At 38.5% G+C, this 288,358-nt stretch overlaps 1 protein-coding gene across 6 annotated transcripts; it reads left to right on the forward strand.

The window, feature by feature from the left end:
• Window positions 1–104,913: 104,913 nt before the first annotated feature.
• On the forward strand, window positions 104,914–196,251 carry Tmem161b (transmembrane protein 161B). Of its 6 annotated transcripts, XM_060383629.1 has the most exons (13): window positions 104,914–105,067; window positions 144,021–144,124; window positions 160,514–160,597; window positions 162,915–163,012; window positions 168,018–168,174; window positions 169,288–169,344; window positions 183,331–183,482; window positions 184,043–184,103; window positions 184,631–184,771; window positions 187,355–187,468; window positions 192,597–192,771; window positions 193,672–193,768; window positions 194,882–196,251. In XM_060383629.1, exons 1-13 carry the CDS (start codon window positions 105,065–105,067, stop codon window positions 195,157–195,159), a joined length of 1,521 nt encoding a protein of 506 aa, XP_060239612.1. In that variant the 5' UTR covers window positions 104,914–105,064; the 3' UTR covers window positions 195,160–196,251. The 6 variants fall into 6 exon arrangements, with proteins under 6 accessions (XP_060239612.1, XP_060239613.1, XP_060239614.1 ...); XM_060383630.1 differs by lacking the exon at window positions 169,288–169,344; XM_060383631.1 differs by lacking the exon at window positions 193,672–193,768 and having other exon boundaries at window positions 194,882–195,138.
• The last annotated feature ends 92,107 nt before the right edge of the window (window positions 196,252–288,358 follow it).

The raw sequence follows: 288,358 nt of genomic DNA on the forward strand, positions 1-288,358 counted from the left end.
ACCCCAGCTCATGATCCTACTGAGAAGTTGCAACCCCTTCTGGCACTTCCCTGAGAGCTCCGCCATAAGCTTGCCCTAGTGGAGGGGAAGGTCAGAGGGGAAGGACAGAGAAGCACCCTGCCACAGGACAGAGCACCCCCTCTCCAGCTCACCCAGCGGCCCCTGGCAGAGAAACCCAAGCTCTGGATCTGAGGACATTCAACTCTACCTGGTACTCTCTCGGAATCAGCAAACATACTGACAGGCTGCTTCTGGCAGAGAGATCTGGGCCTGGGATCTGGGATTGAGAACACTCAACCCAATTCTTTCCTACGCTACCCCGGAACCAATCAACATAACCCCTCATGACAGAGAGAAAGGACAGAGAGGCAGCACACAGGAAAGGTGGACACCAAGTCCCGTGGCCAGTGTCACAGAGCTGACTGTTAGCCTACCCGTGGATTTTCTGCAGCAGGACTAAATCAGAGAGTAGAGAGCAAGGAGAACCCCTGTGCATTCCAACTGGTCCTGCAAGAGAGTGAGAGAGCCTTCTAGGGAGAGTTTGCCCCAGACCCAGGGCCTCTCCACAGAAGCAACCAGATGAGATCCCTGCCACCCCCACCCCTAGCATGCGCATCATAGGGATTCTTGGGATAGCAACCACAATGTTGAAGCCTCTGCCTTGTGGGTCCACCAGTGTAATCCAGGCAAACAATCCCTGGAACTCAGACAGAACTACATAATAGTGGCTTGCAGGCCACTGCAATAGTCAGAGAATCTGCGCATGCACACTGTGCCCGCTAAAAGCGCAAGGAAATAGAGCCAGCGTTACATTCCTTACTTAGGCAAAACTGAAACCACAACGCACACTCCCAAACCAGTGAACCTCTCTCATCTTCCTGAAAAAACAGTCCAGAAAACAGAAAGAGACAATCATAGCCCGAACTACAAACTTGAACAAACAGTGAGTGTTATAAATAACCAGATGGCTAGAGGCAGACGTAAGAACACACCTAACAAAAATCAGGACATAGTGACCTCACCAGCAACCCCACAAACCAATGGACACTTCAATTCACTAGATATATAAGAAAACGACCTCAAAACTATGTTTTTCCAGCTATTAGAGGCCCATAAAAATGAAATGAACAAAGCCCTCAGAGAAATAGCCAAAGAAATTGAGTCGAACCAAGAAGAAACAAATCGAGCTTTCAGAGAAATGACCACAAAAATCGAGGCAAAGAAGAAATGAACAAAGCTCTCAAAGAAATGTCCACACAAATGAAGGCAAATAAAGAAGAAACAAACAAAGTTCTCATAGAAATACAGGCAATTATAGCCAAAGAAGTAGAGGCACAATTAGTGATATATAGAGAGGAAACGGACAAAAAAAAATAGAAACTGTCATTGAAAAACAGGACTCCACATTCAAACAGATGAAGGAAATGGAGCAAGACATGAAAACAGAACTAGAATCAATAAAGAAAACACAAATAGAGAAAAACCTGGAGCTGGAGAACATAGAGAAAAGATCAGGAACTACAAAGGTAAGCATCACCAACAGAATACAAGAGATGGAAGAAAGAATCTCAGGAGCCGAAGATACACTTGCGGAAATTGACATGTCTCTCAAAGAAAAATAAAATCAGAAAAGTTCCAAACACAAAACATCCAAGAAATCAAGGACACCATGAAAAGACAAAATCTAAGAATAATAGGAGTAGAAGAAAAAGAAGACATCTGGCTCAAAGGTCCGGGAAAATATTTTCAAGAAAATTATAGAAGAAAATTTTCCCAACTTAAAGTAGGAGATGTCCATAAACATACACCAAGTAGACTAGACCAGAAAAGAAATGCTTCACGTCACATCATAGTCAAAACACTGAACCTACAGAACAAAGAAAAAATTCTAAAAGCAGCAAGGGATAAAGGCCAAGTAACATGAATCAGAATCACACCAGATTTTTCAACAGAAACTATGAAAGCCAGAAGGGCCTGGACAGAAATCATACAGTCCTTAAGGGACCACAGATTCCAACCCAGACTACTATACCCAGCAAAACTTTCAATCAACATAGACGGAGAATTCAAAATATTCCATGAAAAAATAAAATTTAAACAATATCTACATAGTAACCCAGCTCTACAGAAGTTACTAGAAGGGAAACTCCAAACCAAAGAAAACAACTACATCTAAGGAGACAGAGGAAATAGATAACTACACAACAACAACAACAAAAAAGAATACAAGCAAGAAAATCAGTGACACCAACAACCCCACATCAAAAGTAAGTAACAATTGTTGGTCACTAGTATCTATCAACATCAACGACTCAACTCCCCAATAAAAATACACAGACTAACGGAATGGTTGCAGAAAGAGGATCCAACATTCTGTTGCATCCAAGAAACACACCTATGTAACAAAGATAAACACTACCTTAGAGTAAAGGGCTGGAAAAATGTTTTTCAAGCAAATAGTTCCAGAAAACAAGCTGGAGTAGCCATCCTAATATCTAATAAAATAGACTTTCAACCCAAGTTAATCAAAAGAGATAAGGAAGGCCACTATATTCTCATCAAAGGAAAAATTCACCAAGAGGAGATCACAATTTTGAATGTCTATGCCCCAAATACAAGAGCACCTACATTCGTAAATGAAACAATATTAAAGCTTAAATCACACATTGAACCTAATACCTTAATAGTGGGAGACTTCAACACTCCACTCTCACCAAGGGACAGATGAACTAGACAGAAAATAAATAGGGAAATAAAAACACTTAAAGAGTCCCTAAATCAAATGGACCTAATAGATGTCTACAGAACTTTTCATCCAAACTCAAAAGAGTATACCTTCTTTTCAGCACCACATGGAACCTTCTCCAAAATAGACCATATAGTTGGTCATAAAGCAAGCCTCAACAGATACAAAAAGATTGAAATAATCCCTTGTATTCTATCTGACCACCATGGACTAAAGCTGGACCTCAACAACAATAGAAATAACAAAAAGCCGACACGCACATGGAAACTGAACAACTTGTTACTCAATGACAGCTGGGTTAAGGAAGAAAGAAAGAAAGAAATTAAAGACTTCCTAGAATTCAATGAAAATGAAGGCACAACATACCCAAATTTATGGGACACATTAAAAGCAGTGCTCAGAGGAAAATTTATAGCACTAAGTGCCTTCAAGAAGAAATATGTAAGATCAAATACAAGCATCTTAATGGCCCAACTGAAAAGCCTAGGAAAAAAAGAAGCAGATACACCCAAGAGGAGCAGACAGCTGGAAATAATCAAACTCAGGGCTGAAATAAATCAATTAGAAACAAATAAAACTATTCAAAGAATCAATGAAACAAAAAGCTGGTTCTTTGAGAAAATCAACAAGATAGACAAACCCTTAGCCAAGCTAACTAAAAAGCAGAGAGAATCTATACAAATCATCAAAATCAGAAATGAAAAGGGTGACATAACTACAAACACTGAGGAAATTCAAACAATCATTAGGTCATACTACAAAAGGCTATATGCCACAAAATTTGAAAACCTAAATGAAATGGACAATTTTCTTGATAGATTTCATCTTCCAACATTAAGTCAAGATCAGGTAGAAAGACTGAATAGCCCTATATACCCCCCAAAAATTGAAGCAGTCATTAACAGTCTCCCCTCCAAAAAAAAGCCCTGGGCCAGATGGCTTCAGCACGGAATTCTGCCAGACCTTCAAAGAAGTGCTAACACCAATTCTCCTCAAACTATTCCACAAAATAGAAACAGAAGGTACATTACCAAACTCATTCTATGAAGCGACAGTCACCCTGATACCTAAACAAAGACCCAACAAAAAAAGAGAACTTCAGACCTATCTCTCTTATGAACCTTGACGCAAAAATACTCAATAAAATACTTGCAAACCGAATCCAAGAACATATCAAAGATATCATCCACCATGACCAAGTAGGCTTCATCCCAGGCATGCAAGGGTGTTCAACATACGGAAATCCATCAATGTATTCCACCACAAAAACAAACAGAAGGAGAAAAACCACATGATCATCTCCTTAGATGTTGAAAAAGCCTTTGACAAAGTCCAACACCCATTCATGTTTAAAGTCTTGGAGAGATCAGGGATACAAGGCACATATCTAAACATAGTAAAGGCAATATACAGCAAGTCTATAGCAAACATCAAACTCAATAGAGAGAAACTTAAATCAATCCCACTGAAATCAGAGACAAGACAAGGCTGCCCACTCTCTCCATACCTCTCCTGTATCCCAACAACAAAAGGGCTGAGAAAGAAATTAGGGATACAACACCGTTCACAATAGCCATTAATAACATAAAGTAAATTGGGGTGACACTAACCAAGCAAGTGAAAGACCTGTTTGAGAAAAACTTCAAGTCTCTGAAGAAAGAAATTGAAGAAGATATCAGAAGATGGAAAGATCTCCCATTCTCATGGATTGGTAGGATCAACATTGTGAAAATGGCCATCCTGCCAAAAACAATCTACAGATTCAATGCAATTCCCATCAAAATACCAACTCAATTCTTTACAGACCTTGAAAAAAGTATTCTCAGCTTCATATGGAGAAACAAAAAACCCAGAATCTCCAAAACGATCCTGTACAACAACAGATCATCTGGAGGTATCTCCATCCCCGATCTCAAGCTGTACTACAGAGCAATAGTAATAAAAACTGCATGGTATTGGCATAGAAACAGAAAGGAGGATTGATGGAACTGAATAGAAGTTCGAGAAATGAACCCAAACACCTATGAATACTCGATATTTGACAAAGAAGCCAAAACCATTCAATGGAAAAAAGAGAACATCTTCAACAAATGGTGCTGGTTCAACTGGATGTCTACATGCAGAAAAATGAAAATAGATCCATATTTATCACCCTGCACAAAACTAAAGTCCAAGTGGATCAAAGACCTCAACATAAAACCAGATACTCTAAATCAGTTAGAAGAAAAATTGGGGAACAGCCTAGAACTCATTGGCACAGAAGACAACTTCCTGAACAGAACACCAACAGCACAGGCTCTAAGAGCAACAATCAATAAATGAGACCTCATGAAACTGAAAAGCTTCTGCAAAGCAAAGGACACCGTCATCAAAACAAAACAAGATTAGGAAAGAATCTTCACTAACCCTTTATCTGACAGAGGACTAATATCCAGTATATACAAAGAATTAAAGAAGCTGAAAAGCAACAAACCAAGTAATCCAATTAAAAAATGGGGAACAGAGCTAAACAGAGGATTCTCGACAGGGTAATATAGAATGGCAGAGAAGCACTTAAAGAAATGCTCAACCTCATTAGCCATCAGGGAAATGCAAATCAAAACGACCCTGAAATTTCACCTCACACCCATCAGAATGACCAAGATGAAAAACTCAAGTGACAACACATGCTGGAGAGGTTGTGGAGAAAGGAGAACCCTCCTCCACTGCGGGTGGGAATGTAAACTGGTACAACCACTTTGGAAATCTATCTGGCGCTTTCTCAGACAATTAAGAATAGTGCTTCCTCAAGACCCAGCTATACCAGTGCGAGACATATACCCAAACTTAGCTCAAGTACACAAAAGGGATAGTTGCTCAACCATGTTTATAACAGCTTTATTTGTAATAGCCAGAACCTGGAAACAACCCAGATGTCTATCAACAGAGGAATGGATACAGAAATTGTGGTATTTTTACACAATGGAATATTACTCAGCAATCAAAGAGGAGGAAATCATGAAATTTGCAGGCAAATGGTGGGATCTATAAAAGATCATTCTGAGTGAAATATCCCAGAAGAAGAAAGACAAACATGGTATATACTCACTTATATAGACCTATAAGATATGATAAACATAATGGATCTATACACCTAAAAAAGATAATGAAGAGAGCGGACATGGGTAAGATGATCAGTCCTCAGTTAGAAAGACAAATGGGATGTGCATTTGACATATGACAGGAGTCTACTGCAGTAGGCATCTGAAAGATTCTAACTAGCAGTGTTTTCAAAGCAGATACAAAGACTCATAACCAAACCTTCGGCAGAGTACAGGGACTCATATGAAAGAAGGGGAGTTAGTATGATGGGGAAAGGATAGGAACTCCACAAGGACCAAATATATCTGGGCACAGGGTCTTTTCTGATACTGACATTCAACCAAGGACCATATATGGATATAACCTAGAACCTCTCCTTGGATGTAGCCCATGGTAGCTCATTAACTAATTTGTTTCCCATAGTAAAGGGAACAAGGACTATTTCTAATAGGCACACAATGGCTGTCTCTTTGACCTCCCCACCCCCGAAGGGAGGAGCAGTCCTGTTAGGCCACAGAGGAGGACTTTGCAGCCAGTCCTGAAGATACCTGATAAAACAGGATCAGATGAATGGGGAGGAGGCCCCCCTTATCAGTGGACTTGGAAAGGGGCAGGGTGGAGATGAGGGAGGGAGGGTGGGATTGGGAGGGAATGAGGGAGTGGGATACAGCTGGGATAGAGTTAATAAAATGTAACCGATAAGAAAAAAATAAAATTTAAAAAATGCAAAAAAATAATTTCTTTTATCAGAATTTCTCCTGACTATCAGTTTGGCAAGTTCTATCAGTTCATAAATTCAGTGGAAATTATGTGATTTAATACAATTAATGCAGAAAATTTTATCAGTTTGTCATAAATGTGCACCAAATACTGAACATATTAAAATTTAAATATAAACATACACTTATATGTATGAAAAATAAAACAAACAAAAAAAAAAGAAATCAGCATTCTTATTCATCATATGTGCAGATTACTGCTAAACAGTTTTATTCTACTCTTATTTTCTTAAGGATGATCTTGGTCTTCTTGTTTTGATTCTACATTAAAGAATTTGTATTACTTTTATTGTACATTTCATTGTCTTTAATGCCATTAGTGAATTAATGCTTTCATTATTACACCTTTATCTGATGTAGTTTAAGTTTTATGGTTTAACTTTAATTATGAGTGAGTGTTTGTGTGTATGTATGTGTGTGTGTGTGTTTGTGTGTGTGTGTGCAAACATTGTGGCATGCATGTGAAGACAGGAGGACAACTTTGTAGTATCAGCTCTCTCCTTCCCTGAGTAGTTCCAAATACTAAAATTGAGTATCAGGGATCCTGGACAGCAATTTTGTCTGCTGAATGCTTGGGCTCTGGTAATTTTTCTTAAAGCTTACTTTAGAGCATTATGCCATGTGGTGTGGTGCCTCCTATGACTGAGAAATTTTTTTTGCTATTGTTTTAGTTACTTTTGTATCACTGTGATTAAATACTATGACTAAGACAAATTAAAGAAGTGAGAGTTAGTTGTGTTTACACCTCTAAGATAACAGTCCATCACCACCACAGAGGGGAGAGTGGCAGCATTAGAATGGCAGCAGGAACAGCAGGGAGTTATAGCTTTAACCTCAAGCAGGGAGCTAAAATGGTTTTTATTGAAATGGCCTGCCTTTGAAACCTCAGAGCCTGCCCCCAGTGGCATACTTCCTCCAGCAATGCCACACCTACATGTCCTTAAACATCACCAATATTCAAATGGGGGACATTTATCATTATCAGCTATGTTCAGACCTCAATGTAAAATTTACTTTTGTATGCAGGATTTGGATCTTACTGTTTATCCTCTCAGAGCTGAAGACATCTCTTTATTTTCATTTATTTAATTGTGAGGATGTTTTTGTAATAATCTAAGGCCAGAGTAATGTTTTTCCTAGAATAGAAAAATCTATCTTTTTTCTTGGTGTCTATAAAAATCTTTAAATTTAGAATTCCCTGTAGTCAGATTGGGAAAGGATCTTCGCCAACCCTATATCTGACAGAGGGTTAATATCCAGTATATATAAAGAACTAAGGAAGCTGAAAAGCAGCAAATCCAGTAATCCAATTAAAAAATGGGGTACAGAGCTAAACAGAGAATTCTCAATAGAGGAATATCGAATGGCAGAGAAACAGTTAAAGAAATGTTCAACGTCCTTAGTCATCAGGGAAATGCAAATCAAAACAACCCTGAGATTTCACCTTATGCCCATCAGCATGGCTAAGATGAATAACTCAAGTGACAACACCTGCTGGAGAGGATGTGGAGAAAGGGGAACACTCCTCCATTGCTGGTGGGAATGTAAACTTATATAACCTCTTTGGAAATCAGTCTGGTGCTTTCTCAGACAATTAGGAATAGTGCTTCCTCAAGATCCAGCTATACCACTCCTAGGCATATATGCAAAAGATGCTCAAGTACAAAATAAGGACATTTGCTCAACCATGTTTGTAGCAGCTTTATTTGTAATAGCCAGAAGCTAGAAACAACTCAGATGCCCCTCAGTTGAGGAATGGATACAGAAATCGTGGTACATCTACACAATGGAATATTACTCAGCAATAAAAAAAATAAACAAGGAAATCATGAAATTTGCAGGTAAATGGTAGGAACTGGAAAATATCATCCTGAATGAGGTATTCCAGAAGCAGAAGGACACACAGGGTGTATACTCACTCATAAGTGGATATTAGCTATATAATACAAGATAAATGTAACTAAAATCTGTACACCTAAGGAAGCTAATTAGGAAGGAGGACTCTGGCTAAGATGCTCAATCCCCATTCAGAAAGGCAAAGAGGATGGACATTGGAGGAGGAAAAAAACAGGAAACAGGACAGGAGCCTACAACAGAGGGCCTCTGAAAGACTCTACCCTGCAGGGTATCAAAGCAGGTGCTAAGACAAATAGCCAAACTTTGGGCAGAGTGCAGAGAATCTTATGAAAGAAGGGGGAGATAGAAATACCTGGAGGGGACAGGAGCTCCACAAGGACAGCAACAGATCCAAAATGTCTGGGCACATTGTCTTTTCTGAAACTGATACTCCAGCCAAGGACCACTCATGGAGATGGCCTGAAACCCCTGCAACAGAGGTAGCCTATGGCAGTTCAGTATACAAGTGGCCTCCATAGTAATGGGGACAGGGAATGTCTCTGACAGGAACTGATTGGCCTGCTCTGTGATCACCTCCCCCCTGAGGGGGAAGCAGCCTTACCAGGCCACAGAGGAAGACAATGCAGTCAGTTCTGATGAGACCTGACAGACTAGGATCATAAGGAAGCAGAGGAAGACCTACCCTATCAGTGGACTTGGCTAGCGCAATGCACAGAGAAGTTGGAGGGTGGGTGGCACTGGGAGGGGAGGAAGGAGGGTGCTACAGGGGGATACAAAGTGGATAAAGTATAATTAATAAAAATTTAAAAAATCTTACATTCACAAAAAAATCAACCCAATCAATCTTCACTTCCAAACTCAATCAATCAATCAATCAATCAATTTTTAAAGTAAAAAAGTAAATGACATGAAAGAAAGAAGATTTGCTGCTTTGGATGCTTGCTCTTACCTTACTGCCAAGTCTGTCCCTTTACTACCATTATAGCCTACTTCTGTGGGATTTTGCTGTATACTGAAGAACAGTTGAGGAATCCAGCCTCATCAACTGAACTGGATTCTTGGACCTTCCATTCATAACCAGCCATTGTTGTATTAACTGGACCAGAACCTGTAAGTCATTGCAATAAACCCCTTTCTCTGTATATAGAGGGACTCATTCTATGAGTTTGTAACTCTAGAGACCCTTTACTCACACAGACCCCATCTAGCTTGAACCTATACAGATCCAATGTGTGCTGCAAATCTCTGTAAAGTCAGGTGCATTGATTCTGTTGTATCTGGAAAAGTTTCCTTGGAGTCACCTAGCCCCTCTGGCTCTTACAAGCCTTCCCAATGTGTCCTTCTGCGTGTATTGCTAAGCTTTAACACAAAGAATTTGTTGAAGACATCCTACTTAGGATTGAGTGCTCCAAAGTCTCACTCTCTGCACATTGCTCAGCTGCGGATCTCTGTATTAATTCTTGTTTACTGCAATAGGGAGCTTCCCTGTAGAGGGTCGAGTGAGGTGCTGTTCTAGGGTATAGCAATATGCCATTAGGAGTCATTTTATGACTTTAGAAGAATAATAGTCATAGGTTTTACCCTAGGGCCATGACCTGTATTCTCTCAGGTTCTTGGCTGCTTTAGCAGTGTCAGAAATTTGTAACATCTCATAGAGTGAGCCTTAAGTGCATTTAAAGTGTTGATTGCTAGTATAACTTTTGTACCACGATTGTGTCATTATATTTTACCAACATGTTGCTGCTCTAGGTCATAAGACTTACAGCTGGGCGATATTGATGGTTACCTTTTTCCTCCGATAGATTGCAGAGCTCCTTCCAGTGCTACAGTGTTTGTCAGTAGGGGTGAAGCTTCTACTTCAGCACTAGCTCAGCTTCTCCATATTCAATGACAAAAGTCATCGTTGTCTTCAGTAATGAGACCTGACTATCAGTTTGTGGTAAGCCACCAACACGTGCTTCAGTTTCTTTGTCCAATCATTCATTGGGAGACATTCTAGTTGTTTTTGTATATTGATGATTGTCAATAATAAGATGATTTTTGTTTCCTTTAGAGAGATTGCTGAATCATATGGTATTTCTAATTTTTTTTTGTTTTGTCTTGTTTTTGTTTTTGTTTTGTTTGGTTTTTTTCATGACAGGGTTTCTCTGTGTGGCCTTGGCTGTCCTGAAGCTCAAAGCTCACTTTGTAGAATAGGCTGGCCTTGAACTCAGAGATCCATCTACCCTTGCCTCCCAAGCACTTGGAAAAAAGGCACGTGCCACCACAACCCAGCTGGTATTTCCATTTATGTTCTTTAGAAACCTCCATGCTGTTTTTTTTTTTTTTCATATTTCCCTCCAATGTTGTACGAGAACCCCCTTTCCTGTGGCCCACCCATATTAGATATCTTCTTGATGGGAAGATATCTATCTTAATGGGGACGACATGATAGCTAATTATGGGTTGTTTTTCAAAATTTCACAAAATTTCGTGATTTTGTTTTTTTTGAGAAAGGGTCACCTTGTTAAAGTCTAAAGTGGACTTGATCACTATGTAGCCCAGGATAATTTTGAATTTGCAATGATCTTCCTGTTCAGCCTCCTGAATAACGAGGTTGTGTCACCAAACCTGACTCCTCATAGATTTGATTCATATATACTTAATGTTAGCTATTTTTTTATCCCCTTAAAAATGTGGAAGTTCAGTTTTTTCAGAACTATTTTTGTTTGTATTTTCCTTTTCCCTGCTGTTTTGTTTTTTTTTTTTAATTGAGAGAGACAGAGACAGACACACACAGAGAACAGTGTTCCTGTGCTCTTGGTTCTGTTTTACTCATCTACATGTATGTTTTAATGGCTCTGCTATTGTTAAGATTTAGATTAAAATGCCATGCACACAAGCGATCTTAAATCTAGTGAGGTTTATTGGATGAAGAAGGAAATGGAGAGAAAAAGGGAAGGAAGGGAGAGAGACACGGTGGGGTGTGAGAGGAGAAAGAGAGGAGAGAAAGCAAGAGAAGGAAAGAGCAAAAGAACAAGAGAGCAAGAAGAGGGGGGAGTGGCTGACAGGTCACTGTGTACCTGGCTCAGATGATGTCATAGGACACAGGTACTGACACAGGAAGTTGTGAGGAGCCTGAAGGTCCCTAAGAAGGGCAAGTTGAGTTGCCTGCACAACATAACATTCCTCCCTTTTGTTTAATTAAAAAAGAGGAGCTTGAGCTGCTTCTCATGTAAGGCAACTTAAAGGGTATAAAATGTAGGTTTATTGGAAGCAGCTCTTGGTCACCATGCAAGGGGATGAGAGAGAGAGAGAGAGAAAGGGAGAGAGAGGAAAAAGAGCTCCAAAATGTCCAAATGACATGGTGAGGAGGAGAGAAAGTCCCTGCCCTGAAAAGGTCAGGATAGAGGGTAGAGTTGCCAGCCATGCCCAGCAGCAGATAGAGACTGAAGAATGCTGGGAGAACCTGGAGCTGTTGGTCCTAGACCTGAAGCACACCATTTCAGCCTTTTGTTCAGAATAAGTGGGTCACAGGCAAAGAAATCAATCATCTTCAGCTACTTCCTTCTGACAACAGGGTGGCAAAAAGGAGGTCAAAGGGCTGAAATGTTGGTCAAGCCCAGGAAAAATAGGCTGTTTTGATCCTGTTTAGGGTTTGTGAGAATATCTGTGGCTGGGAGTGAAAGTGCAGGTCCGGCTTGACACAGTCTGCAAGGTTAGACTGGAGCACCTGTGGTAGCTGCTTTGGCCATGTCTTGGATGCAGAAAACACCTAGGTCTAGCAGGATACTGGAACATATATATATGCAGAAAACAAAGTTAAGTAGGTTATGGAGAAAATTTCTTTAGGTGTATATTTTTTATGTGTACATTTGAATATATTTGAAACTTTTTGGGAGAGCAAACAGAGATGGAAGTAGAGATTTGAACATAGGAACTTCCATTTACAAAAGGGAACCTCCATTTACCCAATCACTGACAGTAATTTTAAAGATTTTGTTTTGGATCTGTCATCTAAGGAAATTGAGGCCAACTTTGGTTGCAGAAATATGTAAGCCTAGAAGCCCTTAAAGCGAGTGCTAAGTGTACAAATCTAAAATTATTTAGAAGGCATCTCAGAGGAAAGCCTGGGGGTATGGTGGAAGACAGAAGTCCCTTGGGTGAAGAGAGAAAAGTCAGTTCTGCCTGTCTTTGGGCATCCCCACAAAGTACAGGAGAACCAGGTCGTCACGAGCAGTGCCAGGGGCCACAGGGAAAACTCTCAGGAGACACCTAGTACTAGGATTTCTCGAGGGGTAGTCCAAGGTGCAAAAGAAAAAAAAAAAAGCTGAGAGACCATGTCAGTAAAAAGAACAAGATTATTCACCCAAGGGAAGGCATCTGTGTAAAGTTTTGTGAGAAGAGAGAGTACCTCCATTCCCCAGTGAGACAGAGAGATCCTGGTCAATCTCTCAGACAAAGGAGAACATTTAAACCAGCCATGGAAGGATACTCATCAATATGCTGGTATTGGATGTAAGGATGTGGTGATTGGGTAGCCAGGAGAGGAGTCCCAAAACCAGGGAAAGTGGGGAGGAATCCCACCTTTTGAGATAGACAATAGGTACAGTACTTATCTGAAGTCCAATTGACCTGAGCGATGGATTCGGGTAGATTTCTGCAGTTTACAAGAATCCTTTTAAGTTTTACAAAGGAGATTAAACTGTAGACATGTCAACATCACCATTGTAATCTGCATTGAAATATACACTGTAGAAAAGGCAGCAGACAAACACCTTTTTGTTAACAGCATAAACATTTTTTTTTAAGGTGAGCTCTGAAAAGGCAGAAGCCTTCCATGAAGTAGAAGGGACAAAAGCTCACTTGAACTTAACCTTTAGTATGATTACACATTATGGAGGAGAGGTTTTTTCCTCTCTATCCAGAAGAGACTGTATGTACATAAGTCTAGCACAATGAGAAACAATTTTTAAGTCTATATATATTAAAGACAAACCAAAGGAGATTTAAAATCTTGAGGTTGGAACCATGATAGTGTGTGTGGGGGTATAGTAGGATGTTTTTGAATTAGAGTTAGATTAATAAATCAGAGCTCTATTGATAAAGGTCAAAGCTCTGGACAGTCAATATAACAGTAGCATAGCAATTAAGCATTTTTACGTATTTAGGATAATTTAAATCATCTTAGATCTTGCAACCTTTATAACTTGCATTTACCAACTTTAAAACATTTATTAAGACTCTAAAACAACATTTTCCTTAGGCTTTTGTATCTAGTTATTTACCATGAGACATAGGTGAGACAGCTATGAACATTTATTATCCTTTAGCTAAAGGGATGGTAAAAGGTTACATCTGAGGCCTATTTTTTGAGTCTGATAGCAAACTAGACTGTCTAGACCTGACAATAGAAATTCTCAGAGTGAGACTTAAGGACTGGTCTCCTGCATATAAAGAGAACTAAGAAGACATCTGAAGTCTCCTAACACAGAAATTTGCAATATGACTGTGGGACCCTAGTGTGGGGGTTAGACAGACCTGTAAAGCTATCCTGGGCTGGGTGAGATAAACGTCACTACATTTAGGAGCCAATAGTCCTCTGTCAGGCCAAGAAGCTGGAAGGCTGGAAGTGTCTGTGGCTCTTGTGCTGGTTGAGCCTCCATGGCTGGACACAGGGGACAAAGCCTGCATGGGAGCATTTTGACTTCCAGAGGCCAGTCTGCCAGCAGGCAGCCATGGCTTACTGAGGCGAAGCATCCCCTTTGGCTACAATTGAATCAATCACCTGGCAGAATTAATATTTGGCTATACCCAGGTAGAATGGGGTATTGTAGACCTTTTGTTTTTTGTATGGGAATGTCAACAGCCTCAGAGCAGCAGCCAAGGCATGGGACATAGTTTTTGCTGAAGATGAGTCTATTGGGAAGAGTCCTTTGTTATTTTTACCAACTTCTGTATGGTGACTCAGGGATCATCCTTAGCTGTTAAAGATGGCAGTGAGATCATGTTTACTATTAACTTACATTCATTAACCACCAAATATTAGGACTTTAAGTCTTGTCCCTGTTAAGTTGGAGCCTTAAAAGTCGTAAGTGTAGTTCATAGTTTATAAAAGTCTAAGGCTATACTATAGATAAATAACATTATCATATTTAGAAAATAAGACCAAGCATATTTTAACCTTGATAATGAAGATATAGTATAATGACCAAGTTTTAACCTAAACAAATAAATGCCTCTAAAATTAATAGATCTTAATTTAGAGTATCCTTGGAATTATATCACATAGTTTAAAGGTATTTAGGCAAAAACTTTTATTTACTAACCTATAAGTTATGATATTTAGAATAAACAACAGTATAGTAGAACAGTATAAAGCAATTTTCATATTGCATTTGAATTTATTGTAACAAACCTTATTAGCCAGAAAGCCTAACAGTGAATCTGAATAATGGGTAGCTCATGGTGGGAGAAACAGCATTTATTAATTTAGGAATTGATAAAGACATAGGCAGTTGGACATATATTTTAAATTAGCTTGAAATTGAATAGACCTTTATAAGCTTGAAATTTTAGCATTATATAAAATAATTTTGAAAGAGAGTTGAATCATATATATGATATATAATTATATATATATATGATTGTATACAAGCATGTTGTAAAAATATAACTTTGATTTTTTTATAAAAATCCATACCAATTTAAAGTAGACTTGTTGCTGTCTTTGTCTAATAGTGAAGTATAGCACGAGCGACGAGCTGAAAGACCAGAGCAGATGAGTGGTTGGTGAGAAAAAGTTCTGAGCAGCTGCCAGAAGAGGGACAGATGCATGTGGTGGCAGCAGGGGCAGGTGGACAGGTTAAGTGTTCATGAAAAAAGTAGGAGATGAGGGTGCCAGAGAAAGATTTGTTTTGGTGGGTATGTGGAAAGGGATTCTAACATGTTTGAACATTGCTCCATTGCTCGAAGAGCCCCTCCAGGGTTTCGGTACCAAATGTTAGGAGTGAGATAAAAATGGCATGCACACAACCAATCTTAAATCCATTGAGGTTTATTGGATGGAGATGGAAATGAAGAGAAAAAGGGAATTAGAGGGGAGAAAGCGAGACATGGGGGTGGGTTCCCTGACAGAGAGAGAGAGAAGAGAAAGCAAGAGAAGGAAAGAACAAAGGAGCAAGAGAGCAAGAGGAGTGGGTAGTGGAAGACAGGTCACTATGTACCTGGCCCAGATGACGTCATATGATATAGATACTGACATAGGATGTTGTCAAGACCCTGAAGATCCCTAAGGGAGGTCCAGTTGAGTTGCCTACACAGCATAATAACTATTCCCTCAGTTATGATTTCCACATACCCAGATCTAAATCAGAAGACATTTTAAGTATCTGAACCCTTCAGTTCTATTGTAGGTTTCTCTAGGAAAAGAAAGAAGTAAAAGTGTAAGGAAAACTGTTAGCAGAGCAGGAGTGAGGAACTTGCAGAGCCTGCAAAGTACTTCTTGTTTTGTGTGTAGGGAGTTTCCTTCACCATAGTTAGTGTAAAACCCTTGTTTTGGAAGAAGGAGAACACCCTGTATGTGGAGGGATACAAATACCCACCTCTCCTCCCCTTTCAGTGGAATGGGGAAGCGGCATGGGAGGAGATGAAGGAGGGAGGGAGGAAGGACGAGATTGGGAGGGGATGAGGGTGGGGCTACAGATGGGATACAAAGTGAATAAATTATAATAAATAAAACACACACACAAAAAGAAATACCCACCTCTAACTTTAGACCCACCCCATGTGATAGATCCAAACCCTTGTCATGATTAATGTCTGCTATGCCTGCAGACAGGAACCTAGCTCAACCGTCTTCTGAGAGGCTTCATCCACCAGCTAATGAAAACAGATGCAGAGACCCCACTGCCAAACAATAGTGCAAGTTTGGGAAGCTCTGTGTAAGGGTGGGAGAAAGGATTGAGGGAGCCTGTGGGGTCAAGGATGCCACAGGAAGACTTAAAGAGTAAAGTAACCTATGCCCACTGGGGCTCACAGAGACTGAACACCAACTAACGTACATGCACTGCCTGGACCTGGACCCCTACACGTATGTAGCTTATATGTGCTACAGATACATAGCTTAGTCATTATGTGGGTCCCCTAACAATGGGAGTAGGATCTGTCTTTGACTCTGTTCCTGCCTTTGGATCCCTTTCCCCATAGCTAGCTCATACATAGAAAACAGTGACAATTTGGATACTATGCAGTGTAGTATACTGTATCTTTTAACAAGAAACAAGACAGGAGGCAGAAACATTACTCCTATCCCAACAAAGCTATACTTGACTTCAACTTTGCAGCTCTCTCTCTCTCTATCTCTCTCTCTCTGGAAACAGTGTAGTGTGCTGTGGATTTTCTTTTGGTTGTTTGAGTTATCTTTGTTGAAGTTAAATTTCCTAATGAAATTTAGTCCATTTATAGTCAAAGCATCTTCTTTTGTGACCACTACCAAATCTAAATTAAAAAAACTTAGAAGTTATTTTTAATTAATCCAGCAGATCTGACTTGTAAATGTCATCAAAGCTCTTCTGCAGGTCCTGAAGACAGCTACTCCTCTTAGAGACTGGTGCCTAAATAAATTCTATTTCTATTTTCAACGTGTTTTATATTGGTTCTGCTTTTTTTATTTTCTGACTTTAGGGATGCTATGACACATTTCGGTCTTGAGGATAATGGAGGCAATTCCCCTCCAGTGTTAGCTAACTCCTAGCTCATTGGAGAGAGTAAACAACTGTTTCCATTTCACATGTAAACCAAACACTTCAGAGTCCAACCCTAAGTACTTGCTTCACCTGGCTCTCCAGTCCAAGATCACCTACCCTAACACCTTTGATTAGATATAGAAATTTTGAATGTAACCCAGAGTGCACTGACATTGTTCAAACTAACAAATCCTGAGCTATATTACCTTGTTCTGCCCCTGTCTATGGTTTCCATGAAAGCTAGATGCAAACATCTTCCCTCATGACAGGCTTCTCCATGAATATCATATCAAACTTCCCTAACGCAAATGCCAGACATCTTCTAACAAACTCTCCTTCTAATTCAAGACTCTGCTAAAGTCAATGGAGCATGTTCATGGACACACTTATCATCTAGAAAGGATGGCAGAGGAGCTACCCAAGTTGGTCACATTTAGTGAAGCCTCATTTTAACTTTCTCAATTGAAAGTTTGGCTTAGGAGAATATTTGTGTCTACCAGGGCATGATAGTGCATACCAGCAACCCCAGAACTTCTAAAGTGGAAGCAAGAGGGTAAGAAACTCAAGGCCATCTTCAGCTACACAGTCAGTTTGAGGCCAGCCTGTCCCAAAACAACAACAAAATGAATACTATCTTCTAACTTGGTCCAAATCTATGGGGTGTTAATAAACATGAAAAAGAGATAATGACAGTATTTTTGGGTGAAAAATGACTGCCATGTGGTCCTATAGTAAAAACAGCATGAGGGTTCTGAATATGGTAGAAGGGAGTAGATGCCCTTTTCCCTACTTACCTCAAGAAGTCATTGAGTAGTATAGACATAAGAAAATATAAGAAGACTGTGAGAGATGGGGAGCAAATGGCAAACTAGAGATTGGTGTTTGAGGAATCACAATTTAACTTCCCTCATTTTTCTCTCTTTTGCCTTTCTCCCCAACTTAGAGCAAAAGGGATAAGTTTTGGAAATACCAGTACATATTTTTAAAATATCCTCAACAAGTCCTACTGTTTCTGACCAAAATACAGGAAAGTCATAGCCTGACAAAACTAAAAATTGTACACATTCACATCACCACCACCAATAACAAGGACAACAATGAGAGAGAGAGAGAGAGAGAGAGAGAGAGAGAAGCACTGAGACTAATATCTATTTCTACCATCAAACCCCAAATAGAGAAGCTGGATTTTTAACCTTGTATGTTGTAACAGGGGTTCCCATATACCCTGCCTACATGATACCAGAAAAGAAAAGAAAGTCAGCTTTCATGTAAATTGATAGTAGTAAGCATGTCATCATGGTATCAGTGGAGACTACAGGAGAGTAGGACTTCCATCCCTACCAGCCATTGTGGGGTACACCTTCCACTTTCTAGAGGAATTTCTGATAGGGGATTGAATCCAAAGACCCTCTAGGTCTATGTGATCTGGCTGGAATGCAGACACTGCCCCGGGTTACAATATGATCTGGCTAGAACACAGAAACCCTCAGACACCATTGTTTATTCCCAAACAGGGAAGGTAAGGTAAGTTTATAGAAGGAAGCAGCCATGTTTGAAAGTAGTGTCTAATTGGGGGGCGACAAAGTGACAAATCAGAGACAAATTCAACAGAATGAGTCAGCAATAGGATGTGCCCAACTCTCAGAACAGGACAAGAAAGAAACTACTTAGGGACAGGGAGAAAGAACAGAGTATTTTACTGGGATGATTTTACAGAGATAGGTTGCAAAGAGAACAAGGTAGACACCAGTGAATACAGAATTAGCCAGAGAATGAGAAGAAGCAAAACATATTGCTAAAATTAGTTTGAAGCTCAGCACAGCAATTCAGTCAGAAGACAAGAGAAGCCAATTTTAATCAGTCAGCTTGAAGAAAAATTTTGGGCAGAAGAGCTGAGTTGAATCAGCCAGCAAGATTTCAGAAAGAGCTAGAAAGGATTTGAAATGGCTCTTATCTCATTCCCACATCTGAGGAAATAAAAACATTTACACACTTCATGCCGCGGTTTTATCCAAGTGTATATACTGAATGGCCAAAACTGGTCCACCACCAAGGGTAATATAGCCATTGATCTAAGGGTATCAAAGAAGGCTATGAGGGAGCTAAAATGCTTCCTCCCTCCCAGCAGTAACAGAGATCTCCCCTATCTCATATGCCAATGGATGCAAACCTGAGGCCCTGGACTTCTACCTCCATCTGCTAATAATGAGGAAGAGCACTGTCAAGGAAAAAAAAAATACAGCTAAAACAGAAAGTTTGAATATCTTAACAATACAGAGATGTATTTGAACAGTTTTCAGTTAAATATTACTCATATGAAAAATAAGAAAGACCATAAATTGAATGTTAAAAGAAAAAACAAACAAACGAAAGACACCAAAAGCAAGATAGCAGAAGAGGTAGAATTTTTGGCAATGATTTTTTTAAAAAAAATAATTTAATTAATTAAGGGGATAAAGAGATGGATGAGCTGCTTTCCCAGAGGGCCCAGGTTCAATTCCCAGCACCCATATGGCAGCTCACAAATGTCTGTAATTCCAGTTCCAGGAGATCTGACACCCTCATACAGATATACATGAGGCAAAACACCAATACACATAAAATTTTAAAAAATTAAAAATAAATTTAAAAAAAGAAAACATAAAATTTTCACATGTGTGGGATATACCGAGTGCAGCACTGGCAGTCTGGCAAGGCATTTATAGCAGAAACACATATTCCAGGAGAGAGAAAAAGAGTTAAATGAATCCACAAAGCTCCAATGTCAAGAGCCTAGGAAACAAGAGCTAAATAATCTCAGAGGAATCAGAAATAAGAATAAAATAAACAGAAGAGCAGAATTAATAAAATCAAAGAGAGCCAGGAGGTGGTGGCACATGGCTTTAATCCCAGCACCAGCAAAGCAGAGGCAGGTGAACCTCTATGCGTTCGAGGCCAGCTTGGTCTACAGAGCAAGTCCAGGACAACCAGGACTGTTACACAGAGAAATCCTATCTTGAAAAACAAACAAACAAATAAATGAATGAATAAAATCAAAGAGAAACTCAACAGAGAAAAGAAATAAGACAAATTTTAAGCACTCAGAAATTATTAGTAAAGATTACAAATCTCTATCGATACTTTCAAAAGAAGAGAAACTAGAAACTCCTGGTATCAGGGAAGAAACGTTACTACAGATGGACCCATGAGACACAAACACACAGTAAAGAATGTTATGAATAGCTCTCTATACATAAATATGATTTCTCAAAGAATACACAATATTACAACTCATCCAAAATTAATCAGGTGCTAGGAGTAAACCTCCAGAGAAATTAACTGGTGAGTGAAGATCTACCTACATGTAGATGGTATCATCCTATAGCTAGAATATCAGGCTAAACAAGGAAGGGCAAGCATAGGACACAAGCCTACCCTTGGAGAGGTGGAGGCAAAAAGATCAGGAGTTCAAGATTATGTTAGCAATATGAAAAGTTTGAGGCAAACCTGGGCTACACAGGACTGTGTCTAAACCACACTCTCTCATAAAAATGGGAAGGAGAAGAAAAAGCACAAGGAACAGCAGCTTTTATTTCTCTCTGCTTCCTGAATAAAAATGCAATATAATCTGTGCAATTCATTATGTTCCTGTTGCATATACATATGTGTATCAATAACAATCATGAAGAGATCATGAATATGAGAGAGACATGGAAGGAATTGGGGAGGAGAGTAAAATAATATAAATAAAGTACTCATCTATGAAATTCTCAAAGTATTTATTTATAAAAAATAATTTTGCTGTTTTACTTACTATCTTAGTTACTGTGTTATTGTTGTAAAAAGAAAGCATGAACAAAGAAACTTACAAAAGAAAGCATTTACTGAGGGTTTGCTTGCAGTTTCAGAGGGTCAGTCCATGACCACCACAGACAGGAGTATGGCAGCAGGTAGGAAAGGTGCAGGAGCAGTTGCTGAGAATTCACATGTTATTCACAAGCACCAACCCAAGAGAGAAAACTGTGTTGCAAGTGATAAAGCTGAAAGCAGTAGAAGATCCAAAGTGCCAGCTAAATTCTTGGGCATCATACATAGAGGTTCAGGACTTGGAGTTCAGCCTGCTGAATTTTGTTGTTGATGTGGTCCAGTATTACCTCACTATATCAATTCCTCCCTTTCAGAGTGGTAATCTGTCTTCTGTGATGTTGTATTGGAAGCATTTGATTTGCTTTTGATTTTACAGGGGGCCACAATTAAGAGATTCTCTTGACTCTCAGAAGAAACTTTAGACTTTAAAATGGTGTTGAAACCCCAAAAATTGATGGATACTCCAATTCATCAGAAGCACAGGAAAATGGCTTTAAAGCTATGCTTACCCAATTATTTGAGGCTCTTAAAGAGGAAACAAACTATTCTCTCAGAGCAATAGCAATAGGAAATGAATAACTCTATCAAAGATTTCGCCAGTCAATTGGAGGGAAAGAAGGAAGAAATGGACAAAATTCTTACAGAAACACAGAAAAATATAGCCAAACAAATAGAGGCACAAGTAGAGATACAATTAGTGGCATATGGAGAGGAAATGAACAAAAATAGAGGCCATAGTAGAAAGACAGGAATCCACATTCAAACAGATGAAGGAAATGGAGCAAGGCTTGAAAACAGAATTAGAATCAATAAGGAAGACACAAACTGAGTTTTCTGGAGCTGGAGAACTTGAAGAAAAGATCAGGCACCACAAGCTAAGCATCACCAAGAGAATTCAAGAGAGAGATGGCAGAGAGAATCTCTGGAGCTGAAGTTACGCTCACAGAAATTGATACTTCTCTCAATGAAAAAGTAAAATCAGAAAAGTTCCAAACCCAAAATATTCAAGAAATCAAGGATGCCATAAAAAGACGAAATCTAATGATAATAGGAAACAATGAAAAAGAAGACTCCAGGCTCCAAGGTCCAGAAAATATTTTCAAGAAAATGATAGAAGGAAATTTTCCCAACTTAAAGAAAGAGGTGTCCATAAATATACAAGCAGCCTACAAAACACCAAATAGACTAGATCAGAAAAGAAACACATCACGTCACATCATAGTTAAAACACTAAATCTACAGAACAAAGAAAATATATTAAAAAGCAGAAAAGGAAAAGGGCCAAGTAACATATGAAGGTAGACCTATCAGAATAACACCGGACTTCTCATCAGAAACTATGAAAGACAAAAGGGCCTGGGCAGATGTCATGCAGACTCTAAGAGAGCACAGATGCCAACCCAGAATACTATACCCTGCAAAGCTTTCAATCAACATAGATGGAGAAAATAAAACATACAATGAAAAAAATGAAATTTATGCAATATCTACACAGCAAACCAACCCTACAGAAGATACTAGAAGGAAAACTCCAATCCAATGAAAACAACTTCACCCAAGAAAACATAGCATACAGATAATATCCCAACAAAAATAAAAAGAAAACAAGCAATGAAACACAGGAAGACCACCAACTCCAACATGAAAGAAACTAACATTCATTGGTCACTATTATCTATCAACATCAATGGACTCAACTCTCGAATAAAAAGACACAGACTAATCGAATGGGTATGGAAACAGGATCTAACATTCTGCGGCATCCAAGATAGGCAGCTCTGCAACAAAGATAAACACTACCTCAGAGTAAAGGGCTGGAAAAATGTCTTTCAAGTAAATGGACCCAGAAAGCAAGCTGGGGTAGCTATCCTAATATCTAATAAAATAGACTTTCAACCAAAATTAAAAAAGATGAGGAAGGACACTACATTCTCATCAAAGGAAAAATCCACCAAGAGGACATCATAATTCTGAACATCTATGCCCCAAATACAAGAGCGCCTACATTCATAAACGAAACATTACTAAATCTTAAATCACACGTTGATCCCAGTACTTTGATACAGGGAGACTCCAACACCCCACTTTCACCAAGGGACAGATTATCTAGACAGAAGCCTGATAAGGAAATAAAGGCACTTACCGAGGTTCTAAATCAAATGGACCTAATAGATGTCTACAGAACTTTCCACCCAAACTCAAAAGAGTATACATTCTTTTCAGCACCTCATGGAACCTTCTCCAAAATAGACCATATGGTTGGTCACAAAGCAAGACTCAACAGATACAAGAAGATTGAAATAATCCCCTGTATTCTATCTGACCACCATGGACTAAAGCTCGACCTCTACAACAACAGAATTAGAAAAAAGCCTACAAGCACATGGAAACTGAACAACTTGCTGCTCAATGACAGCTGAGTTAAGGAAGAAGTAAAAAAAGAAATTAAAGTCTTCCTAAAATTCAATGAAAATAAAGGCACAATATACCCTAATTTATGGGACACAATGAAAGCAGTGCTCAGAGGAAAATTCATTGCACTAAGTGCCTTCAAGTAGAAATTTGTAACATCTCATACAAGAACTTAATGGCCCAACTGAAAGCCCTAGGGAAAAAAAGAAGCAAATATACCCAAGAGGAGCAGATGGCTAGAAATATTCAAACTCACGGATGAAATCAATCAATTAGAAACAAATAAAACTATTTAAAGAATCAATGAAACCAAGAGCTGGTTCTTTGGGAAAATCAACAAAATAGACAAACCTTTAGCCAAACTAACTATAAGGCAGAGAGAAACTATCCAAATCAACAAAATCAGAAATGAAAAGGGGAAATCACAACAGACTCTGAGGAAATCCAAACAATCATTAGGTCATACTACAAAAGCCTATATGCCACAAAATTTGAAATTCTAAAAGAAATGAAAAATTTTCTTGATAGAGTCCATCTACCAAAGTTAAGTCAAGATCAGGTTAAAAAAATTGAATAGTCCTATATCCCCCAAGGAAATAGAAGCAGTCATCAACAGTCTCCCTTCCAAAAAAAAAGCCCTGGGCCAGATGGATTCAGTGCAGAATTCTACCAGACATTCAAAGAAGTGCTAACTCCAATTCTCTCCAAACTATTCCACAAAATACAAACAGAAGAAACATTACCAAACTCATTCTATGAAGCCACAGTCACCTTGATACCTAAACCACACAAAAACAACCACAAAAAAAGAGAACTTCAGACCTAACTCTCTTATGAACATTGATGCAAAAATACTCAATAAAATACTTGCGAACCGAACCCAAGAACACATCAAAGATATCATTCAACATGACCAAGTAGGCTTCATCCCAGGAATGCAAGGGTGGTTCAATATACAGAAATCCATCAATGTAATCCACCACATAAAGAAACTTAAGAGAAAAACCACACGATCATCTCCTTAGATGCCGAAAAAGCCTTTGACAAAGTTCAACACCCATTCATGTTTAAAGTCTTGGAGAGATCAGGGATACAAGGCAAATACCTAAACATAGTAAAGGCAGTATACAGCAATCCTATAGCCAACATCAAACTCAATGGAGAGAAACTTAAATCAATCCCAGTGAAATCAGGGACAAGACAAGGCTGCCCACTTTCTCCTTATCTCTTTAACATAGTACTTGAAGTCCTAATTAAAGCAAAAAGACAACTAAAGAAGATCAAGGGGATATCAATCAGAAAGGAAGAGGTCAAAGTGTCACTATTTGCAGATGATATGATAGTATACATGAGCGACCCCAAAAATTCAACCAAAAAACTCCTTCAGCTGATAAACACCTTCTGCAAAGTGGAGGATACAAAATCAACTCAAAAAAATCAGAAGCCCTCCTGTATACCAAAGACAAAAGGGCTGAGAGAGAAATCAGAGAACAACACCCTTCACAATAGCCACTAATAACATAAAGTACCTTGGGGTAACTCTACCCAAGCAAGTGAAAGACCTGTTTGAAAAAAACTTTAAGTCTCTGAGAAAAGAAATTGAAGAAGATATCAGAAGATGGAAAGATCTCCCATTCTCATGGATTGGTAGGATTAACATCGAGAAAATGGCCATCCTGCCAAAAGCAATCTACAGATTCAACGCAATTCCCATCAAAATACCAACTCAATTCTTTACAGACCTTGAAAAAAAGATTCTCAGCTTCATATGGAGAAACAAAAAAACCCAGAATCTCCAAAACAATCCTGTACAACAACAGATCATCTGGAGGTATCTCCATCCCTGATCTCAAGCTGTACTACAGAGCGATAGTAATAAAAACTGCATGGTATTGGCATAGAAACAGAAAGGAGGATCAATGGAACCAAACAGAAGACCCAAAAATAAACCCACACACCTATGAATACTTGATTTTTGACAAAGATGCCAAAATCATTCAATGACAAAAAGACAGCATCTTCAACAAATGTTGCTGGTCCAACTGATGTTTACATGCAGAAAAATGAAAAGAGATCCATGTTTATCACCCTGCACAAAGCTAAAGTCCAAATGGATCAAAGACCTCAACATAAAACCATATGCTCTAAATCAGTTAGAAGAAAAAATGGGGTAAAGCCCGGAACTCATTGGCACAGGAGACGACTTCCTGAACACAACACCAACAGCACAGGCTCTAAGAGCAACAATCAATACTGGGACTTCATAAGACACTATTGTCAGAACAAAACAACAGCCTACAGACTGGGAAAGGATCTTCACCAACCCTATATCTGACAGAGGGCTGATATCCAAAATATATAATGAACTAAAGAAGTTAAAAAGCAATAAATCAAGTAATCCAATTAAAAAATGGGGTATGAAGCTAAATAGAGAATTCTGTGTAGAGGAATATAGTATGGCAGAGAAACACTTAAAGAGATGCTCAACATCCCTACCCGTCAGAGAGAAGCAAATCAAAATGACCCTGAGATTTCACCTTACACCCATCAAAATGGCTAAAATAAAAAACTCAAATGACAACACATGCTGGAGATGTTGTGAAGAAAAGGGAACCCTTCTCCATTGCTGGTGGAAATGTAAACTGGTACAACCACTTTGGAAGTCAATCTTGCGCTTTCTCAGACAATTAGTGCTTCCTCAAGAGCCAGCTATACCCCTCCTAGGCATGTACCCAAAATTTGCTCAAGTACACAACAAGGACATTTGCTCAACCATGTTTGTAGCAGCTTTATTTGTAATAACCAAAACCTGGAAACAACCCAGATGTCCATCAATGGAATAATGGATACAGAAATTGTGGTATTTTTACACAATGGAATACTACTCAGCAATCAAAAATGAGGAAATCATGAAATTTGCAGGCAAATGGTACGATCTAGAAAAGATAATTCTAAATGAGGTATTCTAGAAGGAGAAAGACACACATGGTATATACTCACTTATATAGACCTATAAGATATGATGAACATAATGAAATCTATACACCTAAAGAAGATAAACAAGAAAGAGGACCTGGGGTAAGATAATCAATCCTCACTTAGAAAGACAAATGGGATGTGCATTGGACGTAGGAGAAAACAAGTAACAGGACAAGAGCCTACCGCAGAGAGCATCTGAAAGACTCTACCTAGCAGTGTATCAAAGCAGATACTAAGACTCATAACCAAACCTTCGGCAGAGTGCAGGGAATCATATGAAAGAAGGGGGAGTTAGTATGACATGGAAAGGATAGGAGCTCCACAAGGACCAAATACATCTGGGCACAGGGGTCTTTTCTGAGACTGATACTCCACCAAGGACCATGTATGGATATAACCTAGAAACTCTGCTTGGCCTATGTAGCCTGTGGTAGCTCAGTAACCAATTGGTTTTCCATAGTAAGGGAAACAGTTCATGTTATTTCTGATATGAACTCAATGGCAGGCTCTTTGACCTCCCCACATCCCAAGGGAGGAGCAGTCCTGCTTGGCCATAGAGGAGGACTTTGCAGCCAGTCCTGAAGATACCTGATAAAACAGGGTCAGATAAAAGGGGAGGAGGTCCTCCCCAATCAGTGGATTTGGAAAGGTGCAGGGAGAAGATGAGGAAGGGAGGGTAGGATTGGGGGAGAATGAGGGAGTGGGATACAGCTAGGATACAGAGTTAATAAAATGTAACTAATAATAAAAATTAAAAAATAAATAAAGCTGTTGTGAACATAAAAAATAATAGTTTTGAAATCCAAAATATGTTCAAGTATACAAGGGCATTTGCTTAACCATGTTCATAGCAGTTTTATTCATAATAGCCAGAATCTGGAAACAGCCAAATGTCCCTCAATTGAGGAATGGATATAGAAATTGTGGTACATTTACACAATGGAATACTACTCAGCAATTAAAAACAAGGAAATTAGGAAATTTGCAAGCAAATGGTGGGATCTAGCACAGATCATCCTGAGTGAGGTATTCCAGAAACAAAAAGACACACAGGATTTATACTCACTTAAAAGTGGATACTAGACATATAATATAGGATAAAATACTAAAATCTGTACACCTAAAGAAGCTAAACAAGAAGGAGGACCTGAGGTAAGACGATCAATCCTCACTTAGAAAGACAAATGGGATGGACATTGGAAGAAGAAGGAAACAAGAAACAGGACAGGAACCTCCACAGAGGGCCTCTGAAAAACTCTAACCAGCAGTGTATCAAAGCAGATGCCTAGACTTATAACCAAACTTTGGGCAGAGTGCAGGGAATCATATGAAAGAAGGGAGAGTTCATAAGACCTGGAGAGGACAGGAGCTCTACAAGGAGAGCAACAGAACCAAAAAATCTGGGCACAGGGGTCTTTTCTGAGACTGATACTCCAACCAAGGTCCATTCATGGATATAACTTAGAATCCCTGCTCAGATGTAGCCCATGGCAGCTCAGTATCCAAGTGGGTACCCTAGTAAAGGGAACAGGGTATGTCTCTGGCATGAACTCAATGGCTGGCTCTTTGATCACCTCCCCCTGAATGGGGGAGCAGCCTTGCAAGGCCACAGAGGAGGACAATTCAGCAAGCCCTGATGAGACCTGAAAAGCTAGGGTCAGAGGAAAGGGGAGGAGGACCTCTCCTTTCAATGTACTTGAGGAGGGGCATAGGAGGAGATGAAGGAGGGAAGGTGGGATTGGGAGGGAATGAGGGAAGAGCCTACAGCTGGGGTACAATGTGAATAAACTGTAATTAATAAAAATATAAATTAATTTAAAAAACATTGTTGAGACTATGAAGGACTATAAGGACTTTTAAAATTTGAATAAATGTATTTGGTAGTATGGCTATGGCTACAATCATATGGGGAGTAGGGAGTAGAATGTTGTGTTGAATTATAATGCCCTTCCTACAGGCTCATAATGCTTATTCTGAAGTTGGTAGAATTGTTTAGAAGGGATTAGGAGGTGTGACAATGTTAGAGGAGGTGTTTCACTTTACATAGGCTTTGAGGTCCAGTTTCTCTCTCTCTCTCTCTCTCTCTCTCTCTCTCTCTCTCTCTCTCTCTCTCTCTCCTCTCCGTTCCTCTCCTCTCCTCCCGTTCTTGCTTGTGGGTCAGATGTAACCTCTCAGCAACTGTTCTGTGTTCTGGCACCATTCCAGCCTGCCTGCTGCCAAACTCTCCTCCATAGCTGGACTTCCCCCTCTAAAACTGTAAGCAAGCTCCCAATTAAATACTTTCTTTTATAAGTTGCCTTGGTCATGGTGTCTTTTCACAGGAATCAAACAGTAACTAAGACACTATCAAACAGCAAAACTATTTTTATATAACTATTTTGAGAATTTCATACATGAATGCTGTATTTACATTATTTCACCCTTCTTTCAACTTCTTCCATATCCCTCCCTCTCAAATCCATGATCTCTTGAGAGTATTTTGAGTCCATTTATTGGTGTGTGTGTGTGTGTGTGTGTGTGTGTGTGTGTGTGTGTGTGTGTTAGGGATGACCACTTGGTATTGGATAACCCATCAGGAGCCTCATCCCTGGAGAAGACAGATTTTCCCTCTCTCAGAAGCCATTAATTGCCTGTAGTTCTTCATCTAGGCATGGGGTTTTGTGAGCTTCCCCTATCCCACATCCAGATTGGTATATCAACTGATTTTAATACTTTATAAGTCTTGTCTCAGCAGCCACATTGCTGAAATAAGGTGTTTCATCCCTATCAAGTCTGGAAGACAATATCTCACCAGAGAACTTTTGATCTTCTCGCTCTTTGAATCTTTGAAATCTTCATGATGTTCTCTGCACCTTATGTATAGAATCCAGCTGTAAGGCTAGGAACCCCTGTGGTCACTTATGTTTTGAATTTTGAATTTCCAGTTGTAGAACTTTGTAGCCCCCCCCACCCGCTGAAGATGAAATAGGAGGATAAGGCGAGGGGGAGGAAGAGAAGAAGAACAAGAAGAAGGAAGAGAAGAGGAAAAAGAAGAAGAAAATTATAATGATTCTTTGGTGGTGGATAAGAGCACACTTATATAAAAATATATATTTTGAAGACAGTTTGACTTTACTTCACTTTACTTGATTTAGGAAAGTGGCATTAGTAAGATGCTGCTTTAGGTTCTGTGGCAGTTCCAGCCATGCTAGGGAGTTGGCTAAGTTTACAGTTTCAAGTATGAGTTATTCTCTATTGAGGGGAATTTAAACACAATTAGACAGCTGTCTGTTATCCCCATGATGAAAGCACCACTACTGCACCACTGGGGATATTTTGCTTAGATGGTCATTTTTGTAGTTTGCAGGCTTTACATCTGGGTAGCACTATTGATTGCTTTTCTCCCTCTGCAGTTTGCATAGCACCTTTTCAGTACTGTTCCTTAGGGAACAGGCTTCCAGATCAATCCCAACTCGATTCCTTTAAATCCTGAGTCTAAAATGTTTGGTATAATTAAAATGGGTTCTTACTTTCAAGTTCTAGAAGGCAACAAAAGACAACTGTAATAACCTTTATTATCTTGGAAGTCTTTTTTTATTCCCCTGATCAATACACACACACACATACAAACACACACACACACACACACACACACACAATACATACAGATATATATTTAAAAGTAGTTAAATAGAATTTCATTGTGTGTATGTACTGTGTTTTCATCATTTATTCATCAGCTGAAGGACATTTAGGTTGTTTCTATTTTCCATTTATTATAAAAAGACCAGCAATGACTATGGCAGAGCAAGTATCTATGAAGTAGGATGTCTAGTCCTTTGTGCCTAGGCCAAGGAATGGCATGGCAAGATCATAAAGTAGATGTACTTCTAGATTTTTGATACTTCTTCACACTGATTCTCATAATGGCTATACCAGTTTGCAAGCCCATCACCAGTGAATGAGTCTTTTTCCCTTCCCCACATCCTTGTCAGCATGCATTTTCTTCAAAATTCCTACTGTGAAGTGAATATTACTCTAATACATTAATCAGGTAAAGACATAACAAAACAGCCACTATCCATGATGAACATAGATGCAAAAAATTCAGTAAAATACTTGCAAACTGAACACAGATATATATCAAAAAGATTGCATATATAAACAAGGTGGCTTCATTTAGGAAATGCAGATGTGGTTCAGCAGCAGGATACCTACAATGAAAACTTTAAATCTCTGAAGAAAGAGATGAAGACAGTAGAAAACAAAAAGACTTTCCATATTCATTGATTGGTAGAATAAATACTGTTAAAATGACCATCCTATCAAAAATAATTTACAGGGTTAATGCTGCACAGCAAGAGAAAATATTTAAAGCCACATATTTAACAAAAGGCATGTCCTGAGTACATAAACAACTCTGAAAACTCATAAATTAAAAAAAAAAGCAAAGAGTACAATTAAAACAGAAGACTGGCAAAAATACAAAGAAACCTTTCACTAAAGAATATAGACAGAAGATTAAAAACATGAAATGTTTGCCAACATCATTGGCCATTTGGGAAGTGGAAAAAAATACAGAATAGATTAAAAGAGCATTGTGAACCAGTGAACACAATGCTCAGAGTTGCATGTGCCCTTACTTGGCATGTGAAAAGCCCAATTTAGTCATGTGAATTAAGTGCAGAAAATAAGAAAAAAGAGAATGGAGGAATAAATGGAAAGAAGGAGACATGAGAGAGGGGAGAGAGGGAGAGAGGATGCTAGAAGAGAGGAAGGGAGAGGGATAGGGAAAGAAGTCAATATTTCAGATCATTCAAAGACTGTTGGCAAAAATGTAAAATGGTTCAGATACTCTGAAGAAAAATAGTTTATTTAAAAACTAAATATGCAAATATTTTCTAGCTCCCAAGGTATGTTCTTGGTTATTTTTTATACAACAATATAGACAAAAGTTCACTTAAAAACATGTTCATGAATACATAATAGTTTAGTCTGTTGTAGTAGTTTGAATGAGAATGGGCCCCGTGGGCATATAGATCTGGTCAAGGATGGAGTGGCACTATTTGAAAGGATTAGGAACTGTGGCCTTGTTGGTGGAAGTGTGTCAGTGGGGGTGGGCTTTGAGGGCTCAAAAGCCCATGCAAAGGCTAGAGTCTCTCTCTCTTTCTCTCTCTGCTTACAGATTAGAATGTAGCTCTCAGCTATTGCTCCAGCATCTTCCTGAATGCCGCCATGCTTCCCGTTATGATGATAATGGACTAACTCTCTGAAACTAAGAAAGCAGCAATTTAATGCTTGCTTTTGAAAGAGTTGCCTTGGTCAAGATGTCTCTTCACAACAATTGTACTAGTTAAAAACCAGAAATAACCCAGATACCTTCCAAAATATCAACAATAAACCACTCTTCAGAAGACACTAGAACCACGGGATGACTATCAAAGACAGTAGTGGGTATGATGTATAGCCAGGTTAAGCCTAGTTGAAAAGTTGTGCCTGTGTTAAAACTAGCAGAACTGGAGGGGTGGGACTAACTAAGCCATTAGATACCAGAAGATTATGAATGAGTTCAGATGTCAGAACTAAGCTTTTTGCTATCTTAGATTTTGTTTGTGCTTTCATCTGGTTGTAACTGTGCCCTGATTCTTCCCTCTTGAAATAAGAAAGTGTGCAACATTTTTAATAGGAATCCATAATGAAGAAACTTTGGATTTTTAAAGACCTTTTTGAAGACAATGAGACTTTTAAAGTAGGCTATACTTTATATTGTGATCTTAAGGACAAAATAGTACCTGTTTTGACATTGGTATATTTGTGTATCAACCTGATAAAGGATGGATTTGTGATGGCTAACTTGACAAACGTAGGTACCCCAGTTGAATAATTGCCTCCATTAGATTGGCCTGTGGGCATGTAGTTAGGTTATTTTTTTTTTTTTTTTTGCTAATTTGTGCAGGCAGGCCCAGCTCTCTATGGATATGCTATCTATAGGCAGGTGGGCTCGAACTACATTTAAACAAAAAGTTAGCTGATCAAGCCAGAAAGAACAAGCCAATAAATATCTTTCATTCATTGTTTCTGCCTCTGCTGCTGTCTAAAATCATGTCCTAACTTCTCTCAACAATCCACTATCTTACTTTTTTTCTGGTTTGAAATTGAATATAGTTATTCTTTTTTATTGCATTTTTCTTTCATTGGTCTTGTAGCACTATCATTGACATGAGTATTCTTTATTTTGGGAGACATGTTCTAAAGTAATCGAGGATTACTTTATCACTATGGTCAATCACTATGTAGCCAAGGCTTTCTTTTTTAATTAATTTCTTTTTTATAAATTACAGTTTATTTACTTTGTATTCAAGCTGTAGCCCCCTCCTTTGTCCCATCCCAATCTCACCCTTCCTTGCCCATCTCCCCCTATACCCCTCCCCAAGTCCACTGACAGGGGAGCTCTTCCTCCACTTCCCTCTGATCCTAGTCTACCAGGTCTTATAAGGACTGGCTGCATTGTCTTCCTCTGTGGCCTGGTAAGGCTGCTCCACCCTCACGGGGAGGTTGATCAAAGAGCCAGCCACTGAGTTCATGTCAGAGACAGTCCAAGGCTTTTGTTGGAATCCCTGATCTTCCTGGTTCTACCTCTTTAGTGCTGGGATTACAAGACTGTGCCAGCGTACCTGACATTGAAGTCCCAAGTACTAAGTAAAAGTATAGCTACTTGTAGGTTTTGTACATGCTTTCCTAGATTTAAAGTCTCTTGAAGGTAAGTTTATTCCTGCTCAGAAGCACCTCACCTTCACAGTGCCATGATCTAACTCTAATAGGCAAAAACAACATGTAACAACATGTCTTTGAATTTGAAACATCAAATTTTACTGTATATTTTCCAGAGTTAATAATATCTTTTGACAAAATTAGTTCTATACAAAGCTGACATGAGTACCAACCTTATTTGTAAATTTTCTGAGAAGATCCATGTGTTTCTGTAGTAATCCAATACCCTATGTGGATTATCTCAATAATCACTCAATTTTATGCTGAGCTGTAACTCAGGGTGACATTGAATAAATCATGTGGAATTAACATAATGAATATATTCTCTTTGCCTGTTTCTTCATTAGCAAATTGCATATTCCTATTCTAGTCCACAAGAGAATTATGAGATTAAACAGGGTAGTCAACCACTTATTATACAGGTTATGACCATCTACAATTTCTTTTTTGTCCTCTCTAGATAGGCTGTCTAATTCTGTGTTATTTTTATTCATTAAGTCCCATTTTAAAGAGTGATACAAATGAAGAAAAAGGGCGTGACACTTAAATTATTTAGGAGGGGGTATGTGTGTCAATAAAATATTTGGCAGGATAGAAAATTAAAGCCATCACTAAAATGAAGATAACCTGTCCTTCATTAACATTAATGATAAAGTCTTATTTGCAAAGCATTTAAATTCAATAGAGAAAGTCTTGCGGTTGTGTTTGCATATCTGAATGTGTGAGTTTGCCACGGAAAGCCTTAAGTTCTTAAAAAGTATTATTTCATTGACTCAAGAACCTCATCATACCGTAAGTGGACATGTAGAATTGAAAACATCAACTTCACAAAAGCATTCACCATGTTTATGTGATAATTTCCTCAACTGAAAATGAAATGGTAGATTATGTGCAGTTTCCATTGTGCTTATGTACATTTTGGAGTATAATACTATATCCAATAATTAAGCAAAAATAAGACTATAAAAAGATTATGCAAAAGAATCTATCAGATATGCAGCCAATTAATCTTTGGCAAAAGCTCAAAGAATGTAAAGAATCGAGAAATGATAAACTCTTCAATAAACGCTATTGAGAAAAACTGTCTACAAGAAAGAAAAAGAAAAAGAATTAAATTTCTATGTTATACCATACCCAAAAGTTAATTAAAATGTGTTAAAAATATAAATACAGAGCTTGAAATTATAAAACTTCTAGAAGATAGAGAAGGAGAAAAGTTTTATTGGTCTTAGCAAAAATTTCTTAGAAATGACCACAAGAGCAGAGACAACAAAAGTTAAAAATTCACATGAGCGATTACAACAAATTAAAACGTTCCTGGAGTAAAGGTTTTAATTTGTCCATTTTCAGCTGAGTTTTGTTGATGGTGGTGGTGGTTTAGTTTGGTTAGTTGTTATTATAGGTTGGTTGGTTGGTTTGGAGTACTTTTTTGTTATTTTTTGTTGTTTGGGTTTTGGTTGGTTGGTTAGGGGTTTGTTTGTTACCATTATTGTTTGGCTATTTGGTTATTTAGTTAGTTGTTATTATTCGTTGTCTGGTTGTTTGATTAGTTGGTTTGGGGGTTGTCTTATTATTATTGTTTGATTGGTTGGTTGTTCAATTAGTTATTATTATTTGGTTGATTGGTTGGTGATTGGTTGGTTAGGAGGGTTGTTTTGTTGTTATTGTTTATTTGTTTTCTACAGTTTACAAATATTTTTTGTTTGGGTTGCTTTCTTGCTTCTTTTTTTTTTTAAGTCATGGGAATCCAGATTTTTATGCATACTATACTCTATGCCCACATTCTATAAGAACTAATTTCATAACCCTGTTCACTTTTGAAACTTCATTTTAATATATGGTATTCTGTGTGTGCCAGATAGCTACAAATTTTCTCTTCCATTGCCTCAGCCTCCCTTGTAGCTATTATTATAGTCATGAAACAATACACCAGCCTTACTTTTGAATCTTTTAAAACTTATTTCCTTTATCGTGGAAAAAGCCCATTTATTCATCTAATGGCAACAAATAGCCAGGACGAGTAAGAAGTTCAGGAAGTTAGCCATTCAAAAGACATGTAATCTAATTAATAAATGAGCAAGTGAACTAAACAGTGACTTTTCAAATGAGAAATAAAAACGGCCAATAAACATAATAAATATCCAACATCTTTAGGAATCGTGTATATGCAAGGGGAAACTATATGGAAGTTCCACCTCCCCCTGGCCTGAATGTATACTCTCAAAGAAACAAAACCAGCAAACAGTGAATGTAGAGAAGAAAAGGACCTCTACACACTTCTGGTGAAAAGTACTTTAAGACCATGATGTTAATCAATGTATAATCATACAATGCAGCTACAGCAATAATGTATCATGAACCAAAGTTGGTATACGGTAGACACATGTACACTCATATTAATGAAAACAAATATTTATGATAACCAAGTCATGGAAACAGTCTAGAAGTTCATTGGTGGATAAAAGTAAAATATAGTGTATAAAAACAGTGCATATGTATTAAATGGTGTTATTTAGTATTAAATAGTATTATTTAACCATAAAGAAAAATTAATAATAAAATTGTAGGAGCAGGATGAAAGTTGAGTTCATAATACAAAGTAAAATAAACCAGACATAGAAAAATAACACGTTTATTTTCAAATATTGAGTATGAATTTTAAAAAAGACACAATGGGCTTGAGAGTTGACTCAACAATTAAAAGTGCCCACTGATGTTAGTTCAGTTCCCAACACTCATGTCATATAGCTGATAATATTCGGTATCTCCATTTCCAGGAGATCTGATATCCACTTCTAAACTCAGACACATGTGCACATGTAGTTTAAAATAAAAATTTTAAATACTTGTAAGACTAGGTAAGAGGCTGTGTAAGTGTCTCTGAGGTTTAAAGCACTGGCTGCTCTTCCAGAAGACCTTGAGATGGATTCCCAACACCCACATGGCAGCTCACACCATCTATAACTCCAGTTGTACTGGCTCTAATGCCCTCTTCAAGCCTCTGGAGGCACCATACATGCACACATGGTGCACATACATACATATAAATTTTAGAAATTATTTTAAATAAATGGAAGTAGAGAGGGAATTATTAAGGAATAGGAAGGGAAGCAATGGAGGGACAGGGGATATAAGTGTGGGCAATGGGTGCTAGATGATAAAAATTCTTCACATACATTTGCAGAAATGTCATAATTAAATTATAACCCCAATACTTTGTACAAGTATATGCACTTATAAAAAGTCAATGGAAGATCTTTCTAAACATTTGCCAAAATAAGATACAGAAATATTAAACAAGCTCAGTGTCACTAAGCACACAAATCAAAACTGTAAGTTTAATTAAACCATAGTTTAATTATGACAGTTATTATAAGAAACATAACAAGTGCCTGCAAGGATGAGGGAGGAATGAGCCACTACACACTGCTGGTAGGGATGTAATTAGTACAGATATTATAAGAATGGTGTGGAATTTTGTCAAAAAAGAAAAGTAAAAAATTATATATTATTATTTTATTATTACACGATATAGCCATTTCATTTCTTCAAGAAGGAAGGAAAGCAAGAGGAAAGAAAGGGAAGAGAAAAGAAGGGCAAAAGAAAAGAACTTCCTGTAATTTTGACCTTGAATATCCTCCTTGGAAGGTCCATATACTAAACCCAGCCTGTAGCACAGTCAGAATGTAGAGCCTTAAGGGGGAAGTGTCTAGTAAAAGTAAAGTAGGTCATTGCGGTGGCTATTGGAAGGGACAGTGTTACTCTTCTGCTCTCTTCCTTTTTGTCTCGCAGCTGCTACAATGGATTGAAGACTCTTTCCTCCACAGGCTTTTTCTACAGTTTACTGCCTCACACAGTTTCGCAAAGCTGAGGAGCCAGCTGCTTACAGGCTGTGACTACTGAAGTCAAGAGCTGAAACAAAGCTCTCCTCCTCTTAATTACTTTATTTCAAATGATTTGTATCAGTGATAGAAACCTGACACAGGAATGAAACAGCCATTTTGCAGAGATATTTGCACTCTTGTGTCTTTGAACAGTTTAATCATTTGTTGACTGATGAATAGATAAAGACAATGGAGTGTATATACTATCATACAGACACTATCATACACATCAACAATGTGAAAAATTATTCTACCTTATTTTTTAATTTAATCTAATTTTTTATTATTAGTTACATTTTATTAACTCTGTATCCCAGGTGTATCCTGCTCCCTTATTCCCTCCCAATCCCACCCTCCCTCCCTCATCTCCTCCCTGCCCCTTTCCAAGTCCACCAATGGGGGAGGACCTCCTCCCCTTTCATCTGCCCCTGTTTTATCAGGTATCTCCAGAGCCCTCCTCTGTGGCTGGGCAGGACTGCTCCTCCCTTGGGGGTGGGGAGGTCAAAGAACCTGCCATTGAGTTCCTGTCAGAAATAGTCCCTGTTCCCCTTACTATGGGAAACCAATTGGTTACTGAGTTACCACCGGCTTCATCCAAGCAAAGGTTCTAGGTTATATCCATACACAGTCCTTGGTGGAGTGTAGATCTCAAAAAAGACCACTGTGCCCAGATGTATTTGGTCTTTCTGGAGCTCCTATCCTTTCGACATTATACTAACTCCCCTTCTGCCAGAGGTTTGGTTATGAGTCTTTGTATCTGTTTTGAAACACTGTTAGGTAGTCTTTCTGATGCCTTCTGCGGTAGATGCCTGTCATACATTCAATGCACATCCCATCTGTCTTTCTAACTGAGGATTGATCATCTTACCCTGTGTCTGCTTTCTTATCTTCTTTAGGTGCATAGATTTCATTATGTTTATCATATCTTGTAGGACTACATAAGCGAGTATATACCATGTTTGTCTTTCTCCTTCTGGGATACTTCACTCAGAATGATCTTTTATAGATCCCAACATTTCCCTGCAAATTTCATGATTTCCTCCTTTTTGATTGTTGAGTAGTATTCCATTATGTAAAAATACCATGATTTCTGTATCCATTCCTCTGTTGAGGGACATCTGGGTTGTTTCCAGGTTCTGGATATTACAAATAAAGCTGCTACAAACATAGTTGAGCAAATGTCCTTGTTGTGTATTTGAGCAAATTTTGGGTATATACCTAGGAGTGGTATAGCTGGGTCTTGTGGTAGCACTACTCCTAGTTGTCTGAGAAAGCACAAGATTGACTTCCAGAGTGGTTGTACCAGTTTACATTCCCACCAGCAGTGGAGGAGGGTTTCCCTTTCTCCACAACCTCTCCAGCATATGCTGTCACTTGAGTTTTTGATCTTGGCCATTCTGATGCGTATGAGGTGAAATCTCAGGGTTGTTTTGATTTGCATTTCCTGATGGCTAATGAGGTTGAGCATTTCTTTAAGTGTTTCTCTGCCATTCGATATTCCTCTATCGAGAATTCTCTGTTTAGCTCTGTTACCCATTTTTTAATTGGATTACTTGGTTTGCTGCTTTTCAGCTTCTTTAGTTCTTCATATATACTGGATATTAGCCCTCTGTCAGATAAAGGATTGGTGAAGATTCTTTCCTAATCTGTAGGCAGTCGTTTTGTTTTGATGATGGTGTCCTTTGATTTACAGAAGCTTTTCAGTTTCATGAGGTCCCATTTAATGATTGTTGCTCTTAGTGTTGTTGGTGTTCTGTTCAAGAAGTTGTCTCCGGTGCCAATGAGTTCTAGGCTGTTCCCCACTTTTTCTTTTAACTTATTTAGAGTATCTGCTTTTATGTGAGGTCTTTGATCCACTTGGACTTTGGTTTTTTGCAGGGTGATAAATATGGATCTATTTTCATTTTTCTGCATGTAGACATCCAGTTGGACGAGCACCATTCATTGAAGATGCTGTCTTTTTTTCCAGTGAATGGTTTTGGCTTCTTTGTCAAAAATCAAGTATTCATGGGTATCTGGGTTTATTTCTGGGTCTTCTAATTGGTTCCATTGTTCCTCCTTTCTGTTTCTATGCCAAAACCATGCAGTTTTTATTACTATTGCTCTGTAGTACAGCTTGAGATCAGGAATGGAAATACCTGCAGATGATCTGTTGTTGTACAGGATCGTTTTGGAGATTCTGGGTTTTTTGTTTCTCCATCTGAAGCTGAGAATCTTTTTTTCAAGGTTTGTAAAGAATTGAGTTGCTATTTTGATGGAATTTGCATTGAATCTGTAGATTGCTTTTGGCAGGACGGCCATTTTCACAATATTAATCCTACCAATCCATGAGCAAGGGATATCTTTCCATCTTCTGATATCTTCTTCAAATTCTTTCTTCAGAAACTTGAAGTTTTTCTCAAAAAGGTTTTTCACTTGCTTGGTTAGTATTACCCCAAGATACTTTCTGTTATTAGTGGCTATAGTGAGGGTGTTGTTTTCCTGATTTCTCTCTTGGCCCTTGTCTTTGGTATACAGGAGAGCTTCTGATTTTTCTGAGTTGATTTTGCTGAAGGTGTTTATCAGCTGAAGTAGTTTTTTGGTTGGATTTTTGGGGTCGCTCATGTATACTATCATATCATCTGCAAATAGTGACACTTTGACCTCTTCCTTTCTGATTTGTATCCCTTTGATCTCCTTTAGTTGTCTTATTGCTCTGGCTAGGACTTCAAGTACTATGTTGAAGAAATATGGAGAGAGTGGACAGCCTTGTCTTATCCCTGATTTCAGTGGGATTTATTTCAGTTTCTCTCCATTGAGTTTGACATTGGCTATAGCCTTGCTGTATATTGTCTTTATTATGTTTAGGTATGTGCCTTGTATCCCTGATCTCTCCAAGACTTTAAACATGAATGGGTGTTGGACTTTGTCAAAGGCTTTTTCGGCATCTAAGGAGATGATCATGTGGTTTTTCTCCTTCAGTTGGTTTATGTGGTGGATTACAATGATGAATTTCCATATGTTGAATCACCCTTGCATTCCTGGGATGAAGCCTACTTAGTCATGGTGGATGATATCTTTGATGTGTTCTTGGATTCGGTTTGCAAGTGTTTTGTTGAGTATTTTTGCATCAATGTTCATAAGAAAGATAAGCCTGAAGTTCTCTTTTCTTTGTTGGGTCTTTCTGTGGTTTAGGTATCAAGGTGACTATCGCTTCATAGAATGAGTTTGGCAATGTTCCTCCTGTTTCTATTTTGTGGAATAGTTTGGAGAGAATTGAAGTAGGTCTGGTAGAATTCTGCACTGAATCCATCTGGCCCAGGGCTTTTTTTGGAAGGGAGACTGTTGATGACTGCTTCTATTTCCTTGGGGGATATAGGACTATTCAATCTTTCTACCTGATATTGACTTAATTTTGGTAAATGGAATCTATCAAAGAAATTGTCCATTTCTTTTAGATTTTCCAATTTTGTGGCATATAGACTTTTGCAGTATGACCTAATGATTATTTGGATTTCTTCTGTGTCTGTAGTTTCATTTCTGATTTTGCTGATTTGGATAGTTTGGCTAAAGGTTTGTCTATTTTGTTGATTTTCTCAAAGAACCAGCTCTTGGTTTCATTGATTCTTTAAATAGTTTTATCTGATTCTAATTGATTGATTTCAGCCCTGAGTTTGATTATTTCCAGCCGTCTGCTCCTCTTGGGTGTATTTGCTTCTTTTTTCTCTAGGGCTTTCATTTGGGCCATTAAGTTGTTTATATGAGATGTCACAAATTTCTTCTTTAAGGCACTTAGCAATGAATTTTCCTCTGAGCACAGCTTTCATTGTGTCCCATAAATTAGGGTATGTTGTACCTTTATTTTCATTGAATTCTGGGAAGTCTTTAATTTCTTTATTTATTTCTTCCTTAACCCACCTATCATTGAGCAACAAGTTGTTCAGTTTCCATGTGCTTGTAGGCTTTTTTCTATTTCCACTGTTGTAGAGGTCGAGCTTTAGTCCATGGTGGTCAGATAGAATACAGGGGATTATTTCAATCTTCTTGTATCTGTTGAGTCTTGCTTTCTGACCAACTATATGGTCTATTTTGGAGAAGGTTCCATGAGGTGCTGAAAAGAAGATATACTCTTTTGAGTTTGGGTGGAAAGTTCTGTAGACATCTATTAGGTCCATTTGATTTAGGACCTCTGGAAGTGCCTTTAATTCCTTATTAGGCTTCTGTCTAGATGATCTGTCCCTTGGTGAAAGTGGGGTTTTGAAGTGTCCCGTTATCAAAGTGCTGGGATCGATGTGTGATTTAAGATTTAGTAATGTTTTGTTTATGAATGTAGGTGCTCTTGTATTTGGGGCATAGATGTTCAGAATTATGATGTCCTCTTGGTGGATTTTTCCTTTGATGAGAATGTAGTGTCCTTCCTCATCTTTTTTAATTTTGGTTGAAAGTCTATTTTATTAGATATTAGGATAGCTACCCCAGCTTGCTTTCTGGGTCCGTTTACTTGAAAGACATTTTTCCAGCCCTTTACTCTGAGGTAGTGTTTATCTTTGTTGCAGAGCTGCGTTTCTTGGATGCTGCAGAATGTTAGATCCTGTTTCCATACCCATTCGATTAGTCTGTGTCTTTTTATTCGAGAGTTGAGTCCATTGATGTTGATAGATAATAGTGACCAATGAATGTTAGTTTCTTTTATGTTGGAGTCAGTGGTCTTCCTGTGTTTCATTGCTTGTTTTCTTTTTATTTTTATTGGGATATTATCTGTATGCTATGTTTTCTTGGGTGAAGTTGTTTTCATTGGATTGGAGTTTTCCTTCTAGTATCTTCTGTAGGGTTGGTTTGCTGTGTAGATATTGCATAAATTTTGTTTTGTCATGGTATGTTTTGTTTTCTTCATCTATGTTGATTGAAAGCTTTGCAGGGTACAGTAGTCTGGGTTGACAGTTGTGCTTTCTTAGAGTCTGCATGACATCTGCCCAGGCCCTTCTGTCTTTTAGTAGTTTCTGATGAGAAGTCCGGTGTGATTCTGATAGGTCTACCTTCATTTGTTACTTGGCCTTTTTCCCTTGCTGATTTTAATATCTTTTCTTTGTTCTGTAGATTTAGTGTTTTAACTATGATGTGATGTGATGTGTTTCTTTTCTGGTCTAGTCTATTTGGTGTTCTGTAGGCCTCTCGTATATTTATGGACACCTCTTTAATTTGGGAATATGTTCTTCTATCATTTTCTTGAAAATATTTTCTGGACCTTGGAGCCTGGAGTCCTCTTTTTCATCAATTCCTATTATTCTTAGATTTTGTCTTTTCATGGCATCCTGATTTCTTGGATATTTTGTGATTGGAACTTTTTTGATTTTACTTTTTCTTTGAGAAAAGTATCAATTTCTGGGAGCGTAACTTCGGCTCCAGAGATTCTTTCTTCCATCTCTTGTATTCTGTTGGTGTTGCTTACCATTGTGGTTCCTGACCTTTTCTCCAAGTTCTCCAGCTCAAGGGTTTTCTCAGTTTGTGTTTTCTTTATTGATTCTAATTCTGTTTTCATGCCTTTTACCATTTCCTTCATCTGTTTGAATGTGGATTCCTGTCTCTCTGTGATGGTCTCTATTTTTTTGTTCATTTCCTCTCTATATGCCACTAATTTTATCTCTACTTATACCTCTGTTTGGCTATGTTTGCCTGTGTTTCTTTAAGAATTTTGCCCATTTCCTCTTGCTTTACCTCCAATTGATTGGCCAAATCTTTAATCGATTTATTCATTTCATCTTTAACCGTCTGAATTTGCATGGTTACTGCTCTGAGAGAATTTTTTATGAGCCTGAAATAATTGGGTAAGCATAGCTTTAAAGTCATTTTCCTGTGCTTCTGATGAATTGGAGTATCCATCAATTTTGGGTGTTGCTGATGAAGTCATGATGTTCTGATTTATGTTGGATATGTTCTTTCGCCTACCCCTGGCCATTGGCTTATCTGAAGCCTTCCTTGTTTGTTTTTGGATTCTGCAGTTCAGACTGGTACTGTCTCTCTGGCTTCTGGGAAGTTCTAAGAGAGGTCCCGTGGCCTCCGCATGTGCATTGGTGGACTAGCTGTTCCTATGGGAGAAAAGTACGAAGGCGCAAAAGGGGAAATGCAGATGCGCGCATGTGTGTGTGTGTGTGTGTGTGTGTAAGTGTGTGTTGGAGGTGTGTCTCCGGGGACAGAGTGATAGATAATGTTGAACCCTTGAGTGTGTGGGAGGGGCTCTGCACTGTATGTGTACCAGGCACTAGTGATGGTCGTGGAGCAATTTCTGGCATTAACTGCCTTAACTCCTTAATTGGACCTACAGAGCAGGGGCTTCAATGTCCCAAGTGAACCTCTGTTTCCCAAAGTGGGTATGTGGGTGGGAGGTGTCTGATGCCTGGCTTCTGTTTTAGAAGGACCCTAGATCTGGGGCTCTGCAGATACTCAAGGGCGCACTCACTCTCAAGCAGGTCACTTTGACAGGGATTGGGGTATCCGGGCTCTCTGCTCTCTGGTTTGGCCCTGCTTGGTCTTATACAGGAGGGATGACATGCTCCATCAGCTCAGTGCTGCTGCCGCTGCCAAGTTAGGAAGTCCAGCTGCAGCTAGAGACTGGGATGCCAGTCCAGATGTCTTCTGGGAAGTTCTGAGGGCCCTCCTTTGTGCTCTCCAAGCCGGGGAGGCCCAGCACCTGATGTGCTTAGCTTGTATGGCGGGTCTGCTTGGCTTTGGTGGGTGTATAACGTATTATCTGTCACTGAGGGTTTGGGCGGGCAATGCAGTCAGTGGCTGAGCAAACCTGCGGAGCCAGTATGGTGGCTAGCAGACCGGGGACCCTGGGATGTTGGTGCTGCAGTGCAGAGGCCTCAATGTCCCAAGTGACCCTCTGTTTCCCAAAGTAGGTATGTGATTGGGAGGGGTCTGATGCCTGGCTTCTATTTTAGAAGGGGCATGGATCTAGGGCTCTACAGACACTCAAGGGCGTACTCACTCTCAAGCAGGTCATATCAGCAGGGATTGGGGTATCTGGGCTCTCTGCTCTCTGGTTTGGCCCTGCTTGGTCTTATGATGGAGGACTGATGTGCTCTGCCAGCTCAGTGCTGCTGCCGCTGCCAAGTTAGGAAGTCTGGCTGCAGCTAGAGACTGGGATGTCAGTCCAGATGTCTTCTGGGAAGTCCTGAGGGCCATCCTCTGTGCTCTCCAAGCCGGGGAGGCCCAGCTCCTTATGTGCTTAGCTTGTATGGCGGGTCTGCTTGGCTTTGGTGGGTGTATAACGTATTATCTGTCACTGAGGGTTTGGGCGGGTGGTGCAGTCAGTGGCTGAGCAAACCTGCGGAGCCAGTATGTTGGCTAGTAGACCCGGGACCCTGGGAGGATGGTGCCACGCGGGTCTGGTACTCCAAGACCGGTATTGCTGGTAGTTGCTGCTAAGGGGCTAGGAGCTCCGCCTGCAGCTGCAGACCTAGGCAGTTAGGTCTGAGCTGAGAATCTCGGTGAGTCCACTGTGCCAAGGAGGAGGGAGGTCCAAGAAAGGGGCATGCCAGGAGATCAAAGGATCATTTCTCTCCTTCCCCAAACAAGTCCCCTGGTGACCTGAGACCAAAGTTCTCACCTCATGTGATATTCTCTGTCGTTTAGAAAGCCTCGCCGTTGTTTCCCTGGCTTCAGAGGTCCTTCTGCTCCCCAACTCAGGCATTCAGCTCTTCCACAGCTCAGAAACTGTGCGTGCTAGTTGCCATTTTGGCTCTGCCCTGAAATTATTCTACCTTTAAAGGAAGCGTTTTTCATTTGAAAAAAGATGGAGAAACCTGGAGAACAATATGCTATATGGAATAAATGTGGCATTGAAAACCAAACACTACATGCTCTCTAATATATGTGAAATCTAAACAGTCAAACTCATTGAAACTGGAATATAAGTGTGTCCACAATGGTGGGGATAGTAATGGGAAGTGAATTGAAAGGGTCTGTATTTTCAGTTATCAAATGACTAAATGATGGAGACCTAATATACATAGTGACTACTGTTCATAATTATTTTACACTTGAAATTTGCTGACAATAGATCTTTAGTGTCCTCACCACAAAAGAGGGTTACATGAAGTAATAGATATATTAATTAACTTCATCATAGTGATTATTTCATAATAAATATATACATCAAAACATCATTGATGTTTCTTAAATGTATAGTTTTTATTTGACCTGTATATCTTAGTAAGATTTTCTTAAAGTAATGTGAACAATTAAATTGTGTGAGGTTAATGTGAGGGAAAAAATTTTTTTCTTTTTTTTCTTTATTAATTACACTTTATTCACTTTGTATCCCCCCCATGGTTCCCTCCCTCCTCCTGTCCCAATCCCTCCCTTCCTCCACCCTCTGCATGCATGCCCCTCTCCAAGTCCACTCTTAGGGGTCAATTAGGTCTCATCAGGAGTGGCTGCGTTGTCTTCTTCTGTGGCCTGGTAATGCTGCTTCCAAGCAGAGGGAAGAGGATCACGAGTTCGAGGCCAGCCTGGGCTACACAGGAAAAATATTTTTTAAGCAGCAAGTTAGATTAAGATGTGCACTCATATGGGCAATTTTTCATAAAAGTAGAACATGTTACAGTGAAAATTGTTAGTGGTACTGACTCATCTGGAGGTTTGCAGAGATCTAAAAACATATCTTATAAAAGTCTGAATGGTTTGTCCTTAGCAAGGTAATTTAGACCTAATTATATAACCTAATTATACTCACTGATTGGGGTAGGGAGTCCCTAAAATTGCTGAGTCCCAAGCGTTGGTGTCATGCTGATACCAGGTGGATCCACGCTGTCTTAGAGCTTTGTGTCCATAGCTCTTACTGAAATGCTACATGTAACTCGCTCTTTATTATTCCTTAAATGTAAGTGTTCACCACTAAAGAAAAAATGTTTGAAAAACATCATCCAGCTTCCCTGTGGCCCCAGACCATCTCTGTAAGATTGCACTTACATCTGAAGAATCACTGGCATGTGAGTTCGATCCCATGGTGAAGGTTAGTTATACATGATTATCATGTGCCTTAAACTAAACATTGTCTTTTGAAGTTTATGTCAAATTGTTTTAATTACTAGATCTTCATACATGGTAAATTATTAGTTTCTTTTCTTAGACTTTCTTTTTCATTACTATCCTCTTTTCTCTTTAACCATCAATTGTATTCAGTACCTACTAAACTATGAATAATCTCTATTTCCTGAAGTTCTTGATCACATGACAGTGGAAACTATTTAGAATTGCACATCCCATGTGTCTTAGAGGGTGGCATCTACATATGAGATATATTAAGCCCTGCAACATCAGTCAGATCTCTGCCATTGACCTTGTTATTTGTTTCCCTTTATACTTTTTAAAATCTCTGATTGAGGGAGTAAAATTACCAAGATTTTCTTTCTTTAAAAAATATTCTCCTTAAATTTTGTGCAAAGAAAATATGAGTATTTCTTAGTTTTGTATATCTTCTGTTTTTCAAGAGAAGCTTATTTCCCCATGTTTTCAAATATTTAAGACACATCACCAATACATTTAACATTAAATGTCTGGTATGACAATAGGGTTAATACTATCACTATCAGTTTGTTTACTCTCTGAAAGCACAAAGACAATAAAAAACACAACTACTTCATTTTAAAATTTTGATATCAGAGGCAAGACTGAAATATTTCATTTATTCCCAATCAAATAAACACAGAAATTAAACACTGAGCTCTTCTGGTTATTTGTGTAATTATTTTGGTTTAGTTTAAAAGAGACACTTTGCATTTAAAATGAAGTTCTGTTTAATATTTTAAATCTTAAAGCTAAAATCCATGCAGTTGATTATAATTTAATATTTTCATTTTTTTATTTGTTCACTTTACATCCCAATCATAGCCCCTTCCCTTGTTTCCTCCCAGTCCAACCCTCCCTTCTTTTCCCCTTATACTCCTCCCCTAGTCCTCAGAAATGGGGAGCCCTCCTCCCTTACCAACTGACCACAGATTATCAAATTTCTTCAGGATCTCCTGCATCCATTTTCTCTGTGGCCTCGTAAGGCCACTCTGTCTGGGGGAAGTGATAGAGGAGCAGGCAACAGAGTCCACATTAGAGACTGCTCCTACTCTCCTCAGTCCCACATGGCTGATCCGACTACGGGCTCCATCTGAGCAAAAAACGTAGGTCCTCTCCATGCATAGTCCTTGGTTGGTGCATCAGTCTCTGCAGCCCCCCTGCCCTCAGATTTGTTGGCTCTGTTGGTCTTCTTGTGAAGCTCCTATCCCCTGGGGTCCTTTTATCCTCCCTTATTTATATAACATTCCCTGCATTCTGCTCAAAGTATGGCTGAGATTTTCAGTATCTGCTTCAAACCCCTGGTGGGTGGAATCTTTCGGAGGACATCTATCTTAGGCTCCTGTTCTGTTCCCTTTACTCAACTGCTTCTGGTGTCTATTCTGTTTGCCCTTCTGAATGAGAATTAATCATTCTCCGTAGGGTCCTCCTTGTTACTTAGCTTCTTTAGATCTGTGGATTGTAGTATGTTTATCCTGTATTGTATGGCTAATATATTAACCTTGATAATTATTAATTAGGCTTAGTTGTTTTCTGTTTACTTCCATTCCTGGAATATTTCTAATACAGCCTTATGTTTAATTTTCTAGAGATAATGAATAGTTTGCAGCTTGCATTCACTCAGCAATTGTTAAATTATTTGGTACACTAAACAGAAATATGGTATATGACAGATTATATAAGGTACCACACTATTTACCTTATACTTCCTGGTGATTTTCTATAACTACATTTATACATATTCTTTGTATATATCTTATATAAAAATACTCATGCAGAATGTGGTGGTGCATGTTTGTAATTTCACCACTTGAAAAGTAAGGACAAAAGAAACAAGGCCTGCAGATCATCTTCTGCTACAGAGTAAGCTCAAGGCCAGCCGCAGTTACAAGAGACTGTCGCAGAATACCAAAATTAAGCTTGTATGGTGGCACATGCTAAAGTTATTTTTACAAAATGTATTTGTTTCTCTTAGTTTCTCTCTTAACCTAGCTATCACACAAATAATTGAGACTCTAATATAGTATTTCAATAAGCTTCACAGCATAAGAACTGAGCAGTTATTAATCTATTCTTACTCTTTAAACTACTTTGACTTCCTCTCAACATACATTCCAGAGATACTTGCACTTTGTGGCTTTTCTGTTCCAACTCCTCTCTGCTGATGTCTTCTGGACCTCTCTTATGGCTGAATCCCCTACTTCCTCCTGTAACTACTCCTCCATCCCCCATGACTGACAGAAAGTCCAGCCATAGTCTCTTCCCTGCTCAGGGATTGGCTATATGCTGCTTTATTTATAAGCTGTCAGCTCCTTTTTTTAATTTTTTATATTAATTACAGTTTATTTACTTTGTATCCCAGCTGTATCCCCCTCCCTCATTCCCTCCCAATTCCACCTCCCCTCCCTCATCTCTTCTATGTCCCTCTCTAAGTCCACTGATAGGGGTGGTCCTCCTCCCTTCCATCTGACCCTAGCATTTTAGGTCTCACTAGGACTGGCTACAATGTCATCCTCTGTGGCCTAGGTAGGCTCCTCCTCCCACCGGAGTGGGGGAGGTCAAAGAGCTAGCCAGAGTTCATGTCAGAGACAGTGATTACACAACACTGAGACAGGAGATTCTTAGAACAAAGGTTGCAACCAAATATGTGGGGTTGTACAGAAATCAGCGTTGGAATTATACAATAACCTTATGCTACCATGCCTTTAATACCAACACTTAGGAGGCAAAGGTAGGCAGCTGTCTGTGAGTTTCAGACTAGCAGAAACCACATGGTGAGACCCTGTATCCAAAAGCTAAAGAACTTCTACAAGGTAAAATCTAGTAATTTAATACATAAATGCATATCATTCTATTATAGAAATCCTACACTAGACTGAGTGAATATTCTATCTTTTGTTATATTATTTCTTTTTTAACATTTATTATTATTATTAATTACACCTTATTCGTTTTGTATCCCCCCATAAGCCCCTCCCTCCTCCCCTCCCGACCCCACCCTTCCTCCCCTTTCTGCATGCATGCTCCTCCCCAAGTCCACTGATAGGGGAGGTCCTCCTCTCCTTTCTTCGATCTTAGTCTATCAGATCACATCAGGAATGGCTGCATTGTCTTCTTCTGTGGCCTGGTAAGGCAGCTCCCCCCTCAGTGGGAGGTGATCAAAGAGCAGGCCAATCAGTTTATGTCAGAGACAGTCCCTCTTCCCATCACTATGTAACCAACTTTGATACTAAACTGCCATGGGTTACATCTGTGCAGGGGTTCTAGGTTATTTCCATGAATAGTCCTTGCTTGGAGAATGAGTCTCTGGGAAGTTCCCAAAACAACAAATTTTCTTGTTCTGTTGCTCTCCTTGTGGAGTTCCTGTCCTCTCCAGGTCTTGCTATTTCCGACTTCTTACACAAAATTCCATTCACTCTGCCTGTCAGTTGGCCATCAGGCTCAGCATCTGCTTTGATAGTCTGCAGGGCAGAGGCTTTCAGAGGCCCTCTGTGGCAGGTTCCTAGGTTGTTTCCTGTTTCTTTTTCATCTGATGTCCATCCTCTTTGCCTTTCCGGATGGGGATTAAGCGAATTAGTTAGGGTCCTCTCTTTTGCTTAGTTTGTTTAGATGTACCGATTTTAGTGGGTTTATGCTATGTTGTATGTTTATATGAGTGAGTATAAACCGTGTGTGTCTCTTGGCTTCTGAGACAACTCACTCAGGATGATCCTTTACAGATCCCACCATTTACCTGCAAATTTCATGATTTCCTTATTTTTCATTGCTGAGTAATACTCCATTGTATAGGTGTACCACAATTTCTGCATCCATTCTTCAGTTGAGGGGCATCTGGGCTGTTTCCAGCTTCCGGCTATTACAAATAAAGCGGGTACAAACATGGTTGAGCAAATGTCCTTTTTGTGTACTTGAGCCTCTTTTGGATATATGCCGAGGAGCGGTATGGCTGGATCTTGGGGAAGCGCTATTCCTAGTTGTCTGAGAAAGCGCCAGATTGATTTCCAGAGTGGTTGCACAAGTTTGCATTCCCACCAGCAGTGGAGGAGGGTTCCCCTTTCTCCACAACCTCTCCAGCATATGTTGTCACTTGAGTTTTTGATCTTGGCCATTCTGATGGGTGTAAGGTGAAATCTCAGGGTTGTTTTGATTTGCATTTCCCTAATGGCTAATGAGGTTGAGCATTTCTTTAAATACTTCTCTACCATTCGATATTCCTCTACAGAGAGTTCTCTGTTTAGCTCTGTTCCCCAATTTTTAAGTGGATTACTTGGTTTGCTGCTTTTCAACTTCTTTAGTTCTTTATATATACTGGATATTAGCCCCCTATCAGATAGAGCATTGGTCAAGATTCTTTCCCAATCTGTAGGCAGTCGCTTTGTTTTGATGACAGTATCCTTTGCTTTACAGAAACTTTTCAGTTTGATGAGGTCCCATTTATTGATTGTTGCTCTTAGAGCCTGTGCTGTTGGTGTTCTGTTCAGGAAGTTCTCTCCTGTACCAATGAGTTCTAGGGTATTCCCCACTTTTTTTTTCTAGCTGATTTAAGGTGTCTGGTTTTATGTTGAGGTCTTTGATCCACTTGGACTTCAGTTTTGTGCAGGGTGATAAGTATGAATCTATTTTCATTTTTCTACATGTAGACATCCAGTTAGACCAGCAAGATTTGTTGAAGATGCTATCTTTTTTCCATTGTATGGTTTTGGCATCTTTATCAAAAATCAGGTGTCCATAAGTGTGTGGCTTTATTTCTGGGTCTTCTGTTCCTTTCCATTGACCCACCATTCTGTTTCTATGCCAGTACCATGCAGTTTTTATAACTGTTGCTCTATAGTACAGCTTGAGATCAGGGATGGAGATACCTCCAGAAGAACTTTTATTGTAGAGGATTGTTTTAGCAATTCTGGGTTTCTTGTTATTCCATACGAAATTAAGAATTTTTCTTTCCAGGTCTGTAAAGACTTCTGTTGGCAATTTGATGGGAATTGCATTAAATCTGTAGATTGCTTTTGGTAAGATGGCCATTTTTACTATGTTAATCCTGCCAAGCCATGAGCATGGGAGATCTTTCCATCTTCTCATATCTTCTTCTAATTCTTTCTTCAGAGACTGGAAAATTTTTTCATACAAGTCTTTGACTTGCTTGGTTAGGGTTACACCAAGGTACTTTATGTCATTTGTGGCTATTGTGAAGGGTGTTGTTTCCCTAATTTTTTTCTCAGCCTTTCTGTCTTTTGTATACAGGAGTGCTACTGATTTTTTTTTGAGTTAATTTTGTATCTGGCCACTTTGCTGAAGGTGTTTATCAGCTGTAGGGGTTCCCTGGTAGAGTTTTTGGGGTCACTCATGTATACTATCATATCATCTGCAAATAGTGATAATTTGACTTCTTTTTTTCCAATCTGTATCCCCTTGATCTCCTTCAACAGTCTTATTGCTCTAGCAAGGAATTCCAGCACTATGGTGAAGAGATATGGAGAGAGTAGGCAGCCTTGTCTTGTCCCTGATTTCAGTGGGATTGCTTTAAGTTTCTCTCCATTCAGTTTGATGTTGGCTATAGACTTGCTGTATATTGCCTTTACTATGTTTAGATATGTGCCTTGTATCCCTGATCTCTCCAATACTTTAAACATGAATGGATGTTGGATTTTGTCAAATGCTTTTTCAGCATCTAAGGAGATTATCATGTGGTTGTTTTCTTTCAGATTGTTAATATGGTGGATCACATTGATGGATTTCCATATATTGAACCACCCCTGCATACCTGGGATGAAGCCTACTTGGTCATAGTGGATAATATCTTTGATGTGTTTTTGGATTCGGTTTGCAAGTATTTTGTTAAGTATTTTTGCATCAATATTCATAAGGGAGATTGGCCTGAAATTCTCTTTCTTTGTTGAGTCTTTGTGAGGTTTAGGTACCAAGGTGACTGTGGCTTCATGGAATGAGTTTGGTAATGTTCCTTCTGTTTCTATTTTGTGGAATAGTTTGAAGAGAATTGGTGTTAGCTCTTCTTTGAAGATCTGATAGAATTCTGCGCTGAAGCCATCTGGTCCTGGGCTTTTTTTGGATGGGAGACTTTTGATGACCGCTTCTATTTCTTTGGGGGATATAGGACTATTTAGTTGATACCTGGTCCTGATTCAGCTTTGGTAAGTCAAATCGATCAAGAAAATTGTCCATTTCATTTAGATTTTCAAATTTTGTGGCATATAGGCTTTTGAAGTAAGTCCTAATGATTGTTTGGATTTCTTCAGTGTCTATAGTTATGTCCCTCTTTTCATTTCTGATTTTGTTGATTTGGGTGGTGTTTCTCTGCCTTTTAGTTAGCTTGGCCAAGGGTTTGTTGATCTTGTTGATTTTCTCAAAGAACCAGCTCTTGGTTTCATTGATTCTTTGAATTGTTTTATTTGTATTCCAATTGATTGATTTCAGCCCTGAGTTTGATTATTTCCAGCTGTCTACTCCTTCTTGGTGTGTCAGCTTCTTCTTTTTCTAAGGTTTTTAAGTGAGCCATTAAGTTGCTTGAAAGAGCTGTCTCGAATTTCTTCTTGAAGGCACTTAGTGCTATGAACTTTCCTCTTAGCACTGCTTTCATTGTGTCCCACAAGTTTGGGTATGTTGTGACTTCATTTTCATTGATTTCTAGAAAGACTTTAATTTCTTTATTTCTTCCCTGACCCAGCTGTCATTTAGTAGGAAGTTGTTCAGTTTCCATGTGTGTGTAGGCTTTTTGCTATTTCTGTTATTGTTGAGGTCCAGCTTTATTCCATGGTGATCAGACAAGATACAAGGGATTATTTCAATCTTCTTGTATCTGTTGAGGCTTGCTTTGTGACCAACTATATGGTCTATTTTGGAGAAGGTTCCATGAGGTGCTGAGAAGAAGGTAAATTCTTTTGTGTTTGGGTGTAAAGTTCTGTAAATGTCTGTTAGGTCCATTTGATTCATGACCTCTGTCAGAGACATTGTTTCTTTGTTTAATTTCTGTTTGGTTGACCTGTCCTTTGTTGAGAGTGGGGTGTTGAAGTCTCCCACTGTTAATGGGTGGGGATCTATATGTGGTTTAAATTTTATCAATGTTTCTTTTACAAATGTGAGTGCTCTTGTATTTGGGGCATAGATGTTCAGGATTGTGATGCCTTCCTGGTGGAATTTTTCTTTGATGAGTATGAAGTGTCCTTCCCTATCTCTTTTTATTAATTTTGGTTGAAAGTCTATTTTATCAGATATTAGAATGGCTACTCCTCCTTGCTTCTTGGGTCCGTTTGCTTAGAAAGTTGTCTTCCAACCCTTTACCCTCAGGTAATGTCTATCTTTGTGCCTTAGGTGTGTTTCTTGTATGCAACAGATTGCTGCGTTTTGTTTACGTATCCATTCTGTTAATCTGTGTCTTTTTATTGGAGAGTTAATGTTGAGAGAGATTAATGACCAGTGGCTGTTAGATCCCTTGATTTTGATGTTGGCTGTGGTCATCAGGTTGTGTGCTTGGTTGCTTTTTGTTTTACTGTAGTAAGGTTAATTATTTCCTGTGTTTTTTTGAAAGGAGCTAAATTTTTTTTGGGTTGTATTTTCCCTTCCAGTGTCTTCTGTAATGCTGGATTTGTGTGTAGGTATTGTTGAAATTTGTTTTTGTCATTGAATATCTTGTTTTCTCCGTCTGTGAGGACTGAGAGTTTTGCTGGGTATAGTAGCCTGGGCTGACATCTGTGTTCTCTTAGGGTCTGCATGATATCCGTCCAGGCCCTTCCTGCTTTCATAGTCTCTGTTGTGAAGTCAGGTGTGATTCTGAAGGGTTTGCCATTATATGTTACTTGGCCTTTTTCCCTTGCGGCTTTTAGCATTTTTTCTTTGTTCTGTATACTTACTGTTTTGATTATTATGTGGCAGGAGGATTTTCTTTTCTGGTCAAATTTGTTGGGTGTTCTGTAGGCTTCATTTATTCTTATTGGCCTCTCCTTTAGCTTGGGGAAATTTTCTTCAATGATTTTGTTGAAAATATTTTCTGGGCCTTGGAGAAGGGAGTCTTCTTTTTCCTCTATACCTATTATTCTTAGGTTTTGTCTTTTCATACTGTCTTGGATTTCTTGGATGGTCTGTGTCAGGAATTTTTTTGATTTAACATTTTCTTTGACAGATACATGGATTTCTTCCATTGTATCTTCTACACCTGAGATTCTTTCTTCCATCCATTGTTGTCTGTTGGTTATGCTTACCTCTGTAGTTCCTGTTTTCTTCTTTAGATTCTTCCTTTCCATTATTTCCTCCGTTTGTGTTTTCTTTAATTTTTCCAATTCTATCTTCAGGTCTTGAGTTGTTTTGTTTCCTTCCTTCACCTGTCTGATTGTACTTTCCTGTTTTTCTTTTAGTTCCTTCAACTCTGTTTCTATCATTTCATTCAGTGCTTTAAGCATTTCCTTTCTAAAGGCCATAAACTGTTTGGCTGCAGCTTCCTCTATTTCTTTATGGATGGCAATATTCTGTTTGAGTTTATCTTCCTCTATGTCTTTACATATCTTATTTGTTTCCTCTGTTATCATCTTCTTGAGCATAGTTGTTAGGTCATCTTCTTGGATTTCAGTTATGGTGGGGCGTCCAGGGCTACTTGCCCCTGGGTAACTGGGTTCTGGAGATGCCATATTTCTCTTTCTTTTGTTGGTTGAGCTTTTACGCTGGCCTCTACCCATTGTGCTATCTTAGGTGTTTGGGGTTATTTTCTGGTGGTTCCTGGGGATTCTGTGGTGGAGAAAATCCCCTTTGCAGAAAGCTGGTTTTTCCTGAAGGATGTCTTCTCAGCTTTTTGGGTATAGTCCCTGGATGGCTGGCGTTTTTTTCAGGAGTTGCTGCTACTCACCTCAGGGATAGAGACCTGAGTGGTAACTGTGTCTTTGTTAGTTGAGAGGGTTCTCCTCTCATCCAGGGAAGTCCTGAGGACAGCTGCCCTCTTTCTGCGTTTCTTGCTGTAAATTTAACGATCAGCTGCTGTGAGTCAGTTGGACATCTGGTGTGCAGCAACTGTTTGTGCCTGTGTCTGGAGTACAGCTGAGTGATGGCGGCTCGGCCCCACCAGTCTGCTAGACTTTTTCCAGGGAAGGATTGGGTGATTTAAGTCAGTACAGTTTCCTTCCTTCCCTGTGGATTCTCTGGAGACAGGGACTCCCAGTCTCTTTTTTTGCCCTGGTGCACACTGCTCAGTCTCTGCCAGCTGGCTGGCCAGAGAAACTGCCTGTGTCTGGAGCATAGCTGAGTGATGGCGGCTCAGTCTCCGCCAACTCTCTGGCACGCAGAAACTGCCTGTGTCTGCCTTTGCGGCCTTTGGGAGCCTGGGCGTCTGCCTAAACTGGGTAATTTTCCTGAGACCTTTTCGGGGTGGGGGTGTTGGCTGAGTGCTCTGAGATCAGACCAGCCATTTCCCTCCCTGTGTGTTTGCACTGGAAAGTGAAACTCATTTGTTGGTGCCCTGGGGCCTGCAGTTCTATCTCAGGCGGTGAATCAGGCCTGCAGGCAGGGCTCTGTGCCAGAGCCTGGGTCCCCGGCTCTGGCTCCAGGCTGGCTCCTGGGGCGCCCATGGAATCTGAGTCTTTTCCAGGGGATGTCTGGGTGACCTAAGGTGGGTCCCAATCGTTTCCTGCACCGTGGGGTTATCTCTTGACTGAAAATTCCATTCTCTGATAGTGTGGTGCCCAAGGTTCAGTCTGGGACCGTGACCAGAGACACTGGCTTGTGGCTCTGGACTGGGGCTTGTGCTGGTGGCTGGCAGCAAAGCTTCTGACAAAACTGGGATCTCTTCCTCGGTTTAGCCGGGTGAGTTAAAAGCTGATTGAATCCCCCACCGTGGGGTATCCTCTCACCTGGGAAACACAATCACTGTATTTTATGGCCTTGAGTTCTGATTGCTGGTCACTGTGCCAATCCTGCTGTGCTGCTGGTCAGAATGAGAGTCCTCCCGACGCCACCATCTTGCCCCGCCATATTATTTCTTTTAGTTGTCTCTTTTTGTTTATTATTTGAATCAGCTATTATAACCAAAGGCTACCTTAACAGGAGATGGGAATGAGGCCATGAAGGGGATGAAGAAGTTCTGAAAGCAAAGAAATAGTAAAGAAGCTCAATGGTGAATCCTCTTCCCCTGGAGAAAAGGAAGAGGGATGGGGGGAAAGGAAGGGAAAGTGGAAATGGAAGGAGGGGCTATAATTGGGATGTAAAGTGAATAAGTAATTTTTAAAAAGAAGCCTAATGGGTGGTTCTTATAGCAGGGTTAACTATAATCTAACTCATTTCTCCTTGGCTTTATATTTACAATTATTTGAGATCGTGTAAATATTTTCACGTGCTAACATGGTAACTTTTCCTTCAAATATCATGACTTCATAATTAGGCACTGTCATAAAAAGAAACTATTGCTGCTTCTTTCTCTAGAGCATGTGAAAGAGTTGCTCTAGTGGGAAGCACCTAATGACAAATCAATTGCTACCTGTAATCACTGACCTTTAATAACCTATTGCCTAGGGCATACCTCTCCTAGAGTACGCACTGTCATGTATCATACCTTCTTTCCAATCACACTGAAAGATTCCTGCATTTAAAAATCTTTGGTTTCAATAAGACCATGGTAAACAAAACCTCAAATATGATTAAAATTAGTTCTGAACTCTTTATACGATGAGATAATAGATGAATAGAATACAACTTATATCAGCTTCCTCTAACAGATTCTATGATAGAAGAAAATACAATAAACACATCTTCGTTTCATATAAACTTAAATCCTCTGCTGTAAACTGAAAAGTAAAAATATGACTGATTTTACATTATTGTATTCAGTTAACATAAGTTATTCCTCAGTCACTCTATAAAGGCGGTATTATCTACCTATGTATACACAAGGAAACAGAAGCTTAATAGAAGATAATAGTTTGCTGAGGTCCCCAAAATGAGAAAGGGTAGGAATCATGTTCTGTTTTTTCAGCTTTCAGAGTTTAGACTTCTAAGCATTGCATACCTAGCTATTCTGGAGATAGCAAAAAGCTAATTGAGAAGATTCCCCAAACTCCTATGAAAGAAGGGGAAGATAGAAAGACCTGGAGGGAACAGGAGCTCCACAAGGACAGTAACAGAACCAAAACTCTGGGCAAAAGGGTCTTTTCTGAGACTGATACTCCAACCAAGGACCATGCATGGAGATAACCTAGAACCCCTGTACAGATGTAGCCCATGGCAGCTCAGTCTCCAAGTGGGTTTCCTAGTAAGGGGAAGAGGACTGTCTCTGACATTAAATCAGTGGCTGGCTCTTTGATCACCTCCCCCTGAGGGGGGAGCAGCCTTACCAGGCCACAGAAGAAGATAGTCCTGATGAGATCTGATAGGCTAGGGTCAGATGAAAGGGGAGGAGAACCTCCCCTATCAGTTGACTGGGGGAGGGGAATGGAAGGAGAAGAAAGAGGGAGGGTGGAATTGGGAGGGAATGAAGGAGGGACTACATCTGGGATACAAAGTAGATAAATTATAATTAATATAAAAATAAAAATAAAAAGTTATTTTTTAAAAAAGCCAATTCAGAAAGAAACAAAACAAGGAACCCAATTTGCCCTATAGCCCCGGAACTTGAGAGGCGGAGGCAGGGGGACTTCTGTAAATTCAAGGCTGACCTAGTCTATGGAGCAAGTTCCAGGATGGCTAAAGCTACAAAGTAAACTACAGCATTAACCAAAAAAGAAACAAACAAAAAGTTACAGAACTTTTAAAATTAGTAAAGAATTACATCATATTTTATAGGAGAGTTACTTGGGAATAGCTATTTCAGCTATTTAGGATTTTTTTTAAGTATATATATTGGGGATGCAAGGCACACTTAACACATTTTAGGAAAAGAAAGTACTTATAAATTCAAAGTACAGGTTTCTACTAAAACAGAGAATTCCTTGGAGACCAGTAATTAGTTCTAGACGTTATTTTATTTACTTACCAGTTTCCATTTCTCCTTAATTTTCAGTTCCGATGAGAGATATCTTTTATTTAGGCATCACTTTTCTAAATCCTAACCATCAGTTAAGTGTAAACACTTGGTCTCTTTCAATTCTCAATGTTGGAATCTAAAAATATGTCTTCAAGATTTTGTCCCTACTTAAACAAGATGTTAAAGCCGTTAGCCTTTTTTACCTTTCTTGGTTTTTCTACTTTACCTTTCATTGTAATCGCAAACTGACCATTGATAAAGTCTCTAATGATCTTCATGATTCTATACTCAAGTGAAGGTTATCCGGAGTGAACCTGGCACAGCAATGGAGTCCTATAGCTGATGCTTTCTGACATTTGCTACAATTGCTAATGTCCCCTGATTCCATACAGTCAGTTTCTGGAGTTCATTTGAATGTCTTTTCCCGGCCATTTTTTGGTTGCAATCTGAGCTCATACAATGCTGTCACACTCTCTGTCATCCAATTTTCTCTAAGTCCATCAGCTTCCTGGGCCCCCTGAATTTTTTTGCTCAGTTGCATTTTAAGTCAAAAGAAAAGCATGCTCTGTTTTATTCTGCTAGTTTTCATCCATTCCAGCATGATATTGGTAGATGAGGTTTTTATTTGTACATAGTTGTGACATGATTAATAGGTTTTTATATTTTAAATTATTAAACTTCAGAAAAAATAGAATAGAAAGAAGTTATTAATATCAGCATTTTCTACTTTAAATATGTATATCTGCTCTAAAGAACTATTCTGTGATTAAAATTGGACACAATCAGTGAAAATACAGTATCACTTCCTTTTGAAGTGAAAGAAAAAGGCCTTGGTCCAACTAGGGAATGCTGACTTGGAAAAATTGGTAGTTTGACACTGTAGAAGAAATAAAATTGTCATGAACAAAGCTAAGGAAGGATTGTATTTGTCAAGAAGAGACTCCTTCAGGAGGAACTGTCTGGGCTGTGGCATGTCACATCTCGTCTTAGAGAGTTAATGACTAGTAATGTTGGAGGAATGGGTCTTTTGTCAGATCATTATAGCAGTCCCAGTTACAACTGCCTCAAGATGTAGTGACTGGCTCAGATAAGGGCCAATACACTTCAGGTGAAACACGGCTCAATCAGATCACTTTCCCCCTGATTAGGAGAGGGAACAAAGTTGGTTTTACCTAGAAGGCACTGAAGCTGAGCCTTAGGGCAAGAACATGGAGCATACTTTGGTACTGAGAAAATGAGAACTGAGAATTTTCTTGGCCTCTGATTCTGTGCAACTAGTCTGCTATACTTTTTCTTTACTATCCACTGAACACAGCTAATTTTGAAATGTTTTCTTCTTACCTCAGCATCCTGAAAGAGTAGAGAGAAAAAAACTGAGCTAGAACATTGAATGGGGCTGAATGAATGATATCACTGCTCCAGAATTAAATGAAATCTTATCTTGCTCCCTAAAAGGAGGAATCAGATCTTTAAGTACCTCAATGAAGTCAGAAAAGGAATATAAAAAGTAAGCATTTATGAGAGTTTCAGAGGTCAAATGTATATCTCATTGAATAAACATTGAGATTTATTACTTATTACTACATTCTTACTTTTGATATATTAGAAAATTCTTACTGGGAGAGAAAAATCAGTTTTCTCCATGGAGATCCCCCTGTGAGGTCATCCAATGCCCAGTCATCAGGCCTAAACACATATTTACAAGAGGAACACTAAATGGGCTCAGTAGGTTGTCTGTCTGTCTGTGTGCATGTGTAATCATAACAATTACAGAAGAGGTCATAGATTTGAGTGGGAGTAGAGTGGCTTGGGAGGAGCTGGACGAGGAGACGGAGATGCAGAATTGATGTAAATCCAGTGCTCTTGCCAAGCTGTGATGGCACATGCCTTTAATCCCAGCACTTGAGAGGCTGAGGCAGACAGAGCTCTGTGAGTTTGAGGCCAACATATTCTACAAATTGAGTTCTAGGACAGTCAGGGACATTGAAGAAACCCTGTCTACTAAAAAAAAAAAAAAAAAATAGAGTACTCATATATAAAATACTAAGAAAAATTAAATTAAAGAAGAAATAAAATGCTTAGTGGGAAAAGTTTTTAATTAGTATTATAAGGATGGAAGTAAAATTTTTCTTCAGGTGTGAATCAGTGATTCATTTAAAAAATAGTTTTTCTTCATTAAAGAATGTATACAAAATTAGAACAATAGTTTTCTGTCCAGCTCTTAGTGTTTGTTCTTATTTTTTCAGTTGCTGTGATAAACATCCTGATGAAAGCAACTTAAGGGAGAAAAGGTTTCTTTTGATTCTCAGTTGGAGGTAACTTAAGGTAATTGAAAGTGAATCACAGCAGGATGAGTTTGAGGCAGCAATTCACATTGTGTCCACAGTGAAAAGCAGAGCCATGAATGCTTTTTTTCAACACACTTTCTCCTCCTTATACACCAGAATCTAACACAGAGAAAATGAGAGGCACAGTGGGCTCTTCTCCAAACCTCAGTCAACATATTTAAGCTTTTCTTTTGCAGGTATGTTCAGAGCCCATCCTTCACTCTACATCTCATCAAGTTAGAGATTGAGATTAATCATCACGGGTGGTAACACGTCTTTTTTTTTTTTTTTCTTTTCTTTTCTTTTTTTACCAAGACAGAGTTTCTCTGTGTATGTAGCCTTGGCTGTCCTAGATTCACATTGTAGACCAGGCTAGCCCTGATATCACAGAGGTCCTCCTGTCTCTGCCTTCCTGGGTGTTAGGATTACAGGCATGCACAACTGTGCCTGGCTAACTTTGTATTTTATGTCTTATCTTAGAATACTAAAAAGATGTTCTCTAAAATACCCAACCTCAATGAGCCCAAAATGATATTTAAAAGCTTATGCTAATGATATGGAAAGGCCACAAAGAAAATTACATTCTTTACAATACCTTGATGTTCCATTAGAGATCCTAAACAAGCCAAGGGAACAATTCTTAGTTGGCTAGCTGGACTTGTAAGTATATTATAAATGAGAGTCTACAAGGGAGACCAACTTACAAAACCATGAAAATTAGTAATAACTTGTCTTCAAGCTGCATTTAGAGCAAGAAAAAAGTAGATAACTAGGACAGAGAATAAGTGACAATTTTAATAAGACATGGCTAGTTCTCTTATCAAACAAAATGAAGAGCAATAGGTTAAAGGGGAGAGAGATTTCTTCTAATCTAAGCAGAGAGTAGAGAGAGGAAAGAAAGCAGGGAAATCTCTCTAAAGGAAATTTCTGAGCTAAGTCTTAAAGTGTGATGGAAGAATAAGTCAAAAAGTATTGAAAGAAACGAATTATAGGAAGAAAATAAAACCATAACCAAGGGCCAGAAGTGTGAAATACAAGGTGATACAGATAAGCTGATAGACTGATGCATGTAATTCAAAATAACTGGCACATGAAGTCCAGATACATGAAACAGGTTTGGAGAAGGAATGTTGAATTGGAATTTGGATGTTTTGAATGTCTTGACAAGGAAATTGAACACTAATTTGTAGTCTCAATTTCATACTTTTCAACCTGTAGAGAGAATGGTGCTATAGGATAAACATGATGTATCTTTTCTGGAGGGTCTATTATACTCAGAAGCAAGTAATTTAATGTAGTATTGTTTTCTACTGAAGTAAACAAATATATGGAGGTGCAGAATGCAATGTTCTCTGAATTTTAAAGATAATTTACAAGATTTCCTAGTGGAAGGCAGCATGCCCATGGCAACATCGTTTCAGCTCTTGAGTTTTGTTTTTGTGGGTCTTGTTATGTAGCCTACTCTGGCCTCAAACTCTTGACAGATCTTCTGCCTCAGTTGCCCCAAATGCTAGAATTACAGAGATGTACCACCAGACCCAGCCTGGGTTTTTGTTTTGTTTTGTTTTGTTTTGTTGTTTTTGTTTTTGTTTTGTTTTGTTTTTTGTTTTTGTTTTTGTTTTGTATTTTTGTTTTTGTTTTGTTTTGTTTTTTGTTTTTGTTTTTGTTTTGTTTTTTGTTTTTGTTTTGTTTTGGTTTTTTGTTTTATTGAACTGTGTCAGTCCCTGACTCAGAGCCTAAACCTGTGTCTTAGATTACTAATTCTTTTTTATTTTTAAACTTTTTATTTATTCGATGTGTATTTCATATCATGCACCCCAGTCCCACTTGTCTCTCTGTCTCTTCATAATCTGCCCTCTGCCCTTATAAACTTCCTCTGAAAACTGTAATAATAATAAAAGAAGACGTATAGTAAGTATAAAAATAAATAAGCTGAAAAACAAAAGCATCTCACCATGGAAGCTGTGGTGTGTCACAGTATGTCACAGGGTATGCACTCTTGCCCAAACAGCTTTACTTGCAAATGCTCATTGCAATGAGTCATTGGTCTGTTTGGAGGCCTCTGGCTTCTGCTACACTATAAGTGCTGGATCCTCACTGGGACTCTGTATTCTGTTGTTGCCATGTGTCCTAAAGATCCTGCAGCTTCAGGTCCTCATGAGCTGCCCCTTCACATGCTCCAGCAGTTTATAAATGTGGTGGATGTTGGAGTGGCCAACACAGAATCCTGAATCTGAGCCTAGGTAGAAGCTGAGTTGCTCAGCCCAGCAGCTATTCTACACCAGCTCTCCTGCTCTGTCCAGGCAAGGGGCAGGACCAGCTCTCCTGCTCTCAAGCCCTCTGGCCCAGCTCTCAAATGGAAGAGAAGGCCACTCAGATCAGTGTGTCCTCTGGTGTTACCATGGCCTGCCAGATGGCAACATGGTCTCAGGCAGCAGCCCAGACAAATGACATCTGGGTAGCCTTTGGTGGCAACACGGGACACGGACATCAGCACAGACATCAGGGGCAGTAGTGCCACAGACTCAGACATGGCCCTTGGGAGCAGCCAGAGACCAGACATCACCATGACCTCAGGTAGTTGCTCAGGTTCCTCATATTTGCCTGTTCTTCCCTGACTTCTCCAGTTCTACTTCTTTCCACAGTGCACTAACAGTTTGATTTCACTTTCCCTCCCATCTCTCCATCACATACTTCATCTTTCCTCTCCCTCCATCACATATTTGCTTGTCATAGTGGTACCCACAATAGGGCCTGGGGTTGGTGCTTAGGTGTCCACAGAGCACCAGAACCCAGCATCAGATTACTAATTTTTTGTCATGTGTTCATATTTACTCTCCAATTCTTTCTTTTGTCCCTGGTATCAAAATTCTTCCTCCAGCTTGACTCAAAACTGATCACACTACAGACATCCATGACTAGAAACTTCATATCTGATTGAAGTTTCTGGGATCATGACAGCTACCTGGGATTTCTTAGTCCTATGTGTTAAGTTTCTGCTACATTCATATTTGCTGTGGCTATATTCACAACAGCCAGATTATGTAACAAACCTATATATCCATCAACAGAAAAAAGGATAAAGAAAAATGTAGGATGCATATGCAATATAAATTTTTTGTTTTGTTTTAGAGGGGGAGTATGTCGCATGCATGTCTTTATGGATTCATGCAAATGCACAAATATATGAGGAAGCAGAAGAGGACATTAGGTGTCTTATTCCATTATTCACTGCTTTATTCCTTTGAGACAGGGTCCCTGAACCTAGAAACACTGTTTCTGTTATGTTGGCTGGCCAGGGAGCTCCAAGGACACTTCTGTCTCCACCCATCAGCACTGGAGTTATAGAAGCATGTAGCAATACTCAGCTTTTATATAAGTAGAAGAGAACTAAACTCATTTCTTTATGCATAACCCACTAACCCATCACCTCAGGCCTTGTAATAGAGTTTTATTCAGGTGAAAAGAACAATGACATTGTTTTCAGGAAAACAATTGAAAATGGAGATAATCATGTAAAGAAAAATAATCCAGATTTCAAAAGACAAATATGTTTTATATTTTATTTAGTATCTAGATTTTAAAATATAAACATAGAGCTATATCTGTGAACATCTATTCTTTTCTTTCTATATGTGGGTTACTTTGCAGAGAGACAAAAGAGAGGAATAGAGGGTAAATGTGAGTCATATACATGACATAGATGTATGAAAATATTATAATGAAACCCACTTTTTTGTATACTAATTTAAAATGGAATTTTCAAAACTTGCTGCTATCTATAATCCTTATAGATAGGATGACTTCCCAGACTTGGTCTCCCATATCCAAGCTTTCTTATTCACAACTGTTGAGTTTCCTGTATGCCTTGCAAACAAGGCTCGATATCAGTTTGTTCTTGCAAAAAATATATAATTAATAGATGCATTCTGTAGGAGTGATCAGGTAAAAATAAACTGCTTCTTGTAGTTCCATTTTAAAGACTGTAGCATTGTAAAGAAGTTTAAGTAAAAAATACCTGAGACTCAAAGTTTAGCATACTAAAAAAAAAAAAAAAAAAAAAAAAAGAACGTCCTGACTAATGACTTAAATATATCAGCAGGATGAGGTCAAGATAATGAAGTGATTTAATAAAACTGTCTGATAAAAATATTCTAGGAGAAAACCTCAAGTATCCTTTTGACTTTTTTAATTAACATCTTGAGGATGGTTAGCCAAAGCCAGCTTGTTAGGGATGCAGAGTATGAACTCTAAGTCCAGAAACAATTGGGTGACCATGAAGGGACACAGGGCACATTTTCGGGTGTTTGCCAACGGCAGCAAGTAGTCTTTCCAGCAGATGCTGGAGTCCTTGTACTCCAGGGATGTTTTCACCATCTTGCCACTTCATCTGGCATCAGCTGCTTTTTATTTCTACATGGAAAATCAGAGCTTTATGTTCCTGGTTCAGAGAAACTTACCAAAGCTCTGCCTTCTTGTTTATTTTTTAACCCTTTTGAGTAATCTGGTTTGTCTTGAATCATTTTGGGTATTTTCCATTTGATGACTGGTTTTGTTTTGGGGTTCTTCTATTGAACTCTTTGGACTGTTAAACCACTGAGTAGAGAAGCACAGTGGCCATGTAGGCTGAGGAGAGAGAGAATCTTCTCAAATGCGTTTGATACCTGACCAGAACTCAAAGTCAGCTACTGCAGAATAGACACTGCCCTGCCATACCCACAGTGGGGGAGCTGTGTCTCCTTTGTCTCATGTCTGCCTCCTACTGCCCTGTTTAATTCAATCATTCCAGAAGATCCTTATCAACTCTAGGTGGAGATGGCTGTCCAGGGTGACTACTATCTTAAAAGAACAGGGCTATACTCAAACAAAAAGTTATCAATTATGCCATTTTTCAGTTTGGAAGCTCTCTGGAGCAAATTTGAAATTCTGCTCAAATAATCAGGCCACCTACTGTGAGGCTGAGAAGCTTTAAAGCTCCACTGAAGCACTGAGCTAGAGAGACAGGAGTAAAGAGGTTTCTGCTGTGACTTATGTAACCATGAAAGTGTTGTCTGTTACCTTGGTACCTGCTTGGCAAAGGTGTAGCTGCCTCATCTTTTGTAAGTATAGGATGGTCTCAAAGACAGAAATGAGGTGAAAACCAATCTCTGTGGCTAGCATTCCTGAAGATAACTAAGAAACCTCTGACAACTTTATTTCTATATTTCTTTTTTATGAAAGCAGCTGTATTAAAATGATTGTTGCCATGTCTTTTGTGAAATGTTTGTGTGCCTGAATGTATTGGTGATCTTTGAAATATTATAAACAATTGGTACTGTGCCTGCTTTTATTTAGCTAGCTAAAATATGAGAATTTAGATGCAATTTAATTTGAATAAAAAAGGTACTGGTTTTGCTACATTTTACTTGAGGCAGGCTTGTCTAAAATACCAAAAGAAATGTCAACATTAAGCTTATTTCTTAATGATTTAGTATGGTGCTTTCAAATGTTACTTTTAGAAATTGGGACTGAGGAAAATTTTGATTACAGACTTTAGGAAAGATAACCTAAATATAGTTGAAAATATTGTATTAAATGTTGTCTTAGACACCGTTCTGTTGCTGTGAAGGGACACTATGACAACAGCCACACTTACAAAGAATGCATTTTATTGGGGCTTGCTTAGAGTTCATGGACTAAAGGGGAGGGGGCATGGTGTTACCACAGATGTGGTGCTGGAGAAGTAACTAAGAGTTCTACATCCTGTTCCACAGGCAGAATAAAGAGAAAGACACTAGGCCTGACTAAAGCCCAACCCACACTAACACACTTCCTCCAACTAGGCCACACCTACTCCAACAAGGCTACATGCTTCCTAATCCTTCTCAAGTAGTGTCACACCTCAATGATTAAGCATTCAAACATATGAACCAGGGTGGTGGGGGACATTATTCATACCACCAATAATGCTCAGAAAAGTTTGGAATTGCTTTTGCTAAGGAAACTTGGAGTATAAAATTAAAAGATAAATTTAAGGATTGACTTCTATATTGGGATACTTTTGCCTTGGTCCATTTAAAATGTATATGTATATTGTTAATATTAAGATAGCATAATTTTCCGTGTATGTGGACCTATCTGCATTGCCCACGTGGCACGCTGGGGTTGGCTACCCAGAGGCTATTTAAGCTGTGGGCAGGCTTTCCTCAGGGTCAGAAGATTGTTCAACGTTCCTGAATAAACTGCATTGAAAAAAAAATAGCATAATTTTTTTTGCATTAGAATGCTTGCTAAGCAATAATACATTGTCTAATAGATGTAACATAAAATAATGTATTTTAACATATAAATATGTTGCTGGAAAATCAGGGTTTCCTTTATGGGTTCTTAGTCTTGATAATATGGGAATTTGGAAACAGGACTCAAAAGAAACTTTGAGGGCCATATAGTTTGAGAGAAGGATAAAGTGGGCAAATTTAGGAATGGAGGTTTGCATAAAGCTGCATAGAGAAATCAGGAGTCTTCAGAAACTGAGTGAAAATACCCAGCATCAGGACTAGCATGCTATGAATTTGTTAAATATAATACACAATAGGGAAAGGAAAAATTTATGTATTTGGGAAATATATATATCAAAAGTAGGTAACCTGCCAAGTGCCAATATTTCATGAATCTTTCCCTCCTGGTAAACTTTTTGTTTACACAAAGGCCACCTTGCATTTCAGAACTTGCTGTCCTGCATTAGCAGGCCTCTTTCATCTCTTTTGCACCAATTCTTCTGAAACTAGCCAACCAAGAAAGACTGAGGCCAGACTTCATCCAATGAGGAAAAGACACACCCATGGCTTGTGTTAGAACAAAACTGTGAATGTCCTGCCCAGAGTCCTTGCTCGAATAGTCTGGCTTCTGATGTACCCTATTTGCAAAAAAGTAATTGCCTTGCTGAGCTAACTTCCCTCTTTGTCTTGCTTTGTGCAATACCAACATGTTTCTTTCTTTGTATTCTTTATTTCTAACAGATGTTTTTCATGGTATTTGTTGTTGTTTTTAAGTTGGGGGTCAGAAAAGGCAGGCAAGCTTAACAATAAAGATATATAGGTAACTGCATCGAGAGAGGAGATAATGGTATCTAATATTATGATTTTTGGGAAATTTGGTGTGTCATGTCTTCTCCCAGGGCAAGAGACAGATAAAGATTCTACTGTTTTGACCAGAAAGTTGTCTCTGTCTCAGATCAACAAGATCTGAGTTGGTCATGCCAGTCTTTCCTAAAGTAACTAAAAGCCAAGAGATTATTCTGAAATGCTTCCTATGCATAGGAGCCTAATGTTAACTGACTGAATGCTGACTGTGGCTCCTGCTTGGTGTCTTGCTTATGATATTTGTCTCAGACTGAGACATATTTCACTTCAAGACTAGGGTATTAAACAGAGCGAGGAAATGTCACTAGCCTGCCTGGCAGGATGAATACATTTTAAGGAGACACTTCTGCTTTTCAAGGCTATAAGACAATTGAAAGACTAGATCCCAAGAAAGCAGAATCTCTTCAAGAATCTCCTGCTGGGGATGAAAGGGCTGATGTTCTGGGGAAGTCAGAGAAGGACTCTCCCTGGAGAAAGATTTAACGCTCAGTAGATATCCTTGCAGGAGAGACTGAGAGCTGAGACAACAGGTGGGTAGGGAACCACACCTTGTAGGTAGACAGAGTGGGTTTTCATTACTAAAGAATTCAAAAGCAGCTAAGCATGGTGGCACACAACTTTAATTCTTGCACTCAGGGAGGCAGAGAAGGCAGATCTCTGTGAGTTTGAGGCCAGCCTGGTCTTCAAAGCAGTCCAGGACAGCCAGGGATAAAGAAGCCATGTCTCGGAAAAACATAGAGAGGGAAAGAGAGAGAGAAATTTAAGAAGCAGATGTTACAGTCATAGCACACAGCTGAGTTTTATGGAAAGCACAAGTATATACACAACAGCAAAAAGCCAGACTCTCCTGAGAGGAGACTTGGGGCCACAGCCCATTCCTCTCTGGAGGGTTTAGGTTTCTACATTTGGCGTGTGGCTAAGCTTGCTTCTCCTCCTTCCAGACTGGTTAGTTTTGGCTGCCATTAGGAGACTGAGATTGGGAGAGGAGGATGGGTCAAAATCTGCTTATGAATGCTTTGTTCTAAAGGAGAAGAACACAGAAGTCTAACATCGTTTTTGAGAGTTGGATAAAAACAAATCCACCTGCCTGTGGTTCTCTAGTGACTTGACTCTCAGGAGATCGGCTGACTCCTACGTTCCCTGAGGACAGATTAGTTATGCCCTGATGTCAGGAACGTGAATTTGAACTCAAGGGGAGGATGCCCCAAATCTCTTTGTCGCTATTCTCAATTGAATAATTCTTGTTTTCCAGATTTTTACTATGAAAGTGTGTGTGTGTGTGTGTGTGTGTGTGTCTGTGTAGTGGGGTGGAGGGCTGCAGTGTGTTCCATGTAATGATCACAGAAAGGCCCTTTGATGAGGTAACATTTTAACAGACAGCGAAGGAAGTATGCTATTATGCCTCCTTGGGGAAAACATTTCAGACATAGTAAACACAGAGCAAAGCCCCTGAGACTTCAAGTGCTTGGAGATGTGAGAACACTGAGGAATCAGTGGTTGAAGAAAAGTCAGCAATATGCTGTTGTGGCAGCTGAGAGCAGAGGACAGGTCAGTTCAAGGCAACGGTAAGGACTTGAGTTTTGTTCTAAATGTGATAGGATGACAGGAGAGCATTTTTATATGACTTGATCTACTGTTTAAATGTAAACTTGTACAACCACTCTGGAAATCAGTCTGGTGCTTTCTCAGACAACTAGGAATAGTGCTTCCCCAAGATCCAGCTATACTACTCCTAGGCATATATCCAAAGGAGACTCAAGTACACAATAAGGACATTTGCCCAACCATGTTTGTAGCAGCTTTATTTATAATAGCCAGAAGCTGGAAACAACCCCGATGCCCCTCAACTGAAGAATGAATACAGAAATTGTGGTACATCTACACAATGGAATATTACTCAGCAATGAAAAACAAGGAAACCATAAAAATTGCAGGTAAATCATAGGAACTGGAAAAGATCATCCTGAGTGAGCTATCCTAGAAGCAGAAAGACACACACAGTATATACTCACTCACATAGACATATAATATAGGATAAACCTACTAAAATCTGCACACCTAAAGAAACTAATCTAGAGGGAGGACTCTGGCTAAAATGCTCAAATCCCCATCCCAAAAGGCAAAGAGAATGGATTTCAGGAGAAAAAGAAGAAAACAGGAAACAAGTTAGGAGCCTCCCACAGAGGGCCTCTGAAAGGCTCTGCCCTGCAGACTCTTAAAGCAGATGTTGAGACTTAGGTCCAAACTTTGGGCAGAGTGCATGGAATCTTATGAAAAGAGTAGGAAATAGTAAGATCTGGAAAGGACAGGAGCTCCACAAGGAGAGCAACAGAACCAAAAAATTTGAACACAGGGGTCTTTCCTGAGACTCATACTCCAACCAAGTGCCATGCATGGAGATAACCTAGAACCCCTGCACAGATGTAGCCCATGGCAGTTCAGGGTCCAAGTGGGTTCCATAGTAATGGGAACAGGGCCTTCTTCTGACATGAACTGGTTGACCTCCCCCTGAGGGGGGAGCAGCCTTACCAGGCCACAGAGGAAGACAATGTAGCCACTCCTGATGAGACCTAACAGACTAGGATCAGAGGGAAGAAAAAGAAACCCTCCCCTACCAGTGGACTTGGGGAGGGGCATGTGTGGAGAAGGGGGAGGAAGGGCAGGATTTGGAGGGGAGGAGGAAGGGAAAAGGAGGGGAGATACAAAGTAAATAAAGTGTAATTAAAAATAAAATTAAAATTAAATAAGGGATTACACCTGCTTTTATGTGGCAAATAGAGAGTATGGCAGAAAGACAGTGGGAAAAGATGGAAGTAGGAAGTTGGAGTGACACAGGGACTGTTCTGAGAGATGGCAATGTTTTTTGTTTGTTTGTTTGTTTTTATTTTTGTTTTTGTTTTGAGAAGAGTGGCCATGAAGACTGTATAGAAAACAGAACAAAAACAAACAAACAAAAAACCCTGTAAATATTTCAAGATAACTAATAATTACTTGAATTTAAATGATCTAAGAAATCATGCAAATGTTCTTCTGTTTTCTTCTGGAAGTTTCCTTGTTTGGCCTTCACTTTTAGAATGTTGGCATATTTTCCAATAATTTTGTTTATTATGAGAGGAAACAGGCATAAAATAAAACTAACCATTAGGAGAGAAAATTCTGGACTATCATCAGGAATGCTGCCAGGCAGTGGAAGGAAGAGAAACAGAGTAGGGAACATTGGCAAGGGTGCTATGGGTGCTACTACCGCTAGGCTTTGAAAGAGAACATATGCAAAATGGGCGATATAACAAACATCTATGTACAGAATAAAACAAGATGTGTAGTATCAAGCTAAGAAATTAAAGAAAGAAAGAAAGCAACTTGACTGATTTAATCAAGAGCAGGGATATTAATGAATAGCAGGATAAAAGAAGAAATCACGTCACAATACATATAAGTAAATTAAACCATGCTAATAAAATGAAGCCTTTGTCTAATAGGAGCTTTTAAAAAATCGTGCCAAGCAGGGAGTGGTGGCTATAATTCTAGCACCCAGGAAGCTGAGGCAGGAGAAGTGGACTGAGTTCCTGGCCAGCATAGATTACATCATGAGTTCTAAGCCAGCCTTCACTACAGTTCAAGACTATCACAAAACCAAAAATATACATGTATAACTAAGCAGGGCAGGAGGCCTGTAATCTCAGCAGTTTGTAGGCTCTGTGTGGCAGGAGGATTACTGAGAGTTTCAGGTCATCCTGGGCTACACAAGGAGTTCCGCATTAGTCTACACTATATATTGAGACTGTCTCAAACAAACAAAAAATTATACCAAATGATTTTTTTAAAGAGGAGAGGTAAACAGACTTTTTAAACTATACTGAAACAAGATATCAGAACCACAAGAAATTGATCAGCAAAGTTACTTTAAAGGACATTTTGTTAAAAATCAAAGAATTTTGGCTGTGAGAAAAGCGTTTTCTTTTTGTTTGAGATTAAGCTGGGCTACAAAGAAACAAAAGCCACAAGTAGAGCAGTGTGTAAATGACTTGGGTTCTTTACAACGTGAGTTTATGCCCTTTATACTTAGCTTTTTAACTCATTTGTTTCTGAATGGTCAGCCCATTGACTAGGACTTTCACTCAAGTAATTAGTGTGCTTAGGAGAGTATCTGCAAGAGGTGATCACATTTACATAAGATTTGTAACCAATATGCAATTCAGTTGAGAAAGGGTGGGTAAGCTTCTGAATAAATGGTGCTGTAGTAAGTATCAATATGAAAAAAAAAACTATGCTCCTTTCCCCTAATTATATACAAAATTAATTGAAAAAAAAGTGTCAAAGTTCTAAATGTGAAGGTTAATCAAGGAATCTTATAGAAGAATATTTTCATGACCTAAAAAATGATTTCTTAAACACAAATATGATGAGTTCTCCATCTGCCTTCATTAGAGTATGATATTTTGTCTCCAATTGAACAAAAATGCACACACATAAACAGGCTTGCCATGAAGCTCATACCTATGATGAAGCAAAAACAGAACAAAACAAAAATTGCTGGTAGAATATAAATTGACACAATTTCTGTTTCTCCTATGTCCATCTTCCCTTCACACACTAGCATATTCCACAAAACCTCTTTGCAGGTGATAGTTTTTATTTTAAATTTTAAATTTACATTTATTTATTAGTGTGAGAGTATTTGCGTATATGTATGTGTGTGTGTGTGTCTATGCATGTGTGTGTATATGTGCTTATATGGTTTATGTGTGTGTGTGTGTCTGTGTGCACACTTTTAGGAGCAACTTTTAGGAGTTAGTTCTGTCCTTCCACTATTGTGGAAGTTGACTTGAGGAAATTGGAAATTGACTTAAGGTCATTAGTCTTAGTGGCAACTGCCTTTACAGACTGATCCATCTTACCTGTTTTCCATATTTTTCCCTTTTCTAGTGCAACTGACAAATACGAAGTATATAGTGATAAGTTAAAAACTAAATCTACACCCAACCTCCTTCTTTGTTTATTCATCTTGTCTTTACTTGACTCTTCATTGAAAGATATTCTCAACTGTTCATGGAAAGAGCCTCATACATTGTATTGGTGAGTGAGTTACTAGAAGAGAGCACGCATAAAGATTTAGTAAAAGACAAAAAACAAAAATTAACTAATTATAATGTTAATCTAAATTAAAAAAATTTAAATTACCCTCAGGGGCTCTGTATGTCATTCCCTAAATCTGTAATCGAATTAGTGTGATTATGGAGAATGGTATGAGGCTCCTCATCATCCCTGGTCATTTGGCTGGAGTTGGGCCTAGTTAACAGGGTTCTTTGTAAGGACAAAACTCTCTTTAAGTAGTGTTGTGACAGAGCCATGTTTCCTCCATCTTGTCCTTGTTTTGACTAAGAGCTGACCTCCTGCTTATGTCTCCACCCATGAAAATAACACAACTTTGTCCCGTGGACTTGAGATCAAGATGCCTCAGTTTGCTCTCTTTTTTACCTCTATAAATGCCATCCAGGCTACAGGTTTTGCCTTTTAAAACTCCCTGCAGAAATCAGCCAGGACTGCTCTGTGAGAGCTGTTTCTCTCCACCCACTTAATAAAGCCTCTTAAATTCAGACTCTGACTTTGTTGAGTGGTCCTTGGGGGTCTTTGCCCCAGGACAGTGAATATTAATTTTGTAATAATTCATATATTTATAATATACGTCATATATATTGATTTTTTCTTTTTCAAATTATTTGACTTGGTACCAAGGCAGTCAGTGGCTTAAGAACCTGTCAGACTCATTCTCACATCCTGCTTGCTGTCTCAAGGAATGAAGCTACTAGCTAAGAAGCCTTAGCAATCAATGGTTCTGCCTCCCAGGTAGTCCAGTTATTTCAAAAAGCAAAAGATTTATATGGTCTAAATAGAAACCTGGGTATAGTCCCATTGTTCTTTGGAGTGCTAGTAAATCTTTCACTAGCACTACAAAGAACACCCTACTCCAGCTTCTAGGATAACTCCAGCTGAATCTATATCTTCAACCCAAAGGCCTGTCTCTTCACAAGTCTATAGACTTCTATAGACAATATAAATTGGCCTTAGAAGACAACACTCCAGGATGAGCCTCAGTCAACCCTACATGACTTCTGTTACTCTACAGCTGTTCTTGCTTAAGCACAAGGTGAGGAGCATTTCCTTGATGGCTCAGCAGTTACAGGGTAAGGACAAATGTTTGGTTGCTTGGTAAGGCTTGTGATTAGTGGAAGTAGAAAATGTACTATAATTGATGAAAATTACAAAATTAAATGTGCATGTTACACGTATCTGTCATGACATATATGTATGCTCTGGTCATGTAACTCGGTGTCCTAGTTAGGATTTCTATTGCTCTGGTGGAACACCATGATCAAAACAACTTGGGGAGGAAAGGGTTTATTTGTCTTGTGTTTCCAAATCACTGTTCACCATTGAAAGAAGTCAAATAGGACAGGAACCTGGAGGCAGGAGCTGATGCAGAGGCCATGGAGAGGTGCTGCCTACTGACTTGCTCCTCATGGCTTGCTCAGCCTGCTTTCTTATAGAATCCAGAACTACCATCCCAGGAATAGTACTACCAGCAATGGGTAATCTCTAATTAATAAAACGCTCCAGAGCCAGATCTTATGAAGGCATTTTCTCAATTGGGGTCCCTCCTTTCAGATTACTCTTGCTGTGTCAGGTTGACATAAAACTAGCCAGCACACTAGACTGTCTCACTTTTCAAGCAAGTTGGGAGACATTCTCTGAAAGATTTAGTAATGTGGTAACATTAGAGTTTCTCAAAAACGGTCTATGTTGTCAAAGTGTTACCTAGATCATGGGTACAGTGGGTTGATCTGGCAAACTGAAGCGGAGATGGCAGTAGTGGTAGAAACTGCAGTAGCGAGTAGCATCCTAATAACAAAGTAGCAGTAGCATACTGATTACAAAGGTATATCAGCTGCTGTACTGTCAGTGGCCCTAGCTCTAGCAACAAGTGATAGCAGTGGTATAAAACGCTATAGCAAGAAGACAGCTGTAGCGTCCCAGAGAAAAACTGGGCCTAGAGACATTGGGATGCAGAGGTGGTAGACAAAGAATGGAGGAAGTACAGAAGAAGTAAAAGACAAATAACTGAGAATCAAAAGGTGGAAGGCTGTAACAAGCTGAGGATGAGGAACTATGGGCCCTGGTCCTTAGAACAGTTACAGGGACCTCAGAAGTACTAAGGGTTGAGGGTGCTGATACCATGCTAAAGTGCTGTGTGAATAGCCACAGAAAGAGCTGAAGTCCCCACTAAATGAAAATGTAAAACAGTTGGGATGAATTGATCTGCAGCAGTAGCCACTGTTATGAGGGACCTGACAACCAACACCCAAGACAGCTAGCAATGACCTGTGTTAGTGTTAGCTGCAGTGAACTGAAGATAGCCTTAGCTGCTGAGTGCCAGGACACTGATGCTATATGCCCACAGCTAGAAGCATCTCACCCAATTGCCTATAGTCATAAGCCTCTAGTTTTCCCTCTGAGTGTATCAACACAGTTCTCAAGCCTTTGGCATTCAAAGTTACAAAACTACCAAAGCTCATCTTTTGCCTAATCAGATTTCTGAGTAATTTCCCAGCTCTCTGATTGATAATAACACCATCAGAAAAAAAAAAAAAAAGCTAATCACTCGGATATTTAGGAAAGGAAAGTTTCTCTAACAGTCTAGTCTTGACAAAGAAATGATGGTGCAAATTTATCTGAGTGTCCCTCTTTGTACATATGTGCTTCTGAAGTGAGCGCACTGTCTCTTATTCTGTTATTGCATTCTTTTTTCTATTATAAATCACAAGTAAGAAGACTTCAGATACACTTTCTTTCCCTTTCTCTTCTCATAGGCATTACACATAGGAAATAGGTTTCCACAGCCAGAGATCCAACCTCTCATCAAATGTTCCTTCAACCTTTCCTAGCACAGCACATCAAGCCTCAGGTAAGAACTTTCAGAAGCAAAAGTTATCTCTTGGTCTCAGTTTCCAAAATTCACTTTCAAGAAGTTGATTTGACAGAGAGTTTACTGTTTAAATAGGAATTATCTGCTAAAATCTTTTGAATTACATTTTTAAATGGATTTCTCATAGAATTTTAAAGTTGGACAAATTGGTAGCATGGTCCTTGAATTTGTCCTTTAATCTTCTTCCCTGTAACCTTCACTCTTCTACTTACAGTTGTGACACATGAATCTTTTTCAGCAAAGATAATTTTGTTTTCAGTGACTACAAAGTATGGCCATTTGATCTGTGCTTACTCCCAGGTAACTTTCATCTATTTTATTTTAGAAACATCTCCTCCTCAAAAAGCCAAGATCTGTCAGAAAGCTTAAAAAACTTTCTTCTCTTTTACTTCAACTGAAAAGACCTAAGTTTCAAGAACTGGATAATCTCAGTGTCTCTGTAAAATATGAGGTGTTTTTTTTTTGTTTTTGTTTTTGTTTTTGTTTTTGTGATTGGCAGGGCAGGGGAGAAGGCGAATGCAGTGCCAGGAGCAGAACCAATAACCGATAACAGTCTTGTACCTGTTTATTAAATCAACAGCAGCGTATGATGGACAAGAGTACAGGAGGACATAGAATATAACAACTATGTAACAAACAATAGTTTCCTTCTCAATAAAATAAATAGTTCCACTGTCAAATAAGAAGGAAACTGCAGTTTTAACGTTTTAATGTCAGTATCTGAGTGTGGAAAGTCTATAATCCAAAGAGACCAATATCATTTTATATGATTTTAATAGGTTGCCATTACTGAGGCTTAAATCAAGATTAACGAGGGAGCCTAAGAATTAACCAATCAGCAGCAAAACCTGAATAGAAAGTGTGGTCAACTATTGCTGGTGACTATTTTTCAAGTATGGAATTTTTGAGATGTACTCAATGAAGGACCTAAAAAATGTACAAAGCCAAGTTCTCAAATTCCTGAAACCCTGCTCTCTTGGGTGCTTTACATAAATAGCAAAATAACAAACCAATACCAATGATACGGTGTTAACAGCCGTATCCTTATACCAGAGTCAAAACTGAACAGCTCAAGAAAGATGTATCAGCCACTAATAGATAAATGCTGTATCTATTAGTTTTTGACAAAGTTTCTTGTTTACATAGACACCTAAATTCTATATTAATAAAAACAATGAAGTTTTTCAAGGAACTGGTGATTATGACCTAAGAGATCCATATGTCAGATTGACTGAGTGTATTATTAATACACTCAATTAATACAGCAACCATATACAGTATCTACTTTGTTAGGAATTATTTTATGACTTCAATGTTTATTAACTCATTTAAGAATTTTAAAACTCAATAAGGTAATTATTTTCAATTCACAGAGAACAACTTTATGGAATAATACAGTAAAATCATCTTTAATATTACAAAGTTAGGAAGTGACAGAATTTGAACCTCACTAATCTGGCTCTGAAGAATCATTTATTGTCCCATGAACTCATTAAATTAAATAATCAGTTATTAATTTTTTCATGAAGTATGAGTTATTCTCAAGCACTGTGATAGGCTCCAGGGAATATATAAGTGAATGATAGTAAAATGTATCCTGTTCTCATAGTAGGTAAGGAAACCTTAGCATTAATTAAATAATGCCACAGACAAATGTAAATTTTCAATGTAACTAGTATACAAAGGACAAATGTATGATGCTATGGAAATTAAAGAAAAGTATTAGGCAAAATATTGCTAAAAATCTGATATATCCATTAAATATGAAGGCTGTAGAGCCTATAGCAGACAAAGAGAAAAAGAAAGGGATTTCAAAGCAGAGGAGATAGCAAACATAGTCATCATTTGTTGGCTGGATATAGAGGCATGTGTTTATAGTTCCAACTACTCCAGAGGCTGATGTAGGAAGAGTGGCTGAGTATAGGAGTTTTAGGCCAGTCTGGGAAACTTGAAGAAGCTGTCTCGAAATGAAACAAAGCATCCTTGATGGTCAGAGAAAACAAGAACTAATAATTGAAGGAAGTTATGGAGTAGAATCACAAGAACAAAATAAAGAAGAGTGAAAGACAAGGCCAGAAAGAGTGGTAGAGTCAGAAGATATATAGGACATGTTTTGTCTTCATAACTTTTCCTTAATGAACTCTTCCAAGCACTAAAAGATTTTAAATTTGGAGTAAATCCCAGTGGTGGGATTATATGTATGTTTTTAAAGGATCATTGTAAGTTTAATGGTTATGATGAGATGGAAAAGAGCCAATAGATATAAATTAGAGTTTATTGAAATAATCCATGTGAGAGATGGTTAGATTAGAGTGGTAACAAAGACTAGTGAGTAGAATCAAAATATTACAAGCAGAAAAATCAATATGAAACTCAAAATGATAGGAAGAAAATTTGGTCAAATATAACTACTTCGCTTTTTCAGATAGATAAAAGTATTTTCCAGAGAGGGGCTAGGGATCACTGTTCAGTTAGTGAGGACATTGGTGGTTTTCTATCTTTATATTGTGAGAATTCCATATATGAGCACACTGTGTTCTCATCATTTCTACCCTTCCCTCTCCCTTCTCCAAATCCCCCCATGTCCACTTTCAAAGTCATGACCTCTTCTTCTATAATATATGCATACATATTCAAATTATGTTAGTGTCACTCATATGTGCATGATTTGGGGATAACCACTTAAACTTAAGTAACATATTGAGGGTTTGTGCCTGAAGAAAACTGATTCTCCTTCCCTTAGCAGCTCTAGACTGTCCATAGGTCTTTGACTAGGGATGAGCTTTGTGAACTCTCCTCTATCCATATTGGCATGCCATCTGCTGTGGTCATGTGCAGGAAACAATATGTTTGAGAGTTCATGGGTGAGACAGTCCTACATAGTATCTAGAAGATTACATCTCACAACAGTTCTCCTAGTCCTCTGGTCTTTACTACCCTTCTACTTCTTCTCCTCCAATGTTCTCTGAGCCTTAGGTGTAGTGGTTCTGTTGTAGATCACCCATTGGAAGAAGACTACTCACTTATTCTCCATAGTAGCCTCTGTCAGCTGTAAAAAGAAATTGCTTGATAAGGGGAAAAAGTTGCACTTATATATGGATTCAAGGATAAATACATAGCTGGCAGTTGGAAATTATAAGTTCTATAACAGTTCTTGGCTAGGTTCACAGTACCAGGTCTGAGTTTTCTCCTATTTAGTGGAACTTGAGTCCAATCAGAGGTGTTTGTTACCAGTAAGCTATTAGTAACACTAGCTTACTAATGAGATATCTTGTTAGCATGATCATTGTTGTAGTTCACAGGATTTGCAACTGGGTGAGACTACTGATAATTTTTCTCCCTCAAGAGCTTGCATAGCATCTTATTACATTATGAGAGCTGGCTTTCAGGAAGGATAGTTTTGAGTCAGTATTAGCTTGATTTTTCCAAATCCTGTGGCCAAAATGTGTGATGACTTTGGCATACTTTGTTTTGTTTTAGGACAAGGTTTTACCCTATGGTCAGGATGATCTTGGCCTCTTGATCCTCTGGCCTTAGCTTCCTGATTATTAGATATACATGAGTACACTGAGCTATACAAAGCCATTTTACATATAAATACTTACTAACAATGAGGCATACCATAGTTCATATAATCTCTTCTATAAGCTAACTGAAATTCCAGGTCTCTGTCCTTTTTTGTGTGGTGAAATAATATGTATCTATTTCTCTGTATCAAACTACACTCAAACTTACTGATGTGAAACAATATGAAGTTTTGCTCATCTCAGTTTCTGTAGTTCTGTAGGAATCTGAAAACAGCTTGGCTTCACAGACTTGTTTAGGGGTCCCCCCGATTTAAGATGGTGTTACTAGATGGCATGAGAAGCTACTTTCATCATAAACCATAAGCATGGTTTATTCTCATGCTTAGCCAAGTTAGCCTCAGCTAGTGGAAGTCTTTGTCTCCTATCCATGTGGATCTGCCACAACTTCAACAGCTTCACAATGTGTTCCTGTTTTCTTCCAGAACAGATAATCCACATAATATGAAATCTGTGATGTCCTTTAAGACTTACACTCAGAAGTAACATAACTTTATGCCAATATCTTATTGATTATATAGGTCTGCTTTATTTGATCTGAGAAAGCACTATGCAAAGGCACACACATTAAGGATTACCAGTCACAAAGGATGTCCCTCAAAAGTCGTGGATGAAAGCATGGATTCTTTAGGATGTAATTGGGTTAGGAAGACTCTGATTTTACAAATGTGTTACTCATTAAAGAATTAATGGAGAAATCAATTAAATTATTATGAGTGAACACTGAACTTTTTCTATAAAGCTTCTTATAATATGCTTTCTCCCTTGTTACACTGCAGCAAGAAGGCCCTCATCAAAAACTGGTGCCATGAGGACTGGGGCTGGGATTAGGATATAAAGAGATTAAGCAAACAAACAAACAAATAAACAAATAAATAAACAAACAAATAAATAAATAAATGGAAGAATTTTTAAAAACCTGCTGCCATGTTTTTGGACGGTCTAGCATACAGAACCGCAAGTGAATTAAACCTCTGTTTTTTTTTTTATCTGTTATCCAATATTCTGTTATAGCAACAGAAAGGAATACAAAACAGTCATTGGGGCAACTTTGAAGGCTGGGCTTCATCCATATGCATGCTCATTTTATTGTTGCAGTTATAATATTTGAGGTTTTAGTGAAGCAGTATACACTTAAATCCACAGTTGGAAAGAAGGCATTTTGATGCTCAAATTTTGGGTTCCATTTTTTCTTGTCATTTATTGGATTTTTATTGATTGATAATTTCAAACTTCATATGCTTCTCCATTTCTCCTCTCTCATGCAGGTGGAAAGAATGTAAGAGCCAGAAGATAGGAAGATATTCAGAAAAAAGGTATCGTTTGAATATGAAAAGATACTCATGATTTCAATGTAGCTGTAGCCAAATGTAGGAAGACAGGCACATGATTCTGCCCACTAACATTTCATCAAGAATGAGGGAGAAGACCATGAAAATCCCACCCCTTCCTGAAAGACTTCATTTCTTCAGTGAAATAGCCACAGATAAGTTTACTTAAGTGCAATAAATAACTTTCCCACTCATACTAGAACAAGAACCTAATAAAACTCAGTATGTCACACACAAAGAAAGAAGAAATGGAAGTAGGAGAGAGACTTCCATGAGGGAAGAAATGATCACTTATTAAGGATATTGACTATGATGCTTGCTACATTTTTATATTTTGTAAAGGTAGAATGTGGAAAATAAATTAGTTATCCATTATACTTTGAACAATATTAACTTCATAAAAAAAAAACCCAAATCTTTTTGCTATGTTAAATATTGAAGATATTTACTATGTTAAATAGAAAAAAAATCTAATTTAAGATAATTAATACCACACATTTGTCATAGCTTTCTCTGGAATATTTCTGTTTTAGTTAAGGTTGCTTTTGCTATGAGGAAACACCATGATCAAAGATAACTTGGGGAGAAAGTGTTTATTTATTTACTTACACTTTCACATCACTGTTCCTCATCAAAGGAAGTCAAGGCAGGAAATTCAAGCTCACCAGGAATGCTGAGTTAAGGGCTGATCCAGGAGTCACATAGAATTGGTGCTTATTGCCTTGCTCCTTAAGGCATGTTCAGCCTACTTTCTTATAAGACCCAGGACCCCCACCCAGGGATGGAACCACCTACAATGTGCTGGTGAGAGACCAAAAGATAAATTAGCAGCTATTATTAAAACCTGAAGTAGGTGGGTGGAGAAGTCCAGTAATTCCCTCAGGGGAAGGACCGCCTTACTGCATTCTTTCCCCACCCACTAGAGATACAGTTGCTAGGAAACTGGACCATCCCCCCCTAGGGAGGGACACCAGATTATTAATGGCCTGGGAACCTTCCTTCAGCCAATTGATTCAAAATGTAGCATTTTGACCAATAGATGCTTGCCAGGCAGGAATCACCCCTGCCTTGGGCATGCTGGGAGGGACCAGAATCTTTAAATCACCCAACTAACCTGGGCACCGGGCTCTCAGCTCCCACCGCTTCGGCGGTGGGTGTATGTGGGCCCAAGGTGCAGCTTGTAATTTACAATAAAAAAGAACCTCATGTATTTACAGTGGAGTCTGTTTATTCCTGGTCTATTAGGGTTCATGAACTGGGCAGAACACTGGGTCCTCCCCATCAATCACTAATTAAGAAAGTTCCCTTCAGGCTTGCCTACAACCTGATCTTTTGGAGGATATTTTCCAGTTGGGGTCCCTTTTTCTCAATTATGTCAAGTTGTCATAAAACTGGCCTGCACTGTGGTTTTTTTTCAGTAAATATTGGTTAACCATGCCTAAGAATACTGCTTTTAAATTTTGAAGAGCAATGGCTCTTTGTGATGTGGCCTAAATTAGCATATACATACATATCCTATACATTGTATATCCTCAAATACCGAGAGTAAATTACAGACATTATAAGTCATACATGATTTAGACTGTACAACTATGAACAAACTCTTCTGATCAATGACTGCCACCAAATGGGGCTACTCATATTGAAGACAGTAATTTACAACAAAAATTATTGAATTCCTGTTAAAAAAGCGTTTCTAGTGTTGGGTCATGTTTCAGGAAAAAAAAATATAATAAATAAAAGTTTTCAGATTGCTCTTGCTCTCCTCTCTGCTCTCTCTCCTCTCTTGTTGGTGTGCCCTCTCCCCCACCCTTTCTTTCTTTCTTTCTCTCTATCTATCCTTATATCTATCTCCACCCAATAAATACCTTTGATATCAAAAATTTCAGGCATATTTAGATTACATAGTGTTATTTTGAAAAGTACATGAGTTAATAATTTGGAAGTACTTGAAACACAAAGCGCACGGCACAAAGCAACTACATAGCTGGAAAATACCTGGGATGATGATAGTAGTGATGGGAATCACCACTCAGACGGACACGTCTCTTCAGGGTTCAGCTGTACCAAACACTGGGATACACTGAGATCCTTATGAATTCATCCAAAAGATGAATTTGCTCAACTGCTAAAATGCTTTGGCTCACAGTTCTGAAAATGTAAACTCCAAAGAGGCACTGCCCTCAGTTTTACTCAAGGTCATATCCACTTCCTCAGGCTAGCCTTTATTTGGTGTTTGGCCATAATAGTTATGCCAAAGTCCAAAGCCCTGTCTCAGGCTGGAACATCTTTGAATGGCTACGTTAGACTCAGAGCTACATGTAGAGTTGGAGTAAGCTTTACTGAAACTGCTTCAACTCTTCATCCATTCAAGCCTATACTTCAGCACAGTGTTGATTCCAAAAACATGATCACAAAAGTTTTCCTGTGTGCACATTTCAATCACAGGTTCTATTTCTCAGGAAAAAAAGGATAAGATGTCATTGTTATGAGGAAACTAGAAAACTGCTTAAACCAATGTGTCTTTTTGTTCATTTGCAAATATTATACTAAGATACAAGTTTGGAAAAAGGTATATGTAATAAAAAATATTTAAAGCATTCTTCATTTTGATTAGAAAATGTAATACTAACGACTAATGACACAAATTATTGAATGAACTCTTGAATATTAAGTACTTTTGGAAAAGGATGATTTACATATAACTGAAGCATGTTTATCTGACCTATGGGAGTAGAAAAAACATGAAAACTTTTAACTCAAGTTATTATGCACATTATGTTTATCAAGATACATTTAGTAAGAAACATACATACATATATAAAGTACGATACATATAGTACAAAATCATAGCATGAGCTGGAAGCACTATCACATGGTTCTTAGGCAAATTTGCTGAGAATTCAGGGGATTTTTCAGGTCTTGTGGAGACTCAGGTTACTTCCTTTTACTGATAACTTCATCTCATCATAATTGCTCATGAATTCTGTACAAGAAAAGACAGTGTGTGGATTATGCACTGACTCTTAAATGCTTTGTAGAACTAGTCACTTTGTAGTGTTTGACCAAGAGAACTAGAAGAAAATCAAAAGCATTTGCATGTGCTAAAGGGAGGAAGAAATGAAAATACAGATGAATATCTGTAATGCTAGCCACAAATATATATCACATTATTGATAAAGCATAGTATTGTGTACTATAACTTTACTTATTAAATAAATTCTATTATAACTTTCTTTATATTGCTATGATGAAATACCATGACCAAAGGTAAGTTGGGGAGAAAAGTATTTATTTGGCGTACATATTCTGACCACAGTCTATCACTAAAGAAAGCAATTATAAGAACTTAGCAATTATAAGAACTTAAAGCAGAGGCAGGATCTGAAGCAGAGATCATGGAGAAATGACGCTTACTAGCCTGATCATTAGGACCACATTAGCTACCTTTTTGTCTTTTCTCTTGTTTTTGTTTGCTTTGGAAACAGATTTTCCCTGTGTAGCCCTGCCAGCTCTTCTGGAACTCATTATGTAGACCAGGCTGGCCTTGAACTCAGAGATCTGCTTGTCTTTGCCTCCCAAGTAGTGGGATTAAAGGAACCACAACACCTGATTTAGCCTTTTCTTTTTCTTTCTTTCTTTCTTTCTTTCTTTCTTTCTTTCTTTCTTTCTTTCTTTCTTTTTGGAATGTGATAGACATATAGACAAGGATATGAAAAATGATCACTATGCAGGGTAGTTTTACTTTTTTTGATAAAGGAGTGAATGATAAAATATGGAAGTGAATTCTAGCAAAGCTCGTTTTTTTTTTTAAGTTTTATAATAATCTTTTCAAGAAAATATTGGGGAAATTTACCTGTTCAAATATGTACCTCTCACATCTAATTATCTTGTGACTTAAGAAATTGCCCACATTTTCCACACCTGCTGATTCTGTTTACACTTACCAAAACTTCATTATATTTTTATAATAAAAAATAAAATATAAAATATTTTTCCTATGTTATGGTCTAGATGAAAGAGTTTGTGCTAGTTAGCTTTTTGTTAGCTTGACACAAAATTTGGTCACTAGCTTTCCTCATAGCACAGGGTTCATTGTGTCCCATAAGTTTGGCTATGTTGTGCCTTTATTTTCATTGAATTCTACGATTTTACTTTTTCAAGAATGTTATGCATTTAGAATCATACAATATGTAATTGTGAGATTGGCTTTTTCAATAAGTGCAATGCTTCAAGTATGAAATAACTGTTTCTTTTTATTACTATCATCCTATGATATGGATGTACCACAGTTTGTATATTCTTTTAACTGAGGATATTTGAGTTGTTTTCAGTTTTAGGATACCACAAATGAAGCTGGTACATAAAAGCTTTAGTCTGAGTATAATTATTTTACATACCTAGTAATTGGATTTCTAGGTTATGTGAGCAATATGTATTTATCCATATTAAATACTAACAATGTGCTTTTTAAGACCATTCTACCCTCATATTTCTATTGGTAACTTGTAAGCACTTGGCATCAGAAAATTTCATATTATTGTTTTTAATGGGTAAAAAGTAACAATTCACTAAAGTATTTGTACTTTTTAATTGCCAATGATATTAAAATAGAATGACAGTTTACATTTATTTTTTTTACATTTTTTTAATTTTATTTTTTCTTATCAGTTACATTTTATTAACTCTGTATCGCAGCTGTGTCCCCATCCCTCATTCCCTCCCAGCCCCTCCCTCCCTCCCTCATCTCCACCGTGCCCCTTTCCAAGTCCACTGATAGGGGGGGACCTCCTCCCCATTCATCAGATCCTATTTTGTCAGGTATCTTCAGGACTGGCTGCAAAGCCCTCCTCTGTGGCCTAACAGGACTGCTCCTCCCTTGGGGGGTGGGGAGGCCAAAGAGCCAGTCATTGAGTTCCTGTTAGAAATAGTCCTTGTTCCCCTCACTTTGGGAAACCAATTGGTTACTGAGCTACCACAGGCTACATCTGAGCAGAGGTTCTAGGTTATATCCATACATGGTCTTTGGTTGAATGTCAGTCTCAGAAAAGATCCTGTGCCCAGATATATTTGGTCCTTGTGGAGCTCCTATCCTTTCTGTATCAGACTAACTCCCAATCTTTCTTATGATTTCCTGTACTCTGCCAAAGGTTTGGTCATGAGTCTTTGCTTTGAAAACACTGCTAGTTAGAGTCTTTAAGTTAGAGTCTTTAAGATGCGCTCAGTAGACTCCTGTCATACGTTCAATGCACATCCCATCTGTCTTTCTAAACGAGGATTGATCATCTTACCCCATGTCTGCTCTCTTGATTATCTTTTTTTAGGTGTATAGATTTCCTTATGTTTATCATATCTTATAGGTCTATATTAGTGGGTATATACCGTGTTTGTCTTTCTCCTTCTGGGATATTTCACTCAGAATGATCTTTTCTAGATCCCACCATTTGCCTGTAAATTTCATGATTTCCTCCTTTTTGATTGCTGAGTAATATTCCATTGTGTAGAAATACCACAATTTCTGTACCCATTCTTCCCTTGATGGACATCTGGGTTGTTTCCAGGTTCTGGCTATTACAAATAAAGCTGCTATATACATGGTTGAGCAAGTGTCCCTTTTGTGTACTTGAGCAAACTTTGGGTATATACCTAGCAGTGGTATAGCTGGGTCTTGAGGAAGCACTATTCCTAATTGTCTTAGAAAGCGCCAGATAGCTTTCCAGAGTGGTTGTACCAGTTTACATTCCCACCAGCAGTGGAGGAGGGTTCCCCTTTCTCCACAACCTCTCCAGCATGTGTTGTCCCTTGAGTTTTTCATCTTGGCCATTCTGATGGGTGTAAGGTGATATCTCAGGGTTGTTTTGATTTGCATTTCCCTGATGACTAATGAGGATGAGCATCTCTTTAAGTGTTTCTCTGCTATTCGATATTCCTCTGTTGAGAATTCTCTGTTTAGCTCTGTTCCCATTTTTTAATTGGATTACTTGGTTTGCTGCTTTTCAGCTTCTTTAGTTCTTTGCATATACTGGATATTAGTCCTCTGTCAGATAAAGGGTTAGTGAAGATTCTTTCCCAATCTGTAGGCAGTCGTTTTGTTTTGATGACGGTGTCCTTTGCTTTACAGAAGCTTTTCAGTTTCATGAGGTCCCATTTATTGATTGTTGCTCTTAGAGCCTGTGCTGTTGGTGTTCTGTTCAGCAAGTTGTCTCCTGTGCCAATGAGTTCTAGGCTGTTCCCCACTTTTTTTTCCAATTGATTTAGAGTATCTGGTTTTATGTTGAGGTCCTTGATCCACTTTGACTTTAGTTTTGTGCAGGGTGATAAATATGGATCTATTTTCATTTTTCTGCATGTAGACATCCAGTTGGTCCAGCACCATTTGTTGAAGATGCTGTCTTTTTTCCATTGAATGGATTTGGCTTCTTTGTCAAATATCGAGTATTCATAGGTGTGTGGGTTTATTTCTGGGTCTTCTATGCGGTTCCATTGATCCTCCTTTCTGTTTCTATGCCAATATCATGCAGTTTTTATTACTGTTGCCCTGTAGTACAGCTTGAGATCAGGGATGGAGATACCTCCAGATGATCTGTTGTTTTACAGGATCGTTTTGGAGATTCTGGGTTTTTTGTTTCTCCATATGAAGCTGAGAATCTTTTTTTCAAGGTCTGTAAAGAATTGAGTTGGTATTTTGATGGGAATTGCATTGAATCTGTAGATTGCTTTTGGCAGGATGGCCATTTTCACAATGTTAATCCTACCAATCCATGAGCATGGGAGATCTTTCCATCTTCTGATATCTTCTTCAATTTCTTTCTTCAGAGACTCGAAGTTTTTCTCAAACAGGTTTTTCACTTGCTTGGTTAGAGTTACCCCAAGGTACTTTATGTTATTAGTGGCTATTGTGAAGGGTGTTGTTTCCCTAATTTCTTTCTCGGCCTTTTTGTCTTTGGTATACAGGAGGGCTTCTGATTTTCTTGAGTTGATTTTGTACCCTGCCACTTTGCTGAAGGTGTTTATCAGCTGAAGGAGTTCTCTGGTTGAATTTTTGGGGTCGCTCATGTATACTATCATATCATCTGCAAATAGTGACACTTTGACTTCTTCCTTCCCGATTTGTATCCCCTTGATCTTTTTTAGTTGTCTTATTACTCTGGCTAGGATTTGAAGTACTATGTTGAAGAGATATGGAGACAATGGGAAGCCTTGTCTTGTCCCTGATTTCAGTGGGATTGATTTAAGTTTCTCTCCATTGAGTTTGATGTTAGCTATAGGCTTGCTGTATATTGCCTTTACTAACTTTAGGTATGTGCCTTGTATCCCTGATCTGACAGTTTACATTTAAATCATGTTTTCTCTTTTACAAATATTTTAAGCATTTATATTCATCAACACAAGTATAGTAAAATGTACTTCAAAAAATATACTGATATCATACACTGGACTTGGCAAGGCAGCCAAACACATCTAATTACACCAATTGAGGCTTACAACAGTGTAAACTGGGTGGGATAAATGAAGTAAATCATCAACATTCCCTATTTTACAACTATGCACTGACATTTGTTCCAGAAACTGGAATGATTTTTCACATTCCAGAAATCATTTTAAACACTCATGGCGTTTTAATCTCCTGTAGGACTTCCCATCTAGTACGTAGTAATTTGTGTTTGAATCTTTAAATTGGCTGGGAATCCATTTTTTTCTATGCTATTAGAAGAAATTCTTGATCTTGAATGAAATTAGCTATAAACAAGTGTATAGTATATAAATGTTTTCACATTGAGCTAAAATGGTTTGCTATATAGATCTTAATGATGATCTAGTTCAATCCCTTGAGACAACCTAGTGGAAAGTCATCTGTGTCCCCATGGCAAGAACTGAGATATTTGAAAACAGTCATCCTGATCTCTCAAATATATTTCAAGATATCAGTCACATTTTTCCTTCAACCATTCCTAAAGTAAACTTCTTCACCATACTGCTTATTTCTCATGTGAAATAGTCCTAGATTTATTATTAGGCAAAGCACTAAACAAAATCTTTAGTAATATAGTTTATACACACCTGCTGCAGAGTACAATGAAATGTGTTTGTTTTTCATTGAGAATATATTTACTAAAAATCATAGAGAATATATTTACTGAAAAGTTCTGAAATTTTTTAAAATTTTTTATTAATTATAATTTATTCATTTTGTATCCCCCCATAAGCCCCTCCCTCCTCCCCTCCCAATCCCACCCTCCCTCCCCTTTCTGCATGCATGCCACTCCCCAAGTCCACTGATAGGGGAGGTTCTCCTCTCCTTTCTGATCTTAGTCTATCAGTTCTCATCAAAAGTGGCTGCATTGTCCTCTACTGTGGCCTGGTAAGGCTGAAGGAGGTGATCAAAGATCAGGCCATTCAGATTATGTCAGAGGCAGTCCCAATCTTACTCATAATTGACATTATTTCTCAAATGTTACAAGAACATGTTAAAACAAATTGTTACATTAAAGATGTATAATCAAACACCATGGCCCCCTGCCTTCTAGTTTCAAATACTGCAGTGTGTTATTTGATCGTTTAAAAAACGCATTGCTTTTCATGAATATGGCATTTTCTCAAGTGGTTACACCATCACCTTTTGGAAAATTCATGTTAGATTATTTTGTTGTAATTTTCCTATACTTCCATGTTCCACTTTGTGCGTAGAATATTTTAGATTTTCACCAGAAGTGTATAAGTGTTCATCTGTAGTAAACTCTTCCAGCCTATAATACTTTTGCTGATGAGCCAAATGTGATAATGCACATCAACCCCATGTAATTGAATGTACCTTTAAAAACATTTACTAAACATAAATTATATTTTACTTGTATATTTTAATACATATACTTATAATGTTATCCTTTACTTCTTTACAAGTTTGTTTCCATTACCAAGTTTAACTCACTTTAATGATTGTTCTAAAACCCAGCATAGATATATATGTGGAATAGTCTATACATTTATAACATTTAAATGAGTGAATAAATGTGAAAATTCCTGCTGGTTTATTGAATTTGGTTTATCATATTAAATGTTGGCAACTCTAGGACCATTTAAAAATATATCCTTCCTGGCTTTGAAGCAGGTGTAATTTGGATAAGTATGAATTCTATGTCTTTAGTCATCAATGGAATACAATACTGCTCAAGGAGAAACTGTAAGTCTATACTAATGTCCTTTGGAGAGAATAGCTGCTATTCAAGAGTCACTGTCCTTCACTGTTATTTCTTGACAGTACTATAATCTAGGTTGTCCTCCCACCCTCTACCCCAATTTACAAGTATATGATGAAGAATGCTATAATCTTATTGGTTCTAGGTAAATACTATCTACTGTACTGTATTTCCTATTAGACTAGTAACCTTACCTTGAAGAAAATTAGGCTGCAACCAATTATTACAGGTAAAGTCATACTGTATTAGATCTATTACTGTGTTCTATTATTATGCTGGCTGGTTATATATCAACTTTGACATAAACTGGAATAATCAGAGAGGAGGTAACCTCAATTGAAAAAAAATGCCTTCATAAAATCTTCTGCTGTAGGCAAGTCCTTAGAGCATTTTCCTAATTGGTGATTGATGGGGTTGGCCCCAGCCCATTGTGGGTGGTGCTGCCCTGGGCTGGTGGTCCTGGGTTATATATGAAAGTAGGCTGGAAAAGCTATGGTGAGCAAACTAGTAAGCAGCACTCTCCATGGCCTTTGTATCAGCTCCTGCCTCCAGGTTTCTGCCCTGCTTAAGCTGCTGTCCCAACTTTGTCGCAGATTTAAAAAAATGAGTGTGCAGCTATATTATTATTATTAGCCCAGTAATTATTGCAGCAGTATTATTTAACCCACTATCAGAAATAATAAGACACAGACACCTGTTAGATTTTGTAATTGCCTTATTTACCTTGGTCCAGGCAGATACTTCACTTACGCTGTCTCAATAACCTCACCATCTATTTCCCAGCCTCCATCCAATGCTATCTGCATTTATCATCCTCATCTTGTCTACCTTCCATCCATAATCCCAATATACTTGCTTATATTTTCCATATTGGTGTTTTTCCCATCCACTCCATCCTCAGAGTCCTTCTCCTCACCTATGTGGTTCCTTCTCCACCCAGCCCATAGTGTCACCCTCCTTCCTCCTCTCTTCCTGTCATCTCTTTCCTGTGATTCGCTTGTCCTCAAAAGCCTGGGAACCTTAGCTATGTCCACCCCATTCTTTCCTACCCAGGTATAGGCCCTTAATCAACCAATTAGGTAAAATGTCTTAGGCTGGTTTAGAAAATAAGGATAGGTGTAACCCGATCTTGAGAGCCAGTAATTAGCAGTAAAATAAAGCAGCAGAACAACCCACAACACAACTTCATTCAGTAATGGACTACAATGTGGAAGTATAAGCCAAATAAGTTCTTTCCTTCCCAACTTGCTTTTGATTGTGTTGTTTCATCAGAGCAATAGTAAACCTAACTAGGACAATTACACATATTAAGATTCTTGCCAAGGATCAACATATATCAAGAAATCTTAGCTGAATGAATAAATTCCCAGTCAACCAAAAACTAAAGTGACAGTTTCTAAGTGATATAATCTTCATTTTATATCACTTTAAACACTTGGTCTATAACTATATTTGAAAATATTTTTAAGAGCACTTTATCTATAATTACTTTGAATATGGTTGATTTAAATATATGCTTAACCACAGATTTACTTTCTCTATAGATCAAATAGGCAGAAACACCTGTTAATCAGACAGACTTTCTCTGATTACCTGACTCTGAGCAGCATTTGTATCTGGCTTTGTTTGAAGTGTATTTTTCTGCTGCTGTAATACTACTGTAGGCATCCTTTGAATCTTGGTAATCTATATCCCCACAAAGACCATGTGATCTGTAATTTAATAACTACATGTTGGTTCAAATAATCACCTTAAGACACATCTTCTTCACCTTCTTGTATCCATTTCACTCTCTTTTTCCCTCTAAACCTGATGGTGATAACTAATTTTATGTTATCCAGATTTCATTAAAGGATACACAGATAGCTGTAAAAATAGATTAGCGTTTGTATTTGTGCAAAGAGATTAGCTTTTACATCACTGAACTAAGATGTGCCCTCACGAGTGGCAGCAGTAATTAGAATCATGAACATGCCCAAACAGATTTTTAAAAGAAAGCTTTCTTTTGGAGTTAGAACATCAATGTTCTTTAGCTTTGTTGACACCAAAGCTGGTTCTGGATATCTGGGCCTAAGCCACCACTCATAGCCTCATTATCATACCTTGGAGTGGGAGTAACAACATTGACTCAGGCCTTCAACCTTTGGTTGAACCCATATTACTTGCTTTATTGGTTTTCTAGCTTGCTGACAAGAGATCTTGGATCATAACCATATGGGGTAATCATTATATTCTCCTGTTACTTATCCTAAAACATAAACAAAGGCACAAATTATACATGTATCTAATATACATAAATAATATATATATATATACACACACACATATATATATCTGTATAGGTAAAGAGTTTATTTGAGTCAGATGTGGTTGTACATGCCTTAAATCCCAGCACACTAGAGGCAGAGGGAGGTGGATCTCTGTGAGTTCAGGGCCAGCCAGGGTTCTACATTAAGATTCTGTCTCAAAAAAAAAAGAAAGAAAGAAAGAAAGAAAGAAAGAAAAGAAAAGAAAAGAAAAGAAAAGAAAAGAAAAAAAGAAAAAGAAACAAAACAACTTTTGTTTGAGCAAACCTTCCTCTGTGGGACCAAAGGAGAAACTTGTCTAAGAGAAACATAAATGTAGAGCAAAGCAAGTAATTTATTAGTTACAGTTGCTTCATTTGATTCACAACACTGAAAAAAATCACATGATATGTTTGCTGGCTACTTCTGGTTATACTTAAGTTCATTTTTGTCTGTAATTATATGCATTTATGAAAATTAGCTTTTTATTTTACTTGTTTGCAAATCAAGCAAGATTACTTTTATGAAGCCTAAGATTTTTTTCCCACAGAGATTCTTCAAGCAATGTTTCCATTTTAATTTATTTCTTTCCCCTCCTTCCTCCTTCTCTTTCCTTTATCCTTCCATTTGTTTATCCTTTCCTCCCCTCTTTCCACTATAAACCAAGAAGTTTGCCTCTCCTAGAGTTGTAAGCCAAGAATAGAAAACAGTAGCCTTACCAGGATTGGACTTCCTCTAGAGATGATAGGGAAACATGTTCTTGGTTTTTTAGAGTTTTTGACAAACATCAGCATTCTTTGATCTGTGACCACACTACCACACTCTGTTTTTGTGGTTACACTGCCTCTTCTGTTTGTCGTATAAAAATATATTATTGGATTTACAGCTCATTAAATAATCTATGATAATCTCATCCTAAGATTCCTAGTATCTTTTCCCAATAAAGGAATGATCACAGGTCATAAGATTAGGGTTTGGGTATATCTTTTGAAGGGTCACGGTCTATTGCTACTTCCTATATAAGGACACAAGCTTTCTCTCCTTTTACAACTGCTATTAATGCTTTGATGAAATTCAAGACCCCTGTTCTTTCCACATCACTTTAATTTCTAAGTCTTATGTTTCCACTAAAGCATTTGTTCAGTAAATTTTACTCTTTTGTTTCTGTTGCTTTATTTGAAAATCTTTTTATTGAATAAATGAACATGATGCCATTGTTGCTGGAATTGACTAGAAAAGGCAAATATAAGCCTATATCACTTAAAGAAAACAGGAATGCACTATGAGAAATGCATGGTGAGGCCCTTGTGCAGACACCCATCACAGGCTGAACTTCCACAAAGCTGATAGAAGCCAACCACTCCACTTGTCTACTTGAAGCAATCTAGAGATGTGTTAAACACATGGCAAGAGTACTCCAGCTTACCAAGGAACACTGTTTTACAGTACATTTTAAAACTTTTCTTACATTTACTTTTCTATTTAGGTGGGTTATGGTGAATGCCACTTCACGTGTATGCTCAGAGAACAGCTTGTAGGAGTTGGTACTTCCTCCCATCTTGTGGGTCCTGTAATCTGAATTCAGGTTGTCTGGCTTAGCAACAAGCACCATTACCCATGCAATCTTCCTGGCCCAATAATTTTTCTTCAGCAAGTAGAACTGTGCTCAAAATGATAAAAGCACTCTAATTGTTGGCATTGTCAAATTTTCAGGCCCCCAAACCACCTATGAGTCAAACCTTTGGACATATCTGTGAGAAATTATCTAGTTTAGGTTAACTGAAGTGGGAAGACCCACCGTAACCTTGGGCAAGACTGTTCCCATATCTAGGATCCTGAACTGAAAAAAAAAAAAAAAGGCAAAAGCAAACTGTAAATAAGCATTCATCACTTTCTCCTCCCTGAGCACAGAGGCAATGTAACCAGGTACCTCTCCCTCCTGTCCCCATACCTTCCCTTCCATGGGAAACACTAACTCCCAGAATTATAAGCTGAAATCAATTCTTACTTAAAAAGCATTTGTGATCCAATGTCCATTCATTTTCAAAGTATTGGAGAGATCAGGGATACAAGGCACATATCTAAACATAGTAAAGGCAATACACAGCAAGTCTATTGCCAACACCAAACTAAATGGAGAGAAACTTAAATCAATCCCACTGAAATCAGGGACAAGGCAAGGCTGCCCACTCTCTCCATATCTCTTCAACATAGTTCTGGAAGTCCTTGCTAGAGTAATAAGACAGTTGAAGGAGATCAAGGGGATACAAATCAGAAAGGAAGAAGTCAAAGTATCACTATTTGCAGATGATATGATAGTATATTTGGGTGACCCCAAAAATTCTACCAGGGAACTCCTACAGCTAATAAACACCTTCAGCAAAGTGGCCGGATAAAAAATTAACTCAAAATTCTCGATAGAGGAATATCAAATGGCAGAGAAACACTTAAAGAAATGCTCAACTTCATTAGCCATCAGGGAAATGCAAATCAAAATGACCCCGAGATTTCACCTTACACCCATCAGAATGGCCAAGATCATGCTGGAGAGGTTGTGGAGGAAGGTGAACCCTCCTCCATTGCTGGTGGGAATGTAAACTTGTACAACCACTCTGGAAATCAATCTATGCTTTCTCAGATAATTAGGAATAGTGCTTCCTCGAGATCCAGCTATACCACTCTTAGGTATATATCCAAAAGAGGCTCAAGTACACAATAAGAACATTTTCTCAACCATGCTTGTAGCAGCTTTATTTGAAAATAGCCAGTAGCTGGAAACAACCCAGATGCCCCTCAACTGAAGAATGGATACAGAAATTGTGGTACATCTACACAATGGAATATTACACAGCAATGAAAAACAAGGAAATCATGAAATTTGCAGGTACATGGTCAGAACAGCAAAGGATCATCCTGAGTGAGCTATCCCAGAAGCAGAAAGATACACATGGTATATACTCACTCATATAGACATATAATATAGGATAAACCTACTAAAATCTGTACACCTAAAGAAACTAATCTAGAGGGAGGACTCTGGCTAAAATGCTCAATCCCCATCCTGAAAGGCAAAGAGGATGGATATCAGGAGAAGAAGAAAACAGGAAATAGGTTAGGAGCCTCCCACAGAGTGCCTCTGAAAGGCTCTGCCCTGCAGACTATCAAAGCAGATACTGAGACTTATGGCCAACTGTTGGGCAGAGTGCACGGAATGTTGTGAAAGAAGTGGGAAATAGTAAGATCTGGAGAGGACAGGAGCTCCACAAGGAGAGCAACAGAACCCAAAAATTTGAACACAGGGGTCTTTCCAGAGACTCGTACTCCAACCAAGTACCAGGCATGGAGATAACCTAGAACCCCTGCACAGATGTAGCCCATGGCAGTTCAGTGTCCAAGTGGGTTCCACAGTAATGGGAACAGGGACTGTCTCTGACATAGTCTGATTGGCCTGCTCTTTGTCACCTCCCCCTGAGGGGGGAACAGCCTTACTAGGACACAGAAGATGACAATGCAGCCACTCCTGATGAGACCTAATAGACTAGGATCAAAAGGAAAGAGAGTGGAGAAGGGGGAGGGAAGGTAGGATTAGTAGGGGAGTAGGGAGGGGTTTATCGGGGGAATTCAAAGTGAATAAAGTGTAATTAATAAAAATTTATAAAAGCATTTGTTAGGTATTTTGTCAAAAGTAATTGAAACACATAGTAAATTCATAGATCAGTAAGATAGTTATTAAGTGTGGACCATACTTTTATACAAACAACTGTACAGTACATTTTATAACCCAAAGCTACCACAAACACGTAGTGTGTTGAGCTATAATTTTTGGATGGCTGACATCACAAGGCCATAGAATATTTTTCTCTATATAATTAATCTGATGGGACCTGCTGAGAACCCAAGTATTATTACATGCCACATGATTATAATTCAGTTTAAGATTTCCATTTCTTAGGCTGTAGAGATGGTTCAGTGGTTAAAAGCATGTTTTTCTTGCAGAGGACCCGAGTTTGATTCCCAGCACCCTCAGGCATCTCATAACTGCCTTTAACTCCAGCTTCTGAGGATCTACCACTCTGATGAATGCGTGCATACACACACAAATAATATTTTTAAAGGTACACATTGGATTAAGTTTAGTTTAGTTTGTTCTATTTACTTCCTGCAATTCCTCATATATGTGTATGATTGTTTTCAGATCTCATTTGGTTTTCCTTCCAAAGCCTGGAATGCAGACCATTAATGGCAGGTGATATAACCTAAACTTAGGAACCTTCAGAATTTCTTCACCTATCTGGGAATAGTAATTTTTTTTTCACAGCTATCTAACCTCTTTTGAGAAGAATCAGCAAGTTTGAGTTACCATTTTTTGCTTTCATTTTTTAATATAATTTTTTTATTTATTACAATTTATTCACTTTGTATCCCAGCTGTAGCCAACCCTCCTTCCCTCCCAATCCCACCCTCCCTTCCTCATCTCCCCCCATGATCCTTCCCCAGTCCACTGATAGTGGAGGACCTCCTCCCCTTCCATCTGACCCTAGCCTATCAGGTCTCATCAGGACTAGTTGTATTGCCTTTCTCTGTGGTCAGGCTGCTCCCCACTCAGGGGGAGGTGATCAAAGACCCAGCAACTGAGTCAGAGAAAGCCCCTGCTCCCCTTATTAGGGAGCCCATTTGGAGACTGAGCTTCCGCAGGCTACCTCTAGTTACTATTTCTTTAAGTACTATTTGTGAGTCTGATTCAGTGCTTTAAATGTGTTGTTTCCATTATTCAGAAAATTACTGTGAGAAATATTATGGCAGTATTATAGATGGAAGATACACCTAGCCAGAATAATAAAATTAAGAGTTGACCAATATCAAAATCACAATACATTTATCTGGAAAATTAGACTGGCTTTTATAGATGATTCTAAAATTGAGTAGTGTCTCATTCTGTAATAAAGGTGATCCAATGAGCTGGGTTGAGAAGGTGGGCTTGATATGCAGAACAAGGCTGAAGTACAAACGAAGACCACAAAGCCAACTGATCACTTCAAAGAAACTTTCCTAACAGGTTTACAACAGAGTGAATTCTTTAGAATGTGAGCTAAAACTAGCTCATTTGGAGATCTGGATGCTTTTAGTTTGGTGATATCTAGATTTAACAAGAGAACTCTATTTTTGACTGGTTTGTTGGGGAAGCTCTGTTCAAAACCATGGCCTCAATACATTTTAATAGTGTGGACAGAAATTAAACCCAGGTGCTTGACACCACAAACACAGGCTCTTTCGCCATGTCAGCATATGCTGTCTTTGTTACAAATGGAGCAAGACAGGGAATTCTGCTTTCTCTGTTAGCACTGAGCCAGTAAGAGAAGCTGCACGTGGCATTCCCCTGATTATCTCCTAGTTCTGAGCAGAATTTTAAAAGATCTGTTATTTGTCCTCTCAGAGTTTTTGCAAGTCTAACCTCATTTGGGAGCTTTAGGTTCTTAACACCATTCTTTAGTGCTCATGTTACTTTTTATAATTATCCTTGGAATGCTATTGCTTTCTCCCAAGGTTTCTGTCACTTTCAATTAGCCAAGCAATTCCTCCTTGTTGGACAGTGGCAGGTTCCCTGGATGCTGGGCCAGTATGCTAAATCATAAGAAAAGCAAGTATACAACTTCATATAAAAAAATAACCCCCCAAAAAATAACCCAAGGAAACGTTTAAAGGTATCCAGTTATTTAAGTTTTCTTCTCTGAGTATGGAATGGCTACAAGTATTTAAAAAAATTGCATATGCTGTATGGTACTGAGTCAACAGAAACTATTTTATGAAGAATAGCATGTGGCAGTAAATGTCTGGAACTAATTTAAAATCTTATGCATAAGACCTCCTGGATGAGCCCCACGCTTCCTTTGGTCTGTATGTCTAATACTCATTTGCAAACCAAAAATTCACAAGAGAAACTATTTTCCTAATAAATAAAATGTTTTTGCATATCCCTTTTTATTATAATCTCAAGCCAGAAAATAGAGGTTTTGTGAGAATGACCTCTTTAAGTAAAATATAGGTCAGAAGGTCTACAAATTGAGATCAGAAAGCAGGCTCTAACGAAGTTGAGAAAAATCCTATTCTCTAATGTTCTGCTGTTTTATTTTTATCACGGATTAAACACAAGCTATGATACACACTAACCAAGTGTGCTCACAGTGATTCATACTTTCAGTCCCATGTCTTCCACTTATTTATGTTGGAGATCAAACTCAGGTTTAAACGTGCTTACCAAGCTCTCTCCTGCTGACATACACCTACAGTCTTATGTCGGGGATCACACACAGGATCCTATCCCTGATAGGATAACCAAGTGCTCTCCCAATGACCCACACCTGCAATACTTTTTCTGCTGACTTCTAAGTAGAATCTAATTTCTTCCAATTGCGAACACTGGCAATAGATCAGTATTACTAGTGTACTGGCCACTTTTTTGCCTACGTAACTTAAAAATATTTTCCTATAACATTATTGTAGTTATATGTTCCAAAATACAACTGGTAGTTATTATTCCATAATTTTATAATTAGACCCTCCATTGATTAATGCAGTAGTTTAAAAGTACATGCACACACTTAATATTTTCATTGCTATATCACATACAATTGATTATAATCAAATGTGTTATATTTTGTATACTTAAAAGCAGTATTCTAAAATGGGCTTCATAGACTTTATCAGACTATCAGTGTATAGCATGTATAAAAGGCTAAGAGTGTATACTATAGTTTCTGCTATTATGGTTGAAAACATAATTTGTTATCATACTGCTTGAGTTTAAATTCTGCTTTGCTTCATATAAATTTAACCATTATTCATATTTTTGTGACTCAGATCCTTCATGTGTAAAATGTACATACCAACTACTTAAAGATGTTTCCATAAAGATAATGAAGTTTCTATAAAAAGTGTAACACAATGCCACATCTCCACAGATGATGATTTCATTTACATTTATTACACACAGAGATTTTTTAAACTGTATTATCACTGGCTATGATCCAGAATTATTTCATTGGCTAGTTTAAAATAAGCATAAAATATATATTAGAAGCACAAAAGAATCATTCCATGAACAGCTATATACAGTCTAATTTTTTGTTGCTGTTGGGTTTTTTGTTTGTCTGCTTGCTTGCTTGTTTTGAGGCAGGATTTTCTTTGTGTAGCTTTGGCTGTCTTGGATTCACTTTGTAAACCAGCCTGGCTTCAAACTCCCAGAGTGCTGGGATTACAAGCATGCACCACAGTGCCTGGCTATACAGCCTAATTTTAGGAGAGAAAATGTCGCCTTAAGAATACCTGAGGGCATTGGAAATGGTTTTTGCTTTATTTTCATAGTTTTTGTTAAGGTTTAAAGGAAGAGAGAAAGAACATGAAGATGGGTGGGTAGGGAGGCTCATGGAGGAGATGGGAAAGGGGGAAAAGGATTCAAATGACATCAAGATACCATTAGGGGAAGATATCTCAGGCAGTACAAAGCTTGCTGTTCAAGTGTGAGGGCAGAGTTTGAATCCACAACAACATACACAACACAACACAACACACACACACACACACACACACACACCAAACCAAACTTGTTACTGTTTGCTGGCCAGCCAGCCTAATGTACCTAGCCAGCTCCACTCAATATGAGAGAAAGAGAGAGAGAGAGAGAGAGAGAGAGAGAGAGAGAGAATCTCTAAAAACATAACATCATGGGAACCTCTTAAGAGAGAGAGAATCTCTAAAAACATCATGGGAAGCTCTTGAGGAAGGACACTCACTTTTGTCTTTGGCTCCCCCTACCCCAGATCCTATGAAAATACGCACTATACAACTTGTACAAAATTGGAGTTACCATGCCCCTTGAGTTTTAAAATCAACAAGGGGAAGCAACATGGAAATAAAGATTCACAAGAATGCTACTGAATTACTGAAGGAATGCAGTGCATTTTTATTTTTGAGACTGTTTCATGCTGGCCCTGGCCTCTTGATTCTCCTATCTCTACTCTCCAACTGCTGAGATTATGGTCATATGCCAGGTTTAACTTCTGCAGAACTTTCTCCCCAAATTAGGAAGGTAAGAGCAATATAGTTGGATTTTTAAAAGCTTTATTGATTTGCATATTTTTTTCTTAATAATTTTCAAAAAATTCCCAATTATAAAATGGTCTAGGAAATCAATGCTAAATGTTAATGAATACATTCTAAATTTTCTTTTTCTGTGAGCATAGGGCCTTTTATTTATTTATTTTTTCAGGTCAAGCAAGTACACTGAACACAATTTTGCACTCTTTACTTTGGGTGTTTTAACAAAATGACCATTTTGTTGATTTAATCCACAAAAATCAGTTCTCACATGGCACCGAACAAACAAAGGGAAGCAAGCTCTTTTGTTTCTGACAAAGGCATTAAGAACATCATGAAAGTTCCATTTTCATTAATCCTCTTCTAATTTAAAAACAACTATTTTCCACTATAGAGAATAGTGGCTTTTCCGAACAATTCCATAATGTTTTGTTAACCATATATGACAGAATATGACCAATAAATTATCGTTACTGGAACACTATCATTTCTACTATTGCCAAGCACAATTTACCTAAGGAAACAAAACCTAATAAAAACAAGGGCACAAATTCCACATAGCTACAGACTAATAGTAAATATATATCACAAAAAATATATAACCATATTTAGTAAAGGAACGAGAAAACAATGGAACCTTTTTACAAGTGAAACTAACCAACACATTTTGTAAAAGACAGGGACTGGGACTTTAAAAGTGGTATGTTTTAATAATTGGAGTTGTTTAAGATCTGAGTGGGTGCTCATATAATATAGCTTTCTGTTGATGTTTCTACATATTTAAGATCAGTTCTCAGAGAGGACATTCTTAAGTTATCACAAATCCCAAATGGTAAGCATGTTGACTATTCATGCAGAATGTGGACTACTCCAGGGGCAGGGAAGCTTCCCTGCTGGACTCCCTTTGTAAACTTTGTATACTTTGTAAACTTGGTAAACCCTTAAGGCAAGAAAGTGGCTAGGCCCTCCCTGAGGAGCTCCACTAGCCACGCCCCTCCTGGAGACCTCTCTGTCATAGCAGCATTTCCAGCTTCTGTAACTGTCATAAAGGTCATCTCCAGCCCCTCAATAAGACCTTTCCCAGATATGCTACTTTTAGGAGAAAAGTCTGAACAAGAAGCCACCAATCCCTGAGCTCCCCCAAACTTAGGACTTGAAATTTCACCAATCCTCACCCTGGATATCTCTGCCCTAGAAAGATCCACCCACTAAGAAATCCTTGTCTGTTCAGCTCCCTGCTGCCCTGTCCCAGGAGCACAGGCATCCAACCCTGGATTCTTCTCTCCACACCCTGGACCTTCCAAAAAAATCCCGTTTATGAGATTTGCTGCCTGGTGTGACTCTCTCATCAGAAAAAGTCAAGAAGCAATTAAGAGAAAGAAGGAAAGAATCAAAGACACGGAGCAGGACTGAGGCTACTCAGCTCCTCTGCTCTACACCATCTCTGTTGAGGAGACTTCCTCTCAGAACTGTGTGGTTCCTCAGCCTCCGTGTCTTAGGATACCCTTTCATCTGAGCAGGAAGGCCAACGAAGCAGCCAAGAGTTTTCTCAAAGATTGTGCTCATAACTAATTTGCCAAAGAATATCATTAAATTTTTATCATCACATCTCCCCTATCTCCCTTTTATAATTCTATTTCTTTGAACCTTTGTCAAAGACATTTATCCATTTAAGAAATAGAAAGGAGTAAATTAAAAAAAATCAGGTAATCAATAGAAAATATTGTGTTTTTTTATAGGATAAAGAATTGTCACAGCTGTAAGTGTAAACATATATACATTCTGATCATTAAAGCTATCATTCGTATAATGTTTTAATGTTGCATCAAAGATAACCATGTGAAAGAATATTAACCAAGGATTGTTAATCACTGTGCCATACACAAAATAAATAATCTGACAGTCTATTAAAAGTGAAAAGATATCAAAAGCTGACTGATTTCTTGTTTCTCCACTGGCAGGAATGAATTTTCTCCTGCTAGTAATTTCCATCTTACTGTCATATAGGAGGAGATGTTTTGTGATCCTCAACGAGGCTGCCAGGTTTAGGACAGATAGAAGACCCACTGTGTCATAAATGAAAGACTAAGACTTCACAGACTGTGATGGTGATGTCACTGACAGGCTGAGAGCCACTTTCCTTCTCAACCTTTTCTTCCTCAAGGATAGCAACTGCTTCCCCCAGATACACCAGCAGACAACCGCGATCCCTCTTTACCACACTCAATCAATTGTCTGCAGTTACCCTGGGGCTGGTCTATTTACAGAGTTGTCTCTGTAAAGCAGAAGCTGAACCCTTGGGGAAGTTCGGATCTGATCATCAGCAGATTCTGTTTCACAAACCGTTCCTCAAGGCCATTGGACTTGCAGTAGCTTCTGTCACTTCTTATAATTTCTCTATCACCTGTCAGCCTACTTACTATCCCTGCCCCAATTAAAAACTAGCAGATAGTATTAACTTCGCTTCTGTACCCTTTTCAAATAGCCCCATTTAAGTTCTAAATGGCCCAAGGTCTGGGCCATTTAGAAGTTGAACATCATTACTTACAGGTATTCTGTCAGAATTATAAAACTTGGTATCCACAGTCATTTCTCTCTGCCCAACCTTGACTGCTGAAGAGTAATTTCCTCCCCACTTCTGACTTCATGACAAAATCACATTACAGTAAAAGATATCTCATGAATCTCAGTGTCTCCTTCAATACCTTGATGGGTAGAGTCTTTCAGAGGCCCTCTGTGGAAGTCTGTTGTCTTGTTCCCTGTCTTCTTGTGCTTCCGATGTCTATCCTGTTTGCCCTTCTAAATGAGGATTAAGTATCTTCTCTAGGGTCCTCCATGTTTAGCTTCTTTAGGATTATAGATTTTAATATGTTTATCCTATATTATATGGCTAATATCCATTTATAAATGAGTATATACCATGTGTGTCTTTCTGCTTCTAGGTTACCTCACTCATGATGATCTTTTCTAGTTCCCACCATTTGCCTGCAAATTTCATGATTTCCTTGTTTTTAATAGCTGAGTAGTATTCCATTGTGTAAATGTACAATTTCTGAATCCATTCTTCAGTTGAGGGACATCTAGAGAGAGAAAGACCTGGAGCGAACAGGAACTTCACAAGGATACCAATAAGCCAAAAAACCAGGGCTCAGAGGACCCTTCAGACACCAATACTCTAACCAAGGATTATGCATGGAGGTCCTAGACACCCTGCTCAGTTTCCAAGTGGGTTCCCTAGTAAGGGGTACAGGGGCTGTCTCTGACATGAACTCAATGGCTGCTTCTTTGATCACCTCCCCCTGAGGGGTTGCAGCTTTGCTGGGCCACAGAGGAAGACAATGCAGACAGCCCTGACGAGAACTGATAGGCTAGGATCAGATAGAAGAGGGGGAGGTTCCCACTTCCCCCATAGTGGACTAGGGAAGGGGCATGGGTGGGTCTGGGAGATGAGGAAGGGGGCTACAGCTGGGATACAAAGTGAATAAGATGTAATAAATAAATAAATAAAGATGTCTCATGATGAAGGTAAGATAAGGAAAGTTTCCATAAGTCTTCTCAAATGGTGTGATACATTTCTGGATCAAAGATGCATGGTAGTTATGTAAGACCTGGGGGTCTCACAGCTCAGGAGTTCAATCGCGCCCTTCCCAGAAACTCCCCCAGACCAAGACTCGTTGCAAAAGCAAGAGGTTTATTAACCATTGTACAACGGGGTCACCCCTGCTGGTCAGCAAAGAGTGGCACCGGGAGACAAAGGCCTTTAGGTTTTTAAAAGAAAAATTTCGAGAGATTTGAAGTTCTAGTTTTGGCAATTTAGGATTGGATGAGGAAGCTATAAAGTAAGATAATTGGTTAGTCTTAGGTGCTCAAGCTTGGCCAGTCCTGCCAAGTGTGGATGCAGCTGCAATTGAAGGTGGGGGTGGTTAGCTCATCCTTGAAGATTAGGGCTGCGGGCTCTTGGCTGGAGGTCAAAAGCTACTCAGAAGAAGTCTAGGTTTGTTGCTAAGAAACGCTATCTCAAGGACAAGGGTCTGGTCGTTCTTTTGCTGAGTGAAGGTCATTGCTTGCTTGCCCTTTTTTTATATCTGTCCTCACAGATAGGGTCACATTCCTTCACTCTCTGGAAAGGTACTAAGAGGCTTTAGCTTAACCTGGACCTAAAACTCAAAACTATAGGCTTTAGAAGACATATAGGTTACAAAGTTAGCCTAACCCTTTCAGTTATTTCAAATTTGCCTCCAGCGTTAGTTAGCTTTCATCACAATAAAAAAGACAGAGTTCACTGGTATGGATATGGAGTGGAGGGGGAGTGTCACAAAGCATCTAAGTGAATATGAAAATTTCACTTCGTGTTATGCTTTTTTCTGTTTATATTGGTATTAGTAGGTAGGAAGTGTCCATATCGAATTTTCTCAGTGCTTTTGTTCTCGGTGGACAGCCTTTGGCTTCAGCAGGCATTTGTGAAGGGCGAAGAACTTCTAAAGGCCACATTCCATTGCTCTGAGAGAGGATGGTGCTTAGGTAGGATGTCGGTTTTCACCAAAATTCCAAGGTACTGCGTAAGGAAAACCGAAAGACAGGACGCTGGCTGAGTTCGATAATTTCTCAGTTACCTGCGCACGAATACAGCCTAGGATGCTCTTTATCCTCACTCAGCCGACAGGGTAACTGGTCTACAACAACTCAGCTGATGGCTGCTCCAAAACAAACATCACCACCAGATCGGTGGGAAAGTACCCAGCCTACCTAGCAACCCCGCCGGACGCACGCCGCCACGCCCACCTACCTGTGCGCCTGCGCCCCCGAGCTCTCAAGGTCAGCCCCCACCCCCGCCCTATCCTCACACTCACGGAAGTAGCTTTAGAGGACGCCTTGCGGCTCCTCCTCTCTGCGTGGCGTGGGGTCACCGGTGGTCAGGAGAGGGAGGAACTTCCTGTCCCTCGCGGGCAGGACTTCCGGCAGAGCCGGAAGACCTTTTACCTCGCGTTTTGGAGAAATCGGTTTTGCAGAACCTGGAGGGGATATTTAAGACCGTCCCGGCGACTCTAAAGTGTCTGCCTCACGACCTATTCTGGGCGTTATGGTGAGTCCTTCTTTGAGGACCAGAGTGAGAACCTTCAGGGGGAAAGGGCGGGGAGGTCAGTCTGTGAAAGGAGCCGGTGGATGCCCCTGCTCAGAATGGAACCTGCTGGAGCGTTGTGATGAACTGCGGGCACGACCACCCTCCCACCCCCCTGCTCGGAGTGCGCGCGGCCGCCGCAGGGGTTCCGGCGGAGGGACCTGTGGGGTCGTGGGAGGTCGGGTCTGCCGGAATAAGCAGAACTAGTGTACTGCCATCGCATTTGGCCTGTGGCACCAGGTGGCCCACAGATGACCTTGCTCAACTCATCAGCTTGTCTCTGCTACCTTTCCCGCCTCAGGCTTGGGGACAAGAATTAAGGACGTAGAAGTACCTTTGAACACCACTTGTCTCCTTCTTAGAGACAAGCAACGAGGGGCACTTAAGACAAAATTGGATTTCTCTTAAAACTAAACTATTTCAGAAATGGAAATATTGTCACTTTAAAAAAATGCCCAAGTTGAGTACCAACAGATTTATCCTGTAAGAAAAATTTGTAATTTTCTGTTGTACATTTCTGTTTTAGTAGGGAGAATAGCCTCAGTCGTAATATTTACAAGTGTCTTAAAGGTTAGGTAAAAATGATTTCATGGAGGTAAGTAAATATAGAAAGAACCTGGTAAGGGAAGGTAAGTTGGAAAGCAGGGTAACCAAAGGGTATTTTACTGTGAGGTCAGTCATTCAGAGAGTTCCTGTGCTGTTACAGGTGCAAAGAAGGACAACGTTCAGTGACTTGTAAGAAAAAAAAGTCTTAATCAACTTTAGATAAGAACTAGACTTTTACTGGTGGATGTTGACTAATCACACAGTTCAGAAGTTAACATATGAAATCAACACTGGGATTTTGAAAGGTCTACGTTTGGCTTTATTGTAGAAAGGTGGGAGGAGGGCAAGTTGTTGTGTAGGGGATGGTAACTGAAGTAAACTGTTTTCTGGAACATAAAAGGATTTTAAAAACAGACTTACTGTTTCCAAGATCACAAGGTTCTGGTAAAACTAAACAGGCAATCAGCCACGTGGAAGATTTCAAACCCTCATCTTCAGGGGCTTCTGTCTTGGATTCTAGCTTCAGTACACCAGGCTGTCCTCCCATTCAGAGATCAATCTGCCTTTACTTCCCAAGTGCTGGGATCAAAGACGTGTCACTACTCCCAGTTTGGCCATGCCTCCTTTTTCAGGGTCAAATACTGCCAGTTTTAGCTGTTCTGTGTGATAATTTTAGAAGGATTTACTTGAGAATAAAAACTCATCTGGTTCCAGTTGCACTCTACCATGTGACATTTCTTTTAGCAGCATTTTTGTTTTGTTTTGTTTTGTTTTGAACCTCTGAATAATATAGCTTACATTCCTTAAGAGAGGTCTGTTTTCATTTGGCATAATGAAATTAGAGAGGGAACATCAGAACTGGAAGGAATCAAAATCAAGTCAATCTCCTAATCCCTTCAAATTTTACATAAGGAAGAATGTGGAGTCTAGAGACAGGCAGTGATATACTTGAGGTGACATCTCATGAACTTGATCTCAGTTTCTTAAGTGTAAATTTTGACTTCGTCTACAAAGTTGATGATAGTGTGTAAATAAATTTCTTAGATTAGTTACAGAGCTGAATTAGACTATGTTCCTTGTATTCTGAGATCCATAGAAATAATCTGGCAGCTCCAAAGAAGTAGCTATACTTTTAGCTAATCTCATGGTGATTTTTCACAATGTGGGGCCTGGTAGTTAGCTGTCCCCATTGTGACAAAAACTTATTTTAAGTTACTTGACTGAAGTTGTTCACAGCTATGAAATTGATCATGTTTGTGTACATATTTGCAGTCAATGATTGGAATCCTTAAGAAAAAAAATGAAATGAGGATGGACTGAATTTAGGTCACAGTGTCGTTGAATTAACAGTTTCTATTAAATTGCCAACCATATAATGAGAAGAGCACTACAAATAACTCTGAAGACCCAGGTTCTGCTCATTAGTCTCATGAATTTGCTAAGATCACTAGCACTATAAGAAGGTCTAGATTCCTTTGAAAGAATTGGGTTTTAGTCATCTTCTGATTCTTATACATTCAGTCACTTAGAACTTTCTTTCATGATTAAGATTTAATCTTGTTTCCTTGACCTTTTAATTCTTTTTTTTTTAATTAATAAAATCTTTCTTTTTTAATAATTTCATACATCATCTGGGTAGTCTTGGAATCTTTGTCTTTATATTAGGCCAAGTATTTCACTACTGTGTTATAAATGCTTCTGCATACTGGACATTTTGTTTTTTCTGTTGTTTAATTGGTTATAAATTTATTCTGCCATCTCATTCTCTGATATGCTATGTAGCCCTAAACTTCAGAGCTGTGCTGTATATATCAGGTTCTTGTTTGGTGAGCAAATGACAATAGACTTGTGATAGAGGCTGAATTCTTTTTCTTTCAGTTTGTGAAATATTCAGTAGGAATATTTCAATATACCAGTTCTGTTATACTTTCTGTTGTGATGGAAATCTTGCATTCATGCTAATTTATGGGAGAACAGTAAAGTGATTAGAGCTAGTATTTTCAGTTGTAGATGCCTTGTGGCTTGTTTAGTTAATGTAGCATTTTATAATAATTTGTTGTTAGCTCTGGGGAGACAGAAAGCATTACTATAGTCAGAGTTGGTGAGGAGTAGAGCTGGCAAGAGTTAGTGTGATAGGTATTATGAGAGAAGTACATGCAGTGTGCTTAAAGAGTATAGACCAATGAATTGATTTTAAATTGGGGGAGTCAAGGAATAGATGTTATCTGTGAACTTGGAAATGTACATTTGGACCCCATTATTGAGTGGTGAACTTTCAGAGTCTTTGCTTGTTTGTTTGTTTAAATACAAGTTCAAGCTGACTTTGAACTCCATGCTTTCATGCTTCAGCCTCCCAAGTGCTGTAATTATTGTGTGAGCCATCACTCCCAACTCTGAGTGTTATTTCTGATAACTTCTATAGTTAAGTCTGAAGCAAGTGGTCTTCAGACCATCCTTAGAGGAAAGTGGACGGTTAAGAAACTTGGGTGTATTTATTAGAAGTTCTTTTGCATTCGAGTTAAAATCAGACATGTAGTTTGAAGTTCAGGCTCTAAGGAGATTTCAGCATTGAGCATGTAGTGGCAGAGATTTGAGTTTATTCTGAAGTTTTCTGATTTCCTTTTTCAGAGATTCTTCTTTGCTCATTTTTCCTTCAAGAGGCCTGGTCAATGCTGTATTAGAGAGTTCCTATTTCTCCAGTATTTGGTTAATTCAACCAATTATCCCTGAGCACCTTTGTAGAAAAAAACAAGTGTTAACTCCCTTTTATTCCTTGTGTACCACCTGTTTTATTCCATTTTCCATTGCTGATAGTGTAACACCACAGAATGTAAATTGTGAGAAATGGATTTAGTGGTTCACAGTTCTGGTCCAAGGTTGAGAGACCTCATCTAGTGATGGCTTCGCTGGCAAGAGTGTAGTGTTTCAGGTAGACATATGGCAAGAGTTAGGGTGTGCATATGTTAATGCATATATCTTTCCTCACTTTAATTATAGGAACTGCTGTGGTGACCTTGTCTGATTTTAATTACATCCCAATGGCAATATCCTGAAAGATGAGTTAGGTTAAGTTTCTTCCCTCTTAATGCAGTGGAAATTAAATGTTAGCATGAGTTTTGGAGAAGACAAACTATAGTTTACCATCTGCTCTGGAATTATGTAAAACATAATTGGTTTGGCTGAATTGACTATACCTCTGTTTTACCTGACAAGTGTTAAAAAAGTCCTATTCTTATTTCAAAGGATACTTGTTCAATCACTCATTCACTATTTTTTTCAACATTGATAGGCCAAGGATATAACTGTCTATAAAACAAATAACTGCCTTTTGGGAGCTTGTTTCTATTCAGAGAGGCCGATTGCTGATCCTGTAGTGAAGCAGACAGTATGCTAACTGTGGTAAATGAAGCAAAAAAGCAGAAGGTCCCTTCTGTCTTTACCCCAACACTTTCACAGGATCCCTGGGGAGCTCCATCTATGCTTGGCTGCAAGTCCCAGCATCTGTTTCTGTCCGCTGCTGGCTGGAGCTTTCCAGTCAAGTTAGGCTCCTGTTTCATCTGTCTTTTCTGGGTCTGGGTTACCTCACTTAGGATGATCTTTTCTAGTTCCATTCATTTGCCTGCAAATTTCATGATTTGTTTTTAATAGCTGAGTAGTATTCCATTGTGTAAATGTACCACAATTTCTGTAACCATTCTTCATTTGAGAGGCATCTAGGTTGGTCCAGTTTCTGGCTATTACAAATAAAGCCACTGTGAACATAGTGGAAGTGTTGGAAGGGGAAAGATGGAAGGACCTGGAGGGGACAAGAACATCACAAGAAGACCAACAGAGACAACTAACCCAGTCCAGTGGGGTCTTACAGAGACTGAGACATCCAACTAAGGAGCATGCATGGTCTGGATCTAGGCCTCCTGCACAGATGAGGCCAATAGGTGATGGGGGTGGGGGGAGGTGTGTTGTTTCTAACATATTGGATCACTTCTGCTGGCAGGGTGGCCTCAGGGGTTGAGGACATACTCAGTCCTGATGTGACCTAATGTGATAGGGAGGGTTGATACAACAGGAAGGGGGATGCACCGTTTTCTTGGGGAAAAGGGAGAAAGGAAGGGGATAGTAGGGGAAGGGGAAGACTGGGAGAGGAGGAAGGGACACCTTTGGAATGTAAAGTAAATAAACTGAAATTAAAAAAAAAAAGAAAGCAGAGGGGATGGATAGAAAATGATGTGGTGGCTGCACGCTGTAGTGAAGAATAAATGTAATTGTAAGATTTCCAGTAAAATTATAGGTTTTCAGTGAACAGGATGATTATAGATAATTATTTTTAAGTATGTAGATAGTGGCATTGCTTTCATAGATTGCAGTTTTGCATCACTTACTGAAAAAAAATGAAGCCTTTTATTGTTTAAAGATTTATTTTTTATTTTGTGGATATGAGCGCTTGCCTGTATGTGGGTCTTGTGTTTCTGTGTATGTATGTGTGTGTGTATGTATATACACACACACAAACACACACACATACCATATGTATGTCTGGTACAGAGGCCAGAAGGTGTTGATCCCCTAGTTGTGAGTCATATGTGAGTGTTCAGAACCAGTCTTCTTAAAGAGTAGCAAGTGCTCTAAATTCTAAAACCCCTTGAAGTTTGTTTTTTTCCTGAACTCAATATTTAGTTAATTTTATGTCTCGGTGTTTTGCCTGCATGCATATGTTTAGATTAGCTTTGGGGTTGTATGCATAGTTTCTGTTGTAGTACATGTCCTCTCCATTATCTATTACTTTTGCCAGAGTGATATATCTTTTCATTTTTTTTTACAATATATTGTCATTCATTGAGAATCTTGTTTTTAAACTTACAAATTTATTAAGTTTGCTATTTTAGCACATTATTAACCTTATTTTATATGAACTAATGAATTCCAACTTTGATATAAGTTACAGAAGGAATTGTTTTACTGGTATTTTTACTGGTATTTTGTAAACATTACAAAAGTCACCTTGCATTGTACTAAATACACATGCTCACACATGTGATTCTTAGGACTTCTGTATAATGATTAGTCACTTTATTCAAATCAAATTAACTCCAGTATTTTCATCAGAGAAAGTTTAACAACCTTTACAGTTTTATTGACAAAGTTGGGTGTGATTTTCAGGTACATAAGGTACATGGAATTAGTTTTGATTTGCTGATAAATAACACACTTTTACTATAAAAATGTCCTAAATATTTCATAAGGATACTAATACAATTATATTTACATAAAATGTGTGTATATGTGATTATACATATATAAATATGGGCTAGGCATCTAATGTATGTGAGTACATATATCGATTAATGCATGCAAAAATATATAACAGATCATACAGATCAGTGCTGTTTGACTCATGAGAGTGTTATCTACTAACTAGTAATTTATAATTTGATAATATCAAGAGCAGAAAATGATTTTATTGTAATTATGTTATTAGTCATCATAGATGGGGAATGATCACCAAGTATAAGTGCTTCTTTCTTTTTATGTATGGATGGAATTATACTGGCTAGATCTTTGTATGTGTATGTGTTTATTTTTCTTTTTTATTGACTTATTACAATACATTCACTTTACTTTTTCCTTATTTAATTATTTATTTGTTTATTGCAATTTATTCACTTTGTATTCCAACTGTAGCCCCCTTTCTCATCTCCCTCCTGTCCCATCCACCCTCTTCTCCCCCTTCCCTAACCCACTGATATGAAAGACAATATGGTGTATACTCACTTATAAGTGGATATTAGCCATATATTATAGGATAAACATACTAAACTCTGTAGTTCTAAGGAAGCTAAACAAGGAAGACCCTAGGGAAGAGGCTGAAACCTCACTCAGAAGGGCAAACAGAATAGTCATTGGAAATAGGAGAAGACAAGGAACAAGACAGGAGCCTTCCACAGAGGACCTCTGAGAGAGTTTGCTCATCAGGGTAATTGAAGGAGATACTGAGACTCATAGCCAAACATTGGGCCGAGTGCAGGAAACCTTATGGAAGAAGAGGGAGATAGATAGAAGGACCTGAAGGGGACAGGAACTCCACAGGGAGACCAATAGAGCAAAAAAAACCTGGACCCAGTGGTGCCCTGCAGGGACCAATAGTCCAACCAAGGCCCTTTCATGGAAAAGACCTAGACCCCCTGCTCAGAGAAAGCCCATAGGCTGCTCAGTTTCAAGTGGGTTCACTAGTAATGGGAACATGGGCTGTCCCTGACATGAATTCAGTGGCTGGCTCTTTGATCACCTCCTCCTGGGGGGTGCAGCCTTACCAGGCCACAGAGGAAGATGATGCCACTAACCCTGATGAGATCATATAGGGTAAGATCAAATAGAACAGGAGAAGGTCATTCCCTATCATTGAGAATCTTATACAATGTATTTTGATCATACTTTTTTGTTGGTTTGGATGAATATATTATTCTATTCATCTTTATTGTGTAAGAGTATTTTACTCCCCTGAATTCATAATTCCTGTTTCCCTTTCTCTAGGAACTAGTGATCTTTTTCACCATAATCAAGGCTTTCCAGAATGTTGTATAATTGGAACCATGCAATTTTATAGCCCTTGCAGATTGTTGGCTTCTACTTTGTAATATTTAAGGTTCCCTCATGTCTTCATAGTTTTCTTCTTCCTTTCCTACTGTTTTTCTAACCTCCTCCCCTTTTCTTTATTCTAAGACAGATCCAGGACTGTATTGGCCAGTCAAGTACTCTGCCACCATGGTGCTTGTATTGCAAGGGAGTGTTGTGTGAGAAAACATTTCCTGGGAAGATGTAACACATGTGTCTGCTCATCCCAGATAGGGGGCCCATATGTAACCTTGCTATACAGTGTGCCAACGTTAGTCCTCTGCCTCGTCAGAGTTCTGAGAAAATGTACCTCAGCCACCAAAAATCCCAGTTGTGCCTTCATATGTGTGTATATATATATATTTACTCTTTCTGTTTTATTTAAATAAATATATATTTATTTATTTAGATATATTTAAATAAATATATATTTAAATAAAACAGAAAGAGTAATTCTATTATTAAAGTAGATGGAATATCTTTTGTATTTTGGCATAAAGTATAAGATTTAGGAAAAAGGGGAACAATTGTAATGCTTCCCAGGAAAATTAATTTTAATTGAGGTAGAAAGGCCCACCCTCTCCGTGGGTGAACTCTTCTATGGAAGGAGGTACTGTGTTGTATGAGATGAGAGAACAAGCTGATCAATAGCATGAGTGTATTTATTCATTGCTCACTGATCTTGACTGCAGATGGAGTGTGACTTACTGCTTCAAGTTCCTGCTCCCTGACTACCCTAGAACTGTAAGCCAGAACAGCTGTCTCTAGTCAGTTGCTTTTGTCAGGGTTATCACACTACAGCTGGATAAACATTGAATTTAATAGCTGAATGTATTTTTAGCAGTTGTAATTCATCAGCTATTCTAAAAGTTAATTTCATTTAAGTCCTTATGTTAAATTCTGGGGTTTTGTTTTGTTTTAACCACAGTTTTACAGATGGAGGCACAATAAAAGTACAGGAACCTTTCCACAGAAACGGATAGTGGTGATAGAACTTGACTTATAAGCTTCCTGGGCCACTGTGCACTTGGTCAGGCTGATTATTGCTTAATTTGATAACTTTTAACTTATAAAATAATTTAATTTAAAAAATTTAACCCAGCATTAAAAATTAAACATGATTTCCTTATACAGATAATATTATAATAAGCAATAATAATTTTTGTTAGTCTTGGTTCAAGCTTATAATCTTAGCTCCTCTAAAGGCTGAGGCAAGAGAATCACAGGTTCAACACTAGCCTGAGCTTTTGCGTTTAGTAATTTTTATAATTTATATAATTATACTTTTGAAAAATTATCCCAAGCCTAGATGATAGTGGATGCAACAAATAGTATTAGAAAAATTGGTTATGACAGTTAAACATAGCATGGTTGATATTTCTTTTTTTATTTATTATTTATTACGATTTATTCACTTTGTATCCCGGCTGTGGCTCCCTGCCAATCCCAGCCTCCCTCCTTCTTCCCCCCTATGCCTTTCCCCTAGTCTACTGATAGGGGAGGTCGTCTGCCCCTTCCATTTGACCCTAGCCTATCAGGTCTCATCATGCATCATGGCTGCATCCTCTTCTTCTGTGACCTGGCAAGGCTGCACCTCCAGGGGGAAGTGATCTGAAGCAGGAGAAGACATGGTTGACATTTCTAAGTCAAGTGCTAAACTTGTTTCACTGTTACAGAGTGTCACAGTATAGAGTTCTTAGTATCTCTTTTGCCTAACTATATCTAGTTTAAAAAAAAAAACATTCCTTCATACTAGAGTATTAATCATTTAAGTCTGGGCATGGACTTGAAGTAATGCTGACAAGTGTTTCTTAATTATTGTAAGTGTTCTGTATCATACTTGTTCCACCTGTTGTAATGGCTATTGCTTACAACTGAAACTTTGTTTCCATAAGAGTTACAAAAACTGATCTCTCAGAGCCACTTGCTTTCCCTTCCATTTTGTGAGCAGACAGGTTACTTATTCACAACCACTAACAGTTTAATTAACAGATTTTTTTTAGATGTAAAATAGGACTTTTAAGGCATTATCAACTTCATGCTCAACAACTATACAGTTGAGTTACAAGAGAAGTCACACTAAAAAAACTGTCATATTTTATGCCAATTTACTATTTTGTGTTGGGTCACAATCATAATTGTCCTGCAGTACATGTCACACAGGTTGGAAACACCTGCTGGCTGATAGTGATAGTATCTTTGCAGCAAATTCTTAGGTGTAAAGAGGTTTGGAATTAGAGGAGATGTAGGATAGAATGAATGGGCAAGGAAAAGAGAAAAGGGAACTTTTGTCCAGTGCAAGTGCCATATCACTAGGAGCCTTACTGTTCTAGTTTATGAATATTCATCGCAGGCTGCCAACAGCCAGTGCCTGCCATTAATACTTAGCACAGTTAGGTTTTAGTTTTGCAATGCTGAGGGAAGTGTTTGATTACTGAGTTAAAATCCTGTGTTTACTTTTTAAAGTAAACTTCACTTTTTTTTAAATCTCTGTGATAAATAGCAGCCTTTAAAAATAATAATCTCAGTTATCTGAATTATCTGTTTGTCCTTCACACCATTCTGTGCTCAGCTGGAGTTTGTTATCCTTATTTGCTGATTGTTTCTGTTTGCTCTACTGGCATGATCAACTTGGAAAAGCAGTGTCACCTTCTGCTTCCGTTTACTGATTTATGATGATTGTAAGTGACTAATTATAAATGGTTCTTATTCTTTAGGCTTTTGGGGATGTCTGTGTTATTATTATTCTGTCACTGGAACCATTCTTTTGTGTTTAGCCTTGTTCAAAAGGGAAACCATTGATTCTTATTTCATAAGTGTTGCTGTTTGGTTTTTGCCACCAACTTCCAGGACCTGGGATTATGGGAGTATGCTACCATGCCCAGCAAATTTTGTATTTATTATGCTTAAAAATTCTTACACTTTTTAAGATAAAAAAGTAGAAGACTTGTCAACTGGATTTTGGAAGTAATTGTCAACACATTTTTCTGAAAAAGAAAAAGAAAAATAGGAAAAAAATGCAAAACATTCATTATACTGGAGATTATGACCTTGAAAGGCTTATTTTTTAAGATTAAAATTATTTTCTGGTATAATTTCAACTAATGCTTTTTGAGTGCTTGCATTTTTGTATAGTTTGTCCATCAATCATTTTTACTAGAAGTGTTTGTGGTCATCATAGTTCTAATGTCCTTTTCCTCTTCTTCCAATATGGACCTGAGGCCACCCTAGAACTTTAACTCTGTAAGGCAGGCTAGCTTTGATCCCAGTTTCCTGATAAAATTTCCCAAGTGCAGAGATTCCTGGTGTATGAGTCATACCCTCAAGGAATTTTGTTCCATTATTTTTCCAGTGCTAAGCCATATTCCCAACTCTTTTCTCTCAATAGCCACTGATTAGGAGAAAAAAAAATCCTTACCATTTAAAAAACAAAACCTTCAGGTCACTTAAAGGGAGAATTTACTAAGTTTCTATAATAGAGTTAAAAAAAATAAGTCACAAGTTTCTGAAGATAAAAAGATTAAAAAAAATATTGAGTACCTTTGTATGTGTGTATAGCAACAGGTGCACTTGCCTGGTGTGTGGAATGTGTATGGAGATCTGAAAATGGCTGGGAGTCGTTTTTCTACTGTGTGTGTCCAGGAGATCCCACTCAGGTCCTCAGGCTTGGTAGTAAAGGCTTTACCTAACTCTCCAAGCATGTCAATGACCCTGGGGATTTGTTTGTTTGTTTGTTTGCTTGTTTGTTTGTTTGTTTGGTTGGTTGGTTGAGGTGAGACTGTAGAGGAGTGGGCTAAGTCTAGACTTTTCACTAATTTGTAACTGTTAGTTTGCTTTGAAGCTTCTTAAAAGTTGTAGCTCATTTCATCTTTTTAAGTAAGTGATCATTATTTATTATCATTAGCCAAAAACTTCATGTCAGACACTGTTGGTCGTATAAAGTTGTTAAATTTTCAACACTAGATGTGTATTTGGTTAAAATGTGAAATTCATAAGCAGTAAGATCTGCTTGGGATTTGAACGATCATTTGCCAATTTTTGTAGAGGTAAACAATGAGTATGGAAGAGAGAGCTTTCCAATTGTTGTGTAGCTAATGACAAAACTACACGGTACTGTAGTGTGTTTAATTATTCACCATAAGTGCATTTAACCAACAGTTAACTTTAGACGTACATGTTTAAAGTTTCTTGGGTTTTGTATTTATAACTTTAAACTTATAGCTGAATATTCATTTTAGATTTGCTTTATGAACCATTACTAGTGCACTTAACATGGTTTGTAATTTGTACTTTGTGTGGATTAAAGTATTTGTGACACAAATAGCTATTACATTAAATTGTTGTCTTAGATGTATAGAAAACTTGATATATTGTTTTTTTAGTAATAAGAGGAATGCTTTTCCTTTATGTTAAAGTTCAGTGCTTCGTACAGTGACTATAATAAAGCAACAGCGCAAATTTACCCTTTGTTCTTTTATTTCATCAAGAAGTAAATATTTATTTTGTGGTATTAAAACTACCACGATAACTTCCTGGAGAACAAGGTTGGAGTAAAGTGGAAGAAATGAGTACAATTTTAGTGGGGGAGATCCTTCCATCAGTGATCAGAGCTGAGCATGACAGTGGCTAATTTGGAGGTATATGTACTGGTTTTAGGTAGAAAATGGAAAATTATAGAAGGTTCCAGGAGGAAGTAAATGGTAAAGACTGAGTTGGAGTTATTTTGAACAAGATGATTTGTAAAAATCAAATGTCTGTTGCTTTCAGCAAATAACTTCATTGAATATAGACCTATTTTCTGCAGTTTTAGAGAACATTCTTACACTTAAGAAAAGTGGGAGAATTTAGGATGCCCTCTTTAGACTGAGCTTTTTTGTTGTTGTTACTTTTCAGTACTAAGGTGAAACATTTATTCATGTCCTAGCTAGAGATGAAGTGACTAAGTAACATCTTCTAAGATAATTGATTCATTGTCAGTGTTTTAATGACTATAGTATTGCATTATATGAGGTATTGAACAATTTAGTCACTATAACTATATCATTTAAAGTAAACCATTACATCATTTAAAACAACTATTAATTTTAATACTAGTATGTTAGAATCGTTTATGAATTGTATTAACATGCCCTCTATTCTTGTGAAACTTTGCTCTATTTTTTAGTTTCTCGTTTGCTTTATCAACTCATATTGAAGAAAATGTCTTGTTATTTTTCATAAAGAAATTACCTTATGTTTAGTTTTTTTGAGATTTATACTTTCAAAAATCAGTTTTAATAATTTTAAAAGTATTTTACTATTTTAAAAGTACGTCTATGTTCATTTGTGTATGTATTTGTATGTTCTCATAAGGTCAGCCTCTTAAAGAGGCCAAAAGTACTAGTGGACGCCTTGGAGCTACAGGCCGGATGTGAGCTTCTTGGAAAGGCTGGTAGAAGGGATCTGAGGTTCTCCACAAGAGCAGCTTGAATTCTGGTGTTTGGCTTTGTTCTGTTTTGTTCCTTAGGATAGGGTCTATCTATGTAGTCCTGGCTCTTCTAGAACTTGGTATGTAAATCAGGCTGGCCTTGAATTCAATGATCCATTTGCCTTGGCCTCCTGGGGGGTGAGAATAAAAGCATGGACCCCCCAGTATGTGCTCTTAATTGTTGCACCATCTTTCAAGCTCAGCACTTCAGTTTTAAAATATGTTAACTTTTTTTGTTAGAAAATAACAGTAAAATTTATATTTTTATTTTAAAGAAATTAAAAATTATTTTGACAATGAAACCGATACTGGCAAAGTAAAGAATTCTGTAAACAATTCATTTTAAAAATTTATCTATTGTCTTCTCCTACTTCCCTTGACTATTCTCTTTACCCTTCTGAATGAAGATTAAGCATCTTCCCTAGGTCCTCCTTGTTGTTTAGCTTCTTTATAACTATAGATTTTAATATGTTTAATATATATGGCTAATTTCCACTTATAAGTGAGTATAAAACACCATATGTGTCTTTCAGCTTTTGGGTTACCTCACTCAGGATGATCTTTCTAGTTCCTACCATTTGCCTGCAAATTTCATGATTTCCTTGTTTTTAATTGCTGAGTAGTAGTCCATTGTGTAACAGGACAGGAACCTTCCACAGAGGAGCTCTGAAAGACTCTACCCACCAGGGTATCAAAGGAGATACTGAGACTCATAGCCAAACTCTGGGCAGGGTGCAGGACACCTTACGGAAGAAGAGGGAGGTAGAAAGATCCTGAGGGGACAGGAACTCCACAAGGAGAACAACAGAGCCAAAAAACCTGGGCCCATGGGGTCCTGCAGAGACTGATATAGCAACCAAGGACTTTGCATGGGGAGGACCTAGCCCTGTTCAGAGGAAGCCAATAGGCTGCTCAGTTTCCAAGTGGGTTCCCTAGTAAGGGGTACAGGGGCTGTTTCTGACACGAACTCAGTGTCTGGCTCTTTGATACCTCCCCCTGGGGGTGCACCTTGCCAGACCACAGAGGAAGTTGATGCAGCCGGCCTTGATGAGACCTGATAGGCTAGGGTCAGATAGAAGGGAAGGAGGATCTCCCCTATCATTGGACTAGGGAAAGGGCATAGGGGGAGAAGAGGGAGGGTAGGTGGAAGTGGGAGGAGATGAGGGAGGGGCCTGCAGCGGGGATACAAAGTGAATAAATTGTAATTAATTAATTAAAATAAGAAAAAAATAAAACAGTGTCCCTAATAGAGTCATGAAAAAAAATTATCTTTTTAGCTCAACTCATAGTTGTTATATATGCTGTTGTTTGTTGGAATAAATTGAACAATATGGCATGGTTATTTGATAGCTGAAGATGCCATTTGATAGGAATTCATAAATCCTAAGTTTCAATTGTTGAACTTACTCTTTAGCTGCTTTTCTTTTTGGCATTAAAGAAGAAGCATTTATTTGGGGGAGACAAGTGCTACTGAGGTGAGAGAACAGTTCATGAGAGTGGTCTTGACACCATGTGAGTTTCAGGGATTAAACTCAGGTGATAAGGTTTGGCTCCAGGCACCATTACCTATGGAACCATGGTGCCAGGCCTCTTTAGCTGCTTTTCTAAAATTCTTCTATTAATTTTATTTATGGTAAAGGCCTTGTTTTGAAAATTAAACTTTTAGTCCAGTTTACTCTTACTGATGTCTGACTCAAGGCAGGACTAGCTCATATAATCAGTTCTGTGCTGCTGGAGATGGCACATAAAAAAGAGTTCTTGTCTGACTGAGCTTATTTATGTTGCTTTTACCAGTATTGGAGTAGAGAGGATTTCACTTTTGGATTAAGTCTAAACTGTTCTTAATCCCTTGACCTGTTAGAGCAACCATCTTAAAAGCCTCAGCTTAGGGCTGTCAGTCAGTCATTCACCTGTGTGATTTTATCAGTTTTCCAACCCTCCTTTAATGACATTGATTCAGATGATAACCCTAGCATTTATTTTATGGCTCTTTTTTTTTTCCTGTCTTCAGAAATCCTGTTGTGTCTGTTTTTTAGGGACATCTTAAATACTGTCTGATGCTTTTTTTTGGCTATTGAAAAGCTATTTATCAGGGCTGAAGGGATGGCTCAGTGGCTAAGAGCACTGTCTGCTCTTCCAAAGGCCCTGGGTTCAATTCCCAGCACCCACCCACGTGGCAGCTCACAACTGTCTGTAACTCCAGTTCCAAGGGATCCAACACCTTCATACTAATGCAAATAAATTAAAATAAAAAATTAAAAAAAGGAGAAGCTATTTATCTGTGTTTTAATTCTTATAACATTTAAAAGTTCTAAATCCTGATCATTCATTTTTCTGATATTGTACCTAAGCTTATAGTTACTTAGGTAGATTTAACAGTCTGTTGTTAGTCATCCATTCAATACATGTGTTCTGTTTTTAACCAAAATTCTCATAATCTGAAGGTACTCTACTCTTTTATAACTTATATCTACTGGCCATCCTTATTCTTAGGAGCTAATTTGAAGATCTTGAAAAGAAATCTGAGTTTTCCAACATCACTACATGTACCATCAAAGTATCTAGACACCATTTATTTAGTTTATTCTGACCAGGTTCATATTACCTGTGATCACCACAGTTTTCATATTTAATGTAGTCCATACTTATTTATGCTTCTATTCAGTAGGATAAAGAACTAAAGCTACACTTTGTTTTTAGGCCTTGTATCTAATTTGACCTGTAAGTGTTAACATTGACTCTGTCTCTTTTGCTATATATAAGTACACACATCACACACTCATATACACATATACCTATATGTATATAGAGAGACATATATGCATATATGTATGTGTAGGGTATTTTTTTCTATTTGAATTTAAATTTTTTTTTGTTTATTGAAAATAGATTCTTTTCTAAAGCACTATACCTTGATTACAGTTTCCTTACCATCTATTCCCCCCAGTCCCTTTCCACTTCCCCTCCCCTCCGGATCTATTCTTTTTTTGTCTCTTATTGGAAAAGAACAGGTTTCTAGGAGATAAAAACCAAGCATGAAAAAGTACAGAGCCCAAAGAGCAGTAGCGAGAATCAGAGACCAACTTGTTCACACACTTAGGAGTCCTATAAAAATACCAAGCTGGAAGCTATAATATATACACAGAGGACCTGATGTAGACGCTATTCTTGCTGTTTAGTCTCTGTGAGTTCATGTCAAGTCTTGCTCAGTTGATTCAGAGGTCCTTGTTTCTCTGGTGTTCAGAGGTCCTTGTTTCTCTGGTGTCCTCAAGTCCCCTATGGCTCTTAAACTCTTTTCACCCTTTTTTCTCCTGGGTTCTCTGATTCATGAGGGGAAGGATTTGATGGAGAAATCCCATTTAGAGCTGTGTGTTCGTTCTAAAGTCTCTTTGTGGGTAATGTCTGGCTGTTGGTCTCTGTGTTTATTTCTATCTGTTGAAGGAGAAAGCCCCTCTGATGATGGTTGAATAAGACACCATTCTGTGAGCATAGCAGAATATCATTAACAGTCATTGTATTGTTACTTTTTTCTTTAGACAAGCGGTATTTGCTTTCCCCTAGTTCTCTTGGCTATCTAGTCTCTGATACTTGGTCATCCAAACAGTGTTGAGTGTCGGTTCTATCTCGTGGAGGCTGGCATAAGTCAAATCAGACTGGTTGGCTATTCCTGCAAGTTCTGTGCCACCATTACCCTAGCATGTCTTGCAGAAATTATGGGTAAAAGGTTTTGTGGCTGGGTTGATATTTACATTTCTCTTTTGGTAGCCTGAAGAGTATCTTCCCACATCAAAGACATTAGAGGATGGAGGTGAAGGCACCATGTAGCTCCAGCTCTACTTTTCCATGTTTGTTGAGTTGTGTGAGGGTTGTCCTCAGCATAACCTCCCTCCCACCCCCCCACCCCGCACACACAGTCACTTTGCACAGAGGAAGCCATTGTCTTAACCACAGCTTGGATTGTTTGGGGATATCTTTGCTATTCCCTTGGCTGACAGCTCAGTTGAATGCAACCTAGTCTCAGTACCTGAAGACTCATTTGGTGACAAGAGAAGGCCAGCTGGCACTCCATCACCCCCATTATTAGGAGATTCCATTAGGATCACTGTTACATATTTTACGGTGTTTCCCTATCATGAGGTTTCCATACTATACCTCAAATGCCTCTCAGTTATAGCTGTCTCTCCCTGCATTCCCATCCTCAACCCTACTTTCCTTCCCCCTCCTCACCTGATCCTGCCATTTATCCTGCCCCACACTCAGTCTAGCCATAAAATCTCTTTCCCCGACCCAGGGAGATCCTATGTCCCCTCTAGTGCCTTTCCCTATGCTTATCCTCTCTGGGTCTATATATTGTAGTTTGGCTATCATTTATTTAATGGCTAATAAGAAGTGAATACATACTGTATTTGAGTTTGGATTGCCTCACTCAGGATGACCTTTTTCTAGTTCCATCCATTTTCCTGTAAGTTTCATGATGCCATTTTTTTTTTTAAAGCAGAGCAGTAGTCCTTTGTGTAAGTGTACCACATTTTCTTTTATCCATTCTTCTGTTGAGGGACAACTAGGTTGTCTTCAATTTCTGGTTATCATGAGGGGAGTATCAGTGAACATGGTTTGTTTAGTAAGTGTCCTTGTGGTAGGATGAAGCATCATTTGACTATATGCCCAATAGTGGTATAGCTGGGTCTTGAGGTAGATCGATTCCCAACTTTCCAAGAAAATGCTATATTGACTTCCATAGTGGCTGCATAAGTTTGCACTCTCACCAGCAATAGAGGAGTAGTCCCCTTGCTCCACATTCTTGTCAGCCTGAGCTGTCACTTGTGTTTTTGATCTTAGACATTTTGACACGTTTAAGATGGAGTCTCTAATTTTGATTTGCATTTCCCTAATGGCTAATAATTTTGAACATTTAAATGTTTTTCAGCCATTTGGCTTTACTTTTTAAAGAATTCTCTGTTTAGGTCCATACTCTATTTTTAAATTGTTATTTGTTTTTGATATCTAGCTTTAGTTCTTCATATGTTTTGGATATTATCTTCTATCAGATTTGTTGGTAGTAAAAATATTTCCTTACTCTGTAGGCTGCCACTTTGTCTGATTGACTGTGTCCTTTGCCGTACAGTTTTCAGTTTCACGAGATTGTATTTATTAATTGTAGATCTTAGTGCCTGTGCTATTGGTATTCTTTTCAGAATGTCTTCTCAAGCCAATGTGTTCAAAGCTATTCCCCACTATTTCTTCTTTTAGGGTCATTGTATATGGTTTTATGTTGAGGTCTTTGATCCAACTGCACATGTTTCATGAAGGGCAGTAAGTATGGATCTGGTTTTTTTTTTTTTTTCCATAATTTTATTTTTCTCATTAGTTACATTTTGTTAATTCTGTATCCCAGCTGTATCCCTCATTCCCTCCCCAATCCCGCACTCCTTCCCTCATCTCCTCCCTGCCCCTTTCCAAGTCCACTAATAGGGGAGGACCTCCTCCCCTTTCATATGACTCGCTTTTGTCAGGTATTTTCCAGACTGGCTGCAAAGTCCTCCTCTGTGGCCTAACAGTACTGCTCCTCCCTTAGGAGGTGGGGAGGTCAAAGAGCCAGTCATTGAGTTCATGTTAGAAATAGTCCTTGTTTCCCTTACTATGGGAAACCAATTGATTACTGAGCTATCACGGGTCACATCCGAGCAGCGGTTCTAGGTTTTATCCTCTCATGGACTTTGGTTGAGTGTCCATCTCAAAAAAGACCCTGTGCCCAGATACGTTTGGTCCTTGTGGAGCTCCTATCCTTTCCACATCAAACTCCCCTTCTTTCATATGATTCCCTGCACTCTGCCGAAGGTTTGGTTGTGAGTCTTAGTATGCATATTTGCATTCTTCCACATGGAGACATCCAGTTTGACCAGCACCATTTGTTGAAAATGCTGTCTCTTTTCCATTGTGTTCTGTGGCTTCTTTATCAAAAATTAGGTGTCTGTAGGTGTGTGAATTTATGTCTTGAGTCTTCAGTTTGATTCCATTCATCAATGTGTCTGTTTTATGCCTGTACCATTGGGGTTTCATTACTATAGGTGTGTGGTACAACTTGGAATCAGGAATGGTGAGACCTCCAGTAGTTCTTTTATTTTTCAAGTTTGTTTTTACCTATTCAGAGGTGTGTGTATGTGTGTGTTTATTCCTATATGGAGGTGAAATTTGACCTTTTCAGTTTTATGCAGAATTGTATTGGAATTTTGATGGGGATTTCATTGAATCTGTAGATTGCCTTTGGTAGGATGGCCATTTTTACTCTGTTAATCCTACTGATCCATCAGCATGGGAGATCTTTCCATCTTCTGATATATTCTTCAGTAATTTCTTCAAAGACTTGATGTTTTACTCATAGAAGTCTTTAAGTTGCTTCATTAAGGCTCTCCCAAAATATTCTATATTGTCTGTGGCTCTCATGAAGGGTGTTATTTTCCTGATTTCTTTCTCGGTCCCTTTTTCATTTTTATACAGTAGGACCTCTATATAGTAGGTGCTCTTAACCTCTGAGCCATCTCTCCAGCCCAAGCTACTGATTTTTTTGAGTTAATTTTGTATCCTGCTACTTTGGTGAAGGTGTTTATCAGCTGTAGGAGTTCCCTACTGGAGTTTTTAGGGTCATTTATGTATACTGTCATATCATCTTCAATTAAAGATACTTTGACTTCTTCCATTTCAGCTTATGTCCCCTTGATCTCTTTCAGTTGTCTTGTTACTAGCTAAGGCTTCAAGTACTATATTGAGTAGGTATGGTGAGACTGAGCAGCCTTGTCTTGTTCCTTATTTTGGTGGAATTGCTCTGAGTTTCTCTGAGTTTAATTTGATGTTGGCTATGGGTTTGTATATTGCCTTTGTTGTGTTAGATATATGCTTTATATCCCTAATCTCAAGACATTTATCATGAAGAGCTGTTATATTTTGTTAAAGGATGTTTTTTCTACATCTAATGAGAAGGTCATGTGAGTTTTTGTTTGTTTGTTTGTTTTTTCATTTGTATGGTAGTTTACATTTATTGATTTTCATCTCTGGGATGAAACCTATTTGATTATATTGATGTGTCTTGGGTTCAGTTTCCAAGTATCTTGTTGAGTAGTTTTGCATCTTTGTTCATAAGGGAAATTGGTCTGTAATTTTCTTTGTTTGGTCTTTGTGTACTTTGGTGTTAGGGTAACTGTGGCCTTATTAAGTGAATGGGCAATGCTCCTTCTGTTTGTATTTTGTGGAGTAATTTGAGGAGTATTGGTAGTGTTCTGTGATAAAACCATCTGGCCCTGGGCTTTTTTTTGCATGGGAGACTTTTAGTGACTCCTTTTAGTTCACTAAGGGTTATAGGCCTTTTTAAATTGCTTATCTGATCCTCTTTTAACTTTGGTAGGTGGCATATATTTAGGAAATTATCCATTTATTTTAGATTTTCTAGTTTTGTGGTGTACAAGTTTTTAAAATATATCCCATGATTCTCTGTATTTACCTGGTAGCTGTTTTTTTGTTCCCCCTTTCATTTCTGATTTTGTTAATATCGATATTCACTCTGCCTTTTAGTCACTTTGGATAAGGGTTTATCATAACGACTTTTCCCAAAGAATAAACTTTCTGTTTCATTGATTCTTTGTATTGTTCTCTGTTTTTATTTTGTTTATGTCAGCCCTCAGTTTGATTATGTTTTGCCGTCTACTCCTTTTGGATGTGTTTTCTTCTTTTTGTTCTGGAGCTTTCAGGTATGCTGGTATGAGATTTCTCTAGATTTTTATTTAGGCACTTAGTACTATATGCACTTGCCTCTGAGAATGACTTTCAATGTGTTCAATAAGATTGGATAGTCTTTTTTTTAATTTTAATTTCTTTGTATTAATTTCAGTTTATTCATTTTTTTTTATCCCAGGTGTGGCCTCCTACCTCATTCCCTCCTAATCCTGCCCTTCCTCCTTCAGCTCCTCCCCTAACTCTCTCCAAGTCCATGGATAGGGGATGACCTCCTCCTTTTCCATCTGAACCTAGCTTATCAGGTCTCATAAGGACTGGCTACATTGTCTTCCTCTGTGGCCTGGCAAGGTTCTTCCCATTTCAGAGGGAGGTGATCAAAGAGCCAGCCTCTGAGTTCATGTCAGAGACAGTCCCTGTTCCCCTTACTATGGTGGTACCCAACTGGAGACTGAGCTGCCATGGGCTACATCTGAGCAGGGGTTCTAGGTTATATCCATGAATGGACCTTGCTTGGAGTATCAGTCTCAGAAAAGAACCCTGTGCCCAGATATTTTGGTTCTGTTGCTTTCCTTGTGGAGCTCCTATCCTCTTCAGGTCTTACTAACTCCCCCTTCTTTCATATGATTCCCTGCAGTCTGCCTAAAGATTGGTTATGAGTCTCAGCATCTGCTTTGATACACTGCTGGGTAGAGTCTTTCAGAGGCCCTCTGTGGTAGGCTCCTGTCCTGTTTCTTGTTTCCTCCTCCTTCCAATGTCCATCCCATTTGTCTTTCTAAGTGAGGATTGATCATCCTTCTTGTTTAGCTTTTTTAGGTGTACAGATTTTAGTACGTTTATCCTTTCTTATAGGTCTAGTATCCACTTATAAATGAGTATAAACCGTGTGTGTCTTTACACTTCTGGGATACCTCACTTAGGATAATCTTTTCTAGATCCCACCATTTGCTTGTAAATTTGATGAGTTCCTTGTTTTTAATTGCTGAGTAGTGTTCCTTTGTGTAAATGTACCAAATTTCTGTATCCATTCCTCTGTTGATAGACATGTCGGTTGTTTCCAGATTCTGGCTATTACAAATAAAGCTACTACGAACATGGTTGAACAAATGTCCTTGATGTGTACTTGAACATCTTTTGGATATATGCCTAGGAGAGGTATAGCTGGATCTCAAGGAAGCGCTATTCCTGATTGTCTGAGAAAGCACCAGCTTGATTTCCAAAGTGATTGTACAAGTTTACATTCCTACCAGCAATGGAGGAGGGTTTCCCTTTCTCCACAACCTCTTTAGCATGTGTTGTCACTTGAGTTTTTGATATCAGCCATTCTGAGGGGTGTAAGGTGAAATCTCAGGGTCATTTTGATTGGTATCTCCCTGATTGCTAAGGATTTTGAGCATTTCTTTAAGTATTTCTCTGCCATTCGGTATTCCTTTTCAGAGAATTCTCTGTTTAGCTTTGTACCCCATTTTTTAATTGGATTACTTGTTTTTTTTTTCTTTTTAACTTCTTGAGTACTTCATATATTCTGTATATTAGCCCTCTGTCAGATAAGGGTTGGTGAAGATCCTTTCCCAGTGTGTAGGATGTTGCTTTGTCTTTTGCTTTACAGAAGCTTTTCAGTTTCATGAGGTCCCATTTATTGATTGTTGCTCTTAGAGCCTGTGCTGTTGGTGTTCTGTTCAGGAAGTTGTCTCCTGTGCCAATGAGTTTTAGACTCTTCCCCACTTTTTCTTCTAAGCGATTTAGTGTGTCCATTTTTATGTTGAGGTCTTTGATCCACTTCGACTTTAGTTTTGTGCAGGATGATAAATATGGATCTAGTTGCATTTTTCTACATGTAGAAGAGCACCATTTGTTATAGATGATGTCTTTTTTTCGTTGTATGGTTTTGGCTTCTTTGTCAAAAATCAAGTATCTTTAGGTGTGTGGATTCATTTCTGGGTCTTCTGTTCGATTCCATTGATCTACCATTCTGTTTCTATGCCAATGCCATGTAGTTTTTATTACTATTGCTCTGTAGTACAGCTTGAGATCGGTGTGGAGATACCTCCAGATGATCTGTTGTTGTACAGGATCGTTTTGGAGATTCTGCGTTTTTTGTTTCTCCATATGAAGCTGAGAATCTTTTTTTCAAGGTTTGTAAAGAATTGTGTTGGTATTTTGATAAGAATTGCATTGAATCTGTAGATTGGTTTTGTCAGGATTGCCGTTTTCACTATGGTAATCGTACCGATTCTTGAGCATGGGAGATCTTTCCATCTTCTGATATCTTCTTCAATTTCTTTCTTCAGAGACTTGAAGTTTTCATTGAACAGGTCTTTCACTTGCTTGGTTAGAGTCACACCAAGGTACTATATTTTATTAAAGTAGCTTGTTATGTTACTAGTGGCTATTGTGAAGGTTGTTGTTTCCCTAATTTCTTCCTCATCCCTTTTGTCTTCGGTATTCCAGAGGACTTCTGATTTTTTGAGTTAATTTTGTATCTAGCCACTTTGCTGAAGGTGTTTTTCAGCTGAAGGAATTCTCTGGTTGAATTTTTGGGGTCACTCATTTTTCTTACCATATCATGTGCAAATAGTGATACTTTGTCTTCTTCCTTTCTGATTTGTATCCCTTTGATCTCCTTTAGTTGTCTTATTGTTCTAGTTAGGACTTCAAATACTGTGTTGAAGAAATATGGAGAGAGTGGGCAGCCTTGCATTGTTCGTGATTTCAGTGGGATTGATTTAAGTTTTTCTCCATTTAGCTTGATATTGGCTATAAGCTAGGTGTATATTGTCTTTACAATGTTTAGGTATGTTCCCTGTATCTCTGATCGCTCCAAGACTTTAAACATGAATGGCTGTGATTTTGTGAAATGCTTTTTCATGTGGTTTTTCTCCTTCAGTGTGTTTATATGGTGGATCACATTGATGGATTTCTGTATATTGAACCACCCCTGCATGCCTGGGATGAAGCCTACTTGGTCATGGTAGATGATATGTATTCTTGGATTTGGTTTGCAAGTATTTAACTGAGTATTTTTCCATCAATGTTCATAAGAGAGATAGGTCTGAAGTTCTCTTTTTTTTTTTGTTGGGTCTTTGTGAGGTTTAGGTATCAAGGTGACTATCGCTTCATAGAATGAGTTTAGTAGTGTTCCTTCTGTTTCTATTTTGTGGAATAGTTCGAAGAGAATTGGAGTTAGCTCTTCCTTGAAGTTCTGGTAGAATTCCACACGGAAACCATCTGGCCCTGGGCTTTTTTGGAAGGGAGACTGTTGATGACTACTTTTCCTTCCTTGGGATAAAGGACTATTTAGTCTTTCAACCTGATCTTGATTTAGTTTATTAAATGGAATCTATCAAGAAAATTGTCCATTCCATTTAGATTTTCAAATTTTGTGGCATATAGGCTTTTGTAGTAAGATTGTTTGGATATCCTCAGTGTCTGTAGTTATGATTTTGCTGATTTGGATAGTTTCTCTCAGCCATTTAGTTAGTTTGGCTTGTCTATCTTGTTGATTTTCTCAAAGAGCCAACTCTTGGTTTCATTGATTCTTTGAATTGTTTTATTTGTTTCTAATTTATTGATTTTGGCCCTGAGCTTAAATATTTGCAGCCCTCTACTCCCCTTGGGTATGTCTGTTTCTGTTTTTTCTAGGGCATTCAGGTGGGCTACTAAGTTGCTTGTTTAAGATGTTTTAAATTTCTTCCTGAATGCATTCAGTTGTATGAAATTTTCCACTTAGCACTGTTTTCATGTGTCCCATAGGTTTGGGTATATTGTACCTTTATTTTCATTGAATTCTAGGAAGTCTCTAATTTCTTTATTTCTTCCCTAACCCAGTTGTCATTGAGTAGCAAGTCGTTCGGTTTATATGTGTGTAGTTTTTTTTGCTATTTCTGTTTTTGTTGAGGTTTAGCTTTTGTCCATGGTGTTCAGATAGAGTACAAGGATCTGGCCTCTGCATACACTCACTTGAAGGCACACTCACTCTCTAGCAGGTCTAATCCGGAAGCACACGGGTTTCCCCTGTTTTCTACTCTCACATTTGATCATGCTGGGGTGAATGGGAGTGTAGGCTATCTGTCAGCTCAGTGGTGCTACAGCAGCAGAACTTGGAGGCTGGTACAGCAGACCAGTGGGAGTCCAGCCACAGTGTCAGAACTGGGAGGCCAGTACAGATGCCTTCTGGAAGGCCCTTGGGAGTCACAGACCTGGTTGCCCTGGCGGTACTGGGTGGTCCGGCGGATCTGGGTGGCCCATCTAGCCAGCAGTCCACCACTGGGGGACTGAGAGGCCCACCTTTGCTGTCTCAGATCCCGAGCAGGGAGATCTGTGCAAAGAGCAGCTGGCCACTGTGGCCCCCCTCTCCAACCTCACCTCCTCCGAGAACAAAGTAGGGAGGCCTGTCAAGGGAAGTGCCTGTGGATTGAGTATTTGTCACTTGCAGTCCCTGGAGAAGTCTATGGGTGACTTGACTCTAAATTGTCTCAGCTCACGGGTTGTCCCCTCTCTCCCGGAAGCCTCAATGTTGATGTTCTGAATTCTGCTACCCCCCCTCCACTCACCAATTTCGGAGATTCAAATTCTCTGCTCCTCAGATATGGTGTGCACTGGTCACTGCTGTCTTGGATCGATCCCCCAAGTTTGGATAGTCTGTGTATTCATTTTCATTGAAATCTAAAAACTTTTTAATTTCTTTATTTCTGTCTTGACCCATTTTTCATTTATTAAAGAGCTGTTCAGTTTGTAAGCTTAATGTTTTTGTTGTTATTGATACCCAACGTTAATCTGTAGTGGTCTGATAAGTACAGGGATTTATTTCATTTTTCTTGAATCTGTTGGGACTTGCTTTATGTCTGAGATTGTGGTCAATTTTGGAGAAAGTTTTTGCAGGTACTAAAGTTTATTCTTTTGTTTTTGGGTGAAATATTCTGTAGATATCTGTTAGGTCCATTTGATTCATAGCATATGTTAGCTTCATTATTTCTGTTTCATTTTTATCTGGATGACCTGTCCATTGGGGAGAGTCAGATATTAAAGTTTCCCATTATCAGTGTATGAGCATCAATGTGTGATTTAAGCTACAGTGTTTCTTTTACAAACTTGGATGCCTTTGTGTTTGGGCATAGATACTTAGAATTTAGGTGTCAAAGTTGGTCAGTTTTTCCTTTGGTGAGTATATATTGTTCTTTCCTTTATCTTCTGGTTGGCTTGGGTTTGAAGTCTTTTTTGTTAGATGTTCAAATGAGTACTCCAGCTTGCTTCGTAGGTCCATTTGCTTAAAATACCATTTTTTTTTTCTAACCCTAAGGTGTGTGTTTTGGATGCAGCAAAAGGATGGATCCTGTTTTCACTTCTGTTATGTTCATCTGTGTCTTTGGGAAGGGGTGGAGGATTGAGACCATTAATATTTAAAGATAATCAATGACTTATGGTTTTTGCTTCCTATTCTGTTGTTGTTGTTTTTGGTCGTGGGTGTGTGTGTATATATGCGTGTGTGTTCTTGTTTTCCTTTTGATTTTGCTGGTGTGAGATTATTTCCTTTTTTTCATGGGTATGGTTAATCTTAAGTTGGAGTTTTTCTTTTAGTACTCTCTGTATGGCCAGATTAGTAGGCAGATATTGCTTAAATTTGGCCTTATCATGGAATATCTTACTCTCTCTATATTTAGTGGTTGAAAATTTTTCTGGGAATAATAGTCTGAGCTGGCATCTGTGGTATCTTAGAGTTCACAACTATATGTGTCCAGGATGTTCTGGCTTTTAGAGTCTCCTTTTCTAATTGTTCTGTCTTTATATATTACTCGGTCTTTTTTCCTTGCAGTTTTTAATATTCTTTGTGTGTTCTTTTTATTTAGTATTTTGATTATTATGTGCCAACGTGACTTTCATTTCTGGTCCAGTCTATTTGGTGTTCAATGCTTCTTGTACTTTTATAGACTTATTTAGATTAGAAAAAAAAATTCTTCTGTGGTTTTCTTTTAATCATTTTCTGGACTTTTGAGCTGGGATTCCTCTCCTTCCTTTCATTCTTATTCTTATGTTTGGTCTTCTCATAGTGTCCCAGGTTTCCTGGATGTTTTTTATCAGGAGTTTTTTGGATTTAACATTTTCTTTGACCAGTGTATCTATTTCTTCTATCATATCATCAACACCTGAGATTCTCTCTTCCGTCTTTATATTCTGTTTGTGAAGCTTTCTTCTTTAACTGATATTTGAATTCCTACTTTTTTTCATGTCCTGATTTCCTTCAGCTTTTTTTTTTTTTCCTTTTTTGTTTTCTTTTTTAGGTCTTGAACAGTTTAACTCATACTCTCAAACTGTTTTTGTTTTCTGTATTTCTGTTGGAGATTTATTCATTTCCTCCTTAAGTACCTCCATCATTTTCATATAGTTGGTTTTAAGTTCTTTTTCTTGTGTTTCAGCTATGTTGGAATTTTCAGGTTGTGCTGTGGCAGTATAGCTGGGCTCTAGTGAAGACATACTGTCTTGATTATGTGATTGTGTTTTTATGTGCGACTAGGTACCTGGAATTGGGTTATTATAGGTCTAGATGCTGATTTCTGGATTTGTCTTTGTGAATGTGATGCCTGTGTGTTGCCTGGTAGGAAATTTTCTATGGATGTGATATTTGTGACCACTGGGAGTTCCAGGTAAAATGTGTTTCTTGGCATTGGGGGCTGACACATAGGAATGAGGAAAGCTACAGGTCTGAGAGTATCCACAGGAGGGAGAAGAGAAGAGTGTTCAACAAGGATATGCTTATTTTGTCTCCTTGGAATGGAAGAGGTCAGGAAGTGAAGAGTAGTAGTACCCAGAGGGTCTGTTGTATTGCTAGGGATGAGGCCTAGAGGGAGAGGAGGGGATTAGATTTAGAGGAAAACAGGAGAAGGGCCGATTCCTTCTTGGGAGTTTGGGGCTGAGATAAAGCAACAAGTGGGGAGAGGGAAGTGAGAAAGGGAAGGTCTGTGGGATCCACAGGAGATGTAGACAAAGGGGAAAGAAGGCTGTTGCAGGTGTTCTATTTCACATCTGGTCATGAAGCTGGGATATTGGATCTGTGGAGAGAGAAGAAGAGAGGATCTGCATGGAGATTCCGTGGTTTTATATTTTGGGTAGTCTGTAGGTTATCAAGGGGTACATGCAGTAGTTGGTAGCTGCCATATGGTGATTAGTGGGGCCAAGGAGGTTAGAAGGGGAAGAGCTATGGATCCACAGGCAATGGGAGCAGGGGTCCTGGGGAGGGCTGCCTCAGATTTTCTCCTCTGGAGGAGATTGGGATATAGAATTTGGAAGGGAAGAGTAAGGGATATAAGTCTTCAGTTGGCTTACCTTTGTGCCTGTCCCTACTCAGCTCTTGTGTTCCCAGTGATGCCTGCTGGTAATGGAGGCAGGGGTACTGGGATGAATTGGGGGAAGGAAGGTTGGAGAAGATCTTTCTGATGAGATCTGGGGGGAGAAGGAGAGGAGTGGATCTGCTGTCAGCTTACTTGGTGTCCAGACTGGAGTGGGTCAAATGTCATTCCTTGAACCAGCCTTTCTTAGGCCATCTTTATAGATGTAATTTATTTCCTAAACTTAGAGGGTTCCTAAACTGTAACACTGGATAGTGATGTTTAACTTAAGATTTAGCACCTTTTATTTGCAGGTGTTGGTGAGGGGTGGTTAGCATTTCCAGAGTTGCTTGAAATCAGCATATGATGAAAGAAATATTGTGTCCCTAAACATTGAACTTAAATACGGTTTGGTTCTTTGGCCTGTGAAGTCTAGAGTGTAGCCTTTTCGATTGTTTTTACCTGTCAAAAGGGGTAATGTTTCATTAGTTTTTTAAATCTAAATAGCAATCAGGTTTCTGCTATCAGTTGGAAGTCTAAAGAAAAAGTTATAATATTCAGTTAAAACATTTTTTTTCAGAACTATTTAGGGTTGAATGTTTTTCACACTACAAAGGTCTACTGTGTATACATTTTTCATCACACTTAAGCTTTGCCTGAGTGAAATGTCCTTCTTTGATACTTGCTGTTTTCTGTACTAAATTCACCAAGCAGCCTGTTCTTTTGGTTACTTGTGTAACTCATATATTAAGACCATAATTGAATTGGTCCTTAGGAAATGCAATGTCTGATATGCTTGCTAGCTTCCACTTTCCTGTAAATGAAGTCATAGCACTTTTACAGACCTGTCTCAAGCAGATTGATTTTCTTTACCACACCAGTAAACACGTAATTTTTGAAAAGATGGGGCTGCAGCTAAGTGTTCTTGGGAAGTTTCTCTGAGGTTTGCCAGCTGCTTCTTGCAGCCTATGACTTTCTTATCTTCTACCAGCCACCCAAAAGGGAACATTTTGACATACCATGAGCCCTCCTCGTTGTATTCTCCCGTTGTTTTCCTTTATACTCAATTTCTTCTGGAATGGTCTCTCTCTGTTCATACCTTCTAGTTTTGACTGCCTTTTTGTCTTAGATTTTCTTTTTGATTAAGCAATTTACTAATATGTCTAATTCTGTATATATAATGTTCATTACCCTATTTCTGACTAGACTTCCAAAGTGATATTTTTCTCCAACAGGAAATGAAAGTTAAATATATCATGTTAGACATTTTGTTGCTATGACAGAATACCTGACATGACTAACTACAAAAACATTTTAAAAGAAAAAAGATTTACTTTGGTTTACAGTGTTAGAAGTATCAGTCCCTACCAATTGCTCCCCTGTTTCTGATGGTATAGTGAGGCAGGAGGGCACATTTCATTGCAGAGAGAAGACAGGCAGATGGGAAAGCGCTAGGAACAAATTGTGCCTTTTAAAAGACTCAGCCGTATGGATTTCCGTCCTCAAGTTAGTGCCCACCACCTCTTAGTTTCTGCCCCCTCCCAGTAATGCCATCCTGTTGCGAAGCCATAGTGGATTGTCTGTTGAATAAATTTGAGCCTTCATTATAATTTACATCATTTACAGCTCAGTGTTTAGATCAGCCATTACCTGGAGGTGAATCCTTTTTGAGGGAACATTTTATATTCAACCTAGAACTCCTGTGTTTTAAAGGTTCTTGCTCATCTAAAATTTGTGATAATACGCGCAAACACACACATTTATGCTTGTCATTTAGCCTGGAATTTCCTTCCTTTTATTTGTCTGTGAGATTACAATTTCCATCTTACTTCCCCCCCCTCCTTTTTTTTTCGGTTTGTTTGTTTGTTTGGTTTGGTTCGGTTTTTGAGACAGGCTTTCTCTGTGTAGCCTTGGCTGTCCTGGAGCTTGCTTTGTAGACCAAGCAGGCCTGAAATTCGCAGAGATCTGCCTACTTCTCAAATGCAGGGATTAAAGGCTTGTGGGTAGGTTACATCTAGGTTTAAAACTTTCATTTCAAGTTTTAAAATTTCTATAACATTTTCTTATACTGTACAAGTTTTGTGCCTAAGTGTTAATACTGAGTCTTTACAGTGATTTCGTTCATTCAGCTATCACATGCTGTACTTACAATGTTCCCTAAACTATTCTAATCATATTGCTTTGAGTGCTGGGGGTGTAATTGTCAGTAAAAACACAAAATTTTGTGCAAAGTCCCTGATCACAGTCAGCAAAATAACAGCTGTATATTAGAAAGTTTTTTGAAGTTTTGTGATGAAACAGGTTTCACTGTGTAGCCCAGGCAGAAGACCAACTTTCTGTAGCCAAGCCTAGCCTCAAACTTACAGTCTGCCTGATTCAGCTTTCTGAGATTAGAGGCATGTGTCACCATAATCAACAAGACAATGTATTTTTGCTTTTTAGATCTATACTTATTTCTGTGATGTTATAATTTGTTTTGTAGTGCTTTGTTACTGTTTGAAATAATTAAATTACCTCTAAGTGGCAGCACAGATACATAGACACAGACATAGTTCTTGTCACTAAGCTAAAAGATACTGCTGCCCTGCTTCCTACGTCATCTTAGGCCTCTGTTCATATTTGAACCAATTGTCTTTGTGCTTCAAGGCTCTTCCTCATTAATTCTTAGTATCCTGAGGAACTTTTCTTAACTACTCATCATGGCATACTACTTTTCATGGGTATTTTAGCATTAAGGTTAAAATTTTAAATCTGATAGTCTCACCTTTCAATAACTGGTTTGGCCTCCCAGATTAGTTAGCACTCGATTGACCAAGCTACTGCCTCTTGAATAATTCTTTACTTTGCAAAGTGACCTTTGGTATTTTGTTCTTAACTTCTCTCCCCTTTGTGTGTTATTATAGACTTCCTATCTTCTTATTGCTTTTGAATGGAATATGTATCTCTCATGTAAGGTATGTGCTAACTGCTCAAAGGTCAAGATCACACACATATCCCTGCACACATAGCCAAAGCACCATATAGTAGCTTACTCCTGAATACATTGTAATTAAGTAAGCTCAGTAGATTTTACTAGAAGAATCATTAAATTTGAAATTAAGTGACTGTTTTCTAGTTAAGTCCATAACCAGGTACTTATGGGATTCTGCTTCCTTTTATTAATTGTCTAGAAACGGTTTGTTTAAATACTTGCAGTGTGAATTCTTACTTTTTTTATTAATCAAGGTTGAAATGACAAGTTTCCTGTACTTTTGGAGTAAAAATTTTTTTCGTGTTTAAGAGTATGTCTTACCATCAGTCCCTAAAATGCTTTAAACAGTTGAGAAACAAACAAAAAAGGGGAGGAAGGTTGATGGGTTATAGCCTTTCTCCTTTCTGTTGCCTAACTTACTCAGGGAGATGGTAATTGAAACCATTTGGGGTGACGTGATTCCCAAGTTTACATGCAGCTGCGCCTCCTAAGAGTAGACAGTGTTATGTTCCCTTTCAGTTTGTCAGCAGGAGAGCTGCTGTAATAAAGCATAACATGTCAACTCCACTCACGGCGACATCGTTTTCAAAGTTTGAAATTTAAAATTGCAGCATGTTTGTATATCACAATTGAAGTTTTGTTGACAAGCAAAAGAAACTATTAGTATTAGGTATATATAATTTCTTGGGGAATTACTTTATTTTCATTGGTAAGATTTTTTTTTAACCTACTTAGAAACTATTACTAACAAAACTTGAAATGATCATTCTTCTAGACACTAAAGACATAACTTTTCCTTGCTCTCCATTGCCTCAGGTTAGTAGACTTGGAAAGGTTCAACCCAAGTTACCACAGCCTTCACCCCTCTTGGTTCCTTAACTGTTTTATGGATTAACTTCCCAGTTCCAGTTGTCAAGGGAATCTGAACCTAGAGGCAGTGAATCCAGGTAGAAACTATTTGTTTGGCCAAGTTATTGTTTTCAGGCATTAATAAAACCAGGAAGGCTCCATGGTGTCATGTTTGAGAATCAGCTGTGATTGTAGCCTCGGTGCATCAGTTTAAAAGTTCTGTGTTGTGAAATTTGTTTAACTTTTTCGTTGAATTTATTTAAATATTCTTTGTTAAAGAATAATGAAAAATATTCAGAGCATTTAAGATATTTTAAAATTCAAATCTGATAATACTATAATTGCTCATGCCTTAAAACTTGGTCAAAGTTAGTACTAGTAAAATAGCAAATTAATGAGACAGTTCTCCACAATTACAATTCTGACAGTATACCTCTTTTCTGTATATATGAAAAGAACTAACTATGATAAAATATTTTTCACATAATTTTTAAATGACCTCTTTGTGTAGATTTTTGCTGTAGGGTAAAAATAACTTTTCCTTTCTGTATCACATATGTAGTCATCTAACACATTCTAGGAGAGACTTGTATTGATTTCTTTTAGAAAGTTGAAAGATTCTTGACATGTAATAATGTATTTAGCACAGTGTGTAGATGAGATTTTGGAAAGCTATTTTTAGCTTTATTTTTGAAGAGGAAAGAGACAGTGAATTGAACAGAAGAGAGTCATGTTTTTGCATTGAACAGTGTGTACAGTTCCAATACTGAGAGTATTCCATGTTTCCTATAGCATTTGCCATTCTCAAGGTCAGTTTTCCTAATTCTGTCTTTGCCTCCACATTTGATCAGTCTCTGGATTTTCAACATCATCTGTAGAATGCTTTTCTTCTCTGCGTACCAAAGGTACAATGTCATTATTTTGGAGTCTGGATTGTTAAGTGTGTTTTTCTGGGTTTTGCTGGATTTTTTGTACCTTACATGGTTTGCATCTCTAATAGTAAAGCTGTTAGAGCATTTCACTACGGTTTATGATTTGAAGGAGGAACGAAATCCCTCAGTTTATCATAGTCTATCATATACATCTTCTAAATCAGTCTTCACACAATAGCATTTTATTTTTATTTTTTTAAGGGCACACTTTTTTTTTTATTTTTTTTTATCAGTTACATTTTATTAACTCTGTATCCCAGCCGTGTCCCGATCCCTCATTCCCTCCCAGTCCCTTTCTCCCACCCTCCCTCATATCCACCGTGCCCCTTTCCAAGTTCACTGATAGGGGGGACCTCCTCCCCATTCATCTGATCCTGTTTTATCAGGTATCTTCAGGACTGGCTGCAAAGCCCTCCTCTGTGGCCTAACAGGACTGCTCCTCCCTTCGGGGGTGGGGAGACCAAAGAGCCAGTCATTGAGTTCCTGTTAGAAATAGTCCCTGTTCCCCTCACTTTGGGAAACCAATTGGTTACTGAGCTACCACAGGCTACATCTGAGTGGAGGTTCTAGGTTATATCCATACATGGTCCTTGGTTGAATGTCAGTCTCAGAAAAGACCCTGTGCCCAGATATATTTGGTCCTTGTGGAGCTCCTATCCTTTCCCCATCAGACTAACTCCCCTTCTTTCTTATGATTCCCTGTACTCTGCCAAAGGTTTGGTCATGAGTCTTTGCTTTGAAAACACTGCTAGTTAGAGTCTTTCAGATGCGCTCAGTAGACTCCTGTCATATGTTCAATGCACATCCCATCTGTCTTTCTAAACGAGGATTGATCATCTTACCCCATGTCCGCTCAATTGATTATTTTTTTAGGTGTATAGATTTCATTATGTTTATCATATCTTATAGGTCTATATAAGTGAGTATATCCCATGTTTGTCTTTCTCCTTCTGGGATATTTCACTCAGAATGATCTTTTCTAGATCCCACCATTTGCCTGTAAATTTCATGATTTCCTCCTTTTTGATTGCTGAGTAGTATTCCATTGTATAAAAATACCACAATTTCTGTACCCATTCCACCGTTGATGGACATCTGGGTTGTTTCCAGGTTCTGGCTATTACAAATAGAGCTGCTATAAACATGGTTGAGCAAGTGTCCTTTTTGTGTACTTGAACAAACTTTGGGTATATACCTAGCAGTGGTATAGCTGGGTCTATTCCTATTTGTCTTAGAAAGCGCCAGATAGATTTCCAGAGTGGTTGTACCAGTTTACATTCCCACCAGCAGTGGAGGAGGGTTCCCCTTTCTCCACAACCTCTCCAGCATGTGTTATTGCTTGAGTTTTTCATCTCGGCCATTCTGATGGGTGTAAGGTGATATCTCAGGGTCGTTTTGATTTGCATTTCCCTGATGGCTAATGAGGATGAGCATTTCTTTAAGTGTTTTTCTGCCATTCGATATTCCTCTGTCGAGAATTCTCTGTTTAGCTCTGTTCCCCATTTTTTAATTGGATTACTTGGATTGCTGCTTTTCAGCTTCTTTAGTTCTTTGTATATACTGGATATTAGTCCTCTGTCAGATAAAGGGTTAGTGAAGATTCTTTCCCAATCTGTAGGCAGTTCTTTTGTTTTGATGACGGTATCCTTTGCTTTACAGAAACTTTTCAGTTTCATGAGGTCCCATTTATTGATTGTTGCTCTTAGAGCCTGTGCTGTTGGTGTTCTGTTCAGGAAGTTGTCTCCTGTGCCAATGAGTTCTAGGCTGTTCCCCACTTTTTTTTCCAATTGATTTAGGGTATCTGGTTTTATGTTGAGGTCCTTGATCCACTTTGACTTTAGTTTTGTGCAGGGTGATAAATATGGATCTATTTTCATTTTTCTGCATGTAGACATCCAGTTGGTCCAGCACCATTTGTTGAAGATGCTGTCTTTTTTCCATTGAATGGAATTGGCTTCTTTGTCGAATATCGAGTATTCATAGGTGTGTGGATTTATTTCTGGGTCTTCTTTGCGGTTCCATTGATCCTCCTTTCTGTTTCTATGCCAATACCATGCAGTTTTTGCACAATAGCATTTTATAGCAGTACTAAAATACGGTTTTACCCTTGAAGACAAGAATGTCTGACTGTACTGTTGAATTGTCAGCATGTCTTTGAGTGGCTGTACTGCAGACCTTGATAACTCCAGCCTGCCATCCCATTTTCAAGGTAAGGTTGAGTGAGGCTCACTTTGTTACAGCACTTTACTATCTCAAAACTTCTTTGCTGTTAATTTCAAATAAATCAACCAGATATACTGGTGGAGAGCTTTCTGTGATTATATTTAGGGTATAGAGATTGCAGAACTCTGCTTACAAACTATAGGGAAAAAAAGTGGAGTATAAATGTGAAGTCAAATGAAAGATGCCCTACCAAAGTTTAATCCATATGCCTGAATTTAACATGTACAAATAGAGCAGAGTTGAAATACATTTGATAGACCTTTTAAAAGTAGTCCTGTTTAAGAACCACCTCTCCACTCCTTTGAGAAACTGTCTTCCAGTGGTTGTAACCAACCTAGTTCTTACTCTGTAGCAAGTTCAGTGCAGTTGATTCAATTAGTGTCGTTGTTTTATGGATGAGGAAACAAAGGTACAGAGTGAGTGGTGTGTTGAAGTCACACACATCCAGGAGTTGATGAGAAAAATCAGAGTTCTGCCATGACATTCCTTCACTTAATGTTCTTTACATTTACTTTGATGAATCAGTCATGAATTCCAAAGTTGTGTTTAGCTTGTTTTGTTTTTTTGTTTAAAGTTTTGTTTTAAGAGATGGGATTATTGAGCTTTGCTTCTGACTCACAGTCTTCCTGCCTCAGCTTCCTTCATTACTTACCACCATGCCTGGCTTTGCATATACTACTCTTTTTATGTCTTTGGAGACAGGGTCTCACTATGTAGACTTGTGCCTCTGCCCCCTGAGTGCTGGGAGTAAAGGCATTTGCCATGAAGTCCACCCTGCTGGTTTTAAAGTTTGGTGTGTTCATTCATTGTTAAGTGAATTAGAGAAAGATGAAACCAATACATTCACCATATTTCATTCCTTAGGTTTATTGTTTTTTCTTTTTTTTGTAAGTAGGTTTTTTTTTTTCCTCAAATAATATATCCTGATTACAGTTTTCCTCCCTCTACTCCTTCCAGTTCTTCCCCACCTCCTGTCCTGTCCTGATCTGTTCCCTTTGTATCTCTAACAGGCTTCTAAAAGGTAGTAATAAAGTAAGATGAAATAAAATATAATAAGATAAAACAAAAACTAACCCATTGGAATGGTGCAAGACAAACAGAAGGAAAAGAGCCTAGGGAAAGTCAAAAGAAACAGATAATGGACATGGAGACTTACTTGTTACTTAGGAATCACATTAAAAAGAAAACTGATAAACTGGAAGTCATAAATACATACACAAAGAACCTATAGGTAAAGATTATATACATATAATATTTTTAAAGATAATATATATTTTTTTAAGATAAAAAATTTTAAAAATGCGCTGACACAATATTATGAGATGAGGAACCTCTGAAGAAGCCTGAGTGCATTTTGTGTTGGCCATCTACTGCTGGGCATACAGAGTAGTTTGTTTTTCTAATGAGACCTCCTTAGAGAAAAATAAATTTTGTTTGCAATTTGTTATCTCTTGGATATTGCTTCTGGGTTAAGGATGGCGCATGTGTCAACTTTTCCTTTGAGCTCTAGGACCCTAGCTGGTGCAGACCTGTGCAGGTTTTGTGCATACTACCTCAGTCTCTTGTATGTTCATATGAGCTTGAATCCTGTTGATGTAGAGGGCCTTGTTTCCTTGGTGTCCTCCATCCCTTCTGTTGTCCTCCATCCCTTTCTGTCTCCTTTTCTGCAAGGTTCCCTGAATCCTGAGGGGAGGGATTTGATGGAGACATCCCATTTAGGACTAAATGTTCCAAGGTCTCTCACTCTCTGTGTAATGTCTAGCTATGAATCTCTGGATTTATTCCCACCTGCTGCAGGGAGAAGCTTCTCTGATGATAGCTGATCAAGGCACTGATCTACGAGGATAGCACAATGTCATAAGGAGTCGTTTTAATAAGATGGTAATGTCTGGTTTGCCCCTAGGTCCCTCAGATTCTTGGTCACCTAAGCAGGGTCAGGTGTGAGTTCCATCTCATGCAGTGGGCCTAAAGTCAAATCAGATCTTGGTTGGTTACTCCCAGAAGTTTTGTATCCCACTGCACTAGCATACCTTGTAGGCAGGATAGCATTGTAGATCAAAGGGTTTGTAGCTGGGTTGGTGTTTTCATTTCTCCTTTGTACCAGAGTACCTTCTTTTACCAAAGATGCTAATACTTAAAAGGCTCTATCTATGTAGGCAGCCGTAAGACTTCTACATATCCAGTGAGTTTTGTAGGTGTTGTCTTTGGAAATAGGGCCTTGCCATCAGTTTGTAAAGAGTAACCTGTAGTTTTGGCAACAGCCTGGGTTGTTTTCAATCACAAAGGTGGAGAAAATGAGGCATTCCACAAGAAACCAACTTTAACAAAACAGAAGCCACAAGAAGGAAAATTCCAACCTAAAGAAGTTATCCACACCCAACAAAATGCAAAAAATAATAATCCTACAACAGCAACCAAAAGAGGAGGAGAATAAACACACAGAGGAATCAACAAACACTGCTCATTGATATATTTCAACATTAGTGGTTTCAGTTCCCCAGTAACAGGACACAAACTAACAGAGTGAGTGCAGAACAGAATCCATCTTCTACAACATCAGAATCACACCTTAACATCAAGGATAGACACTATCTCAGGATAAAAGGATAAAAAAGATCTTTCAAGCAAATAGATGTAAGAAGGAAGCTGTTGTAGCCATTTTAATATCTGACTAAATAGACTTCAAACCAAAACCAATCAGAAGATACAGGAAAGGGTGCAACATACTCATCAAAGAAAAAATCCACCAAGATGACATTTAACTTTTTTTTTTTTTGCTTTAGTGTATTTTATTTTATAAGTAAATTTTTTTATATTATTACAGTTTATTCACTTTGTATCCCACCTGTAGCTTGCTCCCTCATTTCCTCCCAATCCCACCCTCCCTCCTTACCTCCCTCCCTCCCACATCTTGTCCCATTCCCCTCTCTAAGTCCACTGATAGGGGAGGTCCTTCTCACTTTCCATCTGATCCTAGCTTATCAGGTCTCATCAGGATTGGCTGCATTGTCATCCTCTGTGGCCAGGCAAGGCTGCTCACTACTCATGGAGGGGGGGGCGTGGTCAAAGAGCCCACCACTGAGTTCATGTCAGAGAGAGTCCTTGTTCCCCTTCGTGGAAAATGAGCAGCCATGGGCTACATCTGTGCAATGGTTCTAGGTTATATCCATGAATGGTCCTTGTTTGGAGTATCAGTCTTAAAAAAGACCACAGTGCCCAGTTATTTTGGTTCTGTTGCTCTCCTTGTGGAGCTTCTGACCTCTCCAGGCTCTACTATCTCCCCCTTCTTTCATAGGATTCCCTGTACTCTGCCCAAAGTTTGGATAAGATTCTCAGCATGTGCTTTGATACACTAACAGGAAGAGTCTTTCAGAGGCCCTCAGTGGTAGGCTCCTGTCCTGAAACAACCCAGATGCCCCTCAAGGAGGAATGGATACAGAAATTCTGGTACATATACACAATGGGATATTAGTCAGCAATTAAAAACAAGGAAATCTTGAAATTTGCAGGCAAATGCTGGGATCTAGAAAAGATCATCCTGAGTGAAGTATCCCAGAAGCAGAAAGATATACACGGTATACACTCATAAGTAGATACTAGACATTTAACATAGGATAAACATACTAAAATCTGTACACCTAAAGAAGCTAAGCAAGGAGATCCCTGGGTAAGATGATCAACCCTCACTCAGAAAGACATTTAACTTCTTAACATCTCTGCACCATACATAAGGATGCTCAAGTTAGTAAAGGAAACACTGCTAAGCTTAACTCACATATTGACCCTCACATATTGGTAGTGGGAGATTTCACTACCCCATCCTCAACAGTAAAGCACTCATCTAGACAAGCACTAAACAGAGAAATGCTGAAGTTAACTGATGTTGAAAACCAAATAAACCTAACATATTTACAGAACATTTTTCCCAAACAAAAGAATATACCATCTTCTCAACACTTCATAGAACTTTCACCAGAACTGGAGAGATATTCATTATTTATAGAATATTTCTTGGGAATAAAATTTAGTCTCTTTTAGTTGTGTTTACATACATGTGTTACTTTGGTGATTTGAAGAGGATTATGGAAATGATACCCATACTGTAAGTTTAAACTAAGTATGAATTCTTGAAGACCAAATGCTACAAGGACAAGCTATTTTAATGTTAAAGTCTATTTTCTTAAAAATATAATTTTCAAAATGTATAGAGAGTTTTCCAGCAGGGTCTGCAACATTAACAATTTATTGTTAATTTGTTTCTTTTTTCACACAGGGTGTGATAGGTATACAGCTGGTTGTTACCATGGTGATGGCTAGTGTCATGCAGAAGATTATACCTCACTATTCTCTTGCACGATGGCTACTCTGTAATGGAAGGTAAGGAAGGGATAGGCTAATTGTAGTGGACACCTTTTTTGTTTGTTTTGAGACAAGGTTTCATGAAGCCAAGGCTGGCCTAGAATTTACTATGTAGCTAAAGTACCTTCTGTTCCCTATATCTTCTGTCTCTCAAGTACTAGAATTACACACCCTATTGCCTGGACACTGCCTGGCACCTGCAGCCTCCAGTTTACAAGGCTGAGTAACTCTCGAAGTCCTAGTTCAAATCTGTTTTTAAAGTAACAGTGAATGTTTTGAGAATTTTGCTTTTTCTTTCTTTTGACATGGTGGTTATGTGGACAGCTCACAGGGAACAGGGGATGAGAATTGAGTTCTCCATCCTATTCTTTTTCCTTCCTCTGTCTACTCTGGCTACTGCAGAATGCATCTTTTCTAGTTACCTTCAAAAGCTGGTCACCAAGTGCTTAAATCTTAGAAAGAAATCAGAAGAAATGCCTGATTTTGGTGATTTAATTCAAAAGTTAGTATAAGAGCTAGGTGTTCTTTGCTTTATTGCAGATAATTTTAATCTCCTTAATTTAGTAAGCAGGGAGTGGAATTACTTAATCTCTACTACTTCCAAAAAAAGATCTAGGTTGACATGCTAGAATTTGCATAATAAAATAAAGTCAGAAGAAAAGAAGTTAGGTGATAAAGTTATAGAAAAATCTGTACACAGAAATACAAGCCGCAAACATTTCCTGTGCAGTTACAAAAACTCAGTTTGAAAAAAAATAAAAATAAATAAAATAAAATAAAAAAAAAAAACTCAGTTTGGTACAATAACTATTTCAGTAGTTGATCATATGCTGACTGTTTTTTGTTTGTTTGTTTAAACCTTTTGAAGTTTCAGGTGGGTGGCTTTCATGCTGATAATTTTTTATACAAAATAATCTTTAATTTAGAAGTCTTGTCTCTTTACAAAATTTAAGTTTTCTTCATCTAATCTGTTTTCCATTTTGTTCATGTTTGCAATGTTTATACTTTTTTCTTTGTGATAGTCAAATATAGAAAACTATTCAAACTTAAAAGTTATTAATACTGCTTATTTGTGTGTATACTGATTGCATACTAAAATAAACTTTTAAATCTATTTTGCATGACTAACGAGTGATGGACTTCTTATATAGAATTGAGAAGCCTGTGTACAAATCTGTGACTAGCATTTTGTTGTGTGAGTTTAATATACCTTCCAAAATCTTGTTTATTTATTTTTTATTATATAAATTATAATAGAATAAACTGTCAGCTTGGCAAATTAACATTAGTTCTAAGTAAATTACTTTGAATTAAACATTTAAATCCATAAACTATATCAAATAAACTTGTTAATATTGGAATGATATGTTATAAGCTTTTCCTTTTTTGGTGCTGGAAATTGAACCCAGGGTTCTGGATATCCTAAGGGTTCTCACTGAGCTGCGTCCTGTCATTGAAGTTTGATCTTTTACAGGAATGTGTCATAAGACTATGTTAAGAATTTGAACATGAAGTTGATTTTCTTGTGATTGTAACTTTTCTTGTAAACAGTGTATTTTGTAGTGGTTAAGGTTGCCTATAATGCCATATGAAGTTCTCTTAATAGCCATGTATTCTAGTAAGGTTACTTTGCTATTATTTTGTGTCCTCATTGTTTTGTATTGTGTATTAATGTTACCTACCTGTGTAAAGTTTGATGCTGACGTTTTGAAGTCACAAAAGCCAACTCTCAATACTGTTAACTCAGTAGAATAAGATCATTGATTTATAGCATTTAGGATAGTTATTCTTTTGTCAACCTTCCATGATATGAAACCATACTGTGTTAAAATTTATACTTTCTGAGTGGCTTATGTGGCTTATTGATCATAAATGATAGTTTTCATTTAAAGCCATTGAACAATTGAAATCATTATAGGATGGCTTGGGGATAATTAGTAAGACCATCCACATGAATGAATATATGTGTAGCTACCACAATATTAATCAACATTATGCTAAAGATTTTGGGTGGTTTGTTTTATTGTGTGTGTGTATGTGTATGTGTATCATCTTACTTTTTTTTTCCATGCTAATATGAATCATAATTTTCTTAAAAGGACTTGAGTTCATGTTAACTCATGTCCTTGAATCTATCTCTTTGACCTCTGTGTTTTTGCAGTGCAGAGATTAAAGTGGCACTAGATTAAGGACTAAGCAACTATACCTAACAAAATAAGCAGTTTTTAAAAATTAAAAGTTTATTTTTTAAAACTAAAATTTTAATTTTAATATAAAAAGTTTATTATTTTTCTAGTTCTCACTAAATAACATTGCTGTAATTTTTTAAACAGTAGTTTTTGTTTGTTTAAAAAAACTGTGTAGTCTTTAATCTGGTTTAATTCCATTGTTATTACCTTTGTACTTATGTATATCATACTGACAATTTTTAAAAACTGTAATATGTCATTTTGATATTCTCAGTGAAGTGTGAAAAAAAAAAGATACATTGGGACATTTTGTAATCTCCAAAATCCCGGATGCATGGCTTAATGTAGGTTTCAGTTCTGTCAGATAGGAATGGTGTCAAATGGAGAATCAGTATGATTGTTGGACAGCTCTTCAGGTGGACTCTTCATAAAATGATTAAAGAATTTAGGGTTTTTTTGTTTTGTTGTTTTGTTTTGGGGTTTTTGTTTTTTTTTTTGTTGTTTTGTTTTTTTGTTTTGTTTTGTTTTTTTTTTTTTTGGTACTAAAAGATGGGAGTTCTAGTTGTCTTGGACTTTATGGCTTTTCTTCCTATGACCTTAGGGTCTGCTGTTAAATACTGTGCTAGTTGGCAAGTGAAAAGTGAGTAGATTGTCCATCAAGAGATTCTAAGGTATGAAGCTTAGTAATAGACTCAGATTCATTAATTTCCTATGCTGGGTCCTTTTGACTAGTGTTAACTAAAGTTCAGGTGGAAGCTGAAATGATTTCATTGTATCTCGGAAATACAAACAAGATTGCTGAATACCTATTTCTTCTTTGGTGTGGTTCCATCCTTGGTTCCATCCTTACACATAGGAAACAAGTTGTAAGTATTTACTCAGGCTCATACAATGAGAAAGAAACAACTCCAGACCTGCCTTTAGGTCAAGTCGTAGTCTGGTGCAGACTCTGCAGACTCCTAACCCTGTGATTTTACTTTCCTCTACGTACCATTGCAGTCTGAAAAGATTGAATGCAGAAGCTTCAGAAGTAAATAGCTTACCTTTCAAATGGCACAGCATTCTGAGTAGCACAATGAAGCTGCACTGTCTTCCTAACTGACCACACTACATGCCACCTGCCTGGTAGTCAGGAGCTGACGTTTACTTTTGTGGTATCAGAATGCTGTTGTAGGTCTCGATTAATATTTACTATTAAGATATCTTCTGGTAAAGCTGCTGTTAATCCTAAACAGCTGTATAACCAAATCACCACACAGAGACTGGGATTTATTTAGTTAACCTAGAACACAATGCTGGGCAACAGTTACTCCTCCTAACTCTCATAGTTTCCTAACATTTAGATTTCACCCATTATACTTGCTTTTTGTGAAATCTTAGGTCTGGTTTATTCTCCACATTGTTCCACGATCTCTCTCCTGTCTCTGTTCTCCCAGCTCTCTCTCCCTTCTCTCCTCCTCTGCCACCCCACCTTTCTGTCTTCTGGCTCCTCCCTCTCTTCCTGCTTCCTTTCTATTGCTCAACATTGTGGCTAGTTGTTTTATTTTGGCATGTTTTCACAAAATTGAGACAGGTGATGCTTAGAATAAGTATCACAATGCAAAGTCTGGATTGAAACCAGAGAGTGGGGGAGAGAAATCAGCATTTGAATGAACAAGGGTAAGGTGTATATATTTCAAAAGAACATTATACCAACAGAGTGCTGTATTCAAGTGATCTTTACATCATACATCATTTTGCCTACATCATTAAACCCACACTTTGTTTCATTAGACATTGTAGTACCTCACTTTATCACAAGGATCAATATAGTACAGTGAGATTATGAGAGGCACTATTAACAACTTTTATTGCAGTATTTTGCTATCATTTATTTGTTACTCATTGTTACTTTCTTACTGTACTTGATTTATGAATTAGCCTTTACCAGTAAGTATATATGCATAAGAAAAAACAACATATATAAGGTTTGATACTGTCTGCAGTTTCAGATACCCACTGAGGGTCTTTGATCCGTACCAATGAATAAGGTTAGCTCCTGTATTTGCTTGATTGCTGGCTTCTAGTGTACTCCATCCACATCTTTTCCGGGAACTGTCATATGTGAATGTGAATTTCCAGCCACAAGTAGAACTGAGATTTCTGTTGGCAGATAAGGAATTTAGGAATATCTTCTTCCTCTTTTTCGTGCTTTGCCTTTTAGAACATCATGTATATATAGTATATACTCATACATGTACACACACAGGTAGTTGTAGCTAGTGTATAATTTCTCTTCACTTACTGTGTTCTTGCTGTTATTCTTTGGCACCTACCCATCTTTTATTCTAAATCAAAAGGTACATCAGCACTGATTTTGATTACAGAAGAATACTATGAAGTAGAGTGTAAATACTATCTTATTGTTTAATCTATACCTTACTGTGTCATTTGAAATTAAACTTATTCCATATGTTTTATATTCCATCCTCCAATCATTAATAAAAAAATACATATTAATCATACAGAATCTAAAATTCTCAAATCTAAAATGACCAAAAGTTGTAAATTTTTTGAACATTGGTGTAATACCACAAGTAGAGAGTTGGACACCTTGTACCCAGGTGATAGTGAAAGTATATGTACATTGAAAACACTGTTTAAAACTGCCTTCAGGCTGTGTGTATATTAAATTTCCTAAGTAGACTTGAATCTCAACCCCAAAATACCATATGTATGCAGTTATTCCAGAACGTAAACACTGAAACCCATCTGGTCCTAAGCATTTGGTTATGGGTCTACTCGGTATCTGTCTACTACATATGAAATGTTAGTTTTACGTTTTTGAGATTACCAGACTTTGTTGAAGGGATTTCTACTTTAACAAGAAGCTGTGTCGTAAGTATCATATCTTAGTCCAGTAACCCATGAAATCTACTGCTAACCTTTAAAAACAACTCTAAAGAGGCTGGTGCTCTTAGGCTTCCAATCTCTTACCTTAAAAAAGAAACCAAAGCAGATGCTAACACTCATAGCCAAACTTTGGGCAGAGTGCAGAGAATCTTTTTTTTTTAATTTAATTTAATTTAATTAATTACATTTTATTCACTTTGTATCTACCCCATAAACCCCTCTTTCCTCCCCTCCTGGCCCCATCCTCCCTCCCCAAGTCCACTGATAAGGGAGGTCTTCCTCTCCTTCCTTCTGATCTTAGTCTATCAGATCTCATCAGGAGTGGCTACATTGTCATCTTCTGTGTCCTGGTAAGGCTGCTCCCCCCTCAAGGGGAGGTCATCAAAGAGCAGATCAATCAGATTATGTCAGAGGCAGTCCCTCTTTCCATTACTATGTAACTCACTTGGACACTGAACTGCCATGGGCTACATCTGTGCAGGGGTTCTAGGTTATCTCCATGAATAGTCCTTGGTTGGAGTATGAGTCTCTGGGAAGACCCCTGTGTTCAAATTTTCTAGTTCTCTTGCTCTCCTTGTGGAGACCCTGTCCTCTCCAGCTCTTGCTATTTCCCATTTCTTACATAAGATTCCATGCACTCTGCCCAACAGTTGGCCATAAGTCTCAGCATCTGCTTTGATAGTCTGCAGGGCAGAGCCTTTCAGAGGCCCTCTGTGGCAGGTTTATAGGTTGTTTCCTGTTTTCTTCTTCTGATGCCCATCCTCTTTGTCTTTCTGGATGGGGATTGAGCATTTTAATCAGGGTCCTCTCTCGATTAGTTTCTTTAGATGTACAGATTTTAGTAGGTTTATCCTATGTTATGTCTATATGAGTGAGTATATACCATGTGTATCTTTCTGCTTCTGGGACAGCTCACTCAAGATGATCCTTTCCAGGTCCCACCATTTACCTGCAAATTTCATGATTTCCTTATTTTTCATGGCTGAGTAATACTCCATTGTGTAGATGTACCACAATTTCTGTATCCATTCTTCAGTTGAGGGGCATCTGGGCTGTTTCCAGCTTCTGGCTATTACAAATAAAGCTGCTACAAACATGGTTGAGCAAATGTCCTTATTGTGTGTGTACTTGAGCCTCTTTTGGATATATGCCTAGGAGTGGTATGGCTGGATCTTGAGGAAGTGCTATTCCTAGTTGTCTGAGAAAGCGCCAGATTGATTTCCAGAGTGGTTGTACAAGTTTACATTCCCACCAGCAGTGGAGGAGGGTTCCCCTTTCTCCACAACCTCTCCAGTATGTGTTGTCACTTGAGTTTTTCATCTTGGCCATTCTGATGGGTGTAAGGTGAAATCTCAGGGTCATTTTGATTTGCATTTCCCTAATGGCTAATGAAGTTGAACATTTCTTTAAGTGTGTCTCTGCCACTCAATATTCCTCTACAGAGAGTTCTCTGTTTAGCTCTGTTCCCCATTTTTTAATTGGATTACTGGATTTGCTGCTTTTCAGCTTCCTTAGTTCTTTATATATACTGGGTATTAGCCCTCTGTCAGGTAAAGGGTTGGTGAAGATTCTTTCCTGAGTGCAGAGAATCTTATGGGAAAAGGGGGAGATAGAAAGACCTGGAGGGAACAGGAGCTCCACAAGGAGAGCAACAGAGCAAATAATAAATAAATAAATAAATAAACAAATAAATAAACAAATAAATAAATAAAATACTGGGCTCGGGCTCCTGCAGAGACTGATGAATCAACCAAGGACCATCCATGGAGAGAACCTAGACCCCCTGCTTAGATGTAGCCCATGGGCAGCTCAGTCTCCAAGTGGGTACCCTGGTCAGGGGAACAGGGGCTGTCTTTGACATGGACTCAGTGGCCACCTCATTGATCACCTCCCACTTTGAGGTGGCCTATCGAGGCCACAGAGAAAGAGGATCCAGGCAGTCCTAATGATAGCTGATAGGGTCAGATAGTAGGGAGGAAGGACTACCCTATCAGTGGACTAGGGAAGTGACATGGTGGGGGTAGCTGAAGAGGGGGCTACAAAGTGAATAAAGTGTAAATAATAATAATAATACATTTAAAAAATAAAGAAACCAAAAAGTAAAACCTCTGTTTTCTGTTGTAATTAAAGCTACTTTTGTTCTGAAGTGTCCCTGGCCCCTTTTTTCACAGAGGTCTGTGTAGCTTTGAATAGTGGGGTTTGCATGAACACAGGGTGCTGCTTTGCAACCTTGCTTTTCATTTTTCTTATTGCTCAGCTTAAGCCTCATGTGTGTGCTTCTGTCCACACTTTCAACTTTTTAACCTGTCACTTTGGTCTGCTACCTTCCATCTATGTCTCTAAGCAGAAATATATTTGGGGAGGTTGTTGTGAAATGACTCAGTGGTAGAAGGAGAAACTGACTTTTGGATCTTCTCAAATGCTTTTTCAGCATCTAAGGAGATTATCATGTGGGTTTTGTTGTTGTTGTTGTTGTTGTTGTTTTCAGTTTGTTAATATGGTGGATTACATTGATGGATTTCCATATATTGAACCACCCCTGCATACCTGGGATGAAGCCTACTTGGTCATAGTGGATGATATCTTTCATGTGATCTTGTATTCGGTTTGCAAGTATTTTGTTGAGTATTTTTGCGTCAATGTTCATAAGGGAGATTGGCCTGAAATTCTCTCTTTTGTTGGGTCTTTGTGAAGTTTAGGTACCAAGGTGACTATGGCTTCATAGTATGAGTTTGGTAGATTTCCTTCTGTTTCTATTTTGTGGAATAGTTTGAAGAGAACTGGAATTAATTCTTCTTTGAAGGTCTGGTAGAATTCTGCGCTGAAACCATTTGGTCCTGGCTTTTTTTTTTTTTTTTTGGATGGGAGACTTTTGATGACTGCTTCTATTTTCTTAGGGGATTTAGGACTATTTAATTGATTTACATTGTCTTGATTCAGATTTGGTAAGTGGAATTGATCAAGAAAATTGTCCATTTCATTTAGATTTTCAAATTTTGGGGCATATAGACTTTTGAAGTAAGTCCTAATGATTGTTTGGATTTCCTCAGTGTCTGTAGTTATGTCTCCCTTTTCAATTCTGATTTTGTTAATTTGGATAGTGTCTCTCTGCCTTTTAGTCAATTAAGGGTTTGTCTCTCTTGTTGATTTTCTCAAAGAACTAGCTCTTGGTTTCATTGATTCTTTGAATTGTTTTGTTTATTTCTAATTTATTGATTTCAGTCTTGAGTTTGATTATTTCCTTTTTTGTGTGACTGCTTTTTTTTTTTTTACTAGGGCTTTTAGATGAACCATTAAATGAGATGAATTTCTTCTTGAAGGCACTTAGTGCTATGAACTTTCCTCTTTGCACTGCTTTCATTGTGTCCCATAAGTTTGGGTATGTTGTGTCTTCATTTTCATTGAATTCTAGGAAGACTTTAATTTTTTTCTTTATTTCTTCCCTGTCCCAGTTGTCATTTAGTAGCATGTTGTTCTGTTTCCATATGTGTGTAGGCTTTTTGTTATTTCTGTTGTTGTTGAGGTCCAGCTTTAGTCCATGGTGATCAGATTGGATAAAAAGAATTATTTCAATCTTCTTGTATCCATTGAGGCTCACTTTGGAACCAACCATATGGTCTATTTTGGAGAAGGTTCCATGTGTTGCTGAGAAGAAGGTAATTTCTTTTGTGTTTGGGTATAAGGTTCTGTAAATGTCTATTAGGTCTATTTGATTCATGACCTCTGTAAGAGACATTGTTTCTTTGTTTAATTTCTGTTTTGTTGACCTGTCCTTTGTTGAGAGTGGGGTGTTGAAGTCTCCCACTATTAATGTGTGGGGATCTATGTGTGGCTTAAATTTTATCAATGTTTCTTTTACATATGTGGGTACCCTTGTATTTGGGGCATAGATATTCAGGATTGTGTTGTCTTCCTGGTGGAATTTTCCCTTGATGAGTATGAAGTGTCCTTCCCCGTCTCTTTTGATTAATTTTGGTTGAAAGTCTATTTTATCAGATATTAGAATGACTACTCCTGCGTTCTTGGGTCTATTTGCTTGGGCAACCGTCTTCCAGCACTTTACCCTTAGGTAATGTCTATCTTTGTGCCTTAGGTGTGTTTCTTGTATGCAGCAGATTGCTGGATGTTGTTTATGCATCTGTTCTGTTAGTCTGTGTCTTTTTATTGTAGAGTTGAGTCCATTGATGTTGAGAGAGATTAATGACCAGTGGCTGTTAGATCCTTTGATTTTGATATTGGTTTTGGTCATAAGTTTCTGTGCTTGGTTGCTTTTTCTTTTACTGTAGTGAGGTTAATTATTTCCTGTGTTTTCTTGAAAGTAGTTTTCTTGGGTTGTACTTTTCCTTCTCGTATCTTCTGTAACACTGGATTTGTGTGTAGGTATTGTTGAAATTTGGTTTTTTTTTTTTTTTTTTTTTGTTGAAAATCTTGTTTTCTTTGTCTATGAGGACTGAGAGTTTTGTTGGGTATAGTAGTGTGGGGTGACATTGTGTTCTGTCCAGGCCCTTCTCCTTTCATAGTCTCTGTTGAGAAGTCAAGTGTGATTCTGATGGGTTTGCCATTATATGTTACTTGACCTTTTTCCCTTGCAGCTTTTAGTATTTTTTCTTTGTTTTGTATACTTTCTGTTTTGATTATTATGTTGTGGGAGATTTTATTTCCTGGTCTAATTTATTGGGTGTTCTGAAGGCCTCTTGTATTCTTATTGGCCTCTCCTTTAAGTTGGGGAAGTTTTTTTCAATAATTTTGATGAAAATATTTTCAGGGCCTTGGAGGAGGGAATCTTCTTTTTCCTCGATTCCTATTATTCTTTTTGTCTTTTCATGTTGTCTTGAATTTCTTGAATGGTCTGTGTCAGGAATGTTTTATTTTTAACATGTTCTTTGATGGATACATAGATTTCTTCCATTGTATCTTCCACACCTGAGATTATTTCTTCCATCTCTTGTAGTCTATTGGTTATGTGTACCTCTGTAATTCCTGTTTTCTTCCCTAAGTTCTTTCTCTCCACAATTTTCTCCATTTGTGTTTTTTTTAATTTTTCCAATTTTATCTTCAGATCTTCAGCTGTTTTGTTGATTTCCTTCACCTGTCTGACTGTATTTTTCTGTTTTTCCTTCAATTCCTTCAGCTGTTTGTTTGAACATTCCTCTGTTTCTTTTATTTCTTTGTATCAAGTAAGTATTTCCTCTCTAAATGCCACAGCCTATTTGGCTGCAATTTCCTGTATTTCTTTACAGATGGCCATAATCTGTTTGTCTTTCTTCCTCTAGTTCTTTACGCATTTATTTGATTCCTCTATTACACTCTTAATAAGCATAGATCTTCCTCTAGTTCTTTACGAATGGCCATAATCTGTTTGACTTTATCTTCCTCTAGTTCTTTACGTATATTATTTGTTTCCTCTATTATCCTCTTCATAAACATAGATGTTAGGTAATCTTCTTAAATTCAATTATGCTGGGGTGTCCAGGGTTGCTCGCACCTGGATAACTGGGTTCTGGAGATGCCATATTGCTCTGTCTTTTGTTGGTTGAGATTTTATACGGGCCACTACTCATTGGACTGTCTTAGGTGTTGGGTGTTAGTTTCTGGTGGTTCCTGGAATCCTGTGGTAGAGAGAATCCCCTTGGAAGATGGTTTTTCCTGAAGGAAGCCTCCTCAACTTTTTGGGTATGGTCACTGAATGGCTGGTATTTTTCAGGAGTTGCCACAGCTCACCTCAGGAGTACAGACCTGAGTGGTAACTGTTGTCCTTGTTAGTGGAGATGGCTCTCCTCTCAGCTGGAGAAGTCCTGGAGACAGCTGCCCTGCTTCTGGCTTTCTTGCTGTAAATTTAGTGAGCTGCTTCTGTAATCTGGGTGCCCCGTGGTTTGGTCAGTTTAGTTAGGGATAGCTGGTTGCCCCTTGGAGCAGTTCTGGGTGTTGATCTCGGGTATCCCCGGCTTCTGTAGGTCTGAGGTTGGGGCTTGTGCCCCATAACCCAAGCAGTAGTCAGTGGCAGGTGTGCTCTGCTCTCATCTGTGCAGCTGGAGGCTAGATTCAGGAGCCTGAGGATAGGTAGAAACTTTGCCGGAGCTAGGTGTCCTGAGCTAGGGCCAGGTGTTTCCCTCACCGTGGGGTTTCTCCCAACAGGAAGACCCAGTCAGTGCTGTTTGGGTTGGTGCCTAAAGTGTACAGGTGCTGGCAGTTTGTGGCTCCAAGCTAGTGACTGGGCAGGAGTTTGAGACCTTTTCCAGGGATCTTTCCAGTGTGCTGGGAACGGGGTGGGCTGAGTGCTCTAAGCTGTCTCTTTCCCTCTGGAGTTTTCTCCCGACTGGGATTCCCAGTCTCTCGTGCCCTGGGGCACACAGTTCTGTCTGTGATGGATAGCTGGTCTCTAGATTGGAGGCACACGTGCCCGCTGGTCCGCAGGATCTTTTCCCGGGATAGACTGGGCGACCTAGGTCTGGCCCCGTTTGCTTCCTTCCCTGTGGGGTTTTCTCCCAACTGGGAAACCCAGTCTCTGATGCTCTGGGGCACACAGTTCTGTCTGTGAAAGAGAGGAGAGTTGGGCATGCAGCAAGTCTCTGTGCTGGTGGCCGGAGCCCAGTTCAGAGGTGGCAGTGTGCGCCCACCATTCTGCAGGACCTTTTCCAGGAAAAGACTGGGTGACCCAAGGTCAGTCTCGTTTCCTTCCTTCTCTATGGGTTTTTCTCATGACTGGGATTCTCAGTCTCTGGTGTTTTTGTGCCCACCCTTCAGCCTGGGAAGGTGATCAGGACATGCAGGAGTGTGACTCTGGTCTGGTGACTGAGTGCCTGCAAGACCTGGAATCTCTTCTGGGTTCTGCCTGGATGACCTGAGAGTGAGACTGATTCCCATACTGTGGAGTTTTCCCTCACCTGGGAAACACGATTGCTGTTGTTTTAGGGCCCAGAGTTCAGTCTCTTGGTCACTGTACCAATGATGTTGTCCTGCTCCTCACATGAAGTGTCCTCCTGGTGCTGCCATCTTGTCAATCCCCCCATTCATTTTTTTTTTAATGTGGTATCACAACTTGCAATTTATTTTTCACTGGAAAATGTTACTTTCTATTCCAGTAGAAGCATCAAAACGACAGGGATTTTAGCTTTATTGCAGTTGATTTTGAGTCATGTGTATACCAGGTCAAAGTATCTGGAACGTGTTAGGCTCTGCATACATGTCTGATGAATGAAGGATTGAGAGGAAGACTACAAATGCATGTTCCTTGAAGGTTTCAGCACCATTAGAGCTCAGCTGTAAATACACTATTAATGAAGTTAATTTACATTATCTAATCACTCTGGTGTATATTCCATTTTAGAAAAATGCCATCACCAGCGTCAGCACGTGGGTAGAGCCCTACTAGTCAGCCATGGACTTCTACAAATAGTAAAACATTTGTGTGGACCTACACATATGTTCCCAGTTGATGCCCAGCAAGGAAATTGTTACAAAATAACCTACAAAAATAAGTTAGCACCAGAGAGAAGGCTCAATGGCTGAAGTATTGCTGTACATCCATGAGGACCTGAATCTGTATGCTAAGCACCCACAGAACAAACCAAATGTGGTCCCATGTTGGTCCTGTCACCCTATATCACTGTAGTCAACAGAGGTAGAAGGATCTGCCTGACTGAAAACAAATAAACAAAAAACCCAAACTGTGAGCTTAGTCCAGGTTCCAGAACAGACTCAGGCCTCAGAGGGGGAGTGCAGAAGAGTGACAGAAGAAATGTCCAGTATTCTGGCTTCCTCTATTCCATGTGTGCATGTGAACATATGCACAGGTACACAAAGCTTCTGTTGATCTACACTTATGTTCCCTTGTGGCCTCACAAGGAAACTCTGCTCCCTTCTTTTAACTCTCATAAGTAGGCATCTCTTCTGTCCAGTTCAGGCTACTTTTATTTCACCTTGACTTTTTGTTCATTGTTTTTTATATTGACCTTCAGGCCAGGCACAGCAATACAAGCCTTTAATCCCAGCATTCAGGAAGCAGAGACAGGTTTATCTCTGTGAGTTTGAGACCAGCCTAATCTACATAGTGATTTTCAGAACAGCCAGGATGGATAGAGAGATCCTATCTCAAAAGACCAAATACAAAATAAAATGTCCTTCAAATATAAGACGGGCTCATTGTTTAATCTTTGTAAGCAAACAAAAGCAGTGATATATCTAGTGGAAATTATGTAGGAATAATTCACAGAACACAGGAAAATGACACTTTTATGATTGTCGACATTAGAAAGGCTATTTCAGTCATGAGATAGTGCTACTTGCTGTGAATTCAGTGTTACTGAATCACCAATCTTATGTAAAGCATTTTAAAAGGAAACACATAAACAAGGTTATGTCTTGATCAGGCAATGAAAGATGTGACCAGAGGCTCACAGGAACCCAGCCTTGTGTGTTCCCCAGGAGCAGTGGTTCAGTGTTTCATGGAGACGTTATAGAACATTACTACCACAAAAAACGAGAGTCTACTCTAAGCTAATGTTCTGGACTTGAGTCGAAACTGCAGGTTTCTCCTCACCTAGTAATTGTAACTAGAGACTTTTTTGTTATGTGTAGATACATGTACATTCTGCATATATATGTGTGTGTGTGTTAAATTTATAGATATATTAAACTAGGAAGAAAACTGAATTATTTTGGTTCAGAGATCCTTTTTGTGCACTTACTGTGTGCCAGCAACTCTACTAGCTTTGCATTATACAAAAACTGTAAAATGATCAACTTCAGAAAAGTTAAGTATTCTGTTTTCCTCTAACTGACTAGCAGCTGGCTGTGCTGCAACTCAGTCATTCACATAGAGTGATTCATAGAATTAAGAAACTTCTGTAGTTACAATATTGTAAAAGATGCATATATGATAAGACCTGGGGAAAGGCACACAATTTCTGCCGCACAGTTTGCATGTGAAATTGGAATATTACCAGAAAATTTGAGAAGGGCTGCTGGAACCCTCATGCAGGCCCCTTCTTGGGTTCTTAGTCTCGTTAATAAAAGAGTTTAAGAGCAGACGCAGAAGAAATCCTTAGGGCAATTTTATTGAGTCTTAAAAACTTTAGGGCAGGTAGGCTGTAAATCCCAGCAGAGCAGGATGGAGAAGAAAAAGTGCCTCTTCAAGTTAGGCATTGAGGTTCAGAGCAGGAAGCCACTGCCAAAAACATGCTTTGGGAAGTTTTAGACAAAGAATGAAGAAACCCAGAGTGTCAGGTAGAGCATGTTTTAAAAAGAGATAGAAAAAAGAAAAGGGAAAATTATGATTTTTCTGAGGTTTCCAGAAAAGAGGTCAGCTGCGCTGTGAGCAACTATACAAAGGATGAGAATTCTGGGAAGGAAAGGTCTATTATCTCATTAAAGGAGTATTCTATCCTTCTTTTTTAACAGTTTGTCTCTGCCTCAACAGACTTCATTTCTGTGGCTAGAAGGTAAAAGACCTTTCCTGCCATTTCAACATTCCCGTCTAAAGAGCTAACCCTGTCATCATTTAGGAGATGGGTTGAAATTGTGGGAAATGTTTAATACACTTCAATGATGAACATTTAGATGTCTTGTTTTTCACCTATGTGTGCAGCAAGGCAAGGATTTTAGGACACAGGAAAGCAGAACTCTAGTCTGGTTTTCCTGGACAGAGCCACGCTGTGAGATCTGAGTTTCATGTCAGGAAAGAAGGCGGCCGTGGGAGGCCTGAAAGCACATGGTGTGTACAGTCATAGGCAGATAAGACATAGTTTATTCACTGTAGACAAAGGCATTGAGACACACACAGGAGGACATAGTCACACATGTAGACTGGTACACAGTCCTGTAGATAGACATATGGCCAAAGGCCTCTGTCCTTAAGACTGCATTTACACAAAACCCATATGAAAGCTGTGTTTGGCCAACAATAGTCATATACAGACGATGTCACTGTTTGCTTGAGGATTCATCAGACTTGCAGTGTGCTTCCTTTATAGCCCCCTGGATATCTAGCATTAGCCATGCTGGCTATCCACAATATCCATAGCGATGCCATGTTATCTAAACATACACTGTCTCTTGTGGCCAGCCTTGTGCTGCCAACACAAGGACCCCTTTGAAGGTTTTTCCCTTTTGGCCCATCCATGTATTAACCAACCAGAAGATAACAGCAAGCTTTGGCATCCAAAGGTAGGGAGTTTCATCCAAAGGTAGATTTTTTTTTGTAGCAGTAGTAGAGTCTATATTGTTGATTTAAATGATTAAAAAGCAATCTGGAGACTTAAGCTCTGGGCTTGTCATGCAAGGCTATGGAAGCAGGAAGTCACAACTTCTGCACACATTTAAGGCCTTGGAGCATGTGTTAGTGGGAATTCTCAGAGTAGACAGTCTAATACCATAAATTGCATCTGTATTCACCGCAGTTGCTAGTACTCAAGATTTGTGTCATCTGTTCTTGGCTTCATCTACCCGCATCCCAAAGTATTTTGTTGCAGATTTAAAACATTGTACTATTTTTAGCCATAAAATTTTTACTTTCTAAATTATGTAAACTTAAAAATTAACACAGCCCATCTCAGAGTTTTTATCAAATACTCAGTCTTTACTCAAATTATCATTACTGTAGCATTTTAAAAACACAGCTAGCTAGTTGTAGATATTTCTTTAAGTTTAGACATTTCATATTATAATCTAAAGATCAGGTAAGAGCTCTGTGATGGTCGTGGCTACAGAAGACTAAGTGGAGCACAGGTCTGAAGGAAGTGTTTGCAGTAGAGTGTTGAGAGTTTAAAGCATTGAACAAAATGATAGTAACATGCATACACTAAGGGGAAGTGAGGATTATTAAATTAAAGTTACTGGTAAATAGTGAGACTACTCAGTAGAACAGGAAAGTCACAGTGAAGTGGTTGGTACTTGGAAAGAATAAATGATGTGGATATTTTATGTGGTAGAAGGGAAAGAAGGAAAGATGATTAGTAAATGCGTGAGAACATTTGGTCAGATCTCTTTTAAAGATAACTCACTTTGTTCAAATGAAGAATGGGTAGAAGATGACTGTGCCCAGTGGCCTGCAGAGTTAGTGTCTTTTTGTGTAGAAGCAGTAGTGTGTTAGAAATACACGCAGCATATCAGGGCCTGTCATCTAGTGAGTGTTCACTGAGTGTTGGCTAGGTATGAGTCTGAAACCTTACAAGGCTTGGGTGACAGTGTCCGCTTCATTACAGTTGTCACCAGACTATTTCCCTACATGTCTTCATAAATTGGAAACTCAAGAACAATTTTTTAGAATAAATGAGTAAACTAGTACTTTTGAGTGATTTCTTTTTTTTCCTCCCCTCCCCCCCTTTAGTTTGAGGTGGTATCAGCATCCTTCAGAAGAAGAATTAAGAATCCTTGCAGGGAAGCAGCAGAAAGGAAAAAGTAAAAAAGACAGGTAAGTTACATTGATGAGCTTCTAACTTATAAAATATTTAACATAATTTATGCAGATACTTTTATGCTTTGATTAAAGGAACGCTCATTAATTATGTTGCAAGTGCTTGATAAATTTCAGGTCAGAACTCATGTAAATTCCAGTAAAATAGAAATTAGAATATAAGCACCAAAAATAATTGCTTTACTCAAAGATTAACTTTATTCTTGAGTCTTTAATATGCTTGGCATCAGGACCCAGGCAAGTCTCCGTGAAAACAGCATGTAAGTTCAAGACAATAATTTTACTCAAAAAAAAAAATGTTAACTTTGTTCTGATTTAAATTTAAAACTATTTTACAGATACTTGGGTTAAGGGAAGAGCTGCAGTGATGTCTGCAAGTCCCTCTAAGATGTCTTTTTGTATTCTTTGGGGGGAGACTAATTTTTAATAGACATAGCTATATAGGTTTTGTTCAGTCGCTGTATTGCTTTTCCTCGTGGTGCTATTAAGCAAGAACTCTACTACTGAGCTTTAGCCCTTGCCCAGCTCTTTACATTTTATCTGTTTAATGTTTTAACTATCTGCTAACAAGCCTCAGTCACTTCACTGAATTAGAAAGCCTGGACATGGTCATGCTGTAGAACTTGCCTGGGTTTAAGGTTGCATACCTCTCTATTTAACTGTTAAAGTCTGCGTTGATATCCTGTTCACATTAGCTTCAGCTTCCTCAGATGGAAATCAATTGAGGTGATCTTTTTACACTTAATACAGTATACCTTGAAATTCATTTGATTATTAATCAGGAACCCTTCCCCTTTTTAAATTTCAGTAGTTCTTTATACAGTGGTCTTAACCAATGTTACAGTTTCCAAAATATTTTATGCACAGCTGTAACTTAGTATAGGTAGCCACCCTAAACATTTTAATTTAATTTTACCAAAAAGCTGTTGATTAGAAGTGTTGGCCGAGGGGCTGGAGTGAAGGCTCAGTGGTTAAGAACACTGGCTGTTGTTCCAGAGGTCTAGGATTCAATCCCTGGCACCCACATGGCAGCCCACGAGCTGTGTAGCTCCAGTTCTGTTACCTATGATGCCCTCTTCTGGACTCTAAGAGCAGTGTGTGCATGCAGTACACAGATTCTAGTAGAAATACCCATATATACAAAATAATAAAAAATAATTTCAAAAAATGTCAAGTGAATTTTTCAATTTTATATACTTAAGGACCAGCATTTTAATCTGTGTTAGTTTGTAGTTGCTTTTTTTTTTCAACCTCTAACTCTGCTGATGGCCATTGTTACCATGTTAAATAATCGGGAGATTTAATTATATGGTTTATTATTCATCTTTTGACCATTTTAATTCTTTTTGTATGCCTTATAATCTATTATTTTGCTTTTTTTAAAAAACTGGTTTCTCATGTAGACAAAGCTGGTAACAGAAAGAGGCCTGGAACCTTTGCTCCTCCTGCCTTCATTTCCCAGTAGAGGCCATGTATCACCACTCCTGGATTATGCTGAGAGCAAACCCAGGTCTTTGTGTAAGCTGCCAGGAAAGCAGTGTCCGCAGGGCAGAGTACCCACCCCTTCCAGGAGTTTCTCAGCTAATAGCATCACTTAGATGAAATACTGTCACTGAGAGTTTCTCCATTTTTTATTTACTTAAAAGTAAATACAATGTTGAAAATCATGTTAATAAAATTGGGCTTTTTACTTTGTTACCATTTGACTGTCCTTAAGACTTCAGTTTGGGAGTGACACAGTACACTTGAAGAACTTCTCTGGTTTTCTCCATCTGTAAGTCTTTGTAGGCACCTCCACAGATGCCTCTTACAACTGAGCTGCCAGCAAACATTCATTTTAATATACTCATTCATCTCTGACCTGTATTACAGCTGTATTTGTGTCTATATGTGTGTGTGTGTATATATATACACATATATGTGTGTGTGTATATATACATATATATATGTGTGTGTATGTGTATATATATATATATGTAAAGAGAATTACATTTCTCTTTCTTTAATCCTGCTTCTACAAAAGTTTGCTTTTAAATCTGCAAAAGAGAGTAAGAAAAATGAATGTGAAACACTATGATAGCAAGCATGATTTGGTTGCTTTTGCTAGTTTAGGCAATTCCTCCTCTGCTCATCTTCTTAGTCACATAATTTACTTCAGCAGTTTGTCATCTCCTTTGGAAAACTGTTTTTGAGTATCTGACCTCCTCTAGGGTGACATTAGAATGAAACTTAAAAATCTCTTTTATATTTAGTCTGATATAAACACTAACTAATTTTTGTGTATGCATTTGTGTCACTTGTCTAATTTTTGCAGAAAATACAATGGTCATATCGAAAATAAGCCACTTACCATTCCAAAAGACATTAACCTTCATCTAGAAACCAAATCTGTTACGGAAGTGGATACTCTAGGTAAGGTGAATCTTATAATGTGTTCTGCATACACCAGTCTTTGGAAGCAAAAATACTTTATCTGTTGTGGCTAAGGTTGTCTGTCTGTGGGTAAATTTTATATCTTTTTCTAATCATGAATTCATTACAAAGAGCATGGAATCTTAACAGCTGACTTCCACAAAAATGAACTTAAAAGACTATTCAGTGAAATGTTTCTTTTCTGTTTTCATGGTAGTATTTTCCCCAGTTCTAGAAAGCAGCACACTCTACTTAGTCCTATTACAGCTTCTGGTTGAAATTGCAGCTTGAGATTTTAAATACCAAACTTCTTACTTCCTTTAATAATCTACTCCTGTCATAATGCACTTGAAACTACATTTTCATGGTGAGTTATCTAAAGTTTAGTAATTTGACTATTTCAATAGTGTTAAGGATTAAGAAGTTGAAATTTTTTATTCACAATCCATTTTTTATCCATTGAATATAGTAAAATAAATAATTTGCCTTCCCCCCTCACTTTCTGTAATGATATGACTATAATGATTTTAAGTTTCAAATGGGGTTTATATGAAGCTAATTGAATCCGTGGAGTGTGTGTGTGTGTGTGTGTGTGTGTGTGTGTGTGTGTGTGTGTGTTGGGGGATGTCTGAAGTAATGTTGCTCCTAACAGTTTTCAGACCTTATACATTTGTATTACTTGAAGAGATCTTTAAAACTAAAGATGCCTTATTCTCATCTTTAAAATTTCATTGACTTCTAGAATAGGTTCTGGGAATTTGACTTCAAAAGTGCAACAGCTGGTATTGATAACCACTGTGTTACAAGAAGAATGGCGAGCTAACATATTAATAAATACTTTTTATTAAGAAAAATTTCATACTTTATATTCTAATCAGAGTTTTCTCTCTCCTAACTCCTGAATTCTCCCCACTTCTCCACCCTCCCAACTCAATGCCCTCATCCCCCTTCTTTAGAAAACAAAAGAACAACAACAAAAACCCCAGACAAACCAGAATTAAAAAAGAAGTCACAAGAAAAACATACACAGCACCACCACCATTACCAAAACTCATTAAAAACACAAAATCAGAAACCATAATAACCAAGCAAAAGATTAGTAAGACAAAAATACCCAAAACAACATGAGACAGAAAGTTTACAGAAATGTCAGTGAATTTGTTTGTGCTGGCCATCTTTTGCCTGGCATGGGGCCTGCCCTTCAGGGTAGGTAATATACTCAGTGAGACTCTTTCAGAGGAAATTTAGTTTTCCTTTGCAAGCCAGTGGAAGTTGGAGATAGCTCCTTTTTGTTAGGAATGGATTCCCATGTACGCTACCCTTTCTCAGCATTGGGACCCCATCATTTGATAACTTTTGCAGGCCCTGTGTGTTCTGCCACAGTCTTTGTGAGTTCGTACGTGGGTCAGCCTGTTGTGTCCAGAAGACACCGTTTCCTTGGAGTCATCCATCACCTCTGGCTCTTACACTCTTTCTTCCTCCTCTACCACATGGCTTCCTTAAATCTGTGGGGAGCGATTTGATAAAGATGTCCCATTTAGGACTGACTTCCCATAGTCTCTCACTCTGCACATTGTTCAGTTGTTAGTTCCCATCTACTGCAAGAAGATGCTTCTCTGATGACAGCAACCTATAGCACAATGTTGTAAGAATAATTTGTCATTATTACGGTCCTTTAGCAGAACAATAGTATTTGGTTTACCTTAGGGCTACAGTCTATCCAGTCTCAGATTCTTGGACACTGGAGTGTTGTCAGGCACAGGTTCTGTCTGCTGGGGTGTGACTTATATCCAGTCAGTGAGTAGTTGGTTACTCCCACAACATTTGTGCGAGTTTTGTACCAGCATATCATGCAAGCTGGTCAGCAGTGTAGATCCCAGCGATTTTAGTTGGGTTGATAGTTACGTGTCTCCTGTGGTAGCACGCAGAGTTCCATCCATAAACACTAGTTAGTAGCAGTGGAAAGCTCTAGTTAGGCACCAGCTTGACTTCTTTGTGTTGGATGAAATTGTCTGTGCTGTCTTCAGCAGTAAGGCCATGAAGTTTTACAGAAAGCAACCAGTTGTGGGGCCCATTTGGCCAATAATGCAACTAGGTGTAACCCATTCCCAGCACTGAAGTGTCACTTGCTGCTAACAGATGTCTAGTTGGGGCATTGATATTGGTGGCTCCAATTATATTTTGTTTATATATGTGTACATGTTGGGAAATTTCTATAGTAGTAGACTTTCATATGACCCTCAACTGGCCATTGTGTCTCTCTATAACTGTGTATTTCATTTCAGCTTCCTTGGGAGAGTCTCCCTACCTATTAGTCCATTATTTTATACCTAATCTTTGTCATTACATAGATTATAGAATGCCAATTGAAGGCTTAAAAGCTAACATTCACATATAAGCAAATACATACCATATTTGTTGTGCTGTTTCTGGGCTATCTCACTCTGAATGAAATTTTTTTTTTCCTAGCTTGATACAATTACCTAACATTTCATAATTTCATGGTCTTTTTATCAGCGGACTAATATTTCATTGTGAAATATACCACATTTTCATTATTCATTCATCAGTTGATGGGCATCTAGGTTTTTTTACTATTACAATGAGCCATGGTTGTACTAGTTTTTCTGTGGTTGGATATAGAATCCTTTGGGTATATATGCCCAAGAGTGATATAGATGGATCTTGAGGTAAATTGATTCTCAGCTTCCTGAGGAACATCTACACTGATTTCAATAGTGACTGTACAAGTTTGCAGTGCCACCAGCTCTGAATGAATGCCCCCCTTACCGCACATCCTTGCCAGCATGAGCCTTCATTTGTTTAATTGATCTTAGCCATTCTTACTGGTAGTTTCAATTTGCATTTCCCTGGTGTCTAAGGATTTTGAATATTTCTTTTAAGTGTTTCTCAGCCATTTGTGGTTCCTCTTTTGAGAATTTTTTTTCTGTGTAGATCTGTACCACATTTCAAAATTGGGCTATTAGTTTCGCCTGCCTGCCTGCCTGCCTGCCTGCCTGCCTGCCTGCCTGCCTGCCTTCCTTCCTTCCTTCCTTCCTTCCTTCCTTCCTTCCTTCCTTCCTTCCTTCCTTCCCTCCCTCCCTCCCTCCCTCCCTCCTTCCTTTCTTCCTTCCTTCTTCCTCCCTTCCTCCCTTCCTCCTTCCCTCCCTCCCTCCCTCCCTCCCTCTCTCCCTCCCTTCCAGGGTTTGTTTATGTAGCCTTGACTGTCCTAGAACTCATTCTGTAGAACAGGTTGGTCTCAAACTTACAGAGATTGCCTGCTTCTGCCTCCCAAGTTCTGGGATTAAAGACATGAGCCACCACCACCTGGCAGCTATTTCTTTCTTGATATCTAGTATTTTTTATATATTTTAGATATTAGCCCTCTATGGTATGTGTATTTAGTAAAAATCTTTCTCTTTCTATAGTCTGCAACTTTGTCCAAATGATGGTGTCCTGTGAAGTTCCATTGATTAATTTTTCTTTGTGTCTGTGTTATCCATGTTCTGTTCAGAAAATCTCTCTGTTCAAGACTATTTCCCACTTTCTTTCCTATCAGATTCAGTGTATCTGGCCTTATGCTAAGGGCCTTGATCCATTTAAAGTTGTGTTTTGTACAAGGTGATAAATATGGATCTATGTTCATTTCCCTATAGCCAGCCATCCTGTTTGTCCAGCATATTGAGGATTATGTCTTTTTCCCATTGTATGTTTCTGTCTTCTTTGTCAAAAATCAGGTGTCCATAAGTATGTGCACTTATGTGTGGTTCTTCAGTTTGATTCCACTGATCAGTATGTCTGTAACAACACCATGCTGTTTTTATTAATATAGATCAGTGGTACCTTGACATAGGATATGGTGATAATGATAGCAGCTCCTTTACTAATCAACATTTGTTAGCTATCTTGGCTATACGGTTTCATGTGAACATTTTTGAGAACTGCTTGCAAATGGTATTAGTTTAACAACTGGTTATTTAATATCAGGTACATTCTTCTTACCAGGGTAGCAGTGACATGTGCCTTGGTGTTTATGTTGTGAATGCATGCCACATGTCATCCATGGATATACATACAGAGGACGTTTTCTGAATTTCTTGTCTTTTTCGTGGTACTCATTGAACCAAGTGCCTCATACAAGCAAGCCATTTGTGACCAAGCTTTCTGGCCTCTGGGAACATCTTTTGACTCCCAGTATTCTACTAAAGAGACATATACTATCTCATTATTAAATAAACATTAAAAGGTGACGATATGGGTTAATATATGGCTAAGAATATCAGTTTTACTTTGCTTAGCTATGTACACAATTGATAACTATGAAAATAATTGATAGCTAGGAAATAAGCCACACTATGCTTTGTGAAAAGTTTAAATGAAATGAAATACATAGAGCAGTGGAATTGCATGTACTGTCAGAGCATTTTACTATGAATCTAGGCACTGAATTATGGAATCATTTGTTGAAGGGCTGTGTTTTTATGTAAAATCACATACCACATCTGCAACAGTTTTGCTCCTGAGAAGAAGTGTGTTTGTTCGCTACGTGTGCAGTAACTCACAGAATCACTAGGCCTTTGTCAGTGTTAAAAGCAAACTTTAAATCTTAAAGTCAATGTAAAACTTTTGTATTTTAAACCAAGTTGTATTCATTGAATGTAAGGTTATCATAGCTAGATACAGCAAAAGAAAATTATTTGTGTAATTTTTGTAAAAAATAAATAGTGGTTAAGAAAACACCAATATATTTGCATTCATGTTTTAACAGCAGTTTAAATAATTTGTAGTAATAAGTTTAGGATTGTTTTCATTACTTAATTTATGAACCATCAAAGTGTAGTTTTAATTGCTAAAAATTTGACTTTTGGCTGCATTTTTTTAATATTTGCAAATTTTACAGTTCACATCTGCAGATAGAATAAAGTCTGACATACTTAAAATTGTATGATATATCCTCATAAGCTTAAAATTTAACTGAAACTTTTTTTGGCCTTTTACTTTTCAGCACTGCATTACTTTCCAGAATACCAGTGGCTGGTGGATTTCACGGTGGCTGCTACCATTGTGTATTTAGTAACTGAAGTCTACTACAGTTTCATGAAACCTACACAGGAAATGAATATCAGCTTAGTCTGGTGCCTCCTGGTTTTGTCTTTTGCAATGTATCCTTCAAACCATCAATAATACTGCAAACTTTGTTTTTTTTAACTAAATATTATTAGACATTGTGTTTAATTTTTTTAAATTTCATTGATTGTTAGAGAACTTTCCTTTGTTGAATTCTTTACAGAATTTTTAGGATATATTAAATTTATTGTTTGACAGTTTCTTATACAGTATAACTTGGTTGTATTTAATCATAATTCTTTATGTATTTAATCTTTATGTATTTAATCAAAATCTTAACTTGTTAAAATTTCAAAATAGTAGCATAGTTTAAAAAGTAAAAAGTAGAGAAAGCTGTCACCTCATTCAATTTCTTTTTTATCCACACAGAGTATCAGAAAGGCTACCAGCCATTTTTGCCTTTTTAACGAGCCTTTTGTACATGGTAGGAATAAAGGAAATTTTTCTTCCAGGTACTTAATTATTAATTACTTTTTGATCCTGGAACATGTATATTATAATTTTTCCTTTTCCTCTTCTATTCCCCCAATAGAGATAACATTTTATTAAGTTTGACTGTGCAACCTATGAAAATATTCTTTGCAGAGAAACATTTTATTATCTTTCTTGAATAATTTTTTTTATTTATTTTTTAGAAACTGAGTTTTCCTAGTTCTATGGTACATCAGTAGGTCAATACATCATTTCCATTTTGTTTCCTATAGAACTATTGCTCTGGATCCCTTGTTTCTTTGTAAACTGTGTGTAGTTATGTTTAATGCATTACTTTACTATGTATGTGCACATGTTGGGAGAGAGCAGCTTGCAAGAGTCAGTTTTCTCCACCATGTTGGTCTCAAACTGAAGTCAGGTCATCAAGCCTGCCATCCAGCACTGGTACCTGCTTGGCGGTCTCCATTCTCGTCCTCATAAGATTTTGCATAGCTCTTGTCCTGGAACACTTGTCTTTGCTGTCTTCCTAAAAAATTCTGTGTCCCCTTTTGGTGCCTTGATCTCTTTCTTGGCTCACTATCTATCTGAAAACATGAACTCTTCTGCAATTACTAGAAAAGTGGTTTTTAAGTTTGTGTGCCTTGGTTGTCTTTACTGATGTATAATTTGGCTCAGTAGATAATCCAAAACCAGTTTTTTTCTTAAGAATTCTGAAGTGTTGAAGAACTGGGTGCTCTGTTGACACCATGTTGTGCCTCCTTCTCCCCGCTGAGGTACGACCCTCTTGGAACTTGTTCTGTTTGTTTTGGTACTCTGAAATTTTGCTTTTAAGTCCTATGTTTACCCTTTAGATTAACTGAACAAAGCTTTGTGCACTTAATTTTTTATTTTAATTTTATATTAAATACAGTTCATTCACTTTGCATCCTAGCTGTAGCCCCTTCCTCATTCCCTCCCAGTCCCACCTTCCCTCCCTCATCTCCTTCCATGCTCCTCACCAAGTCCACTGATAGGGGATTATCTGATGAATCTCTTTATTTTGAACATTTTAGGGATACCTATTGCTGAGGAAGTAGAATCTCACATTAGCATCTGGAATTGTCTGTATTTCATATGTATGCTAATTATAATTTTAGGTTTTCTAAAAGATTTTCTTAACTTTCTCAACATTATGTTTATTGTTTAGACTCTACTGCCATTTAAAATGTTTATGACCTCTTCATTTTTAACCCTTCTATGAAAATGCTAGTTTTATGATTACATTATTTTATATCTTAAGATATTAATGAGAAGTATTACTTATGAAATGCCTCTTTCTTCACTTTAGTTGATACTTATATGGAAATTTATATGCTTCCTTTGCAGGTTATTTTATGTGGTGTAGCCATTAGTATATTACTACCAGACACAAACACACACTTGTAACTAGCTACTCATATATTTTCTGTCATTTTTCATTTCATTTCATATTGTTTTGTATAATGGCAGCAATCCTTCACAGTCTTCTGCAGTAAACTAGCTCTACTCCATTGAAGTGGTGTTCTCATGAAAGGTTTCAAACAATAGTATATTAATAGGAATATTTAAGTTTGCTGTGTGCTCATGAGAGTATAGAAAGTGGTAGAGTTTACAATCCAGGCAATTTTCTTTAAGCTTCACCTCTTTGTGAAGAAGCGGGGGGAAAAGAGAGGAAGTAGAATTGGATGTGACTGGGAATATGAGTTTTATTTATCATTGGTTGTGAGCTAATAACCTGCTGCAATTATGCACATTCAAGAGACCAAAATTGAATTTCAAATGTCTGTATTGACACCAAAAAAGAGTGTATTGAGAGCTTTTACTTGTCCTAGCTTTAACTGTTTCCATCTTTAACTATGTGAGCTAAGTCTAATAGAAATGACTTGTGTCTGGGATTTCTTCATTTCATTATTGTTTGTCCTTGCTTATGAATCAAATACAGGTTTCTATTACTGCATGGGACAGTAGCTCTTTGGAACTCTGAGCACATATACATTAATTGATTCAGAAATTCTCTGCAGATTTTACTAATGAAATATTCTTAGTTAATGTAGTTCTCAAATTAGATACATATAACTTAATCAGTTCAGTGAATAGTCATAAACTAATTGCTTTATTTCCATAATCATTTTGGTTTTTTCTTTCTTCACTTATATTGACATATTTAATCAGACAGCAGAAATGATTTCTATAGAGTCTTAACAGCCCTAAAAGAATGAGAATGACATTTTGAATATATGACACCAAACTTAAATGTTGGAACCTGGAAGTGTGCCACCTCTTGTCATCAGTGCACTCTTAAACCCACACTAATTCTTATCTTCCCTCCTCTCTAGTTTGTACTTCTGTGCACCATTGGTGCACCCAGTCGTTAGGTTTCAGTCCAGTTATGTCTTGTGCTACAGTGTAAGGAAGATAACAATGATGGCCTCGCAGCACAAGGAAGCAGTTGTAGTAATCATCTTTGTTTTGTATTGATGTCTTAGAGTTATAGGAAAAATGTCTATTGATCTTAGAATTATTAAGTATTTTATTCTCATTTATTAATATATGAAAAGTAAAAAGATAAAATCATCATAGCAAAAGCCATTGATCCTGTGATAGAAATAAAACATTAAAAATGTTAAAGTAGTTTACAATATACAAGTAGGTTTTTTTAAATAAACTTTCTTTGAGAATAAACTGAAGCACAGAGAGATATGTCAATTACATGAATTTCAAGAAAACTATGCTACAAAGAATTCTAAGGCTTCTTAGACCTATTGTACTTGGCTAAAGAACTAAGTCATTAGTCGCAGCTACAATGTTTGTATTATACAGTATTAAAAGTGTAAGGTATTATTATGCTTGTTTTTATACCTAGCTAAGTTTTTAATTAGCCATGAATGTAGACATGAACATTTTTATAAAACCAGAAGTTGAAAATAGTTTAAATGAAAGTAAGTACTAAAGTTTTCCAGTTCAGGCAGTATTTTTTGTAGACATGAAAAGGTATTTAAGTTAAACATTACCTTATTTGTTGTGGTTAATAGGTAGCTATACCAAAGTTGAGCAGCTCAGGTGCTACCTCTAACCTATTAAAAGGTTACAAATTACTATTTTTTTAAACAAACATTCTGCTTTAAATTAACATGGAAATTGGGATTCTGCAGTATATTGCTTTAGATGTCAAGTGCAGTGAGAAAAGAACAGATCTTAGCCAAAGTACTAACCTGAACTTGAGAACTCTATGTAACAAACATGTCTAAGCTTATCTTGTGTGTATATGCACACATATAAAGGTGAGGGGACAACATGAGGAACTTATTTCTCTACCATTCATGTCAGCTCTTATGGATCAAACTCAGGGTTGTCAGGCTTGGCAACACATGCCTTAAGAGAGTGAGCCAGTATGCCATTCCCAGGCCGGTTTCTTAAACTTGAATAGGTCTTTTATGACACCAGGCCTTTCAAAATACTAAGATTTCTGGTCAGAGTTCTGGGATGAATGAGGGGAGCTGAATAATAGGACCTAATTTCTATCTACTGATTTATAATTAGTTGGACTTACTCCTTTTAGCTGTGAATGAAATAATTTTTTTGTTTTGTTTTGTTTTTGAAACACAAAATTCAAGAGTGGCCTTTTATGTTCATCTAGAACTGTGATCATTTTTGTTTTTAAAATAAAGGTCATGTTTATGCTTTCAGAATATCTTTGGTATTTTTCTCTATAATCTGGTTAGATTGAGCCTGGCTCATTATAAGCTTATTTTTTGATATAGGTGAAAATATACATGGTAAGTTTTTTAAGTTTTGGAAGAATTTATGTTCCTTTTTTCCCCTGAGTAATAATTAAGCCTGTACATCTAAGAAAGAAAATATGAATAAATGTTAAGGTAATATTATAAACTTTTTGTACTATTGAATTGGAATGATTATCTTGAAAAGGATTTTACTAGATAGGTCATAAGTAGAGATCTGTTATTGTTTTTAGGATTTTATCTCCCTCTCTCTCTTTTTGTGATGTAGAATTAAAAGTGTAATATATTTTAGTTGGTTTTCCACCAAGAAAAATAGATGTGGGTAGCTTAATCATTTGAATAGGGGAAATATACTAACAATTTTTTATAATAATCACAAAATGAGTATATAATATCTTTTTCCCTAGTTGAACAAATTTCAGTTTATATGAAAATCACTTAAGTAGAAATGTTTTTAAAAATAATTAGGAATTTGTGAAAAATGAGAGGTTTTATGCTTATTTCATTAAAATGTAAATTATACTTGGATATTGACTAATATTTCTATTTGGAAAATAGTCTTCTTTCTGTTACTTTTTCTGTGTTTTTCATTTAATAACATGTGTATTCTGGGAGTAGCATTGTCCGTCTATGCAGGTTCTTTCTACTCAAACTATTGTTTAGAAATTAGCTTGCTAAACTAATTTCTGTAATACTTTTTCATACATCCTAAGTTTTGTTTTATCTACCTGCTATTTTCTTTCTTCTTATCCACTCTCCCATCCACAGTCCCACTTAATTCATTAACTTCTGGCCCAACTGCCTTTCTTTCATATCACATGAATCCTTACAGGCTTTCATTTGATTTTCATACACCCTTCCTTATATGTCCCTTCCTGCATACACCTTTCCATCCCCAATAGTCTAGCACTCTTTATTTTTAACCTAAAATCTATTTTCTCTTCTTCCTTTAATGTACTTCCCATATCCCCTTTTAATTTCCTGGCTTCAACTTGTCTTCCAAGTTAAACACACATAAGTTTGCAACTAGGATACAAGAATAAAAGGGAAGTTGAGCTATTTATGCTTTGGGGCCTAAGATGCCAGTCTTCAAATTCTGTTTACTTACCTGAAAATGTCTTTATTTTGTTATTCTTTGTACCTGAACAACATTACATTGTATGTACATTTTCCAGGCCTACTCATCTGTTGGTTTATCCTGGCTATCTCATTTTCTTGCTGTTATGAATAAAGGATCAGTATATATGAATGTATAAGTATTTCACAGGAAGGCCCTTTTAATATGTTCCTTTTAATGTCTGTATAGCTGGGTCTTACAGCAGTTTTATTTAGAACTTCCTGAAACCCTTGAGGCTGATTTCCACTACTTTATACTTCCACCAACAGTGTGTAAGAGTTTCCCTTTTTATCACATCTATGCCAGCTTTTCTTGTCATTTGCATTACTGGAGATGGCTCTGTCGATTAGGGTGACATAATCTTAAAATAGCTTTAATTGTATTTCTCTAATGGCTAATGATACTGAGCACTTTTTTCCCTTTCTTTAATTTTTTAATTTTATTTTTTTATTAATTAGAGTTTATTCGCTTTATATCACAGCTGTAGCCCTCTCCCTCATTCCCTCCCAATCCCAACCTTCATCCCTCCCAAGTCCACTGATAGGGGAGGTCCTCCTCCCCTTCCATCTGAACCTAGCCTCTCAGGTCTCATCAGGACTGGCTACATTGTCCTCCTCTGTGGCCTGGTAAGGTTCTTCCCCTCTCAGGGGGCGTGGTCAAAGAGCCAGCCACAGACTTCATGTCAGAGACAGTCCCTTATCCCATTACTAGGGAACTCACTTGGATACTGAGCTGCCATGGGTTACATATGAGCAGGGGTTCTAGGTTATATCCATGCATGGTCCTTGGTTTGAGTATCAGTCTCAGAAAAGACCCCTGTGCCCAGATATATTGATACTGTTGCTCTCCTTATGGAGCTACTGTCCTCTCCAGATCTTACTAACTCCCCCTTCTTTCATAAGATTCCCTGCACTGTGTCCAAAGTTTGGTTATATGTCTCAGCATGTGCTTTGATACACTGCTAATAGTCTTTCAGAGGCCCTCTGTGGTAGACTCCTGTACTGCTCCCTGTTTTCTTCCTCTTCAGATGTCCATCCTGTTTGTCTTTTTGAATGAGGATTGATCGGGCTACCCAGGGTCCTCCTTGCTTGGTTTCTTTAGGTACACAGATTTGTGTAGGTTTATCCTATATTATATGTCTAGTATCCACTTATAAGTGAGTATATACCGTGTATGTCTTTTTGCTTCTGAGATACCTCACTCAGGATGATCTTTTCTAGATCCCACCATTTGCCTGCAAAGTTCATTATTTCCTTGTTTTTAATTACTGAGTAGTATTCCATTGTGTAAGTTTACCACAATCTCTGTATCCACTCCTCAGTTGAGGGACATCTGGGTTGTTTCCAGGTTCAGGCTATTTATGAATAAAGCTTCTATGAACATGGGTGAACAAATGTCCTTGTTCTGTACTTGAGCATATTTTGGATACATGCCTAGGAGTGGTATGGTTGGATCTTGAAGAAGCACTATTCCTAATTGTCTGAGAAAGCGCCATATTGATTTCCAAAGTGGTTGTACAAGTTTACATTCCCACCATCAATGAAGGAGGGTTCCCCTTTCTCTACATCCTCTTCAGCATGTGCTATCTCTACAGTTTTTGATCTTAGCCATTCTGATAGCTATAAAGGGAAATCTCAGGGTCTTTTTAATTTGCATTTCCCTGATAGCTAAGGATGTTGAGCATTTAAGTGTTTCTCTGCCACTGTATATTCCTCTACAGAGAATTCTCTGTTTAGCTCTCTTCCCCATTTTTTAATTGGGTTACTTGCTTTGTTGATTTTTAACTTCTTGAGTTCTTTATATATTCTGGATGTTAGCCCTCTGTCAAATATAGAGTTGGTGAATATCCTTTCCCAGCTTAGGCTGTTGTTTTGTTCTGACAACAGTTTCCTTTGCTTTACAAAAGCTTTTCAGTTTCATGAGGTCCCTTTTATTAATTGTTGATCTTAAAGGCTGTGCTATTGGTATTCTATTCAGAAAGCTGTCTCCCATGCCCATGAGTTCTAGGCTCTTCCCCACTTTTTCTTCTGACCAATTTAGTGTGTCCGTTTTTATGTTGAGATATTTCATCCACTTAGACTTTAGTTTTGTGCAGGGTGATGAATATGTATCTATTTGCATTTTTCTGCATGTAGACATCCTGTTAGACCAGCACCATTTGTTGAAGATGCTGTCTTTTTTCCACTGAATGATTTTTGCTTCTTTGTCAAAAAACAAGTATCCATAGGTGTGTGGGTTTATTTCTGGGTCTTCTATTTGATTCCATTGATCCACCATTCTGTTCCTCTGCCAGTACTATGCAGTTTTTATTACTATAGTACAGCTTGAGATCAGGGATGGAGATATCTCCAGACGATTTGTTCTTGTACAGGATTGTTTTGACAATTCTGGGATTTTTGTTTTTCCATATGAAGTTGGAAATGTTCTTCCATATGAAGTTCTTTCAAGGTCTGTAAAGAATTGTCTTGGTAATTTGGTGGGAATTGCATTGAATCTGTAGATTGCTTTTGGCAGGATGGCCATTTTCACTGTTAATTCTACCAATCTATGGACACGGGAGATCTTTGCATCTTCTGATACCTTCTTCAATTTCTTTCTTCAGAGACTTGAAGTTTCTTTCAAAAAGGTCTTTCACTGCTTGGTTAGAATCACACCAAGGTACTTTATGTTATTAGTGGCTATTGTGAAGAGTGTTGTTTCCCTAATTTTTTTCTCATCCCTTTTGTCTTTATAGGTATATAGGAGGGCTTCTGATTTTTTTTAGTTAATTTTGTATCCATCCACTTTGCTGAAGGTGTTTATCAACTGAAGGAGTTCTCTGATTTAATTTTTGGGGTTGCTCATGTATACTATCATATCATCTGCAAATTGTGATAGTTTATTTCTTCCTTTCCAATTTGTATTCTCTTGATCTCCTTTAATTGTCTTATTTCTCTAGGTAGGACTTCAAATACTATGTTGAAAAGATATGGAAAAGTGGGCATCCTTGCCTTATCCCTGATTTCAGTGGGATTGATTTAAGTTTCTCTCTGTTTAGTTTGATGTTCTCTACAGGCTTGTTGTATATTGTCTTTATTATGTTTAGGTATGGTCCATATATCCCTGATTTCTCCAAAACTCTAAACATAAATGGGTGTTGGATTTTTGTCAAATGCTTTTTTGGCGCCTAAGGAGATGATCATGTGGTTTTTCTCCTTCAGTTTGTTTATATGGGAGATTACATTGTTGGTTTTCTGTATATTGAACCACCCCTGCATGCCAAGGATGAAGCCTACTTGGACATAGTGGATGATATCTTTGATGTGTTCTTGGATTCAGTTTGCAAGTATTTTATTGAGTATTTTTACATCAATGTTCATGAGAGAGGTAGGTCTGAAGTTCTCTTTTTGTTAGGTCTTTGTCTGATATAGGTATCAAGGTGACTGTGGCTTCATAGAGTGAGTTTGGTAATGTTCCTTCTGTTTCTATTTTGTGAAATAATTTGAAGCGAATAGCTTAGCACCTTTTTCAAGGTCTGGTAGAATTCTACACTGAAACCATCTGCCCCAGAGCTTTTTTTTTTTGGAATGGGGACTCTTGATAACTGCTTAATTTCCTCGGGGCATATAGGACTATTCAATCTTTCTACCTGATATTGACTTAATTTTGGTAAATGGAACCTATCAAGAAATAATTCATTTCCTTTAGATTTTCAGATTTTGTGGCATATAGGCTTTTGTAGTACAACCCAATGATTGGGTTTCCTCAGTGTCTGTAGTTATGCTCCGCCTTTTATTTCTGATTTTGTTGATTTGGATAGTTTCTCTCTGCCTTTTAGTTAGCTTGGCTAAGGATTTGTCTATCTTGTTGATTTCCTCAAAGAACCAGCTCTTGGTTTCATTGATTCTTTGAATAGTTTTATTTGATTCTAATTGATTGATTTCAGCCCTGAGTTTGATTATTTCTAGCCATCTGCTTCTCTTGGGTGTCTCTGCCTTTTTTTGTCCTAGGGCTCTCAGTTGGGCCATTAAGTTGCTTGTATAAGATGTTACAAATTTCTTCTTGAAGATACTGCTGTGAATTTTCCTCTGAGCACTGCTTTCATTGTGTCACATAAATTAGGGTATATTGTACATTTATGTCCATTGAAATCTAGGAAGTCTTTAATTTCTTTCTTTATTTCATCCTTAACCCAGCTGTCATTGAGTATCAAGTCAAGTTTCAATGTGCATGTAGGCTTTTTGCTATTTCCTTTGTTGTTGAGGTCCAGCTTTAGTCCATGGTGGTCAGATAGAATACAGGGGATTATTTCAATCTTCTTGTATCTGTTGAGGCTTGCTTTGTGACCAACTATATCGTCTATTTTGGAGAAGATTTCATTAGGTGTTGAAAAGAATGTGAAAAGTTATATAGACATCTATTAGGTCCATTTGAATTAGGACCTTTGTAAGTGCCTTTATTTCCCTATTTGGCTTCTGTCTAGATAATCTGTTCCTTGGTGATAGTGGGGTATTGAAGTCTCCCACTATTAAGGTGTTGATCAATGTGTGATTTAAGCTTTAATAATGTTTCATTTACAAATGTAGGAACTCTTGTATTTGGGGCATAGATGTTCAGAATTGTGATGTCCTTTTGGTGGATTTTTCCTTTGATGAGAATGTAGTGCTGCTCCTCATCTTTTTTTTGTCCTAGGAGCTCTCAGCACTGGGCGTTGGACACTGCTCTGTGGTGGTCTCTGCAGGCAGCTTCTGTAGCCTTCACCTCTGCCAGGGAAGGATTATTTTGGCTGGTCCTGGGGGAACGTGTGGGGGAGAGGAAGCAGATTGAGTATTCTCTGTCCCAGATCATGAGCTGGGTTTTCTTTGATAGGAGCTGCTGGCACTGGGGGCTGGCATTTTGCTCTTTGGCGGGTGCTGCAGGCCACCTCTTTAGCCTTCACTTCTGCCAGGGAAGGACTATGGTGGCCAGTCCCAGGGGAGTGCTGGGGGTTGGGGGGATTGAGTATTCTCTGTCCCAGATCCCGAGGAGGAGGGATTTCTTTGCTAGGAGCCACTGGCACTGGAGGCCACCTCTGCAGCCTCCACCAATGTGGGAGTAGGGCAAGTGGATACAGGGAAATGCCTGGGGATTGGGCCCCCAGGAGAAATCCACGGAAGAGTCCACGGGTGGCCAGAATCTAAATGGTCTCAGTTCAGAGTTAGTCCCCTTTCTCCCAGGAAGCCTCGATGTCGTTGTTTTGAGTTCAGCAGCCCCATCACTCACCAATTTTGGAGTTTCAGATCCTTTGCCCCTTAGGTATGGTGCACTCTGGTCACTGCCATCTCAGATCCTCTACTGAGCACTTTTTTTTTTTTTTTTTTTTTAGTGAGCACTTTTTAGTGTTTCCTGGCACTTTTTAGTTTTTCTTTTGAGAATTTTCTGCTCTGCTCCATTCCATAGTCCATGTTTTAGTTGAGTTCTTGATATTTCTCAATGTTTAGTTTTTGGAGCTCTTTGTATATGTTGGACATTAATCCCTGTTGAATGAATACCTGGCAAATATGGGCCTTTTCACTTGTTTCACAGTTTCCTGTACTGAAGTTTTTTAGTTTGGTGAGATCCCATTTATCAGTTGTTTTTATTTCCTGAGGCACTCAAGTCTTATTTCCCAAGGTCTTACCTGTCCTTCTAAGTTGAGGCATGCACCCTACTTTTTTCTGTACGAGTTTCATGATGTCAGGATTATGTTGAAGTGGTCCTTGATGCTTTTGTAGTTGATTTTTATACATCTAGTTTTATTTTCATGCATGCTGATATTCTGGTTTCCCAGCATCATTTGATTAAGGTACAGTTTTTCTTCAATATATATTTGACATCTTTGCCAAAAATTGGGTAGCTGTAGTTACATGAACTTATATTTGGTTTCACAATTTTATTTCATTTTTCTCTGTTTTTGTGCCACTGCCCTAGTGTGTTTTTATTACTGTGTCTGTGTCGTATAAATCAGGTATTGTGGTACCTCCTGTAGTATCTTTTTTACATATGACTGCCTTAGCTATCCCAGTTCCTGTTTGCCTGGTAAGACTTGGGATTGGTTTTTGGTTTTCTATATCCATGAAGATGCCATGGACTTTTGATTGGAATTGCATTGAATCTATAGGTTGCTCTTGGTAGGATGGCCATATTCACAAGATTACTTGTTCCAATCCAATCTGTTGTTAAGTTTTCATTGTAGCATTCTTGGTTCATTCCTAGACATTTTTTTTTATGACTATTGTCAGTGGGAATTCATTTTCAGTGTTTGTCATTGCTATGTAGGAAGGGTGTTGGTTCTTGCATGTTCTAGTATCTTCCTACTTTGCTGAAAGTGTTTATCATCTCTAAAAGCTTTTGGTGGCATCTTAAGGGTCTCTTACATATCTTCTACAAAAAGGGGATATTTTTTCTTTTATTCCTATTTGTATCGCTTTTGTTTTTTGTGTTTTTTTTTTTCTCTTTTTGCTCTACCTTAGACTTCAAACTATATTGTATAAAAGTGGGAAGAGTGGGCATTCTTATCCTATTCTAGATCTTAGTGTGAATGTGTTTAAGTTTTTCTACATTTAGTATGATATTAGCCAAAGACATATGTATCTTCTATTATGTTGATATACACTTCCTCCATCACCAGCCTTTTCATTACTTTTATGGTGAAGGGATACTGGATTTTGTGAGAGGTTTTTTAATTAAGGTGGTGATGTTTCTGGGTTTTTTTGTTTTGTTTTATTATCTTAACTACATGATGAATTACATTTATCTATGTATGTTGAGGTATCCGTGCATTGCTAAAATTGATTAGAGACTTTGGATTCTTTCAGGGTCGTGTGTGTGTGTGTGTGTGTGTGTGTGTGTGTGTGTGTCTACATATATGTATGTATATGTGTGGCAATGTATTTTTTAAATATACATTCAGTTAGTATATAATTATATATATTAATCACTTCTTCCCTTTTTCTTTCTTCAATCCTTTTCATGTTCCTCCTCACTCCCTCTCAAATTGATGCCCTTTCTTCCTTTGATTATTACTATAGTCTCTGTGTGTGTGTGTGTGTGTGTGTGTGTGTGTGTGGAGAGAGAGAGAGAGAGAGAGAGTGATGCAAAAATACATAAATCCAAACTTCCCCTTCTGTTAGTAGTCTTTAATTGCTTGTAGTTCTTTGTCTAGGGAGTTGGACCCTGTAAGATTTTTCCCACTCTTTTACATTAGCATGAGTATTGATATTTTCATGATTCAGGTGTTATTTATGCAGCGAATTCTAGGAGATACAGCAGATTTTCTGATCCTCTGGTTCTCATAATCCTTTTGCTCTCTGAGCCTTAGATATTAACAGGAGTTCTAATATCGGTTTGGGCTGAGGTCCCCATGGTCTTTTGACAGCTGTGTTTTTTTGTGTGTGTGGTTTTCTGTGATGTTCTCTATTTGTTGTAGGAGGAGAAGCTATACTTACCTGTAAGTTTTAAGTTTTAACCAGACAATTGTGGTACATACCTTTAATCTTAGCACTCAGGAGACAGAAGCAGGTGGATCTCTTTGAGTTTGAGGACAACCTGGTCTACAGAGCAAGTTCCAGAACAGCCAGGGTTATAAACAGAGAAGCCCTGTCTTGGGGGGTGGAGGGTTGAAGCCTTCACCTGTCCCAGGTAGTTGGTAGGTTTCAAGTACCAGGCATGATTTCCCTGCTTTTGAGTGAACTTTAAGTCCAGTTTGACAGCTGTTGGTCACTACTAAAATATGAATGCCACTATTGCTCCTTTAGGGATATTTTGCCATGTTGGTCATTGTGGTTCATAAGCATCACAGCTAGATAGAGCTATTGATTTCTTCCTTCCCTTGGCAGTTTGCATAGTACTGTCTGGTATTATATACTGTGGAAGCTAGAGGAGGCTTTTGTGTTAGATCCCACTCAAATCATCCAAGTACTGTCTCTTTAAGTTTTCAGAGTCTTACCTTCAACCTCTGAAACAAACCAAGAACAATAGCCATAGCTTATATTGTTTTGGGAGTCACTTGGGCAACCCTGTCCAACAACTAAAAACAGGGTTTTCATCTTCGTCCTGAGGTTTCTGTAAGTCTCTTGATTCTTGTGGGGAACATTATCAGTCAAGAGTTATAACTTTAAGATTTTATATTTATATATATGTAAATATAAAATAAAATAAAAGCATATATATTTTAATTTAAGGTAAATATAAAATAATACGGTTTCTTGAGGCTTTGTCAAAAAACTTGCTATTGAAGAATCTTTTCTATAACTGAATATGAGAGTGTAATTGGCAAAATCCCTTTATGTATAAAAGTTGAGAACAATGATACTGTGTTATATGTAATGGTTTCATGAAAGAGACAAAATCATCTTTCTTAAAATAACATGGAAATTATGCTTTTGAAAAATGTCTGTGAATCATTTGAATTTAAATTAACATCATTTGATAATTTGCTTAAGCTTGATAGCATAGATTCATGCCAGGTTCAGCAGTGCCACAGTATACTCTTAGCTGCTGATAAATGATTGCGTAGGTGCTAGTCAAAACAGGAAGAAGATTGACTAGTTCTATATAGTGAAAATTTATATGGTAGTAGTAGGAATTTTAGGAAGAGTGAAACACAGAAGCACCACAAAGTCCTGCACTGTAAGATGCAAGTGTCAGTATTGCTCTTTAAACTTCTTCTGTACTTTGAAGAGATTTTCAGCTTTCCAGATTCTAAAGATTTGTTCTTTGCTGTGGAAATAATTTAGCAAGATGTGCATGTCTTGGTGGTTGATCACTTGCCTAGAAAGCATAAGGCCCTAGGCTTTGACCCTAACACCATTTATTCTTTAACTGATGGATTAATTAATTAAAATACAAATAAATTAGCTTCCATTTTAGCATAGAGCTTACTACCTTTGAAAACTATAACAAGAATGCTTCACTAGTTTGAAAAGATTCCATCTTTTACCTCTGAGCTGCGGGACATAACTATTAAGTGCTGTGTATAATCCCGATTAAATGAGTGTGAGTGAGTGTGTGTGATTGTGTGTGTGTGTGTGTGTGTGTGTATGTGTTACGTGGGCTTCAGGTAACATGGTCTTTTTGTTTGATTTTCAAGGTGAGCATGTTGAAACTTTGACTGGTTTGGAGTACTCAGGAGGAACTTGTCTTTGCTTAACCCTCATATGAATGATGGTCCTAAATAGTTTTTATATAACAGCTTAGTAGCAGCTATTAATAATTTTTAAATTTTAAATTGTTAAACAGCTACAAATTAATCCTGTGGTATTACATTATGCATTTAATTATAAATGTAAGTAATAAACATAAGTGCTTGATAAATTTGCACAATAAGAGTATCTTCCTGGAATGGAGAGATGACTCAGAGGTTAAGAGCACTGGCTGCACTTCCAGAGGTCCTAAGTTCAATTCCCAGCAACCACATGGTGGCTCACAACTGTTTAGAATAAGATCGGGTGCCCTCTTCTGGAATATAGCTGTATATGCAGACAGAATACTGTATATATAATAAATAAATCTTAAAAAAAAGAAGTGTAGCTGCCTAAAAGTTCTACTCCTTCCCATGCTATTTTCATGAATCTGTTGGCATAAATTTCTGTAGTTAACCCAGTTAAATTTGAATCATATATATAAGATATGTTATGTAATTACAGCTTAATTTTAGTATACTTTTCCTTAATTTAATATAAACTCTTATTAGATTCTCTTCTTGTTTCAATTCTACTTCCATTAAGATTTTCTTTAGTTTTCACTTCCAGAGGACATCTGACAGACAAACCAGTAGAATCAGAGTGAATACTGTTTACTTCTTTTGGCATTTGCATCATGTAAAGATGGCTGTGCATAGTTCCCACAAGTTATTTGTGGTTTTTCCTGAACTTTTCCTTCTGCAGCAAAGTTCTATTTTCATTAACTACACACTATTTTAAAGTAGAAGATGGTGGTGAAAGGTCAGTTTGTGTCACCTTTGGATTTTTTTTCTTCGTTAAAGCAATGGCAGTTTTGATCGTAACAGAGAATTACCTGGAGTTTGGACTTGAAACAGGTAAAAGTTGTATACAACTCTAAAATTTTAATTTCAGTATTTAGTTAAGTTTTAATCTGATAAATATTTAAAATTAAAGTTGGTTTATGTTCTAATTAACCTTTGTTGATGTTAATCTTTAGTGACATTTTTGGTTGGTTGGTTGGTTGGTTGTTTTGGTTTTTCGAGACAAGGTTGTTCTTATAGCCTTGTCTGTCATGGACTTGCTTTGTAGACCAGGCTGGTCTCGAACTCACAGTGATCTACCTGCCTCTGCCTCCTGAACAATGAGATCTTTTTTGTTGTTGTTTTGTAAGGTTCGTATCAATCTTATCCCCAAAATACTGCACCCTCAATTTTTTCTTAAATCAGTTTCTGTATGCAAAAGGATCAATTTAAAATTTATGCACTTATGGAATGTACAGGTATCAAAAGGATATTTTAGAGACCGATTTTATTGCATTATAGCATACTAATTAACACAAAAGAGCAAAGTTGGTCGTTAAAATATAAAACGTTCTGTTTTCTGGGAGAGTCTGCATTTCACTGTCATGATAAGTTTTCTTTTTTTTCTTCTGCAGGGTTTACAAATTTTTCAGACAGTGCGATGCAGTTTCTTGAAAAGCAAGGTTTAGAATCTCAGTAAGTTTTTGAAAAGTTGAGCACTATTTAAATTTAACATTTCCATTCTTAAAGCAGATTTTACTATCAATAATAAGTTAATTTGAATCAGTAAAAATGATTCCCTTATAATAGGACTCTTCATTCCCTCCTTCATTCAGTATGGGTGATCACTTGTAGGAAGGGCTTACTCATACTTTGAACAGTTGTTTAAAGGTAGAATCTTCCATCAAATTCTTAGCTATATTTTCTCTTATAATCCCACTGTCTCCAAAGATGAAACTAATTTATAACCGAGCCATATGTCATTAATGTGCAGCTTGAACTGGTAGCTGTCATTTAAAGAGATTTATTCTGTATTTAGTTTAGTTTGGTTTAGTCTATAGTTTACCATATTCTGCTATAAGTAAGGTCAGGATTGTTCTAGATACATATTAGTGTACTGACATTATTGTGATTTGTAAATTACCTGAATGGGGGGAAAGTTTCTTAGTAAGTTTAACAAAAACTTTTTCAGCCTTTTTTTTTTTTTTAAACTTTATTTTTAGGGGTCCTGTTTCAAAACTTACTTTCAAATTTTTCCTGGCTGTTTTCTGTTCACTGATTGGGGCTTTTTTGACATTTCCTGGATTACGGCTGGCTCAAATGCATCTGGATGCCCTGAATTTGGCAACAGAAAAAATTACACAGTAAGCGGAAAATGTACATAAGCACATGCAGATAAATATATGTTTTCCATCCTAATTAAGGTATATTATTGTGATAAAATAATAAATTATTTTATTAAAAATTAATAAGTATTTGATATTACACCACTTCCTCTCTACTATAAGTAGTTTCTCTTTGAAATTTCAAGCCAATGTTAAAAATACTTTTGTTGTTAAACTTGTTTCTACCTGTTAACATGAAAATACCAAGATTCATGTTAATTATTTTTAATTCAGAAACTTACGATATTTCAGGCTTTACTGTTGAACTGGTCTATGGAAATTTGCATTTAAAATTTTTATTTTAAGACAGGTTTATTTGTTTATTCAAAGATTTTAATATTTTTATTTAAGATAATTAAGTATTTTTAAACCTAAGAGTTATAGCCATAAGAAATGTTTTCCTTAAGTTGTTGATAGACTTAAAGTAATTTGCTATTTTATGACTGCAAATACTGTGCAACATCCTATAGTTGGTTTTAACTACCAAATTCTATTTTGATTCTGAAATGAAGAAAACATATTAAAACTCTGCCTATGATTTCAAGCTCATTGCTATTTTTTTTGTAGTTACTCCAGGGGTTTGTTTTTATTTGGGGAGTGTTTATTTGGTTGGTTAGATTTTGTTTGTTTGTTTGTTTTTTAATCTGATTGGTTGTTTACGGATAGAGGCATCTTAACAGAAAGGTGGGCTTTATATGCGTTCACTTTTATCTAGGTTGTCTTACCTGCAGTGTAAGCCCTATTTGAGAGGGCTTCACTTTATATACATGTGTACAGTCATTAGGCTCCTGTAGGCAATCATTTTCTAAAATCACTGTTCTTTAAAACACTACATTTAATGGTGCTAATTCCTCTGTTTTTGCATTCTAGTCTCTTACCTATGTTCTCTAATTTTTACTTTTTCTCCTTGGCTCCATTTTCTACATGTTTAGTATGTGTTTACTTATTCTTAACTCCCACCCATTATACACTACTTCATCTCCCCCTTTTTCTTTTACTCAGCGTGTTCTTTACTGTGTCCTGCCTTTTCCCACCACCCATTTCTCTAAAGGCTTCTTTTAAGACAAAACCTGGTTTCCCCCTCCTCTCTACACACACTGCAGTCCACTACCCCTAGTGTTAAGATTTAAATAAGCTGAAAAGGGTGGGTGGAGGGGAGCCCTTCACAAGCTACTGAAACCGCTGTGGACTGCTTCTCGATACACGAGTGTTCCCTAGCAACAATGCATACCTAATACTGCTCTTTCTTCCCTGCCCTCAAAGGTTTACCAAGACTATGGAATATAAGAATCACTATAAAACAGAAAGCGTTTAGTGATGGAGAGAGGGGTGGCACATCTATCTTCAGTAAAATGTGGTTTTGTTTTACATGTTTAGCCTGTGAGGATTTGGGATTTTGTTGTATTTCCTGTTTATTAGAGCCTTGTATTGTAATACAGCACTCTGTCGTGTTGTAACCCTGTGGGCAAGCTAGTTCTGTTTTGGGTAACTTGAGTGGCAAAGTAGCAGCCTTGTCTCCACTTCTGTGGCACTGTGCTACAACTTGTATCATACTAGGGTTGTAACCACCTTTCCTTGTTTTTACTGTCCCTGACTCAGCTCCATGTGTCACACCTGTCACTACCATTTGTCTATGTAGTATGTGTAGTAAATGTATGTGTTTGTGTGTGTTTTAAAACCTGTAGTTAAGCCCTCTCTGTGGTTGGTTATGAAAGCAGTTATGTTGTAATAAAATAATCTACCAAGTTTGCCTTTTGTTCCTAAAACAAAAGTTTGGCAGCCATGTGTATATGTACCTCAGTCCTGAAATCTCTTTGCTTCCTTAGAAGTTTAGTTTGTCAGGTGTAAACTAAGGCTGGGTGTGGTGATTCCAGTTTGTAATTCCAGCCCTTGTGAGGCTGAGAATAACAAAGTGGCAGCCAGGTGAGACTATATATCAAGATCTGTTCCACAAAACTAAAAATAGGAACAAAAAGTAAATGATCTTTATTTGCATATGGTAAAGAAATTAATTTCAACTATGTTTGTAACAGTCCAAGAAGAAACACAAGTTTTGAGTCGTGTAATTTTGGTAAATATAATTTTAATGTTATAAATAATCATTATGTATTGAAAGGGTCCTCAGTTATAAGTTGTGTTCATTTGCCATATGCCTTCTAGTATTATGACTTTGTTAATCACTGTCATTTATTGGTGAATAATGAGCAAGCATTTTGTTTAGCTGTGTTGAAAATTATCAGATAACTCCTGTGTCTGTCCTATTGGAATCATTGAAATTAGAGAATCATTAAAATACCTGTTTATTGAATCATGGATTTAGAGATTGCCAACTACATCTAGAGTAGAAGAGAACAAATCTCTATTTTGGCCTTCTATCTTCCTAATCTTCTAAATGGCCATTTAACTTTCTAGGCCTACATATTTTCATCTGAAAAACTAAGATAATAACCTCCTTTCTTAAGGACTCCAGTTAACAGTAAATGATAAGAAATGTAATATCTTTACACTTTACTAGCACATTTTGTTTCTTGATTTTTATGTGTATTTCTTGTATACTTCCAGAACATTACTTCATATCAACTTCTTGGCACCGTTATTTATGGTTCTGCTCTGGGTGAAACCACTCACCAAAGACTACATCATGAACCCACCACTGGGTAAAGAAAGTGTCCCTTTGTAAGTATGGGTACTGAGCTTTGTTTCATTATAATCAGAGCTGCTTCTCTAAATGTTACTTATCTAAATTTACAAACTAAATTTAGGTTTGCTTGTTTGCTTTTTTTGAGATAGGGTCTCAGTGTGTAGCTCTGCCTTTCCTGGAACTCTCTATGTAGAGTCTGGTCTTGAACGCACAGATATCTACCTGCCTCTGCATAGTGAGATTCTCTCCCTGTCCCCACCATCTCCCAAATGTAGCAGTAGCAAATCTCATTTTCCACTTTGTTTCTATACAACAGCCTGGGGTCTTCTTAAAACCTTTTCCTCCTTATTTCCATCTTTTCTTCTGTTGTATTTCATAAAGTCAAATCAAAAGTTAATAATTTAGTTTAAAGTTTTTATTTATGGTGGGTGGTATTGGTGGATCCCTTTCATTCCAGTACATGGGAGAGACTGTAGGCATAAAATTATTGTGTAATTCAAGTGCTGATTTCTGTCTGTCCCTTCTCCCCTTCCGCCATATCTGAGTACAGTTCTTGTTTTGAGAATCTCCTGTCTCAGTGTTGTGTAAACAGTGCTCCCCAGTTGTCCCCTGATATGCCAGTAAAGCAGCTTAGAGCCAGTCGCTGATCAGTGGGAGAGAATAGGGCTAGAGTTCCAGCCAGCAAGGGGAGGAGGAGTTAGAAGAGGAAGTAAGGGTATTCAGCCACATGCAGAGATCCAAGGGAGAATAGGAGAGAGTTCAGCAGGGAAAGCCACATGGTGCAAGTATCTCTGGTATATAAACTGGATAGAAGCCAGATTAGTTTAGAGGATTAAGAGTATAGTTAATACTGCTCAGGATTGTGTTATACTGCTTTATAAACAAATATAATAGAGTCTCAATTATTTTGATGCTAGCCGGATTAAGAGAGAAACACATACAGTTTTATAAAAATAACCTTAACAGCAGAGGCAGTTTTTATCTTTTGAGTTCAAAGCCATCTGGTCTATAGAGCAAATTCCAGCACTTTCAGGCTATCCAGAGAAACTGTCTTAAAACAAACAAAAACCCAAACAACAACAAAAATTATTTGAAGTCTAGCATCCATGTGGTAGATGATGAAATAGTAACTGTGTGTTATCAAAAAGAAAATTACATCAGTTAGTTAATGGGAGAGTGTGTGTAGTCAGAAGTAGAGTGGATATGCTGCTTTTCTATTTAGAATTGTGCTTAAATAAAATGAGGCTACATGTAGCCTTTGTGTGTGTGTGTGTGTGTGTGTGTGTGTGTGTGTGTGTGTGTGTGTGTGTGTGTGTGTAGCCTGAAAGGAAAACCAGAAGGTATCATAAAGACCATTGTTAACTTGAAATCTGGGAAGAATTCCTTATCCCCATTATCTGATTGACGGACTGACTGATAGACTGATTGCTTTATTAAGACTAGATCTTAACTACAGCCCCAGCTGACCTTGAACTCAGAGTGATCGCCTGCATCTGCCTCCACACACCATTGTTCCTGGGCTTCTTTTTCACTTTTTGCTACAGGGTCTGAGACTGCCTCTTGTGCCTTATTCTTTACCTAGAGTTTTACCATAGCTCAGATTTCTTCTTGAGACATTCCGTCTGAGCACATTATCAGATATTTGTATTACCGTAATAAGCATTAGAATATACTCAGTACCTGTTACACCAAATCTTGAACTTGAAACATGAGTCAGTCATATTCTAGTTATTCTAATAATTTGGTTTGTTCTCTTCTGTGTCTGTGAAATACCCATCTTTGCAGTGCTACCATTCAGTCCTTGTTCCACACTCCAGGGAAGGGATTTCTAGACAGGTCACTTGTAAAGAAAGGTTCAAGGTTGCAGATGTGCTTATGTCCTGTATATTGTCCTTTCCTGTGACTGGCTCATTTGTCTCTTCGTATTGTAGTTGAAATGTGTTGTTAAAATACTATGTTTGTGTTTTCTAGCTAACAGTGCCGTTGCATTGGCGTTTTATATCCACATGCATTCATAACCTTGAAAAAGAAAAGCAAACACTTAAGAATTATAAAATGTTGGTCTCCTCCCCAGTTCTGACCTTGAGTTTAGAAAACACTTAGATGAAATCACACTTTTGCCCTCTCTGCCTTTCCTTTGCTATTCCTATTCAAGAGCATGGCGTTCCATTGCCCTCACACTGGGCTTCAGGGCTCATCCCGGGCACTTGCTGTTGAACAGCAAGTTGATGTAGTAATAGAATATGTGGAAGGAAGAACTATTGCAAAGTGTTTTAGGTTTTTTTGTTAATTGTTTCAGGCTGGGGAGATGACTCAGTTGCTAAATTATAAGTACAGAGACCCCAATTCAGGTCCCCAGAACCCATTTAAAGGCCATATAAAAGACAACACATACTCTTTTTTTTCCTCTCTCTCTGATTTTTTATTATTTTATTCATTACAGTTTATTCATTTTGTATCCCAGCTGTAGCCCCCTCTCTCATCCCCTCCTAATCCCAGTTCCCTCCCTCTTCTCCTCTCACTTCCCTCCCCCAGTCCACTGATAGGGGAGGTCCTCCTCCCCTTCCATCTGACCCTAGTCTATCAGGTCTCATCAAGAGTAGTTGCATTGTCTTCCTCTGTGGCCTGGTAAGGCTGCCTTTCCTCTGCTGGGGGAGGTGGTCAAAGAGCCAGCCACTGAGTTTATGTCAGAGACAGTCCCTGTTCCCTTTACGAGGGAACCTACTTGGAGGCTGAGCTGCCATGGGCTGCATCTGTACAGGGGTTCTAGCTTATCCTCATGAGTTGGAGATATGGTTGGAGTATCAAGTCTCAGAAAAGACCCCTGGGCCCAGATTTTTTTTGGTCCTGCAGCTCTCCTTGTGGAGCTCCTGTCCCCTCCAGGTATTTCTATCTCTCTCCCTCTTTCAAGATTCCCTGCACTCTACCCAAAGTTTGGCTATGAGTCTCAGCATCTGCTTTGATACACTGCTGGGTAATCTTTCAGAGGTCCTCTGTGGAAGGCTCCTGTCTTATTCCCTGTTTTCTCTCTCTTCTGATGTGATCCGTTTGACTTTCTGAATGAGGACCAAACATCTTACCCAGGGTTGCCTTCTTGCTTAGCTTCTTTAGGTGTACAGATTTTTGTAGATTTATCCTATATTATATGTCTAATATCCACTTATAAGTGAGTATGTACCATTTGTGTCTTTCACTCAGGATGATCTTTTCTAGATCCCACGATTTGCCTGCAAATTTCATGATTCCTTGTTTTTAATTGCTGAATAGTATTCCATTGTGTAAATGTTCCACAACTTCTGTATCCATTCCTTAGTGGAGGGATATCTGCATTGCTTCCAGATTCTGGCTGTTATGAATAAAGCTGCTACGAATATGGTTGAGCAAATGTCTTTGTTGTATACTTGAGCATCATTTGGATATATATGCCTAGGATTGGTATAGATTGGTATAGCACTATTCCTAATTGTCTGAGAAAGCACCAAATTGATTTCCAAAGTGGTTGTACAAGTTTACATTCCCACCAGCAATGGAGGAGAATCCCCCTTTCTCCAAATCCTCTCCAGCATGTGTTGGCACTTGAGATTTTGATCTTAGTCATTCTGATGGGCGTAGAGTAAAATGTCATGGTCATTTTGATTTGCATTTCCCTGATGACTAAGGACGTTGAATATTCCTTTAAGTGTTTCTCTGCCACTTGATATTCCTCTACAAAGAATTCTCTGTTTAGCTCTGTACCCCAGTTTTTAATTGGATTACTTGGTTTGGTACTGTTTAACTTCTTTAGTTCTTTATATATTCTGGATATTAGTCCTCTGTTAGATATAGGGTTGGTGAAGATCCCTTCCCAGTCTGCAGGCTGTCGTTTTGTTTTAATGACAGTGTCCTTTGCTTTACAGAAGGTTTCAGTTTTATGAGGTCCCATTTATTGATTGTTGCTTTTAGACCCTGGACAACACATACTCTTAGGACATCTTTTAAGAAAGTTGGCTACTCTGAAAGGCTTAAAGTATTTTGGCATTGAAGATAGACTTTCTGATGTCTTTTTAAAGGCTTAAAGGTTTTATTGAGTTATAAGAATTGTGATTTCTGCTTCAAAAAGTACTACCTTCTGGAGTAATTTGACATAGTAACGGGATGATGAATGGTACTGATCTGATCTGTAGCATGGTCTTAAGGTGCTTACCATGACTATTGAAATGCACACACTGATATCCCAAATAAGAGCTAAGAAGAAGCTCCCTGCAGTTGATAGTAGAATGGATAGAAACATACATAGGGGAAATTTTTTTATTTGGCAGGGAAGGTCTTAATTAGAGTAGACCTCTCCTTTCTTTTTATTAATTAATTTATTTACTAACTTTACATCGCAGTGGGAACTTCCACTCCCCTATTCTTAAGCCCCCCTCCCTTCTCAAAGAAGAGGAGACCTCTCATGGATATCAACTTGCCTACAAGTCAATTCTTAAAAAGGAAACCATTTAATTGTGGCTAGCTTACAGTTTGAGAGGTTTAGTCCATTATCATCATGGAGCAGCATAAAAGCAGACATAGTAGTAGAGGAGCTGAGAGTTCTACATTTGATCACAGGCCGCAGAAGGAGACTATATGCCACATTGGGTGTAACTTGAGCCTAAGAGACCCCATACTGACACACTTCCTCTAACAAGGCACCTCTTAAAAGTGCCACTCTGTATGAGCCAATCATTCAAACAAATCATCAGTCTGTAGGGGCCATTCCTCTTCAAACCACCACAGTGAGTTTGTGCATGTTATATACATGCTGGGTGTGTGTGTGTGTTTGTGTATTGTTTGTCTATGTGTCTGTGATATGTGTAGGCATGTGTAGTGTGTTGTGAGTATGCATATGGAAGGCCAGTGTTAACATCAGGTGTCTTTCCTAGATCACAATCTACTAGTATTTTTCTGGGATAGTGTCATTGAAGCTCAGTAATTTGGCTGGACTGTCTGCTTTCTTATTTGCACAAGTAAGACCAGTAGGTATGTTATTGGCAGAATGGAATGCTTTTGTTATAGGTTTCCCAGTTAAGGAGGTCTCCTAGGTAAGTATGGATTTCCTCTGTCCTACATGCTGAACAGTAGCATGACAACTATGCTCATGTATTGTGATCCCTGAGAGCATCATATCAACTTTTTGATCCGTAGAATGACAGAAGCCACATTTGATACTCTGCGACTCTGGTTAATAATCCTGCTGTGTGTTTTGCGGTTGGCCATGATGCGAAGTCACCTGCAAGCATATTTAAACTTAGCCCAGAAATGTGTGGATCAAATGAAGAAAGAAGCAGGCCGAATAAGTACCGTTGAGCTACAGAAAATGGTAAGTTTTATAATTGTCCTAATGGAAAGATAATAGAAGACATTTTGTGAAAAATAATTCAGACCTTTAATTGAAAATGTGCCATTTCATAACACTCTTCCTGTAAACAAATGGGGTGGTCCTAGGCTGATGTTTGTCAGAGTTTTGTCCAGTTTTACTGCTGAGAAATGGTCTGGACTTGTCTGCCGGCCTTTGGTGCTTTTAAGTGTCGGTATTTTTGGGTGCAGCAAAGCTGTAGTGTGCCCTGTTGCCTAGTGAGGAGCCAAATAATGTTCTGAAAGGCACTACAGTTTGCTGGCCAGACCTTATGACTAGAAAGGTGGGAATTTCTGTGCCTCAGACTATTCCTTTTAACATTCCTCCATGGGCTATCAAGTAAATTTAAGTTCTTCACGGAGATTTTAGAGAAGATGGGCGTGTAATCTTTCACCAGTAGAGTGGGCCTATATTCTGATCCTTTTTCTTTTTTGATTTACCATAATCTTGGACCCTGTTTTTTGTCTTTATGTTTCATATATTTTCATGTGATTTAAAACTTGACCTTAAATGTGTTTATATGGGATGAAGTATTTTTATTTATAAGAAGTTCATGTCATACACGCCTGCCTATTATATTTAGTATGATGTTTAAGGAACTCCATAGAGATTTAGTACTTTGTATTGCATTTTGAAATATACTTTTTTAAATTTTGTAATATTTTCAAATTCCAGAATCTTTATCTTTAGGTTGAGCCTTTCTGAAGTTAGGGTACATATATATTAAAATGTAAACGTAATAATATTTAGCTTTCTTCTCAGGAAAGGATTACTTATAAGCATTTCAGTTAGATGATTTTATAAAGTTTAATTTACTCCTGACTTGTCAGCTGTAATGGATACTTAAGACTGTTGTTGTTGCAGGTGGCTCGAGTCTTTTATTACCTTTGTGTCATTGCCCTGCAGTATGTGGCACCTCTGGTAATGCTGCTGCACACAACTCTGCTTTTGAAAACCCTAGGTAGGCATGCCACCGCCCTGGGAGAACACTCTGCTTCCGACAGATAGTTAACGCCTTTCTGTTACTAGCATGGAAGTGCACCTCCTGACACTGCTGCTTCTTGGTGTAGCTTCAGGAAGAAGTAGGGAAAGACTACTGTAGAAGTTGATTGGTCTTGATTTTAGAAGCCCGGCTATTATTTTGTGATCATAAGACTTTTCATTTAAGGTTAATTCCAGAGTTCTCAAGTAATGTGGGTAAGCACTGCTGTTTAGATCTGAGTGTATAAGCAGGTGAATTAAAGGTTTGTTAGTGCCTAACATTTAAATTATTACAAAATCCTTATAAACTTGGCTAGACTAAGGATTGTATAGATAGTTTGACTTTAGATAGCTTATGTTGAAAGAGTAAAGGATTTTCAGGGAATAAGTGAGGTTTGGTCGGTCGAGTCTTCTTGTGTCGTAGTGCCCATGAACTACCCATGATTGACCTGTTTCCCTTTTATTTGACTAGGCAGCCTGCCAGCATGAGGGTTTAAAAGTCCCAAGAGACTCTAACTATGATCTGAATAGGCTCACTCATACAGGATGCCCAGCACCTTCAAACCTGTGTACCATCACGGGCAGGTAGCTCACTTACAGTGTGTGACTCACATCCTGTACAAAAGCTTATAGTGAAACCAATTCTAAAAGCCATTAAGTTTCTCACATTGACATCATGCATAGTAGTTTCTCAGAATGAAATTCATTGTGATGCTGTAGATGGAGAAAGGAGTTCTAGGAACTGAATGAGTCTGCTCTCTCAGTGAAGATGGTCGATTCATAGCTTATAGATTACAGATTTGACTGCACTGAATTAAAAGCCTGTCAGACTCAGTTTTGAAATGTATTTAAAAACATTCTATAATGTGGTTCAATTAATTACATTATTTTAACAGATAGCAAAATAATTACTTTATTTTCAACATAAAAGGATTTACTGTATCACTAAATTTTTTATTTCTAATATGGATATGGATTTCTAATATGGATATGGATTTAAGGTTATCTTTTCTTCTGGCTTTTGTTGCTTGTTTGTTTTGTTTTGTCTTCAGTATCATTTACTTAACCAAGCTTTGTGTCTTGAATACTCTAGGTAATCATTCCTGGGGGATATATCCAGAAGCTGTCTCTCCCTGGCCAGTGGATAAAAATCTCCCTTCCAACTCTGTTTATCCTGATCTACCATCACCTGATGGGAAGATGACGGTAACTGTTACGCAAATCACAGTGGCACTGAACAGCTTAAAAACCATTTTCACTCCTCTCCTTTTTCGAGGACTTCTGTCATTTTTGACATGGTGGATTGCTGCCTGCCTCTTTTCTACAAGCCTTTTTGGGCTTTTCTATCATCAGTATCTGACAGTGGCATGAATTTCAGTCAAAAAATGGATATCTACACTTTAAATTCAAATATGTGTGCCCTTGAAGGGTTGACAAAAGAAGACTGCAAATACAAAGGAGAAAAAAAATATTATATCGGAGTATCTTGTTTTGAATATTTCCTCTGTACTCTCAGGGTGAATTATTGTTGTACTATTTAAAAATCACAGGATAGGTTGTTACACTGTTACACTGTGGCATTGGAATTGTAACTCATTGTGATAACTAATGTGAGAGGGTTATCTGCAGGGGTTAATCCCTCTGATTACCTTGGTTTACAGTGCAAACCTCCAACAGTCTTTTACACTTCTCCTAGGACTCCAGTTACTGATTGCTCTTCATGGTGTTGTGGTACTGTTCTTACTCATACTTGCTGCCTATAAAACAATCTTCAAACTGAGCCATGCTCTAGAGAAGGGAAAAGAACTAAAGTCACTTCTGTTGGTAATGTCTTAGTCTTCAAAAACAAAACAAACAAACAAAAAAATCCAACAGAAAGGAAGAGAAAGCTACTGTATATTACAGTAAGAAAAGCTGCATAGTCATTTTAAATTGAATGGAGATACAGATGCCTGATGTCTACAAGGACTGCTACTTGAGAGTAGCAGCAGTATTGTTTTAAAGCGTATACCACCAGCTTGAAAGCTCTTTTCAGATGATTGGCCATATGAACATTTGCAGTCTCACTGTTAATTTTGGGCCTGCTGTATTTTATTTTATTCTTTGATCCTAAATAGTTATGTTTAATCTAAAAATATTTATCAATACTGATCAAATTTGAGAATTACTTTGTAATCCTGCTGACTAAGTGTATGTATTGTGTATATATTATATATTAAATATATAATATATTGAGGTTATAAAAGATGAAAATATTGAATTCTTATATTTTAAGTTGCAGAATGTATGTGAAACATTGATTTGAATAAGATGTATCTAGAAATTTCTGTTTGGAATGAGATTAAAATACTTTTTTTAAAGCTCAACAGAGTGTAAATTGTTTGTTGTATGTATATGATAATAGTACTTAAAATGTTATGGGTGATTAGTTGATTTCTCCCAAATTAAAATTATCTTTATTTTTATTTCTTCGGTTCTTGCCTTTTATGAAACATAAATTCTTTTCTTTTTTTTTTATATAAATTAATTCAATTTACATCTCATAGGCTCTTCCCTCTTCTCCCAGTCTCACTTTCCCTCCCACTTCCCACTCTTTTACTCCTCATAGAGAAGCCCCCTACCTAGATACCTCAGCTCACTAATCTATTCATATGAGGATTTAGAATCAGTTTGTCAATGAGTCGAATTGTATGCCATTACCATGTTGTTTTTATTATTATACCTTTGTAGTATGACTTGAAATAATAATGACTTGTGAGACTTCCTGCAGTGTTTTGTGGAGAGGGGTAGGTTGTTTTCAGTATTATTTTAGCTATTCTGGGTTGTTGTTGTTGTTGTTTTGTGAGAGAGTGTGTGTGTGTGTGTGTGTGTGTGTGTGTGTGTGTGTGTGAATTTTCCTTTTAAGATCTATTAGGAATTGTGTTGAACACACCTATGGATATTTGATTTTTGATAAAGAAGCCAAAATCATACAATGGAAAAAAGATAGCAACTTCAACAGATGGTGCTGGTCTAACTGGATGTCTTCATGTAAAAAAAAAAAAAATGCAAATAGATCTATATTTATCACCCTGCACAAAACTAAAGTCAAGTGGATCAAAGACCTCAACGTAAAACCAGACACACTAAATCAGTTAGAAGAAAAAGTAGGGAAGAGCCTTGAACTCATTAGCACAGGAGATAACTTCGTGAACAGAACACCAACTGCACAAGGCTCTATGATAAACTATCAATAAATGGGACCTCATGAAACTGGAAAGCTTCTTTAAAACAAAGGACACTGTCATCAGAACAAAATGACAGCCTACAGACTGGGAAAAAAATCATCACCGACCCTATATCTGACAAAGGCCTAATATCCAGAATATATGAAGAACTCAAGAAGTTAAAAAGCAACAAACTAAGTAATCCAATTAAAAATGGGGAACAGAGCTAAACAGAGAATTCTCTATAAAGTAATATAGAATGGCAGAGACATACTTAAAGAAATGCTCAACATCCTTAGTCATCAGGGAGATGCAAATCAAAATGACTATGACATTTCACCTTACACCCATCAGAATGGTTAAGATCAAAAACTCAAGTGACAATACATGCTGGAGAGGATGTGGAGAAAGGGGAACCCTCCTCCATTGCTGGTGGGAGTGTAAGACTTGTACAACCACTATGGAAATCAATCTGGTGTTTTCTCAGACTATTAGGAATAGTGTTTCCTCAAGATGCAGCTATACCACTCCTGGGCATATATCCAAAAGAGGCTCAAGTACATAACAAGGACATTTCTTCATCCATGTTTGTAGCAGCTTTATTCATAATAGCCAGAACCTGGAAACAATCCAGATGCCCCTCAACTGAGGAATGGATACAGAAATTGTGGCACATTTACACAATGAAATACTACTCAGCAATTAAAAATAAGGAAATCATGAAATTTGAAGGCAAATGGTGGGAACTAGAGAAGATCATCCTGAGTGAGGTATCCCAGAAGCAGAAAGACACACATGGTACATACTCACTGATAAGGGGATATTAAACATATAGGATAACCATACTAAAATCTGTACACCTAATGATGCTAAGCAAGGAGGACCAAGGATAAGATTATCATTCCTCACTCAGAAAGGCAAAAGGGATGGACGTCAGAAGAGGGAAGAAACAGGAAAAAGGACAAGAGCCTACCACAGAGGGCCTCTGAAAGACTACCCAGCAGGATAACAAATGAAGATGCTGAGGCTCATAGCCAAACTTTGGGCACAGTGCGGGGAAACTTATGAAAGAAGGGGGAGATAGAAATATCTGGAGGGGACAAGAGCTCCACAAGGAGAACAACAGAACCAGAAAATCTGGCCCAGATTTTCTGAGATTGATAGTCTATCCAAAGACCATGCATGGAGATAACCTAGAATCCCTGCACAGATGTAGCCCATGGCAGCTCACTCTCCAATTGGGTACCCTAGTAAGGGGAACAGGGACTGTCTCTGACATGAATTCAGTGGCTGGCTCTTTGATCACCTCTCCCCGAGATGGAAGCAGCCTTACCAGGCCACAGAGGAAGACAGTACAGCCAGTCCTGATGAGACCTGATAGGCTAGGGTCAGAGGGAAGGGAGGAGGACCTCTCCCCTATCAGTGGACTTGGAGAGGGGCAAGGAGGGTGGGATTAGAAGGGAATGAGGGAGAGGGCTACAGCTGAGATGCAAAGTAAATAAACTAATTAATATAAAAAAATTGTATTGAAATTTTAGTGAGGATTACATTCATCTGTAGATTGCTTTTGGTAGAATGGCCGTCTTTACTGTGTTAATCCTGAGTACAATGGCTGTCTTTACTGTGTTAATCCTGATCTGTCAATGTAGAGAACCTTCCATCTTCTGATATCTTCTTCAGTTTCTGTCTTTAAAGACTTGAAGATTTTAATCATACAGTTCTTTGACTGTCTTCGTTAGAGTTACTCCAGATATTTAATATTATTTGAGACTGTCATGAAAGGTGTTGTTTTCTTGATTTCTTTCACAGCCCCTTTGTCATTTGTGTATGTCATCTCAGTAATGTTGGAGGAGAGTGTCTCTCTAAGATTTATTTATTATTTCTACAGTACTCTGTCTGCATGTACACCGGCACACCAGAAGAGGGCACCAGATTTCATTATAGATGCTTGTGAGCCACCATGTGGTTGCTGGGAATTGAACTCAGGACCTCTAGAAGAGCAGCAGGTGCTCTTAACCTCTGAGCAATCTCTCCAGCCCAGGCTACTGATTTTTGTGAGTTAATTTTATATCCACCTATTTTTGCCGAGAGTGTTTATCAACTGTAGGAGTTCCCCACTAGAACTTTTAAGGTTATTATGTATATTATCATATCATCTGTAAATAAATGATACTTGGACTTCTTCCTTTTCAATTTGTATCCTCTTGATCCTCTTCATTTGTCTTATTGTTCTAGATAGAACTTCAAGTACTATATTGAAGAGATATTGAAAGAATGGACAGCCATGTCTTGTTCCTGATTTTAGTGGAATGGCTTTGAGTTTCTCTCCATTTAATTTGGTGTTGGCTATGGGTTTGCTGTAAATTGTGTTTATTATATGTAGGTATGGGCCTTGTGTCCCTGAGCTCTCCAGGACTTTTATTATGAAATGTAGAATTTTGTCAAAGGCCTCTTCTAGATGATTGTGTGGGACATTTTCTTAAACTTTGTATGGTAGATTACATTCATTTGCTACACCCTCTCCAGCGTCGTCTGTGTAGCATATCAATAGATTGTGCTACTAGACGGGAGATATGTTTTCTTTGGAAATAAGCTCCCTGGAGGTCACTGGTGAGAACCCTAACATGGCCACCTAAGCCAAAAAGACGTATTCTGAGAGTCCCATGCTTCCTCGTTTGCAGGGTTGGATTGATGAGCTTTTTTGCTGTTTCTCTATGATTCTTGGAACAGTACAATTAACTATTCAAGGAAACACATTTCTGATAGATTACTAAAAGCTTTAGCAAATAAGAGTGGAAGGAAAATAAAATTTTAGAAGAGGTAATAAATCAGATTTAGCATCAGCAATTGCTTGTGGAAAAACCAAACATTATAGGTAATAAAGGGGCAAGAGTTTTAGGGCTTTCTAAAGAAAATATTTAATCAGGATCTGTTAGGATAAATGCTCTGGATATTCCCACTGCAGTAAAACTACTACAAAACCATTACCAAACACAGGTGTTTATGATGAGGCAAAAAGAAGATAGGCAAACATAGGAGGTCAGAAGGTTTTATATTATACTATGAGCTTTAGCTCAAGCATCCTATCTCTAAAGGAAGATTGTAAAACAGGAGAAATTCCCCTCAGTGCTTATCTCTAGGGAGGGTTATAAATCTTTAGCCTACTTGGCTCAGAGGGCAATGACAGCCCCTGGCCTTTTCCTCACTAATTAGCAGCAATAGAACTTCGTAAATAGTTTAAAGTTTTGTATTTGCTTTCATTAAAAGCTTTTAGGCCAAGATTATTTGTAGATACTGCTTCTACCAGGTTAGCCTTTCAGTTAAAATGTAAACTTTGTATTGTTGGTAAAAAGTCTGAATGTTCCGGGAAGTATGTCAACTTCAAGGTGCTTCTTTATGTAATCACTATATGTTAGCTTGACTTCAGTAAATCGCAGCAGAGTCAAAGCTATCTCGGTGTGGTCTCTGACTGTCAATCTGCCTACCTGTGTCTAACCTGATATCCAAACGATTCCCCGTGGTTGTGGGGCCCCCGGCTGAGCCAGTCCACAGCATTCATTGATTTTCTTTTTTTTCTTTTTTTTTTTAATTGAACCATCCCTGCATCTCTGGGAAGAAGCCTATTTGATCATGGTGGATGACTATTTTGGTGTGTTCATGGATTTGGTTTGCAAGTGTTTTATTGAATATTTTTACATCTGTGTTCATAATGCAAATTGGTCTATAATTTTCTTTGTTTGGTCTTTTTGTGCTTTGGGTATCAGGGTAAATGTGACCTCATAGAAAGACCTGGGCAATGTTCTTTATTTTGTGGAATAATTTGAGGAGTATTGGCATTAGTTCTTTGAAAGTCTTATAAAATTTTGAGCTAAAACCATCTGAGCTTCTCAAAAGCCATCTGGCTCAGGGCCTATTTTTTTATTGGGAGACTTTTGGGTGACTGCTTCTATTTCAGTGGGGGTTATAGTTCTTTTAAATTAATTATCTGATCTTGATTTAACATTGGTAAGTGCTATCTATAGAAACTTACCTATTTCTTTTTAAATTTTCCAACTTAGTGGAGCACAGGTTTTTACAGTATGTCCTTATAATTCTCTGTATTTCCTTGGTGACTGTTGCTGTGTACCTCTTTTCATTCCTGATTTTGTTAATTTGGATATTCTCTCTGCATTTTACTTAATTTGGATAAGGGTTTATTAATCTTACTGATTTTTTTTTCTCAAAGAACAAATTCTTTGTTTCACTAATTTTTTTTATATTGTTCTCCTTGTTTCTGTTTATTGATTTCAGCCCTGAGTTCATTTTTTTTGCCATCTCCCCCTTTTGGATATGATTTCTTCTTTTTGTTGTAGCGCTTTCGTGTATGCTCTTAAGTTGCTAGTATGAAATCTCTCCAGTTTTTTTAATGTGGGCATTTACTGCTATGCTGTTGTCTCTTGGAACCACTTTCATTTTGCCCAATAAGTTTAGGTATGCTGTGGATTCATTTTCATTGAATTTTAGAAAGCTTTTATTTTCTTTATTTCTGTGTTGACTCAGTTTTCACTCAGTAGAGAGTTGTTTAGTTCCCATGACTTTGTAAGCTTCTGTTGTTGAAATCCAACTTCAATCCACGGTGGTCTATAGGGAGTTATTTCAGTTTTCTTTTATCTATTGAGACTTGGCTTTGTGTCCTAGTGCTTGGTCATTTTTTAGGAAGTTCCATGAGGCGCAGTGAGGGTATATTCCTTTGTGTTTGGGTGAAATGTTCTGTAAACTTCGTTGGGTCCATTTGGTGTATGTCACTTAGCTATGGTGTTTCTGTATTTAGTTTTTGTCTAGATGACTTGTCTGCTGGTGAGAGTTCGGTATTGAAGTCTCCCACTATCAGTGTGTGAGGGTCAGTATGTGATTTAAGCGGTGGTGTTTCCTTTACAAACTTGTGTGCCCTTGTGTTTGGGTGTATACTGTTCCAGATTTCCTGTACTTTGTACTGTTAAATTTAACATTTTCTTTGACAGATGTGTCCATTTTTTCTTTCATGTCTTCAATGCCTGAGATTCTTTCTTCCACCTCTTGTATTCTGTTGGTGAAACTTGCCTTTGTAGTTCCTGTATGAATTCCCAAATGTTTTCTTTCCAGTATTTCCTCAGTTTATATTTTCTTTATTGAATTTATTTTCATTTTCAGGTCAAACCATGTTACTCATTTTCTTCAACTACTTATTTTTCTGTATTTCTTTAAGGCACTTAATCATTTTCTCTTTAAAAGAAGCCTCTGTAATCTTCATACAGGTTGTCTTAAGGTCTGTTTATTGGGCTTCAGCTATGTTGAGATAGTTAGTCCCTGTTATGGTAGAGTTGGTGGGCTCTAGTGGAGACATATTGTCCTGGTTTTTGATTGTAGCTTTGGCTGACATCTAGGCATCTAGAATTGGGATGATTTTAGCTCTGCGTGATGATACCTGGTTTTTTGGGGGTTGTTTTGTTTTGTTTTTTGTTTTCCTTTCTTGCTGGGATTTAGGAGAGTGTGGTTAGCTGATCTAGTCCTCGGTCCTCAGCTGGTGTGTTCCCCAAGAATGCCTGCTGATGTTGAGGCTGGGAAGGAAGGCTGGAGGAGAAGATCTTTGTGATCTGTTGAAGATGGGGCTAAAAAAAGGAAAGGGAGACCTCAGCAGCTTTTCTGCTACAGTGTAGTGGATGAGACTTGGGGAATTAGATTTGGAGGAACAGAAGGAGAGGTAAGGCTCTAGATTCACCTACTTGTTTCTCTGGCTAAAGGGGCCCTTGGGTTAGCAAGGATTTGGGGATGGGACATAGCAATGGGTGAGGGAGGGAGGTTAGAAGGGGAAGTTCTATGGGATCTACAGGAGATGGGGAGTTGGCAGATGTTCTGCAGAGCTGGGGATGACACTGGTGGATTGGATCTGGGTGAACAGGAAGAAAAGATCTGCCATCAGCCTACCTGGTTTTCTGGCATGTGAGGCTTGTAAATTTCTTTTTCTTTCATTTTCAAAAGTCATAGTCATTTTCTGACCAAGTTTACATGTATTGTTTAAGCTTTGTTAAAAAGTACTTCTCCTAAATTTCTAGTGTCTGGAATTTAAAATATTCGTTTTACTTAGTAAGCCCGAGATAACCTGGATTAAAAAAAAAAAAAAAATCAAGTAAAATTCAAAATGCAAAGTTAAACTTACAAAGGGAAAGATTATAAGAAATGAGGTTTGAGTTTTGTTTATGTTGTTATTTTGTTGTTTTTAATAAGTAAATGTTTATACATCTGTCTTGGGAGACTGTATATTATGATCTAATAAGTTCACTGTTGAAAGCAAGTTTAAACTACTTTTTGAAGTTACCTTCATGGCTTATGGCTCACATTCATTTGAATAATCTCAGGGCAGGAAATTCTTGTCTTCAATATAAATTCAGTATTTTGGAAGTACTTGCTATTTTAAGGTGCCTCTGTAAGTCTATAAAACTGATTGAATTTTGGCTGTAGCATAATGGGATATCGTGTATTTCTGAAAGGAATATTTAAAGTGTATCTTCAGATATGTGCTTATGAAGTAAGCATATACACTATAACAAGATTATACCAGGATGTGATTTTATGTTCTAAGATGCTAATCTTGCAGAGAATTACACATACTGTTTATAATTGTCCCAATGAAAGGTCAGCAACTGTAAAGTTACAGTTCTGTATTTTAAAGATTGCATGTTGGGATGTCAGATGAAAGTACATGCTTCACTGTATGGAATAGCATGTTCTTAATGCTTTTTGGTTCATTTATTTATAGAACTCTAAGTAGTCTGCAGACTTCGGCAAAAGGCACTTTTTTTGGTTGTTTTGTTTTTTTTAAGTAACTTATTTACTGCACTAGTATATTTAACTACTTTATCATTGTGCCAAAAATAACATTCTTTCATTATTTTTTTTGCTTTATATAAACCAAATTATATTTTATATTTTAGTTTTTAAATAATTTTTCTTTTTGAGGTTTGTTTGATTTTTGTTTTGTTTTTCAGGACCTGGTTTCTGTGTAGCTCTGACTATCCTGGAACTCACTTTATAGACCAAGATGGCCTTGAAATCTTAAGTGCTGGAATTAAACGATGCAGCACCACACTTGTCTACCAGATAGTGTTCATATCTCTCTATTAGACCAGTACAGCTTTTTGTGCCTTTTGTATTAGACTTTAATCATCAGACTATGCTTCAAAGCCATGTTAATCTATGTTTGACATATAAGGTAGGAACTCTTATGGAACTTCCTTGAACGTTTTATAGAATTTCATTTGACAGTTTTTGGTCCTTTCCCAACTATTATACTATAAAATTCATGACTGTGTACTCCCTCCTATGCCCACATGTCTGAAATAAAAGCATATAATTTACTCTTAATATGCTGTTTAGTATCTCCCCTCCAAATATCAGTTTTGCTTGCAGTGATCATGGGCCCATTGTCTTACTTTTTTTTAAAAAAAATATCATTGGTAAAAATACTGCCATTTTTTCTAGAGTCATGATTCAGAAGAGATAATCATGTATTGATGGAACTATTAGGTCCAGGAAGCAGTGAATTGAATTCAGTCTAAAATATATAATTGGAATATCACTAGATAGATTTTCTTTTCAATGAAAACTTTAAATTCTCAGTAATGTGAAGCATAAGATCCTACCATTCTCTGAATTCATACACATTTTCTGAGCCATCACATAATTGAAAATATTCCTGTAGTATATGACTTTATCCAGCAAAATAAAACTAAGTGATTTTTTTTGATGTGGTTCATTCTGTATCTTCACAGAACTTCAACACTCTTGAAGAATCAGATTTAAAGCTTTCACACAGTCCGTCAGCCCCACTTTTCTCAGTATGCATTGTGTTGCTTACAAGCAGCATAGGTATTGGCCAATGCTTGGAAAGCTGATATCAACATTTCCTTTTGTTACAGTAGTAAATGTTCTCATTCATTTATGTTTTCTGCCTACAGAAGAAAACGAGGCACAACCTTTATATCTTAATAGAGCAAGTAGTCGGCAATCTTCCATTCTCCCCCACCCCACTTTGCATTTCTTCTTTTCTATTTAGCAAAAAAACAATTTATTTTCTTAAATAACATGAATTTTAGAAGTACTAATTATTAATAAAAATGGCTCATTCCTTTTATGTCTGTAATTGGTCTTTTTTCCTCATGCATGCACTGCGCCCTCATTTTTTACTAATTAAACATAGCTAAATGGTCTTGGAGTGGATCTAGTGAGAGATACGGAAAATAAAGAGATGCATGTCTTTCTTCTAGGGTATGTTAAATAGGAATAAGATCTGGTAAATTCAGGGTAGGAAGATAAATCATGAAAGGGAAAACATGGAGTTGGAGATAAAGTTTAAATTTTTTTAATTTAACTTTTATTAATTACACTTTATTCATTTTGTATCCCCCCATAAGCCCTTCCCTCCTCCCCTCCCGGTCCCACCCTCCCCCCCCTTTCTGCATGCATGCATGCCCCTCCCCAAGTCCACTGATAGGGGAGGTCCTCCTCTCCTTTCTGATCTTAGTCTATCAGTTCTCATCAGAAGTGGCTGCATTGTCAGGGTTCTAGGTTATCTCCATGAATAGTCCTTGGTTGGAGTATGAGTCTAAATTTTAAGTAGAATGAGTTCAGAAAACAACATTGAGATGGGCTTCTCAGGACTTGTAGGACAGGAGTACATAGAGAAACATGGATTGTTAGTGTTATTGCTGAGGCTCGTTCCCTGGAGGACAAACAGCCTGATTGCTGGGACTTTGCTTGTTATGAGGCCACTAAAGGAAATAAATATTTACATATATTATCAGTTTAATTTATATACAAAAATTAATGTATAATCCATACAGATTATGGATTAATACAATCTTAAGTACCATAAGATTGCAGGCGTGGATAGCTATGATTGAGAGCATGTACAAGTTGGATTCCTAACACTGTTTGTTTTTCTTTTTTTAGAAAAAGATGTATTGTTGTTTTTAACTTTGTCTCCCAAAATTAGCTTTATCACATTTTTATTTTTAATTTTTCATTCTCTAATAATACAATGAAGTAATTCTTACTTTTGAATTAATATTTCTAAGATTAAAAATGTAAAACCACAAATTAGCAATGAAAAGATACAGAAATTATTACAATTATTAGTACATGGATGTGTTTATACTTTCTCTTCCTACTTTAAATAATTTAAATAATTTAAATACTTTAAATAATTCTTCAAGCATGAGATAAAACTTTTACCAGATGTTCAAATTTCTATCATGATAAGGAAGTCCTTACACCTATTTTGAATAAGTGGCTTAAAATTAATGTTCTTTTATGGCTAGACATCAGAGGGCTGGGATATAAAAGAAAGAATAAAATTATCTTAAAATTATTACTTTTAAAAGCTCGGTCATAAAATTTGTAGAGTAGTAACATTGTGGAGGAAAAGGAACTAGAATAGTTAAACTTTTCTGTATTCATATTCTTGAATTACTTGCGTCCCCAAGGTGATGATATTGCTAACTGCTAAATACATACACATACATACATACATACATACATACATACATACATACATACCTGAACTATGTGTTCCAGAACTGAGGGGGCAGGGAACTGAAATGGACTCAGGTACTCTCATTTAGCCTAGTGTATGACAGATCTGAGCTAAAATTCCATTGAAAGACTGATCTCTACTAACATGGTAGCACTTTCCTAAAGTTCCAGCACTTGGGAGGTGGAATCAGTTCAAGGTCATCCTTAGCTACAAACTGAATTCAGGACTATCCTGGGCTATATGAAAAAGGTGTCTCAGAAGAAATGGAGGGTGAGGGGCTAACCTCAGGAGAGAGTGTGTGAACAAATGAGTAAACTCAGCCTCCACAGTGTTTTACACTGGTAGAGAATTCGAATTGGTGAATGCATCTCAGACTTTCCTCAAGGAGTCCTTGCCTCTGCACTCAAGAAATTGGTAGAATCCAGACTCCCCTTGTTGCCTGCCTTTGAACCACTTCCACCTACTTGGGCTGCCTTGCCTAGCCTCAGTAGAAGAGGATGTACCAAGTCCTGATGCGACTTGATGGGCCAGGGTAGGTTTGTAAGGGGATCCTCTACTTTTCTAAGGAGAAGGGGAGGGGAAAAGGTAGGAGAGTGGGACCCGGAAGAGAGAGGAAGAAGGGGCCTGTGATGGGAATATAAAAATGAATAAATAAGTAAATTTATTTTCATATTTTAAATAAACTTATATAAAAAGTAAAAAAAAAAATTAACCGAAGGCTGTGCTCTTGTTTCAAAGTAAATAAGTATAAGAGCTGTGCTATACATGCTTTTGATTTTACTCAGAACTTCAGAGTCTGTGAAGCAGTATTTAACTTTTAAACATTCTCACAGGATGAGTAGACTTTATAAATAAGACTCAAGCACTGCATGATTAAAAGTCATTTTACTAGTACTTAAATGCTAGTGTGCCAGGTTATTCTGCAAGTGCTAGAAACATGCTCTGGTGTAACTCATATCAATACTGTCCAGCCTAAGACTAGACAATATTCTTAAAAGTTATCTTCTGCTATCTTTTAATTTGTTAGTTCTTTGAGAGTATCATACAATGTGTTTTGATCATATTTACCTCCTTCATTTCTCAGACCTCACCCCCACCCCCATGAACCTTTGTATCCTTTTTGTTGTTGTTAAATCCATCAAGTCCAATTAGTATTGCCCATGTACTCCTGAGTGGCCTTCCACTAGAGCATGATTGGTCGCTCAGGAACTTTATCCATAAGAGCAACTGATTCTTCCTTCTCACAACATCTATCAGTTGCTCATGGTTCCATGGCCCCAGCTTCCCTCTCCTTGCTGGGATTTTGTCCTGTTTGAGCAGGCCCTATTCTCACAGACAGGAGCCTAACATAACTGTCTTCTGAGAGAGTTCATCCAGCAGCTGATGGAAACCAATGCTGAGACCCACAGCCAAACATTAGGCAGAACTCAGGGAGTCTTGTGGAAGAGTTACAGGAAGGATTGAAGGAGCTGGAGGGGTCAAGGACACCACAAGAATACCTACAGAGTAAACTAATATGGCCCCACGGGGCCTCACAAAAGAGGCTCACCAAAGAACATGTATGGACTGTCCTAGACTCTATACACATGAATCTGATAGCATGTGTGCACACACACATGTTCATAAGTGTTCATTAAAATGATAATATATCCAAGATGTGCATTTATGGACTTTAATTTAAATGAATATATAGTCTTCCCAACCCAGTTTCAATGTTAAGGTTTGGAGTTTTGATTTCATACTTTATTTTCTGTGTAAGTGAAGCATGGCTTAAAAGATAAACACTTGCAAAGACACTGGGGCACTGGGGCTACTACCTGTGACCCCACAGTTTGATGTGGGCTATGCATTGTTCTGGCTCCCCAAAGAGAACCTGTGAGCTAGCTTTCTTCTAGACAATCCTCTGGGCTATGGAGAGGCTGGTAAATTGCATGCTACAGAATTTCATCCCAGTTTCAGTGTGTTCCCTTGCTCACCAGTATTACAAGAGATCAACTGACTTCTGTATTCCTCATAAGAGTTGCTTTTTTGCTAATGACATGGCATATCTGTGTGTTGGGGAAAAAGGATACATGACTTGACACTCTGCTGGGTTGCTGTCATTCTCCAGTTTTGAATTACACCTTTAGTGTGTAGAAAGAAAATAACTGCTGATGTGAAACCCTCTGCTCTTTTAAATAAGGAAAGTGTTTTGCTTTGGTTTTGGGAGGACAGTCTGCAGTCAACAGGAGCACATTAAAATAGCATAACAGGCATTCTGCAGGATGAATTTTTCCTAAAAGAAAAAGTAAGGATAGAAAGACGGGAAAAACTGAAAAACTGGGGGTACATAGAAAGAACAGACCCCTAATATGGTTAAGTCACCTTGTAAAAGTCAAGAATTCTACATAACAAAAATTGCTGTATAGGTTGATTATATAAAGATTATATTAAGATAGTCAATAGATATTTCAAATAGTAAAGTAGCAGTGAGCCATGCTTGAGGCCTGAGTTTATATAACCAAGCATGGCCTTTCTCTTCTCCCCAGCTATAGTTTTATAGGAAACTTGTTGGCGGGACTATAAACTCCACTTATAGTAGAGGATGTGCCTTAACCCCGTATGCAGTCTTTGTGACCTTATCAGAGTGTAATCCTTTTGAAGGCACCTTGGGAAAGCGTGGAGTATCCATTACCTGTGCCACAAGATGTAACTTCTCAAGACACCAGATAATACATATGGCTATTGTAAGGCACACATGTGTGACTGTTGAATGTATATTACCCTTTCTGGGTATCTGTTTCTGCTAATACTGTGCTGAAATCTGTTAAAAATATTGTAACACTAAATAAGTTAATAGGGGATAATACTGACTTATCCTAAAATCCATTTAGTGCAACAGTTAGAAAGCCCAGCCTCACTTGAGGAAAGGTCGATAAAAAATGAGGTTGCTGCAGGGGATAGCTTGGGGCAGTATCTCCTGCTTCCACTACCCACTGACAGCCTGTGCATAGTTTGAAAATATATACAAGATATGGTTCAGTAGTTAAGAGCACTTACCGCTTTTGCAGAGTATCTCTCTGGCTCACAGCTGCCATAATTTCAGCTCTGGGTAATCTGTTGTCCTATTCTGAACTCTGCTGGCACTGCACATGTGTGAGCATGTGTGTGTGTACATATATGTAGACAAAACTCACCTAAAGTAATAAAGCATTTGTGGTTGGACAGATGGCTCAGATTAAGAGCACTTTCTGTTCTTGAGGAGGACCCAGTTCGGGTCCCATCACCCATATGGTAGCTCCCAACCACCTGTAACTACAGTTCTGGGGTATCTGATTCTGGCCTTAGGCTCCTTATTACATCTGGCACACATAAATACACTTGAACACAGAAACATACATATAATATTTTTTGATTCAGTGGGCCTAAAGTGCACAATAACAGTGGAAAAGAAATGTTAACAGTTTTTAAAAGGTGCTGGTATTTTATTTCTTTAAAAACAAATACACATGATAAGATACAAATACACTATGATAACATGATAGAAGTTTGAAAAATGGAGATGTCCACAATAACTTCACCGTAGTCCTATAGCTGAAAGAACATAACAGAGAAAGAACAATCAAAAGAGAGTATACATTTAGGCAATTAAATGTACCCATGCATGGTTCCTTAAATAATACAAATGTACCGTCCTCGAAAAGATACTAATAAGGAAAGCTGGGTTCCAGGCACATGTAGTTTTCTACTATTTTTTTTCTGTATATCTAAAAATTCTAAAATAATTTATTTACTATATACGAAGTGCATCTAAAAGTTTATTTGGGTTTTATGTAACAATTAGACTCTAGGAATATAGGCAGTGCAAGAACAGAGCTATCAGTCAAATTTCTGAGTGAGCATAATATTTTTTTTCTCGGGACCAAGATAAGGACTACAGAACCATTTAATGCGGTTTGCATGAGACTATATGGATATGATTCAAAGGAGCATTTATTCTGAGATTAGAATTCCAATGTTAAGATGCCCACCCAAGTACAGACTCCAGGAACAAACAGCGATACAGATAAGCAGATGGCTAGAGGTCGGTGTAAGAACACATCCAACAAAAACCATCATGGCTTCACCAGCAAACCCAAAAATCAATAGATATATTAATTCATCAGAAACACAGGAAAATTATTTTAAAACTATGCTTATCCAGTTATTAGAGGAACATAAAGAGGAAACAAATCTCTCAAATAGCTACACAAATGGAGGCAAACAAAGAAACAAACAAAGCTATTAAAGACACACGGGCAACTACAGCCAAACAAATAGAGGCACGGGTAGAGGCACAATTAGTGGCATATAGAGAGGAAATGAACAAAAAAATAGTGACCATCATGGAAAGACAGGAATCCACATTCAAACAGATGAAAGAAATGGTGCAAGACATGAAAACAGAATTAGAATCAATGAAGAAAACACAGAGAAAACCAAAGAGCTGGAGAACTTAGAGAAAAGATCAGGAACCACAAAGGTAAGCATCACCAATAGAATACAAGAGATGGAAGAGAGAATCTCAGGTGCTGAAGATACACTTGCAGAAATTGATACATCCGTCATAGAAAAAGAAAAATTGGAAAATTTCCAAACACAAAACATCAAGGACACCATGAAGAGATGAAATCTAAAAATAATAGGAATAGAGGGAGAAGAAGATTCCAGTCTCCAGAGTCCAGAAAATATTTTCAACAAAATCAAAAAAAAAAAAAAAAAAAAAAACACGAAAATAAAGAAGAGTTTCCCAACTTAAAGAGATGTCCATAAACATGCAAGAGACATACAGGACACCAAATAGACTAGACCAAAAAAGAAATTCCTCACATCACTTAATAATCAAACACTAAATCTACAGAACAAAGAAAAAATACTAAAACTAGCAAGGGGAAAAGGCCAAGTAACATATAAAGGTAGACCTATCAGAATCACACCAGATTTCTCAATACAAACTATGAAAGCCAGAAGGGCCTGGGCAAATGTCATGGAGACTCTAAGAGACCACACATGCCAACCAAGACTACTATACCCAGCAAAGCTTTCAATCAAGATAGATGGAGAAAACAAAATATTCACAACAAAACTAAACTTAAACAATATCTGCACAGCAGCTCAGCCATACAGAAGATACTAGAAGGAAAACTCCAACAAGAACAACTACATCCAAGAAAACACAAGATATAGATAACTTCACAACAAAAAAAATTAGAAGAAAACAAGCACTGAAACACAGTAACACCACCAATTCCACAATAAAGGAACTGACTTTCATTGGTCACTATCGGCATCAACAGACTCAACTCTCCAATCAAAAGACACAGACTAAGAATGGTTGTGGAAACAGGAACTAACTTTCTGCTGCACCCAAGAAAATCACCTCTGCAACAAAGATAAACACAGCCTCAGAGTAAATGGCAGGAAAAATGTTTTTCAAGCAAATGGACCCAGATAACCAGCTGGAGTAGCTATCCTAATATCAAATTAAAATTGATCAAAAACGATGAGGAGGGGCACTTCCTTCTCATCAAAGGAAAAATCCACCAGGAGGATATCACAATCCTGAACATCTATGCCCCAAATACATGAGCACCTGTATTTGTAAATGAAACATTATTAAAGCTTAAATCACACATCAAACCCACCATCTTAATAGTGGGAGACTTCAATGCTCCACCTTCACTAAGGGACAGATCATCTAGACAGAAGCTAAATAGGAAAATAATGACACCTACAGAGGTCCTAAATCAAAAGAACCTAATACATGTCTACAGAACTTTTCACTAAATCTCAAAAACAGTATACCTTCTTTTCAGCACCTCATGGAACCTTCTCAAAAATTGACCATTCACAAAGCAATTCTCAACAGATACAAGAAGACCAAAATAATCCCTTTTATCCTCTCAGACCACCATGGCCTAAAACTAGACCTCAACAACAACAGAAATAACAAAAATCCTACATACACAAGGAAACTGAACAATTCTTTACTTAATGATAGCTTGGTCAGGGAAGAAATGAAAAAAGAAATTAGAGACTTCCTAAAATTAAATGAAAGGGAAGATCCAATTTACACAATGAAAGCAGTGACAAGAGGAAGTTCATAGCACTAAGTGCCTCCACAAAGAAGTTGGGGACATCGCCTACAAGCAACTTAATGGCACACCTAAAAGCCCTAGAAAAAAAAAGAAGCAGACCCATGCAAGAGGAGTAGGTGATTGGAAATAATCAAACTCAGGGCGAAATCAATGAATTAGAAACAAATAACATTGAAATAACCAATGAGATCAAGAGCTGGTTCTTTGATAAAATCAACAAGATAGACAAATCCTTAGCGAAACTAACTGAAAGGTACAGAAAAACTATCCAAATCAGCAAAATGAGAAGGGAAAAGGGAACATAACAACAGACACAGAGGCAATCCAAACAGTTATTAGGTTTTACTTAAAAAGCCTATATGCCACAAAATTTGAAAATCTTAATGAAATGGATAGTTAATAGATTCCATTTACCAAAATTAAATCAAGGTCAGGTAAATAGATTGAATAATTCTATACTACACAAGGAAATAGAAGCAGTGATCAAAAATTCTCCCTTCCAAAAAAGCCCAGGGCCAGATGCTTTCAGTGTAGAATTCTACCAGAACTTCAAAGAAGAGATAACTCTAATTCTCTTCAAACTATTCCACAAAATAGAAACAAGGAACATTACCAAACTCATTCTATGCAGTCACAGTCACCTTCATACCTAAACCACACAAAGACTCAACAAAAAAGAACTTCAGACCTATCTCTTATGAACATTGATGTAAAAATACTCAATAAAATACATATAAATGGAATCCAAGAACACATAAAAGATATCATCCACCATGACCAAGTAGGCTTCATCCTAGGCATGCAAGGGTGGTTCAATACATGGAAAACCATCAATGTAATCCACCATATAAACAAATTGAAGGAGAAAAACCACATGATCATCTCATTAGATGCCAAAAAAGCATTTGACAAAACCCAACACCCATTCATGTTTAAAGTCTTGGAATGATCAGGGATGCAAGGCACATACCTAAACATAGTAAAGACAATCTACAGAAAGCCTAGAACCAACATTAAACTAAATGGAGAGAAACTTAAATCAATCCCACTGAAATCAGGAACAAGGCCAGGCTGCCCACTCTCTCCTTATCTCTTCACCATAGCACTTGAACTTTTAGCTAGAGCAATAAGACAGCTAAAGGAGAGCAAGGGGATACAAGCCAGAAAGGAAGAAGTCAAAGTGTCACTATTTGCAGATGATATGATAGTATACATGAGCGACCCTAAAAATTCAGTCAGAGAAGTCCTTCAGCTGATAAACACTTTCAGCAAAGTGGCTAGATACAAAATTAACTCAAAAAAATCAGAAGCCTTCCTGTATATCAAAGACAAAAGGGCTGAGAAAATAATTAGGGAAACAACACCCTTCACAATAGCCACAAATAACATCAAGTACTTTGGTGTGACTCTAACCAAGCGTTTGAAAAAAAACTTCAAGTCTCTGAAGAAAGAAATTGAAGAAGGTATCAGAAAATGGAAAGATCTCCCAGGCTCATGGATCAGTAGGATTAACAGTGAAAATGGCCATCCTGCCAAAAGCAATCGACATATTCAATGCAATTCCCAACAAAATACCAACACAATTCTTTACAGACCTTGAAGGAAAAATTCCCAATTTCGTATGGGAAAACAAAAAACCCAGAATTGCCTAAACAATCATCTGGATCCATCCCTGATCTCAAGTTGTACTACAGAGCAATAGTTATAAAAACTGCATAGTACTGGCATAGAACCAGAATGGTGAATTAGTGGAATCAAAGACCCAGGAATAAAGTCACACACCTACGGATACTTAATTTTTGACAAAGAAGCCAAAACCATAGAATGGAAAAAAAGACAGGATCTTCAACAAATAGTGCTGGTTTAACTCAATGTCTACATGTAGAAAAATGCAACTAGATCCATATTTATCACCCTGCACAAAACTAACGTTCAAGTGGATCAAAGACCTCAACACAAAATCAGACACACTAAATTGGTTAAAATTAAAAGTGGGGAAGAGCCTTGTCCTCAATGGCACAGGAGATAACTTCCTGAACAGAACACCAAAATAGCACAGGCTCCAAAATCAACAATCAATGAATGGGACCTCATGAAACTGAAAAGCTTCTGTAAAGCAAAGGACACTGTCATCAGAATAAAATGACAGCCTACAGACTGGGAAAGGATCTTCACCAACCCTATACCTAACAGAGGGCTAATATCCAGAATATATAAAGAACTAAAGAAGTTAAAAAGCAACAAATCAAGTAATCTAATTAAAAATAAATGAGCTACAGAGCTAAACAGAATTTTCTATAGAGGAATATAGAATGGCAGAGACACACTTAAATGCTCAACATACTTAGTCATCAGGGAAAAGCAAATCAAAATGATCCTGAGATTTCACCTCACACCCATCAGAATGGCCAAGGTCAAAAATTCAAGTAACAGTACATGCTGGAGAGGATGTTGAAAAAGGAGAACCCTTCTACATTGCTGGTGGGAATGAAAACTTGTACAACAACTTTGGAAATCAATCTGGTGTTTTCTCAGATAATTAGCAATAGCGCTTCCTCAAGATGCAGCTATATCACGCCTGGGCATATATCCAAAATATGCTCAAGTATACAACAAGGACATTTCCTCAACCATGTTTGTAGCAGCTTTGCTCATAATAGTCAGAACCTGGAAACAACCCAGATGCCCCTCAACTGAGGAATAGATACAGAAATTGTGTTTCATTTACACAATGGAATATTACTCAGCAATTAAAAACAAGAAAATCATGAAATTTGCAGACAAATGGTGGGATTTAGAAAACATCATCCTGAATGAGGTATTCCAGAAGCAGAAAGACACACATGGTATATACTCACTTATAAGGGAATATTAAACATATAATATAGGATAACCATACTAAAATCTGTACACCTTAATCAAGAATGAGGACTCTGGGTAGGATGATCAATCCTCACTCAGAAAGGCAAACGGGATGGACATCAGAAGAGGGAGAAAACAGGGAACAGGACAGCAGCCTACCACAGAAGTTCTCTGAAAGACTCTACCCAACATTGTATCAAAGCAGATACTGAGGCTCATAGCCAAACTTTGGGCAGAGTGCAAGAAATCTTAGGCAAGAAGGGGGAGATAGAAAGACCTGGAGGGAACAGGAGCTCCACAAGGAGAGCAACAGAACCAAGAAATCTGGGTGCAGGGATCTTTTCTGAGACTAATACTCCAACCAAGGACCATGCATGGAGATAACCTAGAACCCCTGCACAGATGTAGCCCATAGCATCTCAGTATCCAAATGGGTGTCTTAGGAAGGGGAACAAGGGACTGTCTCTGACATGAACTCAGTGGCTGGCTCTTTGATCACCTCCCCCTAAGGGGGGAGCAGCCTTACCAGGCCACAGAGGAAGACAATGCAGCCAGTCCTGATGAGACCTGAGAGGCTAGGGTCAGATGGAAGGGGAAGAGGACCTTCCCTATCAGCGGTCTTGGAGAGGTGCATGGTAGGAGATGAGGGAGGGTGAAATTATGAGAGAATGAGGGAGGGGGCTACAGCTGGGATACAAAGTGAATAAACTATCATTAATGTAAAAATTTAGAACCAAGTTGCCTGCCCACACCTGTGTTAAGCCATAAATACACATACTACGTGTCATTCAACAACTGAGGTAACTCTAGTCCCATAACATAACTTTTGCTTTGAAATACTGCTAAGTGTAGCTTTGATCGTCCTATAAAATAGTAGTCCCTGAACACAAGCTGCATGAGGTTCACATTCCTTGGCACCAATTCTCAACAACTTTGGGAAATTAGTACTTATGTCAAGGAGAATAAAAACACAATTGCTTTATGGTGTTTCTTTAAATCTGTGAGTATTGACTCAGAGTTTAAGAGCAGAAGCTGATCTTGCAGAGGACCCAAGTCCAGCACCCATATCAGATGGCTAAAAAAATCCTTGTAAATCCAATTCCAGGGAATCTGATGTCTCCCTCTAATCTCTAAGGCACCAGGCATACACATAGTGTATGGAAGATATATATACAGGCAAATACTCATGCACCTAAAATAAAACCAATGAATCTTTTTTAAAGGCCCAGGAAATAAGAGAAACAATGATGTACAGATGAAGTAACACTGTATTTACTGAGTACTGTTCTTTTGCTGGAGATCAAAGCACTGGACCTCATGCACACAAGGAAAGCACTCTACCACTAAGCTGCAGCCGTACTCTTTCAGTTCCCTTATTTTATTGATCTGCTTCTATGTCTATATAGAAGGAAATATTAATTATTTTCCTTTCATGCCACAAGTCTATGAATATAATTCATATATTTTTAATACAATTAGTTAAAAAAACTTTGGTATGAGAGTTGAAATTTTGTGTATATATATACATATATATTATATATTTAGTGCATATATGTAAGTATATGTCATTGACTCTGTTTCTCCAAGTATAGAATAGTCATGATAAAACCACTTTTCCTCATTTTCAGTGGTGAGAATTTAATCCAGGACTTTTTGAGTGGTTGATGAGTGCTGTACTGTTGACTTGTGCTGGCTCTGAGCCTCCTTTCAACAGTGATGGCTGAAAATTGTACATTTAAGAGCTGGCAGGAGTGGCACACACCTTTAATCGCAGCACTCAACAGGCTGATGCAGGTAGATCTCTGAGTTCAGGGCCAGCCTGATTTACAGACCAAGTTCCAGTATATACAGGGCTACACAGAGAAACAGTATCAGAATGAAAAAAAAAAAGTCTTTTACTTCAAAATAGTTTTAATTCCCTGGAGTAAAGGGGTTATTTTAAAATCAATAAATTACACATAATTTTACTATCAGTCATGCTTTTATCAATGATTTTTTTTTGTTTTTTTGACACAGGGTTTCTCTGTGTATCCGTGGCTGCCCTGGACTCACTTTGTAGACCAGGCAGGCTTGAACTTTCAGAGATCCACCTGCCTCTGCCTCCCTGAGTACTGCGATTACAGGTGTGCACCACCACGCCTGCTTCTCAATTATTTTTAAACTACTTATTGAGAGGTTGGAAGCACACTTATTTGCTGAGAAACTTGACTTTGGTATCTACACTTTAGTACCCTTTGGGTTGTACGCCGTACATGGTGTACATCTTTGTACCTCTACAGCGTGGGCTTTATTTTCTTTGTATTGTATAGTGTTTTGACATCTTCTTTCTGCAGCCAAGACTGGCTTGGAGTCACTCTATCACAGAGGCTCTGAATTTGCAGCAGTCCTGTTGTTTTAGCTTCTCCAGTATTGGGTCTTAGAAACACCATGCCTAGTTTGTGTACTAGATTTCACAGTTACTAACAGTCTTTCTATTGGGTCACACATCCCAGGCCAGTTCTGGGCATCTTTGTATTCTCTATATAAAGATGAGCTTCTCAGGATGGCCTATTTGAACTTTACCATTTTAGCTTAACAGCTACTTCTTTCCTGTTTCCCTGTAAAGAACTCAGAAACTGAGTTCTAATGCTGCATCCCAAGGATTTAATCAATAGCCTAGTTGATAACAAGACCAAGAAAGTGGTTAGTACTATTACTTATTTTGAAAGTGTCTTAAAACTTCAATCTCAAAAGTCGCAAGCATATTAAAAAAAATACTTAGTTGGTCTATCTGATATTAAATTGTGATTGTTGACACAGTGGTGTTCTCCACTGTACACTGCAACCACTGAACCTGAGGGTTTGATAGCTGGTTTCCATCTAAGTTTTAAGCCGTATCTAATTTTTGCCAATTATCCAAATAATGTCCTTTGTAGGTCTGGCATAGAATTGATTTTGTTTTTTATGTTTCTTTTGTCTTGAATTATCTGTTTTTGATTTTCATGGCTGTAGCCATTTTTGAAGACTATATACTGGTTGTATGGTAATCTTCTGGTTAGACTTCTTGGATATGGTTTCCATATGTGTATGTTCAAGTTGCTCACAAGGGAGGGTTTACATGAATGACTCTGCTGCTCTCATTATGTCCTATTAGCTGGTCCACAATTGCTGCCATGATGTTCACTTTAACCTTTTGATTAAGATAGTGTTAACCTCTTCAAAGGCATTCTATTCTTCTGTAATAATTATACTATGGAGAGGTAGTTAGAAATACTAGAAATATTTTGTCTGTTTTCACCAATTCATTGACTTGTTTATATCATGTGCCCTCACTGATTTCATGGGTCATTATCTGTTATTAGCACTTTCATTTTCATGGGTAATAGTACCAGATTTATCCACCTTCTGTAAGCTGACTCTTGTGACCTTTGACATGTACTGCTGCATACCATGAGGTTTGTCTTAGTCCTTTTGTGCTGCTACTAAGAAACACTGTAGCTTGGAAAAATGTATGAAGAACATAAATTTATGTACCCGTTGTTGTGGATGCTGGGACTTCAAGGTGCTTGAGTGATCCCTAAGTATCTGTTTCTGAAATGACAGTCTTAAAAAAAATGAAGAAAAAGAGTCCATTTCATTTAATTAAGACCTCATTTGTTACCTTCTAAAGGCCTGACATCTTAATACTCTAACATTCTCAAGGCTTTTAGGTTCCAGCCTATAAATCTATGTTGATACACTGCTTCAAACTGTAACTGAAGATTTTTCCCCCCAAGATGGACACTTACTTACCTTGCTTAGACCATCTGATGTCTTTAAGACTATAATTTCAGAAAAGGGAAGGAGCAAAAGACTACTGCTTAAATATCTAAATAAAATTTAAAACAAAATGCTGTTGACTTTGTTCCACGTTCTTTAATCTCCAGGTGTGTCTTATCGCTTTTTCCAGAAGAATCTACATTTGTCTGAGTATTTGATGGGAGAGTTTTTCTCTGGGAGAGTAATATAGCAAAACATTGGTGCCTTCTTATTTTAGTCATACATATTTATATCTGTGTTTATGCATCTAATTCTCAGTGAAGCACTTAGTTGCCTCAAGTCTTTATGATAGGACTGTGCTAACATTGACAAGTATTTTGTCAATGTTAATGACTGTGCTAACAATGACAGGTATTTGTCAAACCCGAATTCTCTTTCATTGTTGCTACCAAAGAGCTTCCCCCTCTTTATTCTCCTCCCCCTGCATAACCTGGCAGAACAGAGAAACAAAGGCAGCCATAAAGTATTCATGTATTTCCAGGAACCTCCTAGTATCCCTTCGATTTGAGAACCCTTTACAGTTCATACAATGACTCCTAGTATATTCCTAGATTCTAATTGATTCACAGAGAGATCTACATCTGTCTACTACCAATCTTTACTTCTACATAAGCATTCTAAGTTTACAGAAATAAGAAATACATTTTAAAAAAGAAAGAAATAGGGAGGGAAGAGTGGGATGGGGAGGGGAGGAGGAAGGGGCTTATGGGGGGATACAAAATGAATAAAGTGCAATTAATAAAAGTTAAATAAAAAAGAAAGAAAGAAAGAAAGAACGAAAGAAAGAAAGAAAGAAAGAAAGAAAGAAAGAAAGAAAGAAAGAAAAGAAAGAAGAAATATCACACTCTCACTACCCTGGTAAATGTTCCCTATTGATCTTATGTGGGATTTGAGACCACAAATCAGCATCTGGTTTTATTTAATTTTTTTAATTTTTAATAATTACACTTTATTCACTTTGTATCCCCCCCATAAGCCCCTCACTCCTCTCCTCCCAGTCCCACCCTCCCTCCCCCTTCTTCACGAATGTTCCTCCCCAAGTCCCACTGACAGGGGAGGTCCTCCTTTCCTTCCTTCTGATCTTAGTCTATCAGATCTCATCAGGAGTGGCTGCATTGTCATCTTCTGTGGCCTGGTAAGGCTGCTCCCCCCTCAGGGGGAGGTGATCAAAGAGCAGGCCAATCACATTATGTCAGAGGCAGTCCCTCTTCCTATTACTATGTAACCCACTTGGACACTAAACTGCCATGGGCTACATCTGTGCAGGGGTTCTAGGTTATCTCCATGCATGGTACTTGGTTGGAGTATGAGTCTCTGGGAAGACCCCTGTGCTCAAATTTCTGGTTCTGTTGCTCTCCTTGTGGAGTTCCTGTCCTCTCCAGCTCTTACTATTTCCCACTTCTTACATAAGATTCCATGCATTCTGCACAACAGTTAGCCATAAGTCTCAGCATCTGCTTTGATAGTCTGCAGGGCAGAGCCTTTCAGAGGCCTTCTGTGGCGGGTTCTAGCTTATTTCCTGTTTTCTTCTTCTTCTGTTGTCCTTCCTCTTTGCCTTTCAGGATGGGGATTGAGCATTTTAGTCAGGGTCCTCTCTCTTGATTAGTTTCTGTAGATGTACAGGTTTTAGTAGACTTATTCTATGTTGTATGTCTATATGAGTGAGTATATACCGTGTGTGTCTTTCTGCTTCTGGGACAGCTCACTCAGGATGATCCTTTCCAGGTCCCACCATTTACCTGAAAATTTCATTATTTCCTTATTTTTCATTGCTGAGTAATATTCCATTGTGTAGATGTACCACAATTTCTGCACCCATTCTTCGTCATTAGTCATCAGAGAAATGCAAATCAAGACAACCCTGAGATTTCACCTTACACCCATCAGAATGGCCAAGATCATGCTAGAGAGGTTGTAGAGAAAGGGGAACCCTCCTCCACTGCTGGTGGAAATAAAAACTCATACAACCACTCTGGAAATCAATCTGGCGCTTTCTCAGACAACTAGGAATAGTGTTTCCTCAAGATCCAGCCATACCACGCCTAGGCATATATCCAAAAGAAGCTCAAGTACACAATAAGGACATTTGCTCAACCATGTTTGAAGCAGCTTTATTTGTAATAGCCAGAAGCTGGAAACAGCCCAGATGCCCCTCAACTGAAGAATGGATGCAGCATCTGTTTTTAAATGGAGCCTCACTGTTACTAAGATGCTGGTTGAAAGAATTGAAACATAAAACTTGTAGATTCATGATCATCTGTAGCAAGTATAAGGAATATGTTTAAGGGGAGATACTAGTACCATATATGAAATATGAGTTCTATCGATTTCTTAGCTATATATATTTTTCATAGAAATTTAAGACTATCTTTGCTTAAACAAACCAAATTATTGTCTTAAGAGTATGGGTTAAAATAATGGGAGAGACAGTGCCCCAGCTAAACTGCCACATGAAACTTCCAGTGCTGGGAATGTTGAGTTGTTGGCCAAAGGAGACACATGAAAACCCCCAAACAAACTCAGGTTATTGCTATATCTATTGTTGGCTCTCCAAAAACTGATGGCAAAACCCTGCTGTTGAGGACAACACTTACATATCTCATTGAACATGAAAAGGCCAAGCTGATGCCTAACTAGAGCCTTCAACCGTATTGACTAGTGTTGATAGTACTGGAATGTACTCCATATGCCACCAAAGGAGAAATGTAAACATCAACCCAGCTACAAACACTGAAATCTTCGATGGTGACTTATCTTCTATTTATTTTTTATTTTGAATAAGAGTTGATGTGATGCATTCACCACAAGAATCTAAGTTAACCAGAATCTGCTCCATAGCTTAAAGACAAAGGAAAACTAGAGATTGGGGTTGGGGGGAGGGGCGGCGGCAGTGCTGGTGCTCTGACCACATGGAAAAGAAACTCTGTCTCCAGCACTCATTTTACTCTTCCTGACAATGTAATACATGTTTCAACAATATTCTTGAAGACTTACATTACGTCCCTGTTGTGTACTTGAGCATATCTTGGATATATGCGTAAGAGTGGTATGGCTGGATCTTGAGGAAGTACTATTCCTAATTGTCTGAAAAAGCACCAGACTGATTTCCAAAGTGATTGTACCAATTTACATTCTCACCAGCAATGGAGGAGGGTTCCCAATTCTCCACAACTTCTTCAGCATGTGTTGTCACTTGAGTTTTTAACCTTTGCCATTCTGATGGATGTAAGGTGAAATCTCAGGGTCGTTTTGATTTGCATTTCTCTGATGGCTAAGGACGTTGAGCATCTCTTTAGGTGTTTCTCTGCCATTCGATATTCCTCTACAGAGAGTTCTCTGTTTAGCTCCTTACCCCATTTTTTAATTGGATAGCTTGATTTATTGCTTTTTAATTTCATTAGTTCTTTATATATTCTGGATATCAGCCCTCTGTCAGATTTAGGGTTGGTGAAGATCTTTTCCCAGTCTGTAGGCTGTTTTGTTCTGACGACAATGTCTTTTGCTTTACAGAAGCTTTTCATACCTCCCTCTGCCCCCAAGGGAGGAACAGCCTTGCTAGGCCACAGAGGAGGATATTGCAGCCAGTACTGAAGATACCTGATAAGCTAGGGTCAGTCAGATGGAAAGGGAGGAGGACCTCACCTAGCAGTGGACTTGGAAAGGGACAGGGAGGAAATGACGGGGGGAGAGAGCGATTGGGAGGGAATGAGGGAAAGGGCTGTGGCTGGGATACAAAGTAAATAACCTGTGATGAATATTTTAAAAAAATTAAAAAAATAAAATTTGCAGCAATAACTAAAAATAACAAAACAAACAAACAAACAAACAAAAAAGACTTACATTATTAGTCTTTGTACCTTTGGATGGCTACTTTCAGATTTTGTAGGATCCTGAACATATGTGTGCAAGTGTGTGCATGCACAGAGAGAGGGTTAGGTTAGAGAGGCAGAGAGGCTTGACAAGGAGGCAGAGAGAGATACAACTTACTCTGAGATATGAAGAAGAAATGTTTGATCATCTAAGAACTTTCTGTAATTTGATTACTTAATACTGCTGAAAATGGAGATTTTATGTGTTGAGTCCTTATGACCAGTTGGGTTTTTGTTGTTTTGCTTTTCATTTGATAAACAACAAAAAATAGGAGAGAGAGAGAGAGAGAGAGAGAGAGAGAGAGAGAGAGAGAGAGCGAGCTAAAAATTTTCATACCTAAAACTGAAGAAGTTAGTTACTTCATTTTGATGATGTACCTTTTGTACATTTTGGTGATTAAGGAAGACTAGTTTGAAGCATGCACACTTTAAGTGTTTCAAAGATATTGAAGAGCCACAAATTTTATAAAATGCTTCAATTTGTGACAGACTGGAACAGCACAGAGAGACTCAACAGAGCTTTTAGGTCTATGCACAGCCTACAGATGCTCTCATAATCTTCCCAGGCACTTCTTACTTTACACATGGGGACTTAGAATGGACTTGAGCAGAGTCCCATCAGAAGCAACAGCAGAATGCCTGGTCTCCGATCTGGGATACAACAAAAGTCCCTCTTGCCCACAGATGTAGTCTGGGATAATGCTGTAAACTCTATTATTATTTTTCAGAAGAAGAAGTAATTGGTCTAATAAGAACAAAAGAAAGAATGATTCGACTGTTGGTCACTCTGGTGCCTGAATGGGTGTAGACAGATGAACAGCACATAGAAAAGAACATTGCAAAAGTTGATGTTTTTGAGAAGCTTTGTAGAAAGTGGCTTTAACAATTTCTTTCTGCTCTGCCATTAGTCACCATTACTTTGTTGGCCTTTGATTTAAATGTTTAAGCAACAAAAATGTCCATTATTATAAAACTGGAAAAATAAGACACAATCATTGACATTCAAAATGAACGGCTGATTTAAGTATTAGCTAGTAATGTAGGGTCCTGACAATTTTGCTTCTTCATATGGTTTTTACAAAGCTGAGACGCATCCTGAGTGGTGTGTGATTGGTAGTGTGATGATTGTGTATAAAGAGTACATATTACTCTGTAGAGTGGCAGTTCTGGAGCTCAGCTAGTTAAGAAAAAGAGACATCTTTAATCAGAAAAAGGCTGAAGACATGGAAGGTCAAAGGCACTAGTGTCTGACAAGGTCATGAATGTCTGGGAAACTTTGCTGTGTGTGGTTGCTTCATAGCAATGACTCTTTTCTCAGATGGGGCTGGAGTCCACATGTTCCAACACTTACCTTTTTATGCTTTTTATGCTTTTTATGACCGTGACATTGCCCATTTTTACCATTAGTCATGACACACCACAGTAAAATAACTCTTATGTTGTAACAGCATTTATAAATGGTTTAAAAAAAAGCATGTCACTCTAGATTTTACTCATTATAGATTAAGATTACATTAAGATTGTTAATATAATTCAACCAAGCGCCCACCATCCAAACTTTTAAAGCTTCTAAGCATTTTACCCAGTTAGCTGTCTTGGTTGCATTTGTAATAAGTATCTGTATCCTAAACTGTAAAACTGGATACTGCCTCACAAGATTTAAGATTTAAGAGCCATAATAGAGAGGACAGAGAAATCAACTCATCATACTTTCTCAGAGACAAAAAAGGGAAGGTCATATGCCATTTTAAGAAAGCCTAACACTCTAAGACAATAAATTCACTACCTCCAACCCTGCACATACTATTTCCTTCTGATTTTTCATCTCCTCAGATGAACTAATGCATGTGAAGAACTGGAGGCAATTGAATCTTATGTCCATCACTACTTTCTTTCTTTCTTTGCCTGCTACATTCTTTCTTCAGTCATCAATGACTGTTCCTGGTGAGATGCTGTTTTCCCTTGTCAGAGAAACTGGAATTGATGGTGAATTCCATCCCTGTTCAGAGGAGGAGATCCCATTGCCAATATGTGTAGGAATCTACACCCAGGGTCACAATCTGTCTGAGTCAATTCAGTCACTGAATTTCAGCCAGATCCATTTGCCTCTGCCAAACTCACCTTCTGGTTGATTTGATTAATGTGCAAACACTTGGATGTTTCTAAAATATCTAGGCATTTTGTTTTAAGTAAAGAAAATCTAGAGCTGTGAGCTGAAATTCTGAAAACTGTACAAATTAACCGAGAATTGAAAATTTTCCCTTGCTTTCTGAGTGGAATTTTAATATTAAGCTAGTTGTATATTTTAATCCATGCTCCTAAACCAAGCGGATGTTGGTTTGGGAGCAATATCTGTGCCATAAGATCTTCCACTGTGCCATAAGATCATGGTTTTATATGATAGGATGATAATATCTTCATGTCTATTTAAACTCTTCATTATAATAGATTGGGGGGATAATCAATTGTCATTGATTCTTAAGGGAACTGTTTCTTTAAACTTGTTACTTCGGTTCCTGTTTTTTCTTTGTTTGTTTGTTTTTTTGTTGTTGTTGTTTTGTATTAAATATAATGAATGAGTACAGACATTTCAGAAGCTGGATTCTGTTTAAGTCCTTTAAACAATGTAAATCTCCTTCTTACTCCTTCCTACTTATCCAAATTCTAACCCTTGTTTTTCTACTGTGTATTCAATCATTTTGCTTTAATGCACCCTTTTGGCTTTTGAATGCATATTATTGCACTTTCCTTAGGTGACCAATATGATACTTGTTTGCTACAAACTCTTATTCTCAGTCCATCTTTATGCATCTCATTTCCAAGTCTTATATGTCAGTTTCAGAATTTTGTGAGGATGTGTGTTCATTCAACATTTACTAGGCATGTGTTTCCTATTGACCACAATGTGCAACAGTTTTGTCTGGTACTGGAAGTGTAATGCTGAGAAGCAGAGATGGGGCCTATGAAATTGATCCACAGGTGAATGAATATATGAGTTAGTCAAAGAATGTTTGCTATTTGTGATATTATATATGACACTTTGAACATTGTGTGGCACTGATGATACTTTTAAGGAAGAATTAAAGATCCCATTTTTGTTGTAAGCAAACATACACATTAGATTGTCATTTGTTAGAGTCTTTCAGATGCGCTCAGTAGACTCCTGTCATACATGAAAGACTCTAACTAGCAGTGTTTTCAAAGCAAAGACTCATGACCAAACCTTTGGCAGAGTACAGGGAATCATAAGAAAGAAGGGGAGTTAGTCTGATGGGGAAAGGATAGGAGCTCCACAAGGACCAAATATATCTGGGCACAGGGTCTTTTCTGAGACTGACATTCAACCAAGGACCATGTATGGATATAACCTAGAACCTCCACTCAGATGTAGCCTGTGGTAGCTCAGTAACCAATTGGTTTCCCAAAGTGAGGGGAACAGGGACTATTTCTAACAGGAACTCAATGACTGGCTCTTTGGTCTCCCCACCCCCGAAGGGAGGAGCAGTCCTGTTAGGCCACAGAGGAGGGCTTTGCAGCCATTCCTGAAGATACCTGATAAAACAGGATCAGATGAATGGGGAGGAGGTCCCCCCATCAGTGGACTTGGAAAGGGGCACGGTGGAGATGAGGGAGGGAGGGAGGGACTGGGAGGGAATGAGGGATCGGGACACGGCTGGGATACAGAGTTAATAAAATGTAACTGATAAAAAATAAATAAATAAATAAATAAATAAATAAATAAATAAAGATTGTCATTTGTTGGTCTGAATGATTGTGGCACAAGCAGGACTTCCTAGTTTCTTTAAGTTGCTTTTGAAAAGATGCAGGCTATAAATTAATACAAACTTGAATTTTTTTCTCTAGGCCTTTACCACTAAATGTAAATCCCTAGGAAATGAAATGTTTCATGTTTATTTGATGTTATAAATCATAAATTTGAAAATGCTTTGATATCGCTAAAATAATCAAACAACATCTTAGAGCAAATGAACATTATAAATTGCACAGTAAATAAATCTCAGGCTCATGACTGGTTACCATTCTCAGTAGAAATCAATTGAAGTTGTTATATTAAATAAGAGAAAACTATCTTTAATATTTTTAAAACTTAAACAAATTTCTGCCTCCATATGGTTCAATATGACCTTTCTAAAACATGAATAAATTATCAGAAACCATATCAAATTCATAAAACACCCAATACTGAAAATTATAAAAGCAAAAGAGACACTTTGAAAAGTTCTCAAAGTTAAAAAAAATGCATGAGGGGATAAACTGTATGAGGGGCTTGAGAAAGAGCTCAACAGTTAAGCTCTGTACTTGCAGAGTGAGTTCAGTTCCCAGCATTCACATCCACAGAAGACCAATTACAAACACCTGGACCATTAGCCCCAGGGCTTCTGACAGCCTTTTTCTAGCTTCCAGTGTCATCTTCACTAACAGCACCTCTCCCACATACATAAAACAAAATAAAAAGAAATTTTCCTTAAAAACATGGGAAAGTGGCACCTGATGAACTAGGGCTGACGTGACTGCTCTTTAGAACACACCCAGAGATGACTACAGTGGAGGGAACTGCCTGCTCTGTAGAACATTGGAAAGCACACAGCCCAGGGTATAAGAGATGAAGGAGCATTAGAGTGAAAGTTGTGATGAAAACTGATTTTATGTGACATATCAGCGAGCTCTGCAGTATATGATGTGGGCAACTAAACAGATTTCTGGGCAAATTGGACTCACTTGATAGAGTGAGTCGGGGAAGTTTGTACAGGTATAGCAACTCCAGAACAAAGACTTCCAGGTTATGGCTTGTATGGGTGTTTCACACAAAGCTGAGTTCCGTTATCTGAACTGCCAGTGAACTTACACTCACATCAAGAAACTATTAGTCAGGACTTTCATTTTTTTTAAATTATTTATTATTTTTATTTATATTTTTTATGGTTTCAATCTAACAGTGTGTCATTGTATAGTCTGGCTGGCTTCACAGAAATCCACTTGCCTCTGGCCTTGCCGGTGCTGGGATTAAAGGCATGTACACCTAAACCGTTTTCATTATTTCAGAAAGAAGGAAGGAAGGAAGGAAGGAAGGAAGGAAGGAAGGAAGGAAGGAAGGAAGAATTTCTAGTCATTTGAGGAAAATCTGTACTGTGAATGAGAAAGGCAAAGAAAAAAATTCATAAGAAAAAGAGAAATAAAGGAGACACAGCAATGCCATGTAGGAAACAGACGACTCAGGAAGTACAACAATGCATGCATTACATCAAAGACAGCTTAGAAACATGGCTTTGCATTGTGAGGCAAGCCACCAGAAGAGAATTCATATATAGCTGATAATTTTTAAGTGACTCTTACAAAGGTTTGTAATAGAGGTGAAAAAAATTATGACAAGAGAATGAAATAACAAGCTGGGCGTGGTGGTACGTACCTTTAATCCCAGCACTTGGGAGGCGAGGCAGCCAGGCCAGCCTGAACTACAGAGTTCGTTCCAGGACAGTCAAGGCTATACAGAGAAACCTTGTCTTAAAAAACAGAGAGGAAGGGGGGGAGGAAAGGAGGGAGAGAGGCGGAGACAGAGAGAAAAAGAGGGACAGAGTGAAAGAGAGAGAGGGATCAGATATAAGGTTTTCATTTGAGTCATTCTTCAATATTTTAAAGCTATGTATATGCTTTATCTTAATACAATTAAAGTGTTAAAAATGTAAAGCATGAAGAACAGGGAGATCTCCCACAGGAAAGTAAGTGACTTGGTTAGAAAGTCTGTTAAACCACAGAAAAACCCACAAAATCAACTAAGCTGGGCTCACAGGGGCTCACAGAGACTTGAACCCACAACCATAGAGCCTGCTGGGGTCTGACCCAGGCCCTCTGAATATATGTTACAGTTGTGTAGCTTGTTTTTCTCATGGGACTCCCTCCAGTGGGATCAGGGGCTGTCTCTGACTCTGTTGCTTGCTTCTGGGACCCTTTCCTTATACTGGATTGCATTGTCCAGCCTTAATATGAGGGGAAGTGCCTAGTCTTATTGCAACTTGATATTTGGTTGATATCCATAGGAAGCCTGCCCTTTTCTGAAGGGAAACAGAGGAGTTGATTTGAGGGGAGAGAAGAAGTGGGGGAGGAAGGGTTGGGAGGAGAGGAAGTAAGGAAAACTATGGTCAGGATGTAATATATGAGAGAATAAATTTTAAAAAATATGTAATAAAATAAAGGAAGTCTGTCAAATCTTATCTCAAACTAGTCTTCTCCCACAGGTTTCTTTCAGCTGGGCTAGCATACCTCCAAAGGCAGCTGTTTCTGTGGAGCAAAAGAATTCCCTCTGATATAAAAAAGACTCTAGCTGCTTGGTTCATGTTGAGTGTAGCAGAAAGTTATCTCAAAATAACAGAACCAGGATTCTGTGAAAGCAGAATGGGGAAAGCCAGCCTAACCTTACTAAACTAAATGCTGGCCTTTTAATCTTCAAATTAATCTCAATCCAGATAGCAAGTAGGATACCACTTAATAAAGCCTGTATCCCAAGTACTAACAGCTGATAACGTTTTAAATATATATGTATATATAATAGTTATAAGTCCAAAGAGTTAGCATTTACTTGTTTGTTTGTTTGTTTATAGGGTGGTGCGGTGAATTTTATTGATGGCATTCATGAGAGTAGGGATTCTCAAGCCCCTCCTCATATTCTGGGGTCTGGGATGGAAACTGAGGGAGATGCTCAGTGTCAGGGACTCAGTTGGAACAGGGACTTCTCAGGAGCCAAGGGCCTCTCTTTTGATCTTTGCCCTTGCTGGTGGGGATAATCCAGGGCTTCTTACTCCTTGGAGGCTATATTGACCATGGAGGTCCACCAGCCTGTTGCTGGAGCCACGTTCACTGGCATACCAGGAAAGGAGCTTCACAAAGTTGTCATTGAGAACAATGCCAGCTCCAACATCAAACGTGGAAGAGTGGTTGTCATTGTTAAAGTCACGGGAAACAACCTGGTCCTACAGTGTAGCCCAGGATGTCCTTTAGCAGGCCCTTAGATGCCTGCTTCACCACCTTCTTGATGTCATCATCATGACAGCATTCTCAGAACCATGATGGACACATTGGGGGTAGAAACACGGAAGGTCATGACCTTCTCGTTCATCTCTGGGATGACCTTGCCCGTGGCCTTGGCAGCACCAGTTGATGCAAGGATGATGTTCTAGGCAGTTCCACTGTGATCATGCCACAGCTTCCCAGAGGAGACATCCACAATGTTCTTGGCGGCAGTAATGGTCATGAATCCTTCTAAGATGTAAAAGTTATGGATGACTTTGGTCAGGTGGCTAAGTAGTTGGTGATGTAGAAAACATTGCTAATGTTCAGGAGTGAGTTGTCATATTTCTCATGGTTCATACCCATCACAAACAAAAGGACAGAGATTATGACATATTTGGTCCACCCTTTAAGTGGGTCCCAGCCTTTTCCATGATGATGAAAACACTAGTAGACTCCAAACATAGCACCAGCATTTCATGTTGTCAGGATCTCACTCCTGGAAGGTGACAAGCTTCCTATTTATTCTCAGCCTTGAACTTGCCATGGATAGAGTCATAACAGAACATGCAGACCATGTGGTTGAGGTCAATGAAGGGGTCATTGATGGCAACAACATCCACTTTGATAGACATGAAAGAAGCCCTGGTAACGAGGTCCCAACACGGCTGAATCTATTCTCTCTGGCCTTCACCATCATGTCTCACGGACAATGGCTGGCACTGCACAAGAAGTTGCATCTGTCTCTAGAACAGGAAGGAGCAGAGCTGAGTTAGTATTTTTATTTCCAGTGCACAGTTGAAGAATTGAGGCTTAGAAAAGCCAGGCTATCTCAAAATCTCATTGTCAACACATGGGGAGTTATGGATATGAACCCATCTCAGTTAACTCTGTGGCCCATCCCTCCTTGTCATGTGATATTGTTCTCTGTCACTTCTCCCTTTCTGCTGAGCTGAAAGAATTATGGGAAGTTTATAATAATAAGCTGCTTACCAACCTAAGTTCAGATTTGTATTTAGTGTTTTATTGAATTCAATTTATATTCTCAAACTTAACAACACTTCTAACACTGAACCATGCTAGTAATTGTGGAAAGGCTGTTGATCCCCACCCCTATCCTCTGTATGAAGAGCCAAATAGACACACAGACTGGTGCCCTGCATATTTTCACTTATTTTTAAATTTACTCCTTTCTTCAGTCATATGTACGGTGTGTTGGGAGGAGTAAGACATTGCTGAGCCACTGTTCTAACTGTGTCTAACTGTAACAAGGCAGGCAAAGCAAGGTGCCCAAATTGCTGCTAGGGCTTCTGTCTTGTGTGACTGCTAGGTAAGGTTAGACCCAAATTGGTGCCTAGAATTCTGTCCATGCAAACTAAGACACTTGTCACATGCTAACATTTAACAATTAAGGTTGTGGATTGATATAGCAGAATAAGCCAAAAAATCCTCAGTGAATGGAAGAGAATCTTTAGCAATTTACTGAAGGAAAACAAACAGGCATGTGGGGTGTGGGGGTGTGGGGAGAGGTAGTTTTAAAACCATCGTTCAGCATTTATTCTGTGATGGGATGGGAAAAGTTAGTATGATAGTTGCAAATGTGATTTTCAGCAGCATTCTCCTTGGAGAGTTTCAGGGCCAGGGATTGACTGTCCTTGAGCCTACTGGAATAGAAAAATAAAAAAAAAAATAAAAGGCTTGATAAAAGTGCTATGTATGCTGGCACAGTATAATCACTTAATACCTTGATCCTATTCAAACCATAACCCAACCACATTCACTTTTGATGGAGCACACCTAACTACACTGGATCGCTCTGTGGCTTGTGTAGTCACTATTTCCAAGGGAAGCCTTTTGATTTTCAAAATGGAAATTAATTTCGTAGACCTGGGACTGAAATTGGGAAAAAGTGTTCATTGTAATAGGCTGCCGATTCCTGGAAGTGTCACTTAAGGTAAATAAGCTTGGCCTACAAGCGTGGACCTTGGTGGGGCCTGGGCCTGGGGAACAGAGGTGGCTAGAGACCAAGAAACAGGAAAGATTCTGTTACTGGAGAAAAAGACAACCTCAAGGACATTACCAGAGAGCATATATTCAATAGAATTCTTGATTCTCATAATTGTCGAGGTGAACCAGCTGTCTCCTAAAGAAAGCTATAAAATTACCAAAGGGACTGATTCACCAACTTCAACAGCTGAAGGGAAAAATTCAAGCTCTTTTTAGACACAGAATTTTTATAGATAACACCATTCCTGAGAACTTCATTTCCTCTGACTAAAAGTAGCACTACTGGAGAAGTTCACATAGCATTTGGCACCCTTAAATTACATTAGGAGCCAACTTTTTTATCTGTGCAAAGGAAAAGCTACAATGAAGAGCCTGCAGCATGTTCTTCCTGTCTACGTTTGGGGCTTATGATATTTGCTCTGAAAACAACTAAACAGCTGCAGAACTACTGACTCTTTGCAGATTGCAAAACCTATGGACTGTTTGAACTAGATGGCAAATGGAGCTTGTCTGATCTGGTTTCTAATTTGTTCATAGATGAAATAAGGCTCATGGGAGTAAGGCATCTCTCAGGGTCACAAGATATTTAGAAGAGAACGTGGAATTCTGGATTTGAATTCCCTAATGTTCAATTTAGTGACCTGTGCTTTTCTAAGATGTTTAGAAAAGTGACTACTTTTATCTGAAGAGTGAATGTAAGAGTGCTGTGGCCATTGCTATGTTTCGGCTTAGAAATGTCCATAGTACTGTCGAATGGTTCTTAAACATTCCCTTTGTATGCAAGAAGATACACTTAAAGATACAGACATCTTCCTTGTTTATGCTGTATGCTCCTAGACTCAGAGTGATGGGGTGATGGCTGCAGTGAGGACGCCCTCAAGGAGAGCTAACACATAGACAGCTATTGGTGCTAATCACATAAATAATAAGAAAATGTTAAATTATTATTATTATTATTATTATTATTATTATTATATGTAATTGTAAAACTTACCGGAGGAAACTTTTTAAAGTTCAAACTTTCAAAGTGTGGATTTTATTTAGTTCAAACTCTTAAATTAACATAACTGGGGTCTCTGGAAGATTAAAGGTTGTGTAGCTTATCAGAAATATTCATTCTGATTTGACCACCGACATAGTGGGCATTATGAAGAAAAGGAAAATAAATTATATTTAGAATTGCTTATCTCTATTGAATCTGAACACTTCATTACCATAAATATTATACCTATATGTACATATATTTAAATATCCCTTACTTCTAATTCAATTTTGTAAAAAAATACAGTCTATTTACTTTTTAAAAGAATTTCTCAAGAAATTTTATTATTTTCAGAAAAATTATTTGACAATGGAAATATTTTTGAACAGATAAATTTGTTAACAATAAAATGGTTTCGATTCATATGTCAGACATAAACAAGCAGAACAAATGGCTAATAAATTAGCTGATGTTAGGAAGGGTTTTTAAGGTTGCCAGCTGAGACACTTCTGTGAAAAGCCTGGCATGGCTGTGACATCTGCCTGTGCTTCATCTGTGACTCTGAGAAGTGAGTCCTCAGCCTGTCCTGTGGAGGCATGGCTACCTCCTCTGGAGACTCTTGTTTTGAAATTGTGGCAAGCAGGAGGTGCTGACAAGAACTGCCCCTACTTGGGCACCCCACCCCCCTCCTTAGAAGGCAGTAGATGTTGCTCTCTTTAAAATCTGTTTGTATGGCTGGCTTTTGGAAGGGGGTTGCCATAGAATTTCTGTTCAGGAAGGTGTCTGCCCCTCTGGAGAGCTGTGGTTCACTCGAAGAGGCTAGGGAGTTTCTTCCTGGCTTCCTGTGTGTGCTCTAGCTCAGGGCTAGCCTCACATACACTTTCCTTCCTGTCCAAGCCTATCCATGACCCACAAGTTTCAGCTTTCTGGAGGTTAACTTTGAGTGCGGCTCATTTCCTGGGAATTCGGGTCCTGAGGCCAAAGAGCCCCTATACACACCTACACACAAACACACCTACACCAAATACCACACACCACAACACACACCACACCACACACACCACACATACCACACCACACACACCACACACACCACACACACCACACACCACACACACCACACACACCACACCACACACACCACACCACACACAATATACCATTACCACCACACACACCACATCACATACACACCACATCACACACACCACACACACCACACACACCACATCACACACACCACACACACACCACACCACACACACCACACACACCACACACACACACCACACACACCACACCACACACACCATATCACACACACCACATCACACACACCACACACACCACACACACCACATCACACATACCACACACACCACACACACCACACACACACCACACACACCACATCATACACACCACATCACACACACCACACACACCACACACACCACACACCACTACCACCTGGCCTGGGCTGTCTCTGAACCAATTCCTAGAAGTTCTGCGAACATCACTCTGGCATTTTCTGGCCAATAGCTCTCTTATGAGAGCCCTGGAGGGAAAATAAAAATCACCTGGCTGCTGGCTACACAGGGTTAGTGCGAAGAGGAGAGGCTGCCTAATCCACTAGCAGGCCTCAGTCCCTCCATTTCAGTTCACAGGAGACTCAGATTGTGAGACCCCAGGGTGGGAGTTGGGGTTGGGGTGGAGGAAATGGGCGCCAAGTGACTCACCCAAGTTTCAAGTTCATTTCTTGTCCTCTTGAGGACATCATTTGGATGCTTTCCTTTTTTATTTTTGAGTGCTTTCTTCTTTCTTCTGTGTGACCACAGGCACCTGCACTTGTTTATCACCCTTTTCTGCACATCTAAGCCTTCAAAGGGTTTCAGGTGCTGAAGGCTTTCTTGACTTTCCTCCAAAGGTTAGAGCACACCTCCCTAGTCAAACACTCCAGACCTGAGAAAGATTCCCTAGGTCTTCCCTCATTGCTCCAGGACAGAGAGTCAGGAAACCAAAGTCTGGGACACAGCACAGCCAGATGCCAGCGAAAAGCTAGCCCAAGCGCTACCCAGATCTTTTTTTTTTTTTTTTTTTTTTTTTTAAGCCCCCAGACCTTTTGCATCTGAGCTTTACACTTCTATTATGAATACCTAAAAACCAGGCAGGCAAAGACAGAGGGACCCTGAAAGAAAAAGGAGCAAGAGACTCCCAGATTGTGTATTTATTTTATGTAAAGAAACGTTACATATATAATTTTAGATTTTCTTCCAAATTAGAGTTCTGAGGTTTTAGAAACCCTATTTTTAACACCTTCTTCTCTCCGACGGTCTTGATTGCTTAAATTGCTTCTAATTGGGTGGCACACATTACTGAAAACGAAGGATGCATGACAAGCAGCCTTTATTCTTCCACAGATTTAGATAATGTGTCCAAATGAGTATCTTTTCTGATACGGAGAAACTAGAACACTAGTAACTGTGGTAGCTTTCTTAGGGACAGTCATGCAGTCGTGTAACCCCACACATGTTAGAGGGTGTGCTTAGGGTGTGCAGTGCGAGTACTCTCCACGGCTAATGTGGCGCACAAAGGAAAGAACGAAATTGTTCTGGTTTTTTTTTTGAAGCTGCTTTCCAGCCTCTTCAGCAAGCGTAACCGTGTTTTTTCGGTTTTGTTTTCTTTTGTTTTGATTTTTTTTTTTGTAAACCACTTAAAAATATGTACATCATCCCTGCCCTCAGGCTTCCGCGGCCCTGAGAGCTGTTGATGCGGGCATACTAGCTCCGACAGCAGCCAGCAAAGTTCATTGCCACACAGAAGGGAGCTTTTCAGTAAGTCAAGCCAGGTGCTGGGAGGGTTTCTGGGGCGAGAGTTTCTTGGACCGCTGACCAGTGTGATCCCAACTTGAGTTTGCCGAGGGCAAGCATCAGTCGGGGGAGGGCTGTTTGTAAGATGTTTCTGTCGGTTGTGAGCTGGATCACCTAGCAGACTAAGGGACTTCGGAAGTTATTGGAAGCTGATATACACCAACCATTGAACAAAGGGCATGGAACTCATCTCACTGTATAGCCAAACTGCGCTTTCATTGTTCACCTCCTCTGAAATAAAGCAGGAAACAGATTATAAATGAAGTTATTCTTTTTAGGCCGGAGGAAATTCGCCTAAAGGAGAGTCAATCTCCTTTCGTGTGTCAACTTTACAGGCACCGGGTTTTCTTGCAATTCTTTGAGACTCCCTCCCCTCAGTGGCACGGAAAAGCACCTTCAGGCTTTTTAAAATGGTGTCACAGGAGAGAGCCCTAGGTGAAGCAGCAGCACCCTGGGGGGATGTGTCTGTGGGTCGATGAAAAGGAATCCTCTCTGGGCAGCCGCCTGCGGAGCTGGGCGCGGCCTGAGAGGTGGAGGACCAGCTCCACACTCCGACGTGCCCACCCTGTATTCATCAACACAGGGACGCCTCGATGTCAGCGAAAGCTAACGCTCCAATAAAGGCCTTCCACTAAGTACCTGCGAATTTTGCTCTCTTCTTAGAATGCTTTATTTGACCCACAGAAGAAGATTTAGGCAGAAAGAAATTCTCTTTGGTGGTGGTCCCAATCAGTCCCAGCAACGGACGTGCGCCACGCCCCTGGCCTTGGTGGGTCGCCCCACTCTGACAAACTTCTCAGACTGTCTTCGGAAGGCCTCGTCTTGTGCACTTGTCCGCCTACTTCTCCCTTGATAGGAAAGGACCGTGGATGAAGAGGGTGGGAATGGAGAGGGCGGGGATCTGGAGATTTCTAGAGGGTCAGTAAACTCCCTCGGATTTAGGCAAAGCTCTTCCTAGGAGCTGTTAAAAGCTGGCGGGGGTAGGAAGCAAACTCAATGCTTCTACTTTTAAAATGTAACTGAGGAGTCAAACGCGATTCTTGGGGTGGCAACAAACAAACAAACAAATAACCCTACAGTTGTTAGGACGCGAAATAAACAGTAAAACAATGTCACTGTCAGGTATAGTCTGTGACAGTAACGCCGACTACTCCGGAAAGGGGCTTTTCTGTGCCTTTCCTTTTTAGAAAGAGAAAAAGAAAGGACCGGAGAGAAGACGGGGGGGGGGGGGGGGGAAAGAAGGCGGGCAGGGGAGAAAGGAAGAAAGAGGGGGGGTATTTAGCAAGTCAAGAGGTTAAATATTTGAACAGATTCGTAAATATATAGACAGCCCTTTGCAATTTGGGGTGTGTAATAATGTCTTTTGTGGCGCTGTCTGGCTGCAGGCTAAGCAGAGGACCCTCCCTGCCACCTTTTTCCACTGGGAAACCAACTGGAAAGCTCCTGGGTGGTTCATAAAACAAAATCAGCTCCCCTCTTTTGGAGAAAGATAAAAATGCTGTATCTCCTGTGCTTTCAAAAATAATAATAATAAAAAAAGAAAATATAGCAAATGAAAGTCTAATTTCTTAGGGATTTTTTTTTTTCAGAAGCGTTTCGGAAAGCTATCTTCAGGCTGGAGTAATTTAGAAGTATTGTTTGAGGGAATGTGTTCCAGCTCTCAATTATGTACAATGCATTAATTATTTCTTTGAATAAACTCACTTTTGTAACAACAGTGTATTGGGGTGGGTATTAAGAAACCCTTGTCACTCTAACTTGTTTCGTAGCTGGGTAGGGTGGGTTTCTTTTTTGGACAATTATACTGAGCGCAGCTGATGGCATCTGTGCTATGCCTGTGCCCATGGGCGGAGGACACAGGCTGTGGGTGTGTCCCGCCCACACAGACGCGCGTGCGTGCGTGTGTGTTGTATCCACGCATTCTCTAGTGTGAGCCTCAAATGGAGCCATTTTTCCCCGTTCGGTGCCCTGCCTGCATTAGTATTATGCAAATAGATATGCTTGAGTGTATTTTGGAGGGGGAGGGCATGAACCATTTTAATTCTGCTCTAGTATTTCCTTGGCAATCTTTCTACTGCGAGTGAATTCGTGTGAATGCTTTTTCTGAAGTGTGTGTGAGCGTGTGTGTTTCTGTGTTGGGGAAGAACGCGGGCTTGTCAGTGGGTGTGTGCTTCTGCGTGTGGAAAGCATGCAGCCTCCGAGGATCTTGGAAGCAGCCCATGTTCTTTCAGGGTGTCCTGTAGGTCTCTGCCCTCCTGTTTTGTTTTCTTGATATGATTATGTGCGCTATTTACATACGTGCACCTATTCTTCTGCCTTCGTGTACCGCCTTTCTCTAATTCCACACATTTCACACATACTCTTTTATCTTTTGGCCAAGTGCCTTTTTTGTTCCTCGAAGAATATTTATTGATGTGATAATCTGAAATGAAAAGTGGTCTCCCATGAAGGAGACGGAAGAAAAAGGAGCGTTCATCTTTCTTAATAGACGGGGCAGTGCCAGTTGACTGGATCACAGGGTTTCTCCGCACTTTCTGCATGAGTCTGCATTTAGGGGGTGGGGGCGGGGACTGCTGAGGGAGGACAGAAGAAGGACCCTTTAAGCAGAACAAAGATGGGACATCGCGCCTCCTTGCGGCCTGATTGTATACTGCATCCACCAGGCTGTCCCGACTTTCAGAAATCAGAATTCAAAGATTTCCTCCTTAAGCCATTCAGGGGCCACCTCGCAGACCCAGCCCCCGGGCCTCAGCCAATCGCCGGGCGCCATGCAAATCACCTCCTCCGTCCTCCAAACCCGTGTCCAGTTTGGCGGCTGTTCCTGCCGCCCCGCCCCATCTTATTGCTCCCCTTCCCTTCCCCCTTCCTCCTCCGCCTCCCACAGAGTTGCTGCTTGGAAGAGGGCAGAGCTCGTTGCTTCATGCATATGCAGACAGATCCAGCCTTCTCCTCCCGCCCCCTCCTCCCACCCACTCTTACCACGCTTCCCAGCCCCCACCCTGCCGCCAGCTAGTATCTCTGCGCCTGGCTCTAGCGCCTCGAAGTGTAGTTCCCAGCTCTGGTCCACGAAGCTGGTACCTATAAGGATGCCCTGGCATGCCGTAGGAGCCAGCGAGGGAAAGGGGGGAAACCTCTGCCTTTGAAATCCTCTCGAAGGTCAAGTTTGTGACTTGCAGTGCGCGAGCCAGAGGCGCTGAAAACGCTCTGCAGGGTCTGCTGGAAGGTGGTGCCTCCAGCCTGGTTTTGCCTTGGCTTTCTCCCACTAAACAGCAGATTAATTTCTCTGAAACACACAAAGTACCCGTCACGTCTAGAAGCAGGGTGATGATAGATGGCTCTGCATGCCCACAACTACAGTGTATATTTGTCTTGCACATCAAGGTTCCTTAAGCCACAAAGCGGTGGGGAGGAGATCAAAGGGCATTATATCTTCTTAGGAGCAGGAAGGGTGGGGAGTGCCTCTAGCCAGGAGAGCAGTGGCGCGGGCCCTGCTTGAGGTGGGCAGATAAATGGGAGCTTCGGAAACGTGACCTGGGACCCACGGGAAGTAAAAATAATTCTGTAAGAAAGCCAATTTGTTACTATTATGTATACCCATACTGCGCCCACCGTCCTTCCGAGACACCCTAAAACGTATTCAGCTTTTGAATACGCCTCTGAGCTGACCTTGAGTCCTTTGAAAGTGGGGAAAAATGTCACCGTGAAAACCCGCGCTTGTAGAGTGCTTGGAGATCCTCTAAGGAGGAAGCCGAACTGTGGGGTGACCTTGTTTTATAGATCTACTTCGGCAATACCTTTAGGACTTTCTAAATGGAATTGCAGCAGTTTCCCCTCAAATTTTACTCGGTGGAGAAGTGAGGACTTGGCAAATTTAAAACCACGCTTTGTTATTATTTACCGAGCACATTTTTACGGAGGGCATAGTGTGTGCCGGGCGGGCACAGGGCAACATCTTCCAGGCGCAGCACTTCATGTGGTGGGTGATTCTCAGGTGCCTCGGGAATGGGGAAAAGGTACAGCAGCTCTAAGGATTTCTCCATTGAGTTGCTGTGCCCATGCTGCCGAGGAACTGCGTGGGTGGTTCTTCAGAACGCTACGCGAAACAGCCCAGAGAGCTCTCCCACCGCAGAGAAACAGTGAGGTGGTACACTCCCAGAGTGAAATACACGGCAGCAATTAAAAGTGAATGGGCTATCTTGAAGGCAATGTTGTATGAAAAAGCAAATCACAAGAGAATGTGGTATTTATGCAATGTTAATGCCTTTTAACATAACACTGTAACAAACTACCAAAACACAGAAGTTACATGATAGGAAGTATAATAACATGTCGGGGGAATGGGGTGTGGAAGCTGTAGGAGGGAGAGGGCATCTTTTAGTCAAAAAGATTCTAGTTCTATGAAGAATGCTTATTCCTTTTAAAGAACTAGAATATGAGGAAACATACTCAGGAGAAGGCTTTATGGAAGATCTGGTGCTGAGGCTAAATTTAAAATCTTGAATATGATAAGCAGAAGGAATAGGAGAACTCAGAAGACAATTTTCCTGAATGGAGAAAAAGAACAATGCAGTCCAAGAGAAGCTTTTATACTCCTGAGTTAAAATTTTAGTTTACATACAGCGAAAGCCACTCTGTAGGGGTGCACAATTCTGTACACTTTACGTGCTCACAGACAGGGAACAGTCATGGAAACAGGAAACAACAGCTCCCCAGTTCCTTTGCTGTGTTTGTGGATGCTTCTTTTCTTGACCTTGAGTTCCTAGACCACTGACCTTGACTCCATCCCTACAGTTAGACTTTCCATGTCATATAAATGGAAACCTGTTGATTTTACTTCTCAGGTGCCTTTCATGTAGCACAATGTCATCTTCATCTGTTTTGCTCGCTGTACCTGCACTTTGCTTCTCTTGTTTCCTGTATTTTTTTCATTGCCAGACTGTTTATTCTTGAAGGTCATTTGAATTCTGAATGCAGTTTCTTTTAAAATTTTATTATTATTATAACTGCTGTCATGGTTGTTGTTGTTGATGGTGGTGGTGGTGGTGGTGGTGTGTGTGTGTGTGTGTGTCTGTGTGTGTGTGTGTGTGTTCGGGGATTGCCTATGCCAGAGAACTCATGAGGAAGTCTTTGAACAACTTTGTGGAATTAGGTCTCTCCTTCCACTTTTATGTGGGCTCTGGGAATTGAATATTGCCTACTAGGTTTGTGCAGTCGAATGTTCTTACCCACTGAGCTGTGCCCCCCATCTTACCACCCTGGTGGATACATAGTTTCTTGATTTTTTGAGCCTCCTCCTCCAGTGTAAAGTAAATTTCTGGTAAATGATTACAGTGTTATATGTGACAAACGTGTTCACATGCTCAGTTGAGAACTGGGTATTAAATACTTTGTGATGCTGAAATCTACTGCCAAACATATAATACAAAGGTTTCCAGAGGTTGTACAGAGGTGAACAGAAAGACTAACCAGTGATACTGGCTAAAGGTCAGCATGGTTCCCTTTTCTGGGACTATACTGTATTACCAAATATTTCCCAAACCTTTATTAAAAGATTAACCTTTGCCCTCAGAGGTTCCTACAGATTCCATACAGGACAACTGCATCACCAACAAAGGCATTCTGAACTCTTGGAAGGATTCACAGTGATAACATGTATGCCTGGTCTACAGGGTCAATCTTTAGGGTTCGAATTCCTTTTGCTTATTTCTCCATGGTTTCCTGAGAAGCGGAGCTGGGCTGTATAGATTGGGTGCTGAAATTGCCCATGGTCATTCAAATGTCTGCCTCAGAGTTCCAAAGTCAGATAGGGATGAACTCCTTGCTGGCAAGAGCTTCATGTGGAATTATTTTAAGGAGCTCTCATCTTCTCATGGCAACTTGCAAACTCTTTTGTCTTGGTAACAGTGTATCAGATGGCAAGGTAAGCTGAGAAAAACTGTGGATGGATTGATGATCTGGGTGTGCTTCTGAGTGGACTAGAGGACAAACCTGATGTGAAATGTGGTTAACATGGAGATTCAAGGAGTGCTTTGCCGTGGTATAATGCTAGTTCTATCAGTGACACAGGCCCAAGCTTTATTTTAGAATTGTAACTGTTTGCTATCCACAGGCTTGGAATATTATCTCTAGTCTTAGCTGATAATAGCATCACCCTTTGGGAAGTGATCATAGAAACTGAAGTGTCTCTAACTGTCCAACTACAGGCATCCATAGACAAGAAACACTAGGAGTTGAATTTGCCTAAATTCTTAAGTAAAGGTTATGAAGTCTGTAAATCCAGAGATGTAAATGTCGAATCTTGGCTTTAAGGCTCTAGGCCACCTTGGAGAAAAAGTCCTCCTGCAGCATAATTTCACCCCTTAGTTAGGAGCATTGCTGTTTGTAATTTTAAGATTCCTTCAGTAAAAGTACTTTATGAATTCTAGTGTTTTGTTGTGACAAATTTCACTCATTAATCATATCAAATGTGTTGGTCATAGAATCTTCCAGATTAAGCTAATTATACAATACCCAAACCAGTGTTTTTTAGTTGGCTTTGCCGATGTTGAGAATGTGCTAATTTCCCCACACAGGTTCATTTACAGCTCTTCATTCACATAGGTAATTTAACCCCTCCCCCCTTTGTCCTAATTCTGCAATTGTCTTTATAAGCTCCTCCAAGCTAAATCATCCACCCAGTGACTTAGTGGTAGTGCCCATTAAGAGATCTGATCTGCTTTGTGCTATAAATAAGCCAGTAAGTCTTAGTACCAACATGTGATCCCTAATGAAAATAAAAAGAAAATTTATAAAAGAAGAGCAGAAATATCTTTTAGAATTTCACCAATCCCGTGAACATGGATTAAGCATTTTCTTTTCTAGGCACTGTCTCTAAAAATGAGATTCTGTTCAGGAGTGTTACAGTAGCCTGATGTAATTTGGTGGCTCTGCCTTTTTAGACTCTGGTTTTTTCTCCTGTAAAGCAGTATAAGTTCGTGCCTTATCATCACACTGGAATAATGACAGCTCAAAGCCAGTGCTGCATTCACAAGTGAGGAAAGTCCCAGAATGGGCTTGACTCAGCACTACCTGACCAGGCTACTTAATGCACGGATGAATGCCATTGCCCCTAGGAATTACAAGGAGAGGTGCCCAGAGCTTGTGTAAAGTTCTCTGTGCCATTTGAAAAAGGTACTTGGAGAAAAGATAGGCTGCTTTTTAATTTTAATGTTTTACTCATTGGTTTAAGACATGTATGGTTTGCTTTGCAAAATGTCAACAGACATCCCAAGTGGATAACATTTAAAAGAGATTGAATTTCCTGTATTTACTCTAATATCATGTAAAAAAATGTGGTCATCAAGGCCTACAGGTTCATTGGCTATGATAGCTCAGTCAAATGATTATTCAAAGCAATGAGCTGCCTTTTCTACTATTTCTCTCTTTGTCTCACGGCTTCACTGACCAGGATTCCAGCAAAGTATAAGTGACAGTTTTATGCAGTTAGGATGGAGCTCCAAATGGAACTCCCATCTGCAAGGATTCTAAAGAATGCACTGACTTATCCACTACCTGCTGACTGAGAGTTCCTTAAAAAAAAAGTTTCAAACAGTACTGGGCATTTGGATATTATGTATACAATAATTAAAAAATTTTCACATAAATTATCCCATTTCTTGCAAATCCTTACCACAATCTTATTATTCAGGTCAGTGTGACAGTTATTATCTTTATTAGACATATGTCAGGTATAAATTAAATGAATTAAAACATGTGAAGTACTTAGAGCAAACTTCCTACTTAGCAGAAAGGAAACTTTTAACATGTTTTAATTCATTTAATCAATATAGCATCTATAGGAAACATATTATCATTGTCATCATTGTTTGGTAGGTAAAACTCTAGAACAATAAGTTAATCTGTACAAAGTTGACCGTAGATGGTAGACTCAGATAAGGATCCACACTTCCAGATGCCCCTGCCTAGCATACACATCTTCCTGCTGATTAAAGATTCATTAACTTGTCCCAAGAAATTTGACAACAAAGTTAGAATATGGGTCTTCTAGCACCTTTCAAAAGGTTTCTACTTTGCATTTTGTTGCATTGTCTTTCATCTCTTTTGTTTTATATCATGCTATATTTTACAGTGTTGTATTCTTATGAGCTTCTCCATAAAGTAATTTGACTTTTCTTAGTGCAGGGAAGAGAGCACAATTCCTTCCATGCATAGACTATATCCTATATCTGGAAATTCATCAAACATAAGAGGAGCTACTTAAAATATATTGAGTTGGATCAAAATTGTAAATTCCATGAACATTGTAAGTGTAAAAATGAATAATCACAATTTTGTTACTAAAGAATTAGTAAGGGAAGGAGAGGCTGGTTATGGAGAAGAGAAAGGTGACAAAATTAGCAATGCTCCTTAGAGTTCTTTCCACCTGCCTGACACATTCATGGACGAACCCATTATTTTCCTCATAGCATGCTGCTATTATCTTCCTTTAATGAGTGGGGAGGCTGTGCACAGAGTTCACATGACCAACTCAGTAATAAATATGAAAGGAGAGAAAGAGAGAGAGAGAGAGAAAAGCAATGTGCACTGCTGGGTCTCTTCACCTCCAGCCCAGAAACTATGATTTTTCTAGTTTATGTTTTGATTCTCTTTGGATATTTTTCTTGTTCTTTGTGCCCCACCTTACCTCCATGCCTCCTCTTAGGTGGTTGTTTGCATGCTACCATGAAGATCTTTCTCAGCACATACACCTTCCATGGCTTGGGTGTTTTGAGTCTTTCTTAAGTATTCCTGTATTGAGTATTAATGTCTGCTTAGCATGCCGAGAATGAGGAAACGCAATTTGACTATGGTGATTGGAAATGCATTCCTCGGAAGGTGATTAGGATTAGATAAATTCATCTGAATGGAATCTTCATAACTGAGCTGCTGGTGTCTGGAAGGAAAGAGACTAGAAAACATATCCTTCTAGTCTTTTGACTAGCATATTCTGTATCTTGGCAGGATTCCTCCAGCAAGAAGATATCAGATGCAGCCCCTTACTTAACCTTATATCTTCAGGACTGTAAGCCACACTAAAATTATTTCTTCATGAAGTAGCCTGACAAAGTGTCTCTTGATAGTAACAATTACAATCTGACACAACCTTCTTATTTTAACACTCAATAGTTGCTTACTGTTTATGGATTATGTGGTCTTCCATGCTTTAGACCACTTTACATTTTTATTATCATTTCAGCCTCCTTCCCCAAACCTTAGTGTCTATATGACTTTACCCATGTTGTTTATTGCTTGAAATGCTGTCCCTCTCCTTTCTGCCTGGGGAATAAATACATTCATCCTACATAACAAAATTCAAATGCATTTCTGTTTGAAACTTTCTATAACCATACAGATAGAATCAATCACCGCATGGATACATACTTTATTTTTAACAGCAGCAACAACTAACATCTAGTGAATGTTTATATACTACAATTTGGATATAGCTGATGAAGAAAATAAGATTCAAAAGCTTTATCAGACTCTCCCAAGAGAACTGGATAATACAAATCTAGATGAACTTGATTTTCAAACTCAAACTTACCCACTTTGTTTTAACTTCCTCTACTAGCCTACAGAGTTTACATGTTTTTTATTTCTTTCTCTTCAATACTATTAAGCTGATAGCTACTGATAAAATGAATTTTTGCATTCTTAATATGTATCACAGTATGTGAAATGCAAAAACAAGCAAAATACAAAACAAAACCAAACAAAAACAAAAACCCACCTATCTGAATTCAGCAAAATGACTGACTGGATACCACATATTGCCTATTTCTTCGGCTGCATATCCATCACCCAGACAGTTGTATTCTATACCACAGGTCAGTGATATACTACTTTGCTTTATGCTCATACTTTATTGATTTCTACAGTGGTTACTCATAAAACTGATCACCTTGACAGCTATCATCTAAAAGACCCTTTACTTGACAGACATGACTGGAAAATGTCAGTCATGATGCAACAACACTTAGGATGTAGGCACTGTCATTTGTTTTCAGTTTCTGAGTTGCAGCAGAATTGGCTGAACTTTGACCTTTTCAATGGGAATGAACTTCAAAATCTCACTCTCAGAGCACTTCCTTTCTTTTTAGGAGAACTCCAAAGCTTCACAGAAGTCCTTTGTAAGAAGATCTTTTGGAGGAAGTTTCCTTTCATACAAGGACCTCTGGACCATGCCCTCTAGGCTTTGGAACTGTTATCTGTCACCATGTTCTACTGCACAAACCTGTAGCCTGGGACGATCCTTTGAGTAAGAATTCTTTTCCCTAGCTCCATGTTGGTATTCATCCTTGGATTTCACACACCATCTTCTCTGCTTGCTGTGATGGAGAACATTCTCTTTACTCAAAATCTACTGTCCTGAATTTGACCCCTGGAGATTCACACACAGAGGCCAGACATCTTTCCTTTCCCTGGTACTAAACAAAGGACTCTTTTCTACTCTGGTAATAGAACTTGTTATTGAAGTACCAGGACCATAAGAAAGTGATGTCTGCTTCTGTTTAGGAGCTGATGGGAGAAACCTCTCTCCTTCATGAAGATTTCTTCTCACAAGGACAGAGTAGGAAACATCATGGAGTCTTCATGTTAAAGTGGCAATGATAATTCCCTACATAGTCTTCAGCAGGTCCTCCTCCTGTGTAGCTCTTTACTAAGACATCCTGTTTAAAAAAGACCCAAGCATAACTTAATTGTATGTGTAAGTGACAGTTTTTCTCTTTAAACAAATATTTTCCCCTATAATACCATTATGCTCTTATCATTCAAGTGTTTTTGCATTCTTCTTCAGTTTTCTAGAGACTCTAGCCCAATCTTTTTACTATGCCCAAAGAGAGCAAATATTTATACTTGAAAATAGATTTGCTTTTGGAAAGAGCTCAGTGTTATTTGGCTTAGTGTTCTGAGTAAAATCAGTGTGAAAAGCTGGGTTTGTTCCAAAAGAGGTGAAACTATCAAGTAATGACATTGATATTTTTGAGTTGTACTGAGTCTAAAAAGGGATTTCTAAATACAGAGCCAGGAAATGAGTATTAGGTAGTAAGTGTGTCTCTCCCAAGTGTGACTAGACTAAGAATGACACAAAATTAAGTGCAGATATTATAGAATATCTGTAACCAGCCAGTCTTTCTCTTTGGCTGTGAAGGCACAGCTAGCACAGAACACTCAGAAATCTTGAAGAAAATACCTAGTGTCAGACTAATTATTTTCAAATGTGTTGTAAGCATAGTCCCCCACAGATGTCCTTAAAATCAGAAGTGAGGACACTGGTGTGATTCCTGAGAACTAGCACATTACACCTGCTCCCACGAGATGACCCAAAGGCTAAGTGCTAGCCTGAGAACTAGCACATCACACCTGCTCCCACGAGATGACCCAAAGTGCTAAGGCCCTGGACTCTTTGAATAGCCTTGCTAAGCAAGTTACAGTTTGGTTGACACATGTAGCTCTGTGTGGGTTAGTTGTGAAGAACTTAAGATAGCCTGACTATAACTCCATTTTGAAATAAAGATCTTGACTGGGAACTGAATTCAGGTACCAGGAAATATCACAGAATATACACCTGGCAGAAAACAAAGTTAACTCTCCTAGCAACAGCCTCCAGGAAATATAAAAGAATAAATGCTTCATAGAAAATAGGGACAAACTCCCTGGCAATAATCAATGGGAATCGGTTGAGAATCGGGTGGGAAAATTCTCCCTAATGTTTCAGATATGGTTTAGAAAAAATAGCCATTGTGATTATATGCCTTAGCCATTGTGATTATGTGCCTCAGAAAAGGTCACCCCGCCCTGCTAAACTTCACCCAATTCTGTAACACCAAGGCTTGTGCCCCCCTGCTTGCTGCCATGGAAACCCCTGGCTCACAGACTTTCCCTTTAAAAATCCTGTTCACTCAGAGCTCGGGGTCCCACTTCTCTACTGCTGCGCCAGTGAGACTTGGGTTCTGAGTTTGATCGCCCTCGTAATAAAGCTCTCTTGCAATTGCATCGAGTCATCTCCTGGTGGTCTCTGAGGGTCCCGTGAACCTGGCATAACAGTTGGTTTCTTAGTTTGTGTGTGCTCATGTGTATATGAACTTCACTTTACAAGAAGGGTGTTCACAGGTGAATAAGGAGCAAAACTCTGCACTGTTTACCTTTTATAGGGAGTCTTTTATTGTCATTCAGAATACAATTGAAATTGCTAAGGAAAAAATGATAAAGTAATTTAAATGTTTAATCTAACTAATTATCACATGGTAGGTATCACATGAAAAAGAGTAAAGGACATTTTGAGTTATTTAAAATTGCTATTTCTGATGTGACAATTTTTGAAATGGATGTAACAGAGGTTCTCTTGTTAGCTAGCTAAAAACAAAATCCCATTTCACAGCTAAAATGTAAACAGCTAAGATGTAATCAGAGGACCACATTTCACAGCTACAAAAACACAGCTGTGAAAAATAACTTTGGAGTGTAATAAAGCCAAATAGCTCTGCATGCTAATGCTAGATATTAGAAATAAAGATGAGAAAGGTTTTGTCAGACATTTTTAATGTCTAAAGGTTACCTTTTAACTGAGAATTTTTTCAAGCTATTTGCCGCATATTCGTTTATTGAGTGACAACTATGATTATCTTGCTAGAAAATGCTGGTACAGACACAATTGTGCTGTTAAGTTAATCTAAGGAGATTATTAAAAGTCTCACAAGTTAGTAAAATTTTAAAACTGATTTTATTTTAATTAATTGATTTTGTGTGTGTGTGTGTATGTGTATACAAAGGGGGAGGTCAGAAGACAACATTCAACATTCAGTTTTTTCCTTCTACAGTGAAGCTGAGGGGCTCAAACTCAGGCTTCTAGGCCTGGCAGCAAGAGCTTTTACCTGCTGAGTCATCTCACTGGTACCTTAGGATAATTTTTTTTTTATGAGTGAATTTTGTTTGTATTGGAAAATTAGTACATGCAGACTGGAAAACTATTGGAAAGTTTAAAACTCAAAGTTATCACTACTGCTAATGTTTTTAAGTTGTATGTTTACATTTTTATGGCATTAATTCTGACTAATCCTACTTCCTGTATTTTCATACGCTTATTTTTAAAACTATAGGAATAACTTCTGCTCACCAGGACATGCTTAACTGATTGTGGGGCATCAGGGAGGGAAGACCAGAGTCAGAGCTTCAGTGTGCAGCTGATGCTGACCTCAGTTATGTAGACCTCACACACTTTGTGCTCACAAAGACTCTCTTTGTTTCAGCCTCCTGAGTGCTAGGGTACAGGTGTGGGCCACCACTCAGTCTGTAAGGTTCTGTTTTTTAAGAGCTCTGTGATCAACTGGGAAAAGGTCTTTACCGACTCTATATCTGACAGAGGGCTAATACCTGGAATACATAAAGAACTAAAGAAGTTAAAAAGCAACAAATCAAGTAACCCAATTAAAAATGGGTACAGAACTAAACAGAATTCTCTGTAGAGGAATGTAGAATGGCAGTGACACACTTAAAGAAATGCTCAACCTCATTAGCTATAAGGGAAATGCAAATCAAAACGACCCTGAGATTTTACCTTACACCCATCAGAATGGCCAAGATCAAAAACTAAGGTGACAACAGATGTTGGAGAGGATATGGAGAAAGAGGAACCTTCCTCCATTGCTGGTAGGAATGTAAACTTGTACAACCACTTTGGAAATCAATCTGGTGCTTTCTCAGACAATTAGGAATAGCGCTTCCTCAAGATGCAGCTATACCACTCCTAAGCATATATCCAAAATATGCTCAAGTAAACAACAAGGACATTTGCTCAATCATGTTCTTAGCAGCTTCATTCATAATAGCTAGAACCTGGAAACAACCCAGATGCTCCTCTACGGAGGAGTGGATACAGAAATTTTGGTACATTTATACAATGGAATACTATTCAGCAATTAAAAACAAGGAAATCATGACATTTGCAGACAAATGGTGGGATCTAGAAAAGATCACCTTGAATGAGGTATTTCAGAAACAGAAAGACACACATGGTTTATACTCACTTATAAGTGGATACTAAATATTTAATATAGGGTAAATCTACAAAACTCTACACCTAAAGAAGCTGAACTAGAAGGAGGACCCTGGGTAAGATGATCAATCCTCACCCAGAAAGACAAACGGGATGGACATTGGAAGAAGGAGAAAACAGGAAATAAGACAGGAGCCTATCACAGAGGACCTCTGAAAAACTCTACCCAACAGTGTATCAAAGCAGATACTGAGACTCATAACCAAACTATGGGTAGAGTGCAGTGAATCTTATGAAAGAAGGGGGAGATTCTAAGACCTAGAGAGAACAGGAGCTCCACAAGGACATCAACAGAACCAAAAAATCTGGGCACAAGTGTCTTTTTTGAGACTGATACTCCAACCAAGGACCATTCATGGACCATTCAAGGACCATTCATAGAACCCCTACTCAGATGTAGCCCATGGCAGCTCAGTATCCAAATGGGTTCCATTGAAAGGGGAACATGGACTGTCTCTGACATAAACTCAGTGGCTGGCTTTTTGATCACCTCCCCCTGATGGGGGAGTAGCCTTGCCAGGCCACAGAGGAGGACAATGCAACCAGTTCTGATGAGACCAGATAAGCTAGGGTCAGATTGAAGGGGAGGAACACCTCCCCTATTCGAGGACTTGGAGAGGAACATGGGAGGAGATGAGGAAGGGAGGATGGGATTGGGAGGGAGGGAGGAGGCTACAGTTGGGATACAAAGTGAATAAATTGTAATTAATATAAAAATAAAAATTTAATTAAAAAATAAAACATTGCAAAAAATAGAGCTCTGTGGTCTGGCCTAAATTTTGGAAATCAATAATTGTGCTATTATGTGCACATATGTCTCCAGAGCAGAAAGTGAGATTTTCTATAGAACAGCCTTTTGTCTAATGTTGACAAACATCTTTTTGCTGAAGTAAGGAGTTAGAGAAACAGCTGTGTGCCCCATTTAATTTTGTAGGCCTATTCAGCCCTGAATCTATGATTTGATTGACAGTGTTACATATCCAGAGTCACTAATGTATACATTGTGCTTTTCGTTTTGAGTTACGTGATCAAAATTTGGTGCTATGATAATTTAGAGTTGAAGGTTAGGGGAACTGGTTGTTAAAACTTGTTACACGTTTTCTCACATGTAAAATAAGGTACACAGACAACAGATTTTGAAAGTTCATTTTTGCTACTTAGAAATTTGATTTAAAAATTATTTATGTGTATGTAAATCTATATCTATCATCTATATCACATGTATCTATCATCTAAACACATACATGTATATGTGTTTCTGTGTACATGTACATGTATAAATCTCTATTAATCATCATTTTCTATTTCTGTGTGTTTGTGTTTGTGTCTGTGTATATGTACATGAGTGTTGTATATGTGTATTTGTGTGTGTCTGTGTATATGTATATGTGTGTATGTATATGTGTTTGTTTTTGTCTGTACATGTGTATGTGTGGATGCCCATAGTGGGCAGAGATGGCTTTGGATTGTCTGAAGCTAGAGTTACTGGAGGTTGTGAGTGAGTGCTGGGAACTGAACTCCAGTTCTCTGCAAAGCAGCAAGAGATTCTAACTGCCAAGCCACCTCTCCAGCTCCTGAAATCTTATTTTAAAAAAAAAACAAAACCCTTTTTGTTGATTCTTTGTGAATCTAACATCATGTACCCCAATCCCACTCTGCCTGTCCCTTTGTATTTGCCCTCAGTGCTTACATCCTCTCCCCAATATAATAGTAATAATAATAATAACGACAAAAACATAGTATTTTATCATGGAAGCTGCAGTGTGTTACAATATATCACACATATACCCTTTTGTCCACACATCTTTCCTTGCAAATGTTCATTGCACTGAGTCACTGGTCTGGTTCGAGGCCTCTGATTTCTGCTACACTATCTGTACCAGATCCTCACTGGGATTTCTCTCAGATATCCTGTTGTTGCCTTATGTCATAAGATCCTGCAGCTTTGGGTCTGCTGGGCCAGCCCTTTTACATGCTCTAGTAGGTCATAGATGACACAGATGTTAGAGTAAGCCAACTCAAAGCCCTGGATCTGGGCTTGGTCAGCTCGCCAGATCATTTGTGCCTGCACCACCAGAGAGAGCTCTCCAGCACTGCCCCAGTTAGTTCACTCAATGCTGCAGCCACCAAAGGGCAGGGTCAGCTCTCCTGCTCTCATGTCCTCATGGCCAGCTTACCCATGCCTTCACCACCAGGGCCAGCTCTACTGTGCTGCCCAGGCAAGGTGCAGGGCCTGCTTTCCTAATTTCATGACAGCTTTCCCACCTGTTGCAGATGCCAAGGGGTAAAACGGTTGGAGGCCATCTCTCTCTTTCACCCATGCCACCCCACAGCAGATAAACGGTATGGCCAGCTCTCTCAAGCTCACACCCTCAGGACCAGCTCCCTTGCTCCTCCTCCATCAGGATCAGGTCTACTGTGCTGCCCAGGCAAGGACCAGGGCCAGCTCTCCCAAGTGGTTGGGAAGGGGCAAGGCCAGCTCAGTGCAGTGCCTCAGGCAGCAGTTCAGACCAAGGTTATCTGTATGGCCTTTGGTGGTAAAATGGGCCTGAGATGGCTGCCATGGGACCACGGACCCAGAAATGGCCCTCGGCAGCAGTGCCGGCCCGGAAGTCCCCATAGCCCAGACCATGGACATCTCAGGTACAGCAGAATATGGAGTCAGACATGGCCCTTGGTGTCAGCTCAGGGCCAGGACCTTACCATGTCCTCTTTATATCTGCCTGTTCCTTGCTGCTGTCATGCCTCCAGTTCCACCTTTCTCCACAGTGTACAAACTCCATGGTTTTGTTTTCTCTTCCATCTCTCCACCACATACTCCACCTTTTCCATCTCCCTGTGGTACATTTGTCCATCATAGGGTGTCTTTCTTTGGGCAACCCCAGCTGGCATGCCTGAAATCCTATTTTTAAAGAACGACTACTTTATGATTAAGTAGATCTATCTTTGTAGGCACCTTCATAGGTACTCTCTTTAAAAATTACTTATTTTGTGTGTGTGTGTGTGTGTGTGTGTGTGCATATCTGTTTGTGTCCAAAGAGGAGAGAAGAGGGCATGAGATCACTTGGACCTAGAGTTATAGGCAGTTATGAGCCATTGGATGTTGGTGCTAGGAACAAACTGTGGCTTCTCTGGAAAAGAAGCCCTTAGCTATTGAATCACTTCTCCAGCCTGTCCATATTAATAAACAAGTCTTTTATTAATAGACCTTGACTATTGAATATATGTAAATCTGAAATTTCTTAAAACTTTAGAATATAGAAAAAAGTGTCTAAAGCACTTCAGCAAACTATAACCTATAGACATACACTGACCTACTACCTATTATTATAAATAAATTTTTATTAGAACAGATACATGTATTAGCTTACATACTTTTAAAAAGGTCACTTCATTTTTTATTTTATTTTTGAGATTATAATTTAATTAAAACAATTAACCCTTTCCTTTCCTCCTCCCAAAACTACACTGATACCACTCCCTACTCTCCTTCAAATTCCTCTTCCTTCTTATTTTCCTCTTCTTAATCTTCTTGGATTTTCTATACAAGATTTTTCTGTGTAGCCCTGGAACTCTCTTTGTAGACCAGGCTGGCCTTGACTCATAGATTCACCTGTCTCTGCCTCCCAAGTGCTGGGATTAAAGATGTGTGCACCACTCCCAACTTATTACTAATTCTGATTGAATGCATATATATATATATATATATATATATATATATATATATATTTCAAAATATCACCTGTTAAATCTATGTTCTACTTGTACATATGTTTTCAGGACTGACTATTTGGCATTGGACAACTGGTATGTGAAGATGGAACAAACCAGAGAATGAAAAGGAGCCAGAAGATTAGAAAAGATTGTTGGAGTTAATTTGAGGCCAAGCAGAGCAATTCAGAGGCTGAGAGAAAAGCCAGATTGTATTAGTTAGCTGGAAGAGGAGTCTGAGCCAGAAGGACCACCTCTCCTGTTCCCAGCTTTCTTCCCTTGCCTAGACTTCTCTGCAAAGGGCTTAGGTCTCAGGGGCTTTTCTTTGTTCAGTCGCACATGCTCATTGCTATCATCCTTGTTCACCTCACATTTGGACAGTCACGTTGATGAGTCTTTATGAATGTAGCTTCTGTGTTTCTAGGAGACTCAATATCACACCAAACTCCATGATCCTTTGACTCTTACAATCTTTCTGCCCAGTCTTCTGCAAAGTTCCCTTAGCCTTAGGTGAAGGGGAGTTTTGTAGATGAATCCATTGGGATTGGGTCCAAAAACTCTGTGTTTTGATTGGTTGTAGTTTTCTGGAATGGCCTCCATTTGTTGCAAAAAGCTCTCCTTATAAAGGTGAACACTGCACTTATTTGTGGGTATGAGGACAAATGTTTATAGATTTTTAAGGATTATGATGGTTTAGTAAATTAATATTTATAAATTCTCCCCAAATAACTGTAACTTCACTAGCATTGATTAGTTAGCTAGGTTTCTAGTACTAGGCATGATTTCCTTCCTGTTGAGTGGGCCTTACTTAAGTCCAATTAAAATTGCTGGTTACTACCAAGGTATGTGCCACTACTGTACTCTTAGGGTTATCGTGCCATGCAGATTATTGATGTGGTTCATAAGTATTATAGCTGGGAAGGGCTGTTTGTTGCCTCCCTCCTTTTGAGAGCTTGTGTTGCTCCTTCTGATACCACAAAAAGAAGTCCTTAAAGAAGGAGCTTTCATGTCAGTTCCAGCTTGGGGTCTCTGGCCCTGTGTCTGAAGTGCATGTGTCTTCAGTAATAGGGACTTATCTTTTACATCTGAGGGGTAATCAAGGGAAAATGCAGTAGGATATATGTTTTCAGAGTCTCTTGTACAACCCCAGCAAACAACTCAAATGGCATTCTCATGTCTTGTACAGGATTTTTGCTAGGTACTCTTTGGATTTTGGAAGTAGCAGCATCAGCCCAGATGAGAAAGGCTCATTGAAACTCACTCCACTACATTATTGCTTTTCATTTGCTAGCCTGGCTTTAGTGCCCAATCTTTGATTTTTTAAATTTTAATTGTTTTATATTTAATTACAGTTTATTCACTTTGTATCTTAGCTGTAGCCCTCTCCGTCATTCTCTCTCAATCATACCCTCTCTCCCTCATCTCCTTCCTTGCCCCTCCCCAAGTCCACTGATAGGGGAAGTCCACCTCCCCTTCCATCTGACCCTAGCCTATCAGGTAATATAAGGACTGGCTTCACAGTCCTCCTCTGTGGCCTTGTAAGGCTGCTTCCCCATCAGGGAGAGGTAATCAAAGAGCCAAGTGCTCAATCTTTTATTTTCTGATGAGTTGGGTTTAATCTGCCCTTGACAAAAGGTTTTTCTTTGGTTTTCTTTCTTTTCCCTTTGTTTCAGTTATCAATTTATTTTAAAACACCTTTTAATATTTTTCAGCTGAGTTATCAATCTATCTTATTTATCCTTAATGTCATTAAGGAAAATTAAATTGGATACACTTTGAATGTCAATGGGTGTCATCTGGTCAGACCATGTCTTCTTGTTTGGATCTTTAAATTTAAGATTTATATTTTTGTTTTGAACTTTGGTAACTGAAAATGCATTTATTATAATCTCAACAATTCAAAATAAATTTAATAAAAAGTTTAAAGCTATATTTATTAAGGTGTTCTGACTGATCTTTATATAGAATTCTGAGATAGCTAGTTCCTGCTAATGTTGCAGGAGCACCCAGAAAAACAGGGCCATGATGTAGTAAACTTGTTTTTGTTTTCTTCCCTTCCCTTTCTTCTTCCAGCTCTTTTCCATTCCCCCTGCCCCCTTTCTGCCAGGGATAAACTCCAGAGCTTACACAGTATTTTTTACTGAGCAACATCTCAGCCCTTCACTGTACTTTCTCTACTGTGAGGACTCTTCTAGGATGGATTTTTTTTTTCAGGCCCTACTGACTGGCAAATAATGACCCTTTGTTCCAGGTATATAAAGTAGTCTGGGAAACTGGCCAACACAGTGACATTTTTGGATATTTTAACTCATTTTTTAAAAGTTAAAACAAGTAGACTATTTTTTCTTGAGTGTTCTAGGAAATCTAGGAAATATGGTTGTCATATTGGTACTGGTTCAATTTTTCTGAGTCTCCGTGAGTGTGCTTTACAAGAAAAGCTTACACTTACCCTTACTTAATCTTTCAACCTTTTGGATTTTTGGAGGAGAAAACTATTTGTTTGTTGACACAAAAGGTGATCAAAGATTTATGATTTATGAGGAATCCGAATTTCCTGGACAAAAATTATCTCATCTTAAATTCTCAAATAAGTTATTCATTCCCATTTGTTAAATATGTTTTTCCTCTATATTGTCTTTTCGACAACTTAGAATGAATACTTTTCATAAACTTTTTTTTATTTCTACTTGGAAGACATTTTACCAATATCAAAAGCATTGATGGACATCAGTCTAATGGAAGAGGAGAGAGAACAGAGTCTGGAGAAGAGGGAGGGACATTTACCAGGCCACATAACTCTGCACTTGTCTCAAGGAAAAGAACTGATAATGATGATAACACTATTTACAAGTCACACATGAGTTCAGGTATTTTCTGTTATTATGTGGTCTTTATTCATTTATCTTTGAACAAGGATTCCATATGCCATAGGCTGATCTCAGATTCTCTGGGCAGATTAGGATGACCCTGAGTACCTGATCACCCTGTCTCCACCTCCAAAGTGTAGAAAATACAGGTCGGTAGCACAGTGCCAAACTTTTGTAGTGTTGGGGAGTGATCCCAAGACCTCATGAATACTCCTCCAACCAAGCTATGTACCCAGCCCCTAAGTCCCCTTTACTAGATGTGAGACTTGGACCACATTTTTATGTGAACTATCTATAGAGCATGTATGACTTAGGTACTTAGATGACTCTTCTAATATTAGCATAATGGACATGATTACAGAATCCTGCTCTTACATTACCGATTCTTCCGAAATTTTCTGTTTATTTAAATACTTTTTAATGTCTGTTTCAGATTTCCTGTCTTTAAAGTTGTATGGATGTAAATGCTCATTTTTATCTTTAAAATTTTTTCAGTGACTGTAATGCAATCAGCAACTACCACTGTATTTTTTAAGGAATATATTTTTTTAAGTATTTTAGAGAGAAGCTAAGCTTTTCTATTCTTTTAAAAACATTTGTCTCCTGAGAATTATGCCGACACCATTACTAGGACAACTATTATTTTTTTTAAAAAAAGGTCTAATGCCCATCCCATTTGTCTTTCTAAGTGAGGACTGATCATCTTACCCCGGGTCTTCTTTCTTATCTTCTTTAGTTGTATAGATTTCATTATGTTTATCATATCTTATAGGTCTTTATAAGTGAGTATATACCATGTGTGTCTTACTTCAAATTTATAGAGAAAAAAATAAAGAAAAAAGTATTAAAAAGTCAGCCAGATTTGAATTTTTTTTAAAAAAGCATTTACAGTTCAGAGGTTTAATCTAGTGTTATCATGGCAGGAAGCATGGTGACAGGCAGGTAGTCATGGTGTGGGAGAGGTATCTGAAAATTCTACATTCAGATCACCAGTTAGCAGGAAGAGAGAGTGACACTGGGCCTGGCTGGAACCTCAAAACTTACCTCTAGTGACATACTTCCTCCAAAAGGGCAACACCTACTCCATCAAGGCCATATACAGTGTCACTCCTAATAGTGTCACCACCTATGAGGCCAATTTTTAAAAGCATCACATCCCAGTCTCTGGCCCCCATAGGTTTGTAGCTATATCATAATGCAAAAGTGCTTTCAGTCCAACTGCAAAAGTCCCCATATTCTATCAAAGCCTCAACAATATTTAATGGTCTAATGTTCAAAGACCATATTGAGACTCAAGGTAATGTCTTAACTCTAATCTCCTGTAAAATCAAAATAAAAAAAGCAGTGCACATACTTCTAGTATACAATGGCACAGAGTATATATCACCATTCCAAATGAGAGGAAAGAGAACATACAAAAAAAAAAAATACTGGACAAAAGCAAGACCAAAAACCAACTGGGTAAACACCAAACTCTGAATTTTCATGTCAAAGTGATCTTCAGATCTCATTTCAGCTTTGTTGCAAGAAGTGCAATACACTTCTTCCTCTTGAGCTATTTCCACTTTCTGTTAGCAGCTTTCTTTGGCACATGCCTTATGGCTCTGACATCTACAACATCTTGGGATCTCCAAGGCAATCCAGGTTTTACCTTAACTATGCAATGACCTGTCTGGGCTTCCACGTAGGGACACTCTTGTCACACACAACTGGTGTCAGCAGCTTTCCTTAGTTGAGGAGGGAGATTCTCTACCCCCTTTATTATATCTTTGACTCTAAAGCTAGAACCATGTGGCCAAAACTGCCGAATTGTACTGCTTGCTAGAGGTGGAACATGGCCCCCTCATTCAAACACATTTTCATCAGCTTTCTCTTTTTTGATGGTTTCCCTCACGGCCTAAGCTTGGATGTCCTGGAATTTGAACTGTAGACTAGGCTGGCCTCAAATTCAGAGATCCTCCTACCTCTACCTCCTGAGTGCTGTGATTAAAGGTGTGTGCCACCTCACTTGGCCTTAAGCTTTTCTTTAATACCTTTCTTCCATATGTTGAAAGCTCAGCTGGGTGGAGTCTTTCCCTGAGGTCACCAGTCCCTTTATTCCATTTACCATCAGGCTTTTCTTTAATCCGTTTATCTCCTTGAACACAGGAGTCAGCTCCATTAAACTTCCCAGTTCTCCTTTTCCCCTACAACTGACAATTTTGTATTTTTCCTTGCTCAGCCTGCTCTTTTTCATTATAGATCTGCATGAACATGGACACTAATAACCAAGTAATGTAGTCAGTATGTTGTGCCCAATTTGCGAGTCCCCCAAAAGACAGCCAGGAATTGAGTCTGTGCAAAACACATGAATATATTTTTATTACAAGCTTGAGCTCAGGCTCATACCCTTACCAATGCAGAGGTTGAGAGTAGAACCAAGAGCTCAGGGTAGGAGGGTGATTTATGGATTTCAGTCCTTCCCTTTGCACCCAAAGCAGGAGAATTTCAGCCTGACAAGCATCTGTTGGTTGAAACACAAAAGGGACATTGCATTTTAAACTGATTGGCTGTGGGAAGGCCTCAAAAGCATTTTTGGTCTGGCTTCCCTTGTTTGGCTGTCGTAGGGAAGAGATGCACTCTGGGCCAGTTTCCTAGCAACTGTATCTCTAGTGGGCAGGAAAGAATGCAGTAAGGCTGGTTCCTTCCCACAGGTGGCTGGACATGTCTCCAACTGTCTGGTCTTTGTTCAGGCTTGTGCTTTAAACTTTAATCCAATAACCTAAAAAGCTAATTTTTTAATTATTTGGTCTCTCAAATACAGGCTATCTAAAAATCTCCTCTGCCAAATCCATAAATCTTCAATTTAGCTTCAAGCAAATTTTTTTTTTTTTTGGATAAAGGCATAAAGTAGCTACATTCTTCACCAAAATATCACAGACATGGTCTCTAGGCCACATAAATAATATTCTTTTCTTCCGAAACCTGTTGGGCCAGGCCCCCACAGTTCAAATAATGCTGTCTTCCATGTTCCCACCAGTACAGCTCAATTAAGTCCCACTTAAAGCATTCCACTGCTTTCTTAATCCGAAGTCCCCAAATCCACATTCCTGCAAACAAAGGCATGGTCAGGTCAATCACAGCAATATCCCAGTTTCTGATACCAACATCTGTCTTAGTGTTTCTATTGCTGCGAAGAAACACCGTGACCATGGCAACTTGTATAAAGTAAAACATTTAACTGGAGCTGGCTTACAAGTCAGAGGTTTAATCCATTATTGTTATAGAGGGAAGCATGGTAGCACTCAGTGGAGCTGAGATTTCAACATGTGGATCAGCAGGCAGCAGGAAGAGAGAGACATTTGGTCTGTATTGAGAATTTGAAATCTCAAGGCCCACCCATAGTGAGACACTTCCTCCAACAAGGCCACACCTACTCCACCAAGGCATACCATCTGACTGTAGCACTCCGTAATAGTCTATTACGTAATAGCGTATTACCCAATACCATTCCATATGACCCTGTGGGGACCATTTTCATTCAAATCACCCCAATGACAGAAGATTTTAGTTTTCTACACAGAAAAGAATTTAGTTTAGCATCTCATTAATGCTGGTTGAAATCAGAAGTCTAGTTTTTCTGGGTGAAGTAGTGCATGTCTGTTAATCATTTTTTTTTTTGCATGATAAAAAGTGTGTATATTTTCAGGTAAATAGTGGGAACTAGAAAGGATCATCCTGAGTGAGCTATCCCAGAAGCAGAAAGACACACATGATATATACTCACTCACATAGATATATAATATAAGATAAACCTACTAAAATCTGTACATCTAAAGAAACTAATTGAGAGGGAGGACTCTGATTAAAATGCTCAATCCCCATCCAGAAAGGCAAAGAGGATGGACATCGGAAGAAGAAAACAGGAAACAACCTATAAACCTGCCACAGAGGGCCTCTGAAAGGCTCTGGCCTGCAGGCTATCAAAGAAGATGCTGAGACTTATGGCCAACTGTTGGGCAGAGTGCATGGAATCTTATGTAAGAAGTGGGAAATAGTAAGATCTGGAGAGGACAGAAGCTCCACAAGGAGAGCAACAGATCCAAAAAATTTGAACACAGGGGTCTTTCCAGAGACTCATACTCCAACCGAGTACCATGCATGGAGATAATCTAGAGCCCATGGCAGTTCAATGTCCAAGTTGGTTCCATAGTAATGGGAAGAGGGACTGCCTCTGACATACACTGATTGGCCTCTCTTTGATCACCTCCCCTTGAGGGGGAAACAGCCTTACCAGGCCACAGAAGATGACAATGCAGCCACTCCTGATGAGATCTGATAGACTAAGATCAGAAGGAAGGAGAGGAGGACCTCCCCTATCAGTGGACTTGGGGAGGGGCATACATGAAGATGGGAAAGGAAGGTAGGATTAGAAGGGGAGGAGGGAGGGATTTATGGGGGGATGCAAAGTGAATAAAGCATAATTAATAAAAGTTAAAAAAAGAAAAATAGTGTGTATAGTGGAAATATGCTTTCTAACTGTAAACTGGAATGTTTCTAGTGAAAGGTGTTTTCATTACTAGGACTGTGCCCCCTGTGACCCAGGCGACCCTCTAGAGGAAGAATGATTACTCTCCTGCCTGTCTCCAAATCTGGCCTGTTATCTAGCATACTTCCATTGTACCCTCTACCCATATGTTGAGTCAATAGCTTAGTGGTGATGAACTACGAGTAAATAAGCAGGGTAGAGCATTTCAGAGCCCTTCTGTGGTAGGCTCCTATCCTGTTCCCTGTTTTCTCCCTTTTCTGATGTCCATCCTCTTTGCCTTTCTGCATGGAGATTGAGCATCTTAGCTAGAGTCCTTCTTCTTTATTAGCTTCTTTAGGTGTACAGATTTTAGTATGTTCATATTATACTACTAATATCCACTTATAAGTGAGTATATACCATGTGTGTCTTTCTGCTTCTGGAATACCTCACTCAGGATGATCTTATCTTGACCCCATCATTTGCCTGCAAATTTAATGATTTCCTTGTTTTTTATTGCTGACTAATATTCCATTGGGCAGATATACCACAATTCCTGTATCCATTCTTCAACTGAGGGGCATCTGGGTTGTTTCCAGATTCTGGCTATTACAAATAAAGCTGCTGTAAACATGGTTGAGCAAATGTCCTTGTTGTATACTTGAGCATCTTTTGGATATATGCCTAGGAGTGGTATGGCTGGATCTTGAGGAAGCGATATTCCTAATTGATGAGAAACCACCAAATTGATTTCCACAGTGGTTGTACACATTTATATTCCCACCAGCATTGGAGGAGGGTTCTCCTTTCTCCACATCCTTTCCAGCATGTGTTGTCACTTGAGTTTTTGATCTTAGCCATTCTGATGGGTGTGTCTCAGGGTTGTTTTGATTTGCATTTCCCTGATGACTAAGGACTTTGAGCATTTCTTTAAGTGTTTCTCTGCCATTTGATGTTCCTCTATTGAGAATTCTCTGTTTATCTCTGTGCCCCATTTTTAAATTGGATTCCTTGATTTGTTGTCGTTTAACTTCTTGAGTTCTTTATATATTCTGGTTATTAGCCCTCTGTCAGATGTAGGGTTAGTGAATATCCTTTCCCAATCTGTAGGCTGTCGTTTTATTCTGACAACAGTGTCCTTTGCTTCACAGAAGCTTTTCAGTTTCATGACATCCCATTTATTGATTGTTGATCTTAGAGCCTCTGCTGTTGGTGTTCTATTCAGGAAGTTGTCTCCTGTGCCAATGCGTTCAAGGCTCTTCCCAACTTTTTCTTCTAACAGGTTTAGTGTGTCTTTTTTTTTTATATATTGAAGTCATTGATCCACTTAGACTTTAGTTTTATGCAGGGTGACAAGTATGGATCTATTTGCATTTTTATACATGTAAACATCCAGTTAGACCAGCACCATTTGTTGAAGATGCTATCTTTTTTCCATTGAATGGTTTCGGCATCTTTGTCAAAGACCAGGTGTCCATAAGTGTGTGGATTTATTTCAGGGTCTTCTATTGGATTTCATTGATCCAACAGTTGGTTTCTATGCCAGTACCATGCAGTTTTTAGTATTGTGCTCTTTAGTACAGTTTGAGATCAGGGATGGAGATATCTCCAGAAGATCTTTTATTATAGAGGATTGTTTTAGCAATTCTGGGTTTCTTGTTATTCCATATGAAGGTGGGAATTTCTCTTTCAAGGTCTGTAAAGAATTATGTTGGTAATTTGATGGGAATTGCATTGAATCTGTAGATTGCTTTTAGTATGATGGCCATTTTTACTATGTTAATCCTGCCAAGCCATGAGCATGGGAGATCTTTCCATCTTCTCATATCTTCTTCTAATTCTTTCTTCAGAGACTGGAAATTTTTTTTTTTTCATATAAGTCTTTGACTTACTTGGTTAGGGTCACACCGAGGTACTTTATTTCCTTTGTGGCTATTGTGAAGGGTGTTGTTTCCCTAATTTCTTTCTCAGCCCTTTTGTCTTTTGTATACAGGAGGGCTACTGTTTTTTTTTTTTTTTGAGTTAATTTTGTATCCAACCACTTTGCTAAAGGTGCTTATCAGCTGTAGGAGTTCCCTGGTAGAATTTTTGGGGTCACTCAGTTATACTGTCATATCATCTGCAAATAGTGATACATTGACTTCTTCCTTTCCAATTTGTATCCCCTTGATCTCCTTTAATTGTCTTATTGCTCTAGCAAGGACTTTAAGACCTATTTTGAAGAGATATGGAGAAGTGGGCATCCTTGCTTTGTCCCTGATTTCAGTGGGATTGATTTACATTTTTCTCCATGTAGTTTGACATTGGCTATATGCTTGCTGTTTATTGTCTTTGCTATGTTTAGGTATGTGCCCTGTATCCCTGATCTCTCCAAGACTTTAAACATGCATGGATGTTGGATTTTGTTAAATGCTTTTTCAGCATCTAAGGAGATGATCATATGTTTTTTCTCTTTCAGCTTTTTTATATGGTGGATTACATGGATGGATTTCCATATATTGAATCATCCCTGCATACCTGGGGTGAAGCCTGGAGTCATAGTGGATGATATCTTTTATGTGTTCTTGGATTGGGTTTGAAAGTATTTTGTTGAGTAGGTGGCAATTATTTAAAAAATATATAAAGGTGTCATTCTACAAGCTTATCATATCCACAAGTACTGTTAGATTGTAAAATTTATGTCCCCCCCATTTCTCTGTCTTTTTGTCTGTTCACCTATCTATCTGGCAGCCATCTTCTCTGGGATTTTAGTGCTTTCCTTCTCCATACACAGTAAGAGTCCAAGAAAATTTAGTTATTATTGGCTCATGGCTCATTGAGTGATTTTGTATATAACCTTCACATCTCAAAAAAAAAGTACAAATTAATTTTTCTGTGCTCATCACAAACATATATAGTTACCATTGATTCTTGAATTATTATGTTATACTAAAAATTAAAATAAGAATATGCATTTATTTCTTTGCTCTCATACAAATGGAATTTGTAGGTTTTTCCTTATAGTGTTGTGGTTATATTGATCTGACACTCAGTTTGCAAGGGCATGGCCAAAACATGGTGGGTATTCAACAAGTGTGAGACCTGCCCTCCCTGATTTTCGTCTCACTAAAGTAGCTCAGACTGGCATTGAATTCTCTGTGTAGCAGAGGCCTGTCTTGATCTCCTGGTCCTCCTGCCTCCAACTACCAACTCTGACTGCTTTTTTTCTCCTCAGGTTTTCTGTATTTATCTTGCTTACATTTTGGAGAACTGTTTTGTGGAATAAAGCAGAACAGCAGCTGTCCTAAGCACTCCCAACCCTGCTGAAAGCATAATGGATGCAGTGTGAGGCATTAGATCTACTGTAGATTCTCTCAGGTTCAAGACCTGGTCCACAGTCCTCAGGAAACACAGCCTCATGCTTTACTTCAATTTGAAAAGTTTTATAATACAGACAGGTAAAATTCAGTTGACCAAGTTAAAGTTTTTTTTTTTTTTTAATTCTGTCCTGGGCCTGCTTTCTGACTTAGCATCCTGGGCTAGACTCCCCAGCCCTCCCCCATCCCCCTGCCCTCTCCATTCTAGGTGTTTTCATCCGTATGTGTGATTAAGTTTATTTTATTGCTAAGATTAAAAATAAAATTATCTGTTATAAGTTGGTGATTCTTAAATTTAATATGAGGGAATTTTATGAACAATGATGCCAATCGGCCCATGGGCTTCTATTGATTTGATCTTTTCTACTTGTCCTGTACTCACTGGACTCTGGGACCCACTGACACCTTCCTGGAAATTTCCACCTCTCACCAGTATCAGTGCATTAGTTTCTGATACCAGCTATTTGTGTATGAAAGTAAAAGAAAAATTAAGCCCTGGGTAGCTCAAAGTATAGAGAGTTACTTTTCTTTCTGTCTCAAGACCACAAGGAACTGCTTCCATGTTTGTTTTAAAGTTCTGCAAAGTCACAGCTAGAAGATGCCTGTCTGCCAATCTTGGATACAATGTAGCGAAAGTAAGGTCTTTACTTCATAGCAGGAAAAAGTGGAAGAATATATTTTGTGGAGCTCTGCTGGATTAGGTTGAAGTCAGTCCTTTTCCGATAGCCAATTATTTGGGCTTGGTCTGTGATGATAGACTCCCTTTTCTCAACAGTGTTTTAAAAGTCTCACGTGATCTGGATTATTCCAGGTCTTGTAAGGAGCATCACATAGCCATCAGGGTAGATTATGGGCCGGATCTTTCCCTGATAAGAAAACTGCTCTAGCAAGCATTTAGGAATTCCTAGAAAAGTCCCACCATGCTAAGGATCTTAGTCCAGCAGTAACCTTCAATTATACTTGGAGATTTCCACCCTACCCTCCACCCCACAGGATAATTAAGTACTGTATTTTTCTTTTTGTGATAGGACCCTTAAGTATCCCTGACCCCCTGACCCTAGTGAATCAAACATTCATCCTTGAAATCCCTCCCTCTGCCCAGTGTTTATATTGCCCTTGATATCACATGAATAAAGGTTCGAGGTTTCTTACTTCAAGACCATCTGAGATTCGTTACTTTTCCTTGTCCTGTCTCACAGGGCCAGCCCTCTGGCTGCTGGGCCTGGGCCTCATTAGGCCTGTGTCTTGGCTGCAAGCCGACCGGGAATGGGCCTTGGCTTGTGCTTCTGTGCTCAGCACAGCAACTTGACCAAGAGCTGTAACACTTTGGTATCTCTGTCAGTTTGAAATGCCAAGCTTTGATTGTCACTGGCAACCTCATACTAAAAAAGCTAAATTGTAACATTCTGTGGAAAACCTCTCTCAGCTTAGCATGCTCTGGCCTCACCCAAAGGCACTTTAGCGTTGCTGAGAGAAACTGAACCCCTGTTCTCCATCTGGAAGCCTAGCTCCAGGACCCCAGTGTAGATCCAGGTCCCTGCTGAAACAGACAATATTTTGCTTCTTTTCTTATCAAGGAAGCGAGACTTTCCGAGGTAACTGCCATGACTTTCCTTTTTATCTTATTAACCAGATCTGAGTCACTTATGTTCTGGTATAGGGACAATGAATAACTACTGTTTCTAGTCTCTGTAGCTGTTTAGTGAAAAAGAGGAAGACAGAAAATTCTCAGATATTTTTCTGTCAAATGCACTCCTCTACAACTGTAGCCTTGAAGTAACTTTCACTGGTAGTGGATGAAGTCAATCTCATTTTACTTCTTTTGTTTGTCTTCCCCCCTACTCTCCCATGGACTGCTTAATGAATAGATAACAGATCACCCCAATATGCCTGTCTTTACACATGACGTTTCCTCCTCTTGGAATCTCTTCCCCGTAATTTCTCATCAAATGTAAACAGTGACATCAATGCTTAGCTGGAAAGCTGCCTTCTCTGTGAGGCTTTCCTTCTTCCCCTCCACCAGCTATAGTCTCTTTTATAATTTTTAAAAAAATTTCCACAGACCTTTCTGTATACTACATAGGCTTACCATTTGAGAATCTATCGTTTAAAGTCTGATTACTCATAAGACACAAATGTGCAATTCAAAGGCAGCTTCAACATTTCTGAGGTGCAATCCAAATCACTTTCTGCTGAGAAGCTGGCAGGCCAAACAGTGAATTTCCTCACTGCTGAGTGAGTCATGGTCTGCTCAGGGTTTAGACTTCAGCGGAGCTTAACTGTTCTATGTAACATAGGCTACAGTAACTTTTGTGATCTCATTAAAAGCTGTGTTTCATCATGAAAATGGCTATAAATTGAGAGATAAAAGTCAAGATTAAAGTTGGAATTTGGTTTGAGAAGTGGGAAAAAGTAATTTTCCAGAAAATTTAGGCACCTGAAAAGTTACTTAAATATTCTTGAGATAGTGATATTATATTCATTATAAATTATTCATGCTTTACAATTATTTGTGTACAGTGATTTGAAGACAATAAGTTTCCAAAAGTCAGAAGGAAATCATATTGTGTGGTGTGGTTTTAGAGACAGAGAATTGAGGTGCAGTTACTTCTCTATTTGTTCCCAAGGACAGAATCATGGAAAGATATGGGTCTTTTGTTTTTGTGGCTGTAAAGAGATGAGGAAAATACCCATCTCAAAGGCTATGTAAAGTTATTAAATGGTATAGTACCTGGAAAAGTGTCTTGTAAGCTGTTTTACTATGGATGACCCAATGATTGCCATTATTTACATACCTACATCATCTATTATGAGAGCAGATACTCAGATAAGATTTATTTAATGACTGACAAAATGAAGGAGTGAAAAGCTATCCTAATAGCATACTTTAATGGAAAAACTACTTTTTCTTCCTTAAGTGTATCTCTGAGATTCAAAGGCATTTATTTGCATGCGTTACTATAACATGAAAATCAATAAAAATGATTGCTAAGAATTAAGTATCAGTAGTAGATAATATTAACTTTAATACAAAGCTGAATTTCTTCCCTAAATACATTGGCTGTTCATAAACTACTGGCATTACATGTTCACTGTTTATGGCCCTACAGACCCCTTTATGTGTTTCTCCATTTGTAGCTCATCTGGGACTATCTATTATTTCATGGAATGATTATCACCTATAATTCTCTTTAAAAACCTAATAAAGCTTATGATAAGATGCCACGCTGTATCTTGACTTCAAGCATATCGTTTTGCTCATCTTTCTTGAGAGTTTAGCTTTTAAATGATCTGATGTTACTGGAACACAGGCACACTTGGGTGTTAGGCTTATACCTCTTCATGATGAGGGAGCACTGCTTCATTGCTAGAAAGAGAGTTAAGAACAATGGGAATTTACAAAGAGTTTGACAGTGCTGTGGGGCAACCAAAGCTAATGTGGAGTGATCTTATGAACTGGCACTGTGTGGTTCGTTTTTTTCTAAGATCAACTTCAATAAAATAAAAGTTTTCTTTTCTCTGGGCAGCATGCATTTTCCCTGTTAAATGATTTGCAGTTATTTAAGTTAGTTAAATGGACATAGAAGAACTGCATACAAAGATGTTTATCATAAATTGCCTTAGTCATTGATTATTATTGGGTTTTTTTTGTTAATCTATTACTTTTTAAATTTAATGTGTGTGTGCTTGCGTACGTGCGTACGTGCGTGCGCGTGAGTGTGTGTGTGTGTGTGTGTGTGTGATTGCTAGTTTTTATCTACATCATATGTATACAAGAGCCCTCCAAGGATAGAAGAGTGTATCAGGTCCTCTGGGGATGGAGTCACAGGAAGTTTTAAACATTTTGATATGGGTGCTGAAAACAAAACTCAGGTCCTCTGCAAGAACAGGAAGTGCTCTTAACCACCAGGCTCTCTTTTCATCTTAAACTTTGTCTATCTTGCAAGTAGTAAATGACATTGAGTCATTGAGGTCACTATTGTCTCTTCTCAGGGACCTTAAGCTTGTCCAACTCTGTGTTTTTTTCTCTACTATTCACTGTATCAGTTCCTTCTAATTTGGATGCATGACTATCCAGAGCATGTCACATAGTTATGATGGTGTTCAGGATATTTGAGGAAACTGCTATCAATATAAGTGGAAGTCACTTCATCTGGGCTATGAGTTGATAAGGGGATTGATAAGAGAGAGTGAATGTTTTAGCTCTTTTCCTGTTGCATGAAAAAATATGCTAGCGAATGCAACTCAGGAGAGAAAGAGTTTGCTCTGTCTCACACTTTAAGGATACAGTCCTTTATGGGCCACAAGTGACTGACACAAGTGGTTGCATCACATATACCATCAGGAGCAATGAATAAATCCTAAGACTTCTTTTCCTCACTCATACAGTGAATGCTAACTTGCACAGTGGGCAAATATTACCATCTCAATTAAGGAAATCAAGGAAATCCCACAGGCATATCCATATCCATCTTTTAGATTGACTATCACTGTAAGGTGACAAAGAATAAAGCAACGGCATGGGCAATGTTATATGATAAATTTAGAGCCAGGAATGATGTCTTATATGGCAAAAAAAAAAAGAAAAAAAATGCAATTGGGTGTCACACCCAATTGCATTTGGGTGTGATTAAGGTGGAGGTCCTGGATTATCCAGGTTGGCCCTACATCTACTCCTAATGCCAGGGTAGAAGGTTAAAGGCAGAAGACAATGCAATGACAAAATCAAGGAGATCTAACTCAGACTTCTGGTCACTAGAGAACTCTCTGATGGACAGAGAACCATGTGATAGGCAGAGGATCTATTAAACCCTGCTGTTTTAAGCCATGAGGTTTGTTATTATTTCAAAGTAAACATGGGTAGATCTGGATGAGATGGAATAAGTCTGATAAAAAGAGCTTGTCTTCTTCAGAGTCAAGGCATCTGAGCAAGGACCTCTTCAACCCTCCTCCCTGGCTTCTCTTGGGCAGCAGACCCTTTCCCCAAGGCCTAACTTTAGGATGAAGCCTCAGGTATGAGGAGCCTTAGGTAGACTTAATCTTTTTACTTTGTTCTAGTTTCTATGCCTCCACTCTAAAGAAGAGGTTTTTCTTCTTTCCTTTTTTAACTTTCTTTCTAAAAATTATAATATTCAAATATTCCTTGGAGAATAAAAGAAATGTTTATAGCTGATCCTTCTAATGCAGCAAGATGAGGAAAATGAACAAGGAACATTTCATATTTCTACATGAAAATGAGCGAAACTCCTAGCTTGGCTATAATATGACACTGTGGAATTCTTGGAAGTCCAAAAGTTACTGCTGGAATTATTATTTGAGTTGCAGCCCCAAGCCCTTGGTGGTACAAACTTTGAAATAAGATTCTTATCTGTGGCCACAGCGCTGATAAATAACTTCCTTTGTAATTTCTTGCCCAGAAAAACCTAGCTATAGCCAAGTTTTATATCCTAAAGATGCACAACACAAGTCATTGAAAGTCAGAAGTGATGATTTTGTGAGAGCTGGAAAAATCCACACAGAACCAATGACATACTTTTCAAGTGACACTCCCCTCTGTGTTAGCAGCACCAATGTCTAATTTAGGCTTATTTTGAATAAAAGTGACAGAGTTATCAAAATTCCATTTGTTTAAATGGAAGTGACACCTTATGCATGGCTTAAACAGAATTTAAATGACAAAAAAGAAAAAAATTTCTATTCTATGCAATTAAGGTGGCAGACCTCACTCATTTATTAATAAATGAAGAGGAGGAGGAGGAGGAGGAGGAGGAGGAGGAGGAGGAGGAGGAGGAAGAAGAAGAAGAAGAAGAAGAAGAAGAAGAAGAAGAAGAAGAAGAAGAAAGGATGTAACGTCAACAAAAGAAGCCCCTGGTAGCATTTAGCTTTGAAAATACTTAGGACATGGAAAACAGTCGAATGGCAACAGCAATAGATTCAGAATCTTCATACACAAAATCTCTAATTACTCACTTTCTTCCCTCATTGATACAAATCTTACCGGAATGCATAAATGAGTCTCATTTCATCTTCTAGACTGTTGTCTAAAGTGTTAACCTCTAAGAACCTGTTCTGTAACCCCAAGAGGACTCTGTCAATAGTATCCACACATTAAGATGATGCCAATTTAAAACTTTATTATTAGAAGCCATTGACTCTGGAATTATCTTTATCAGATCTGAGAGAGCAGCCACCCTTCCCAGCAGTCTCTTTTGCATTTCTGAACTTCTATATCATTGCATTTCTGGGGCTTGGAGAAATGGTGTGACAATTGCATGATGCTTCCTTCTCTCTTCAATTCTGTTTCTAAGGGTCAGGATGACCTACAGTGTGACAAAATAAGCTAGTCATTCCTTTAAGCTAGGTGTCCTTTGAGAAGTAAGAAAGGGAATAATTGTGTCATGAAGTTATTAGTGTACTATGCATTATAAGCCATAAATGACAACTCTGAGTGAGGCTCCTGCTTGGAGGTCTGCTAGTTTCTGCTAGAGCCACTCCTTAGGAGGCAGGAACCCACACATATCAGACATCTCTGTTTGGTAGATGAGCAAGAATCGATGGGCCTAGAAATTAGAGTATTGATTAACAAGAGAAACAGGTATATGTTTCGAGCTTTGATTTATGAGGCAGATTTTTTTTTCAAGATTATCACTGCGAGGCTATTTTAAAACTAAAAATGTCACAGACAGATGCATAACTATAGCTATTACACACCACCAAATCCTTCTTCCTACATTTCCTCATTTAGGAAAGACCAACTGCAGTAAAAACAAACCATCCCAACAGAAAGCAGATGACCCTTTTCACATTTCAGTTTGACACTATTAGCCTTTAGAAGGCCACAGTTAGTCTCTTTTGATGAGAGCTGAATTACCAAATACTAGATGAGCCTTTTGTACCCCCAGGCTCTGTGCCTAGTGAGAGTATGTTTTGCTCTATTTACTGCACACCACCCACACAAGATAGCTCCACTCTGCTGTTTCTTCCATCTCCCCCTCAGACCTGGTCTCCAACTCAGGGTGATTTGTGTGTTCTCTGGGGTCTGTGGCCCAGGCTCAGCAGCACTAAGGAATCTGAACTGAGGTATGCTGAGGTGGGTGCTGGGGAGAAAACACTAGATCTGGCTTTGCTGTTGCTGAGTCATCATAAATAGGTGTTAGGGTTTTTGAATCTTGGCATATTCTACCCAAAACTGGCATGTTTTTTTTTTCCTTTTGTTTGTGTTTCTTGGAAAAAAATTATAATTTAACAAAATACTGTTTTATATTTAATATACATGATTAATATATATTTGGGGTAATTTCTTTAAAATTTCCTGTCCAGTTAGTTGGGTCTGTATCAGTCAGGATGGATTGGGCTGCAGTAACAAATATTGCCCCCTGCCTCTTCCTGACCCAGGGTTCAACAGCTCAAATCAGCAAAGATTTTTTTCGCACATGCAAAAACTGTGTATCATGGGTTGGCAAGGAGGTCCTGTTCTTCAGTCACCCAAGTGCTGGGCCACTGATGCTCCATATAAGACAGGCTTCTGAGCTACTAAAGTTAAGAGAGCCATGTTAAACTGTACAAAAGAGTACAAAGCTCCCACAGGAGGTGACACAAACACCCCATTTCATCTAATTGGACAATGTAACCCTACACTCATGTTTGGTTTGTAAGCTAGAATATGTGTGAGTGATTCTAATGAGCCAAGAGGTGACCTTTGCCTTTTTTGCTGCCAAGTCATGAGGTAATGCTATTATTTTCATGGAAGCTTCCTGTAACATCCACTTCCTTCACACAAATGCTTTCTATGCATGAACTCAGCTTTCTCTGTCAGCGACGTCACTCCCCATGAGATCATTCTCAGTACAGTCACCTTGACGTCTTTCTTGTAAAAAGATTTTATTTGTATTTACGGTGCATGGATGTTTTGCCACCGTGTATGGCTGCTCACCACATGAATGCAGTACCCCTGGAGGTCAGAAGAGGACATCTGATTTCTTGGAACTGGAATTAAACTTGTGCTGTGAGTTGTCATGTTGGTTCTGTGACCAGAACCTGGATCCTCTAGAAATGCAGACAGTGCTCTTGACCACTGAGCCATTTATTCAGCCCCACGCTTTCCTGTCTTTAACATAAGCATAGGGCTCAGGGATGACGGGACCATATTTGTTAATCATTCTGGGTTAGTTTTCTGGCTGTGGAAATTTCTTCTTCTTAGTCTTTCTTCTTAACAGTTTTAGCTGCTGTCTTACTGTAACCACTGTCTGCAATTCTAAAGTCTGTAATACCTTTGTTTTCTTATTCAAAGAATTTAGCCTCTCATTTCTATGTCAGTGACTCCATAGACCATTATCTTCTTGATACCATTGATCCCCAATTTCTGCTCATACTTGGCTTTCATCATCTATGTCTGAGTGTCCCATTCTTCCATAATTTGTTTCATGTCAATTATTCTATATTTCTTACTTATATCTATCATGTCTTTTACTTCTGTAATAGCTTTGCTCTTTTGTCTATAAACTTCACATCTCATTTCAATCAATTCAGCTTTTTATGGCTGCCTAATTCAGCTGTGTTTTCTTAGTCCTTAAAATTTCCCACTCAGTTTTCTGGGTGCTTGGGTAGTAGGCATGTGTCACACATCATACTCAGCATCTCTTTTGCTTTTGTGTTTTACAACTTCTATTAAATGTATCAGAATCGCGTTACATAACAGCTAGCTTCCCTTTTCTTCATTTATTTTACATCCCAATTACAACCCCATTCCCTCCTCTCCACCCAGTCTCATCATCCCCTCCCATCCTCCTCTATCTTGCCAAACCATCCTGGCACATCAAGTTTCATCAGGACTAAGTGTCTTCTCTTCCACTGAGGCAAGACAAGGCAGTCCTGTTAGGGAAACAGAATCTGGAGTGAGGCAACAAAGACAGCCCCCACAAGACCAAGCAACCCATCAGCTTCATATGTGTAGGGGCTAGGGCCAGCCCATGCACGCTCTTTGGTTGGACCAGTCCATGCATGCTCTTCGAACCCGAATGGGCCCAGGTTAGTCGGGTATATAGATCTTGTGATGTCCTTGATCTCTCCAGCTCCCTCAATCCTTCTCCCAACCCTTCCACAAGACTCCCTGAGTTCTGCTTAATTTCTGTTATGGATCTTTGCATCTGTTTCCATTATGTGCTGGATGAAGCCTCTCGTATGAAAGTTATGCTAGGTTCCTGTCTGCAAGGATAGCAGATTATCATTAAAAATCAAACAAATTAAAAAAAAATCAAACAAATTGATGTTAGTATTTTACTAGGCTCAACTTCATAGTATCGAAGAATGATAATATTCCTAATTTAAATACTTAACAATTATGTTGAAGATTACAATGTTACCATGAAAACTAAAGATTAATGATGGAATCTAGTTGAGACAAATATGTTCATGAGCCTTTTTGTTGGGGTTAAATAAATGTTAGGATTAAACCACTAAGGTGAAGAGCCCAGAGGAGAGTAGAAGGTCTGCATATGGGAAATAAGAGCCCAGCTAACCAGAGAACAGGGCTGCATAAGAGCAGCAAAGCTGGTCCTGGCAGGCTCCAGCCAGCTCCCACAGAGACTTCTCTACAGAGCATCCAGAAGGCACTGTTACTTTTCTCCCACTAAACTCCTCAATTTTACTAATAGTTGTACCATCATATCTATCGTGTCTAATACATTTGATTGTAAGTGACTTCATTGTGGCTAAAAATGACTTCTAAGAAAGCCACTCTCCTTTCCTGATCTGCCACAGTGCTTACAAGAGGGAGGAGAAATGGTAATCCAGACACTGGAGAGAGTTTGCTGTGTCAGTGGACTCAGTTTATTTTCATATCACAGTTTAGTTTTTGTTCATTTACCTGATAAAAATCAACTTGAATTGCTTGCCTACCTGTACCCTGATGTGAATTCCTCTCCACTAGGGAAACAGGCACGGAGACTGTTGCTTCTGTTAGGATTGGATGGAATTCAGGAGGACAGATCTCCCTATAACATTTTGGCCAATAGTAAGCATCTTCCCTGAAATCATTTAGGGTACATATGTATTATTGTATTATTTTCTTCTCCCTTTGTTTCTCTCTCTCTCTCTTTCACACACACACATACACACACACACCCTCTGTTTGAGCTACTGAAACAAAATACCAAAGACTACATGGTCTGTGTTCTATAAACAAGATAAATTTATTCTTCACAGTTGTGAGAGGCTGGGGTTTAACAGGAAGATGGGTTCAACAGCAAGGTATTTACATGTTTGTTATTTCTTGGTTCATAGTTGGAGACCTTAAGTTGGAGACACATTTGGTAATACATTCATGATGTCTGTGGCTTTATAACATTATCAATTTCTAATATCATCACCATGGAGATTGGAATTTCAAAATATTGAGGTAGACAAATATTTAGACTATTATCTATTATTTAACTATCTCATATCTATCTATCTATCTATCTAATCTGTCTCTCTCTATCCATCCATCTCTATAGATAATCATTTGTTTCAATCCTGTTGTAATTATTATTTACTAATAATTATCTTTTAGTGAAGCTAACTGTTAATCCTAAACAGCTGTATAACCAAATCACCACACAGAGACTGGGTTTATTTAATTAACCTAGAACACAATGCTGGGCAATAGTTACTCCCTCCTAAACCTCCAAGCCCTTATAGTTTCCTAACATTTAGATTTCACCCATTATACTTGCTTTTAGTGATATCTTAGGTCCAGTCCATCTCTCCATGTCATTCTAAGATCTGTCCTCCAGCTCCCTCTCCTAGCTTTCTTCTTGCCCTTTCTCCTCCCACTCATTTCCTGCCCTCTGGCTCAACATTGTGGCTAGTTGCTTTATTTTGGCCTGTTTACACAAAGTTGAGACAGGATGCTTAGAATAAGTATCACAATGCAATATCCGGATTGAAAACAGAGAGTGGAGGGGGGAGAAATCAACATTTGAATGAACAAGAGTAAGGTGAATACATTTCAAAAGAATATTATACCAACACAATCCCATTAACTGGTTAGTCTTATTAAATAAATCACAGTGAAACTGAGTGAAAGACTTGGTTTGTTCTAGGCAGGGTGGTGTTAGCTCTAATCCCAACACTCAGGACATGGAGGAAGGGATGTCAGGAGTTCTGAGTGAGCATGGGCTGCATGTCAAATTGAGACCAGCTTTGACTATAGAGTAAGAAGTTACCACGGCACACACATATATATATACATATATGTATACCATATATATATGTATATATACATATATATATGTATATATGTGTGTGTGTGTGTGTATGATACTTCATTTAGCTGAGTTTCTTTTCCAGAATTCACTGTTGCTTAAACTTTTATTTTTTTGATAAATTAACATGGAGTTTGTAATCTTGACCATTATTAACTGTACAAAGTGGAAGTATATCTATGTTTTTACTGTGTACAGCAAACTAACAATGTTTTCATCTTGTAAAATTGACTCTGAGTTAATTAATAATTCCCTCCGTCTCCTTCACTCTGAACTTGGTAACCACTATTACATTTTCTAGTGACACTTAGATATATCTTGGAAGTAGAACAGTTGTCTTTCTGTGACTGGCTATTTATTTATTTTTTATTATGTATTTTATTAACTCTGTATCCCAGCCGTGTCCCGATCCCTCATAACCTCCCAGTCCCTCCCTCCCTCCCTCATCTCCACCGTGCCCCTTTCCAACTCCACTGATAGGGGGGACCTCCTCCCCATTCATCTGATCCTGTTTTATCAGGTATCTTCAGGACTGGCTGCAAAGCCCTCCTCTGTGGCCTAACAGGACTGCTCCTCCCTTCGGGGGTGGGGAGACCAAAGAGCCAGTCATTAAGTTCCTCTTAGAAATAGTCCTTGTTCCCCTCACTTTGGGAAACCAATTGGTTACTGAGCTACCACAGGCTACATCTGAGTAGAGGTTCTAGGTTATATCCATACATGGTCCTTGGTTGAATGTCAGTCTCAGAAAAGACCCTGTGCCCAGATATATTTGGTCCTTGTGGAGCTCCTATCCTTTCCCCAACAGACTAATTCCCCTTCTTTCTTATGATTCCCTGTACTCTGCCAAAGGTTTGGTCATGAGTCTTTGCTTTGAAAACACTGCTAGTTAGAGTCTTTCAGATGCGCTCAGTAGACTCCTGTCATACGTTCAATGCACATCCCATCTGTCTTTCTAAACGAGGATTGATCATCTTACCCCATGTCTGCTCAATTGATTATCTTTTTTAGGTGTATAGATTTCATTATGTTTATCATATCTTATAAGTCTATATAAGAGAGTATATCCTGTGTTTGTCTTTCTCCTTCTGGGATATTTCACTCAGAATGATCTTTTCTAGATCCCACCATTTGCCTGCAAATTTCATGATTTCCTCCTTTTTGATTGCTGAGTAGTATTCCATTGTGTAAAAATACCACAATTTCTGTACCCATTCCTCTGTTGATGGACATCTGGGTTGTTTCCAGGTTCTAGCTATTACAAATAAAGCTGCTATAAACATGGTTGAGCAAGTATCCCTTTTGTGTACTTGAGCAAATATTGGGTATACACCTAGCAGTGGTATAGCTGGGTCTTGAGGAAGCACTATTCCTAATTGTCTTAGAAAGCACCAGATAGCTTTCCAGAGTGGTTGTGACTGGCTATTTAACATAGTATTTAATTTAACCTCCAAGGCTTTCATTCATATTGTAGCATGTGATGTGATTATCTTTCTGTTTAAGGATAAACAATATTCCATTGTAGTCTAACACAACATTTGTTTACCAATCTTCTTTCAATAGATATTGAGATTTTATTTGCCTGTTGGCTACTGTGAATGAACATGAGTATATATACATCTCTTAAAAAACCTGTTGTTTTTCTGTTATTGTGGTATACACACACACTCACACACACACTTAGCTGGATTCCTATGCAACCCTGGCTGTCCTCACAATCCTCTGGCCTTCCTTTCCTGAATGCTAGCAACTTAGGCATGCACAATCACATTCTGCTCAAGAGCCTGTTTTTAAAATATTTATTTAATTTTAATTTTGTGGATATGTATGTATCTTTATTTGGATATGTGCACACAAGTACAGGTAACTCTAGTAGCCAAAAGATACTATCAGCTCCCTTGAAGCTAGAGTTGTGAACCACCAGATGTGGGTGCTGGGAATTGAATGTGACTCCCCTGTCAGAGCAGTCTGTGCTCTTAACTGTTGAGCTATTGTTTTAATCCCTCCAGGTTTTAATTCACTGAGATATATATGCAAAGGTGGTATTGCTAAAGTGTATGGTACCTTTATTTTTAAATTTTATGAGAGTTTTTTGTCCACACTCTTAGTTTTGCAATTTGGGTAGGGCTGGTCTCACCAACTAGATCCAGAGATGAATAGGTAACCCCAAATGCCACAAATCAAAATAGTCTATTTCTTTAGCCATAGTAACTGAATTGCTCTGACATGCCTATCTGAATTTGATTGCTATCACTGAGTAAGAAGGGTCCTTTTGCGGTTGCTGATCTGGTAGAGAATAGGCCTATTCCTTCTGCTGATCAATCTTGTTTCCATGTAGGAAGAACCCATCAGAAAACAGTCCACACAGACAGGAGGAACCAGGGCTGGAACAATAAACAAGAACAGATATGAAAGTTATTGTATTCATTTTCAGCTTTATAAACCAGCAAATTTACTTTCTTCTATACTTTAACCAAATTAAATTCAGCTTCTTACATATTCCTCCTTTAGTTTAGTTTAGATTTTATCAAATGTTATTTTGCAGGTCTATATAAGTGAGTATATACCATGTTTGTCTTTCTCCATCTGGGATACTTCACTCAGATTGATCTTTTCTAGATCCTGTCATTTGCCTGCAAATTTCATGATTTCCTCCTTTTTGATTGCTGAGTAGTATTCCATTGTGTAAAAATACCACAATTTCTGTACCCATTCCTCCGTTGATGGACATTTGGGTTGTTTCCAGATTCTGGCTATTACGAATAAAGCTGCTACAAACATGGTTGAGCAAATGTTCTTGTTGTGTACTTGAGCAAATTTTGGGTATATACCTAGCCATGCTAGAGCTGGGTCTTGAGGAAGCACTATTCCTAATTGTCTGACTAAGTGCCAGATTGACTTCCAAAGTGATTGTACCAGTTTACATTCCCACCAGCAGTGGAGGAGGGTTCCCCTTTCTCCACAACCTCTCCAGCATGTGTTGTCGCTTGAGTTTTTCATCTTGGCCATTCTGATGGGTATAAGGTGATATCTCAGGGTCGTTTTGATTTGCATTTCCCTGACGGCTAATGAGGTTGAGCATTTCTTTAAGTGTTTCTGTGTCATTCGATATTCCTCTATGGAGAATTCTTTGTTTAGCTCTGTACTCCATTTTTTAATTGGATTACTTGGTTTGCTGCTTTTCAGCCTCTTTATTTCTTTATATATACTGCATATTAGCCCTTTGTCAGATAAAGGGTTGGTGAAGATTCTTTCCCAATCTGTAGGCAATCATTTTGTTTTGATGACAGTGTCCTTTGCTTTACAGAAGCTTTTCAGTTTCATGAGGTCCCATTTATTGATTGTTGCTCTTAGAGCCTGTGCTGTTGGTGTTCTGTTCAGGAAGTTGTCTCTGATAAACATAATGAAGTCTATACACCTAAAGAAGATAAACAAGAAAGCAGACACGAGGTAAGATGATCAATCCTCACTTAGAAAGACAAATGAGATATGCATTGCAGGAGTCTACTGCAGAAGGCACCTGAAAGACCTTACCAAGCAGTGTTTAAAAACAGATACTAAAACTCATAACCAAACCTTCGGCAGAAGGGGAGTTAGTATGATGGGGAAAGGATAGGAGCCCCACAAGGACCATATATATCTGGGCACAGGGTTTTTTTGTTTTTTTTTTTTTTTTTTTTTTTTTTTTTTGAAACTGTTTCTCCAACCAAGGACCATGTATGGCTATAACTAGAACCTTTACTCGGACGAAGCTCGTGGTAACTCAATAACCAATTGGTTTCCCATAGTAAGGGGAACAGGGACTATCTCTGACAGGAACTCAATGGCAGGCTCTTTGACCTCCCCACAGAGGACGACTTTGCAGCCAGCCCTGAAGATACCTGATAAAACAGGGTCAGACGAAAGGGGTGGAGGTCCTCCCCAATCCGTGGACTTGGAAAGGGGGAGGGAGAAGCTGAGGGAGTGAGGGTGGTATTGGGAGGGAATAAGGGAGTGGGATACAGAGTTAGTAAAATGTAACTAATAATAATAAACAATAAAAAAAGAAACCTCAAAAATGTTATTTTGCCAATTATCATTTTCTCACTGTCTCTCTTAGCCTACAAACACTTCCACTCCCCCATATATTTTGGGTCATTTTAGTCCACCTGCTTCGTGTAAGATGCTGTCAGAGAGTCTCATGAAGAGCAAGAAAGCAAATGTATGTATGGTCCTATTTCAAGTAGAAACAACCAATTATGGAGAACAGAAGCATAAGGCACAGACTTAGAGAGGTACACGGGGTTCAGGCTACTTCATATAATGTGGCAAGCTGGTGAAGCTAATCACTGAAAAAAAATGGTTAGCTCCAAAGGGTTCTAACCTCTCTCACTCATGTAGTCATAGTGTTATTGTAGTCATAGTGGCATTGTTGGCAGATGGTGAAAAGTAGGAGGTGAGGCCTCATTGGAAAAAGTAGGTCATAAGGAGTGCCTTGGAGAGATATAACTTGTTCTGCCCCTCTACTTTCCCTCTCTGCTTGCGGGCTGCTATGGTGTGAGTAGGTTGGCTTCATCATGCCCTTCTTCCATGATGTTCCATCTTATTCAGGCTCAGGAACAAGCAACAATTGCCATGGACTGATACATTTAAATCCGTGAGTCAAAGAGAACATTCTCCCTTTCAAATTGTTTCTCTGAGGTAATTCTCAGTGATGACAAGTATAGCTAACTGCATATATTATTTCTTAAATAAAGCCTAACTGTTTGCCTCAACCTAAAGGGTTTCCCTCTCTTTTATATTTAAATTAATTTTATTTCAATTAATTAATTAGTTCATTTCAAGACAAGGTCTTGCTCGGTAGGTCAGCCTGGAATTTGCTGTGTAGACCAAGCTGGATTTGTAACTGAAGTTCTTCTTTCTCTGCTTTTGTTTATTCCATGTCTAGCCATTTACCTTCCAGCACCACTTTTATTTTTTTCAAACTGTTTGCATGTCAGCCTCTTTATCTTAAAATTCTTGATAAGAAGTGATTGCTTTTACTGACTTATTTTTTTCTGTCTAGTGCCTAGTGGAATGTGGTATATCATGTTTATTCAATCCTTATTAATTAGTGATATTTCAATCTGTGTAAAATTTTCTTTCAAAACCAGAACTCAACTAGTCTAAGAATATGGTATTTTGAAAATAGTTTAGCTTTTTTTATTTTTGCTATTTTATCTGTACTTATTGTAAAAAAAGAGTCAAGTGTACTTAAAGATGCACAAGAACATGGATATCTGGACTGATATCCAGCTATTTCTTGGAAGTACATTTATACTCTGTCTAACTTATGTAGGTCATTGTTTTCAAATTTATTTTTTCAATTAATAAAATTCTGTTCTTTGTAGTTATTACTCCATGGGGTGCAAGCACCAAATTTAAAACTTCAATTAAACTACACAAAACAAAACAGCAGCAGTTAAAATATCATATTTGAAAAAAAATCTCTGTTTAAAATGATGTCCTAACTAGGAAGGGCAAATTAAAAAGATTTATGCACATAGAAGAAGCTATGGAGGAAAAAAACAAAACAAAACAAAAACGATGATTTAAGAATACTCATTGTATCATGAAAAGCAAATGTGAATTTGCACTTTTTTCTTCTTACTTGGACGGCACCACCTCACTTGTAGTTGTACAGAAGGTTAATATTCATATCATCGCTGAGGATGTCACTGAATCCAAATGTCACTCAGGGCAGAAGCACTGAGATAAAATGGCAATTTCAAGAGTTCTCAAGCCTGAGTAGAAAGTCTAACCCAAAGACAACAGCATTTTCTCCATCACATTATAGAATTCTATCTACCACAAAATGTCGGCTGCCTTTGTCTTCAGTATTTTGACATAACCAGACATCTTTTATTCCTATAACATTGTTTTTTTTTTTGAAGTAGAGTGGCCTTTACTTTTTATTTTTTTTGAATTTTTCATGAACTACACTTTATTCATTCTGTATCCCCCCATAAGTCCCTCCCTCCTTCCCTCCCGATCCCACCCTCCCTCCCCTTTCTGCATGCATGCCACTCCCCAAGTCCACTGATAGGGGAGGTTCTCCTCTCCTTTCTGATCTTAGTCTATCAGTTCACATCAAAAGTGGTTGCATTGACCTCTACTATGGCCTGGTAAGGCTGCTCCCCCCCAGGGGGAGGTGATCAAAGAGCAGGCCAATGAGATTATGTCAGAGGCAGTCCCTTTTCACATTACTATGTAGCCCAATTGGACTCTGAACTGCCCTGGGCTACATCTGTGCAGGGGTTCTGGGTTATCTCCAAGAATAGTCCTTGGTTGGAGTATGAGTCTCTGGGAAGTTCCCTGTGTTCAAATTTTCTTGTTCTGTTGCTCTCCTTGTGGAGACCCTGTCCTCTCCAGCTCTTACTATTTCCCAGTTCTTACCTAAAATTCCATTCACTCTGCCCAACAGTTGCCCATCAGGCTCAGCATCTGCTTTGATAGTCTGTAGGGCAGAGGCTTTGAGAGGCCCTCTGTGGTAGGTTCCTGGGTTGTTTCCTGTTTTCTTCTTCTTCTGATGTCCAATCTCTTTGCCTTTCTGGATGGGGATTGGACATTTTAGTTAGGGTCCTCTCTCTTGCTTAGTTTCTTTAGATGCACAGGTTTTAGTGGGTTTGTCTGATGTTGTATGTCTATATGAGTGAGTATATACCCTGTGTGTATTTTTGCTTCTGGGACAACTCACTCAGGATGATCCTTTCCAGATCCCACCATTTACCTGCAAATTTCATGATTTCCTTATTTTTCATTGCTGAGTAATATTCCATTGTGTAGATGTACCACAATTTCTGCATCCATTCTTCAGTTGAGGGGCATCTGGGTTGTTTCCAGCTTCTGGCTATTACAAATAAAGCTGCTACAAACATGGTTGAGCAAATGTCCTTTTTGTGTACTTGAGCCTCTTTTGGATAGATGCCCAGGAGTGGTATGGCTGGATCTTGAGGAAGCGCTATTCCTAGTTGTCTGAGAAAGTGCCAGATTGATTTCCAGAGTGGTTGTACCAGTTTACATTCCCACCAGCAGTGGAGAAGGGTTCCCCTTTCTCCACAACCTCTCCAGCATGTGTTGTCACTTGAGTTTTTGATTTTGGCCATTCTCATGGGTGTAAGGTGAAATCTCAGGGTTGTTTTGATTTGCATTTCCCTAATGGCTAGTGAGGTTGAGCATTTCTTTAAGTGCTTCTCTGCCATTCGATATTCCTCTACAGAGAATTCTCTGCTTAGCTCTGTTCCCCATTTTTTAAGTGGATTACTTGGTTTGCTGCTTTTCAGCTTCTTTAGTTCTTTATATATACTGGATATGAGTCCTCTGTCAGATAAAGGGTTGGTGAAGATTCTTTCCCAATCTGTAGGCAGTCGCTTTGTTTTGATGACGGTGTCCTTTGCTTTGCAGAAGCTTTTAAGTTTCATGAGGTCCCATTTATTGATTGTTGCTCTTAGAGCCTGTGCTGTTGGTGTTCTGTTCAGGAAGTTTTCTCCTGTACCAATGAGTTCTAGGGTATTTCCCACTTTTTTTTCAAGCCGATTTAATGTGTATGGTTTTGTGTTGAGGTCTTTGATCCACTTGGACTTCAGTTTTGTGCAGGGTGATAAGTATGGATCTATTTTCATTTTTCTACATGTAGACATCCAGTTGGACCAGCACCATTTGTTGAAGATGCTATCTTTTTTCCATTAAATGGGTTTGGCATCTTTGTCAAAGATCAGGTGTCCATAAGTGTGTGGGTTTATTTCTGGGTCCTCTGTTCAGTTCCATTGATCCACCATTCTGTTTCTATGCCAGTACCATGCACTTTTTAAAACTGTTGCTGTATAATATAACTTAAGATCAGGGATGGAGATACCTCCAGAAGATCTTTTATTGTAGAGGATTGTTTTAGCAATTCTGGGTTTCTTGTTATTCCATATGAAGTTGAGAATTTTTCTTTCCAGGTCTGTAAAGAATTGTGTTGGTAATTTGATGGGCATTGCAGTGAATCTGTAGATTGCTTTTGGTAAGATGGCCATTTTTACTATGTTAATCTTGCCAAGCCATGAGCATGGGAGATCTTTCCATCTTCTCATATCTTCTTCTAATTCTTTCTTCAGAGATTTGAAATTTTTTTCATACAAGTCTTTGACTTCCTTGGTTAGGGTTACTCTGAGGTACCTTATGTCATTTGTGGCTATTGTGAAGGGTGTTGTTTCCCTAATTTCTTTCTCAGCCCCTTTGTCTTTTGTATACAGGAGGGCTACTGAATTTTTTTGAGTTAATTTTGTATCCTGCCACTTTGCTGAAGGTGTTTATCACCTGTATGAGTTCCCTGGTAGAGTTTTTGGGGTCACTCTCGTATACTATCATATCATCTGCAAATAGTGATAATTTGACTTCTTCCTTTCCAATTTTTATCCCCTTGATCTCCTTCAACTGTCTTATTGCTCTAGCAAGGACTTCCAGCACTATGTTGAAGAGATATGGAGAGAGTGGGCAGCCTTGTCTTGTCCCTGATTTTAGTGGGATTGCTTTAAGTTTCTCTCCATTCTGTTTGATGTTGGCTATAGGCTTGCTGTATATCGCCTTTAGATATGTGCCTTGTATTCCTGATCTCTCCAATACTTCAAACATGAATGGATGTTGGATGTTGTCAAATGCTTTTTCAGCATCTAGGGAGATTATCATGTGGTTTTTTTCTTTCAGTTTGTTAATATGGTGGATCACATTGATGGATTTCCGTATATTGAACCACCCCTGTATACCTGGGATGAAGCCTACTTGGTCATAGTGGATAATATCCTTAATGTGTTCTTGGATTCGGTTTGCAAGTATTTTATTAAGTATTTTTGCATCAATGTTCATAAGGGAGATTGGCCTGAAATTTTCTTTCTTTGTTGAGTCTTTGTGAGGTTTAGATACCAAGGTGACTGTGGCTTCATAGAATGAGTTTGGTAAGGTTCCTTCTGTTTCTATTTTGTGGAATAGTTTGAAGAGAATTGGTGTTAGCTCTTCTTTGAAGGTCTGGTAGAATTCTGTGCTGAAGCCATCTGGTCCTGGGCTTTTTTTGGATGGGAGACTTTTGATGACTGCTTCTATTTCCTTGGGGGATATAGGACTATTTAGTTGATTTACCTGGTCCTGATTCAGCTTTGGTAAGTCAAATCGATCAAGAAAATTGTCCATTTCATTTAGATTTTCAAATTTTGTGGTATATAGACTTTTGAAGTAAGTCCTAATGATTGTTTGGATTTCCTCAGTGTCTGTAGTTATATCCCCCTTTTCATTTCCGATTTTGTTGAATTGGGTGGTGTCTCTCTGCCTTTTAGTTAGCTTGGCCAAGGGTTTGTCGATCTTGTTGATTTTCTCAAAGAACCAGTTCTTGGTTTCATTGATTCTTTGAATTGTTTTATTTGTTTCCAATTGATTGATTTCAGCCCTGAGTTTGATTATTTCCAGCCGTCTACTCCTTCTTGGTGTGTCTGCTTCTTGTTTTTCTAGGGTTTTTAAGTGAGCCATTAAGTTGCTTGAATGAGCTGTCTCGAATTTCTTCTTGAAGGCACTTAGTGCTATGAACTTTCCTCTTAGCACTGCTTTCATTGTGTCCCACAAGTTTGAGTATGTTGTATCTTCATTTTCATTGATTTCTAGGAAGACTTTAATTTCTTCCTTTATTTCTTCCCTGACCCAGCTGTCATTTAGTAACAAATTGTTCAGTTTCCATGTGTGTGTAGGCTTTTTGCTATTTCTGTTATTGTTGAGGTCCAGCTTTATTCCATGGTGATCAGACAAGATACAAGGGATTATTTCAATCTTCTTGTATCTGTTGAGGCTTGCTATGTGACCCACTATATGGTCTATTTTGGAGAAGGTTCCATGAGGTGCTGAGAAGAAGGTAAATTAATTTGTGTTTGGGTGTAAAGTTCTGTAAATGTCTGTTAGGTCCATTTGATTCATGACCTCTGTCAGAGTTATTGTTTCTTTGTTTAATTTCTGTTTTGTTGACCTGTCCTTTGTTGAGAGTGGGGTATTGAAGTCTCCCACTATTAATGTGTGGGGATCCATATGCGCTTTAAATTTTATCAATGTTTCTTTAACAAATGTGGGTGCTCTTGTATTTGGGGCATAGATGTTCAGGATTGTGATGTCTTCCTGGTGAAATTTTCCTTTGATGAGTATGTAGTGTCCTTCCCCATTTCTTTTGATTAATTTTGGTTGAAAGTCTATTTTATCAGATATTAGAATGGCTATTCCTGCTTGCTTCTTGGGTCCGTTTGCTTGGAAAGTCGTCTTCCATCCCTCAGGTAATGTCTATCTTTGTGTCTTAGGTGTGTTTCTTGTATGTAACAGATTGCTGGGTTTAGTTTACGTATCCATTCTGTTAATCTGTGTCTTTTTATTGGAGAGTTGAGTCCATTGATGTTGAGAGAGATTAATGACCAGTGGCTGTTAGATCCCTTGATTTTGATGTTGGCTGTGGTCATCAGGTAGTGTGCTTGGTTCCTTTTTGTTTTACTGTAGTAAGGCTATTTATTTCCTGTGTTTTCTTGAAAGAAGCTATTTTTGGGGGGTTGTATTTTCCCTTCCAGTGTCTTCTGTAATGCTGGATTTGTGTGTAGGTATTGTTGAAATTTGTTTTTTGTCATTGAATATCTTGTTTTCTCCATCTGTGAGGACTGAGAGTTTTGCTGGGTATAGTAGCCTGAGCTTACATTTGTGTTCTCTTAGGGTCTGCATGATATCCGTCCAGGCCCTTCTGGCTTTCATAGTCCCTGTTGAGAAATCAGGTGTGATTCTAATGGGTTTGCCATTATATGTTACTTGGCCTTTTTCCCTTGCAGCTTTTAGTATTTTTTCTTTGTTTTGTATACTTACTGTTTTGATTATTATGTGGTGGGAGGATTTTCTTTTCTGGTCAAATTTGTTGGGTGTTCTGTAGGCCTCATGTATTCTAATTGGGCTCTCCTTTAGCTTGGGGAAATTTTCTTCAATGATTTTGTTGAAAATATTTTCTGAGGACTGCCTGAATCCTGTTCCTTTGTGGGCTGGCTAGGTCTTTCCACCAGGGAGAAGTGATCAAGGGGCAGGCAACGGAGTTCATGTCAGAGACTGTCTCTTCTCCTCTTACTTGGGAGCCCACAAGGAGATTGAGTTGTGTATAGACTTCATCTGGGCAGGAGTCTATGTCATCTTTATGTATGGTCTTTAGTTATTGCATCAGTCTCTGTATTACCCGGTAAGCCTTGCTTTTGGTGGGGTTTGGGGTGGGGAGGGGGCTTTTTTGGGCTCCCTGTGTGGCTCCTGTCCACTTCTGGTCTTTTCGTATTCCCCTTCTTCCAGAAAACTCCTTCCGCTCTGTTCAGAATTTGGCTGTGATTCTCTTCATCTGCTTAGATCTCCTGCTGATTGGAGTCTCTATAAATGTTGCTAATGATGCATTGTGAATTTCCACAAAGGTGGCCTGATGTTGGAGGAGAGCTCTCATTCTCTGTCTTTGGCACTATTTGATAATCCCAGTCTTCACCGCTGTATCTTTCTTTTATGTCTTTCCCAGGAAACCTGGAAAAATTTCCCCTGCCATCATACTTCAGTCTTAGTAAAGCTGTTTGTACATTCCTGAACACCATTGTAGAAAGCCTTTGGTCCATATCTCTACTCCTACTTATCCCAGAAAGTTTTCTGATTATTTGATCAATTTTGTTAATTCACTCAGCAAATAGATATTATTTGCTTGTTATTCACCAGGTAGAGTCAGAGACGTAGCATAAAAATGAGGGGAAAAAAGTGAACTTCTATAGCTTTGCTTCCATAAAAATTTCAGACAGGAAAAAATGTGTCAAATGCATTTCAGATTATATTAAGTGTCAAAGATGAAATCAATGGCAGATGAACTTTAGGTTGTGCATGGAGTAAGACAATTTTCAGTTTAACATTGGGTAATAAGGAATTATGTTTATGTAAATGGCACATTTAAGCTAACATTAAAGGAAACTCATGAAGTGGGGTCACACTCTGGGTAGGTATGAGTGCCCTTGGGGTGAGCCAAAAGCATGCAGTCCTCAGGAGGCAGTGTCCTGAGTGATAATAGGAATACTTGTTAACTGGTCTGAAGTCTTAATTTCAAAAAACTCCATACTGAAATTATGCATTAGCCTAGTCAAGATAGAAACCCTTATCAAAAGAAATTCAATTATAACCACATTCAAAATGCTGTTGATGAATCTGGATGGAAATAATAAAATAAAACCTGAATATAGACTCAGAAGTCATTTTAAAGAATATGTTCACATTTTTCTACATGTAGACATCCAGTTAGACCAGCACCATTTGTTTAAGATTCTTTTTTCCATTGAATGGTTTTGGCATCTTTGTCAAAAGTCAGGTATCCATAACTGTGTGGATTTATATCAAGGTCTTCTATTCGATAGTACAGCTTGAGATCAGGGATGGAGATACCTCCTGAAGATCTTGTACTGTATAGAATTGTTTTAGCAATTCTGGGTTTCCTATT

The sequence above is a fragment of the Meriones unguiculatus genome, chromosome 5 (assembly GCF_030254825.1).
Source record: "Meriones unguiculatus strain TT.TT164.6M chromosome 5, Bangor_MerUng_6.1, whole genome shotgun sequence".
Classification (NCBI taxonomy): Eukaryota; Metazoa; Chordata; class Mammalia; order Rodentia; family Muridae; genus Meriones; species Meriones unguiculatus.

Excerpts from the sequence above, each read along its gene's own strand:
- Tmem161b (XM_060383629.1), top strand. Across the intron at positions 160,598-162,914 it reads GGAAAAAGTAAAAAAGACAG|AAAATACAATGGTCATATCG; the intron begins GTAAGTTACATT and ends TAATTTTTGCAG. Across the intron at positions 187,469-192,596 it reads GGTAAAGAAAGTGTCCCTTT|AATGACAGAAGCCACATTTG; the intron begins GTAAGTATGGGT and ends TTTGATCCGTAG.